We start from the raw sequence: 288,358 nt of genomic DNA, 5'->3' as shown, positions 1-288,358 counted from the left end.
ACTCAAGGTTCAGTGGCTGAAGTGGCTTGAGGAGGGCTACAGAGAACAACTTCTCAAAGATGGGATGTCCCGATTATAATGGCCAGGATTTCCCGCTAAAAATTGTGAATCACCATTACTACACACCAGTAATCATATCAACTGTGATTTAGATTTCAGAATTACCCAATTATTACCAAGAAAACTTACATGAAGCTTTATCTCCAAATTCCATTCTAAGCAGAGCCCTGGGAAGTAACCTTTCACATTCACCTATGTTAAGGATCTTGGCATACTGCTAGCCCATTGATTCTAAGGTTCAGCCACTTGAACTTCTGAAAAACTCTAAACTTGTATTTTTCTTTTGTATTTAATTCTTAACAGTGTTAATCACCCAGGCTTTTTCATTTATTTTTACTAGCTGGAGGCTAATTACATTATTGTAGTGGTTTTTGCCATATATAGACATGGATCAGCCATGGATTTACATGTGTTCCCCATCCTGATTCCCCCTCCCATCCCTCATTTAAGTGCCCAGGGCTGGTGCACTTGGAAAGCCCAGAGTGCTTAACTGCTAAGTTCTGTCTGGCTCTTTTGGGACCCCAAAAGACGCCTGTCCATTTTCCAGGGAAGATTACTGTAAGTGGGCTACCATTTTCTCCAGGGGACCTTCCCAACCTCTAGGGACTCGTCTCCACATCTCATCTCCTCAGTTAGCAGTCGGGTCACCAGCTATAACTGCTACTGTAGGCAGATTCTTCTACTCCTGAGCCACCAGGTAAGCCCTGAATTAACACCATTTATGCACCTGTAACACTGCCAATCTGTGTGGAGCTTGTCAGAAAGCTAAATTCCCTTTTTAGCCTTGAAGGGTACTTTATACCCCAAGTGCTACTAGCCAAAACTTGAAGATGAAGTCCCTGGTTCCCAAACTAGTTTCTGGACATGACTTCTGTGGTTAGTCCCCAACCCAGGGAATGAGATTGCTAGAGCCCTAGAAACTACCTCCTTAGCTTCATTAATCCTGAGCAACATGCAGGATCTAGGATCTTCATATTCCTCACTAGGGATTGAGCCTACACCCCTTACATTTTAAGTACAGCCTTACCAGTTCACAAGGGCCCCATTATGCCAAATGTAAATGTTTTTCCTATCTTAGAGATCCCCGAGCCACCAAGATAGACCCACTTTCCAGCAACCCCCCCCCCGAAACTTCCCAGTGTTCCAAGGACCAACTTTATTAATAAAGTGACTAACACACAAAATAGGTAGTTTTATTAACATTTAAAACCAATTTTTATGATTATTGAAATAATCGCTAGAGCTTTTAATGATTGTGAAATAAAATTACAATACAGAGCTTTTAATGGAGCAACGTATTGAACACTACAGATTAGGCAAAAGTCCTGGAATTGGAAGAAAAAGAACAAAGCCTTGGTTGCTGAAAATCTGGACATGAGACAAACCTAAGGGAGTCAGTAATGAAGTCCAGGATCGGTAAACGCGAGCGGATATCGCAGATGCCAACCATTAGATGGTTTTCCCACGCAGGGACGCTCGAAATGGGAGCACTTTCCAGTCACGAATCGGCAAGCACCCCCATTTTGAGCATCCCGGTCTGGGTTACTGGAAGTTTAGTCATCTCTGTAAAAGTCACCGGTGTTAAGGAGACAATGTTAACATTGACACTTTATAGACAACCTCCCCATTCATTACCCCACAGTTAATACTTATGTTAACGTGTATTCACAGGAGACAACTCGACCAGACTCAGTTTTAAAAAGGAATGGCAAGGAGCACTGACAGTTTCACCAAGGGGAAGCTACTCTCTCAACCGGTGACACTCAAAACATGGCGGCACTTCCCCTCGTTAAACGGAAGTGCCCCCACAGTTTGAGTACCACAGGCTGAGAATTTGTGGGACGAATCACCAAATGAAGGATTTAGAAGACAGAACGCTTGAAAGGGTTAACACTGACCCCACCTTAATCCCAAACCACAGAAAGGGCAAGAGGCAAAAGTTAACAAATTATGAAACTCGTGTTCACCCCCCCTCCGCTATTCCTATACGAGTAAAAGTTCAGTTAAGGAGAGTTAGGGGCATGCAGGTTGGCGAGAAGTCGCTGCATGCCGAGCTTATAATAGACTTTTCCTTGGACTTCCTAATCAAGTCCTCTGCATTGGAAGCACGGAGGCGGTGAAGGTTCAATCCCTGGTTGGGAACTAAGACCCCTCATGCCACGTCGTGCGGGTTGAAGTAAAAAGGTTGCCTCAATTTGCGCTGAAATGAGGTAAGAAGACGTCTCCCTAGATGTCGCTGGCCAAACACTATAGAAAGTTCAGCAACCAGAGCCGAAGACACTGGGCTGGGCGGGCCGGGAGTGGGATTCTCGGCGGTTACACCTTTTGTACTTTCAGTGCAGGAAACGTGGGTTCGCTCCCAACTTGGAAATATCCTGCATGCCTCCTGAATGAGGAAAAAAAAAAAAGTAAAATCCTATTAGAATACACAAGGGCAGTTTAAATGAGAAAAGGTAGCTTCGGAAAGAGGTAGCAACCCAGTGCAATTTCATAATACGGAAAGCAGCAAAACATTGAAAATTGAAGAGCAGCTGGAGAGAGAAACGGGTGAACAACTTAAGGAAAGGAGTGTTCCGGTGATACTCACATGATGCAGGATCTCATTGCTTCTTTCGCCAGGGAGTCAGGTCTCAGACCCGCCGGCCTCTTATATAAGCCAAAGGCGAAGACCTTTGAGGGGAAAACCACTCCCCCCCACAGGTCTCCACCCAGACCCACCCTGCCCCATTCTGAGTCAGACCCACCCTCCAATTTTTTTTTTTTTTTTTTTTTTTAACCGTTGACTCCTTCATTGTTTAGACCACCGGAACAAACAAATCATAAACAAACTAGGAAAATGCATAGAAGTACCCCCAAGAACATAACTGTACCTTCTGGGGACTCGGTTATTCATTCAACTATTTATTATTTAGCAATTATTTGTTGAACACATAAGACACGCCAAGGCATGCTTGCTAGTGTCTGGGGTGTTTGGGGTGAATAAAACCATGGATATTATACTCCAGGGCAGTGGTTTTTGACTGAGGGTATTTTTTTCCTCCCCAGGGGACATCTGGCAAAGTTTGGAGACACATTTGATTGTCACAACTGGGGAAGGCAATGGAGTACCTTCAACCTTTTGTGGAGAATGCCAGGGGTCTTGGCAAAGATTCTAAACTGTACAGCGCTTTACAAGGTGAATAGTGTGGAAGCTGAGAGACTGAGACCTAGAGGAAGGGTGATGGACAGAAAAAACAAGCAAGAACACATCGAATTCTGTTCATATTATCTCTGAATCTCTGCATATTCATAAAAAACATTGATATAGGGATCACTTCTGAGTTCTTTAAATCCGATACCCTATTAAAAGGTATTTAAAAATTTTTTTAACAACTATGTTTATTACAATTTCTCAAAATAGTTTCAGTATCTTTTAAAAATGTGCAGTTTTACTAAATTTATATGTATTATTGAGGTCTGAGTATTCTCCCTGTAAGAAATCCTGGACAAGGAGTAACAAGTCCATGGGACTTGCTTAAGATGGTTGGATGAAGTTCAGAAAATAAATAAATAAAATGGTAAAAAAAAATAAATACATGTGCCTTAATGCTTAATGGCAATACAGAGTATATCTTTAGCCTAATTTCATTAAGCCCCTAATGTTAGACATTTTCAAGTTTTACAAATTTAGGATAATTTATTAATAGTGCTGTAATGAGCATTTTTAATTAAAATTTTTATTTTATTGGCAAATAATTGATTTGCAACATTTTAAAATATTTTCTGTTTTTTCTTTAAAGAAAAATTTTTTTCTTTTACAATGAGTTTTTTGGGTTTTTTTTGGCCACCCTGACAGGCTTGTGGAATCTTAGTTTCCCAACCAGCTATCAAACCTGGGCCCGTGGCAGTGAAAGCATTGAGTCCTAACCACTGAAACATCAAGGAATTTCCTAAAATGTGGATTTTTGAGAGCAACTTTGGTAAAAATGGGCACATTAGTTTCCACCCAGATCTAACCTCACCACTCCTCTCCACCTGGACTCTCTGCTATGTCCCCAAACCCAGCAAGGTCCTTTTCATCACCTTATTTTCTCTGCCACTGACAGCTTTTTCTTCCTGCCCTTCACCCTCATGGAGCACATTGAGGGCCGACCCTTAGGTGTCTCTCACATTTCAAGGGCTTAGCAATTTTCTTTGTCTAATCACTAGCCACCAGTTCAATTACTTGTCACAGTTGTCCTTTGAGCTCAGCTCGAAGGGAACAGTGGTTTGTCTTATTCACCTATACTCCCCCACCCCCAAATCAGCCCTGAGGCCCACACTTAGTAAAAATGCAGGAAGCATTTGTTCTTCAGGGTGAAAAATTCTATTAATGCAATTGACTTTAAGAAACGTGAAACAAAGACTTTCATTCAAAGTTGATTTTAAATAAATCCTGTGGAGAAGGAAATGGCAACCCACTCTGGTATTCTAGCCTGGAAAATGCCATGGACAGAGGAACCAGTTGCAAGAATCAGACATGATTTAGCAACTAAACCACCTCCAATGTGCCCATTAAAACCTCAAGTTAATATGTTTATTAGCTGCCTTTTCCCAATTTTCCCCCAGCTTTATTGATGTACAATTGATTTGTTAACTATGAACGTTTTATTGATGTATACTTGATTTATTAACTATTAATGAACCTTAAGTCTCAAGTTAATATCTTTCCTCTTTGAAGGTATTAGTCACTCAGTCCAGTCTGACACTGCAACCCCATGGAATGTAGCCTGCCAGCCTTTGCTGTCCATGGGAATTCTCCAGGCAAGAATACTGTGGTGGATTGCCATTTCCTTCTCCAGGGGATCTTCCCAAACCAGGGGTTGAACCTGGGTCTCCTACATTGCAGGAACATTCTTTACCTTTCCTTTTTGCTGAACCACTTTTTTTTTTTTTTGATTCAAAAATTCCAAAGATTTGATAGTCTGGGGTGGCTGGGGGAGACTAGGACTAAATGGAAAAAGTTTGCTAAGTCAAACATTCTTCTTGCAGAATTTGAAAGCTCTTCATTTGCAAATCACTAGACTTTGTTGTCATTACAATCACCTGGTCTCTCCACCCTCCCCGCCCAATTAGTACCTTTATCTGGCTGGTCTGCATACCAGTAAGAATAGCTTTAAAAAAAAAAAAAAGATCCTCAACAGTTTTTGAAATCTTTTTATGTACAGAGTTCTTTGCTCAACAATGAAGTACAGCCTGGAGGTGAATGGGTGATAATCGTGTTTATTAAAAGGGTTCCTACAATTTAATGTAAAGTTACTGCTTTGTGCTGAAGTTGAGGAGAAAAAGTGGGGGGAAGGGAGGACTATTTCCAAACTAGATGAAACACTTTAGAAGACCTTACCTGTGTGTTCGACAGCTGAGACTTATTAGACATCACTTAATATATCTGGGCTTCCCTGGTGGTTAAACGGTAAAGAATCTGCCTGCCAATGCAGGAGACCTGGATTTGATGCCTGAGTCGGGAAGATCCCCTAGAGAAGGAAAAGACAACCCACTCTAGGATTCTTGTCTGGAGAATCCCATGGACAGAGAAGCCTGGTGGGCTACACTGTGTCCAAAGGGTCACATAGAGAGTTGGGCACCGCTGAGTATAGGCGATACTCAGTATGGCCTTCAAAACCAATCAAGTAAGTTATGCTAGAACATCACATGCATGCTAAGTCCCTTTAGTTGTGTCCAACTCTGCAACACTTGGGACACATGTAGCCCACTAGGCTTCTCTGTCCATGTGATTCTCCATACAAGAATGCTGGAGTGGGATGCCATGCCCTCCTCCAGGGGCTCTTCCTCACCCAGGGATCGAACCTGTGTCTTCTGTGACTCCCATGTTGCAGGCAGCTTCTTTATTGTTGGGCCACCAGGGAAGCCCTAGAACATCACAGGCTATGGGAAAGAAATAGAGCAAAGTTTTGAGAGTTGTAATGATACAGACACAATACACAGTAGGTCTACTTGTCCAGAATTTTCCAGTTCTTTTAATTGCTTTCTTTCCCGATTTCATTGAATCATGCATCCTCAAGGACACTTGCTCCATCCAGCTTTCTAAAATAGCAATTCCATGGAACTTCCCTGATGGTCCAGTGGTTAAGACTCCACACTTCCAATGCAGGGGGCATGGGTTTAATCATTGGTCAGGAAACCACGATCCCACATGCCATGTGATGAGGCCAAAAGAAATACATGAAATAAATAAAATGGTACAGTTATGACTGATTCACGTTGTTGTATGGCAGAAACTGATATAATGTTGTAAAACAATTTTCGTCCAATCAAAAAAAAAAATGAGCATGAACACATGAATGTATTTCAGAAAGTGTCAAAGTCTGTGCACATTTGAAAAAAAATTATAATTTTTGACATTCACCTCCATGCTGTGTCTGGAGTACATGGTATGTATGCATAATTAGCCGATATTATAAGCTCCTTTGCTTATTTCTTTATAATGTTTCCAAAATGAGAATGCAACCTTGATGAGGGAAGGACATTTTCTATTTTGTTCAGAGCTGTGTCCCCAGTGCTTTGTTGATCACTGACTTTTGAAAATATTCCCTGAATAAATGAATCTGCCAACTGGGAAAAAAAAATGAATCTGGGAGAACACTTTAGAAACTGCAAGAATCCCTGTGAATGTGAATCTGTGTAATGATAATTTTACATTTGAAAAACAAAAAGCAAACCTCTACTTTTAGTAACATCCACTGAGAAACAAGAAGAAACTTTAGGGAGGCATTTCAAATGTTGATCACAGTCACTTAGGACGGGGTGCGCTTGGAGTCACAGAGCCCTCATTGAGAATATTTGTCAGGTGTCCTAAGTGTTCTGTCCTGGTTTTCACCTTGATTATTTTGCATTTCCTTCAGGGTTCTTTACATTGTGTGGATAAGAAATTCATTTAAAGAGTATATGTGTTTATGACTTTTTTTTGCCTAGTCTACCGTCTATAGTCAAGCTTTGTGAGGATGAAAGTCTCTCAGTTGTGCCTGTCTCTTTGCAACCTCGTGGTCTGTAGCCCACCAGGCTCCTGTCCTTCAGATTCTCCACACAAGAATACTGGAGTGGGTTGCCATGCCCTTCTCCAGGGGATCTTCCTGACCTGGGGATTGAACCCAGGTCTGACTCATTGCAGGCAGATTCTTTACCGTCTTGAGCCACCAGGGAAGCCTGTGAGGATAGTCACTCTAAATAATACTGGTGATGGAATGAATGTAATTGATAAGAGACAGGAAGGTATGAGAGTCGTGAACTTCCAAGTGTCAGAGGTGTTCCAATGTGTTTGATACTGTTGTTAACACTGAGAAGACATGGGTTTGCCTCAGCTTTAGATGGAAGCAAATTCACGAGTTTTAAGTTTTTTTTCTTTTTGGGCCACCCACATGGCATGCAGGATCTTAGTTCCTAACCAGGGATGGAACCATGCCCAGAGCAGTGCAAGTATGGAGTCTTAAACACTGGACCACCACCAGGGAAGTCCCAGGAGTTTTAATTCGGGGGATTCTGAAGGCAAATCTTGTAAGATCTTGCAAACCACTTCACTAATAAATTTATCCAGTAGACACACAGCTGCATAGTTTGGGGTGGCCTGTTCTGAACTTTCAGGGTGAAAACTTTCTCAGTGGGGAAGATGGATTGAGAGAATCTCTCATTACATGTTCAGTGTCTAAGTCATGTCTTTGTGACCCCCGGGACTGCAGCACACCAGGCTTCCCTGTCCTTCACTATATTCTGGAGTTTGCTCAAATTTATGTCCATTAAGTCGGTGATGCTATCTAACCAACTCATCCTCAGCCATCCCTTTCTCCTTTGGCCTTCAATCTTTCCCAGCATCAGGGTCTTCTCCAAGGAGAAAAGGGGATTTGCAGCCAGAGTGTTGAGTGAGGGGGTCAGTGGATGCAAAATCCTTGAGAAGAGATATCAAAGTGAGGAGGGGTCTTACTAAGTGAGTCTAATAGGATTCTCATTAAGGCAGGTCAAGGACTCAGAGGTTAAATGGGGGGAGAGGAACTTGATCTGGTATGAGAGGTGATTAGCTCTCAAGGGTGTGTGTTGGGGGGAGATTTAGCAGGATTCTTTGCTAAGACCTGGAAGGCAGGCTCAGGGCCAAGGTCGAGCTCATTATTCCCTCAATTGCAAATTCTACCTGTGGGGCAGATGGACAGATTTCTTGGGGCCAGACTGCAGAAATTGATTTAAAAGCTAATGGCAATTGATGGGGGTGGGAATATGAAAAGGAAAAGGGGACTTGAGGGCAAAATTCCTTCCTTCTCCTCAGGAAAGACGTTCAGACCCTCATTCAGCACAAAGAATGAGATTTGATAGCTGTCTCAGAGAGTATTTTGAATATCACCAGCACACAAAGAGTAGGCAAACATCTGTTTAATAATGGCAAATTTACTATGAAAGCCCTGGGGGTGGGGACTTGGCTGGGTGGGATTTACTCTCATTCTTTGGATTTCTAAGTAATGACTGAGCCAGAACAGTTTTTTAATTTACGGCTTTTTCTTTTTTTTAAAAGAAACTTAAAAAAAAAATAATGAAACCTTTCCTTTTGGAACAAGTTTAGATTCACAGAGAAACTGCAACGTGTATAGTTTCCACTATGCCTGCTCCCAGTTTTCCCTCTACATGAATCCATTATTACTTCAGCAAGGACTGAGAAACCCTCGTAACCAAGTGGAGAAGTGGAGCCCAAGAAAACATGACAACTGTGTAATGCAATGTCCTGAGTGGGACGCTGGAACAGAAAATGACATTAGGTCAAGGTTTTAAAAAAAAAAAAACAACTAGGGAAAGCTGAATTAACCACAGACTGCAGCTAATAATAATAATGTTGGCTTTTTAAATGTAACAAACAGAGCACAGAGAACTGAGTGTTCTATAATAACCTAAATGGTAAAAGACTTTGAAAAATAATTCATACCTATAAAGATAAATTTTAAAATACGCCATTAGTCCATTGGTAGAACACATTTGTTACAGTGAATAAACCAATATCATTACTGCTATTAGGTGAAGTCCATAGTTAATTTGTATCTCCTTAGTTTTGCTATTAGAACATTAGTACAACAAACTTGTTACATTTAATAAGCCAATATTATTATTAGCTGCAATCCATGATTAATTCGGATTTCCTTAGTTGTTTTTTTTTTTTTTTTTTCTTTCCCCTTGAGTTCCACTTGGCTGCAAGTGTTTCTTGGGCTTTTCTTACTTGGGGACAGTTTTGAGGCCTTCTGGTATGGAATGTGCTTCAACTGGGATGATGTGGTTAGTTAGCCACCTGCTTCCTCTGTTGGGATTGGTCTCCTGTTTTTCTCATATTAGATTCAGAGCCTGATGGGCTGCGGTCCATGCGGTCGCAAGAGTCGGACACAAGTGAACTGCCTTAAGAGTTTAGATAGAGAGCCTGGGGACTTCCCTAGTAGGCCAGTGGTTAAGTGGGGAAGGAAATGGCAACCCACTCCAGTATTCTCGCCTGGAGAATTCCAGGGACGGAGGCGCCTGATGGGCTGCCGTCTATGGGGTCCCACAGAGTGAAGCAACTTGGCGGCAGCAGCAGCCAGTGGTTAAGGCTCTGAGCTTCCAATGCAGGGGGCACAGATTTGATTCACATCCCACAAGGTGCTGCCAAAAATGTAAGAAATTTACACATGAAAAGAAAAGAGAGAACCTGTTCCCAGAATAAAGCTACCACCAGCGACGTCTACAAAGACTATGTGGCGTGTGTGTGTGTGTGTGTGTGTGTGTGTGTGTGTGTGTCAAGATGGGGAAGAACCTGGAGGCCTGGAGATCAGACTCCCCTCTGCGTTCCATTGTCCCCAGCACAGTCCAAGCAAATGTTGATTTGCTTTCCATCTCCATGTGAATTGCCCTTCTCTCAAGTGCCATTCCACCAGCCTCAGCATCTTCTTTTGTCTTTAGCTGAAAGTGGCTTGTAAGGCAAAAGTTTTGGCCACTCTGGCTAGTTACTCCATTTCCCTGAGGCTCCCTCGCGTATTGTTGTCCAATCACCCAGTCGTGTCCCAGTCTTCCCCCTGCAGTGGTAGCACCAGGTCCCAGTTACTGGTTCACCAGGGAATTCTTGGTCTCATGTCAATTTAGAACAAGAGAACCTAGAAGAGTAGAGGCACATTTCTTCCTTCTGGACAATACTGACCTAGACTCTGACTTAAGCCTGATTGAGTCGGGCTCCCCTGTAGCCTCTTAACTACACCTTGACCTTGACCTGCCCATGGCCCTCCTGGTCCAATCTTCACAAAAAAGAAAAAAAAAATCTGCCTGTCTCCACCCCACCCTCGATAGCTGATAACTTCTGATCTCTGATCAAGTTCCTCATCCTACACCCCTGATGTCTAAGGCCTTGGCTTGCTTTCAGCAGGAATCCTGTTAAGCAAGTTAGTAAGCATCCCCCCACCATGAGGTCTCCTGCTGGTAATTTTCCATCCACTCACTCACCTTCACTCTGCTGTTGGCTCTGACTCCCTGAATTTGAGCCCAGTCTCAAATCCCCATGGGCTTCCCTGGTGGCTCAGATGGTAAAGAATCTGCCTGCAATACAGGAGACCCAGGTTCAATTCCTGGGTTGGGAAGAACTCCTTGGAGGTGGAAATGCCAACTCACTCCAGGTTTCTTGCCTGGAAAATCCCACTGGACAGAGGAGCTTGGTGGGCTCCAGTCTCTGGGCTCACAAAGTGTCAGACTCAACTGGGCACAGCACACATTCTTTTTCAAATTCTTTTCCAATTTAGTTATCATAGAATTTTGAGTAGAGGTCCTTGTGCCATACAGCAGATCCTTGTCGGTTACCTGTTTTCAAATAGCAGTGTGTACGTGTCCATCCTAACCTCCCAGTCTGTCTTTACCCCTTCCCTACCCCCCGCCCGGTAATCATAAGTTCCTTCTCTAAATCTGTTAGTCTGTTTCTGTTAAGTCTTGTCGACTTAGAAAAGAAAGAAAGAAAGAAAGCACTATATGAGTTGCGAGTTAAGTTTTATTTGGGACAAAATGATGACTGCAGTCTAGAGACAGAACGTCAGATGCCTCTGAGAAACGGCTCCAGAAAGGCAGGGGGAAGGTCAGTATGTACGTGATTTTGGGGAAGAGAAGTTACGCAATCAAGCACTTTTTTTTTTTTTTTTTCTGCAGAAGGTTTTTGCTAATCACGAGGAGCAGACATCACCAAGAAGGATTTTAGTGCTTTCCTAGATATGAGGAGATACAAGAATTGGGCTCATAAATCAGTTCCTGAAAATATCTAAATTTCTGAAGACCTGTCCTGCTTGTTTTTCCACTGAGCACAGCGTGCCTCTTTTCCGTGAGCTCCTTTCAGGCCGTGTAGAAGGGTAACAGCTGCAGCAGCTCATGATTTAACCCTTGTATAGTCAAGCACCAATTTGCAGTTGACAGTCTGTACCCCCCTTTTTTTTTTGGCTGCACTGTGCCTTTGTGGGATCTTAGTTCCCTGACCAGGAATTGAACCTGGGCCCTGGGCAAAAAGTGTTACCAAAAGCATGTGTGGGGTCTGGCTGCCTGCCACTCAACAGCAGATAATCAGGCCAGGCTTTATTTCAGATGCCGGCAACTAGGTTGGGGGAGGGTTGTGGACATCGGTCCAAAAGCCGACTCCACCCCCCTCCCCCCAAGCAGGGGGTGAGAGCTTTTATAGATGAAGGTGGGGTGCTACATGCAGAAACAGCACAGTCATCTCCAACAGTCAGCTTCAAATTGGTCATCAGTGGTCTGAGCAGAATCGGCTTGATTGTGTTAGGTGCAGTTAATCTTCAGTTTCAGGCAGGGTCCGTTTGTTCCCACTTCTTTCCAGCCAATTCTCTGAATTGTGGCAGCTCATGTCCGGGGTGCAGTCAGGTCGCCCTGTAGTTAACTTCTCCACCTGCTGCTTTGGTGTCTATAGGACAGCTCACAGGATATGGCTCAGAATATTGTCCATATTCTTGAGGGGGAACTAAAGGTCCTTGACTATGTCTAATGACTGCATTATTATTTAGTCCCCTTTGATTGTTTTCCTTTGTTTCAGCATTTATCCCTTCTCTGATCAAACTTATTCTTTGACTAAAGTGTTCCACAGGCAAAAGGCAGGCAGAGAACATGGTGTGGGGGGCAAGGACCAAAGCATGAAGTCCTAATCACTGGACCACCTGGGAATTCCCAAGTCTTCACCAACTTTTAACAAGTGTCCAGTGGATTTTTTTTTTTCTTTAATACTTGTTCCAGAACCTGCACTGTTAAACACTCAGAGCCATACCATTTATTCTAGGATTCCACACTCAGATGGGTTTTACTGATGATGTACTTTAAGGAAAAAAAGAGAAAGAACATGCTGAAGTGATGAAGGTTTGGAGATAAGGGAGGGGAGGGATGGGCCAGGAAGGACCTCTCTGCTCAGCCCTGGGAACCATCTCAATAACTAGTCCTGTTATCTGCCCTCTGGACTCATTTTTACCATCAACTCTGTGTTTCCAACACAATAAACATTAGCCACGGTTAGCTCTTTAAAATTTAATTAATTAAGAATTAAGATCATACTGAAGAGTACAGGGAATTGTATTCAGTATCCTGAGATAAACCATAATGGAAAAGAATATTTTAAAATATTTATATATATATATGTAGTTTTGTCACTTTGTTATACAGCAGAAATTAACACAACATTGTAAATCAACTTTATTTCAATTAAAAAAAATAAAACAGGTGAGAAAAAAAATTCAGCTCCTCAGTCTGGAGTTGCCAGGCAAAATACAGTTCGCTGAGTTAAATCGGAAGCTCAGGAAATTCCCCGGTGTTCCAATGGTTATGACCACACTTCCACTGTGAGGGGCACGGGTTTGATTCCTGGTGGCGTGACTAAGATCCTGCGAGTCTTGCAGCAAGGCAAACAAAACAAAACAAAGAGGATTCCTTTGAGATCTTGTAAGGGGTCACAGGACCCACCAAGATTCGTCGTGTGTGTGTATGAGTTGCTTCTGTTCTTATTTAAACTCTTTAAATATTTAAAGAGTTCCTGTCCAACTCTTTGTCAGGCTCCTCTGTCCTTGGGATTTCCCAGGCAAGAATACTGGAGTGGGTTGCCATTTCCTTCTCCAGGGGATCTTCCTGACCCAGGGATCAAAGTTGGGTCTCCTGCATTGCAGAGGGATTCTTTATTTTCTGAGCCCTGCTGATCCTCAAATTCAGCTGGAATAAAGTCTTCCATTTTTTTCTTATATTGACTGATTTTCCATTGACAGGGAAGAGGTCTAGGAAATATTACAAGGCGTTACAGCTTCTGGAAAAGAGGTTTCAGATGTCCAACTCACTTCAAAGAACTGAGTCTCATAAGCTAGGTACAAAAAGATATTTTTAACACATAGGACAAAGAGCATTTAGCGGGGAATTCCTCTTGGATGACTAGAATCCTGAAGAGGTCTGGGGTGGGGCTTAATCTCGTTTTCTTTTTTATCTGTTTAGGTTTTACAAGGACAGTTTTTTTAGTTTCCAAAATCCAATTTCACTGACTATTCCTGTAGACTTCTTGTGAGCAATTTATTTGTTCATTAGGTATTAGCTGGAATCTATTTTCTGGGTCCTAACACTGGTTAGAAAGGGAGATATAATCCCTTAGTACTTGGGGTCCGTGCTCAAGGGCTTGGAACCTGAGAAAGCCAAGAGCTGTGTATGGCCACTGGGTGGTGGGGACGGTAGACAGGTGACTCCCCAGATTTGAGATCCTCTGAAAGACATTCTAAAGAAAGCTTTGGGAGAAAAAATTTTTCCTCTTTCAAATCAGGTCTAGTAGTTGAGGGCCAGAAAACTAACAGCGAAATTAACAGGAGAAAAGAAGCTTATTAACAAGTGCATGAGGGACCTCCCGCTATTGAGAAACTAGAGGAACTTTTACATAAGGCTTCCCTGGTGGCTCAGATGGTGTAGAATTCGCCTGCAATGCGGGAGACCTGGGTTTGACCCCTGGGTTGGGAAATCCCCTGGAGAAGGAAATGGCAACCCACTCCAGTATCCTTGCCTAGAGAAGCCCATGGACAGGGGAGCCTGGAGGGCTGCAGTCCACCGTGCCTCAACGAGTCGGACACGACTGGGCAACTAACGCTTGGACTGAAGGAGGCTGTATAGGGGCTTCAGTCGGAGGGTACAGAAAGTTCTATGGGGCTTTCTGATGCTCGGGCTATGGGCCTTCTGCCTTGGCAACTGAATTACAGGAAACTTCCCTTGCAGGAGGTGGTGGAGGGCAGCTGTTTTCTGGGGAGGCAGATGAAGCTCATCTAAGATTTCTTTCTGCATCTTCAGCAGCTGAATTGTTTTTATTTTGGGAATAGATATAATTTGGGGACAAAAGGAACTTCTCTGGTGGTCCAGTGTTAAAGGCTGCTTCCACTGCAGGGGGTGCGGGTTGAAATCCCTAGTTGGAAAAAAAAAGAAAAAAATAAATTAAAAAAAAAAAAAGAAATCCCTAGTTGGGGAACTCAGGTTTGCATTTGCCTCACAGCACAGTCTGAAAAAACAACACACACACAAATAAGGATAATTTGGGGATTAAAGATTATTTTATCTGAACTCTGGGATTCCATGTGGGCCCCCATTTCAAAGGGAAGTAAGACAGGCAAGCATAGTAGGGTAGGGATATGTAAAGGTGTTGTTAAAACTCACATTCGCAGGATAAAAAGTTTAATCTGAAAAGCTTTGTTTTGGGGGCTAAGGCCTGTGGATTCTAGCACCCTGGGCAGTGAAAGCCAGAGTCCTAACTACTGGACCACCAGGAAATTGCCTCTTGAATGTTTTTCCAGATTTTATGAGGCTGGAATGGTGGGGTGCTAAGTAAAGCTGAAACTTTGTAGCCAGGAGCCTGATTTCTGAAATAGAAGCTCCATGAGAGTGGAAGAAGGGGGTGACAGAGGATGAGATGGTTGGATGGCATCACTGAGTCAATGGACATAAGTTTGTGCAAACTCCAGGAGATGGTGAAGGACAGGGAAGCCTAGCGTGCTGCAGCCCATGGGGTCGCAAAGAGTCGGACATGACTGAAAGCGACTTAGCATGTAGCAGATACCCATTTCACAGATGGGTACACTGAGACCCCGGCAAAGTGTGGTCCCAGCTGACAAATCAGCTAACTGGACAGGAAAGCAAATTTGGGGGTGAACGTGGAGAAAGAAGAGGGGCTAAGTAGACTAGAAACAAATTTTGAGGAAGAGGTGTAACCCCCCAGGAAGACACATGTCTGCAGTTACCCCCAGACTTTATTTTGGAGTGAAAACTTCTTTTTAATGAGTGAAATCTGTGACTCAACATGTGCCAGCTACAGATTGGCACTTGCCATCTACCTCTGCAAGGATTAAATCCGATGCTGCTGCAGCTGCTGACCTTCAACACCTCCTGAAAGGAGCTCAGGGTGGAGAGCAGAACCTGTTGCAAAGAGGAGGTCAATTCTGACTTGATGTTGGAAACTGTTTCTTTGACTTGCCTTTATTATTATAATCATACTTAATGGCTTGCCTGGAGGACCCTGCCCCTCTGCCTGTCTGCATACTAAAGTGCCTTTGTTCAGCTCACGGAGAGATAATTTGTTCCTCCCCACCTGTGAACAGAACCGATTAACACACCCCTTCTGCAGGCTGGACATCCCCTTGGAGATGTTTTGCAAGCCTGAAGACCCTTCCATTTTACTTCCTCACTTCCTCTCCCTCTCTATTGTGCCTTTTGACTTTAGTTCCTCATTGCTTCTTTCTCTCAGATCTGTAAAAGAACCTGGCATCTAGACTCCAATAAGATGTTGATTTTGAGGTGCTAGCCTGCCCTCTTCTCCGTCTGCTGACTTTGGATTATTAAGTCTCTTCCTTGCCTCAACACCTCGTCTCTCGTACTCATTGGCCTATTGTGTGGCGAGCAGAGTAACAAAAGGAGGCAGTCTGTATTCCAGGAAAAACTGGCAGGACAGGTCTCCAGAAAGCTGAAGGAGCTGATTTTATGAGCCCAGTTCTTGTATCTAGGATATCCCCATATCTAGAAAAGCACTAAAATCCTACATGGTGATGTCTGCTCCTCGTGACTAGTAGAAACTTGCAAAAAAAAAAAAAAAAAGTACTTGATTGCATACACTTCCCCGAAATCACATACATAGCTGACCTTCCCCCTGCCTCTTTGGAGCAGTTTCTCAGAGCTGCCTGAGGTGCTGTCTCTCCAGCTGCGGTCCTCATTTTGCCCCCAAAGAAACTTACTTGGGGGCTTCTCTGGTGGCTCAGTGGGTAAAGAATCTGCCTGCAATTCGGGAGACCTGGGTTTGATCCCTGGGTAGGGAAGATCCCCTGGAGGAGGGCATGGCAATCTACTCCAGTATTCTTGCCTGGAGAATCCCCATGGACAGAGGAGCCTGGTGGGCTGCAGTTCATGGGGTCGCACAGAGTCGGACACGACTATGCGACAATCACAAGCACTCACACTTCCTTGGTTCCCAACTCTCGCTTCGTGCGTTTTTTTTAAAATCAACACGAGCAATCCGTTGTTTGTGCCACCTGGGCTGTGACTGTCTTCTCTATCAAAGTGGGAACACCTTAAAACCGAGACCAAGACAGACACGTCTCTGGTATCATTCAGCGTGGATGCTGGTCTGCAGAAAGCTTGCTGAGTGGGTGAAATGGACCCACAGTGATTTCACTGAGCCTTGGTTCAGTCGATCTGCAAGTAGCTCAGGTTATGGCTCTATTTAGCAAATCCGCATTCCCAGTGCGTAAAGAGCATGTGCTTTCTTTCTTTCTTTTTTTTTTTTCATTTATTTATCCTGGACATGGCTAGTGCAGTTCTCATAGTGACTTAAGGACTCAGAGATGTCAAGCCCCTTGCTTAAAAATCATGGAGCTCGGGAGGGGGGATCGGGATGGGGAATACGTGTAACTATATGGCTGATTCATGTCAATGTATGACAAAACCCACTGAAATGTTGTAAAGTGATTGGCCTCCAACTAATAAAATAATATTTAAAAAAATAAATAAATAAATAAATAAATAAATAAATAAAAAATCATGGAGCTCCTACAAGCCAGGATTTACACTCCGAGAGACTCCAGATCTAATTTGTGTTGTTATCCCCACCTACTGGAGACTTCTGGTATTTTTTTGTTTTTGTTGGGATTTTTTTTTTTTCTTTTCTTTTTTGGCCTCAGGTTGTTATTGTCGTTCAGTCACTAAGTCTTGTCTGACTCTTTGAGACCCTATGGACTGCAGCATGCCAAACTTCTCTGTCCTTCACGATCTCCCTGAGTTTGCTCAAACTCATGTCCATTGAGTCCGTGATGCTATCTAACCATCTCATCCTCTGTCGCCTTCTTCTCTTTTGCCTTCAATCTTTCCCAGCATCAGGGTCTTTTCCAAAGAATCCATTCTTTACATCAGGTGGGCAAAGTATTGCCTACCAATTAATGAGATAAGATTAATGTGATAAGGTTTTCACAAGTAAGCCATGATGTCAGTCACTTTACATAGATTTCCCACTATGACCAATCTCATTTTTTTCCAATGAGGATATTGAAAATTGCATTTTTTTCTCATAGGAGATATAAATTAGGACTTAGGATTAACATATGCACCCTACTGTATATAAAATAATCAACAAGGACCTACTGTATAGCACAGGGAATTTATTCAATACTCTGTGATAACCTATAAGGGGAAAGAATCTGAAAAAGAATTGAATCAATTTGTTGGGACCTGAAACTAACACAACATTGTGTTACTATACTCCAATAAAAAATCATTTTTTAAAAAATGGGAGTGACCAGGAAAGGAATGAAATTCTCTGGTGGTCCTGTGGCTAAGACTCTGCTTCCACTATCAAGGCAGGGTTAGATCCCTGGTTGGAGACCTCAGATCCAGCATTCCACACAACACAATGAGAAAAAAGAAAAATTCCAAGTTTATGGTGTTATAGTCAGGGTGAGAGAGGGTGGCATAAAATAAGAGGATGATAGAATAATTCAGATCAGCCTCTTGTGAACAGAGAGAACTGGGGTACATCCCCAAACAAATGATCAAATATCTTTGGAAATATGTGTCCCCAAGTAGGCAAAAGATATGAACAAATAGTCCATGGAAGTGAAACTCGTTCTGCTGGGGAAAAAAAAAAAAAAAAAGACAGTGAGAAACCAAATTGCTGAGACATTGAGGTTGTACTTCAAAGTGAAAAATCCTATGATGACAGTTAAATCCAAAAAGCATTTGCTGGCCCCCTGGTAGTTCTGAACTGTGGTGCTGCTGAAGACTCTTGAGAGCCCCTTGGACTGCAAGTAGATCAAGCCAGTCAGTCCTAAAGGAAAGCAACCCTGAAGATTCACTGGAAGGACTGATGCTGAAGCTGAGGCTCCAATACTTTTGCCACCTGATGCACAATGCCGACTCACTGGAAAAGACCCTGATGCTGGCAAAGATGGAGTGCAGGAGGAGAAGGGGATGACAGAGGATGAGATGGTTGGGTGGCATCACTGACTCACTGGACATGAATTTGAGCAAACTCCGGGAGATGGTGAGGGAAGCCCAGCATGCTGCAGTCCATGGGGTCACAGTCGGACACAACTTGGTGACTGAGCACCCACACAGACGTGTGCAAGTCACTTTGGATCGAGGACAAGCTTGGCTTGTTGATCTGCATCCGTAACCTGTTGTATACACTCGAGTTCCTTTCATGCACACTCCCATTCCTCAGACTTAAAGGCCTTGATTGCAGCTGCTAAAGGATCCACCCTGCAAACAAGCCGCTTCCTCCTGCTGCGTCCCACTGGGCGGCAGCTTCTCACCTGGAGGAGGGTGCTCTGTGAGCATCCCTTTTTGCACTTGCCCTACATCCACTCTGGCCTCTCCGGGATTTGCTCTGGAGCTAGACCACAATGTTCTTTTCAAAACGCACATAATTATCCTGACCTAAACCCAGCTCAAAAAAAAAAAAAAAAAAAACCAAAACATTAATGGAACCAAAGTCCTTGTAAAGGCAAACTCTTACCAGCCCTTACAGGGACTTAAATAACTGTATCCCTGTAAGCTCTGCATCATCATTACCCTCTCTGTCTTGTTAGATGTCAGCCCACTCACTGTCCATTATTTCTTTTCTGAAGAGGGCTGTCAGCCTGATTCACTCTGCCTGGAATGCTTTTAGCTAGCTAATCACCACCCTGTGTATCCTTTTAAAGGTAAATGCCATTTCCTCAGAAAATATGTTCCTGACAAGACCAAAATACCCTCTCTTTTTCTTTGCAAAACAGACCACTTTTTTTTTTTTTTTTTTGCAGGGTGGGGAGGGTCATATTCAGAAGCTTCTATTGTAATGATTTTTTTTTTGAAGATGGGAACTTTTTTTTAAAAAATGAAATAAAATGTTACAAAATGAACAAGAAGCATACTAGGTATAGCCATCTGAACCAATTCCAGATCTTACTGTCAACTGGCAGGAAATAAAGACCAAGGATCATTGGACCAGGAAGATTTGGCCAGTAAAATCCAGACCGTGGGACACCCTTATAGGTTAAATCGTTCGAGTTCTACAATATAGACTAGAACAAAGGGAATATAATATTATGGGGAAGGGTCTGGGTGATGGAGAAGCAGAAAAGGGAAGATTGTTCATCAGTCTCTATTTTATTTCATGATGTGATTTTCTCTGCTCTGCTAGGGCCATAAGTTCCTTGAGAACACATGTCATTCTTGAGCTCACCCATCCCAACAGTAGTAGTGTTTGATATAGCTTCTTGCCCCCACACATGTTTCTCAATCAGAAGTGATATCTTCCCATGTGGGACTTAGAGCCATCTGGCCACTATCAACAAAGGTGCAGAGATGGTTCTTCCAGGCAAGTGCGCTCACAGACCTCTGGGTGGCAGAAGAGGTGACCGAATAAAATACAGGATGTTAAAAAAAAAATACAGCATGCTCAGTAACATTTGGATTTCCAGTAAACAATGAATCGTCTGCTATTCAAAGAAGCTTTTTCATATATTACAGGCTTAAATAACAAGTCATTTCCTCACTTCAATAGCAACTCATTTTTTTTTTTCCTAAAGAATGTCCCAAATGAGGGTTTCCCTGGTGGCTCAGATAGTAAAGAATTCACTTGCAATGCAGAAGACCCAGGTTCAATCCCTGGGTCAGAAAGATGCCCTGGAGAAGGGAATGGCAACCCACTCCAGTACTCTTGCCTGGGAAATCTCATGGACAGGGGAGCCTGGCTGGCAGGCTACAGTCCATAGGGTCGAAAAGAATTGGACACAACGGAGCTAACACTTTCAAACTTTTTCACATGCCCCAAATATTCAATATATGGGACATTTGTATTAAAACATCATCCATTGTTTATCTGAATTTCAAATTGTACTGCATATCCTATAGTTCACTTATTCAATCCGGCATGCTATTGGGGAATTCAGCGAGGCATCTCTCCAAAAGGTTTGTACTTTCAGCAAGAACTTGGAATGTGGAAATCTCATCGAAGGGATTGGGTCATCATGGCTCTTCATCACTTTCAGAAACTGCCAGATCCATGAAATCTCCACAAGGCCTAAACTATGGGCAGGAAGGATGGTTGGACTGGAGGAACTGGCTGGGTTTGGGCAGGTAGTCTGTCCAGAGTGTGCATCCTGCCGGGCTTTTGACCTCCTGTACCAAACTTCTTCATCCACCTCCCCTCACCCCACCCGATATCAATCTCATTCCCCACCCCCAGCCTCCTTACCATCCTTGTTATTGTTCAGTCTCTCAGTTGCGTCCGACTCTTAGCGACCCCATGGACTGCAGCACGCCAGGCTTCCCTGTCCATCACCAACTCCTGGAGTTTACTCAAAATGACTCGTGTCCATTGAGTCAAGTGATGCCATCCAACCATCTCATCCTCTGCTGCCCCCCTTCTCTTCCTGCTCTCAATCTTTCCCAGTATCAGGAGCTTTTCCAATGAATTGGCTCTTTGCATCAGGTGGCCAAAGTATTGGAGCTTCAGCTTCGACCTGAATCCTTCCAGTGAATCTTCAGGTATTTCCTTACCATGGTTACATGCTTTACTTCATCAAGGGCTCAGCTCCAACACTGAGGGGACTTCCTGATCAACCCAGCCAGGACAGCCGCCCCCACACCCATCCCAGTTTACTCTGCCTAGGTGAATTTTCATGGTCCTCATCACCAGACAAACCATCTATACCTGACTACATGCTAATGGGAGCTACCCAGGTGGGACTGGTGATGAAGAACCTGCCTGCCGATGCAGGAGATATAAGAGACTTGGGTTCGACCCCTGGATGAGGAAGGTCTCCTAGAGGAGGAAATGGCAACCCACTCCAGTACTCTTGCCTGGAGAATCCCATGGACAGAGGAGCCTGACAGGCTACAGTCCATGGGGTCGCAAAGAGTCAGACACGACTGAGCAGGCACACACATGCTAATGAGCTGCACCAGAACTGAGAGTTCTTTCACATGATGCTGCTGTAAATGAGTAAAACAAAATGAACCCGACTTCTTTAGGGTTGGCGATTCATACCATAGGGGTTTGAAAAGACTTGATTATGGCCGTGCTGCAGAAAAAGCATATCTGGTCTGGAACACAAGCTAAAAGAAAAAGGGAATCAATGAATCTTCAAGTGGAACACAATTTTACTAACAAGGTGTTAGCATAAGTGAAAATTTTCTTGGAATAAGTATGACACCTACAGAGGCGTTTAAAAAAATTATTTGTTTTATTTGGCTGTGCCAGGTCCTAGCTGTGGCATGCAGGACCTGCACTTGCGACATGTGGCATCTCGTTCCCCAGCCAGAGACTGAACCCAGGCCCTCCACGTTGGGAACATGGGGTCTTAGCCACTGGACCACCAGGGAAATCCCTAAAGGGAATATTTTACCTCCCTTGGTTCCCAGGTTGAGCAGTTCTTGGAATGTAATTCCAGATTCCAATAATGTTGTTAGCTGAAGGGCAATTCTGCTTTTTTTTTTTTTTTTGGCTCAGAAAAAAATGCAGTGTGTTAGACATGCATGGTTTGTACCCAACAATTAGACTGGATTTAACAATCTCTATGGAGATAGGCATAGAGGTAAGTGATTACTCAGTTTCAGTGTATCATTTGTAGTCCAGGTGAGATCATCCATAATAGAATCTAAGATGTTTCAGGGGCTTCGCTGGTGGCTCATTGATAAAGAAGCTGCCTGCAATGCAAGAGGCCCGGGTCTGACTCTTGGTTGGGAAGATCACTGGGAGAAGGGAATGGCTACCCACTCCAGTATTCTTGCCTGGAGATTCCCATGGACAGAGAAGCCTGGTGGGCTACAGTCCATGGGGTCGCATGCTGCAGGATGTGGCCAGAAAAAGAAAAAAGAAGAAGAATTAAGTAGTTTAAGAATGCTTGGCTCTCTGCCCCTAGCTTCCTCTTGGTAAATTTGCAAATGGACCACAAGGGCAAGAGAACCTCCAGTTGCAGGTCAGTCACTTGAGCAAGACAATGTTCCAGGGAAGACAGAGGGAAGTCAGCTGGCTTGCAGCAATAGAAGAATGACAGAGAATCTGACCTCCCGCCTTAATGATTAACTGAGACTGTTTCCCTTTAAAGATTGTTTTGGCTGAGGAGATGGCTACAAGTCCACCTTCTCCCCATATCGTTAGCTTTTCTGAATAAAGCATCTTTCTTCTCTACGGAAGCCTGTCCCTTGATTTGTTGTCCGTTGAGTGGTAAGTGGCCAAACCTGCCATCAGCTACAGATCTAACTGCTGGGCTAGGATAGCCAATGGGTCAATGCTGGTCACTATGCCTCTGAGTTAATATACCCAGGGTGAGTCCTCTATCTTCATGCGTGAAGATTAAACTTGGCAATTTATAGTTAGGATGACTTACTGCTGGAGCATGGGCTACTGCAGATGTTAAAGCATTGATAACGTTTCTCCTTCTCTCATTCATTCAGTTGGGTCTGGTTGGGTAGAGTTTAGTAATGCATAGAGAGCGTGGGCAACGCAGGGACATCTAGGTACCTAATCCTCCTGATGTCTGGTTAGACGTAGAAATCCCCCGAGTGATCAGGAACTGAGAAAGCCAGAGTTCCCTTAATTCTTTCAGAATCAACCAACATTCTTCCTTAGATATGAAACAGCCTAAATATTTCACAACTCGTGAGCAGAACTGCAGTTTCTATGCGGAGGTATTACGCCACTTAGAGGTTAATTCCTGTAACAGAGAGTATCTAAACTCTCCATGACAGCTTAAAGTGAAAGTGATAAAACTCAGGGCGCCCGCATTGTAGGCCGACTGTTCACCTTCTGAGCCACCAGGGAAGCCCCCACTTTGTGTGGTTGCCTTAAAAAAAAATTTACAATATTGCAAGTCAACTATACTTCAATTTAAAAAAAAGTTAATGTAAGACTCAACTACTACATTTAAGTTCTGTTTTGATGGCCTGTGTCCTGGGTCTTATCTTATGGGTCATTTGATGGATTTCAGAATCTATTCAGCCCTTCACCAGGACCCCCACCCTTTTCACTGCTTCACCTCCTTTTGCCAGGTTTTCCTTCCTGAAGACTAGAGCTCCTTATCTCATATCTCCTATTTTCCTTCTCTGCCTGTGCGCTCAGCTCTCCCAGCAAACAGAGCTCCTCGAAGAAGGGGATCAAGTCACATCCCCTTCCATCCCTTTGTGCAAGGCTGGATGCAGGCACGAGGCTCATTAAATGCTTTTGTTGCTTGAATTCACCTCAGAGATCTGAAGCTTCCCTTCTCCTGGTTGGGGCCCAGCTGGCCTTGGGGTCCCCCCACACTGGAGTGTCTCAGGTAGGTGCAGACTGTGGGGAGCTGAGTGTGTAAGAGGGCTGGGAGGGAGCAGGGTCTGAGTGAATCCCCCAGTTTCACATCCCTTCTTAGGGCCCTTGAGATCCATGAATTCAAGTGTCCAAAGAAATAATCAACCAACCATGTATAATGGGAGTATGACGAAAGGGTTTTGTTTGAACCAAACTGAGGACTGTATTCTGGGAGACAGATGTTCAGATAGTTCTGAGGAACTGCTTCACTGAAGCAAGAGTTTTCAGCTCAGTCTTATACTTTATCTAAACAAAGAACAGACATCAAACATGCCAGGGTGTATTCCTTCAAGGCTCCAAAAAAGACAGACTCAGTACATAGTGAGACAGCGGGACCCTGGTGTCAGAGAAGGGAACTTTCTCTTCCAGGGAGTGTTAACACGGATTCCATGAGAACAGAGTTGTTCATCCTCATCTTCAGAATAGATTTCTTTTACCTCAATGGTTAAAGCAGATGTGCTGTGAGGGTTGGGCAGGCTGTCTTAGTTCACACACAGTTCAGGCTGAATCGTGGATAAGACAGATTGACTTCTCCATTCCCCAATATGTGAACATCTTCTCCATCACAAGCAGCTAAAAATCTTAGAACCATATGATCCAGCAATCCTATCTCTGAGGATATACCCAGAAGAGTTGAAGCCACACTCGGGAAGAGACCTGTGTCCACACGTGTTCACAGCACCGTTATTCACAGTAACTAAGACATGAAAGCAACCCAAGCACCCGTTGACCAAGGGATGGTGAAGCCAGTGTGGTAGGTACCAATAGCAGAGTGTATTCAGCATTTAAAGAGAAGGGAGTATAACACGCTACAAGGTGGATGGACCTAGTGGATGTCACACTCAGTAAAATAAACCTGACAGTAAAGGACAAGTTTTGGATGATTCCACTGAAATGAAGAACCTGGAGTAGTCAGATTCATCAAGACAGAAAATAGAAAGGTGATTGCCAAGAACTGGCAAAGGATAAAGGGGGATTTGTTGTTGTTGTTGTTGAATATGTAGTTTCTGTTTGCCAGAGGAAAAATTTTTGGTTGCACAAAATGTGAATGTAGTTAACATGGAAATGGGGTAGGACCCTAGGGTCCTTGACCCCCATGTCCTCTGCCTGCCTTCTGTCTGTGGGTTAAGCTTAGCCAAAGAATCAGTTTAATCCAAGAAGTGAGAGCATGCAGAAACAAAGGCCAACAGTCAAAAGAGAACAAATAATAATAATGTGGTGACGAGGCATAGTCAGGGACCTTTAGTTCCTCCTCAAGGGCTGCAGACAGTATTCTGAGAGTGTGTGGAGACGGACATTTCCATCAGCCACAAGAGAGTAACTAGCTGATGACCGGAATGTAGCCATGACAACAGCTGCCCCAGTTCTGAGAAACGGCCTCAAGGAAACGGGAACAAACTGACCTTGTGACTGAGAGTAACTGTACCTAAAACAATCAAGGTGCTGCTGGTCCAACCATCGATGACCAAGTTCAAGATGACTGTCAGAGCTGACCGAGCTGTTTTTCCACGTAGCCCCCTCCCTCTGTCCATAAACCTCTTACCCTCTGCCTGTTGGGCTGGGAGGGGAGTCGACCTCGGGCAGGAGTGTAACCCCCCCACCCCCCCACCCCCCCACTGCCGGCATCCAAAATAAAGCAAACTTTCCTTCCACCAACCTGGCCTCCTCAATGCCTTTTGAGCAGCCGGCAGCCAGACTTTGCTTTCAGTTACAAAATGACTGAACTGAATACTTAAGGACGGTTACAATTTCCTGTTATGTGTATGTTACCCCAGTTAAAAACATCTTAGAAAATCTCACAAGGGTAACCACAGAAGGGTTCAGTGCTGGCAGGAACTTTGCACAAGCTTCCGGTCCTCTCAGCCCCATCCCCACCCCAGTTACCCAGGGTTAAGGGTTGTCTTCTGTGCTCAGGGGCTCCCCTCTTTGGATTTTGGACAAACATCAGCTCCAGCCCTTAACCTCATCTCAATAGCACCTTAACCTCAGGCTCCCTGACTGCCCCAGTGCTCCAGGCTCTGCTCCAAGGTTCCAGTAAGTCTCAGGTCACCCTCTTCTGTGGGAGACTGGGTGCTGAGTTCACATCCTCCCAAAGAGACCTCTGCAACCCCAGAGTGCAGGGTGGGGGTGGGGTCAGCCCGGCTCCTGACTGAGGGTGGAGAGCCCCGTTTTCCGGATGAAAGTAGAAGGAGCTGGGAGCTGTTGTGTTTGTGTGAGAAGAGGAGGGGCTGGGAGAGATTGGATCAATGTCCAGAGGCTCTTGGACTGGTTTTAGACTGGTGCTCACTCCACACTCAGATGACCCTCACATAGAGTCTGTGATACGGGTACCACTGCCTTCAGCCTCCTGTCTCCTGTCTGCCCTCCATGTCTGCTGATGCCTCCTCTAGGAGCTGAGCATTCCGCTGAGGACGACTCAGTGGTGTTTCGTGTTGAATTACCTTGGAGTTTTGTACACTCAGCAACTCTGTGAAGCTGGCTCTCCGGTTTATCCTCGGCATAAAACTTTAAAAACTGATGAAATACACATAAATTGGCCATCTTCACCATTTTTAAATGAACCTTCAGCAATATTGGGTAAATTTACGCAGCTGTTGTAACCAGTTCGCAGAACTCTTTTTGTCTTGTAAACCGAAACCGTGTCCGCATTTAACGATGACTCCCCATTTTCCCCCTCACCCAGCACCTAGCAAACCAACATTCTACTTTCTGTCTTTGTAAATTTGACTGTATTAGCTACTTCATAGAAGTATTTGTCTTTTGGTGACTGGCTTATATCCCTTAGCATATTGTCCAAGTTTCCTCTATGTTATAGCATCGATCAGAATTTCCCATATTTTTAAAGCTGAATAATATTCCACTGTAGATATAGAGCACATTGTATTTATCCATTTAAAAAAAAATTTTTCCCATTTATTTTTATTAGTTGGAGGCTAATTACTTTACAATATTGTAGTGGTTTTTGCCATACATTGCATGAATCAGCCATGGATTTACATGTATTCCCCATCCTGACCCCCCTCCCGCCTCCCTCTCCATCCCATCCCTCTGGGTCTTCCCAGTGCACCAGCCCTGAGCACTTGTCTCATGCATCCAACCTGAGCTGGTGATCTGTTTCATCCTTGACAGTATACTTGTTTCAATGCTATTCTCTCAGAGCATCCCACCCTCGCCTTCTCCCACAGAGTCTAAAAGTCTGTTCTGTACATCTGTGTCTCTTTTTCTGTTTTGCATATAGGATTATCATTACCATCTTTATTTATCCATTTTTCATGGATGGCCATTTGGGTTGCTTTCATCTCTCAGCTAATCTGAATAATGCCACCATGAACACTGGTGTGCAAACGTCTCCTATGACCTCACTTTCAGTTCTTTTGGGTGCACACTCAGAAGTGGGATTTCTCAACCATGATGGTAATTTCAGTTTTGGTTTTTTGGAGGAACCACCATACTTTATCCACAGCAACTGCACCATTTTATGTTCCTAATGACAGGGCTCAAACGTTCATCAGCAGTGTTTGACCAAGAAGGAAACGCAGGTCCTGGAAAGTATATGACTTGTTCAAGGGCAGAGAGGTGGGGCCAAGATCCTAATCATAGCTTCCTGACTCTTTGAATGCTTACCCTCAACCATAATGCTCAACTCGGACCTTAGAGTAACATGGACAGAAGCCCCCTGCCCTTAACTCGTGTTCACTGAGTCAGCCTGGCCCTGCAGAGCAAGTGTAAGGGGGAGACATTCCATGTCCCAATGGATAGAAACTAGAGTCTGTTATTTCTGATTCAGAATGAAGATTAGTCCTTCATTAGTCCTAATGAAGGTTAGGCACATGGGAGGTCAGTCTGGTTTTTCTTTTTTTTCGATAGTCAATAATAATTAACTCGAATTTTTTTTTCTTTTTCATTGGAGGATAATTGCTTTACAGTGATGTGTTGGTTTCTGCTGTACAATAAAGTGAATCAGTCCTAATTACAAATATACTTTCTTCCTGTTGAGCCTCCCTCCCCCTTCTGATCCCGCATGTCTACATCCCCACAGAGAGCCAGGCTGAGCTCCCTGAGCTGTGCAGAGGCTTCCCACTAACTCCGCTTTACACATGTAATGTGTATACGTCAGTGATACTTTGTCAATTCATCCACCCTCTCCTCCCCCGCTGTGTCCACAAGTCCAATCTCTATGACTCCATTTCAATTCTGGCCCTGCAAATAGATTCATCTGTACCATTTTTCTAGATAGTATACACACACACACACACACACACACACACACATACACATTAATATACAATATTTGCTTTTCTCTCTCTGACTTACTTCACTCTTTATATCAGGTTCTAGGTTCATCCACCTCACTACAACTGACTCAAATTCTTTCCTTTTTATGGCTGAGTAATACTTCATTGCATATTTGAACCACATCCTCTCTATCCATGCATCTGTCTAAGGACTTCTGGGTTGCTTCCATGTCTTGCCTATTGTAAATAGGGCTGCACCGAACTTCACGGTACAAGTGTCTTTTGAATTATAGTTTTCTCAGGGTTTATGTCCAGCAGCGGGATTGCTGGGTCATTTGGTAGTTTTATTCCTAGCTTGTTAAGGAATGTCCATCCTGTTCTCCATTGTGGCTTCGTTAATTTACAGTCCCACCAACAGTGCAGCAGAGTTCCCTTCTCTCCACATCCTCTCCAACATTTATTGTTTGCAGATTTTCCAATGGTGACCATTCTGACTGCTGTGAGGTGATAGCTCAATGACTTGTGGACCCAGTGGGGGAAGGGGAGGGTCGAACAAATTGGGGGATTAGGATTGACATGTATACACTACATGTGCAAAAGAGATAGCTAATAGCAACCTGCATAGAGCACAGGAACCTCAGCTTTTTGCTCTATGATGCCCTAGAGGGTTGGGATAGGGGCGGGGTGGGAGGGAGGCCCAGCAGGGAAGGGACAGATGTATGCATATAGCTATTCACTGGGCTTCCTTCCCTTGTGGCTCAGTGGTAAAGAATTTGCCTGCCAATGCAGGAGACACAGGTTTGAGCCCTGGATCAGGAAGATCCCCACGATTAGGAAATGGCAACCCACTCCAATATTCTTGCCTGGCGAATCCCATGGACAGAGGAGCTGGCGGGCTACAACCTGTGGAGTGGCACAGAGTCAAACACGACTGATGGGCTAAACAACAACAAAGCTGATTCACTTCTTTGTGTTGCAGAAACTAGCACACATTGTAAAGCAATTATACACCAATAAAAAATCAAAAAAGAGAACACTCATATAAGTAAAATCAGAAATGAAAGAGGAGATATTATAAATGGTACCTCAAATATACACAGTCTTATACACATTCCTTATACTATGAAAAAGTATACGCCAACAAATTGGATAACCTGGAAGGAAAAAATAAACAATCTGAATAAACCTATAACGAGAAAGGAGGTTGAGTCAGTGATAAGAAAACTCTCAACATAGAAAAGATACTTTCATTGGTGAATTCTGCAAAACATTTGATTTAAAATTTTTTTTTAAACAATTTTGGCTGTACTAGGTTTTTGTTGCCGTGGGAGGACTTTCTCTCTAGTTGCAGTGATCCAGGGCTACTCTTCATTTTGGTATGCATGCTTCTCCTTGCAGTTGCTGAGTTTTTGTTTAGTCCCTCAGTATTGTCTGGTTCTTTGCAACCCCATGGACTGCAGCACGCCAGATTTCCCTGTCCTTCACTGTATCCCGGAGTTTGCTCAAAGTCATGTCCATTGAATCAGTGATGCCATCCAACCATCTCATCCTCTGTCTCCCCCTTCTCCTCCTGCCCTCATTCTTTCCCAGCATCAGGGTCTTCTCCAATGAGTCAGGTCTTCACATCAGGTGGCCAAAGAATTGGAGCTTCAGCATCAGCATCAGCAAGTAGATTCTCACCCACTTACACCACCAGGGAAGTCCAAACAACTAACAATTTTAAACGACTACATGTATTTCTAGACCCCTTCCTTTTCTAAGATAATGGAGAAAACCTGTGCTGTCAGTGTGTACACTTTCAAGGGTCCCCTCATAATGGAAGAATTTTTGATGATACCATGACTGGGAATTTTTTCATTCTCTTCTCATGTCGAATGGTTTTCTTTCAACTCCCCTCTGACTTAGTTTCCATTCTGTCAGGGCTAGCCTGGCTTAGGGATTTGGACGATTTCCACATGCAACCAAGGCAAGAAATCTACTGGTCCAAGGCACAGTGATGAATTTGTGTCAAAAACAGGATGTATGGAGGGAGGGGGCAGAAGGCAAGAGAGAGTGAGATGAAGAAATGTTTTTGTCCGAGGTAGAAAAGAGGCAGGAAGTGAAATGAAGTGAAGTGAAGTCACTCAGTCGTGTCCGACTCTTTGTGACCCTGTGGACTGTAGCCATCCAGGCTCCTCTGTCCACGGGATTTCCCAAGCAAGAGTACTGGAGTGGGTCACCATTTACTTCTCCAGGGAAATTTTCCGACCCAGGGATCGAACCCAGGTCTCTCGCATTGTAGGCAGATGTTTTACCGTCTGAGCCACTAGGGAAGTCCAAAAGAGGCAGGAGGAGGAGGCAAAGACAGAAGGATTAATATACTAAAGACTGGCGGTGATGGGGTGGGAGCAGATTATCAATAGTGAATTACAGGTTACCATGAATGCAACATCAATTTAAAATATTCATATATAATGTATACGCAAAGCACCCAAACTCAGCCATGGTTATAGAATTGAGCAGTAATTTCAGATACTTCAGGAAGTACATGAAAAAGAAAAGGTGTTAATATTTGAGAGATAGAGGTCAGAAGGCTGGGAAATTTAGGGGAGGGGTGATGATCAGGACACTCACCTTGAAATACAGGGTGGTTGTTCAATGAGAAAGGAAAAAGAAAAGGAATGTGAGCATATCTGTGATATCTCAGTCACCGTGAGATGAATTAAAAACATGGGAAATTATACTGAAAAGATGAGAGAATGGTGAGAAAGCAGCAGAGGTGGACCTGAGGGACTCTCGTGAATCATAACAGGAAGAGAGTGCCTGACAACCGGGGTTGTCTGCTGGGCTGGGCTTCCCTGGTGGCTTGGTGGTGAGAAGCCGGTGCAGGAGACGGTGGTAAGCCGATGCAGGCGGTAAGAAGCCAACTGGTCTCCTGCCAATGCAGGAGACATGGGCTTGATCCCTGGGTTAGGAAGATCCCCTAAAGGAGAAAATGGCAACCCACTCTAGTATTCTTGGCTGGGAAATCCCATGGACAGAGGAGCCTGGCAAGTGAGAGTCCATGAGGTCGCAAAGATTCAGACACGACTGGGTGACTGAACAACAACAAAAGCAACAAAACTACGATGTGATACCAAACATGCCATTCTCAAGGCTTAAGGGGCTGTCCTTACATTATGTTAAACTCTGTATGTTTTCCCCTATTATAATTGTGTGAAAGTCAGACTCTTAAAAAAACGATGTGGAAGTTTTTTCAACATATGCATGTGGACTTGATTCCAAATGTCCTTCTGTTGTTAAAGAGGGGAGTACTCCTTACTTCTAAATCCCCAATGCCTATTTTACATGTCTTGTACTTTTAAAAAAATTTTTACTCTCACTTGTTTGGCTGCCTCAACTTGAATTATATATTTTTTTAATTTATTGAAGTATAGCTGATTTACAGTGTTGTGTTAATTTCTTCTGTAGAGCAAAGTGACCCAGTTATACATATGTATTGATATCTTCCTCTTCATTTTCTCTTCCATGACTGTTTATCACAAGATATTGATTATAGTTCCCTGTGTTATACAGTAGGACCTTGTTGTTTATCTATTCTATATACAAGAGTTTGCACGTGCTAATTCCAAACTCCCAATCGTTCCTTTCCCCTCTTCCTTGGCCGTCATAAGTCTAGTCTCTATATCTGTGAGTCTGTTTCTGTTTCATAGATAGGTTCATTGGTCGTATTTTAGACTCCACATGTAAGTGATATCATACAGTATTTGTCTTTTTCTTTTTGATTTATTTCACTAAGTGTGATAATCTCTAGGTCTCATACTACTGCAAGTGGCATTGTTTCATTTTTCATGGCTGAGTACTATTCCATTGTTTGTCTATCTGTCTGTATGTCTGAATATATATATTTGTCGTTGTTTAGTTGCTAAGTTCTGTCCAGCTCTTTTGTGACCCCATGGACTGTAGTTAGCTAGGTTCCTCTGTCCATGGAATTTCCCAGGCAAGAATACTGGAGTGGGTTGTCATTTCCTTCTCCAGGAGATTTCTTGACCAAGGGACTGAACCTGCACCTCCTGCATCAGCAGGCAGATTCTTCACCAGTGAGCCATTAAATATTTACACACACACACACACACACACACACACACACACACATATCACATCTTGTTTATCCATTCATCTATTTGTTGCAGGAAGGGGGACCCCTTCCAGGGCCCGAAACTGGGCTCTCGTCTAACACTCAGAAATGAATTGTCTGAGGAGACATATCTACTGACAAAGCAAGAGGTTTTATTGGGAAAGAGCACCCGGGCAGACAGCAGGAGGGTCAGGGAACCCAGGAGAACAGCTCTGTCACATGGCTTGCAGTCTTGAGTTTTATGGCGATGGGATTAGTTTCTGGGTTGTCTTTAGCCAATCATTCTGACTCAGAGTCCTTCCTGGTGATGCACGCCTTGTTCAGCTAAGATGGATGCTAGAGAGAAGGATTCTGGGAGGTGGGCGGACAGGTGGTGTCTCCTTTTGACCTTTCCCGAACTCTTCTGGTTGGTGGAGGCTTATTAGTTCCCTGTTGCTTACCAGAACCTCAAGTGGTAAAACAACTAATGCAAATGGTTACTATGGTGTCTGACCAGGGTGGGCGGTTTCAGTCAGTGTGCTTCCCCTAACATATTGATGAGTTTTGGTTTTTTTCCATGCCTTGGCTATTGTAAATAGTATTGCTATGAACATAGGAATGCATGTATCTTTTTGAATTATAGTTTTGTCTGGGTATACAGTCAGAGTGGGATTACTGGATCCTATAGCAACTCAATTTTTAATTTTTTGAGGACCCTTTATACTGTTTTCCGTAATGACTGCACCACTTTACATTCCCATCAACAGTGTAAGGAGGTTCCCTTTTCTCCACACCCTCTCCAACACTTATTATTTGTAAACTCTTTAATCATGGCCATTCTGAACAGCATGAGATGGTACCTCATCGTTGTTTTGATTTGCATTTATCCAATAATTATGAAGGTTGGCCATCTTTTCCTGTGCAAGTTGGCCATGTTTTAGATGTCTCTTTTAGTGCCTATTTTAGGATGCCTTTTGGCAATATTAGGTGGATGAATTCTGTACACTGCTTCTTTTCCTTGGCCACATATTTTATTAGTGAAAGAAAAGTGAAAGTGTTAGTTGTTCAGTTGTGTCCAACGCTTTGTGACCCCATGGACTATAGCCCGCCAGGATCCTCTGTCCACGGGCTTCTCCAGGCAAGAACACTGGAGCAGGTTGCTGCTCCCTCCTGCAGGGGATCTTCCCTACCCAGGGATCGAATCCACATTTCTTATGTCTCCTGAATGGCAGGCAGATTCTGTACTGTCTCAGCCACCAGGGAAGCTCACATCATCTTGTTGAAGCATTTAAACTTTACTGCTGTTGGGGCAGAATATCTTGTCCTCTATCCTCTTAGGTTCTTTGTCTGGAGTCTGCAAAGTAGACACACAAAGGGTAGATGAGCAGGAGAAAGAACTACATTTACAACTAGCCTTCTGTTTACATTTCCTAAGAAAGGAGGCCAGAGGGCTCTAGGCTAGATATTTACAATGAGCCTTCCCTTCCCACTTGGAGACGGAAATGATAGAACAATGTATGACAAAAACCACTACAATATTGTAAAGTAATTAGTCTCCAGCTAATAAAAATAAATGGGGGAAAAAAAAGGAAATGACAGAACAGAGTAAAGAGCTGGACTTTGCCTGCTGTGGACACGGTAATCTAACAGTCATGGCAGGGACAGAAAGGGGTAAACCCTGTGTGTGCAAAAGATCAAGAGGCCACATATTTTCTTTCTTGAGGGCACCGCACACGCACAGAAATTCTCCTTGGGGGGCAAAAAGATGGGGGCGCCATCCCATAATCGGTGATGTCCAGGCCCCCACAGGCCTGTGTGCTGGAATCCATCTAGGAAAATAGCTGCGCACACTCATCAGGGAGGGTCCTAGGGCAGGCCAAGTAATTAGTCTAAGGCATACAAAGACAGAAGAACTACCCTGTGCAGATGATCTAACAGTCTCTTTACGGGGCTCCTCCTCCTTCTGGAGGACGCCCACAGCCTTTCTCTTGAGTGTGAACGCTGCCTGGCTTCTGTCTTAACCAAACAAACCTCTGTGTGCTCCCCCACGACTGTGCTGTGTCTTCAGTAATACACGTTTATCATATTTTTAGTTTTTGCCTCCTGGTGAAATGCATTTTTTACTGGAGGCAGAAGCCAGGAGAACCTTGTTTCTGGTTTCTAGCTGCGGATGGACTAGAGATCAAGATTCCTGATTTTTCTCCCAGGCCACCCGGGTCCAATTCCTGGGCAGAGGTCTAAGCCACTCCTCATGGTTGTCTCTCTCCGAGATCACTGATGCTGAAGCCCGGGATTTCAAGGTAACTGCAGGTCTCCCCACACTGCTGGCTGGAGACTTCTGCCTTTCTCTCTCCCTCGAAAACTTGCTTACTCTCACTCTCTGCTCTGCTCTCTTTCCGAGACACACAGGGCTGAATCTAGGTCCATTCAGTGAAGGAGCCCTAGTTGTGTTTCTCTCTCTCCTCTCCTCTTTCTCTTGTTCTGCCTGAACTACAACTCCCGGCATGCCCCTCGCCCAAGCAGTGCATCCTCATCAGCTTCCGAGAAACACGCGGGGAATCAGGGCTGGGCGCCTGCCGCCACCGCCAGCAAATTGCTCCCTGCTGTGTTGTTGTTCAGTTGCTCAGTCGTGTCTGAGTCTTGCGGCCCCAAGGACTATAGCCAGCCAGGCTCCAAGTTCTCTTGCTCCTTCAGATTCTTCTGCAATTTTAAGATACTGTATTTGTAAAAAGAAAAAAATTCTAACAATCAGTTGACCATCACATGGTTGCCACAAACCTTCAATTTATAAGAAAAGGCAAAAAAAAAAAAAAAACAACCCCCAAAAAAACAACAAAAAAGAAAAGGTAATATCTTTGAGGCACAATAAATCAGTGCATGTTTGTGCTTGTACATGTATATGTATCTGTACAGATTTAAAATATAACTAATGCACAAATATTTATTTATATAAAATGCACAAATACGCATTTATACAAAAACTGTGTATTGAAATATATATTTGAATATTCACTCTTTGTCTGAAATTCAGTATATGTAGGTGTTTTGTATTTTTATTTATTAAATCTCTCACTTCTTGCTGTCTGTGTATACTCTGCATTCTCTTCTCTTCTTAGAAGGGTGTTAGTCATTTGGGGTTAGAAGCCACCCTAATAGCACAGGTATAGGAGTAAGAAGCACCATGCAGTCAGGGTTGTTATCCTCTTGAGGTGCTGGAAGGAAAATTGTACAGTTAAGGCAATTATATCAAGCCAAAGTGATGTTGGGTGAAGGGAGTTACAGTACCCCCAAGAGGCCAGTTGGCTCACAACAGTGTCGAGTATGACAGAATTTAAGAGATTCAGTTGGGTGAGCAACAGAAATAGGCAGAGATGATAGTTACAAGTTTTTCAGGCAGCAAGACACCATCTGGAAGGAAATCTTGTCTTCTCATGGACGCCATAAGAAGGGAGTTGTTCATCCTTATTTTCAAAACAGACGTTCTTTTCTCAATGGTTAACACAGATTAGCTGTGAGAGTCAGGCAGGCTGTCTTAGTTCACATACAGTTCAAGCTGAACCACAAATAAGCCAAAATGACGTCCCCATTCCTCAGTCAGTTCAGTTCAATCACTCAGTCGTGTCCGACTCTTTGTGACCCCATGAACCGCAGCACGCCAGGCCTCCCATCCATCACCAACTCCCAGAGTCCACCCAAACCCATGTCCATCGAGTCGGTGATGCCATCCAACCATCTCATCCTCTGCGGTCCCCTTCTCTTTCTGCCCTCAATCGTTCCCAGCATCAGGGCCTTTTCAATTGAGTCAGCTCTTTGCATCAGGTGGCCAAGGTAATGATTGGAGTTTCAGCTTCAGTGTCAGTCCTTCCAATGAACACCCAGGACTGATCTCCTTTAGGATGGACTGGTTGGATCTCCTTGCAGTTCAAGGGACTCACAAGAGTCTTCTCCAACACCATAATTCAAAAGCATCAATTCTTTGGTGCTCAGCTTTCTTCACAGTCCAACTTTTACATCCATACATGACCACTGGAAAAACCATAGCCTTGACTAGATGGACCTTTGTTGGCAATGTAATGTCTCTGCTTTTCAATATGCTGTCTAGGTTGGCCATAACTTTTCTTCCAAGGAGTAAGGGTCTTTTAATTTCATGGCTGCAGTCACCATCTGCAGTGATTTCGGAGCCCAGACAAATAAAGTCAGCCACTGTTTCCACTGTTTCCCCATCTATTTCCCATGAAGTGATGGGACCGGATGCCATGATCTTCGTTTTCTGAATGTTGAGCTTTAAGTCAACTTTTTCACTCTCCTCTTTCACTTTCATCAAGAGGGTCTTTAGTTCTTCTTCACTTTCTGCCATAAGGGTGGTGTCATCTGCATATCTGAGGTTATTGATATTTCTTCCGGCAATCTTGATTCCAGCTTGTGCTTCCTCCAGCCCAGTGTTTCTCATGACGTATTCTGCATATATGTTAAATGAGCAGGCTGACAATATATAGCCGTGATGTACTCATTTTCCTATTTGGAACCAGTCTGTTGTTCCATGCCCAGTTCTAACTGTTGCTTCCTGACCTGTATACAGGTGTCTCAAGAGGCAAGTCATGTGGTCTGGTATGCCCGTCTCTTTCAGAATTTTCCACAGTTGATTGTGATTCACACAGTCAAAGGCTTTGGCATAGTCAATAAAGCAGAAATAGATGTTTTTCTGGAACTCTCTTGCTTTGTCGATGATCTAGTGGATGTTGACAATTTGATCTCTGGTTCCCCTGACTTTTCTAAAACCAGCTTTAACATCTGCAAGTTCATGGTTCACGTATTGCTGAAGCCTGGCTTGGAGAATTTTGAGCATTACTTTACTAGCATGTGAGATGAGTGCAATTGTGCGGTAGTTTGAGCATTCTTTGGGATTGCCTTTCTTTGGGATTGGAATGAAAACTGACCTTTCCCAGTCCTGTGGACACTGCTGAGTTTTCCAGATTTGCTGGCATATTGGGTGCAGCACTTTCACAGCATCACCTTTCAGGATTTGAAATAGCTCAACTGCAATTCCATCATCTCCACTAACTTTGTTCGTAGTGATGCTTCCTAAGGTCCACTTGAGTTCACATTCCAGGATGTCTGGCTCTAGGTGAGTGATCACACCATCGTGATTATCTGGGTCGTGAAGATCTTTTTTTTGTACAGTTCTTCTGTGTATTCTTGCCACCTCTTCTTAATATCTTCTGCTTCTATTTGGTCCCGACCATTTCTGTCCTTTATTGAGCCCATCTTTTCATTAAATGTTCCCTTGGTACCTCTAATTTTCTTGAAGAGATCTCTAGCCTTACCCATTCTATTGTTTTCCTCTATTTCTTTCCATTGATCACTGAGAAAGCCTTTCTTATCTCCTTGTTATTCTTTGGAACTCTGCATTCAAATCGGTATATCTTTCTTTTTCTCCTTTGCTTTTCACTTCTCTTCTTTTCACAGCTATTTGTAAGGCTCCCTTAGACAGCCATTTTGCTTTTTTGCATTTCTTTTTCTTGGGGGTGGTCATAATTCCTGTCTCCTGCACAATGTCACGGACCTCTGTCCATAGTTCATCAGGCACTCTGTCTATCAGATCTAGTCCCTTAAATCTATTTCTCACTTCCACTGTATAATCCTCAATATGTGAACATTTTTTACATCACAAACAGATAAAAATCTTAAAATCATATGGTCCAGCAATTCTACTTCTTAATACATACCCAGAAGAGTTGGAAAGCAGCACACTCTGGAAGACATATCTGTATACCCGTGTTCATAGCAGCATTATTCAAATAGCTAAAACATGAAAGAAACCCAAGTGCCCACTGACCACGAAATGGATTAGCCAATTGTGGGATATATTCATAATACTATAGCGTAATCAGCTCAGTTCAGTTCAATCACTCAGTCGTGTCCGACTCTTTGCGACCCCATGAATTGCAGCATGCCAGGCCTCCCTGTCCAGCAGCAACTCCTGGAGTTTACTCAAACTTATGTCCATCGAGTAGGTGATGCCATCCAGCCATCTCATCCTCTGTCATCACCTTCTCCTCTTGCCCCCAATCCCTTCCAGTATCAGAGTCTTTTGCAATGAGTCAACTCTTCTCATGAGGTGGCCAAAATATTGGAGTTTCAGCTTCAGCGTCAGTCCTTCCAATGAACACCCAGGACTGATCTCCTTTAGGATGGACTGGTTGGATCTCCTTGCAGTCCAAGGGACTCTCAAGAGTCTTCTCCAACACCACAGTTCAAAAGCATCAATTTTTCGGTGCTCAGCTTTCTTCACAGTCCAACTCTCACATCCATACATGACCACTGGAAAAACCATAGCCTTGACTAGACGGACCTTTGTTGGCAAAGTAATATCTCAGCTTTTTAATAAGCTGTCTAGGTTGGTCATAACTTTCCTTTCAAGGAGTAAGCATCTTTTGATTTCATGGCTGCAATCACCATCTGCAGTGATTTCGGAGCTCAGGAAAATGAGTCTGACCCTGTTTCCTCTGTTTCTCCATCTACTTCCATGAAGTGATGGGACCAGATGCCATGATCATAGTTTTCTGAATGTTGAGCTTTAAGCCAACGTTTTCACTCTCCTTTTCACTTTCATCAAGAGGCTTTTTAGTTCCTCTTCACTTTCTGCCATAAGGGTGGTGTCATCTGCATATCTGAGGTTATTGACATTTCTCCCGGCAATCTTGATTCCAGCTTGTGCTTCTTCCAGCCCAGCGTTTCTCATGATGTTCTGCATATAAGTTAAATAAGCAGGGTGACAATATAAAGCCTTGATAAACTCCTTTTCTTTATTCAGAATTAAAAAGGAAGGGAATACTAACTATGCTACGACATGGATGAATTCTGTTGACATTATACTAAGTAAAACCTGAAAATGAAAGAGAAATAGTGTATGAACCCACATGAATGAAGCACCTAGAGTGGTCCCAAAGAGTTGGACATGACTGAAGCAACTTAGCACTAGCTCTGGAGTGGTCAGGCTCAGAGAGGCAGAGGGTATAATGGTGGTTGCCAAGACTGGTGGAGAAGAAAGGAAGAATTTTGTTGTATGGGTACAGTTTCATTTTAGCAAGATGAAGAAAGTTCTACAGTTTGGTTGCCCAAAATGTAAAATGTACTTAACTAAACTACACACTTAAAAAAGGTTAAAATAGTTACTTTTACATCTGGGTATTACAACACAATTAAAAAACAAAAACAGACAACAAAAACCTCTCAGAAGCACCCCCTGAGGTAAGCACAGAAGAATCACGGGCTGATAGCAACACTGCAGACGCTCCCTGCCCGCCCCCAACTCCATCCTCACCCCGACAAAAAGTTATCTTTTTTTTTTCACAGGGACTCACCCTTCAGTTTTTAGAGATGTCTCAGCTCCAGCCCCATACGGCTTAACCTCAGCCTCCCTGACTGCCCCAGTTCTCCAGGCTCTGCTCCAAGGATCCAGTAAGTCTTGGGTCACCCTCTTCTGTAGGAGACTGGGCGCTGAATTCACATCCTCCCAAAGAGACCTCTGCAACCCCAGAGGGCAGAAGGGTCAGCCTGGCTCCAGCCTGAGGGTGGAGAGACCCGTTTTCCAGATGAAATTCAAAGGAGCTGGGAGCTGTTGTGCCTGTGTTAGAAGAAGTGGGGGGTTCATCATCTTGACGGCTTTGCATCTTGTTTCCTCAGCAGATCATAGCCTCGTGAGCTCCGTCTAGGATGCTACTTCAGTATGCTCGACAATTTGGTCAGAAGCTGGTGCGCAGGCGGCCACTGGGGCCCAGAGAGGAGACTGAGCGTCACACGGTTGGTTGTCTGAACACCCTAGACCTGGTGGTTATAGGTGTACGCAGGATGCTGGGAGCTGGCGTGCACATCCTGGTTGGCGCAGTGGCCAAGTACATCGCTGGACCAGTGATCGTCCTCTCCTTCTTGGTGGCTGCCCTGTCTTCTCTGCTGTCTGGGCTCTGCTATATAGAGTTTGGGGCCTGGGTACCACGCTCTGGTTCTATGTATCTCTACAGCTATAGCATCATGGGCCAGGTGTATGGTTTCATCATCGGCTGGAATCGCATACTGTCCTTAACTGTTGGTGAGATACTGGGGTACAGGAAGGGGTGGGGCTTCAGATCAAGAAGCTAGGAGAGATGAATGGGATCTTTGCTCACTCACAAGCAGATGTTATCCACCTTGCGGGGCGGTGCTGTCCTCAGTCACTGCAGTCGTGTCCGACTCTTTGCGACCCCATGGACTGTAGCTCTCTAGGCTCCGCTATCCTTGGGATTTTGTCAGGCAAGAATACTGGAGTGGGTTGCCATGTCCTGGTTGCCATGCCCTCCTCCTGGATCTTGCCAACCCAGGGATAGAACCCCACCTGGTCAGGGGGAGATTGGTAATAGCGACAGAAAAACTCTACAGCTTCATTCTACTCAGTTCGATGCCGTTGTCGATGTTCAGTTGCTAAATTGTGTCTGACTCTTTGTGACCCCAGGAACCGCAGCATGCCAGGTTTCCCTTCAATCCTGCTTTCCTTAAACGATGAGACTAAGAACCTTGAGTGCTTCCCAGGTGGCTCAGTGACAAAAAATCTGACTGCCAGTGCAAGAGACGTGGGTTTGATCCCTGGGTGGGGAAGATCCCCTGGAGGAGGAAGTGGCAACTCACTCCAGTATTCTTGCCTGTATAATTTCATGGACAGAGGAGCCTGGTGTGCTGCTGTCCATGGTGTCACAAAGAATTGGACACGACTTAAGGGCTAAACAACAGTGACAGCAAATCACCCTGAAGGAAAGGGAACTGTGGGGAGTGGGGGTGTGTGTGTTAGTTGCTCAGTCGTGTCCGACTCTTTGCGATCCCATGGACTGTAGCCCTCTCGGCTCCTCTATCCATGGAATTCTCCAGGCAGGAATACTAGAGTGAGTTGCCATCTCCTTTTCCCAAGGATCTTCGCAAGCAAGGGATCAAATGCACATCTCTGGCATGGCAGGCAGTTTCCTTACTATCTGAAGCACCCACTACACAGGGAGTGGGTGAAAGTGAAGTCGCTCAATTGTGTCCGACTCGTAGCGACCCCATGGACTGCAGCCCACCAGGCTCCTCCGTCCATGGGATTTTCCAAGCAAGAGTACTGGAGCAGGTTGCCATTTCCATCTCCAGGGGGTCTTCCCTACCCAGGGATCGAACCCGGATCTCCCGCATTGTAGGCAGACACTTTACCATCTGAGCCACCAGGGAAGGCAAATTCATCAGCCTTATCTCCTCATCGTAGTGAAGACTTTGGTTAGCTGCTAACTTCCTGGGATTTTTCCCAACACTCTGATTTAAAATGTCAATTCCGATCCTACTATCCTGGTCCCACTTCCCTGTGTTTTTTGCTCATGTTCTGTAACTTTGATCTTCTAGCATATTAAAGAGTTGACCTATGTTGTGAATCATCTGGGTCTGCCCTCCCCACCTGATGAGGAGAAACTCTTTGAATCCCTAGTTTTAGGATTTTGTTGTTGTTGTTGTTGTTCACGCCTCTCCCTAATCATAGCGGCTCAATTTCTGTTTGCTCATAAACATCCCTTCTGCTGCTGCTGTAGGCACTGCCTGTATAGCCCGGGGCCTGGAGCTACACCTTCGACAACCTGACTGGGAACCACATCTCTCAGGCATTAGAGGAAACTTTCTCTCCATATATGCCCTACTACCTGGCCAAGTACCCAGACTTTTTCACTCTGGGCCTGGTGCTGCTGCTCACGGGTGAGTCAGGGGTCAGAGTTAGGATGGGAAGAGTGAGATGTGGAAGGGAAGGTGGGTTGGGAAAGCCTCAGGGTTTCTGAATGGTGGGGGAATTAGGACAGGGAAGGAGGGTTTGGAATAAGAAAGAGAGGAAGGCAAGACAAAGACCATTTTTTTCCTACCCTTGGACTATTGAAAATTTGAGCTGGATCATTCTTTGGGGTAGAGATAAAAGGTGGCTCAGATAGTAAAGAATCTGCCTGCGATGTGGGAGACCAGGGTTCCATCCCTGGGTCTGGAAGAGCCCCTGGAGAAGGGAATGGTAACCCACTCCAGTATTCTTGTCCGGAGAATGCCATGGACAGAGGAGCCTGGTGGGCTATAGCCCATGGGGTCACAAAGAGTCAGACACAACTGAATGACTAACAATTTTTTCTTTGGGGTGGGGGGCTGTCCTGTGCATTTCAGTTTTTTTTTTTTTTTTAATCATTTTTGGGGGAATTCTCTGGTGGTCCAGTGGTTAGGACTCTGTGCTTTCACTAATAAAGGTGCAGGTTCAACCTTGGTTGGGGAACTAAGATCCCGCCTGGCAGGCAGCTCACCCCTTCCCCCCCCCCAAAAAAAAAGATCATTGCTGAATATTGAGTAGCAAAGCTGAACTTTACGTACTACACACCAGTGATGCCCAGCCCTCCAAACTGTATCAATCACAATGTTTCCACAATGTCCCCTGTGGGATCAAGTTACCCCAACTGAAAATCAAAGTTGGTTTTTTCTTCCTGGCCGCACTGGGTCTTCTTGTGCGGCCTTCGGGCTCTTCATTGCTGTGCTTGGGCTCAGCAGTTGCGGCATGGAACGTGGGACCTTAGTCCTCGGAACAGGGATCGAACTCATACCCTCTGCAATGCAAGGCAGTTTCCCAACCTCTGCACCACCAGGGAAGTACCAAAGATTTTATAAAATTATTTTTTATTATTTTTTTACTTTATTATTTTATTGGAATATAACTATTTTACAATGTTGTGTTAGTTTCTGCTAGACATCATTGTGAATCAGTCATATGTAAACAAATATCTCCTTCCTTTTGAGCCTCCCTCCCACTCCACAAAGATTGTTTTTAACTGAGAGGAAACTTTTCCAGTTTACTGAGATATAATTGACATACAACATTGTATAAGTTTAAGATGATTTGATAGACATGTATATTGTGAGATGATGGCCACAATAAGAAATTAGCCACCTGAAAGTGTACAATTTGGTGGCATTTAATACATTCTCAATGTTGTGTAACCGTCACCTCCTTCCAGTTCCAAACATGTCCTTCACAACAAAAGGAAGCTCCATACCCACTGAGCAGTCGCTGTTTGTCTGTCCGCCACCCGTAACCACCAGTCCTAGGCAAAAATGTGTTTGCTTTCTGTCTCTATGGATTTGGTTATTTATTTGGCCTTACCATGAGGCATGCAGAACTTCCCCAACCAGGGATCAAACCTGTGCCCCAGCCATGGAAACGTGGAGTATTAACCCCTGGACCACCAGGGGAGTCCTGGATTTAGTTATTTGGGAAGTTTCATTTTCCATTTTTCCCCACAGGACTACTGGTCCTGGGAGTTCATGTGTTGCCCCAGGTTAACAAAGTGTTCATGGGCATCAACATTTCGGTTCTCAGCTTCATCATCATCTCCGGCATCATCAAGGGAGACCTGCACAACTGGAAGCTCACAGAACAGGACTACACACTGAACACATCTGAATCCAAGGACATTTATAGGTTAGGAGGATGTCCTTGACCTTAGTAACGCATGGTGTGAGAAAGGGTACCCATCTGGGAATCTGGGGGTTGAAGAGATCTCAGGCTTCCCTGGTGGCTCAGATGGTAAAGAATCCACCTGCAATGCAGGAGACCAGGGTTCAGTCTCCGAGTCTTCCTGATCCCCTGGAGAACAGAATGGCTAACCACTCTAGTATTCTTGCCTGGAACATTCCATGGACAGAGGAGCCTGGTGGGCTACAGTCTATGAGTTTAAAGTCAGACACAACTGAGAAACTAACCCAAAGAGATCCAGGTGGAGGGGGTCCTGGAGCCCAGGACTTGTCATATTAAGGGAGGAGTCATATTAAGCCAGTACACATGGCTGAACACACCTCACCCACGGTCTTTCTTGTTTCTTCTCTCTCCAAAGCTTGGGCCCTCTGGGTTCTGGAGGGTTTGTGCCTTTTGGCCTTGATGGGGTTCTGCGAGGAGCAGCTTTATGTTTCTACATGTTTATTGGTTTTGATTCCATTGTCACTACAGGTAACATGGTCACCCTGTGTCCCATCCAGGGTGTGGGCACAGATTGGGCTGACATGAGCATGGGGGTTTCTTTTGGAGGTTCAATAGGAAAGCGGATTTTGTGCTTTTACTATGGTGTGTTTCCTGACCCAGTGTTTCCTCCAATCCTGCAGGGGAAAGAGCCCAAAATCCTCAGCGGTCCATCCCCATCAGCATCGTGGTCTCTGTCTTGATCTGCTTTGTCGTGTATTTTGGTGTCTCGGCGGCACTCACCCTCATGGTGCCCTACTACCAGATTCACCCTGACAGCCCCTTTCTACAGGCTTTTCTCTATGTTGGGTGGGGCCCTGCCAGATATGTCGTGGGTGTTGGCATCCTCTGTGCTCTTTCATCCAGGTGAATGTCATGGCTTTCTCCTCACTGACTGTCAGGTGCTCGGGTATCCCAGCCCTGGGGATTGAGAGACAGGAGGAAGGACACCTTACCCCATGTAGACGAGGGAGCGGATGCCCTGGTCTCTCCTGCTTCTGCACGTCCTCACTCCTCTCTGTTTCGTTTTCCAGCCTCCTGAACACCATGTTCGCCATGTCTTGGTTGATCTACACAACGGCAGAGGATGGGCTTCTTTTCCGATTTCTTGCCCAGATCAACGCCCGTACACGCACCCACATCACGGTCATCATAATTTCTGGAAAACTTGCAGGTAGATAAACAAAACCCACTCCCTTTGGATTATCTTCCTTGGCTTGCATATTTCCAGCTGTTTCTCACTCCACCTCCCACCTTGTTTGTGCCCTCCATCTAGGGGTCTTGGCGTTACTCTTCCATGTCACTGATCTGATGGATCTCATGTCACTTCGGTCCCTGCTTGCTAACTTGGTGGTCGATTTTTCTGTCCTTGTGCTCAGGTGAAACTCTACCCCACCCTGCCAGGGGTCTTTGACTTGTGGTGATTGGTGGGGGCTAATCCTCTCTGCCTTCATGCTGCCTTCCAAATGTCCTGCTCTGCTTTTGTGGGAAAAAAGATGGATTCGGCTGTGTGATGTTGGTGAGCAGGGACTGCTGGTCATGTCGTCATCACACCTCTAATTCAGGTATCACTCAAACCAGAATTTAAGCAAGAACAAAAGAACAGAGGAAGAAACTGAGATGGAGCTTGTAGTCAAAGAAAGTTCTTTGGACTCTGTACTTGAAGGCAGAACCTCAAGGATTCTAAGGAGTCTGTGGTTCCCTCCCAACAACATCCCCACCCGGAAAGCTGGCCAGATTGTCTATGGATGTGCCTCCCTGCTTGGTGAGCAGTGGGACTTCTCTTTGGTGATATTCTGAAATTGTCAGGATGGGTAGGTGTGTATATGCGTCTGTTGAGGGGTCTTGGAGATACGATGTCCGTTCCTGATGTGGGCAGCCTGGGGAGGGGTATGACCCGAGGTCCTGATGTCTTTATCTTCCGGGTCCAGCCTGTTCTCCTCCACCTTGACCCCTGCAGTTCTCCTGCTGACCATCGTGAGCCTGATCCTGGCCCAGTGGCCCAGACATGTGTTCTCTGGAGACCCCGTGCTCACAACAGTGGCTGTGCTGCTGCTGCTGCTGCTGCTCATCACTTGGGTCACGGTCATCATCTGGAGGCAGCCCCAGAGCCCCACTGCTCTTCACTTCAGGGTAGGTGACCTCACCTCACGTGTCCAAAGTGTCCACCTTGAGTGAAGGAGGTCTGCATGCTTTAGGTCTAAGCGTCCTTTTCTGGACCAGGGAAGAAGGGGAGTTGCTGAACCTATGGATCCTTCCCTGATCCACACTCAGTGCTTTACATACACTATCTATGTAGGCACTGAACGCACAGCCTGAATTGCACTGAACTTGTCCCACCCACATGGGATAGGGTCTCCCTTTTAGATGCCTAGGGTGTGTCCAGGGATGAACTGACTCTGCCCACAGGTCCCTGCTCTGCCTGTCCTCCCACTGGTGAGCATCTTCGTGAACGTTTACCTGATGGTGCACATGACCACTTGGACCTGGGTCCTATTTGGCATCTGGATGGGGATTGGTAAGTGACTTTCTGGAGTAAGGAGGCCTCTTGGGTGACTGAACCCAGTCCTCTTCCTACCGCCTCTCCCCTAAACTGTGTCAGATGCCATAATAGGAGGTCCCTTGGGCATTTATAAGTGAGGAGAGTGTCTGCTTTTACTTCACATCGTCTCATTTCCCTACTAGGGTTTGCCATATACTTTGGAAATGGGATCCGACACAAGTTGGAGGAGAACAGTGAGCAACACAGCAGCCTCCACCCCCCAAATGCTGGACAAAGACATCCCTAGGGATGAGTCACCTTAACCACAGGGGAGAGGTGCTGTGTGGAATCCCTCCATGCCCTGGGGGATCTGCTGGTTCAAGGGGCACTGTGAGCCTCTACGGACTGTGAAGTCGGAATGCATTTACAGCTGTATATTTATTGCCAGTGGACAAAGTGACTGTAATGCTGCAAATGCTGAAGGAAGGCTTTAAAAGCATAATACACATCCAGAATAGAGGATTTTCATGAAAAATGTACAGAAATGTAACCAGAAACCAGAGGAAGAAATAAGATATTAACTTGCACATAAGCAGTGTCTTCTTGTGCCTGTTTCCAGTGAAAACACACAAATTGTCACATGGGAAGGAGACACAGGTAACCATGTATTGTGAGAAGAGCTGTACTTCAGGGGGTTTCCCTGTCAGTCCAGTGGTTAAGACTTGCCTTCTAATGCAGGGGGTGCCGGTTCGACCCCTGGTCGTGGGGCTAAGATCCCACATGCCTCACAGCCGAAAAAACTAAAACATAAAGCAGAAGCAAAAAAGACTTTAAAATGGTCCACATTTAAAAAAAAATCTTAAAAACAAATAAACAAACAAACAAAAAAAACAAAACAGTTGCACTTTAGGGAATTCCCTGGAGGTCCAGGATTTAGGACCCAGTCCTTTCATGGCCATGGCCAGGGTTCAATCCCTGGTTGGGGAACTAAGATCCTGCAAACTGTGCAGTGTGGCCAAAAAATAAGGAAAAAAAAAAATAAACATGAATTTTAAAAAAGATGTGCATTTTAAACATGAGAAAGCAGATGGTTTGGAAGCAGAAGGAAAGGAAGAGATATATTGTGCAAACAGTAACAAAAGAAAGATGCATAGCCACATTAGTATCAGATGAAAGAGATTTTAAGCAAAAGAGAATAATAATAGATACATTGAGTTATTTTACTGAGAAAGAGAAATGATCATTTTCATCTTCTCCCCCAGCTTTACTGAGATGTATATCACACTGTGTAATAAGCACTTTACTTTTCTGTCATGCACTCTTAGAGTTAGATAGTACAATGGATGAGGAAAAGTTCTTTAATTGAAAAAATAAAAACCTTGCATTGCCAGAAGTGAGGAAAGAGGGTGGGAAGTAATGATTGGTTGATGAATGGTTACGGTTGTGTGAAAGTCACTCAGTCATGTTCAACTCTTTGCAACCCCAAGGGATTCTCCAGGCCAGAATACTGGAGTGGGTAGCCTTTCCCTTCTCCAGGGGATCTTCTTATCCCAGGGATCAAATCCAGGTCTCCTGCATTGCAGGTAGATTCTTTACCAGTTGAGCCACAAGGAAGACCATGGTTATGGTAGGGTGGAACTAAAAGATAGGAAGTGAAACTAGAGAAGTAAAAATAAAAAGATGTTACTGAAGAAAATAATGCTTGAATCTGAGATTATGGACATGAAAGACATTGGTAATCATGAAGTAGAGGACTGTTTGTGGGAATGAGCAACTGCAGTAGAGAGAAGGGGGGATGGAGGTCAAGAAACTGAGCAGGAAAGTTGCTAAATGAATTTTTACAAAAACAGAAGAGGATTGACAGATTTAGGAAAATTCTGCATGTTTACCGTCCTGCAAGGTCTACTGAAATATAGGCTTAGGAAGCAATGGAGACTAAAACTGTCGGGTGAAACTCTGATGGAAGAGGCTGCCATCACCTGATCGCTGTTCTTCCCTCACCCCTGGGGGACAACCAGCTATCCCGTGTCACCCCGTGTGCTGTAACAGGCAACACAGAACACCGCCCGGAACACAACCCTGATGAAAAGCTGAGTCAGAAAGTCATCAAGCCTTTAGATCAACTGCAGCTCATCGGGAACATAAGGGATAGATTCACATTTCCACTGAAAACACAATCAGCCAAAACCAGAATGTTGACAATTCCCCAGGGCAGAAGAATGGTCCAGTATTTATACCAGTTAAATAGTATGACCCACAGCCATAAAAAGGAATGCATGTGGCTCAGTTCTAAAGAGGTGGATGAACTTAGAGCCTTTAATACAGAGTGAAGTAAGTCGGAAAGAAAAGAACAAATATCCTACATTAACGCATATGTATGGCATCTAGAAAGATGGTGGCACCGATGAACCTATCTGTAGGGCAGCAATAGAGCTGCAGACATAGAGAACAGACTTGTGGGCACAGTGGGGAAGGAGAGGGTGGGACGCATTGAGACAGGAGCGTTGAGACATTTCCATCACCACGTGTAACACAGATCGCCAATGGGAAGGTGCTCTATAACCCAGGCAGCTCAGACCCAGTGCTCTGTGACAACCTAGAGGGGTGGATGGGGCGGGAGGTGAGGGAGGCGGCCCAAGAGGGAGGGGACGTACGTGTACCTATGGCTGATTCATGGCGATGTATGGTGGAAACCAATAAGCCATGGAAAAGCAATTATCCTCCAATTAAAATTTTTTGTTAAAAAAGTGTGTGAAATGGATTCCAGATAAACTGTCTCCAATGCCCCCTGTTCTTACAGTGGGGAGTGTTCTTTCCTTCTAAGTCTCTGATGCCTATTTTAGCTCCTGGCACATAGTCATCTCCATGGCAACGTTAAATGCCTGACCTCTGTCCACCACTTCCTTTACTGGCCACACATTTTATTCAGCAACAACTTCATGTTGTGGAAAGAGTTAAACTTTGTTGCTCTTGGAACAGAAACACTTCCCCCCTTTATCCTCTTAGGTTTTTTGATTGGAGTCTACAAAAAAGACACAGAAAAGACAAATTACCAGGAGGAAGGATTATATACAGGAGACAACAGAAGTGTAACTTGCTAAATGATTAAAGTTACAGGCTTCTGTACCTAACTTAGTAGAGGGGTGCAAGGAGAAAATGCTTTATGGGAAGAACAATGGGTTTCTTTGGGAAAGACAAATAAGTTAAGAAAGCAGAGATGAGACACTTTGTAATAATGTTTGTCTCTGCAGGTGTGAGTGGTCTTTCCAGCTTCTTCAGGCTAGAAATCTTTGAGAGAGAGAAATTTTTAAAAAATTCAAATGTCTCTATTTTTAATTGGCGGATAATTGCCTTACAACTTTGTGTTGGTTTCTGCCATACATCCACATGAATCAGCCCTGCGTAGACCTGTGTCCCCTACCTCTTGAGCCTCCCTCCCACCTCCCACTCCATCCCACCCCCTAGGTGTCTCAGAGCATCTGGTTTGAGCTCCCTGAATCATACGGCAAATTTCCACTGGCCATCTGCTTTACACATGGTCACATGTATGTCTTCATGCTACTCTCTCAATGCATCCCACCCTCTCCTTCCCCCACTGTGTCCACAATTATTGTCATAGTTTTACTCACTGTTGGGCTCTTGGGAGCTGTTGGGAGCAGCCTCTCCCCAGAGAGGGACTTTCTGGCAGCGGTACTTACCAGAACTTTCTGCTTTGAGTCTGATAAGGGAGACTCTGAGAAGACTTCTTCGTGCATCTATTGCATCTCCAATGTCTTCTTTTAAAGTAATCCTCCTGACGACTGAGCCTGTGCTCTGGAGCCCCCATGCCACAGCAGAAGCCTGTGACCATAGAGTCCGTGCTCCCCAACAAAAGAAGCCTGAGCACCGTGGCTAGAGAGCAGCGCCCCCCACCCCCCGCCCCCATCCTGCAAATGGAGAAAGCCCCCGCAGCACGAAGACCCTGCCCCGCCAACAAGAAACCCAGAAGTGGCTCTGGCAGTAAAGACTCTACCTGCAGTGCAGGAGACCTTGGTGCAAACACAGGGTTTGGGACGATCCCCTGGAGATGGAAATGGCTACCCACTCCAGGACTCCTGCCTGGAGAATCCTATGGACAGAGGAGCCTGGTGGGCTACAGTCCATGGGGTCACAAAGAGTCAGACACAATTGACTGACTAATACTACACTTTTCCTACCAACTTTGGGGATTCAAGCATGCCCTCACTCAACCAACTCTAACTTTCCAGAAAGGTTAAGCCACTTCATTTCATCTTGTGTAGCTGTTTTTTGTTTTTTTTTTTTAAATTTACAATATTGTAAATCAATTATGCTGCTGCTGCTGCTGGTAAATCGCTTCAGTCTTGTCCGACTCTGTGTGACCCCTTAGACGGCAGCCCACCAGGGTCCCCCATCCCTGGGATTCTCCAGGCAAGAACACTGGAGTGGGTTGCCATTTCCTTCTCCAATACATGAAAGTGAAAAGTGAAAGTGAAGTCGCTAGTCGTGTCCGACTGTTTGCGACCCCTTGGACTGCAGCCCACCAGGCTCCTCCATCCATGGGATTTTCCAGGCAAGAGTATTGGAGTGGGGTGCCATTGCCTTCTCCGAAATCAACTATACTTCAATGTTAAAAAGCAAGTTAAAAAAAAAGTTAAAAAAAAAAAAAACAAGTTAATATGACAGTCAGTCAAGTACTGCATTTATGTCTCCTTCTGCTCCCTGATAGCCCAGATGGTATAGAATCTGCCTGCAAGGCAGGAGACCCCGGTTTGATCCTGACTCAGAAAGATCAACCGGAAAGGGATAGGCTCCCACTCATGTATTCTTGGGCTTCCCTGGTGGCTCAGCTGGTTAAGAATCCACCTGCAATGCGGGAGACCTTGGTCTGATCCCTGGGTTGGGAAGATCCCCTGGAGAAGGAAAAGGCTACCCACTCCAGTATTCTGGCCTGTAGAATCGGGTCGCAAAGAGTAGGACACGACTGAGCGACTTTCACTTCACTTTGCTAGTTTGTGCCCAGTGTTTTAGCATGTGGGTCACTTGACTCAAGTCAGAATCTAGTCAACACTTCACTAGCATCCTCCAAAGCTGCAGCATTCCCCTCTCACTCTCGGGGTTTCCTTCCAGGAGGAGCAGGGCTGCTGATCTCTTACATTGCTTTCCTTCTCCATCTCTGTGCTCAGCTCTCCCAGCAAACAGAGCTCCCTGAAGAAGCAGGCCAAGTCACATCCCCTTTACCCTCTTCCATCCTTTTGTGCAAGGCTGGGTGCACGCGTGATGCTGGTTCCATGTTTCTGTTGTTTGAATTAACATCAGAGGCTTTCAGCACCCCTTCTCCTGGTTGGGGTGCAGCTGGGCTTGTGTGTCCCTCTGCACTGGGGTGTCTCAGGTCATGTGCAGACAGTGGGGAGTCCAGCAAGAGGACTGGGAGGGAGCAGGGTTGTAAGTAGGGTCCCAAGTCTTACAGCTCATACATCTCATGGTTCCTTATGATCAAATGAGTTTAAGTGTCCATGGAAAGAATCAACAAACAATCTAACAGGAATAAAAAAGGGTTTTATTTGAGCCAAGCTGAGCACTATAGCCCAGGAGGCAGCCTCTTAAATAATTCTGAAGAACTGCTCTGATTTTCTTATTTTGGCCCTACTGCATGGCATGTGGGAGGAGGGGAGTGTGCAGGATCCTTAGCTCTCAAACCAGGGATCGAACCCATGCCCACTGCAGAGATGCACAGAAAATTCTCAGAACTGTCCCACTGAAGCATGGCTTCCAGCACAGTCTTATGCCTCATCCAAACAGAGAACACACATCACACACCACAGGGTGTATTCCTTCAAGTTTCAAAAAGACTGACTTAGTACATAGACAGTGAGACAGCAGGACCCTGGTGTCCAGGAATGGAAGCTTATCTTGGAGGGAGTGTTAACATAGATGCCATGAGAAGGGAGTTACTCATTCTTATCTTCAAACCAGATGCTCTTTACCTCTATGGTTAAAGCAGATGAGCTGTGAGGGTTAGACAGACTGTTTTAGTTCACACACAGTTCAAGATGAACCATGTATAAGCTTAATGACTTCCCCATTCCTCAATATGTGAACATTTTCTCCATCACAAGCAGATAAAAATCTTAGAGCCTTATAATCTAGCAATTATACCTGTGAGGATATGTCAAAAAGAACTGAGAGTATATCCATGGTCATAGCAGCATTTTTCACAATAATTAAAACATGAAAGCCACCCACGTGCCCACTGACCAAAGGATGGATGAGCCAATGTGATATGTACGAATAATAGAGTATTATTCAGCAGTAGAAGGGAAGGGCATTCTAACACATGATGGATGCACCTTGTAGATATCATACTCAGTAAAATAAGCGTGAGTACACTTGGGAACTATTGTGTAATTCCATTTAAGTGAAGTCCCTAGAGTCATCAGATTCGTAGAGACAGAAAGTAGAATGGTGATTGCCAGGCACCAGAAAAGGAAAAAGAAGGAATTATTGTTTAATAGGAACAATTAAGAGAGTCAGTGTTGCCAGGTGAAAAATGTTCTGGAATTTGGTTGCAGAAAATATGAATATGCCTAACACGACTGAGGGGCTTTCCAAGTGGCACTAGCGGTAAAGAACCCGGGTGCCCAGCAGGAGAGGTAGGAGACCTGGATTCAATCCCTGGGTTGGGAAGATCTCCTGGAGGAGGAAATAGCAAGCCACTCCAGTATTCTTGCCTGCAGAATCCCAAGGGCAGAGGACAGTGGCGGGGTTGCAAAGAGTCGGACACGACTCAAGCGACTTAGCACACACGCATACATGCCATGACTGAATTGGACACTTAACATGAATTAAACAGTAAATTTTGTTATGCGACTTTACTACAACAAAGAAAACATCTCAGGGCCTTCCCTGCTGGTAGAGAATCTGCTTGTCAATGCGGGGGACTCAGGTTCGATCCCTGACCAAGGAAGATTCAACATGCCGTAGAGCAATTAAACCTGTGCCCACAGTTCCTGAGCCCGTTCTCTAGAGCCAGGAGCCAGGGCTCCTGAGGCCACATGCCGCAGCTGGTGAAGACCGCCAGCCCCAGAGCCTCTGCCGCACAACAAGAGAAGTCACGGCCGTGAGACGCTCCTGCACCGCCTCAGAGAGCAGCCCCCCTCGAGCAACTAGAGAAGGCCTGCGCGCAGCCACAAAGACCACGCACAACCATCAGTAGTCTGACTAATTAGTAAAAAATCATCCTAACTACCTAAAAAAAAATAAAACCCTCTCAGGACCTCCCCCGAGGGTAACCACAGAAGAGTCAGGGCTGATAGCAACAAGGCAGATGCTCCCCGCCCGCCCAGCCCCATCTCCACCCCAGCAACCCGGGGTGAGGACTGTCTTCTGTGCTCAGGACTCCCCGCTTCGGTTCTTGGAGATGTCTCAGCTCCAGCCCCACACGGCTTAACCTCAGCCTCCCTGACTGACCCGGTGCTCCAGGCTCTGCTCCAAGGATCAGTAAGTCTCGGGTCACCCTCTTCTGTGGGAGACTGGGTGCTGAGTTCACATCCTCCCAAAGAAACCTCTGCAACCCCAGAGTGGAGGCGGTCAGCACAGCTCCAGCCTGAGGATGGAGAGACCCGTTTTACAGATGAAAGCAGGAGCTGGGGGCTCTTGTATTTTGTGTGAGAATCAGTTGGTGGGGGAGTGGGGGGATGGGAGGTTGGATCAGTGCCTGGAGGTTCTTGTGTGTGTGCTAAGTCACTTCACCATGTCTAACTCTTTGCGACACTATGGACTCTAGCCCACCAGGCTCATCTGTCCATGGGATTCTCCAGGCAAGAGTACTGGAGTAGCTGCCATTTCCTCCTCCAGGGGATCTTCCCAACCCAGGGATCGAACCAGGGTCTCCTACGTCTTCTACATTGGCAGACAGTCTCTTTATCTCTCTTTTTTTTTGGGTGGGGTTACTTGTACTCAAGCAATAGTGAAGATTGTCCTTATACAGGGCTTATGATATATGGGCCACCCACTTCAGTCTCTTGTATACCACCCGCCTTTTGAATCTATGGGTTCCTCATCTGCTGATACGAGAGAACAGTAAAGGACTTGCTTGTCAGCAGATGTTGTTGTCTGGAGGGGATGATGGTAGTTTCTTCAGTCACTCAGTCATGTCCGGCTCTTCATGGCCCATGGACTGTAGCACATGAGGCTTCCCTGTCCTCCACCATCTCCCGAGTTTGCTCAAGTTAATGCTATGTTGATTTGTATTAAATCACCTTAGGGTTTTTTACACCCAGCAACTCTTTGAAGCTGGTCTCTATTATTTATCATTGGCAACAACAAGATAGTAAAATATACATAACATAATATTTACCATCATAACAGTTTTTTTTTTTTTTTAATTCAGCCCTAACACCCACATGGTTCACAGTTCCCCCTTGGGGATCTGTGGGTGGGGGAACTGGGATCAAATGCAGGTTCATGGCAGTGAAAGTTCTCACTCCTAGCCACTGGATCACCAGGGAATTCCCATCTAAATAATTTTTAAGTGTACAGTTCAGTAATGTTAATTATATTTACATTGCTGTCCAGCCAAACTTAAGAGCTCTTTTGTATCTTGTAAAATGGAAACCGTGCCCCATTTAACAATACCTCCCCATTTTCCCCTTAACCCCAGCCCCTGGCAAATCACCGTTCTACTTTCTGTCTCTGTGGCTTTGACTCCTCTCGAAACTTCATGGAAGTGGAATCATACAATATTTGTATAGTGACAAGTTTCTTAAGGGTGGCTCAGATGGTAAAGAATCTGCCCGCAATGCAGGAGATCTGGGTTGGGACGATCCCCTGGAGGAGGGCATGGCAACCCACTACAGTATTCTTGCCTGGAAAATCCCCAAGGACAGAAGAGTCAGAGGGGTTGCAAAGACATGACTGAGCAACTAACACACACAGACAAGGGAGTGACAGGAAGCTTTCCCCAAGCTTTCTGGGTCTTAATTACCTCTAGCTCATAAAGAATCTGTGAGCCAAAGTGGCACATTTGGGAAGACATATTCTCATCCCCCTCACTTCTCTTCAAGCAAATCTTCAAGTGACCTTGAAACATTAAAAATCTTCTTTATGTTTGAAGAAACCAAAGCTCACACAGAGAGAACTTGCCCAATGACTCCTTTTACCACTTGCTCCCATCCCTCCATTGCTCCGTGGAATTGAGCTTCCAGGGTCAAGGGCAGATGGACATCCTTGATGACTTTGTGCCTTGCTTTCTCAGCAGATCGTAGCCTCCTCAACTATGTCTACAATACTGGGTCAGTATCTACGCCAGTTTGGTCAGAAGCTGGTCCGCAGGAAGCCAGAGCTCAGGAAGGAACCTGAGAGTCCCGAGACCCATCCTCTGAACACCCTGGACCTGGTGTGGATAGGTTTGGACAACATGTTGGGAGCTGGCATATACATCCTGATTGGAGGAGTGGCCAAATTCATAGCTGGACCAGCAATCATCCTTTCCTTATTGGTGGCCGGCGTGACTACTGTGTTGTCTGGGCTCTGCTATGTCGAGTTGGCAGCCAGAGTAAAAGGACCTATTACTGGGTATTTCGTGAGCTATGTCACAATGGGACAACTGTATGCCTTCATCACTGGCTGGAACCTCTTACTGTATTTAATTGTTGGTGAGATGATGGAGAGTGGGGAGAAGTGGCCCTTAAGATGGAGAAAGTAGGAGAGATGACTTGGGGGCTTCACTCATTCATCAGAACTCTGTTACCCACCTTCGGGGCAGAGTTGGGAGAGGGGTAATGGTGGCAGGAAAACTGCACAACCTCATTGCATGCAGGTCTATCCTGCTTTCCTTAACTGATGGACTGAGAAACCAGAGGAAAGGAACTATAGGGAGTGGGTGAGAGGGAGGCAAGTCTCTAGGCTCATCCCCTGACCACAGTGAAGTCTTGGCTCAGCTGTTGGCTTCCTGGATTTTCCCTTACACCTCAACTTAAAAATTCAACTCTGATCTAGTCCCTCCTACTCCCATTTACCTGTGTTTCTTTGTTTTCCATCACTTCTGTCTCCTAGCATATTAAATATTTGGCCTTTTTGTGAATCACTTGGGTCTCCCTTCTCCACCCCATGAGAAGATCTTTGAGATCAGGTGTTTTTTTGCTCACCTCCTGCCCCATATGTCTCACACAGCGCATAATAGGGGTTCAAATTCTGTCTGCTTGTAAAAAATCCTTCTTCTGTTGCTGCAGCCACTGCCTGTATAGCCCGGGCCTGGAGCTCCACCTTTGACAGCCTGATTGGGAACCATATCTCTGAGGCATTAGGGGGAACTTTCTCTCTGCAAATGCCCTACTTCCTGGCCTCGTTTCCAGATTTTCTTGCCCTGGGCCTGGTGCTGCTGCTCACAGGTGAGAAGGGACCAGAGACAGAAGGGAAGAGCGGGGTATGGAGGGGGAGCTGGCATGGGGAAGGCTTGAAGGCAGGAGGGTGGGGAATTAGGACTGGGAAAAAGGGTTTGGAATAAGAAAGAGAGGAAGGCAAGACATTTTTTCCTACCGTTGGACTATTGGTAATTTAAGTTGGATCATTCTTTGGTGTGGGGTGCTGTCCTGTGCATTTCTGCTTTATAAAAAAAAAATCATTGTTGGGGGAATTCCCTGGTGGTCCAATGGTTAGGACACTGTGCTTTCCCTGCTGAAGGTTTGGGTTCAATCCCCAGTCAGGGAACTAAGATCCCACATGACAAGAGGGGTACCCCCCAAAAAAACCATTGTTGGATGTTGAGCAGCATCTATGATCTTTATGTACTAGATACCAGTGACACCCAGCCCCCAAATTGTGACAATTGGAATGTCTCCAGACAGTGCCAACATCCCTTGGGGCACAAAATCATCCCAGCTGGGAATCACTTACCTAGACCAACAAGTTTCTTCCTCCATACTGAGATCAAAGATTTTTTTTTTTAACTGAGAGGAAGTCCACATAAATTTAACCATTTTATTATTTTTCCTAGCTTTATTGAGATATAATTCACTTCATGGCAAATAGATGGGGGAAAATTGGAAACAGTGAGAGACTTTATTTTCTTGGGCTCCCAAACCACTGTGGATGGGGACTGCAGCCATGAAATTAAAAGGGACTTGCTTCTTGGAAGAAAAGCTATGACAAACCTAGACAGCATATTAAAAAGCAGAGGCATCACTGCCGATAAAGGTCCATATAGTCAAAGCTGTGGTTTTTCTAGTAGTCATGTACAAATGTGAAGGTGAACCATAAAGAAGGCTGAATACCAAAAAATTGATACTTTTGATTGTGGTGCTGGAGAAGACTTGAAAATCCCTTGGACTGGAAGGAGATCCAACCAGTCAATCCTAAAGGAAATCAGTCCTGAATATTTATTGGAAGAACTGATGCTGAAACAGAAGCTCCAATCCTTTGGCCACCTGATGAGAAGAATGGACTCATTGGAAAAGACCCTGATGTTGAGAAAGAGTGAGGGCAGGAGGAAAAGGGGACGGCAGAGGATGAGATGGCTGAATGGCATGATTTACTCAATGGACATGAGTTTGAGCAAACTCTGGGAGATAGTGAAGGACAAGGGAGCCTGGTGCTGCGGTCCATGGGGTTGCAAAGAATCAAACATATCTGAGCAACTGAACCACAACAACAGCTGACACACAGCTTTGTAAAAGATTAAGATGATTTCATATACATGGATATTGTGAGATGATGGTCACAGTAAGAAAATATCCATCTGCAAGTGTCCATTTCAGTGACACTTAGTACATTCCCAGTGCGGTGTAACCACCACCCCATCCAGTACCAAACATTTTCATCACAACAAAAGGAAACCCTGTACCCACTGAGCAGTCACTGCCCATCTGTCCACAACCACCAACCCTGGGCACCCACTAGGCTGCTTTCTGTCCCTCTGGATTTAGTTATTTATTTCTCTAGCCTCACTGCAATGCATGGGGACCTTCCCAGACCAGGAATTGAGCCTATGCTCCCTGTAGTGGAAGCTCAGATCTTAACCAATGGACTACGAGGGGAGTCCTGGATTTAGTTATTTTCTTGTCTCATTTTCCATGTTTCCTACAGGACTACTGGCTCTGGGAGTTTATGAGTCAACCCTGATTAGCAAAGTGTTCGCAGGCTTGAACATTTTAGTTGTCAGCTTCCTCATCATCTCTGGCTTCATTAAGGGAGACCTGCACAACTGGAAGCTCACAGAACAGGACTATGCTTTGGCTGCAGCTGGAGCTGGTGATGCCTCTAGGTTAGGAGGGCACACTTGGTTGTAGTAATGCATGTGTGTGTGGTGTGCAGAGTTGGGAATACAGTGGGGACTAATGACACCTGGACTGATGGTCCAAATGTGGGGGTCCCTGGAGCCCTGGACTTGTGGTATGAAGGGAGGAGCCCAGTAGAGATGGCCGAACACACCTCACCCATGTTCCTCCTCTTTCCTCCTCTCACCATAGCTTGGGCCTTCTGGGTTCTGGAGGGTTTGTGCCTTTTGCTTTTGATGGAATTCTCCAGGGAGCAGCTACATGTTTCTACGCATTTGTTGGTTTTGCTCACATTGTCAGAGCAGGTAACACGGACCTTGCATGCCCCATCAGGGGCTTGGGAACAGAATGGGCTGCCCTTGGGCAAAGGGGTGGGTAGAAGTTCAGGTTCCTTTTGAAGCCTGACGAGTACAGTGGGTTTGGTGATTTCACCCCAGTGTGTTTACTGACCCAATACCTCCTCTCATCCTGAAGGGGTAAGAGCCAACAGTCCTCAGTGGTCCATCCCTTTGGCTGTCGTGATCTCCTTCTTCATCTGCTTTTTGGTGTGTTTTGGTGTCTCAGCGGCCCTCACCCTCATGGTGCCCTACTACCTGATTCAGCTCGAGAGCCCCTTGCCCCAGGCCTTTGTCTACGTTGGGTGGGAGCCTGCCAAATACGTCGTGGCTGTTGGCATCCTCTGCATTCTTTCCTACAGGTCAGTGTCATGGTTTTCTCCTCCTCTACTCTCAGATGCTCGGGTATCCCCAGCCCTTGGGACTGAGAGACTAGAGAGAAAGACATCTTGCCCCAGGTAGACCAGGGAGCAAAAGTCCCGGACTCTCTTGCTTCTGCACCTTCTCACACATTCCCATTTTCTCTTCCAGCCTTCTGAGTATCATGTTTATCATGGCTCAGTTGACCTATGCAATGGCAGAGGATGGGCTCCTTTTCCGGGGTCTTGCCTGGATCCCTGCCCCCACTGATGCCCACACCGATGCCCACACCAATGTCCGCACCCTCATTGTCCGCACCGTTGCCCCCACAGGAACCCCCATCATGGCCGTCTTGGTTCCTGGAGCTCTTGCAGGTAAATAAACAAAACTCACCCTTTTAAAATCATACTTCTTAACGTGCATTTTTCCAGTGGTTTCTCACTCTCCCCCCACCGTCTTTGCTCCCTCATCCCAGCGGTCATGGCGTTACTCTTCGATTTCACTGACCTGGTGGACCTCATGTCACTTCGGTCCCTGCTGGCTTACTCCCTGGTGACATTTTCTGTCCTTGTCCTCAGGTGAGACCCCACGACACCTTGACTGGGGGGATGGTCTTTGACTTGTAAGGGTTGATAGGGAGGTAATCATCTTCTACCTTCATGCTGCCTCGTCAATGTCCTGCTACCATTGATTGGGGAAAGAGGCATTAGACAGACTGATGTTGGATCAGCAGTAGGGGCTGTTACTAATGTTGCTTTAATATTTCTAATTCAGGCATCAACCAGTCCAAAATAGAAGCAAGAAGGAGAAAACAGGGGAGGAAATTGAGATGGAGCCTGAAGTTGAAGGAGGTCCTTTAGAATCTGAACCTGAAGCAGGAATCTCAGGCATTCTGAATAGTCTATGGTTCCCTCCCAGCACCATCCCCACCCAGAGATCTGGCCAGATTGTCTATGGATGTGCCTCCCTGCTTGGTGAGCAGTGGGATTTCTCTTTGGTCATATTCTGAAATTGACAGGATGGCACTGGAGTGTGTATTTTGCCAGTTGAGGAGTCTTGGAGATATGATGGCCCCTCCTGAGGTGGGCAGCATGGGGAAGGGTGTGACCCGAGGTCTTGACGTCCTTGTCTTCTGGGTCCAGCCTGTTCTCCTCCTCCTTGACCCTTGCAGTTCTCCTGCTGATAATCCTGAGCCTGATCCTGTACTGGTGGCCCAGCCAGGTGTTCTCTGGAGACCCTGTGCTCACAACAGTGGCTGTTCTGCTGCTGCTGCTCATCACTGGGGTCACGGTCATCATCTGGAGGCAGCCCCAGGACCCCTCGCCTCTTAGGTGGTTCAGGGTACGTGCCCTTATGTGCCCAAAGTGTCCACCTTGAGTGAAGGAGGTCTGCATGCTTTAGGTCTAAACATCCTTCACTGGACCAGGGAAGAAGGGGAGTTGCTGAAACCAATGGACTCTTCCCTGATTCACACTCAGTGCTTTAGAAACTCAGTCTCACTAAGCACTGAGCACACAGTCTGAGAAGAACTGGAGTCTTCCTGTCCACATGGGGTAGATCTCCCTTTCAGATATCTGGGGTGTGTTCAGGAAGGAACTGACTTTGCTCACAGGTCCCTGCTTTGCCTGCCCTCTTCCTGGTGAGCACCTTTGTGAATGTTTACTTGATGATACAGATGACCACTCAGACCTGGGTCCAATTTGGCATCTGGATGGCGATTGGTGAGTGGTTAGTGGGATAAAGAGGTTTCTTGACTGACGGAGCGCAATATTCTTTCTACTGCCTCTCCCCTGAACTGTGTCAGACACCATGATAGGAGACCTATTGGGCATTTGTAAGTGAGGGGAGCACCTACTTTCCCCTCTCATCATCTCATTTCCCTTCTAGGATTTGCCATATACTTTGGATATGGGATCCGACACAGCCCAGAGAACAATGGGACATAGCCACCAGCCTCCACTTCCCAGACTTAACAGAAACATCCCTAGTGATGAATCGTCTTAACCACAGGAGAGAGATGCTATGTGGAATTCCTCCACGCACTGGAGGATCTGCTGGTTCAAGGGACACTGTGAGTGTCTATGGATCATGAAGGTGGATGCATCATTGCCAGTGGACAAAGTTACTTGAATGTTTTAAATGCTGAAGTTTACATTTAAAAGCATAATACACATCCAGAAAACTGAATTTTCATGCAGAATGTACAAAAATGTAACCAGAAACCAGAAGAAGAAATAAAATATTAACTTGAACACAAGCACTGCCCCCTTGTGCCTGTTTGCATTGGAAATACATACACTGTCACATGGGAAGGAGACACAGGTTACCATATATTGTGACAAGAAAGTGAAAGTCACTCAGTCATTTCCAACTCTTTGTGACCCCATGGACTATATAGTCCCCAGAATTCTCCAGGCCAGAATACTGGAGTGGGTAGCCTTTCCCTTCTCCAGGGGATCTTCCCAACCTAGGGATCAAATCCAGGTCCCCTGCATTGCAGGTGGGTTCTTCACCAGCTGAGCCACCAGGGAAGGCCAAGAATACTGGAGTGGGTAGCCTTTCCCTTCTCCAGGGGATCTTCCCAACCCAGGGATCAAACCCAGGTCTCCTGCATTGCAGGTGGATTCTTCACCAGCTGAGCCACCAGGGAAGGCCAAGAATATTGGAGTGGGTAACCTACCCCTTCTCCAGGGGATCTTCCTGAGCCAGGAATCGAACCGGGGTCTCCTGCATCACAGGCAGATTCTTTGCCAACTGAGCTATCGGGGAAGCCCATATTGTGACAAGAGTTGCACTTCAGGGGGCTTTCCTGGCAGTCCAGTGGTTAACACCTTGCCTTCTTATGCAGGGGGTGTCTGTTCCATCCCTGGTTTGGGAACTAAGATCCCACATGCCTCAAAACATAAAACAGAGGCATAAAGACTTTAAAAATGGTCCACATAAAAAAATATATATATATTTTTAAAACATGGAAAAAGAGTTACACTTAAGGTAGTCCCTGGAGGTCTAGGAGTTTGGACTCAGCGTTTTCATTGCCTTGGCCAGGGTTCTATCCCTGGTCAGGGAACTAAGATTCTAAAAACTGTGCAATGTGGCCAAAAATAAGAAGAAAAAAAAAAAAAAAAAAAAGGTTAAAAATGAATTTAAAAGAAAGAATTTCATTTTCTTAAATGGAAAATCTAATCGGCTTTAGTCAACAACTCATGAATTTAAACATGTGCTCATACTCCCTTTTTTTCTGACAGAGCTTATAAAGTGTTCATGTTATTTTTTCTTTATATATTTGATAGAATTTAGTCAGAGAAGTCATCTCAGCCTGGGTTTTGCTTTATGGGAGGATTTATAATCACCAATTCTTGTCCCTGTTATAAGGCGACTCAGATCTTTCTTTAGAAAAAAAGAGTTGCAGTTTAAACATGAGAAAAGAGATTGGTTGGAAGTAGAAGGAAAGGAACAGATCCATCATGCAAACAATGGCATAGAAAGCTAGCATAACAATATTAATATCACACAAAGTACATTTTAGGAAAAAGAGCATAATAACAGATAAAATGGGTAATTTACAGTGAGAAAGATAGTCATTTTCATCTCTTCCTCCAGCTTCACTGAGATATAGAATCACACTGTGTAACAAACACTTTACTTTTCTGTCACAGAGTCTTAGAGTTACACAGTACGGTTGATGAGGAAAAGTTCTTAATTGGAAAAAAAAACAAACCTCCTGTATTGCCACGGGTGGGTGAAGGGGATGGGAAGTAGTGGTTGGCTGATAAATGGTAACAGTTGAGTGGAACTAAAAGATGGGAAGTGAAACTGGAAAGTGAAAATAAAAAGGTGTTGCTGCAGAACAGAATGCTTGAAATTGAGATTATAGACATTGAAGATGTTGGTAATAATGAAGTGGAGGACTGTTTGTGGGAATGAGTAACTGAAGTAGGGTGAAGGAGAGCTGGAGGTCAAAATGTTGAGTAGCAAAGTTATTAAATGAATTTTAAAATAGATGGAGGAGGATGCACAGAATTAGGCAAAGTCACCATTTTGCAAATTGTAATAAATCAGATATAGGACACAATTAATGTGACTGATTCTGTTAGGCGAAACTATGATGGAAGAGGCTGACATCACCTGATCGCTGTTCTTCCCTTACCGCTGGGGGACAACCAGGTATCCCGTTTTACCCCATGTGCTGTAACAGGCAACACAGAACACGGCCCGGAACACCGTCCTGACGAAAAGCTGAGTCAGAAAGTCATCAAGCCTCTAGATCAACTACAGCTCATCATGAACATAAGGGACAGATTCACATTTCCACTGAAAGCACAATCAACCAAAACCAACCTGTTGACAATTCCCCAGGGCAGAAGAATGGTCCCCTTTTTATACCAGTTAAATGACATGACCCACGGCCATAAAAAGGAATGCATTTGACTCAGTTCTAATGAGGTGGATGAACTTAGAGCCTTTAATACAGAGTGAAGTAAGTCATAAAGAGAGTAAATATCATATATTAATACATATATATGGAATCTAGAAAGATGGTTCTGATGAACACACCTGTAGGGCGGCAATAGAGCTGCAGACATAGAGAACAGACTTGTGGGCACAGTGCGGGAAGGAGAGCGTGGGATGAATTGGGAGAGGAGCATTGAGACATAGCCATCACCACGTGTGAAAGAGATCGCCAATGGGAAGGTGCTCTATAACCCAGGGAGCTCAGACCCCGTGCTCTGTGACAACCTAGAGGGGTGGATGGGGTGGGAGGTGAGGGAGGAGGCCCAAGAGGGAGGGGACATACATGTACCTATGGCTGATTCATGGCGATGTATGGCAGAAACCAGCATAATATTGTAAAGCAATTATCCTCCAATTAAAAATAAACGAATTTAAATATAATTAAAGAAATAATTGACATGACCCAAAGTGAAGAGCTAATACAGGTGTATCTCAGAGATGTTGCTAGTTTGGTTTTAGATGGCCACGATAAAGAGAACATGGTAATAAAGAGAGTCACACAAGTTTTAGTTTTCCAGGGCGTGTAAAAGTTGTGTTTACACTACAGTGTAGTCTATTTAGTGTGCAAAGCATTCTGTCCGAAAGGACAATGTACTCTCCTTAATTTAAAAGCACTTGGGACTTCACTGTTGGTCCAATGGCTAAGCCTCTGCACTCTCAATGCAGGGGGCCCAGGTTCGATCCCTGGTCAGGGAACTAGATACCACATGCCACAACTAAGACCTGGCACAGTCAAATAAATAAATAAAAATAAAATTAAAAAAAAAAAGCATTGTATTACCAAAAAACAAACGCTGGGATATCCCTTGTGGTCCAGTGACTAAGACTCCCTGCTCCCAGTGCAGGTGGCCTGGGTCTGATCCCTGGTCAGGGAACTAGATCCCACATATCACAACTAAGATCAAAGATCCTGAATGTCACAAGTAAGACCCAGGACGCCCAAAAAAACAAGCTAACAACCATCTGATAACCTAGGGTTGCTGCAAACCTTCAATTTGTAAAAAAAAAAAAAAAAAAGCAGTATCTTCAACGGGCAGAAAAGTGAGGTATGCCTGCCCATGTGTATGTGTTGTTCATTCACTATGTCACATCTGACTGTGACTCCATGGGCTGTAGTCCTCCAGGCTCCTCTGTCCTCCACCATCTCCCAGAGTTTGCTCAAATTCATGTCCATTGAATGTATACATGTGTATGTATGCATACATATTAAAATTTGTATATGTATAATTAACTGGAGAAGGAAATGTCAACCCACTCCTGTAATCTTGCCTGGGAAATCCCATGGACCAGGGAGCCTGGTGGGGGGTCACAGTCCATGGGGTTGCAGAGAGTCAGACATGACTGAGCCATTGAGCATGCACGCACACATAAAAACAAACACAGTAGAATGAGGAACACGAGACATGTTAGAATGGTTGCCTCTGGTGGGAAAGACAGTGAGAGAAAGAAACTGGAATTCTCTTAGGCCACCTCTAGTGCAGCGTCACGACTAAGAGGGAACTTGCGGGTGGGGAGTACACATTGAGAAGAGGGCTGGAAAATGGGAGGTGAAGCCCACCCACTGTTCTGAAGCTCCTGTGTGGATGAGAAGTGACAAAATCTCAGCACATCAACTACACTTCACCGCCCCCCCCAAAAAAACCCCCAAAACGTCAGCACTGTAGACACACAAATGTAGGATGTCTTTGTGAGACAGGTGCGCAGGGCTTTCGGTGTCTACCTGAGTTGGACACGATCGAGCAACTGAATAACAGCAGCAAGTACAAAATCCTACGGGTTCACGTCAAAGTACATGATCTGTTGATCCCGCTTTTCTGTATTCGTAAATGCCGAACATCAGGGAGAGGGGTTAGTAGGAAGGAATCAGGAGCCTGAGAACTCTTTGGAAGATTTTATGGCATTGCCATTATCTTTGGGGGCGGGGCATGCCCCACAGTTTGTAGGATCTTAGTTCCCCAAGCGGGATCGAGCCTCGGCCCCTTGCAGTAGACGCTGGGAGTCCTAACCTCTGGACCATCAGGGAAGTCCCTTCCACTGCCTTAAGAAAAGTAGGTGGGGGGGGGGGGTAGGTGGAGAGCAAAAGAAAAAATAAAGAGAGAAGTTGGGAGACTGGAGATATTTGAGTGGTCGTCAGATATAAAATAATAGGGAGGTGACCATAGTATAGGAAGTAGAAAAACAAGCCAACACTAATTTTTTAAAAATATTTGTCCATTTATTTGACTGTGCTGGGTCTTGGTTGTGACACATGGGATCTAGTTCCCTGACCAGGGATTGAACCCAGGCCCCCTGCATTGGGGGCACATTGTTTTAACCACTGGACCACCAGTGAAGTCTCATGACTAAATCTTATTAGCTGAACAATACTGAAGAAAAAAAAAACAAAAACAGAAACAAAATCAAAACAAAGAAGCAGGAAAAAAGAAGATAACTGTCCTTACTAGTCCTATTATATAGCTATTTTTTATCAAGGCATAAATTATGCAAAATAAAATGCACAGATTTTGTTTAAAATTTGTTTCTCCAGTTTCATTGAGATGTAATTGACATATAACATTGTGTAAGCTTAAGATGTACAGCATATTGATTGAATATAATTATATATGATAAAATGATTCCCGCCATGGCATTAGCTAACATCTCCATCCCATCACACAATTCTCATTTCTTTTTTGTGATGAGAGCACTTTCCCCCATCTATTTGCCATGAAGTGATGGGACTGGATGTCATGATCTTAGTTTTTTGAATGTTAAGTTTGAAGCCACCTTTTCCACTTTCTTCTTTCACCTTCATCAAGAGGTTTTTTAGTTTCTCTTTGCTTTCTGCCATAAGGGTGGTGTCATCTGCATATCCGAGGTTGTTGATACTCCTCCAAGCAATCTTGATTCCAGCTTGGGATCAGAATCATGACAAATCATAACATGTGACTTTCTGGGCCTAGCTTCTCTTAGAGCTTTGTGGCAAAAAAAAAGAGCCCAAATAGTTAGAATTGAGGTTTGTAGAGACAGCTCAGGATTCCACAATGGGATAGAGGCAGTATATATTCGGGTCTTGGCAGCAGCCAAAATGGACCATTTTGTGGCCCAGAGAATGGTCTATGAGATCCTTCAGGGCAGGCCGTATGCTGAGCTGGAAGGAAGGTATCTGAGGATCTGTAGGAACTAGGGATTCAAGGGAGGCACCAGAGAGGACCTTGGAGGTGCAGCCACGTTCTCCTTGGCAGAGCCAATATTGACCATGACCTCAGAGAATCACTGTTGAACTTCTCACTGTTCTGATGGGAAATCCTCGTCTTTGGCTTTCTTGAATTTCACTCTATGATTCTTGAACCAATCCTGAGGAGAGAAGAGAGGATCAATGGGTTAATGAACCATGTGAGGTTTCAGAAGCATTTTTATTTTACTCAACTAAATGAATGCTTCTAGCTGAGGATGGCTCTGGTTCCACATCTCGGCTTGTGGAACCCCTGCCAACCTATGGCCAGGGAGAATCGGGAAGGAGGCTGTGGGCACAGAAAGTGAGGCAGGGATCTGAGCCCCCAGAGCAACATATTTGCTGCTGTTGTTCATCCCCTAAGTCGTGTCCCACTCTTTACGACCCCATAGATTGCAGCACACCAGGCTCCTCTGTCCGGCATTATCTCCTGGTGTTTGCTCAAATTTGTGTCCATTCAGTTTGTGATGTCATGCAACCATCTGTCACCCCCTTCTCCTCCTACCCTCAATCTTTCCCAGCATCAGGGTCTTTTCCAATGAGTCCACTTTTTGCATCAGGTGGCCAAAGTATTGGAGCTTTAGTTTCCACATCAGTCCTTCTGATGAATATTCAGGGTTGATTTCCTTTAAGATTGACTGGTTTGATCTCTTTGCTGTCCAAGGGACTCTCAAGAGTCTTCTCCAGCACCACAATTCGAAAGCATCCATTCTTAGGTGCTCAGCTTTGTTTACGGCCCAGCTCTCTCATCCCTACATGATTTCTGGAAAAACTATAACTTAAACTATAAAGAGCAAGGTACAGGAAAGCAAAGTGGTCATCACTAGGGGGTGCCATAGCACGGATATCTGTACATGGTCCACTGCTGGGCCAGATTTGACCCCTCACTTATTTTTGATTTTTTGGTTTGTTTTGTTTTAAATTGCCTGGGAAAATTGTACTTGAAAATGTAAAGTCAAAAAAAAAATGTAAACTTGAAAGTTATATTCTAAAACAAAAGGATTTGAGTCAGATTATGAAGGACCTTAAAGGTTAAGTGACAATCTTTTTACAAAGGTGTTTTGATGTGGACCATATTTAAAGTCTTCATTGAATTTGTTACAATATTTCTTCTATTTTCTTTTTCTTTTTTTCGTTTTATGTTTTGGTTTTTTGGCCCCGAGGCAAGAGGGGTATTAGGCCCCTGACCTGGGATTGAACCTGCACCGTGTGCATTGGAAGGTGAAGTCTTTTTTTTAAAAATTTTTTATTTTTGGAAGGTGAAGTCTTAAGACTGGACCACCAGGAAATCCCTTTTTAAAATACATACACACACACACACACACACACACACACACACACACACATATATTTTTTTTTGCTGTATCGCTCAGCCTGCAGGATCTTAGTTCCCTGACCAGGGGTGGAATTCACACCCCCTGCAGTGGAAAGTGGAGTCTTAACCACCGGACTGTCCCTAAACAAAATCTTTTTTTTCCCCAAAAAGAAACATTTTAAGCAACAACATTGATAACTGATCTGAGGGCATGTTCCAAAGTTGACTGGAGCTTTACAGAGGCCACTAAGTTAGATAAGAAAAGTGTTTACACAATCTAGGACAAAGTATTGACCTTGAAGTAAAGACAAGGGGCAGAGTTCAGGAAATACTGCTAAAGAGATTGTGAAAAGAGTATTGGTGAAGGGTAGTGCCGGAGCCGGCACACGAGATCCCGCCCATGACAAGGTCACGAGGGAGAAAGCCTGACGGGCAAGGCGGATCGGGTCTTCAGGGGTTTCGAAAAGCTGCCCCCGGCGCTCACCTTAAAGATGATATCTGTCTTTCTGATGCCTGCCTCAATAGACTACTCCCTAATTTCTGTGACACAGGCAGAAACTTCCCCGATCTCCTCCCAAATAAGAATCAATTTAGAACTTTAATCAATAAGTTTCCCAGGGGGTGGTATTTTATGAGATTATCCAGGGTGAAAGGAGTGTTTTAATTTAAACTGCTTTGCTGGTATTTTAGTTTGTTTGGCAAATGCATTTATGCCCTTGGTACTAATATGCATGATTGCTTATATTAATACCCTAATCATAAAATAGCATAAAGAACCTGATCATATAAAGGCCCTAGTAGACATAGAGCCCTTCGGGGAGTGAGGAAGTCCTATTAGGAAACATAAGAAAAATTCTAAAGGTGGTTATTGGGTTGACGTTTGCTTGCTGTGTTTTTGCTCTTAATGTGCTAAGTTTGTGTTACAGAAACCACTGTTAATATAGCTAAAGATCTAGAGAAATAAGAGCCCAGAGAAATACCACTCTAGTGTGGTAACAATGAGATGGTTGTTAATTGCAGTCAGGAGTGCTAGGCAGAGGCTGCCTCACTGAAGCCACAGAGTCAGTGTGGGGTAAACTTCTTAGATAAACGCAACTGACAACTTCTGCAGAAGGATTAATTTTTGTTTTAACAAGGTTATACTTCTACTCTGTACTGTTGCCCTGTGAGACTGCTACCTTTCAGTTAAGGTCACCATAGAAACAGAAAATAGGTTTACATTCACCTGACCTGCATAAAATGTTAATAGGCCCTAAGGCCAGAAGATAATATACAAGACCCTCATAAACAAAGAAGTATGCAGAAAACACTCTGGTTTTGTGAAGGACAAGCTGACGTAATGTTAAACTATCTTCCCCTTAGAAATGTACTAACTTAGGGTATAAAAGCTGTGGTAAAAAATAAAGCATTGCCAGACACTGCCAGACCCTGCAAACACCCCCATCTGGTCATTCTCTCTCTCTCTCTCTCTCTTTCTCTCTCTCCCCCTCGCAGGCTTGGCCCTATCAAGGCGGGTCTCATGTGTCTTCTCTCCTTCTCTCGCCGATGCTGTTCATCCTGAGGGTGCCCCCTGGATCCTGCCGAGGCTGGACCCCGGCAAGGTAGGGAGAACACATGGCTTCCTCGGTGGCTCAGTGGTAAAGAACCTGCCTGCCAATGCAGATGTGGGTTTGAGCCCTGATTTGGGAAGATTTCCTGTAGGAGGGCATGGCAACCCTCTCTAGTATTCTCGCCTGGAGAATCCCATGGACAGAGGAGCCTGGAGGGCTATAATCATGTCCAATTCAGACGTGACTGAATGACTAAACAATAAAGGGAAATGGTACAAATACTGCAGCTGGAATTTGGAGGCATAAAGAGAGAGATTAGTTTAAGACAATCCACTTGAAGGTAATTGTGTGATCCACCATCTGTTTCAGTATGGCCCATAAGTTAAGAGGTTTTACATTTTGAAATGGTTGGAAGAAAAAAAAAAAAAAACAGCACAAGAAGAATAATTTTTGACATGTGAATAACATATGAACTTCTAATATGTGTCCATGAAGTCGTATGGAACACAAAATATCCATGGAATTCTCCAGGCAAGAATGCTGGAGTTGTTGCCGTTTCCTTCCCTAAAGAATCCTCCATAAAGGCATGCAAGCGTGGCTCAGATGGTAAAGCGCCTGTCTACAATGCGGGAGACCTAGGCTCGTTCCCTGGGTTGGGAAGATCCCCTGGAGAAGGAAATGGCAACCCACTCCAGTACTCTTGCCTAGAAAACCCCATGGACGGAGGAGTTTGGTGCAGGCTACTGTCCACGGGGTCACAAAAAGAGTCAGGCACGACTGAGCGACTTCAAAGGATCTTCCTGACCCAGGAATCATACGGGTGTCTCCTGCATTGCAGGCAGATCCTTTGATGTCTGAGTCACAGGGAAGCCCCTATGAGAACACAGACACATCTTTCTGTTTTCACAACCTGGATGGCTGCTCCTATGCTGCTATCAAGGCAGAATTTAACAGTTGTGGCAGAGACTGTATGACTCACAAGTGTTTACTATCTGGTCCTTTACACAAAAACTTTGCCCATCTTGCTCTAGGGGTTGGGAGAGAGGGTAATAGGGTATGGGTAGTAGTCTGGGTCTTCAGAGTCTGGGGGATTGCAGTGGTATCAAGCTTCAGGAATAATCCTAGAAATCAGCCCTGGTTATTCATTGGAAGGACTGATGCTGAAGCTGAAGCTCCCATACTTTGGCCACTGGATGCAACGAGTCAATTCATTGAAAAACACTCTGATGCTGGGAAAGATTGAAGGCAGGAGGAGAAGGGGGTGGCAGAGGATGAGATGGTTAGATAGCATCACCAACTCAATGAGCATGGATTGAGCAAACTCTGGGAGATGGTGAAGGATGGGGAGCCTGGCAGGCTGCAGTCCACGGGGTTGCAACACGACTTGGCAACCGAAGAACAGCAACAAATGAAGTGGCCTGGTGAGATGGGGCTTGTTTTCTGACCTGCAGGACTGTTGGATGTAGCTCCATTTTTGAGGCCATTTCTCTCTGGAGGCCAAGGGTAGGGTATGGGGTTTGTTTTTTTTTTAAGAAAATTTAAATATGCCAACTGTTTCTCCATGAACATGGTTCATTTCCTTTTTGAGTGCTTGTGGTATTTTCCTAGGAAGGAGAGAAAGGTAGGAATGAGGTGCTAAAGTCAGTTTCATTTTCAAAAGCCTGAATTTCCCCCTTCCTCTCCCCAGAGGTCAAGCTTGCCTCTCCAGTGACTGAAATGCTCAGATATTCACAAACAATGTGGATGATGTCGACCAAAAATAAATATGCACAACTTGAGAGTTGTGAGTTAAATTTTCTTTGGGGCAAAATGAGGACTGCAGCCTGGGAGGCAGCATCTCAGATAGCTCTGAGAGACTGCTCCAAAGCAGCAGTGGGGGAAAGTCAATATATAAGGTTTTGGTGAAGGGGGAGTTCAAGGCCATGAAGCACTCATTTTACAAAAGGATTTTGTTAGTCATGAAGATCTGATGTCACCATGAAGGGATTTAGTGCTTCTCTAGATAGAAGGAGATGCAAGGATTGAGATCATAAAGTAAGCGTGAGTAGTTCAGTGCCCAACTCTTTGGGATCCCATGGACTGTAGCCCACCAGGCTCCTCTATCCATGAGATTTTTTCAGGCAAGGATACTGGAGTGGGTAGCCTTTCCCTTCCCCAGCGGATTTTCCCAACCCAGGGAGTGAACCCAGGTCTCCCGCATTGCAGGGAGATTCTTTACCAACTGAGCCACAAAGGAAGCCCCACCACAGGAAAGGGTCATTTAAATATGGATCCCTTGAATCCCGAGTTTGGATTCTTTTTTTTTTTTTTTTTTGCGAGAGAGGAATATGAACAACTCAGTCCAATGTACATGATTTTATCCTTGTCATTCATCCCAGTTTGACTTATAACTTTTCTCAAATTCAGGTATTCTTTTAGGAACACCAGCAATGAAATGGGAAACCAAGATCACTGCTCTCCTAAACCCAGAGAATGAACCCTATAGATTTTGGATGATTGGGACCTATTGATGCAGGTTCATCAACGGTAATGTATGCACCACTCAGTGTGGGAGGTTGCTACTGGGAGGAGCAATGCCTGTGTGGGAACAGGAGGTTTGACAGAGATTTCTGTCCCTCTGCTCCATGTTTCTGTGAAGCTAAACCTGCTCTAATAAAAGTCAGATACTAATAATACTGTTTTCATGGGCATCACATTTCAGTGGAGCCACACATACATACAAAGCATTAAAATATACACTGTATTAGGGACTAACCCTGATGGCTCAGTGGTTAAGATGCCACACTTCCAATGCAGGGGACACAGGTTCAATGTTTTGTTGGGGAACTAAGATCCCACATGCCACACGGTGCAGCCAACAAAATAAGATAGTTAAAATACATATATATATATACGCTGTATTAAATACCGCTAATGTAACCAAGTAGGGCCCTATGGGCCTTGCCTGAGGAGACTCTACCCCATATCCTCTCCTTCAGCTCTTCTCTGAAATACCAAGATAATAATATTTCATGAGCATTTCCTGAGTCCTTGTACAGAAGCTAGAAGCCCCACCAAATGGAAGATTTTAACTACTTGATGACCATGAGCCTGTAGCCCCCAGACCTACCGGTGCCTAAGGATGGATAATGTTAATCCCTGTGACATCGCCCTCTTGTTTAGTCACTAAGTCAGGTCCAACTCCTTGCGATCCCATGGACTGTAGCCTGCCAGGCTCCTCTGTTCAGGAGATTTTCCAGGCAAGAATACTGGAGCGGGTTGCCATTTCCTTCTTCAGGGGATATTCTCGACCCAGGGATTAAGCCCACATCTGCTGTACTGGCAAGTGGATTCTTTACCCCTGAGCCACCTAGGAAGACCTGTTACCCCACCATGAACCAGAGAATTGTGCATAAGCTAACCTGGGAGTCCCCTCTCTCATCTTGTCTTTAAAAAGGCTTTGCTGGAACTTCCCTGGTAGTCCAGTGGTTAAGAATCTGCTTTGCAATGCAGGGGACATGGGTTTGATCCCTGGTTGGTGAACTAAGATTGTTGCAAGGAAGAGCCAATTCTGACTCCATGTTGGAACTGTTTCTTTGACTTGCTTTTCATTGCTGTTGTTATTATGCATGGGTGTTAAGTCTCTACAGTTGTGTCCGACTCTTTGTGACCCCATGGACTGGTGTAGCCCACCAGACTCCTCTGTCCATGGGGATTCTCCAAGCAAGAATGCTGGGTTAGGTTGCCATGCCCTCCTCTAGCGCATATTCCTGACCCAGGGATCAAACATGAGTCTCCAGTGTCTCCTGCATTGGCAGGAAGGTTCTTGACTGCTAGAACAACCCATAATCATATATAATGGCCAGCCTCAGAGAACCCCGCCCTTCAGCCTGACAGTTAGACTAAAGTCCTTTGTTCAGCTCACAGGGAGATGACCTGATCAGCCCCTCTGTGAATGCCTGCAGGGCATTCACATTCATTACCACTGAAGGCCAGTTGTCCTGGAGATGTTTTGCAAGACTACTGCCCCTTTTACTTTACTTCCTCACTATCTCTCTCTCTTCTGACTTTTTTTTTTTTTAACTTTACTTCCTCACCTTCCCCATCTCTGTTCTATAAAACAAGCTGGCATCCAGACCCCAATAAGATGGTTATTTTGAGTCGTTAGTCTGCCATCTCCATCAACTGGCTTTCGTAACGAACGAAGTCTCTTCTTTGCCGCAGCACCTCGTCTTGGATTTATTTGCCTGTGGTGCAGCAGAGCAGAGTGAGCTTGGACTCTGTAACAAGTCTAACACTTTTGGAGCAGCTAAGTTCTTGTGTCATTAGAGAAGCCTGAACACTGCGTCTAAAAATACCACATGATGCAAAAAAAGATCTTGAGTGCTACAACTAAGACCTTGTGCACCCAAATAAATAAAAATAAATGCTTAATCTATTAGCAGGCATTGTTGGGGAATGTCTTTATGAACTCTGAGTAGGGATGGACTTTGAAATTACATATAAAATGCTGCTAAGCTGCTAAGTCACTTCAGTCGTGTCTGACTCTGTGCAACCCCATAGAAGGCAGCCCACCAGGCTCCCCCGTCCCTGGGATTCTCCAGGCAAGAACACTGGAGTGGGTTGCCATTTCCTTCTCCAGTGCATGAAAGTGAAAAGTGAAAGTGAAGTCACTCAGTCGTGTCCAACTCTTCGCAACCCCAAGGACCACAGCCTACCAGGCTCCTCCATCCATGGATTTTCCAGGCAAGAGTACTGGAGTGGGTTGCCATTGCCTTCTCCGACATATAAAATGAGCAAACCATTAAAGAAAAAAGATGGAAACATTTGACTATATTATAATTAAATGTCATTCAAAGATTTTTAAGGGAGTGGAAAAAAACAATTAAAGGGATTAAAAAAAAAAAAACCCTTACTATGCATAGACTTTACTGTAAACAATGGTGATCTGGCTTGGTTATCTGTAAAACCAAGATCTCTAACCATTACCATTTTAAAAGATTTGAGTGGCTGAATCAGATCACACCTGAAGCTTACCAGAAGCCCTGAAATCTACTCAATTCTCAATAAAATGATGAGCTTTCCAAATTTGCAGAAATCTCAACCAGATTTCTTGGTGGAGCCTATATACTCTGACTTAATCATCCTCCTAAAAGGGATCAGATGCCCATTTCTCAAGGATCAGAGGAATTATGAGTTAACAAAGGGAAGATCTGGAATTCAGACTCAGACTTGGCATTTCCTCTGACTGAGTTTGTCCTCAGATGAGGCTACTAAGCTTCTCCACCATCCGTGTCAAGCCTCTATAATTGCGGCACGTGGGTTCAGTAGTTAGAGCTCACAGGGTCTAGAGAACAGGCTCAGTAGTGGTGGCACACGGGCTCAGCTGCTCTGTAGCACGTGGAATCTTCTCAGACCAGGGATTAGACTCATGTCTCCTGCGTTGGCAGGTGGATTCTTCACCACAGACCCACCAGGGAGGCCCTGACTTACCTTCTGAAGTGTCGTCTGGATCTGACATCCTGTTATCCAAATGTGCTTCCATGTGTCTAGTGCTTCTAGTAATAAGAATTGGCAAAGTGGGCACCAAGACTTAAATACATCCCTTGACAGCCATAACCCAGTCCCGCCTGCTCCATGTCTTCCATCCTCATCCACTAATCTGATCCCTGGTCCTCTGGAGCCTGTAGACCTTTCCCATTTCTGTCATTAATCTGATATTTATTGAGTACAGATTTGAAACAGAGCAGGGCCCTATGGTCCTCCCTGTTCCAACTTCATCCTCCACCTGTCTGTTGTCTAGGGGAAAACTTCAGCCAAGGAATAAGTTCAGTCAGAGAAGTGAGAAGATGCAGACACAAAGGAAGACAGTCAAAGGAGACCAAATAGTACTAGTTTAGTCATTAAACAAAGTCCAGGACCTTTAGTTCCTCCTCCAGGTCTATGGACAATATTCTGAGCCATATCCTGTGAGCTGTCTTGTAGAGACTGAAACCCCCACCAGGTGGAAGAAGTTAAGGACATGATGACCAGACTGTAGCCATGACAAGAGCTGCCACAGTTCTGAGAATTGGTCTTAGGGATATGGGAGCCATTCAACCATCAGCTGGAACTGAAGATAAACAGCACTGAAAGCAATCGAGATGATGCTGATCTGACCACTGATGACCAATTAATTTCAAGATGACTGTCAGAGCTGACTGTGCTGTTTCTTCATGGAGCCCCCTTCCCCCATATAAAAAAGATCTTGCCCACTGGTTGTCAGTTGGGTGGGGGGAGTTGGACTTTGGGCTGGATTCCACATCCCACCCTCTCCACCGCATTGCCAACATCCAAAATAAAGCAAATGTTTCTTTCCACAAACCTGGCCTCTTTATTGATTTTTGGGCAGTGGGCAATCAGACCACAATTTTCATTACAGATTGATTTTACCTTTCAAAGTGAAGCCCACAAACCAACCTCATGGCATCACCTGGGAGCTTGTTAAAATGCAGAATCTCTGCCTATTGTTCAAAGGGTACAAACTTCCAGCTATGGGATTAACGAGTTCGAGGGATTTAATGTACAGCATGATGACTATAGATAATAATCCTGTATTGTGTACTTGAAAGTTGCTAAGGCAATACATCGTTAATGTTCTCACTACAAAAAAAAAAAAAAAAAAAAAAAAGGTTAAGTATGGGATGCAGGTGTTTGCTAATGCTATGGTGGTAAACTTTCTGCAATACATAAATGCATCGAATCAACATATTGTCTTCCATGAAAGTGGTCCCTGGGGGGCAAAAACGTTGGAGACTGCTGATCTAATGGGTAGAAGTCAAGGATGCTCTAAACATTCTACAATGCACATTGTATGGATGCTGTGTTCACAACAAAGAGCTCCAGATGTCTGTAGTAACAAAATTAAGAAAGCCTGCCTTAGCTGTACTTATGGAGGCTCTCTCTACCTTTATCTTGATGACTTCTCCCTATAGACTGAAAGCTGAAATGTCCTTCTACCAGATAGTGTCATGGCTTCTTTTGTCATTTCATCCAAATCTCTGCTAAGATATCATCTCCCCAAAACAAAAATACCCACCGAAACCCACCCCCAAACCCCCAAGCCAAAACAAATACTGTCCTAAGCGTATTATCTTAAAAAGCACCCATCAGACACCATGGAATATTACTCAGCCATTAAAAAGAATTCATTTGAATCAGTTCTAATGGGATGGATGAAACTGGAGCCCATTATACAGAGTGAAGTAAGCCAGAAAGATAAAGAACATTGCAGAATACTAACACATATATATGGAATTTAGAAAGATAGTAACGATAACCCTGTATGCAAAACAGAAAAAGAGACACAAATGTACAGAACAGACTTTTGGACTCTGTGGGAGAAGGCGAGGGTGGGATGTTTCGAGAGAACAGCATGTATATTATCTAGGGTGAAACAGATCACCAGCCCAGGTGGGATGCATGAGACAAGTGCTCGGCCCTGGTGCACTGGGAAGACCCAGAGGAATCGGGTGGAGAGGGAGGTGGGAGGGGGGATCGGGATGGGGAATACATGTAACTCCATGGCTGATTCATGTTAATGTATGACAAAACCCACTGCAATGTTGTGAAGTAATTAGCCTCCAGCTAATAAAAATAAATTAAATAAATAAATAAATAACAAAAATTAAAAATTAAAAAAAAGCACCCATCAGGACTTCCCTGGTGACTTAGTGGTTAGGAATTCATCTGCCAATTCGGGGGATCGTTTCCAGACGATCCCTGGTCTGGGATGATTCCACATGCCGCAGGGCAACTCAGCTCGCGTGCCCCAACTCCTGAGCCCGTGCTCCAGAGCCTGTGAATCACAACTACCAGAGCTCACGCTCTGCAAGAAGAGAAGCCACCGCCACAAGAAGCCTGAGCACCTCAACCGGAGAGTCTCCCCTGCTCACTGCAACTACGGGGATCCTGCACACGGCCAGAAAAACTAGCACAGCACCCCCCGACCGCCCACAAATAAAACAAAAGTACCCGTGCGTCTCCATTTCTCCTGAGAAATAGAAGACACAGGTCAACCCACAAGCGTTTATAGTTTAAGAAGATTACCGTCTTTTTTAGGGGAATGCGACTAACACAATGAAACGTTTTAAGCTGATTCAAGCAGTCAACTAATGGCCTCATTCATTCGATCTTCAGTCATTAACTGAGCTTCTTATGTCTAATCTCTGCGGATACAGGGATGAAAATCAATCTTTGCTCTCAGGGAGGCTGCTTTTCCCTTGGAGGGGCACTCTAAAAAATTAGTAAACATACACAAATTAATATTTTTAGATAGTGAGACGTGATGCAAAGAATATACGTGTGTGCTCAGACTCTTTGCGACCCCATGGACTGCAGCATGCCAGGCCTCCCTGTCCTCCACTATCCCCCAGAGTTTGCTCAGACTCATGTCTATTGAGTCAGTGATGCCATCCAACCATCTTACCCTCTCCTGCCTCCTTCTCCCTTTTAGCCTCCTTTTAAAACGAATCTGCCTGCAATGCAGGAGACCTGGGCTCAATCCCTGGGTTGGGAAGATCCCCTGGAGGAGGGGATGGCAACCCTGTCCAGTATTCTTGCCTGGAGAATCCCCAAGAACAGAGGAGCCTGGCATGCTACAGTCCATGGGGTAGCAAAGAGTCGGCCACAACTGAGCGAGGAAGCACAGAACAACGGACAAACCATCCCTTCAAGAACAAAACCAGGCGCCTGTGAGACCTAGGGCCACGTGTCAGGGAACCTGGGAGGAATCTCGCCTATCTGTTCATCTTGGTGCCAGGCAGACGGACCTCTGAATGGGCTGCGGAACCTGCAGGGACGGTGAGCCTGTCCCCATCTCCCTTGCGGTGGCGGCGGTGGAGAAAACTGACCTGGGCAAATTCCGACACACACGGAGAGTAATTGCAGAAAGTGAGCTTTCCCCGGGGGAGATTCCAGCATGCCAAGACAATGTAGTCACAGCAGAGGGGGCAGTAAGAGAGGATTTCTCAGCTCTCAGCCCGCCCCTCTTCCCCAAGGAACATCTCTGGGGGCTGATCTACCCAGAGACCACCTCTCCCATCAAGGAAAAGGTAAGTGGTAAGTGCTCTGCTCCCCTAGATAGGCAAGCCACCGCTGGAGACACCGGTTTGTGTCTACGGCGGCACTGGCGTCCGGAGGCGGGACCTCCAGGAGAAGGGAGAGGAAGGATCTTGGGAAAGAGGCAGACAGGCATTCCAAAGGGCGCTAAAGCAATTGCTTTCAACGAGCCTCTGGGAGAACCACACCGGGGAATCTCCCTACAGAGTCCAAGGGCACCCTCAGTGCCCCGACTGCTGGACCCACATCTGCCCCCACTCTCCGGGGGCTCCTTGTGGGACCCTCCTCCTGCAGCGCCCACAGGAACTCTACAGACCGGCCCCCGCTCTGGGCGAGGGCGCCGGCAGACTGGAGCTCTAGAGCCACCTTCTGGGAATCCAGAGACAGGTTTCCAAGAGGCAGCCTGGTGGGTTGTCGGAGCAGAGAGACAGAAAAGCTTAAGAATTCTCCCACAAGAGGGAGCAAGAAAAGTGGAGCAGGGTAGGGAGAGAAAGAGAAAGCTCCAGAAAATACACTACTTTCATTAAAACGAATACCCCACAGAAAGTGGCTAGCAAAGGCTTAACGAGGTGTTTTCTCCTTAAAATGCAAAAGCACCAATGGAAAACTACCAAAAAAAAAAAAAAAAAAGAAAGAAAGAAAGAAAAAAGAAAAGAAAAGAAAAATCAAAGAAGCATGTCATGACTAACAGAAAGTGACACTTTCCCAATAATCGATCTGAAAGGCACATAGGCACATAAACTTTTTCTTTCCTTTTTTTGCTGCCTGCTCTGCTTCTGGGATCTTAGTTCCCCAACCAGGGATTGAACCTGGCCCCCTGACAGTGGAAGCACAGAGTCCTAATCACTGGATTCCTCAAGACACAGAATTTTGTGAACAAGCAGATAAGCAATTCAAAATCGCTGTTTTGAAGAAACTCCATGAGAAAATGCCAAAGGAATATACAATGAAATCTCAAAAAAATAAAGTGGAATTTTTGTCAATGAGATGCAGATCTTAATAAAAGAACCAAACAAATTCTGGAACTGAGAAACTCGATGGAGGAGATGAAAAATACAATAGAGAGCATCTGTTGTTCTTGTTGTTCAGGCTCTCTGTCGTGTCCAACTCTTTGCAACCCCATGGACTGCAGCATGCCAGGCTTCCCCTGCCCTACAGTATCTCCCAGAGTTTGCTCAGATTCATGTCCACTGAGTCACTGATCCTATCTAACATTTGGAGAGCATCTGTAGGAAAGCAGAGGAAATGGAAAAGATGATGAAGAAGGAATTCACAGGGCTTGAACTCCATCTTAGGCCTGTTCATGCTGACCATGCTCGGCCACCTCTCCAATGAATTCTGACTCTGTGTTTAGTGCCTATGGAAATGACAACAGAAGGATAAGACCCCCTCTGGACAGGGGAACCTTGAAGATCATATCCAGGTTACTCCTTGCCTAAGAGAACACATACACTAATCACCCCTGCCTCCAGACAGACCATAAATTTTCTGTACCTGTCGGAGTGTAACCTCAGGCTTATTGAATATTGGCTAACTGTTTAAGCACATGGCACATGAATGATGAGGTTATTAGGATTGTATTTACCCTTCCTTTGTTTCTGTAAGTCTCAAGGAATTTGGGGTGGTGGGTTCAGACACGTACACATGGGGTATAAAAGATTTTCACAAATGCTGGTCGGGGTCCTTGGCTAAGAGGAGACCCTGCCTTGGGCCCGTCGGTGTAATAAACTGCACTCCACTATCTACATTGTCCTTCTGAGTGAGTTTGTTTCCTGGAACACGTGGCTACAACTTTTGGTGCATTGGCTGGGAAACTCCTCACTTTGAGGAGACAAGTCCCACTTGGGACTACTCCGAGGCCTTGCAGCTTGAATCTTCTTGGGGGGGTGGGGGGGGAAGGCGCCTCACCCTTCTGGAAAGATTCTGCTTCTCAACGCCTGGACCTTTCACATTAGCAGGTAGTGGATGGCAGGAAGGGAACGGAGTGCTCAGGTGAGGAGGGACCCACCCGGCAGGGTGGAAGAGGGGGCCTGATCACCCCCCTGGGAGGGACTAGAAGGGTCACAGACCCACCGGAGCCTGGAATAGGCAGGTGGCAGTGACTGATTGGTACACATGGTTGAGCGTGCTTAGGAAGGGAATTTGTGAAGGTCATTTAGGAGGTGTGTCCATGACGTCTCAGGGAAAATTATTACCAGTGATCACCAGGGGATTTTTAGGATAGAAAACTGGACCTTGTATGCATGTATTCTGCCCTCCCCCAGGAGGTGTCTCATCTGCTGTGAAATTCTTGACCCCCTCAGAATTGTTAGGCTAGAAGGAGGGGGATACATAAGTGAGTATGAATTGGCTTTTCCGGAGATGGCCTGGGATATGGGATATTTAACCCATCTGTGTTTTCATGCACACCTGATCAAACTCACCAAGGCAGAACGGACTTTAAGGGAGAAACAATCTTGGACCATGTGATGTTCTGGTTTGGCTGTGCTGACTGACAGGTGAAGACACGCCGATCCCCCTTCTCCCTCTGGGATCTGGCAGGTAAGGCTCTTCTCACCCCAATTAGGAAGGGGGCAGAATGGCAATTTAAGTGTCACTGAGTGGAAATATCAGAAGTACATAGGGTACTGAGAACTTTGTAGACAGAAAGAAAAGGAAAAGTAGAAGAAGGTCTGAGAAGGTAAGCAAGATGGGGGGAAGTGAATCTAAGGCAACTGTATTGAGTGCAAGTTTAAAAATTTAAAGAAGGGATTAGGAGGAGACTGTGGGGTGAAGAGGAAGCTTAACCGCCTCCACATACTCTGTGAGGTTGAATGGCCCTCTATGGGAGCAGGATGGTCACCAGAGAACACCATGAATTCAACAATAGTGGAAGCAGTCTGGCTTCCATCTATTGACTCATGGCTAGGGTTAGCTCGAGACCCTCCTACTTGGACACGGTTCTGTATCCAGAAGGGAAAGGGGAAAATATTCATGGCACAAAAATTGACTGATGATAAAAAGGAAATTCTACAGGATTTAGACGGGGATGACCTGACCCCCTCCCCCATACTGGATAATGACACGCCTGCCCCCCAGTGCTCCACCAGGACCGGAGGCCTCCTTAATGCCCGATCCAGGGCCAGGTGAAGTTTCTGCAACAGCCACTGCTCCTCCGCCAGCTCTCCCAGAGGTTGTAGAGTCACTGTTTTGGCAGGGTCTGATCCCAGTGACAGAAGCCTCTGGCCAACACTTCCAGGATCCGGCTCCATCCGCACCGCCCAAGCTATACCCGCCTCTCCCGGTGAGTACTGACAAGAAGGGGAGGGAGAGGTTGGAATTAAGCAGAGACTGCGCTCTGCCAGAGAGCTGGAGGGAACGAAAGAGGACAGTCAAGAGATTTACAGTTCCAGCTGCCGCTCTGGGAATGTCTATCTCGGGCCCTCCGGAAAACCTCATCTGCCCCAGGGACAGGACAGTCCTTCAGCCGGTCCCAAGGGAGGCCCTGGTCCCCGTTACAGCCTAAGCAGCGTGCCCAGTGCCGAGGTTTTGGCCACTGGAAGAATGAATGCCCTAAGGCAAGGAAGGAAGAGGAAGCTTCCGCAGTTGTGGGGCTTGCTGACTTGGAAACTAAATAGGGCTGCCAGGACTCAGAGATATCAGGTCCTTGAGAGCCCATGGTAACCTTAAAAGTGGGGGACCAAAATATTGACTTCATGGTGGATACAGGAGCAGACTGTCGGTAGTAACAAAACCTGTGGCACCTCTGTCCAAAAAGGCTACCGCTGTAACTGGGGTATCGGGAGAAGGGATGATTAAATCGTTTTGCCAGCCCAGAAAATGTCAGATGGGGGGGGGGGCACCAAGTGATTCATGAATTCCTCTACATTCCTGAGTGCCCAGTACCCCTGTAGGGAAGAGACTTGTTCTCCAAACTAGAAGCACAAGTGACTTTCTCCCCTGAAGAGAGACCCACCTTTCGGATGGACTCTAAGACTTATTCGTTCTCTCTCTCTCAATACCACCCCAAAATGAGTGAAGGTTGAATGAGCCTCCGAAGGAAGAACCGGGTGGGCTGGAAAAGCATGAGAGAGAGCTAACTCACTTATTCCCTGAGGTCTGGGTGGAAGACAACCCCCCTCCCCCTAGGCTGGCTAAACATCACGCCCCAGTGATAATAGAGCTCAAACCATGCCCCATCCCGGTTAGAAAGCGCCAGTACACGCTACCAATAGAGGCCTGTGTCGGGAGCCATTATGGGAGATCCCACCCATGACAAGGTCATGATGAGAAGACCTGAAACGCAAGGCTATTCAGGCTACAAGGGACCCTCCAGGTTGACCTGGCCTCTACCCCACCCTGTAGCCTCCCCCTCTTGCTGTTGTCCTTGTTTGTCCTTTTGCAGATGTCTGCGTTGCCTGCCGAGAGCTCTCCTGCTCCTCTTTACTAAATAAAGACCAACATAGAACCCTAATTATTAAATCTTCTGGGCGCTGGTTCCCTACAAAGGGGCCAGGAGTGAAGGAAATGTTTCAAGTAAAAACCCTTTGCTGGCACTCTGGCTTGTTTGGCAGATGTGTACTAATGCACACGACTGCTCACAGCACCTTAATCATAAACAGCATAAAGAACCTGATTGCAAAAGGCCCTGATATGCACAGAGCCCTTTGTGGGGTGAGAAAGCCCTATTAGAGAGTACAAAAAGTATTATTCTAAGAGTGGTTATTAGATCAACATTTGATTGCTGTTGATGTACTGAGGTTGTGCAGTAAAAACTATTGTTAATATAGTTAAGGATTTAGAAAAATAAGAGTTTAGCCCTAGTGTGGAAACAGTAAGGTAATTGTTAATATTAATCAAGAGTGCGAAAACAGAGGCTGTCTCATCATAGCCACAGAGTCTTTGTGTGTTAACTTTTTAGATAAATGGCTGAGAACTTTTGCAAAAAGGGCTGACATTTGCGTCAACAGGATTATATTTCTACTATGTTGCAACCTACTGTACCATGAGACTGCAACCTTTCTGTTTTCTGCTAAACTCAAGGCAAAATAAAACAATAAAGAATAGACTACAGAAAAGCTTTGCTTTCACCTAGGTCATAAAATGTTAATAGGCCCCAAGGCCAGAAGATAATGTACAAAGATCCACTATGAAAGAAGACTCTCATGAACAAAGAAGTATGCAGAAAACACCCTGGTTTCGAGAAGGACAAAACTGACGTAATATTAAACTAAACTTTGTATGCTTATCCTTCACCTCCCCTTAGAAATGTACTAACTTAGGGTATAAAAGCTACGGTAAAAAATAAAGCATTGTCAGACTCTGCTGCACATCCTGGTCTGGTCTTTCTCTCTTACTCTCACTCGCCAACGCTGTTCATCCTGAGGGTACCCCTGGATCCCGCTGGGACTGGACCCCAGCAAGTGGCACCCAAACAGGAACCCAAAGGTAATTCTCTCATTGTTCAGTTTTCAGAATGGCTAGGACCCCACCAGGGCGTTGTGGTCCCCTCTGCATAAGACAGGCTGGGTAAGGAGGGTGGGTAGGACCCCACTAGGGCACTACAGCTCCCCCCCCCCCCACATAAGAAAAGTAGGGCGGAAAATGTGGGTAGGTTTCAGGTAGGACCCCACTAGGGCATTATAGGCCCCCCTACAAAGGGTAAAAAAGTGGGTAGGTTTCAGCTTCCTTCTTTTCTAAGAATAAAATCCTCTCCTTTCTCTTCTAATTGCTAATGGGTAACAGTGAGTCAAAAAAAAAGGCAACTTTTTATTGGGGTGATACTACAACTATTAAACAAGAGAGGTATTAAAGTAAAAAAAGCCAGCATTCAATCTTTTTTTTCACATTTGTGCAGGAGCAATGCCCTTGGTTCCCAGAAGAAGGCACTGTTAACTTAAATACATGGGAAAAGGTGGGAAAACAGTTAAGAGATTATTATACTCTACATGGACTGGAGAGGATGCCTACTGATACCTTCTCCCTGTGGCGTATGGTTAGAGATGTCTTAGATCCAACTCATGAATCTGAAAGAGTAAAAGTTAAAGAAAATAAGGATGATGCTGAGCCCAAACTGAGCTATCAACTGTTAAAACAAATGTTAGCTGCTATGAACATCAATAGTCATCCAGAAGGTGGGGAAGAAAAAGAATAACAGCTTTCACCCCAAGATGAGGAAGATTTAGAAGTAGCAGCTCGTTATCATTCTGATGAGGATTGGTCCTTTTTGCCGAAGACGCTCCTAGAAGCTTAAGAGATACATCTCCAATTAGGCCTTCTGTAAAATTCAATCTTAAAATTCTTAAAGCATCCTTAGAACAGGGTAAAAAAAGCATGGGGCGATCTCAACCCCCCATGCCTCCCCCTCCATATAGGGGTAAGTGTCCTCCCTTGGGCTTTTCACAAAGAAGGGTGCTTTCAGAGCCTGGAGATGATTTTGACCCTCATCTTGAGGCTTGTTTTCCTGTATTACTTGATGTAGAGGATGAAAAAGGCCCCTCTTAGGATCCCCTTCCAATAAAATTGATTAAGGAACTCAAACATTGGACACTTTGGCAGCTAGATGGATGACCATGATTGGAAGACAGTTGTTAAGACTTGTTTATCTGGAGGACAATATCTACTTTGGAGAACTGAATATGAGGATTTGGCCCGTAAGCAAGATAGAGATAACCGCAAACATGGTCCACAACATATTGTGCAGGAAATGCTGGCAGGAACTGATAAATTTGAATCAGTCAGAAATCAGATGAATTTAGATAAAAAGGCCCTAGAGCAAGTGACAACTTGTGCTCTCGGGGCCTGGCGTTCCTTGCCTCAAGGAAAAGAATTAACCTCTTCCCTATCTAACATAAAATGAAAACCAGAGTGCCCCGACCGGTAGGGAACAAGAGACTTTATTGACCTCTCTCCCCTTCCCTCTCTCTTTCCTCTCCTTAGCCCTTCCTATCCTTCCCTTTTTTCTAGTCCCCCAGTCCTGGACACAAGAATCTGGAACGCCTTTAAAACTTTTATTTATTTCAACTTTTTAATAAACTCTATAAGAATAATTATTCTTTAAATATCTGTCTACAATAGTCTCTCCAGATTGGCGTAACTTGAATTTCTAAGGGTTGTGCTAAACTAAGTATTAGAAGTCTATTAAATAATTAGGTCATTTCCAAATAAAATAAGATTTTGAAACATTTATTACTAAACACTGATTTCCCTTTACAGAAAAACTAAAGAGATTTGAGAGTACAGATGAATAATGTTTGATGCCATCCTGAGATGTTCGCTAAATTTTTTTTAGAAATTGTCACTGATATTTATGTTCACCAATCTATAGAATGCTAATATAAAAGTCAATTCTTGGTTGCTTAAGGAAAGTAAGATGTGCGTGTTCAGTAAAGAAGGTATGAGGAATGAAGTTACATTTTATGAAGGAAAAGGAAGTAGGTCTGACTTACAGGTGGCTGTTTCAGGGTGGGAGAACAAAGTAGTGGGTACAGAAAGTGTTAAGAAGGTTTGATGAAAAGTACACTCCAAAGGAAGAGTTTTGTGTATAAATAAAAGTTTTCTTGAGATGGTGAACTGCCTTTGATAATGGATTTTAAGTCTCTTTACCTCTGAAGTGATCTGTTCTATGTTTACGTTTAAAATCTTCTTTTGTACTTTGGCTAAGTAAATATATTATTTCACAGTGATCTATATGATTCTACCTGACAGAGTACTATAAACCCTTTTGATATTTATTGATGAAACTGCCTAAATAGCTTGAGCTCTAGCTGACTTTGGGATGCTTCAGAGGGCCCCTGAGACATCCCAAAGAGCTATTAAACTACCTGAGTTCATTTGACATGTTAAATTGCATAGAAATTATTGTTGGAGGAGTGATAAATCTTCTCAGGTTATATTGTATGGTTGATGTTACTTATATAGATATCCTAAAAATTATATGAAATTCATAAAAGTCTGATATGTCCTGGTAAAATGTTGTCAGTTATAATTTTAGTTATCATGTTAAAGTGTTACAAGTCACAGCAATGACCAGGCTACTTTGTCAATTACAATTTAATTAGATTTTAAGTAAGCCTTATATGGTTTCACTCTCATGCCTTTAAAAAAATACTGCTAGTAAAAAAAAATAAAATAAAAAAAATACTGCTAGTTCTTCAAGATTTATAAAAAAGGCTTTTCTAAGATTAACTGATAAATTTTGTTTGTTTGCTATCTGGTAAATTGGTCACAGACTGAAATTTAGTCTACTCTCTGTGTTAAGAAAACAAAGTTTTCTTAAAATAAATCTTTCAATAATAGATTATAAATTTCTTTGCCTTTAAGTGATTTATATTTGTTTTTAAAATCTTTTGTTACTTTAGTAAAGTAAATAAGTGCTATTTAAGATTATGGTACATGTAAAAGCTCATTTTGCTTCTACAAAAAATAACCCCTCACTGTTAGACTTGTGCTATCCTAATGTCCTTAAAACATGGCAACAGTCTACTCCTAAATTGGGTAATTAAAAATGGGTGAACAATAACTGAAAATCAAAGAGTCGGGGCTATGGGAAATCCAAGACGGCTGCTTGGCTTTTCCCAGCTCCCTGACAGACCTCATTTTTATTTGATGGGTTAAAGCCTTCCCTGGCTACAAGGTTAATGCCTCCATAATGAAAAAAATCACTGAATATTAAGTTTTGTAAATTGTTAAGCTAAGCTTCTAGTTTTGTTAGTTAAGGTTTAGTGTTCACTAAGACTCACTTCTGAGATAGTTCCTTGTTATGTTGTATTGCTAACAGATTTAATTATTTAAAAAAGACACCCTAAGTCTGTTTCTAAAGCTTATCTCAGTAATCTATCTTTGGATGAAGATCGGATCCCTCATGACCTGCAACCAGGACGTCCTATGCAGGCAACTCAGCAAGCCTCCATACCCACATGGGGACAAAATGAGTCGCTTTGCCATCGAGCAGAGAATAGCTTCTCTACAGGGATCATCAGCCTCTCCTAAAAGGGTTTTTATTGCTATGCTTGCTTTACTTTCTTGCCAGCGGCAGTTGCATTAACCTGGCGGGTGCATACTGCACGATATGTTGATACTATGTCAAAGGGTGTCTCCTTGGCTTTGACTGCTCGAGAGGTGGTGGCCAGAGGACTGGAGATGAAGGTGGATGCTCTGGAGGAAGCGGTGATGCATATCGGAACAGAACTGCAAGCCCTAAAAGTAAAGTTAGCATTGTTCTGCCACGCAGACTACCGGTGGGTTTGTGTAACACCCTTAAAGGTTAATGAGACTGATTACAACTGAAAAAAAATTAAAAATCATATTTCAGGGGTATAGAATAGTTCTAGCATAAGTTTAGATTTAGATAGATTGCATGGACAGGTTAGAACAATAGAGCATTCTCGATTGGATTTTACCACCGCTGGAGCTGCCAGTGATTTCTTTAAAATCTTCTCCAACTTTATCTCTGCCAAAAATATTTGTCTACTATTTTTAGTTACATTGCTGCAATAGCACTGATTATTATTATTGCTGTTATTCTACCTTGTATCATCAGAACTCTTCGGCAGAGCACTCAGAAGCTTGCAACAGAGATTCATCTGGCTGTTTTAAAAAATAAAAAAGGAGGAGATGTCGGGAGCCATTATGGGAGATCCCACCTATGACAAGGTCATGATGAGAAGACCTGAAACGCAAGGCTGTTCAGGCTTCAAGGGACCCTCCAGGTTGACCCCCGCGTCTACCCAACCCTGTAGCCTCCCCCTCCTGCTGTTGCCCTTGTTGACCCCAGCAGGCCTGAGCTGGCATACTGCCCCACATCAATAGATTGAAGCAAGCAGGCATTCTAGTAGAGTGCCAGTCAGCTTGGAATGCGGCGACCCTGCCAGTCAAAAAGGAAGGAGGACAGGACTCTAGGCCTGGACAAGATCTCAGACTAGTCAACCAGGCTACTGTGACTTTACACCCCACTGTCGCAAATCCCTATACCTTACTTAGCCTCCTCCCGCCAAGAATTAAAGTTAATACTCGCCTAAATCTCAAGGATGCCTTCCGCATACGCCTAGCCCCAGCATCACAGCCCATCTTTGCCTTTGAATGGGAAGATCCAGTTGGAGCACCAGTCGGGTCCAGCTCATCTGGACCCCCCCTCCCCACAAGTGTTTAAGAGCTCCCCAGCCATCTTTGGGGAAGCCTTGGCTTCTGACCTGGACTCATTCCATCCAGAAGAATGTGGATGTCGGCTTCTACAATAAGGGGAAGACCTGCTGCTGGCTGCTGAGTCCAAAGAAAAATGCTGGAAAGCGACAAAAGCGCTGCTCCAGCTGCTGATGGAAGCAGGTTACCAGGTGTCAAAGAAGGCACAGATCTACAAGGAGGAGGTAAGGTATCTGGGGGTTGTTTTAAAGAAGGGCTCACAATTTATCAGAGGACTGCAGCCTATGGCCACTTTGGTAGGGACAGCTTCCCATGGGAAGTGCCCCCAAAGCTTAAATATTGAAAGTGCTAGCCTTTTTTCCCCCTGACTTGTTGGCGTAGGCTACAGAGAAGCCTTCAAGCTCTGCGGGAAAGGGCCTTTCTTCCTAAATTTTTCTGTTCTCTTTCAGCTCCTGATCAGTTGCAGTCACTCTATAGTCAATGACATGAATTTTAGCTTGTGTGGGGGACTGTAAGTTGGGCTTGCTATTCTGTCCCTAGGTGTTTTGTTCACCATTATAATGAATTTAGTGAGCATAGGTGATCCGTGTAACTGCCTAGAAACAAATCAACAGCATTGTAGTAAATAATGCTTTGAAATTGAACCTGTGTGCCCTATCACCCAACCTTCTTTTTTTTTTTTTAAATTTTTTCTTTTTAACAATAATCGCGCCTCGGATAAACCTCATTGGCTACGATACTGCCACTGCGCAAAGCTCACCCAACCTTCTAAAATCCTAATTGCATTGACTCTCCCACCAAATGCTGAAATTGTCCTTGTAATGTGCACGTAAAGTACTTGTAGTTCCATGATAACTTCTCGTCTGGCAATGCCACAGCCCTGTCAGCATGAATTTGTAATGTCTTGAGCTCTATTATGAATGTGAAGCCTTCCTTTATCCTCCCTATAACTTGATCCACTTCTAATTTTGTAGCTCTTTGTCAGGGAGTGTTCCCTATCCAATCATTCTTGCATGTAACGCAAGTTCCAGCTGGAGCTCTAGCCTGACATTAAAAAAAAAAAAAAAAAAAAGGCAGTTACTATTAAACAATCTCCCTGGTGCTTATGCTCTTAATCGCCATCTCTTAAACAGCACCAAATCAGAATCTCTCCACTTTCAGCTGTCTTTTGGAGGACGTACGTAATAAGGTTTTTATTTAGTAAACCAATCCTATGCACGGTTTCAGCACTAGCCAAACCACCAATTCCTAGCTCTAGAAACACAGGCACTTGGCACCCTTGTGATGTCATACAGAGAAGTCACAGGGCAGCACCCGAGGGTCTGTAGGTTGCGTACTTTGGTACCAGATAACTTTATTTTTTTTCTTTATAAGAAAGACTGAGTACTCCACACTGCACAAGAACTCCTCCCAGGGTTTTAACTTTGCTTTATTTTCAAAACCAGGTCCAATGAGCTTTCTGGACAGCTGGTGTAGCTATAGAGAAACCAGCTTCCTTCAGAGAGCAGTGTTTTTGGCGGGGAGAAGGAAATCCCTTCATACTTGAACATTTCCTAATTGCTTATTTATTGTATTCTGGGGTATGGCGTAAGTACAGAGAAGCCATCACCTCAGATGGCAGCTTTTAAAAGATTTTTTTTTCCTCAACACCATGATTCCTTTAACATGTTTCCAGCATTCCCAGGTAGGCCAAAGTGTCCTACAGAAAAACCTTGGGTTAGACCTACAGGGGTTCTGGCTGGTGTTAACAGAAGGGAGGGCAGAGCTGGTGCAGCTGGCCATGGAGAAAGCTGACTTGGCTGGTGTGTTACAGAGAAGTCAGCTTGTTTACATGCTTATTCCATGACTGCTTGCCCTAAGCAGAAAGCGCCTTTCAGGATCTATTTTTGGAGATTTATTACGTATGTCTGGTTCTCAATTCCAACAGTTTAATAAAGATCTAAATAAAATGCTAGGTTCTACCTTAAAAAAAAATAAAAATAAAGAAGGGCTCAAGGTTCCAGACCCTAATTGGGTCCTATATACTGTTGGCACTAGCCTGATAAAACAAGGACAATGGCTGTCAGGTTAGACAAAGTGGAAGGGGCCATCAAGACTGAAAAGGGATGGTGGGAATTGCCAAGTGGCAAATTATTGGTACTGGAGGAGCTGGCACACACTCTGGTAAGCCAGACACACCAAGTGACCCACCTAGGCCATGTTGCCTGCTCACAGGTTAATGCTGCCTCTCGGGGATTCAGACAAAAACCTCCGGGTATTCAGCTGAAAGGCACACTGCCCTTTGAACACCTGAGAGTGGATTTCATTGAAACGAAACCTCACTACCGTTACCTGCTGGTCGTGGTATGTACATTCTCGGGATGGGTAGAAGCTTTTCCTACCTGGACTGAAAGAACATCAGAAGCAGCCCCATGCCTGCTTAGGGAAATGGTTCCCAGATTTGGATTTCCTACCAGCATTGGATCAGTCAATGGCCCAGCTTTTGTAGCTGATTTAGTACAAGTAAGCAAAACTTTAAACATCAAGTGGAAACTGCACACTGCATATAGGCCCAGAGTTCTGAGATGGTGGAATGAGCCAACCGGACACTTAGAGACTCTCCAAGTGGATCAGAGAGACTGGCTGCTCCTGGGTGGACTTGCTTCCGATGGCTCTGCTCAGACTCAGGATGACCCCACAGTCCCAAGGCTATTCTCCACACGAAATTATGTATGGGAGGCCCCCTCCGATTATAAAACATGTGTTAACAAATTTGCCTCAGATAAGGGGGGATAGGATTTCACAGCAGATGGAGCTGGGTAAGGTAATAAATTGGGTAACTAAGTTTGTACAAGAAAGGGTGCCGTTCCACCTTGGGGAACAGATTCATACTTGGTGACCAAGTATGGGTCAAAGATTGGAAATGATGTGCTAGGCCCTTGGCAAAAGGGCCCTTATGTTATTTTAACTATCCCTGCTGCAGTTAAAGTTGCAGATATGTTCCTTGGATCCATCATACAAGGGTGAAGAAAACATACTACACAGACCCAGAAAACGCTGCGTGGACTGCACAGAGGGACCCCATTGACCCTTGAGAGATTAAGGCCATCCTTAAGAAGAAGGAAAAGAAGATCCTGGACGAGCCCCTCTGGATGAAGCCGCACAATCAACTCCTGCTGCTTGACCTCATCAACATGATCTTGAATTTAACTTCTGTTTCAACTCAGGACAATGTTTTCATCTCATGGGCACATTCCTATGCAGACTTCCACAACACTTCCAACTGCTGGGTATGTGGGGCTATCCTCTCTCAGTGATGGATGGACTTCCTTGGCGGGTGCCACCACTCTGCCAAGGAGATTTTAAACCACTCTGCTCTTTTCTGGGATGACAAAAAGAGACTTTCCTCTCTCTTGTCAATCATAACCTCTCCTTGCTCTCTTGGTGTAAGACCTACAGTCAACAGATTCAGGTCATGGGGTTACATTTGATATAAATGCCAGTGTAACAAAAGCCTAACCTACAGCAAGCCCTGGTAAATCTACCTTATTTACAAGCTAGGTGGACAAGACCTGTGTTTCAATGGTAGGAGTATATTGCTGCCTTATTCGTACCCTCTATAGGGACAACAGATACATTAAAGTAGAGGCCTTGACTAATTTCACAAAACAGCCCTCCTAGATAGAACAAAAGCCATCCAAACCTTAAATGAAGAGCAAATGCAAATGAGAAAAGTGGTCATTCATAATAGAATGGCTTTGGACATACTCACAGCTGCTCAAGGAGGGACCTGTTCTATAATTAAGGTTGAATGTTGTGTATACACTCCTGACTTATCTGGCAATGTATTGACTGCTTTAGATGGCATGAAAAATCAGGTAAAAGCAATGTCAAATGAAAACATTCCTTTCTGGACTTCAGTCCTATCTTGGGTGAAAGGCGATTGGTGGAAAACTGTATTTACCACTGTTATAGTTGCCTTGATAGTTCTGCCTTGTGGACCCTGAATTTTACAATGTATTATGAATTTTGTAACCCAGAGGTTGATAGTGTTCTCTCATGTGGGTGGCTGGAGGGCCAGGGTATAATATATCACAATAAATGATGCTCATTACAGAAATTAGGAGCATCAAGAGGGGAGAATGAAGAAGGAATTCATAGGGCCTGGACTCCATCTCAGGCCTGTCCATGCTGACCACGCTCAGCCGCCTCTCCAGTGGGCTCTGAACTCTGTGTTTAGTGCTTATGGAAACGACAACAGAAGGATAAGACCCCCTCTGTACAGGGGAACCTTGAAGATCATATAAAAAGAACACATATACTAATCACCCCTTCCTCCAGACAGGCCATAAATTTTCTGTACTTGTCGGAGTGTAACCTCAGGCTTATTGAATATTGGCTAGCTGTTTAACTGTCTAAGCACATGGCACATGAATGATGGCATTATTGGGATTGTATTTACCCTTCCTTTGTTCATGTAAGTCTCAAGGAATTTGGGGTGGTGGGTTCAGACACGTACACACGGGGTATAAGTGAGTTAGGGACTTTCCTGGTGGCCCAGTGGTTAAGATTCCAAGCTCCCAGTGTAGGGGTATGGGTTCAATCCCTGGTCAGAAGACTAAAATCCTGCAGGTCAACCAGCTCAGCCAAAAATAAATAAATAAGTAATATACAGATTAGAGGATAGGAATTTTCAATAGTGTGTACAAAGAAAAAAGAATGAAAACGAGCTAAAGAAAAAAAAGTCTACGTGATTTATGGGTACTCTGTGACATTGCCATGTTTTTCCCTTTCAGTTTTACTAATATGCAATTGACTAATAGCCCTGGGTAGGTTTAAGGTGTCCAGTATGATGACATGATGTAGTACCCTACTGCCGTGATGAGTAGGGGTCATCTCAGCTACATGCAACAGTCCCACAGAAGGACCTGCAAACTCAAAACCGAGTGAAAGCAACCAAACCAAAAAGAGCACATGGCCTGAGTCCATCTATCTTTCTTTACTTTAAATATATATATATATATTTATTTGGTTGTGCTGGGTCTTAGTTGCAGCATGTGGGATCAACATCTCTGACCAGGGGTCAAACCCAGGCCCCGTGCATCGGGAGCTTAGAATCTTAACCACTGGACCACCAGGGGAGACCTGAGTCCATTTATGTAGTAGAGGATGTGAGACAAAAATCATTGTATGCCTCTGGGGACAGGTCTTCTGCTTGTGAATCACAGGTCAGTGTTTTCAGGGTTTAACCTTTAATATTTAATCTAATATTTAATATTTAAATTTTAATCTTTAATATTTCAGGTTAAAATATTCATATTTAATGCAAAGAGTCAGACACGACTGCGTGACTGAACTGAACTGAACTGAATATATACACAAAGCACCCAATCTCAACCATGGTTATACACCTGAGATCTAATTTCATAAACTTGAGGATGTATGTGAAAAAGAACAGATGCTACTATTTAAGAGATAGAGGTCATGAGGCTGGGAAACCAGCGGAGAGATGGTGGTAGTGGCTCATTCACCTTGCAGAGAGGATATTCATATAATAGGGGTAGGGCTTCCCTGGTGGTTCAATAGTAAAGAATTCCCTTGCCAATGCAGGAGACATGATGAGTTCAATCCCTGGCCCAGGTGGATTCTACATGCCACGGAACAACTAAACCCATGTACCACAACTACTGAGCCTGTGCTCTAGAGCCCAGGAACCACAACTACTGAAGCCCATGGGCCCTACAGCCGGTGCTCCACCAACAAGAGAAGCCACCCCAAAGGGTAGCTTGCCCACTACAACTAGAGAGCAGCCCTCACTCATCACAATTAGCGAAAGTCTGGGCAGCAACCAGGAGATGAATACAATGCAAAGGTAAATTACACCAGAGAGATGAGAGGGTGAGGAGAAAGCAGCAGGGATGGACCTGCGTTGCATTCTCATGAGTTGGGAATTCCCTGGCAGTCCATTGGTTATGACTCTGTGCTTTCACTGTCGAGGCCCTGGGTTTGATCCCTGGTTGGGGAACTAGGGTCCCACAAGTCTGCAGCCAAAAAATCACACAAACAAACAAACAAAAAAAAACCCTCACATGAATCATAACAGCCTGACAACTGGGATCTTCTAAATTCTATACAATGTGATCAATGTGACATTGGACATAAAAATTCTCAAGGCTTAAATCTCTGTCCTAATATTATCCTAAAGGAAATCAAACCTGAATATTCATTGGAAAGACTGATGCTGAAGCTCCAATATTTTGGCCACCTGATGGGAAGAGTGCACTCATTGGAAAAGTCCCTGACGCTGGGAAAGATTGAGGACAGGAGGAGAAGAGGGTGACAGAAGAGGAGATGGTTGGATGGTATCACAGACTCAGTGGGCATGAGCTTGAGCAAACTCAGGGAGATGGTGATGGACAGGGAAGCCTGGTGTGCTGCAGTACATGGGGTCTCAAAGAGTCAGACACTACTTAGCGAATGAACAGCAACAATATTATTTTAAACCCTTTGCATGGGTTCTCCTATTACATTCTAGTTGTTTTGAAAAGTTATCATCCTTAAGGATTTCCTTGATGGTCCTGTGATTAAGACTCTTCACTTCCAATGCAGGAGATGTGGATTTGATCCCTGATCAGGGGACTAAGATCCCACATGCTGTGTGGCATGGCCTAATCATTTAACCATGTGAAATTTATTTCAGTATAAGGTGTCTCCAAATTCCCACTGTTGTTAAAAGTCGGCAGTGTTCTTTGCTTCTAAATGTCTGATGCCTGGCATCAGGGTTTAGTATCTGGCACAGAGAGCTCCCTTTGGCACCGTTAAATGGATGAACTCTAGACTCTACTTCCTAAACTTGGCCACATATTTTATTCTGTAGCACCATCACATTGCTGAAACATTTAAACCTTGCCACTATTGGAGCAGAAAAACGTTTCCTCTCTCCTCTTAGGTTCTATGACCGATACTTGCAAAAAAAAAAAAAAAAAAATTAACAGGAGAAAAGAATTCTGTATGGACGCTAATAGAAGGTATAACTTGCTAAAATGATTCAAATTATGGGTTTATATATCCAGCTTGGGCTTCTCATATGGCTCAGTGGTAAAGAATTCACTTACTGATGCAAGAGACACTTGTTTGATCCCTGCATGGGGAAAATCCTCTAGAGAAGGAAAGGCAACCCACTCCAGTATTCTTGCCTGGAGAATTCCATGGGCATAGGAGCCTGGTGGGCTACAGTCCACGGGTCGGAAAGAGTTGGACATGGACACAACTGAGTGACAAAACAACACCCAACTCAGTAGGGGAGTAGTGGGTGGGGGTAGGGAGAAAAGGTTTCTATGGGAAGAACAAATGAGTTTCTTTTTTTTTTTTTTTTTTTCCGATGAGTTCCTTTAGGAAAAACAAATAGGTTGAGAGAACAAACATGAGGTGAGATACTTTGTGATAATGCTATCTCTGCAGGTGTAAGTGGGCTTTCCAGATTCTTCAGGCTGGAAAACTCCAAGAGAGCATAGTTATTGTCATAGTTTAACTTACCATCAACCTCTTGGGAGCAGCCACTCCCCAAAGAGGCAGTTTCTGACAGCTGTACTTAACCAGAATTTTCTGCTTTGAGTCAGAAAAGGGAGGCTCAGAGAAGGCTTCTCTCTATGTCCCTTGCATCTCAAATGTCTTCCCTTAAAATAATTGTTTCAACCAGCTCTGGGGTTTCCCGTGAGTCCCCACACAACCAACTAAAACTCTGCACAACAGGTTAAGCAATTTCATTCCATCTTGTGTAGCTGACTTTTCCAAAGCATCAACATTATAATGTAAGTGTGCATGCTCAGTCGTGTCCCACTCTTTGTGACCCCATGGACAGTAGCCCACCAGGCTCCTCTGTCCATGGAATTTCCCAGGCAAGAATACTGAAGTGGGTTGCCATTTCCTTCTCCAGGGGATCTTCCCCATCCAGGGTTTGAACTTGTGTCTCCTGCATTGGGAGGATTCTTTACCACCCAGTCACCTGGTAAGCCTTGTAAGACTCAACTCTGGCATTTAAATCCCACTTCAGTGGCTTATGTCCCGTGATTTTGATGTGTGTCCAAATCTTCTCAGCCCTTCACCAGTGACCCCACCTCACTTGCTCCTGGATTTTTGCTCCTTCTGTTAAGTGTAGAGCTCCTGACCCCTTACACACTGTTCCCCTAACCTGCCTCTGTGCTCAGCCCTCCCAGCAACACAGAGCTCCTTGAAGAAGGGAAGCAAGTCACATCCCCCTTTATCCTTTTCCAATCCTTTGTGCAAGTCTGGACGAAGGTACAAGGCTTGTTCCATCCTTGTGTTGTCTGAATTCACAGCAGAGACATTAAGCTCACTTTCTCCTGGCTGGGGTCTAGTTGGGCTTTGGGGTCCCCATACTGGAGTGTCTCAAGTGATGTGCAGACTGTGGGGAGTCAAGTAGTGCAAGAAGATAGGGACAGTGTGAGCAGGGTCTTCGGTTTTAGAGCCCCTAATTCTCGGGGTCCTTGATGAACAAGTGAATGCAAGTGTCCATAGAAATAATCAATAAACAAATTCTGATTGGAATGGGAAAGGGTTTTATTTGAGTCAAATTGAGGGTTGTAGTCTGGGAGGCACCTTCTCAGGGAGGAGGTATCTGGTGTCAGGAAGCATTTAACAGTAAGATTCCCGTGTGCTGTTTCCTCTCTCTCTTGAGCCCTCAGTTTGGTATCAGTCCCTGTCAGGGGCGAGAGGAGCTGGCAAACCTCTGCCAGGATGGAGATCAAAGAGATGGGATGCTTGCATAGGATTTCCTTCATTAGCTTTTCCAAACGGTTGAAAAGTAACTATTTAAGACCCTCTTTTCATATGGATCGCCTCTTGGCCTTATGGCCTCTATTGCTCCTTGCTTCCTTGGTAACCTTGTAAATTCTGGTCTCTTGATCTTTATCTAAAGAAGCTACTGGTATATATACTCTTACAGAATTCAATAAAGCACCTTTGTTCCATCAGAGCTTGGGTCCCCGTGTCTTTCTTTCTCTCTCTCTCTATGTCTGGCTGATTCCCTGCAACGTGAAAGCCGGCTGCATAACCCAGGGAATATTAGCCTTTTTCCTTCTTTCACTCTCTCATCGTCGACTCCAGACCACCAGGTTCCGGTCCAATAAAGGACCAACAAGCGGCGCCCAGAACACGGCCTGGTACACCTGGCAGATTCGGACGGAGTGACCCCAGAGGGCCTATTGAGGTAAGTACTAAGACATGGGTCAATCGGCTGAAAGCCCCTTCACTTTTCTACTTTACTTTATCACTTATTTAAAGTTCAGGAATTTTTGGTTTCACGCCATCAAATAGAGGCTTGCCTTCAGACAGTGGTTGAATGTAACCCTTGGTTCACTGATGAAGGTAGTTTTAATTTAGAAATTTGGCATCAGGTCAAAGAGAATATTGAACGAGCCATCAGACAGGGACAAAATATTCCAATAGATTTCTGGCCCCTATGGGCTCTCATTGAAGCTGTGATTCTGCCATTTCAAGGTAATTCTAGCCCTCCTGATATTCGGCAACAGACAGAACACTTACTACATGAATATGAACTAGACGATAAAGCCTTACAAAAGGCCCAATTAGAACAACATAAGATATTTCAGAATTTTCCTACTAACCCTGCCCCGGTTGCTCCAAGCGCTCCTCCCCTTTCGGAGGGCACATATCCCGAAGTCTCTCCCTTGATAGAACCTAATGATTCTGGCAACGACTCCCCTAAGCCCATATTGTAATTTAAAAAAAAAGAAAAGAAAAGAAAGAAAGAAAAAAAGCTAAAAGACAACTAAAAAAAATTGTTTCTGAAAATGCAAATCAGGAATGTCAAAAGGCTGTAGCCCCAATTCGTGAGACAGGGACTATTTTTTGATTATTTGAAGGCCTATCACCATATAAGATCAGAAACTCAAAAAATGCAAATGCTAGCTGAGATAATTGCTGCTTGCTTTAAAAAGAGAAATGAAGGATGCTTTACATGTGGAGATAAAAACCATTTAAAAAGGGACTGCCCTAAGAAAATTAATAAAAACCTCCAAAAATCTGTCCTCACTGCCATAGAGAAAAGCATTGGACCAAAGATTGTAAATCTAAATTTGATATTTTTTTCTTCTCTATATAAATTTAAAAGGAGGTTTCTCTTAAAATACTGTGTTGCCACAATGACACCTGGTTTCACCTGAAGGTAACTATTCTCAAACCCTGAATTAACCAGTGCATTTTTCTTATGGAAATGTTTGTCTTAAACTATGTTAATGTACTATGTATTTACCCTAGATTCTTTCTTCAAGTTGGTTCTGCCTAAGCCTCAGAACCCACTTGACAAACCAGTATATTTTACTCATGCAAATGTTCTCAAGCTGTTAATGAAACTGTATTTGCTTGGAAACCTGCCTTTCTTCAAGATTCATGTCAATCATTTTGTAGCCCGGGACAACTCACCTGGTGCCAAGGTTATCTCAAAATACATGCTGTGAGTGAGGGACCTGGTGCTAATCTCTTCAGTTTTGAGACATTTCTTTTCTCTAATTAGCAGACTGCTAGTAGTTATATGACACCTGGCTAAAGACTAGCAGGGGGGCACTCTTTCTGCCCCCTTCTGATGTCTATGTCAGAAGCTTTCTCTATCTCTTTTACACTTTAATAAAACTTTATTACAAACAAATCTAAATTTGAGAACACACTACACACTTCTATCGATTTCCAATTACCTTTTCTAAAATATTCTGGAAAATTTTCATTTCATTATCCTTCTGGTAAGCTGTGGAATTTCTTCAAAAACACTGAACTTATTATTTCTCACATTTCTTTTATATAGATGGGACTAAAAACGCTAAGGCTTCATTCTGGTCTCTTAAAAAACATAAAGTCTTTTACACTAAATTCCATTCCGCTCAACAAAATGAATTATATGCTCTTATTCAAGTTATTTGCCTACATCCTTACCCCATTAATATAGTCTCTGATTCTATATATTCAGTTTTTGTATTAAAAAATATAGAAACCTCCACCATAAACTCCTAGTTCTATTAAAACAGACAATGGCCCTGCCTATAATTCTAGATACTTTAAACAATTTTTACAATCTTTTTCTATTAAACATATTACAGGTATTCCTTATAATCCACAGACACAAGACATAGTCGAACAAACACATCACACACTAAAGTTACAAATAAAAAATTTAAAGAAGGGGGAATACACAGGTACACTACTGTCTTCCTTATCTAAAGTAGACTTTACTAGATTCCAACATAAGATATTTTCTAAACCTATAACTATTGTTAATACAGCTTTATTTGTTTAAAATTTTTTAAACCTACCACAGGGAAATATTTTAACAAGAGCAGAAAGACATTTAAAGGAATTGAAGGACACTTCTCTTCCTCTGCCCATTTGGTACCAAGACGGGTTCAATAAAAAATAGAAATCTAGGAAATTAATCTTACAGAGAATGGGGTATGCTTGTATTTCCCCAGATGGATCCAACAAACTTTTTCCTCGGAAAATTTGACCCAAGGGGGCCCCCGACATTCAAAATGGAAATGAAACAACAAGAACCCTGGGAAGAAGAAATTCCAATATGGGCCATGGTGGCTCTAAAGATCTCCAGAAAGCACTGCCTCGGTGGCATCAACCCTATGACCTCCCCTCTTGGGGACAGACAAAAACCCTTACTAATAAAGCTGAAAATTTGGTCTCTCAACAGGGAATGCCTCGGAGTCCTGAATACATTTTCCTGCTAGCCTGTGCCTCCCACCCAAACTTAACTGGACTTTCTTACCCAACACCCCCTTTATTATAGGTCATAAAGTGGACGGAGAAAAGCGAGATCACATCAACCAATGACTCCACCCATATGCCCCCTCCCTGGGACCGTCACAACCTGGGGAAAAGGGAAAATTAATTCACATTTCTTTTTTTTTTTTTCCTTCACATTTCTTTAGGCTATGAAGCCCTTTCATTGCCTGGGCCCAGGAAAATTATGCATAAACGTATGCCGACAAACTTGGGTTTTCGCCCTGCCTCCAAAAGAAGACTTTTGGACATTACTGCCCTTTCTCTGTCTGTGAACCATGTTTATACTACTAAAACTTTAGGGAAAGAAGGAAAAGATTATATATTATGCTGCTTAAGTGGCTTTAAAGGTTACTAACACTACGCTGAAACATTACCACGACAAAGGACTTCTTGACTGGCTTGACGGTGGAATGGCATCCCCCCCCACCACCTCCTCGAATCATCCTCGATAAACAGAGTGGGTCTAAACGATGGGATATCGGAAAACTTGCTGCCAGCACCGAAGAACTTGGGACTTAGACCGGACATTTCACAGAGACCAGTCGTGGTCATAGTAATTATTTCTTTGGCTATAATCAGTCATATTTTATACAGGCCTGTGTCCCACTTCCTTTTGTTATAGCCATAAGAAATTTGCAATTTAATAAGACTTTATGTTCTGCAACTTGCATTAATTGCCAATTTTGTGTTACTCCTGTTCATTTCGATCATAGTACCTACAAATAGGAACAAATCAAATTTCATTTACATGATAATGCCTCTCTGAATGTACAGTTACTGCAAAAGGAAATCTTTGAAACTTTTTCCAATCGTCTGCCCTCTTCCACTAATTTGAAAACTTTAGCTATCTAAACAGCTCGCTGATCGATTGTTTAGGCTAGACCCAAAAAGATGGTTTCAAAGTATTACCCACAGCATCGAGTCCGAAAAGGTAACTCTGGTGATTGTCTTGATAATTGTATTTGTTGTTTATCGTCGCCTTTCTATAAGGTTGGTTAATACTAACCAAACTCATTTGGTCAGGACCTTTTTTACAAATATAATAGAATAGGGGGAATTGTCAGGAAGCATTTAACAGTAAGATTTCTGTGTGCTGTTTCCTCTCTTGAGCCCTGTGTTCCTTACCAGTCCCTGTCAGGGACCAGAGGATCAGGCAAGCCTCTCCCAGGATGGAGATCAAAGAGATGGGATGCTTGCAAAGGATTTCCTTCGTTAGCTTTTCCAAACGGTGAAAAGTAACTATTTACGACCCTCTTTTCATATGGATCGCCTCTTGGCCTTCTGGTCTCTATTGTTCCTTGCTTCCTTGGTAACGTTGTAAAGTGTGGTCTCTTGATCTTTATCTAAAGAAGCTACTGGTATACATACTCTTACAGAATTCAATAAAGCACCTTGCTCCATCAGAGCTTGGGTCCCCGTGTCTTTCTTTCTTTCTCTGTATTTCTGGCTGATTCCCTGGAGCGCAAAAGTCAGCTGCATAACCCAGGGAATATTAGCCTTTTTCCTTCTTTCACTCTCTCATCGTCGACTCCAGACCATCAGGTTCCGGTCTAATAAAGGACCAACAATTTGGCACAATCTTACACCTCATCCAAGCAAAGAACACACATCACACGTGACAGAGTGTATTCCTTCAAGTTTTCTTAAGAGACAGACTTCATACACAGATAGTGAGACAGCAGGACCCTGGTGTCTGGGAAGGGAACCTTATCTTCCAGAGAGTGTTAATATGGACACCATGAGAAGAGGGAGTCCATCTTTACACTCAGGACAGACATTCTTTATCCCAACGATTAAAGCCGATGTCTTGTGAGCGTCTGACAGGCTGTCTTAGTTCACATAAAGTTCAGGCTGAACCATGTATAAGCCAAATTGCCTCCCCCATACCTCAGTATGTGAACATTTTTCTCCATCACAGGATATAAAAATCTTAGAACCATACGATCCAGCAATTCTACCTCTGAGGAAATACTCAGAAGAATTGAAAGCACACTCTGGTGCTTTGTACACCCACGTTCCTAGCAGCATTATTCACAGTAAGTAAAGCATGAAAGCAATTCAAGTGCCCACGATCAAACAATGGATAAGCCAGTGGGGCAGGCACATATACTAGAGTATTATTCAGCATTAAAAAAAAGAAGGGGGGGACTTCCCTGTGGTTCTGTTGTTAAGACTCCCAAGTTTCCAAAGCAGGAGTCGCAGGTTCGATCTCAAGTTGAGGAACTAAGATGCCACGCGTCCAGCAGCTAAAAAAAAAGAGAGAGAGAAGAGAAGGGAATTCTAACACATGCTACAATGTGAGTAATACTGGTAAGTGAGATTAAGTGATTCTACTTAAATGAAATACCTGGAATGGTCAGATTCATAGCGACAGAGTGGAAATGAGATTGTTAGAAGCTGGTGGAGGAGAAAGAGGGAATTGTGGTTGAATGGGGACAGAGGTTCAGTTTTGCCAGATGAAAAAAAGTTCTGGGGCTCTGTTGCACAAGATGTGAAGGTACTTAATACGACTAAAGTGGCTAAATTTTACGTTCTGTGTATTTTTACCACTGGCAGACTCAAGAATCTCAGAGCCGTCCCCTGAGGGCAAGCTCAGAAGAGAAGTGGCTGACTGCACCACTACAGACTTGCCCCGCCCATCCCCGCCCATCCCCGCCCAGGGCTTAAGAATTGTCTTTTTATTGTGGGAGGGTTCCCAGATTTGGTTTTTCCAGATCTATCAGCTCCAACCCTACACAGCTTTAAAACTCAACCACGCTGACCGATACCCGTGCTCCAGGCTCTGCTCCTAAGATTTGGTAAGTCCTGAGTCACCCCCTCCTCTGTCAGATGCTGGGCGCTGAGTTCAGATCCCCCAAAGAGACCTCCTGAAAGCCTAAGAGCTTCCCACGTGGCTCAGCAGTCTAGAACCTGCCTGCCAATGCTGGTGACGGTGGAGACCATTCCATCCCTGGGTCGGGAAGATCCCCTGGAGAAGGGAATGGCAACCCCCTCCAGTATTCTGGCCTCGAAAATCCCATGGACAGAGGAGCCTGGCGGGTTGTAGTCCGTGGGGTCGCAGACAGTCGAAAACGACTGAACCCTCACCTAAAGACAGCTCTTAAGTCCACCCACGTGTGCAGTTGGCTCCAGCTGGACGGTGGAAAGACCCATTTTCCAGAAGAGAGCAGAAGGAGTTAGGAGTTGATAAGCTTGTGTGAGGAGAGGTGGGCAGGGGAGGAGATTGCATCAGATCTGGAGGCTCTGAGATTAATTTTTTCACTGGTGTTCAAACACTAGTAAAGATTGCTCTTATGTAGGATTTATGTCATGTGCATCACTGATTTCAGTCTCCTTTGTACTGTCCATTCCTGCTGTAGGTTCCTCCTTTATGGATCCTGGGGCAACTATAAGGGACTTAATCGTCTAGAGTTTGGTACCTATGGAGGAGGGCTGTGTGGTGATTTACTTTAAATCACTCTCAGGTTCCTTACACCCAGCAATTCTGCGAAGCTGGCTCTATTATTTATCATTGGCAGAATTTTTTTTTAAACATTGGTAAAAATACATGTAGGGGCTTCCCAGTTGGCTCAGTGGTAAAGAATCTGCCTGCCAACTAGGTGATGTGGGTTCTATCCTTGGATTGGGAAGATCCCTTGGAGGAGGAATTGGCACCCCACTCCAGTATTCTTGCCTGGAGAATCCCACGGACAGAGGAGCCTGGCAGGCTACAGTCCATGGGGCTGCACGTGACTTTGTGACTAAGCAACAACAGAAATACACGTAATACCAAGTGACGTAAAATTTGCCATCTTAACTATTTTTAAGCTTCCTGCTCAGTAATGTTAAGTATAGTCACATTACGGGGCAGCCCATCTCTAGAGCTCTTCTCTTCTTGTAAAACTGAAACGTGTCCTCCCATAACGATTACTCATTATTCCCCTCTTACCCCAGACTCTGGAAAAGCACCATTCTGCTTTCTGTCTCTAGTCAAGTAACTTTGACTAGGTACTTCATAGAGGTGGAATCATACAGTTTTTGCCTTTTAGTGACTGGCACAAGGCACTTAGCATGAGGTTCTCAAGGTTCTTCCATGTTGTAGCCTGTATCAGAATTCCCTTCCAGTGCCCGCCCCCACCACCTAATGCACCAGCACGTGGGAGGTTAATTCCCAGACCAGGGGTCCAACCTGTGTCACCCCTGCAGTGATTACCCAGAGTCTTAACCACTGGATCACCAGAGAGTTCCCTTTCCTGTTCTTTCTTTGTCGTTCAGTCGCTCAGTCATGTCAAAATCTTTGCCACGCCGTGGGCTGCGTGCAGCATGCCAGGCTGACTTGTCTTTCACAATCTCCCGGCCATTGAATCGGTGATACCATCCTCTGTCATCCCCTTCTCCTGCCCTCAATCTTTCCCAATATCAGAGTCTTTTCCAGTGTCAGCTCGTCTCACCAGGAGGCCAAAGTATTGGAGCTTCAGCATCAGTCCTTCCAATGAATATTCAGGGTTGATTTCCTTTAGGATTGACTGATTTGATCTTGCTCTCCAAGGGACTCTCCAGAGTCTTCTCCAGCACTACAGTTCGAAAGCGTCAATTCTTCAACGCTCAGCCTTCTTTATGATCCATTCATGACTGTTGAAAAACCCACAGCTTTGACTAAATGGACCTTTGTCACAAGCTGATGTCTCTGCTTTTTAATATGCTGTCTATGTTTGTCACAGCTTTCCTTCCATGGAACAAGTGTCTTTTAATTTCAAGTCTGCAGTCAAAGTCTGCAGTGATTTTAGGACCCAAGAAAATAAAGTCTGTCACTGTTTCCATTGTTTCCCCATCTATTTGCCATGAAGTGATGGGACCGGGTGCCATGATATTAGTTTTCTGAATGTTGAGTTTTAAGCCAGCTTTTTTCACTCTCCTTTTTCACCTTCATCAAGAGGCTCTTTAGTTCCTTCTTAAGGCTGAGTAATATTCCACTGTCTGTATAGGGGTTATCCATTCCTTTAAGGATGGACTTCTGGGAGACTGTGAATTCTGCGACTGTGAATACTGCTGCTATGAACATTGGGTGTACAAATATCTTTTTGAGACCTTATTTTCAGTTCTTTGGGGTATACACCCATAGCGGAAGTTGCTGGATCATAATGGTAAGTCCATTTTTGGTTTTTGAAGGAACCACCATACTTTTTCTTTTTTTTAAAGAAAGATTTGAAGAAATGACTCATTGGAAAAGACCCTGATGCCAGGAAAGATTGAAGGCAGAAGGAGAGGGGATGACAGAGGATGAGATGGTTGGATTGCATCACTGACTCGATGGACATGAGTTTGAGTGAGCTCCGGGAGTTGGTGATGGACAGGGAAGCCTGGCATGCTGCAGTCCATGGGGTCACAAAGAGTCAGACACAACTAAGTGACTGAACTGACTGAATTTATTTTTTGGTTGTGCTACACAGCAGGACATGTGGATCTTATTGCTTGACTATAGATTAAGCCTGTATCCCCTGCACTAAAAGGTAGACTCTTAAAATCCCTGGAAAAAAACATACTTTTTATCAGCATCCGCTGCACCATTTATATTCCTATTACCAGGGCTAAAGTATTCACCAGCAGCGTTTGAGCAAGAAGGAAACACAGGTGCAGAGAAATATATGACTTGTTCAAAGGCACAGGGGTGTTTGAAGAGCCAAGACTCTAATGACTCAATCAAAATGCTAACCTTGGATTTTGGAGTATCAGGGGTGGAAGCCCCTGATGGTGACTCGTGGTCTCTGAATCAGCCTAACCCTGTGGAGCCATGTAGTGAGGAGACATTTCATGCCCCAGAGCAGCAGGAAACAGAATCCTGCCATTTCTGATCCAGAATGAAGGCTAGTCCCCTCTCTCCCGGCAGTTGGGAGGGCACTCTGGCTTGAGGCTTTGACCGAGCTGGGGCACAACCTGCCCCTCCCTGCGAATTCCATCTGCTTTCTGCCCCAAAGCAGAGTTCCAATTCCTTGTCACTCTGCAAGCCGTGGAGGAGAAAGCTTCAGGTTTGGGGATCCTTGGTGTAGAGATGGGTGGAGTGTGAGACGTGTGTGGAATCTTGTGCCTGACACATAGTCTGTTTAGTCACTCAGTCGTGTCTGACTCTGGCTCCTCTGTCAACGGGATTCTCCAGGCAAGAATACTGAAGCCGCTTGCCATTTCCTCCTCCAGGGCATCTTCTTGACCCAGGCAGGGAACTCGAGTCTCTTTCTTTGGCAGGTGGATTCTTTACCACTGAGCCACCTGGGGAGCCCAGGGAGGAGGTGGTCTTTGTGATTTCAGCTTCCTGGTAAGAGCTCAGTTGCAAGCATCCTGTCAGCGTTTTTGTGACTCAGTGGGTCATTAGGGATTGTGGTTGATCTGTGTGTTTACTGCAAGGTAAACTGGCAAATCAAGATCTCTGGGATCCCTCAACTTCTTTCTAGGAGAGCAAAAAAAATGGTTGAGTCACTGCGTTATTTACCTAGAGCCTGGGGAACAAATAAGAACATCAAGCTGTTTTTCCCTTGGAGACGATTTGGTGCTACTTTTTCTCTATCACTTCTCTAATTAGTACTGTGGAATCTGCCTTTTGGAACTCAGGTGAGACCTCGGAGGTTAAATCGTTTGTCTACAAACAAATGAGATGATGGAGAGACTTTTGTACCTGAAGCGTTTTGCAGGGTCCTCCTTGAGTTGAATCCCTCCTTTTTTCCTTTTTTTTTTTAAAGCTTTTTTATTGGAATATAGATGATTAACAATGTAATAGTTTCAGGTAGACAAAGGGACTCAACTATACATACACATGTATCTATTCTTCCCCAAACTCCCCTCCCATCCAGGCTGCCATGTAACACTGAGCAGCTGTACAGTAGAGTCTTGTTGATTATCCATTTTAAATACAGCTGTGTGTGCATGTCCATCCCAAACTTCCTAATAATCTCTTCCCCCTAGTCTTTACCCCCTGGGCCTCCTTTTTTTTGGTTCCCCGAGGGGAATAGGACTGGGACCAGAAAGGGAGCAAAGTTTTGGGTGGAGCGATGAATCATAATGTCAGCAGGGGAGGGTTACTGGGGGACTTGGTTTCATTGCTCTGATCACTGAGCCCCTTCAACTGTCATATCACACATAATAGGGAAGGGGGGAATAGTGATGCTAATAATTTCTCTGTTTTATAGGAGAAAGGGGGACACATACAGCACACACAGCAGTCTGTAGCCTGTGGGAAGTCAAACAAGCCACACATCACAGTGCCAGATTTGAACCAGCAGAGCTGGCTGATTTTGCTTTAAAAATCAACATTCTTGGGACCTCCCTGGTGGTCCAGGGGTTAAGACTCCCTGCGACCAGTGAACACGGCGTGGGTTTGAGCCTTGGTCAGGGAACTAAGATCCCACAAACTATGCTGCAGGGCCAAAAGAGTAAAAAAAGAAGAACAAAAATCCAGCATTCTTACCCATTTAGCTAATACCATTTAAGCAGCTACTGTGTGCCAGGCTCTTTGTTGAGAGATTTTGCTTCTCTGTGTGTGAGTCACTCAGTCGTGTCTGACTCTTTGTGACCCCGTGGACTGTAGCTCAGCAGGTTCCTCTCTCCGTGGAATTCTCCAGGCAAGAATACTGCAGTGGGTTGCCACCATTTGCTTTTTTGCAGGGGTGGGAAGCTTTTCTTTGTAGGTTTTTTGCCAGCTCTAATCATTAAACTTATACAAGACATATTAAATAAACTCCTATGTATGGGAGTCCCAGAAATATGCTGAGGTTCAAAGACGAGCAATTGAGGTTTAAAGGTTCCCCGGAGGTAAGGAGAAAGGGGGTGGGGATCTGAGGCTTCAAGGGGAAGAGAACCCGCAGAAAGATGGGAAGGTTGGTAAATAAGTGATTGCTACTCAGGTAAGTCTTTCTGAGATAAAGAGTTATCTTGGTAACAGCTCTCTTCCTGCCATAGACTCCCTAATCTAAATGATTTTGATCAGTTAAGGGAGACTAACGTAAGCCTAAGCAAGGAGATTTTTCTGAATCTTCTGGGTCTTGGTTCCCTTCGGCTCAAAACAATCCACAAGGCAAAGTGGCATGTTTAGGGAGTGGCATGTTTAGTAGTATTCTCCTTCGCACTTCTCTTCAAGCAACACTTCCAGTAACTTTGAAGCATATCAAAAGTTTGAAAAACATGTTTGAAAAACAGCAATGCTCAGGGATGGAGAACTTGCCCCACATGTCCTTTCGCCACCTGCCCCTCATCACCCCATTGCTCTGTGGAATTGGACGCCCAGGGCCAAGGGCGGATGGACCTCCTTGATGACTTTGTGTCTTGTTTTCTCAGCAGACCGTAACCTCCTCAACTCCGTCTAGGATGCTGCGTCAGTATGTTCGCCAGTTTGCTCAGAAGCTGGTCCGCCGGAGGCCGTTGGAGCCCATAGAGGAGTCTGAGAGTCGCCTGTCTCGTTGTCTGAACACCCTCGACCTGGTCGCCTTGGGTGTGGGCAGCACCCTGGGGGCTGGCGTGTACATCCTGGCTGGAGAGGTGGCCAAGGATAAAGCTGGACCAGCGATCGTCATCTGCTTCCTGGTGGCCGCCCTGTCTTCCATGTTGTCCGGGATCTGCTATGCCGAGTTTGGGGCCCGGGTACCAGGCTCAGGTTCTGCGTATCTCTACAGCTACGTCACCGTGGGACAGCTATGCGCCTTCATCACTGGCTGGAATCTTATATTGTCCTATGTCATCGGTGAGTCGATGGGGAGTGGGGAGGTGTGGGGCTTAAGATGAAGAAACTAGGAGCGGGGATTTAGGTGTTCACTCTTTCATGAGAACTTAACTATCCACCTTGGTGGTGGCGGGGAGATCTGGGTCATAGAGGCAGACAAACCTCATAGCTCCCTTCTTCTCAGCTCTCTCCTGTTATCTTTAAAGGATGGACCCAGAGCAAAGAAGGGAAGGGAACTGCAGGAAGTGTGTGAGAGGGAGGCAGGGCCCACAGGCTCATCCTTTCACCATATCTAGGGTCTTTGTTCAGCTGTTGCCTTCACGGGATTTCCCTCTGCTACTTGATTGAACATTTCAACCCTCATCTCCCAGACCTCCTGCTCCCAATAACCTGTTTTCTTTTCTTTTCTTTTTTTTGCATAACATTGATCTTCAAACATTAAACAGTTGATCTATTTTGTGGATCATCCAAGTCTACTCTTCCCAACAGGTGAAAAGAATCTCTTTGAGATTAGAACATTTTGTATGTTTCTCCCCAGCCCTTCCCCCTGCCCAAAGACATCCCATGACACCAGGTAGGGGTTCAATGAATGTTTTATCTTCTGCTCCGGCAGGTACCGCCAGTGTGTCCAGGGCCTGGAGCTCCGCCTTTGACAGCTTGATAGGGGACCACATCTCTCAGGCGTTACAGGGAACTTTCTCTCTGCATGTGCCCCACTTCTTGGCCAAGTACCCAGACTTTTTTGCACTGGGCCTGGTGCTGCTGCTCACGGGTAAGATAGGGGTCACTGATAGGATGGGAAGAGTGGGGTGTGGACGGGGGAGCTGGGGTGGGAAAATTTTGGTATGGAAAAATGGTGGGAGGATTATGACTGGATTGAAGGTTCTAGGATATGAGAGACAAGAAGGTGAGATATAGACCATTGTTTCCCACCGTTGGCAATACTGACAGTTTGGGCTGAATCATTCGTAAGTGTGGGGGACTGTCCTTTGCATTTGATTTTTTTTTTTTTTACTGTGCTGCAATGCATGCTGGATCTTGGTTCCCCTGTGCATGCGTGTGTATGTGCTAAATCTCTCAGTCATATCTGACTCTTTGTGACCCCGTGGACTGCAGCCCGCCAGGCTCCTCTGTCCATGGAACTCTCCAGGCAAAAATACTGGAGTGAGTTGCCATTCCCTTCTCGAGGGAATCTTCCAGACCCAGGGATTGAACCTGCATCTCCTGCATTGACAGGAGGTTCTTTACCACTAGTGCCACCTGGGAAGCCCCTTAATTCCCCTGCATGCATGCATGCTAAGTCGCTTCAGTCACCTCCAACTCTTTGCAGTCCTATGACTGTAGCCTGCCAAGCTCCTCTGTCCCCTATCAGGTGTCAAACCTCTGCCCCCTGAGGTGGAGGTACAGAGTCTTAAGTGCTGGACCACCAGGGAAGTCCCTGGGTTTTGTTTTTGTTGTTTTAAATCTTGGTCAGGTGTTGAGTGGCATCCCTGGCCTTCACTAACTAGACACCAGTGATGCCCGCCCTCCCCCCAAACTGTGACAATCAGAATGTCTCCAGACAGTGCTAGTGGCTTGGGGGACAAGATCACCCCGCTGAGAACCATTCACTTAGACCAACAAGTTTCTTCCTCTATACTGAGATCAAATATTGTGTTTTTTTTTTTTTTTTTAGATTAAGAGGTAATTTACATAGCATAAAATCAACCATTTTATTTATTTATTTTTATTTATTTATTTTTTAGATCAACCATTTTATTCTTCTCCCCAGCTTTATTGAGATATAATTGACATCCAACATTTTTAAGTTTAAGGTGTACAACCTGATGATTTGATAGATCTGCCTACTGGGAGATGATAGCCACAGTAAGAAATTAGTGTGCAATTCAGTGGGACTTGGTATATTCACAGTGTTCTGTAACCATCACCTCCATCTACCTCCAAACATGTCCATCACAACAAAAGGAAACCCTGTACCCACTGAGCAGTCACTGTCCACCTCCTCAGGACCCCAGTCCCTCGTAACCACTTTTGAATGTCTCATATTCCATCTTTCTCACAGGACTACTGGTTGTAGGAACTGGTGAGTCGGCCCTGGTTAACAAAGTGTTCACAGGCTTGAACCTTTTGGTTCTCAGCTTCATCATTATCTCTGGAATCATCAAGGGAGACCCACACAACTGGAAGCTCACGGAAGAGGACTACAAACCGAACATATCTGGATCCAATGATTCCTCTAGGTTAGGAGGGTTCTCTGGGCCTTAGTAATGCATTCTCTTAGGAGGGTGCAGAGATGGGAACGTGGTGGAGACTAAAGAGACCTGGGCTGAGGAATCCAGGTGATGGGGCTCCTGGAGCCCAGGATTACTGGTGTGAAGGGAAGAGTCCAGAAGTGATGGCTGAACACAGCTCACCCATGTTCCTTCTTGCTCCTCTCACCATAGCTCGGGCCCTCTGGGTGCCGGAGGGTTTATGCCTTTTGGCTTTGATGGGATTTTCCAAGGAGCAGCTACGTGTTTCTACGCATTTGTCGGTTTTGATGTCATTGCTACTACAGGTAATGTGGTCATGGTCCCATCCAGGGTGTGGGCATGGACTGGGCTGCGCTTGGGTGTAGGGGGTTTTTTTGGAGGTTCCACAGGAAAGGGGAATTTGTGCTTTCACCCTGGCATGTTTCCTGACCCAGTACTTCCGCCAATCCTGCAGGGGAAGAAGCCCGAAATCCCCAGCGGTCCATCCCCTTGAGCATCGTGATCTCACTCTTCATCTGCTTTTTGGCGTACTTTGGTGTCTCAGCCTCACTCACCCTCATGGTGCCCTACTACCAGATTCATCCTGCGAGCCCCTTGCCACAGGCTTTTCTCCACATTGGCTGGGATGCTGCCAGATATGTGGTGGCTGTTGGCACCCTCTGCGCTCTTACATCCAGGTCAGTGACACAGGTTTCTCCCCATCTACTGTCAGATGCTCGGGTATCCCAGCCCTTGGGATTGAGAGAAAAAGAGAGCAAGAAATCTTGCCCTGTGTAGACAAGTGAGTGGATGCCCTGGTCTCTCCTGCTTCTCCACATCCCCACACGTGTCCTCGTTGTCTCTGCCAGCCTCCTGGGTTCCATGTTCCCCATGCCCCGTGTGATCTACTCGATGGCAGATGACGGGCTCCTTTTCCGGGGACTTGCCTGCATCCACGCCCGCACCCGTACCCCCATCATGGCCACCTTGGCTTCTGGAATTCTTGCAGGTAAAGAAATAATGGCCATGCCTTCTTTGATCAATTTTCTTAGTTTGGATATCTCTCCTGTGTTCTCACTCCCCGCGCATACCCGTGTGCCCTCCTTCTAGGGGTCATGGCATTACTCTTCGAGCTCCGTGACCTAGTGGACCTCATGTCCATCGGGACCCTGCTTGCTTACTCCTTGGTGGCATTTTCTGTCCTTGTCCTCAGGTGAGACCCCACGACACCTTGGGTGGGGGGTCTTGGACACTCGGGACTGATGAGGAGAGAACTGTCTTCTGCATTCAGGCAGCAGAAATGTGGAATAGGCTGTGTGAGTTGGATGAGTAGGGGCTGCTGTTGACATTGCTTTGATATCTCTAATTCAGATATCAGCCAGATGAGAATTTAAGCAAGACCAAGAAAACAGAGAAAGGAACTGAGATGGAGTCTGTAGTTGAAACAAGTCCTTTGGACACTGCACCTGAAGTGGGAACCTCAAAGATTCTCAAGAGTCTCTGTCACCCTACCAGCACCATCCCCACCCGAACGTCTGGCCAGATTGTCTATGGATGTGCCTTCCTGCTTGGTGAGCTGTGGGAGATCTCTCTCTGGTGGTATTCTGAAATTGACAAGATAAGGTGGAAATGTGTATCTCATCAGTTGAGGAATGCTGGAGATATGATGACCCTTCATGATGTGGGAAGTTTTGGGGAGGAGTGTGCCCAAGGTCTTGACATCTTCGGCTTCTGGAGTCAAACCTGTTCTGTTCTCCTCCACCTTGACCCTTGCAGTTCTCCTGCTGACCATCCTGAGCCTGATCCTGGCCCAGTGGCCCAGCCAGGTGTTCTCTGGAGACCCCGGACTCTCAACAGTGGCTGTGCTGTTGCTGCTGCTCATCACTGGGGTCACGGTCATCATCTGGAGGCAGCCCCAGAGCCTCACTGCTCTTCACTTCAAGGTAGGTGACCTTATGTGCCTAAAGTATGCACCTTGAGTGAAGGAAGTCTGTGTGCTTTAGGTCTAAACATCCTTCACTGGGACTTCCCTGGTGGTCCAGTGGCTAAACTCTGACCTCTCAATGCAGGGGTCCCAGGTTCCCTCCCTGGTCAGGGAGCTAATCCCACAGGGTGGAACTAAAGATCAGTGTGTGCAGCAAAGATGAACGATCCCACCTGCTGCAGCTAAGATCTAGTACAGTCAAATAAAGAGATCCTTAAAAAAATCTGTTTAATCATCCTTTGCTGTACCAGGGAAGAAGAGTTGTTAAAACCCTTCCCTGGTCCACACTCGGTTCTTTACATATACAATATGAGCAGGCACTCATATACATATACATACATATACAATATGAGCATCCTGAGGACTGGTCTTCTCACCCACGTGGGGTCGCATCTCCCTTTCAGACACCTGGGGTATATTCAGGGATGAACTGACTCTGCCCACAGGTCCCTGCTCTGCCTGTCCTCCCACTGGTGAGCATCTTTGTGAACGTTTACCTGATGATACAGATGACCTCTAGGACTTGGGCCCAATTTGGAGTCTGGAATGTGATTGGTAAGAAGAGACCGCTTGAGGGACTGAACCCAATACTCTTCTACAGCATCTCCCCTAAACTGTCTTGGCCACCGTAAGAGGAGGCCTTTTGGGCATTTGTAACTGGGTGCAGCTCCTACTTTTCCTTTTCATTGTCTCATTTTCCTCCTAGGATTTATCATATACTTTGGATACGGGATCCGACACAGCTTGGAAAACAGTGAGCAACAGCCGGCAGCCTCCACCTCCCAGACTCTTGATAAGAACACCCCGGGTGCTGGGTCATCTTAACCACAGGATGTAGATGCTGGGTGGAATCCCTCCAGGCACTAGAGGTGTCTTCTGGTTCCAGGGGCACTTTAAGTCTCTATGGACTGTGACAGTGGGGGTGCATTCAGTGCCCTTTACTCATTGCTAGTGGATGAAATGTTGTCTAGTTTTTCAGTAAACTTTTCAAAGCATGATAGATATGTACAGAAAAGTGCATACCTCATACCTGTGCAGCAAGATGAATTTTCACAGAGTACAAGCTAACCAGAAAAATATAAATAAACTACTAACCTGCATGGAAGAAGTATCATCATGTGCCTTTTTCCAACAAAAACACATAGATTGCCACACAGGAAGAAAATTTGGGTAACTATATACTGTGTCAAGGGTTGCACTGTGTTTATTTACTTTTCTGTGATGTGACTCTTCATTGCATTAATCTTCTTTAGTGTCATTCACTAACTCTTTGTTTTTATTTCCCAAGAACTCTGTGGAAATTGTTCCTAAATATTAAAAAAAAATTTGTTGAGGGGCTTCCTTGGCAGTCCAGTGGTTAGGAGTCCGAACTTTCACTGCTGGGTTCAGGTTGGATCCTTGATGGGAGAATTAAGGTCCTGCAAGCCATGTGGTATATCCAAATCTTTTTTTTTTTTTTCTTTTAATTGATGCTGTTGGAATTTCTTTTTGTTACTGTTGAAATGAAACGCAATTTTCTGTTTATTTTAAATTTTCTAAAAGAAAATCTAAATATATACAATTTTAAATTTACCATTATACCTTGGTAAAGCTGGAATCCAAATAAAATAGGGAAATTGAATGACTTTAGCACATTCATCATTCATTCTGAAGATGATATCATCATACACTTAAGCATTGGATTTTTGATGTCTGTATTTCCACTGGAATATTTTAATACACCATGGGCTGCCTTTACCCATTCATTCATTCATTTTTTTTTAGACTGAGGTACAGTTGATTTACAATAATATTTTAGTTCCAGGTGTATAACACAGTGACATAATTTTATAGATTGTATTTCATTTAGAGTAATTATATATTAATATAATGGCTTTATTTTCCATGCTGCACCATATATGCTGAAGCTTATTTTATACATAGTAGTCTGTATCTCTTAATCCTCTACCACATTTGTTCCTAACCCTTCTCTCACCTGGGTGGTAACCACTAACTAGCTTATTTTCTCAGTGATTCTTCTTCTCTTTTGTTAATACACATTTATTTTTTAGATTTCTCATTAAGTAATTTATCTTACTTTATTTCATTAAGTATAACAACTTTCAGGTACATCTATGTTGCAAATGGAGAACTTTGTTCTTTCTTATGCCTTCCTAGTATTCTATTGCATACATATACATCTTTTTTTGTCCATTTGTCTTTTGGTGGACACTTGAGTTGCTTCTGTGTCTTGACTATTGTAAATAATGCTAAGAATATTGGGCTGCATGTATCTTTTCAAGTTAATTTTTTTCCCCCAGATATATAACCTGGAGTGGAATTGTTATGTGGTAGTTATTTTGGATTTTTGAGGAACCTCCATACTGTTTTTCATAGCGTCTGCAAACCGGCTTCTCACCTCACCTCATCTGTTTGTCCGCAGCCCTGAAGTACAACTACACTCTGTTTTCCATGTCCACAAAGATCCTGCCTGTGGGCCAGTTTAGTTAATTTCAGCTGAGTATTTCAGTTAACTTAAATAATGTAATTTTTCACCTTATTTGAAATTTCACAATTGGTTAGGTCATTCATTACATAAAAGTTTAAAGAATGTGAGTCATGCCTGACTCTTTCCAGCCCCACGGAGTGTAGCCTGTCAGGTTCCTCCATTCATGGGATTTTCCAGGCAAGAATCCTGGAGTGTGTTGCCAATTCCTCCTCCAGGGCATCTTCTCAACTCAGGGATCAACCCCTCTGCTTTGGCAGGTGGATTCTTTACTACTAGAACCATCTGGGAAGCCCTAAAAAATGGTGAATTCTGTCTAGGAAGAGACAGCCTCCAGAAGAACCACGGATAACCTAATGGATTTGTATATGAGTTCTGCTTCCCCAGTGGCTAAAGAATCTGCCTGGAATGTGGGAGACCTAGGTTTGATCCCTGGGAAGATCCCTGGAGAAGGAAATGGCAACCCATTTCAGTATTCTTGCCTGGAGAATCCAAAGGACAGAGGAGCCTGGCAGTCCATGGGGTCACTAAGAGTCAGACATGACTGAGTGACTAACATACACACTTTCTGCTTCACACAAATACTGCAATATTCCCCACACTCTGCAAACAACCAAAAAAAAAAAAAAAAATCCCTCCCCAACAAGAAAACAAAACAATCCCCACTCCACAAAATCAAAACGTAGCAAGACAGAAACAAAACTATCCAAAACAAAACAAAAAAATTCCCAAACTCTACAGAAAGTCAACGATTGTTGATCCCTGGGTCAATGTGAGCTCCTGAGGATAAGAGGAGGTTCTTTGGGAAAGGTGACAAGTGTCCATGTATATGTCATGGGAAAGCTTTTAATTAGTGTGTAAAATAGTGTGTATCTTATGTGGGATTGTTGAGTCAAAGACAGGCACACTTAACAATTTTTGACAAATTGCAGAAGAGAATGGCGCTGTCTTAGTATCACATTAGAAAAGGAAAAAGAAACAGGTACAACTACTTTTAATAATGTATTTAGTTCAAAATTTTATCGTTTAAACACATAATGTAAAAATCACTAATGAGATATTTTATCCTTTTATTTTTGAACAGTCTTCAAATCTCAGTGTACATTTTACACCTAGCCACATTTCAAGTGCTCAAGACTGTACGTGCCTTTGTTACCATACTGGATAATGCTGATCTAGAATTTTTCTTCCCTATCCTTACCTATTGGTTTAGGGGAGCAGTCAGGTCCATAGCTCAAAAAACTCTGGTCCATAGCTCAAATCTTGCCTGTGGGCCTGATTTTGTGTGGGCTAGAGGCTGAGTGGTTTTTATTTTCAAAAGGTTGTTAGTGAAAATACAGAGGAATGTGTAGTCCAGAGCACATGTGGCCTGCACAAGTAAAATATTGACTACTTGGCTCTTAAGAGAAACACTTTGGCAAACTCTGGTCTGGAGTAACTCAGGTTTGTTTATTTGCAGTGTCAACATATTCATGTTTCTTTGCTTTTTTGATGCTTCACCTTAGCCACACACATACCTAGACAGACTAGAAGCATCTCTAGTGATCTTTGACTTCTTGCATAATCCATTTTTCTCCCCCTGCCCCGGTCAATCTAGCTAAAGATTTTCCCATTTTCAAAGAACCAAACTTCTAGCTTCATTGATTCCTTGTATCACTTAAAAAATTTTCTTTCTTTCTTTCTTTTTTTTTTTTTTTGCCATGTCCCTTGTCTTGCAGGATCTTTGTTCCCCAACCAGGGATTGAACCTGAGACCTCAGATATAAAAGAGTCCTCACCACTGGACTGCCAGGGAATTGCTGTCTACTTCACTTTCCCCCACTCTAATCCCTATTTCCTGCCTTCTGGTTTTGGTTGTTTGCTTTTTTTTACTTTTTTTTTTTTTTTTTTTAGTTTACTTTATCGACTTGAGGTTTTTTCTTTTTGAAATTTTTTTGGCTGTTTGATTTTTTTATTACTCCAAAAAGCTTCACAACCCCCCTCCCCCCCCCCCCCCCCCCAGCTTTCTGACTTTGTGCTTGTGCTCTCAACACTTTCACAGTGATTTTCTGCTTCTCAATAAAGAAAGAGCACCTGATCCTGTCATGGACAGACTTAGCCCAGCTGGAACCCCACAGGCCTGGCTGACACGGTGTTTTGCTTTTGTTGTTTAGTCACTTAGTCATGTCTGACTCTTTGCCACGCTATGGACTGCAGCACGCTAGGCTCCCCTGCCCTTCACCATCTTCCAGAGTTGCTCAAACTCATGTCCATTGAGTCAGTGAGGCCATCCAACCATCTCATCCTCTGTCATCCCCTTTTCCTCCTGCTTTCAATCTTTCCCAGAATCAGGGTGTTTTCCAATGTGTCGGCTCTTCGCATCAGGTGGCCAGAGTACTGGAGCTTCGGTTTCAGCATCACTCCTTGCAATTCATTTCCTTTAAGATTGACCGGCTTGGTCTCTGGCTGTCCAGGTGGGTCTCAGGAGTCTTCTCCAGCACCACAATTTGAAAGCATCAATTCTTCAGCGCTCAGCCTTCTTTATGGTGAACACAAAGATGGGGAAGTATTCAATATTTCATGGAGCACATCAATTCCTGCTATAAATTCTGAAGCAGAAAAGAAAAACAACAGGATGCTGAATTTTGTCCAAAAGTTTCTGTTTTGTTACGGTAACTTCCTTCCCTGTTTGTGAGTGCGTGCTAAGTCGCTTCAGTCATGTTTAACTCTTTACGACCCTATGGACTGTAGCCTTCCAGGCTCCCCTGTCCATGGAATTCTCCAGGCAAGAATACTGGAGTGGGTTGCCATGCCCTCTTCCAGGGGATCATCTCAACCCAGGGATCAAACCTGTCTCTTACGGCTCCTGCTTTCGCAGGCTATTGTTTAACACTAGCGCCACCTGGTGTGAATTCTTTCCAAAAACAATAAGTTGAATATATATATATGTGTGTGTGTGTATATATATATATATATATTTTTTTTTTTTAAGTGGTCACTAGGGATTTAAACACCTGAAAATATCAGGTGCTTTGGCAATATTACAACTGCCAAGTGTTCGAAAGAATTCAAAGGGTACTTATGAAGGGCTACCATGAAGGGTTGTCCCAGGGACATTTCATTTTCCTTTATCTCTTCACTCCGAGAGCTCTGTTGCCTATTTCTCTTTGTAGCTACCACCATCTAGAAAGTGACCAGGATAAGAGGCTTCCCTCTATCTGCCCGTGAAAGCAGCCATGCTTAACTCCACCATCCTCGGTGCTTCCAGGGATCAAACCTGAGTCTCCTGTGTCTCCTGCATTGGCAGGCGGGTTCTTTACCACTGACCCACCAGGGAAGTCCAAAGGTAAGGATTACTGAGCCCTAATTGGACTCTCACTTGCTCATTGCACTGTCAATACTTAACAAATTTATCCTTCCTTTGTCTAAAAGGTATAAAAGCTTCCTGCTCTGGTCTGTTCTTCAGGTCTTCATTCGCTTCTGAAAGCTCTCACGTACATGTTTGCATGCTAAATCGCTTCATCCGTGTCTGTCTCTGTGACCTGATGGACTGTAGCTTGCCAGGCTTCTCTGTCCACGGGATTCTCCAGGCAAGAACACTGGAGTGGGTTGCCATGCCCTCCTCCAGATGATCTTCCTGACCCAGGGATCAAAGCCTGGTCTCTTAAATCTCCTGCATTCCTTTCTCCCGGTACATCCTCCGCTTGGGCAGCTACTTCTGGGGAACGGAGGCAGATAGGAATTTGGGGAGGACAGGGATTCAACTGTCGTTTTCTCAGCTGATTTTAGGTATCCTCGGTGTAGCTGACACTTGATTTTCATATTCATCTCATCCTGCAGTCACCCTCCCCCTGTTATTTGAGATGTTTTACATGATTGGTTTGGGCCTGGGAGATGCTAAGGACATCACAGTCAAGGGCCTGGAAGCTGTCAGACGCTGCAGTCGAGTGTATCTGGAAGCCTACACGTCAGTCCTGACCGTAGGGAAAGAAGTTCTGGAAGAGTTTTATGAGAGAAAATTAATTCTCGCTGATAGAGAAGAAGTGGAACAGGAGGCAGATAATATTTTAAAGGATGCTGATATCAGTGATGTTGCATTCCTTGTAGTTGGTGATCCATTTGGGGCTACAACACACAGTGCTCTTATTCTGAGAACAACAAAACTGGGGATTCCTTACAGAGTTATACACAATGCGTCCATAATGAATGCTGTAGGCTGCTGCGGCTTGCAGTTGTATAAGTTTGGAGAGACAGTGTCTATCGTTTTCTGGACGGACACTTGGAAACCAGAAAGCTTCTTTGACAGAGTGAAGAAGAACAGGCAAAATGGCACGCACACTTTATGCCTACTCGATATCAAAGTAAAGGAGCAGTCTGTGGAAAATCTAATCAGGGGAAGAAAGATCTATGAACCTCCTCGGTATATGAGTGTCAACCAAGCAGTCCAGCAACTTCTGGAGATTGTTCAGAATCAGCGAATACGAGGAGAAGAACCAGCTGTCACCGAGGAGACACTGTGTGTCGGCTTAGCCAGGGTTGGAGCTGAGGACCAGAAGATTGCAGCAGGCACTTTGCAGCAGATGTCTACTGTGGACTTGGGAGGACCACTGCATTCCTTGATTATCACAGGAGGCAGCTTGCATCCACTGGAGATGGAGATGCTAAGTCTGTTTACCATACCAGAAAATAGCTCAGAATCCCAAAGCACTGGTGGACTCTGAATACAGGCATTTTCTATTGCGAGATGTTAATTTCAGTCATATATACACATACACATATTTGTGTAACAAATCAAACAGGTCTTTTGGTTTACCTAATAAATATAAATTGAGTGACCAAGAAAAAAAAAAAAAAATCTCCTGCATTTGCAGGGGTGTTCTTTACTATTAGGGCTTCCCTGGTGGCTCAGAGGTTAAAGCGTCTGCCCGCAATGCGGGAAACCTGGGTTTGATCCCTGGATAAGGAAGATCCCCTGGAGAAGGAAATGGCAACCCACTCCAGTATTCTTGCCTGGAGAATCCCATGGAGGGAGGAGCCTGGTAGGCTGCATGCAGTCCACGGGGTCCCAAAGAATCGGACACGACTGAGTGACTTCACTTTTCACTTTCTTTACTATTAATGCCGTCTGGGAAGTCCAAGATGTACCTTACATGTATATGTAAGAACTTAATAAAGCTTTTTTTCCTGTTAGAAGAAGGAGGAAAGGGATAGTTAGGAAGTTTGGGATGGACATGCACACGCTGCTATATTTAAGATGAATAATCAACAAGGTCCTACTGTATAACACAGGGAACTCTGCTCATAGTCACGGGGCAGCCTGGATGGGAGGGGAGTCTGGGGGAGAGTGGATACATATATACGCATGGCTGAGTCCTTTTGCTGTCTACCTGAAACTATCACCACATTATTAATCAGCTATAAGTGTAATTTGTGCTCAGCCCTGTCTGACTCTTTGCATCCTCATAGACTGCAGCTCGCCAGGCTTCTCTGTCCTCAGAATTTTCCAGGCAAACAATACTTGAGTGGGTTGCCATTTATACTCCAGTATAAAATAAAAAGGTTTTTTTTTTTTTTTTAAGTAGTAGTAGTAAAGATACTAATACTAAAATGAGTAATAAAAGAAAAGAGATCTGACCTCCCAGCATTTACAAACTCTGCGACTCTGTAATACACTCCGTCCCAAGTCTAGGGGCAACAGCTCCTTTTTACGCAGGGAGAGATGCCTTCTGAGGAACCGTGTGTATTACCTGAGATGAGAACTACACTTCCCAGAAGGCTCTGAGGCACAGCTCTAGTAGGGCCGTTGCGGAGTTGCATGCTGGGAAAAAGAGCCCTTGAGCTTTCAGCTCCGCAAATTCCCCGTTTTTTGGACTACGTTTCCCAGAGGGCTTTGGGACACGAGTCCATTAGCCTCGCCGGGAGTTGCATGCTGGGAGATGCGCTTTCTGCGCGTCAGTTTTTTTTTTTTTTCAAGCTCTGGTTTCCTGGCGACGCTGTCCGGAGTTAACCTGCACGCCTGCGCTCCCTCCCTCCCGACACCGTGTTAGTTGTTGGGCCCAGAGCGGTGAGTAATTAGCATCCCGGGAAGAAACCTGCAGTGGAAGGCGGCGGGCGGTGGCGGTGCGGAAAAAGGCCCAGAGGCCCGAAGCGGAGCGTCGGCCTGTGGCTTTGGGAATCGCTGCGGAGGGAGTGCGAGCGTGTGCGTGAGTGTGTGTGTGTATGTGTGTGTGATGGGACTCGGCCTTGTCTACAGACTAAGGTGCGCGTGGGCGTCGGTGAGGGACACGGGCCGGGTCCCTGCAGTTGTGACGCACTTGTGCGTGAGTGTGTGAAGCGGGGAGGCGACCTGACCCCATCTCCGCGGCTGTGCACCCCTCACCCCCGGTGCGTGTGAGCCTCGGACTCGGACGCCTCCGCTCCGCTCCTCGTGAGTTCCACGCGCGTGGGCTCTGGCGGGGGCGGCGGGGCTGTGAGAGCCGTCTTGACGTGTCTGTGGGGTTGGCGGAGCCGGGCGCCGTGTCTCTGGCGGGGGCGTCAGGCGGTGTGTCGCAGCCGCGGTGTGTGCGTTTGTTCAGCTGTGACAGGTGCAGGCTGGCGCCCGGGTGTGTGGGCATGGGTTGAGTGAGCCCGGGGAGGGGGTGTGTGACGGTATCACCTGTAGCTCCGGTGTCTCCGCTGGACCCTCCGCCCACACGTTCCCCCCTGCAGTACTTGCCGGGGCACAGCGGCCCCCAAGGGACGTGGGAGCCCGAACCCTGTAATGAAAATGACGGGAATTGACACAGGTGTCGTCAGGAGATGGCGACTTTAGAGCTAGAGGTGCCATCCTTCTAAAGTCCAGGCTATCTGAGTGACAAGATGGAAGAGTCCCGGGGTGGGGGAGGGATTCTATTTTGGAAGGGCGAGGTCCCTGACCTGGGAGGTGCGGGAGGGCGAGGTACCCCCAATTAGTAGGGCCTAGTCTCCCGGAATCTCTGAAATACATCTGGATGCACCCTTGTTTTCGGTGCCTTTTTTTTTTTGAAGTATAATTGCTTCACAATGTTGTGTTAGTTTCTGCTGTATAACGAAGTGGATCAGCTGTAAGTACACTCCCCTCCCCTTGCTCTTGGGCCCCCCTCCCAGCACCCCCCACCCATCCAGCCCTCTAGGTCATCAGAGAGCACCACGCTGAGCCCCTGTGCTCTACTGAAGCCCCCACTGGTTGTTTCACACTTGGTCTGTGTATATGTCATCCCTGATCTCCCAGTTCATCCCACCCACCTCTCCCTGCCCCGGCCCTTTGTCCACATGTCCATTCTGTAGGTCCGTGTCTCCATTCCTGCCCTGGAACTAGGTTCATCTGTACCATTTTTCTGGATTCCACACATAGGTGTTAATAGATGATATTTATTTTTCTAACTTCACTCTGTATGAGAAACTGTAGGCCCATCCACGTCTCTACAAATGATCCAGTTTCGTTCCTTTTTATGACTGAGTAATATTCCACTGTACATATGTATCACGTCTTAGGTGTGGTCTTGGAGGGTATTTGCTTTGTCTTTTTTTAGCTTTATGAAGATTTATGCTATTACTCAGGGTTGGGCCCATGCTTTCCTTAAAATTAATTTTGGCTTTTTAATTAGATTTTCCTATGCGAAGCTCCCTACTTAAAGTCTATTCTCTTTAAACTAGGAAGAATGAAAACATCTCTTTATGGCCTTTATGTAACTTTGATTCTTCAAGACTGACACACCTTTCCCTGAAAGGATTTGGTTCAAAAATACTGGTGTGAAATAGCTGTACTTGGGCAGGCAACATAAAAGTACAGTTATGTATCAGGGAGTGTAGTTTTTGCTTTGCCAATTTAGTCTTTGAGGAAAGCGATTACCTCATTTTGAGACTGGAAATGGGAGGGTATTTCCTGATGTAGTCTGTGCTCCGGAAAGGCCCCAGTGTCTCATTCTGTCTTTTCTTTCCTCCGGGCCAGCTGTCCTCCAGAAAAAGCATCCTGAAGAAGAAGACAGATTATCACAGATCTTCACATCAAGTTCCAGGTGAACTTTTTGTTCAGTAAATGATCTGAATCTGTAGCACTTAAGAATATTTACTTTCCTTGACCTGAAATGTCCTCTGTATTAACTCAATAATTGCTTCCCAAGCAATTGTGCAGTGTCTTCCCCATTGACCAGCCCTCTCCCATGAATACTCATGTATTCAGTAGGCAAATTGTTCACATCCTCTTGTGTGATCTTCTAAGAATCCAATAGGATCAAGGGATACTACTGGGAGGTTAATGTTAGTAGTTTTAGCATGTGATATGGTAATATAATATTATGATATTAATTTTTAGGTGGAATCAAAGGCTACATATCTTTGGTCTTTTGCACAGGACTGACTTTCAGAGCACAGTAAGAATGTTTTAGTGAGTTAATGACAAAGTGTTGAGCTTTGTGAGGTTTTTAAGAATGGGGTTTGAGCAAAGGTCTTTGTCATTGAAGGCAAGGTGTTTTTTTTTTTTTTTTTTCTCTAGTAATCATTAAATAGAAATTTGTTGTTATCAGCCAGGTCTTATTTGAGGTCTGACAGTTTCAGTTACATCTTTTTACGAATGATGAGAGGCAGTACAGTTTGATGCTGTGTGTGGGTTCTGGATCTCGAGCAGGGTTTGGCAAATTTTTTCTCTAAAGGGTCCCATATTAAATATTTTGTGCTTTGTGGGCCACATGTGGTTGCAAATTGTTCTTTTTAATAGATTATATTTTTTAGAACCGTTTTCCTTTTTTTTTTTTTCAGTTAGAACAGTTTTAGTTTTACAGAAAAATTGCAAAGATAGTACACAGAATTCCCAGGTACCCTGCACCCAGTTTCTCCTATTATTTACAACTCATATTAGTATGGGATATTAGTTACAATTAATGAACCAATTCTGGAACATTACTGTTAACTGAAATCCATGCTTTATTCAGATTTCCTTAGTGCTTTTTTAAAAACAGTTTTGACTACGTTTTTTTATTTATTTTTTTGTTATTATCTGGCTGCGAGGCATGTGGGATCTTAGTTCCCCCACCAGGGATCGAACCCTCACCCCCTGCAGTGGAACTGCCAACATCTTAACCATTGGACCACCAGGGAAGTCCCACAGGTTTCCCTAGTTTTTACACAGTGGTTTTCATCTGTTCCAGGATCCCATCCAGGATACCACATTACATTTCGTTGTCATGTTTGCTTAAGTTCTTCGAGGCTGTGCTGATTTCTTACACTTCCCTTGTTTCTGACAACCTTGGTGGTTTTAAGAGGAACTGGTCAGGTATTTTGTAGGCTGCCTCTCTGTTGGAATCCGAGGTTTTCATCATGAGCTTATGGATTTATGGGTTTGGAGAATTCCAGGTAATGTACCCTGAGAGCTGCTAGGAAGAGGGCTTCATTCTTGTGTTGTCAGATCATGACCAAAGTACTTCCAAATGACAGACTCTGTGTGTCAATAAATGAATTCATTTTCTATGTTTTATACCTTACATATTTTCTCCTAATAGTGTTGCATGCAATGAGAACGCTAGCAGGGTTAGGGGATTTAGTGTTTATCTACAGGACACTGTGGCTGAAGGACAGGTTCAAAAGCAGAGCTCACCCTCCCTTCAAGACTAAGACTAAGCAGCATCTAGATACCTATCAGTATCTGTGGGGCATCAGTTGGCATTTTAGCCATTTTTTTCCCAGTCAGTCCTCCAACATATGTGGGAGGATGTAGATAGACATCACAGAGTTGGTTTAGGTATTAGGACGTAAAAAGAAATGAGATGTTATTCTGTTAAAAAAAAAAAAAAATCCCCAAAATAAGTTATTCAGAGATATTTCTGTAAGTTCAAGAGGTCCCCTTTGCAAAAGAGTGTGGAACTTTATCTTTTGAGAATTGGTCTCAACATGTATGTGTGTTTATATCTATATAGATACAGATACCTCAATCATGGTATATATTGTATATAAACATGTATGTATGCGTATTGAGAAACGTCGTTTCAATAGCCTGATTTCCTTACTGACAATATACCTGAAAAAATTTTTCATGTCTTCAAGTATTTCTTCTGACTTAACATTGAATAGCCCTCTAGTACATTTTCACTTTGATATTCTGCATGTATTTATGCAGCCAGCTTTGGTGGATTCAGAATGCCAGACCCTATCTGGGTAGTTCTCTCTCCTCCTTGTCCGCCTGCCAAGTCTTGGTGACTTGACCCTGTCCAGAGGCCGGAAGAGCTCGACTCGGTATGGTGCAGCACCCCCACCCTGGACGGTGTGAGTGACCGTGACGGGCCCTCTGCCCAGGCTCCCCCAGCCTCCATCAGTGAACGTTGAGGGCCCGGTCTCCACACAGAGCCCCTCTCCGTCGTCACACCAGAGGCAGGATCAGGAGCTTCCCTAAACCACCCTCAGGTTTCCTAACTCAGGACTAGAGGGGCTCCTGGAACTCGCCGAACACTGCCCCACTCCTGGTTGCTGTGAATGACAGGGCAAGGCTGCGGGGGACAGCCGCCAGGGAGGCAGGTATACAGGGTGGGGCCAGCGAGTTCCCGCCCTGGGGCTTCCGGCGCCTTCTCCCGGAAGTCAAGCCGCCAGCTGACATTGTGCCAGCGTCAGCGAGCGACCGTGTGCTCAGAGTACTGCCGGCCAGGGCAGCGCCCCTGAGCTTCAGCGTTTGGAGTTTCCACTCGGCTTCCTCACGTGGACGTCATTGATGGGTCCTGTGGGCGTCAGTGATTGATGTGTTGTCCAGATGTTGATCTCAGTCGCAGCCCATGAGCCGGGCTCTCCCCATCCCCGCCCACCACCTGTGTGGTCTTCCTGTGTGACCAGCTCCCACCCTAAGGCGCAGTGTGGCTTGCTCCTACCCAAAGCAAAGACATCCCTGTTATGTGCGACGTCCATTACCTCTCAGAGGCTGAGGGCAAAGGCCGCACCCCTCTTTGGTCAAGGCTGGATTCTCAGCCATATCCCCCACCAGGGAGCTGGCCAGGAATCCTCCCACTCCACTGTCAGATCTAATTTCAAGACATAAAATAAGAGCTCCTCTGCCCCATCTGTGCAGCTGGGTTTCCTGGAGTTTCGGGGAGAACTGGATTTTTCCAGAATCCTATTAATCTCCAGGTGTGTTTTTGTGTGCTTGTAGGGGAAGAAGATGGGGTTCTTTGGCAGCGAAGGTGGAGTGAGAAGGCTGTACTAAGTCATTTGGGGACCAGGGTGCACTGATTTTCACTCCTCGTTTTCCTCTTGTAGATCTGGCATCTCTGGATTTTGTGTCTTCAGTAAAGGAGACCCCAGGAGCACTGACCAGTCCTTGACTTCTAGAACTATGGCCCACGTGAGTGTGTGTTTCTCTTTCCATCTTGAGCTGTGATGTTGGGTCCTGTGCATACTTCTGTGAAATACTGTGAAGCCTCCTGCCCAAGTGAGTCCCACCGAAGACCTGCTCCAGCAAATAATGATGCCATGTAGCCCTGTACCCACCTCTGTGGCTAAAGTTTTTCACTGAACCCTTGAGCTAGTTACTCAGTGTCTCTCCCCTACTTACTTTTTTTGTCAAGAGTAATTGCAACAATGGAAGCAGAAACTACCTCAGGAAAAATATTTGCGTCAGGTCCATGATTTGATGAGTTCGAGACGTTGGTCCCATTTGACCACATGAGATTCCTCTCTCACCTCCACTGATCTTCCCAGGCTCAGGCTTTACAAAGAATTGGAGGGTGACGAAGCCCTGGCTCAGAGATCATGTTCCTGTCAGGGGACCCAGGAGATGAATTTTGTTTTAAACAGACCTGTCTGTGTGTTCCCAAATCATTTGATATCTCTTTCCTCTAAATCAGGAAAAAAGAAAAGGCAGGGTTAGTGGGTGGTTAACAGATAAGAAGGTCATTTCAGATTAAAAGTAATAGATGATTGTATACTCCTGGAATCAGGGAACTTAAGACATTTTACTCAACCTAAATGTATGATTGTAATAATTCAGTCTAATCCGTTCATATTGACAGCATACAGTGAACGGTGTCAGATTCATGATCTCTGAAGAAAATTTAGCTTCGGGATCAGGGACCAGGCTTGATCACTCAAGAACTTTTGTGTAACAGAGTTTTATTAAGAGACAGAGAAGCTTCTGACATATACATCAGAAGGGGGATGGAGAGTACCCCCTTGTTAGTTTTTTGCAAGCTGTTTTTCGTCAGTTAGAAAGCTGTTTATCAGATAAGAGAGGCACCTCAAGGCTGAGGGAGTCTTACCAGGCCCCTCTCCCACAAGATGCATTTTTGAGACAGGATGGAATGAGGTGTGTCATCCCCCAGCCATAAAACAATTGATACGAATACTGGTTTGTTGAGCTGTTATCAGCCCAAGGTTTGAGAAAAGAAAAAAGTTAGTCTTAGGTAGAATCATTTTGAAGAAAGGCAAAATCCAAACTTAATACATAGTTTCATTAACATAGTTTAAGAAAAGTATTTCCATAAGAAAAGCACATTGGGTAGCTCAAGGTTTGAGAAGAGTTAAGTTCATCGCTTCTCGGCCTTTTGGCTAAGACCAAGTGAGAAGAGTTAAGTTCAGGTGGAACTGGGTGTCGTCATGGCAACACAGAATTTTAAGAGAAACCTCCTTTTAATTTTGTATAGAGAAGGAAAAAAATCTGACACTTGTAGTTTGTTTCCTCCTGCCGCTTCAGGGAGAGATTAAACAGTTACAGCCTATTTCCTCATTTGGAGACCCCTGGCCTCCCTGCCTGTTACCCTCTCAATATTGATGGAGTTAAAAAAAAAAAAAAGAAAGAAAAAAACCGCTTTTGTCATCACAGAGGCGGACCGCATAAAAGATAACCTGGCAAAATGATGAGCCTGAGGCTTGAAAACATTCAAACCTGCAAGCCTGATTTTCTAAGGTAAAAAAGATTTTATATTCAGGAAGCAAACCCCTGGCATTTTTTTTTCCTTTCTCCTTAAAGAGAACAGAAATGCTGTAGGAATCCACGTTTGCTGAGAATTCATGAGACAGGCATGTAGCAGGCTCAGTACTTGTGCACAAGAGAAACCTGGGCTTGTTTTAGCCATTTCCTGGCAGAATGGCATGGTTAGAATTCCCCATGGTGTCTATGGTCTTTCTTGCAGCAGGAGGGGCTAAGCGTTAGTCGCAGCAGTGACCTCCCTGGCCCCCACCCAGGTCTCAGGCCTTTAATCTGCTCGCTGTGTCCACCTCTGCACAGAGTATGGGCCTCCCTCCCCCTCCTTCATCTTGAAGTCATGTCCTTCTGCTCCATCAGGGACGCGTGGGTTTGGTGACCTTCTCGGATGTGGCCATCGACTTCTCTCAGGAGGAGTGGGCATGTCTGGACTCCAGGCAGAGGGACTTGTACTGGGATGTGATGCTGGAGAACTACAGTAACCTGGTCTCACTGGGTAAGTTCCCTGCCTCGGACAACCCGGACTCTGTGCCTGCACCATCACCTCCCTCCACGGTGAGCTTCAGGACCACCTTTCAAGAGCCTCATTGAATTTCTTTCTTCCTGCTCTCAAGGGACATTTTGAGCTTTGTCCAGTCGGAAATGGGCATCACGTGTACACCTGTACCTCCTCACCCATCTGCGATCTTCCCACCACTGTCTGGCCCTCATGTAATTACTTCTCTTCCTTAATGACCAAAGGGTTGATTGGGGTTATTTAACTTATGAAAATAAATGTATTTATTTATTTTATTTCATGACCATCTTCGGAGAAACCAAGCTTCATGCTATGAGCCCACGTTTACCCCCAGATTGCTGTTGGTGGTACTGTGGGGACCCACCTTTAGGGAAGATGGCCTGACACATGACATGAGTTTCTCTAGCATACCAGCCTCTGTGTAGATGCACACTGAACAAGCAGAATCCATGTAAAACCACACTGAGCAAATTCCCCTCCCTACACGCTGGACCTGCAGTGAGGTTGAAAGTTATAATCTGTGAATTCTGAGTTAAACACCAGACGATATCATCTTATAAACATCTAAGGAAATTTCTTAATTTCTCTGTTAGCGAAATAATAGCCATAATATGCAATGAGTTTGAGTAAACTCGGGGAATTGGTGATGGACAGGGAGACCTGGCATGCTGCGATTCATGGGGTCGCAAAGAGTCACACACGACTGAGCGACTGAACTGAACTGAATATTGTGCTTACTATGTACCAGGAAGCATCCTGAGCATGGTGTGTGTGTATATTAATATATTTCATCCCATTCTCACTAGTTTATGAGATAGGAGCAGTTATTATATTACTATAGATCAGTATGCTGGGGCACAGGGTGACTTGGTCAGTCAAGGAGGCAGAAGCAAAAATGGTACCTAAGATTTCTGGCCCCCAAATCCATTCGCTCAGCCACCATGTTCTACTGCCACTATAAGCTTAAAAACAAGACCCTTTATCTACCCATCTGGTTTCCTCTTTGTCCTCCAATCCTTTCTGTTTCCTGAAGTCTTTTATCATTTTGACATTTAGATTGTGACACGTTTGACTGAAACGCAATCAAAAAAATCTTGAGCCAATAAGCTTTTCCCCAAGTTCTGCCTCTTGTGGCGTTTCTCTTCTTTTAAAAGCAAGACATCTTGTTTCTATGCCAGACACAATGCTCTTATGGAAGCAAGGGAGAGAGAGCTTTGATGGTTGAGGGGAAAAGATACCAAAACAGTGTAGAGCAGCCCCCTGGCAGGGAGCAGCTGCCCCCCCTGAGGCGTTTGGGGGGGCTCCCCACAAAGGTCTCAGGCCCAGGGCCTCTGAGGACGAAGTTGCCACCTTGAACTTGACCTTCACCCTGTTTCCCTCCCAGTCGGTTTTACTTCTCATGTTTCACCCCTGTTGAGAGGCAAGTGCTTGTGAAACAGGACCCTGTGCCATCAGTAGTTTCTGAGATGTGGTTATTTTCCTAGCTTCATGTGCTTTCTTCCTTAATTATTATTATTATTTTTTGGTGATACTGTTTCTTGGGTGCTCTTTTCTTCCATCATGAAGCAACATCTGCTTGTGTCTCTTTCTGTGTCATTAGCAGTTGCTGACACTCAGTACCGAGATTCAGTATTTCATTGGAGTTCAAAATTATGATATTCTATCATTGCCTCTTCATTTGTTCACTGTAATAATTCTTTAAAGAGAAACCATAATCCACCTGCTTATTGGTGGTGTAGTGGGACTGCTCAAGTCGAAAGGTAAATCTTTGTTCTTTCAGGGAAAAAAAGTATTAGCTTTGAATAACAAAGGGTTGGTGTCCTAGCCTGCTCTAAGTTGGCCATTAACATTTTTCTAGTGTTGTTATGAAGTCATGAATTTAAATGTTTGATGTTTTGTAGTACCTTGAGTTAGCATCTTTATTGATGCTCAGATTTTTCTAAGCATTGCCTCATAAGTGTTTCACAGTTTTATTATTAAATATAGTTCTACACATCATCTTTTGAATGTTGAATCTTTGTATCAGGAATTACTTTTAATGATAGTACGTGTGTGTGTGTGTGTGTGTGTGTGTGTGTATACAACCATCCAACTATATCTTTTTGTTTTTTACAGTCGTGGTATATTTGATTTTCTTGGTTTTCCAGGCTTATCATCACATCTACAAATTATGATCTTTTTCATCTTCATTTTTGAGATTTGCCCCTTCAGGTTTTTTTGTTTTTTGGGTTTTTTTTCTTTTTGCTTAACTGTTATAGCTGATAGGAAATAGTAGAACTATTAATAACAGTCAGTGCCTTTTGGGTTTGATTTTAGCAGGAATGTCTCCAGTGCTTCCTCATTAAGTATTGTAATGCTGGACATGGAATCTGCATCTTAATAAGAGCTCTAGGTGATTCATATTTTTCCCACTGGAGAAGTTTTGTTTTTGTTAGAGAAGATTTTGGTTTGTGATTAGTTTTGGTTTTGTTTCCTTAAAAAGTAACAAAATATGTTGGATTTGTTTGTGTGTGTGTGTTGGTTTTTTTCCCCCCAGATTTGGAATCACCATACGAGACCAAGAGTTTACCTTCACAAAAGAACACTTATGGAATGAATTTTTCCAAAGGGACCTCAAATAGAAAAAGTAAATCCCGTGGCCTTAACTGGACATGTGAAGGTGAGCTGGACAGATCACGGGCCCCTCAAGAGGGACGTGCCAGTCAAAGGATAATGAGCTGTGGGGATACCCCCACTTGTAGAGAAAGCACCCCTGTTCGGCCACAGCAGAGACTCCCTAACAGAGAAAATTCCTATGAATGTAAGGAATGTGGGAAGGCCTTTAGCCGAGGCTATCAGCTCACTCAGCATCAGAAGATTCACACAGGCGAGAAACCCTATCAATGTAAAGAATGTAAAAAGGCCTTCCGTTGGGGCAATCAGCTTACTCAGCATCAGAAAATCCACACCGGTGAGAAACCTTATGAATGTAAAGACTGCGGGAAGGCCTTCCGATGGGGCTCGAGCCTCGTGATCCATAGGAGAATCCACACGGGAGAGAAGCCCTATGAATGTAAGGACTGTGGGAAGGCCTTTCGGCGCGGCGACGAGCTCACCCAGCATCAGAGATTCCACACGGGTGAGAAGGACTACGAGTGCAAAGACTGTGGCAAGACCTTCAGCCGGGTGTACAAGCTCATTCAGCACAAGCGCATCCACAGTGGTGAGAAGCCCTTCGAGTGTAAGGACTGCGGGAAGGCCTTCATCTGCGGCTCGAGCCTCGTGCAACATAAGAGGATCCACACGGGGGAGAAGCCTTACGAGTGCCAGGAGTGCGGCAAGGCCTTCACCCGGGTCAACTACCTCACCCAGCATCAGAAAATCCACACGGGGGAGAAGCCTCACGAATGCAAGGAGTGTGGGAAGGCCTTCCGTTGGGGTTCGAGTCTTGTGAAGCACGAGAGAATCCACACAGGGGAGAAGCCGTACAAATGCACAGAATGCGGGAAGGCCTTTAACTGCGGCTACCACCTCACTCAGCATGAGAGGATCCACACTGGCGAAACGCCTTATAGATGCAAGGAGTGCGGAAAGGCCTTCATCTATGGCTCGAGCCTCGTCAAGCACGAGCGCATTCACACGGGGTTTAAGCCCTACGGGTGTCAGGAGTGTGGGAAGGCCTTCAGTCACGGCCACCAGCTGACGCAGCATCAGAAAACCCACACTGGTGAGAAGCCCTCTGAATGTAAGGAATGTGGAAAGGCCACATGTAACCATGGAAACCAGCTTCGAGAGCATGAGAGGATTCCCGCCGTTGAAAAGCCTTTTGTCTACAAAGGCCTCCCTTCGACATTCGTTTCTTCCACGACGTGAGATAGATTAGTGATGAGAGTGAATGCAAGAAAGCCTTCACTGGTCGCTCTTCTGCTTATAGACTGTCAGAAGTCGTGTGAGCGGTGAATTTGGAGAAATCGCTTTTTCTTATTGATCACAGCATACTCAGCTGTCAGCGGTTATCTCCTGGATTAGGTTAGTTTCAAGGAGCACATAGAAACCTTCCAGTACCGCTTCATCTCTGTTGTATTTCAGATGTGTTCTAAGGTGAAACTGTGCTAGTGGAACATATGTGGAAGAGCTTTTCTTGTGGCACTCACCCCAACCTGTTACCACCACCCTCCCACCTCTCACTGCCTGGGAGACACTGGGAAAAGGAGCTCTTACCCGCTGCGCTTTATTCGTGAAGTGGGGATAATCACACCTACCTAATACTGCTGTTGTGATTAGATGAGTTTGGTACATGTGAACTCCCTGAACATGTATCTGGAATATTGTGTAAGCTCAATAAATATTAGCTGCTGTTGTTGTTCTCATTAGCATTAGCATTGCTATTAGTTATTACAGGAAGACATCCTGTAGGAGCAGTGAGTTGAGAAAAGTCTATCAGAGTTCTGTAAGAAAATGTAGGGACTTCCTTAGCGGTCCGGTGGTTAGGACTCCATGCTTCCACTATGGAGGATGCAGGTTCAGTCCCTGGTCAGGGAACTAAGATCCCACAAGCCACATGGTGCAGCCAAAAAAAAGAAGAAAATAGAGGAGATTGCCATAACCACGGGGTGGGCAACATTTCCTAGTACACAGAAAACTCTCAACTGAAAACAAAAAGTTATTAAGTTGGAAGTTATCTAAAGTTCAAAGTTCCGGTCATCGAGTGGCATCATGAAGGTGATGAAAAAGCAAGAAGCAAACTGGGAGAAGACATTTACCTAAATCTGATGAAGGATTCACAAAGGATAAAAAGAATAATTCAAGTCAATAATAAAACAGCAAATCAATTAAAAGGTGAAGGGAGGGGCTTCCCTGGCAGTCCAGTGGTTAGGACTCCACCGTTTCACTGCCGAGGGCTTTGGTTCAGCCCCTGGTTGGGGGACTAAGATCCCACAAGCTGCACAGTGTGGCCAATAAAAATAATAAATACAAGGTGGAAGGAGAATTAGGCAAACATGTAAGATCACCAAATGTCAAGTAAGTCGAGATGAGTTAAATGTCATCACTCCAAAGATATGCAAAGTCAGATTGCCCTGGTAGTCACTAGACACCAGAATGGCTGATGTTGAAATTGCATATGAGCCGGTGTCTTTGCTGGATGTTCACACATGGCCTGTTGAAGGAACAGAACCAGCACACTGGACCTCTCCAGGTCCTGGAGGTCCCAAAGCAGGGGATTGGGAGGGTTGGGGAGGCCAGTGCTCCAGAGATGCAAGTGGATTTGCCCTGCGGGAGGGGCTGGGGCCCGGGGTCAAGTCCTGAGAGTGGAGGGAGCAGGTAGACTCAGAAGGGACCTGAGCTGTCTTAAGAGTTATCATTCAGTCACTCAGTTGTGTCTGACTCTTTGCAGCCCCATGGACTGCAGCACACTAGGCTTTCCCTGTCCACCAATTCCTGGAGCTTGCTCAAACTCGTGTCCATTGAGTTGGTGGTGCCATCCAACCATCTCATCCTCTGTCGTCCCCTTCTCCCACCTTCAATCTTTCGCAGCATCAGGGTCTTTTCCAGTGAGTCAGCTCTTCTCATCAGGTGGCCAAAGTATTGGAGGTTCAGCTTAAATATCAGTCCTTCCAATGAATATTCAGGGCTGATTTCCTTTAGGATGGACTGGTTTGATCTCCTTGCTGTTCAAGGGAATCTCAAGTCTCCTCCGACACCACAATTCAAAAGTGTCAATTCTTCGGTGCTCGGCCTTTATTGTCCGACTCACGTCCGTACATGACTATTGGAAAAACTATAACTTTGACCATATGGACCTTTGTCGGCCGTCTTAAGAGGGTCAGTCCTAAGTGAAGATGGGGATTGACTTGGGGAAAGGACTTGAGCCTGTGTGGGGAATCTGAGAGCCTGGGCGGGGGAGGACTAGAGCCCACAGGAGTGAGTTTGATAAGCTTGGAGCGGGGCTCACGGGCATGGGTGGTGGAGCAGCCAGAGCTCAGACAGGTCTGGGAGACTGGAGAAGAGGAGAGAGTCCTGGAGAGAGAGCCTTTGAGAGCTGGAGGACTCGAATGCCGTGGATGAATACAGCTTGGGAAACCTGGGATGAGAGCTAAAGCCTATGGGAGAACTGTGGCACAGGGTGTCTGGGTGGTTAGAGGCCAGAGGCGTGCCCTGTGAAGGCCAACAGAGGATCCCGAACCCAGCTGAAGCCGGGCTTATGTGTGGCATATCTCAGCGTTGTGGTTACAGCTCCATTAAAGCTGTTTTGTCCTTGGGTTATGTATATCTTAAGGGCTTCCCAGGTGGTGCTAGTGGTAAAGAACCCACCTGCCAATATAGGAGATGTAAGAGACATGGGTTTGATCCCTGGGTCGGGAAGATCCCCTGGAGAAGGAAATGGCAACCCACTCCAGTGTTCTGGCTTGGGGAATCCTATGGACAGAGGCGTCAGGGGGGCTACAGTACATGGGGTTGCAAAAGAAACATGGCTGAGCGACAAAACTAAAAATCCTTATCTTTATTTAATGAGGTTTACTTGCAAATTCCTCTGGCGCCATCTGTAGGCTGGTTAGAGTATCTTCATCAAAAGAAGAATTGATTTCCTGCCTTTGGACGAGCGATCTTTTTGTGTGTTTACTGCTTAATTGCTTTCAGCTCAAAATAACTTATGTCAGGTATATTTTAGGATGATGTACCTGGTTTCCTTCAATTATGATACAGGAATTGTTTGCAATAAAGAAAGCCATGAAGTATTTTTGTATGTGTTCTTTTTGTATATCATACCGTTTTATACTGCTTATGAATTAGTTTAATTTAGTTTTGTGTGCTGTGAGTCGGTGTGTGTGTGTGTGCATGCGTGCTAAGTCGCTTCAGTCATGTCCAATTCTTTGTGACCCCATGGACCGAATGACAGCCTCCTCTGTCCATGGGGTTTTCCAGGCAAGAATGCTGGAGTGGGTAAGTCAGTCCCTTCTCCAGGGGATCTTCCTGACTGATCAAAGGGTCGAACGCATCTCTCCTGCATTGCAGGCGGATTCTTTACCATCTGAGCCACCAGGGAAGCCCCACAGGTCCATGTATCACCATCCTATTTTCCGCGATGTCATGAGTGGAGGGGACTCGGAACAGGAGAGCCTGGAAGCCCCGAGGACAGTGGGGTTAAGCATAGCTGTATTCACAGGCAGATAGAGGGAAACCTCTTATCCTGGTCACTCTGTAGATGGTGGCAGCTACAAAGAGAAATAGGCAACAGAGATCTCAGGGAGAAGAGCCAAAGGAAAGTGAAATGTGCCTGGGACCCAGACAGACCTTCATGGTAGCCCTTCATAACTACCCTTTGAATTCTTTCGAACACTTGTCGATTGTAATATTGCCAAAGCATCTGATATTTTCAGATGTTAAAATCCCCAGTGACTATGTGTGATATATATTCATTCAATTTACTGTTTTTGGAAAGGGTTTACGCCAGGTGGCGCTAGTGGTAAAGAACCCGTCTGCCAAAACAGGACACTTAAGGAGACGTGGGTTCCATCTCTAGCTGGGAAAGATCCCTTGGAGAAGGAACTGACAACCCACTCCAGTATTCTTGCCTGGAGAATTCCATTGACAGAAAAACCTGGCGGGCTCCAGTCCATGGCGTGGCAAAGAGTCGTACAAGACTGAAGCCACTTAGCCTGCTTGCACTCCAGGGAAGGACATTACCATAACAAAACAGAACCTTTTGGATGAATTCAGCATCCTATTATTTTTCTTTGCGGCTTCAGAATTTATAGCAGGAATTGATGTGTTCTATGATGTATTGACTACTTCCCTGACTTTGTGTTGACCATAAAAAAGGCTGTATCAACCTAGAGGGGTGGCATGGGGAGGGAGATGGGAGGGAGTTTCAAAAGGGAGGGGGTGTATGTATACCTAGGGCTAACTCATGTTGAAGCCTGACAGAAAACAACAAAATTCTGTAAATCAGTTATCCTTCAATTAAAAAGTCAATTAAAAAATAACTTTTCTGGTATTACTTTAAATCAGGATATTATAGAGACTAATCCAAAGTTAAAACAGAAAAACTATTTGTTAATATGGATCACAGGATTAAGGTGAGAGATGTTTGGCAGTATAATTAGTACCATTTTCCCTTATTAAATGAAAATGAAATTTAATATAGTTTGACTCAATTTATTACATGCTATGACAATTTCTAGTGTGAATTATTATTGCTGCCTCAAAGATAAGAGAAGCCCTCATATTAGGTGGGAATCATTTATATCTACTTTTCCATTGAAGACTAAGAACCCTGAAATGTAAAATATACAATGAAAACCTAAATGGAGATGCTGTTTGTCATTAAAGTAAAACATTCTTCTATGTCACCATAGGGAAGTGTTCGTGGAAACAGTCTTGTTCTTAAAGTAAGACAGGACCATTCTAAATTTTTAACAGCTGTGCTAGTCTTTTAAAATGATAAAAAGATTGTGGTTCATTAAAAATGTCAAGTATTTAATAATAGGAGTAGCCAGAAGTCATGAATATTACTTGATATGATTGAAATTAAGACATCTTCATGGATATCCAAGAAAAGTACAAGCAACTTTTCACTAAAGCTCATAAAATCAATTAACATTCTTGTTTACTAAATGATTGCATGAATTTTGTAAACTACGGAGATCCTAATTCTCAGTTCCTTATATCAGAAGAACAAGAGTGTTTTTGAAAGTTCAAAATCTTTTGATTTAGGATCATACTGTAGGTTTTGAAAGGCTTGATTTAGAGTATGTGTGTGCTTAATATGTTAATTAATAGAACTGAGCAGTTTTTAATGTCTTTGGCTTGTGTAATTAGTCAAGCGTTACCGTGCAACCAACATTAACCTCTCTCACCTTATTTAAAGTTGTAGGTAAAAGACAGCCACCTTAAAGCATTTGGAGACACGGGGAGATGACATCTCTAGTAATCCCTTTTCTGACTGGCTTTAAATCTCAGATAATTTGAGATCGTGTTCCCCATCATTTGTATATTGTGTCATTTCCTCCTTTTTGTAACCACTGGGGCACTGTGGTGGTCATAATGATTATATATAGTATAGTTGAGAGTTTAAGGAGTACATCAAGGCTGTATATTGTCACCCTGCTTATTTAACTTATATGCAGTGTACATCATGAGAAACGCTGGGCTGGAAGAAGCACAAGCTGGAATCAAGATTGCCGGGAGAAATATCAATAACCTCAGATATGCAGATGACACTACCCTTACGGCAGAAAGTGAAGAGGAACTAAAAAGCCTCTTGATGAAAGTGAAAGAGGAAAGTGAAAAAGTTGGCTTAAAGCTCAACATTCAGAAAACGAAGATCATGGCATCCGGTCCCATCACTTCATGGGAAATAGATGGGGAAACAGTGTTAGACTTTATTTTTTGGGGGCTCCAAAATCACTGCAGATGGTGATTACAGCCATGAAATTAAAAGACGCGTACTCCTTGGAAGGAAAGTTATGACCAACCTAGACAGCACATTAAAAAGCAGAGACATTACTTTGCCAACAAAGGTTCGTCTAGTCAAGGCTATGGTTTTTCCAGTAGTCATGTATTGATGTGAGAGTTGGACTGTGAAGAAAGCTGAGTGCCAAAGAATTGATGCTTTTGAACTGTGGTGTTGGAGAAGACTCTTTAGAGTCCCTTGGACTGCAAGGAGATCCAACCAGTCCGTCCTAAAGCAGATCAGTCCTGGGTGTTCATTGGAAGGACTGACGCTGAAGCTGAAACTCCAATACTTTGGCTACCTCATGCGAAGAGTTGACTCACTGGAAAAGACCCTGATGCTGGGAGGGGTTGGGGGCAGGAGGAGAAGGGGACGACAGATGATGAGATGGTTGGATGGCATCACCGACTCGATGGACATGTGTTTGAGTAAACTCCGGGAGTTTGTGATGGACAGGGAGGCCTGGCGTGCTGCGATTCATGGGGTCGCAAAGAGTCGGACGCGACTGAGTGACTGAACTGAACTGAACTGAACTGAGAGTTTATTTAAACTATTTCATGATATTTCCACACTGGCATCAGTTTTGTAGAGCCAGGCAGCCTCCAGGTATTTTGAACGGATACCAACTATTCCTGTGAGCATATGCACTTAACAGCTTGCAAAATAGCAAGCAAATAGAAATTCCTGATGCTCTTCCCCTGCAATACTTGTGATCAGCTGTCTTTCTGCATCCCAGGTTGTTCTTATTCTCAAGCACCCTTTCAACGAGACCTCACAGAGTTCACCCAGATCTCACTCGTTTTTATTCGAATTGAAAAATTCACATTTAGTCCAGATCATCCACAGCACTTCACCTATGTTTGCTAATAAATGTGTGTGCCCCAAGTACCACCACCTTGCCTGCCTGCCTCTGGCCTTGTCCTCCATGAGGGGGTCCTCAATGATGAAGATGATTTGAATGTCTTTGAACTTGTTAAAAGTAATTTCTAATGTAATTGGCCCAGAAAACTTAAAAAATTGACGTTTGCCGACTTTTTAGTTTATGCTCTGAAGAAGGGATATTGTTTCAGTAGAACAGAATCATAAAACCCTGCCAGTTAAGTTTTTCTGGGCAGGCTTATGGAAGCCAATGTGGAGGTATTTCAGAGGCAAGGAAATAGGACCATCAGGGATGACTGTGCTGGTGCAGTGGCTGAGTCCGCACTGCGAATGCAGGATACCCGAGTTCGATCCCTGGTCAGGCAAATAGGTCCTACACGCTACAGCTAAGGATCCCATGTGCTTCAACTAAGACTGAGTGCAGCCAAATAAGTAAACAAGGATAATATTTTTCTAAAATGATAGTGTAAAAATAGGAAAAGAAGGTTAAGGCCTAATTTCTACTCTCAAATCTCTGCCGCTCCTGAGGCTACATCAAGTCTAAGCTCACCTGTGCACCTCACCTCATTGAACAGATGAGAAAACATCAGTTTACAGTCTTTTATTGGAATTGCCTTACAACTTCCACAGAACAGAAACTAAAATAATCAGTTATACAATTAATCACAAACATGGTCCTCGAGTTTTTTGCCCATACTCATGAGTATTGTCTAAAGCATGGCTTCTTTGTGGGCCCTGCCACTGTTATAGCCACGCGTTCCGGGAAACAAACTCACTCAGAAGGACAATGCAGATAGTGGAGTGCAGTTTATTACACCGGTGGCCCAAAGCAGAGTCTCCTCTTAGCCAAGGACCCCGACCAGCATTTGTGAAAATCTTTTATACCCAGTGTGTATGTGTCCAAACCCACCACCCCAAATTCCTTGAAACTTACATAAACTAAGGAAGGGTAAATACAATCCCAATAACCCCATTATTCATATGCCATGTGCTCAGACAGTTTAACAGCCAATAATCAATAATCCCGAGGTTACACTCCGACAGGTACAGAAATTTTATGGCCTGTCTGGAGGAAGGGGTGATTAGTGTATGTGCTCTCTTAGCTGATGAGTAACCTGGATACGATCTTCAAGGATCCCCTGTCCGGAAGGGGTCTTATCCTTCTGTTGTCGTTTCCATAGACACTAAACACAGAGTGCAGAGTCCATTGGAGAGGTGGCTGAGCATGGTCAGCATGAACAGGCCTAAGATGGAGTCCAGGCCCTGTGAATTCTTTCTTCATTCCCTGCTCCTGATGCTCCTACTTTCCATAACGACCATCATTTATTGTGATATATTGTACCCTAGCCCTCCGGCCACCCACATGAGAGAACGCTATCAATCTCTAGGTTACAAAATTCATAATGCATTATAAAATTCAGGGTCCACAAAGCAGAACTATCAAGGCAACTACAACAGTTTTAAATACAGTTTTCCACCAATCGCCCTTCACCCAAGATAGGACCGAAGTCCAGAAAGGAATGTTTTCATTTGACATTGCTTTTACCTGGTTTTTCATGCCATCTAAAGCAGTCAATACATTGCCAGATAAGTCAGGAGTGTATACACAACATTCAACCTTAATTATAGAACAGGTCCCTCCTTGAGCAGCTGTGAGTATGTCCAAAGCCATTCTATTATGAATGACCACTTTTCTCATTTGCATTTGCTCTTCATTTAAGGTTTGGATGACTTTTGTTCTATCTAGGAGGGCCTGTTTTGTGAAATTAGTCAAGGCCTCTACTTTAGTCATAGTATCTGTTGTCCCTATAGAGGGTACGAATAAGGCAGCAATATACTCCTACCATTGAAACACAGGACTTTCCACCTAGCATGTAAATAAGGTAGATTTACCGGGGCTTGTTGTAGGTTAGGCTTTTGTTACACTGGCATTTATATCAAATGTAACCCCATGACCTGAGTCTGTTGACTGTAGGTCTTACACCAAGAGAGCAAGGAGAGGTTATGATTGACAAGAGAGAGGAAAGTCTCTTTTTGTCATCCCAGAAAAGAGCAGAGTGGTTTAAAATCTCCTTGGCAGAGTGGTGACACCCGCCAAGGACGTCCATCCATCACTGACAGAGGATAGCCCCACATACCCAGCAGTTGGAAGTGTTGTGGAAGTCTGCGTAGGAATGTGCCCATGAGATGAAAACATTGTCCTGAGTTGAAACAGAAGTTCAATTCAAAATCACGTTGATGACGCCAAACAGTAGGAGCTGATTGTGCAGTTTCATCCTGAAGGGGCTCGTCTGGGATCTTCTTTTTTTTTTTTTTTTTTTTTTTAATTTTATTTTATTAGTTGGAGGCCAATTACTTCACAACATTTCAGTGGGTTTTGTCATACATTGACACGAATCAGCCATTGAGTTACACGTATTCCCCATCCCGATCCCCCCTCCCACCTCCCTCTCCACCCGACTCCTCTGGGTCCTCCCAGTGCACCAGGCCCGAGCACTCGTCTCATGCATCCCACCTGGGCTAGTGATCTGATTCACCATAGATAATATACATGCTGTTCTTTTGAAACATCCCACCCTCACCTTCTCCCACGGAGTTCAAAAGTCTGTTCTGTACTTCTGTGTTTCTTTTTCTGTTTTGCATATAGGGTTATCGTTACCATCTTTCTAAATTCCGTATATATGTGTTAGTATGCTGTAATGTTCTTTATCTTTCTGGCTTACTTCACTCTGTATAATGGGCTCCAGTTTCGTCCATCTCATTAGAACTGATTCAAATGAATTCTTTTTAACGGCTGAGTAATATTCCATGGTGTATATGTACCACAGCTTCCTTATCCATTCATCTGCGGATGGGCATCTAGGCTGCTTCCATGTCCTGGCTATTATAAACAGTGCTGCGATGAACATTGGGGTGCACGTGTCTCTTTCAGATCTGGTTTCCTCGGTGTGTATGCCCAGAAGTGGTATTGCTGGGTCATATGGCAGTTCTATTTCCAGTTTTTTACGAAATCTCCACACTGTTCTCCATAGTGGCTGTACTAGTTTGCATTCCCACCAACAGTGTAAGAGGGTTCCCTTTTCTCCACACCCTCTCCAGCATTTATTGCTTGTAGACTTTTGGATAGCAGCCATCCTGACTGGCGTGTAATGGTATCTCATTGTGGTTTTGATTTGCATTTCTCTAATAATGAGTGATGTTGAGCATCTTTTCATGTGTTTGTTAGCCATCTGTATGTCTTCTTTGGAGAAATGTCTGTTTAGTTCTTTGGCCCATTTTTTGATTGGGTCATTTATTTTTCTGGAATTGAGCTGCAGGAGTTGCTTGTATATTTTTGAGATTAGTCCTTTGTCTGTTTCTTCATTTGCTATTATTTTCTCCCAATCTGAGGGCTCTTTTCCTTCTTCTTAAGGATGGTCTTAGTCTCTCGAGGGTCAGTGGGGTCCCTCTGTGCAGTCCACTCAGCGTTTTCTGGGTCTGCGTGGTATGCTTTCTTCACCCTCGTATGATGGACCCAAGGGACAATACCTGCAACTTTAACTGCAGCAGGGGTAGTTAGAATAACATAAGGGCCCTTTCACCAAGGGGCTAGCAAATCATGTTTCCAATCTTTGACCCATACTTAGTCACCAAGGGTAAACCCATGAATCTGTTCCCCAAAGGGGAAAGGCACCCTTTCTTGTACAAACTTAGTTACCCGATTTATTACCTTACCCAGTTCCATCTGCTGTGAAATCCTATCCCCCCTTACCTGAGGCAAATTTGTTGACACCTGTTTTATTATGGGAGGAGGCCTCCCATACACAATTTCATATGGAGAATAGCCTTGGGACTGTTGGGTCATCCTGAGTCTGAGCAGAACCATTGGAAGAAAGTCCACCCAGGAGCAGCCAGTCTCTCTGATCCAGTTGGAGAGTCCCTTTAAGTGTCTGGTTGGTTCATTCCACCATCTCAGAATTCTGGGCCTATATGCAGTGTGCAGTTTCCATTTGATGTTTAAAGTTTTGTTTACCTGTTGTGCTAAATCAGCTACAAAAGCCGGGCCATTGCCTGATCCAGTGCTGGTAGGAAATCCAAATCTGGGAGCCATTTCCCTAAGCAGGCACCGGGCTACTTCTGATGTTCTTTCAGTCCAGGTAGGAAAAGCTTTTACCCATCTCGGGAACGTACATACCATGACCAGCCGATAATGGTAGTGTCGGTGAGGTTTCATTTCAGTGAAGTCCACTCCCAGGTGGTCAAGGGGCAGTCTGCCTTTCAGCTGAATACCTGGAGGATTTTGCCTGCATCCCTGAGAGGCAGCATTAACCTGTGAGCAGGAGAATAGCCCAGGTGGATCGCTTGGTGTGTTTCGCTTAGCAGAGTGTGTGCCAGCTCCTCCGGTACCAATAATTTGCCACTTGGCAATTCCCACCATCCCTTTTCAGTCTTTTTTTTTTTTTTTTTACCTTTTCAGTCTTGATGGCTCCTTCCACTTTGGCTAACCTGACAGCCGTTGCCCTTTTTTTTTATCAGGCTAGTGCCATCAGCACATAGGACCCACTTAGGGTCTGGAACCTTGAGCCCTTCTTTAAAACAAAACCCAGATACCTTACCTCCTCTTTGTAGATCTGTGCCTTCCTCTTCGTCACTGGGTAACCTGCTTCCATCAGCAGCTGGAGTAGTGCTTTTGTCCCTTTCCAGCATTTTTCGCGGCAGCCAGCAGCAGGTCATCCCCGTATTGTAGGAGCCGACATCCATACTCTTCTGGATGGAATGAGTTCAGGTCAGAAGCCAAGGCTTCCCCAAAGATGGCTGGGAAGTTTCTAAACCCCTGTGGGGGAGTCCGGATGAGCTGTTGTTTGGTGCTCCCGATTGGATCTTCCCATTCAAAGGCAAAGATGGGCTGTGACGCTGGTGGAGGCGTATGCAGAAGAAGGCATCCTTGAGATCTAGGCGAGTATAAACTTTAGTCCTCGGCGGGAGGAGGCTAAGTAAGGTATAGTGGTTTGGAAAAATGAGGTGTAAAGTCACAGTAGCCTGGTTGACTAGCCTGAGATCTTGTCCAGGCCTATGGTCCTGTCCTTCCCTGTTGACTGGCAGGATCGGCGTATTCGAAGCCGACTGGCACTCTACTAGAATGCCTGCTTGTTTCAACCTATTGATGTGGGGCAGTATGCCAGCTCAGGCCTCTATCCATAGCGGGTACTGGCACTTTCTAACCGGAATGGTGCCTGGTTTGAGTTCTATTATCACTGGGGCGTAATGTTTAGCCAGCCTGGAGGGAGGGTTGGGTGTCTTCCACCCAGACCTCAGGGAATAATTCAGTTAGCTCTTTCATGCACTTCCAACCCACCCAGTTCTTCCTTCGGCTCATGCAACCTCCACTCATCTTGGAGATGAGAGACAACAAGTAAGTCATTCGGAAGGTGGGCCTCTCCTCAGGGGAGAAAGTCACTTGTGCTCCTAGTTTGGCGAGCAAGTCTCTTCCCTACAGGGGTACTGGGCACTTAGGAATGTAGAGGAATTCATGAATCACTTGGTGCGCCCCCATCTGACATTTTCTGGGCTGGCAAAATGATTTAATTATCTCTTCTCCCAATACCCCAGTTACAGCGGTAGTCTTTTTGGACAGAGGTGCCACAGGTTTTGTTACTAGCGATAGTTCTGCTTCTGTATCCACCATGAAGTAAATGTTTTGGTCCCCCACTTTTAAGGTTACCATGGTCTCTCGGGGACTTGATATCTCTGAGTCCTGGCAGCCCTATTTAGTTTCCAAGTCAGCAAGCCTCACAACTGCGGGAGCTTCCTCTTCCTTCCTTGCCTTAGGGCATTCATTCTTCCAGTGGCCAAAACCTCGGCACTGGGCACGCTGGTTTGGCACACTCGTTTGGCTCTAACGGGGCCCGGGGCCTCCGTTTGGACCGGTTGAAGGACTGTCCTGTCCCTGGGGCAGATGAGGTTTTCCGGAGGGCCCGAGATAGACTTTTCCCAGAGCAGCAGCTAGCACTGTAAATGCTAGCACTGTAAATGTAAATCTCTTGTCTGTTCTCTTTCGTTCCCTCCGGCTCTCTGGCAGAGCGCAGTCTCTGCTTAATTCCAACCTCTCCCTCCCCCTCTTGTCAGTACTCACCGGGAGAGGAGGGTATAGCTTGGGCGGTTCGGTTGGAGCCGGATCCTGGAAGTGTTGGCCAGAGGCTTCTGTCACCGGGATCGGAGCCTCCCCAAACGGCGGCTCTAGGACCTCCGGGAGAGCTGGCAGAAGAGCAGCGGCTGCTGCAGGAACTTCACCTGGCCCTGGATTGGGCACTAAGGCGGCCTCAGGTCCTGGTGAAGCACTGGGAGGCAGGCGCGTCATTATCCAGCACGGGGGAGGGGTCAGGTCATCCCCGTCCAAATCCTGTAGAATTTCCTTTTTTATCATCAGTCAATTTTTGTGCCATTAAAATTTTCCCTTTCCCTTCTGGATACAGAACCTTGCCCAAGTAGGAGGGTCTCAAGCTAACCCTAGGATGCAGATTGATCCAACAGATGGAGATTGATCCAGGTGCCCTGGCTCTCCTGTCACTACTGTGTAGATTGCTTCCACTATTGTTGAGTTCATGGTGTTCTCTGGTGACCATCCTGCTCCCATAGAGGGCCATTCGACCACAGCGTATGTGGAGGTGGTTAGGCTTCATCTTCACCCCATAGTCTCCTCCTAATCCCTTCTTTAAATTTTTAATCATGCACTCAATACAGTTGCCTTAGATTCACTTCCCCCCATCTTGCTTACCTTCTCGGACCTTCTTCTACTTTTCCTTTTCTTTCTGTCTACAAAGTTCTCAGTACCCTATGTACTTCTGATATTTCCACTCAGTGACACTTAAATTGCCATTCTGCTTCCTTCCTAATTGGGGTGAGAAGAGCCTTACCTGCCAGATCCCAGAGGGAGAAGGGGGATCGGCGTGTCTTCACCCACCAGGCAGCACAGCCAAACCAGAACATCACATGATCCAAGACTGTTTCTCCCTTAAAGTCCGTTCTGCCTTGGTGGGTATGATCAGGTGCGGATGAAAACACAGATGGGTTAAATATCACATGTCCCAGGCCATCTCCAGAAAAGCCAATTCATACTCACTTATGTATCCCCCTTCCTTCTAGCTTGACATTTCCGAGGGGGTCAAGAATTTACAGCAGATGGGACACCTCCTGGGTGAGGGCAGAATACGGGCATACAAAGACCTGTTTCCTATCCTAAAAACCCCCTGGCGATCGCTGGTAATAATTTTCCCTGAGACGGTGTGAATACACCTCCTAAATGACCTTCGCAAATTCCCTTCCTAAGCCCTAGCACGCTCGTCGACCTGTGTACCAAGCAATCACTGCTGCCTGCTTATCCCAGGCTCCGGTGGGTCTGTGACTCTTCTAGTCCCTCCCAGGGGTTGATTAGGACCTCTCTTTCACCCTACCAGGTGGTTTCCTCCTCACCTGAGCGCTCCGTTCCCTTGCTGCCGTTCACTATCTGCTGACGTGAAAGGTCCGGGCGTTGAGAAGCAGAACTCTTCCAGAAGGGTGAGGCGCCTTCCCCCCTCTAGAAGATTCAAACCGCAAGGCCTCGGAGTAGTCCCAAATGGGAATTGTCTCTTCAAAGTGAGGAGTTTCCTGGCCAATGTAACAAATGTAGCCACGGGTTCCGGGAAACAAACTCACTCAGAAAGACAATGCAGATAGTGGAGTGCAGTTTATTACACCGACGGGCCCAAGGCAGAGTCTCCTCTTAGCCAAGGACCCCGACCAGCATTTGTGAAAATCTTTTATACCCCATGTGTACGTGTCCGAACCCACCACCCCAAGTTCCTTGAGACTTACATAAACAAAAAAAGGGCAAATACAATCCCAATAACCCATCATTCATGTGCCATGTACTCAGACAGTTAAACAATTAGCCAATAATCAATAAGCCCGAGATTACACTCCGACAGGTACAGAAAATTTGTGGTCTGTCTGGAGGAAGGGGTGATTAGTGTATGTGTTCTCTTAGGCGATGAGTAACCTGGACACGATCTTCAAGGTTCCCCCTGTCTGGAGGGGGTCTTATCCTTCTGTTGTCGTTTCCATAGGCACTAAACATAGAGTTCAGAGTCCATTGGAGAGGCGGCCGAGCATGGTCAGAATGAACAGGCCTGAGATGGAGTCCAGGCCCTATGAATTCCTTCTTCACCACCACTGTGTTTGGCTGAATTCACAAATCTGTTGTAATCTGTAGCTTCCCTGTCACTACTCTGAATCTCCTTTCCTGCTAAGCTTTGTGTCCTGACAGTAATTAAAACCTCCTGCCACTACTATATCTGCTGCAGCTGCTGGAAGTACCTTAACTACCTTGGCTTCGGGATTTGGCAAAGTATTGGCCTCCACCACCATAAGGGCCTCCAAGATTTCCTCTGTCCATGGGTCCAGAATTTGAAGATCGATTGTTGTCATTACCAAAATCACTGTAGCTTCCGCTGCCTCCAAAACTGCTTCCATCATTACCAAATCCATCATCATAGCCACCCGCACTGCCACCGTTCCCACCACCACCACAGCTGCCACCAAAGCCACCTCGACCGCCGAAGTTTCCTCCACGACCGAAGTTGTAATTCCCACCAAAGCCACCTCCACGTTCCTAGAACCACTTCAACCTCTTTGGCTGGATGACATACTACCCACGCTTGCTTAGATAGGGCTCTCCTTACCGCACAGTTGTGGCCATTCACAGTGTGTTACTTCTGAACCTTTTCTATGGAGTCTTGTCTTGTCTATGGAGTCATGGTCATCAAAGGTTATGAAAGCAAAGCCTCTTGTTTTGCCACTGACTCAGTCAGTCATGTTTTCACTCACTTCCGCTTTCTCATGCTGTTCAAAATCATTTCTTAGGTGATGTCCTCCAGTGTCTTCTTTAATGTCACCAGCAAAAATCTTTTTCACAGTTAAGTGGGCAGACATCACTTTCCTAACAAAGGTCCGTCTAGTCAAAGCTATGGTTTTTCCAGTATTCATGTTGAGAGTTGAAGCGTAAAGAAGGCTGGGCACTGAAGAACTGATGCTTTCAAACTGTGGTGCTGGAGAAGACTCTTGAGAGCCACTTGGACTGCAAGGAGATCGAACCAGTCAATCCTAAAGGAAATCAACCCTGGGTATTTATTGGAAGAGCTGACTCATTGGAAAAGACCCTGACGCTGGAAGACTGAAGGTGGGAGGAGAAGGGATGACAGAGGATGACATGGTTGGATGGCATCACCGACTCGATGGACGGTGAGTTTGAACAAACTCCCGGAGATAGTGAAGGACAGGGAAGCCTGGAATGTTGCAGTCCATGGAGTTGCAAAGAGTCAGATTTGACTGAGAGTCTGAACGACAAAAACTGCTCTCTGTAATGCAAAAAGAAAGGAGAAGAACTAGCGGGGGTGTTCTACAAAGAGAATGCCTGAAAGGTGAGCATCAAATACAGGATGTGATTAGCATATCCGGTTAGTCTGGATTATCAACTATGGGTCAGGAACAGAAAAAGTGAAGAGCCCAGAAAAGGGTGAGAGAAGCAAGGAAACTTTTCCTTCTTCTTCTTCTTCTTTTGTTTTTTACTGCATCAGTTGCAGGTTGCAGAGCTGTGGAGCTGAGTTGCTGCCTTTGAAGGTATTTTCTCCACATGTGGATGGGGAGTTTGCAACATAAAACTGATGCCTAATGGGGGCCTGTAAGACTTCTGGTCCTGGAGGCCTTTTTGTTCCCAGTTTCTTATAGGCAAAACTCCAGCCCCCAGGACCTTCTTTTAGTTTGAAAGAGTTGCTAATCAGAGGAGGTAATGAAACCACCTGAGGCAAGATCAAAGGAGCAGAGGCTTGACAGGATTTGAAGACCAGATCACCGAAGACCCTTCACACGCCCTAATCTAGTCAGCAACTCCACCCTTTTGAAACTTTGCCAAGAATAAATACAAGACTGTTACTGCCTTGATCCTCATCACCTACTCCTGCCTGACTATATGACTCTCCTACTCACCAGGGAGGGGGTTCAGTTCTTAAACCACTAGCCTACTGTGTTCCCCCTTTTTCTGGTAAAGTAACGCAGACACTTTATTTCTCCTCCATAACGCCGTCTCTGTATTTCTGTTTGGCATTGGTGCACAGAGAGTCAAGATTTTGGCAAAAACATCCCCAAAGAAGAGGCAGAGCAGGAGGAAGAAGACGAAATGGCAGCCTCACAGGTAACTGTCCCATCCTGGGTCTGGGACTGTGTCTGCTTTTCCTCCAGCAATGCCTGGACTGAGAACCTGCAAACCTTTATTCTCTGCTTCTAATTTTTCTGCTTGAGCGGTTTGTTATCTTCTTATTTTTTCCTTTTCTTATAATAGTGAAGACAGGCTGTTTAGACTGCTTTTCCCTATGGCCCAGAGTTTGCTCTCCATTGTTTGTATCTTGGCTTTCTATAGAGCATGATGAATTCTCAACATGAATTAGTGATGTTCAGTGTTGAATATATGCTCCAGCCCCAATAATTACAAGAGTATTTATGATGGAGTGAGAGGGTATTCAGGCAATGAAACTGGGTATAAAGTTGAACAAGACTCAGACCTTATGAAACATCAGGGACCTGAATCTTCAGAGAAGGATTCTAAAAGTAATAAATGTAGAAATACCTTTTATCAGATACCAGATCTCCCTCTATGTAAGAGTACTCATACTGGAATGAAGACTTATAACTGTAGTGAAAATGGTAAAAATTCTAATCAGTCTTCAGAACTTATTCAAGAGCAGACTATTCAGAATCCACAGAAAGAAAAAAAGTATAATAAATGTGGGGAAGTCTTTAGTAAGTCATCCAATCTAAATAAATATAGGAAAATCCATACAGGAAGGAAATCTTCCAAATGTACAGAATATAGCAAAGCATTTATCCGTCACCCACTTCTTACTCAACATCAACGAATTCATACTGGAGAGAAACCTTATAAATGTACAGAATGTCGCAAAACCTTTAATCACAACTCAAATCTTACTCAACATCAGCGAATTCATACTGGAGAGAAGGCTTATAAATGTAAAGATTATGGCAAAGCCTTTATCCGATGCTCACAACTTACATCTTACTCAACATCAGCGAATTCATACTGGAGAGAAGGCTTATAAATGTAAAGATTATGGCAAAGCCTTTATCCGATGCTCACAACTTACTCGACATCAGCGAATTCATAGTGGAGAGAAACCTTATAAATGTAAAGACTGTGACAAAGCCTTTATCCAATGCTCACATCTTACTCGACATCAGCAAATTCATACTGGAGAAAAGCCTTATAAAGGTAAAGATTGTGGCAAAGCCTTTATCCGATGCTTACATCTTTCTCAACATCAGCGAATTCATACTGGAGAGAAGCCTTATAAATGTAAAGACTGTGACAAAGCCTTTATCCGATGCTCACAACTTACTCGACATCAGCGAATTCACACTAGGGAGAGACCTAATCATTTTACAGAACGTGGCCAAACCTTTATTCGGAGTTCAACTTTAACTGAACATCATCGAATCCATACTGGGGAGGAACCACACAAATGTAAAGAATGTGGCAAAACCTTTATTACAAGTTCACATCTTACTAAACATCAGCAAATCCATACTGGGGAGAGACCATATAAATGTACAGAATGTGGCAAAGCCTTTAATCGGAACTCAAATCTTACTTGACATCAGCGAATTCATACTGGAGAGAAGCCTTATAAATGTAAAGATTGTGGCAAAGCCTTTATCCAATGTTCACTTCTTACTCAACATCAGCAAATTCATAGTGGAGAGAAACCTTATAAATGTAAAGACTGTGACAAAGCCTTTATCCGATGCTCACATCTTACTCGACATCAGCGAATTCATACTGGAGAAAAGCCTTATAAATGTAAAGATTGTGGCAAAGCCTTTATCCGATGCTCACAACTTACTCGACATCAGCAAATTCACACTAGGGAGAGACCTAATCATTTTACAGTATGTGGCCAAACCTTTATTCGGAGTTCAACTTTAACTGAACATCATCGAATCCATATTGGGGAGGAACCACACAAATGTAAAGAATGTGGCAAAACCTTTATTACAAGTTCATATCTAACTAAACATCAGCAAATCCATACTGGGGAGAGACCATATAAATGTACAGAATGTGGCAAAGCCTTTAATCGGAACTCAAATCTTACTAAACATCAGCGAATTCATACTGGAGAGAAGCCTTATAAATGTAAAGATTGTGGCAAAGCCTTTATCCGATGTTCATATCTTACTCAACATCAGCGAATTCATACTGGGGAGAGACCTTATTGTTGTACAGAATATGGCCAAACCTTTATTCGGAGTTCAATTTTAACTGAACATCGCCGATTCCAAACTGGGGAGAAACCACACAAATGTACAGAATGAGGCAAAGTCTTTTTTATGAGTTCAGATCTTACTAAACATCACTGAATTCATATGGGGTACAAACGCTATAAATGTACAGGGTGTGGCAAGGCCTTTATTAACAGTTCTACTGTTACTAAACATCAGCAAATCCATACTGGGGAGAGACTGTATAAATGTACAGAATGTGGCAAAGCCTTTAATCGGAACTCAATTCTTACTACACATTTATGAGTTCATACTGGAAAGAAGCATTATAAATGTACAGAATGTGGCAAAGCCTTTAGTCATAGTGGTTGGCTTACTAAACATCTGAGAACACACACTGGAGAGAAACCCTAGTAATGGAACAAGTGATGGGAGAGGTTTGCCCTAAACATGCATCAGAAAACACAAGTTTATACAAGAAACCTATGGAAAGGATGTCACAAATATGTAGAAAGGTATCTAATAAAAAATCAAATCTAAATAAATATCAGAGACTGCATACTAGAAAGCATTTCATCAATCCTCTTTTCTGAAGTTTCTATGAAGGAGAATTACTGTAGAGAGCAATCCATAGTTAAAACACATAGAAAATGGATATATTAGCATGGATCATGAGATGAAGGTTGATGATTCAAAAGTTACAATTATTACCAATGTATCCTTGTTTATAATCACATGATTTTGAGATTATTTGAAAACCAAACTGAATGTAATTCAATGCTCAAATAATGCATAATGTTTTTCATTTCTAGTGTGAATGAGAACATAGGTTTTTGAGTTTATACTTCAAAGATTAGCCTTTTTATATTGTGTTGAAACTATTTCTATCTATTCTCCATTAGAAGATGAAGGATACCATAATGTAAAATGGACAATGACCATCTAAATGGGGGTGTTTGTCATTGATGTGAAATATCCCTGGAGTTGCCATGATGTAAGTGATCATCGAATCTTTCCATGTATTAAGGTAAGACAGAAGTTGATACTAAATTAACAGTAGTTATATCACTTGATTTGTAAGAACACAATGACAGTTCACTGCAATATTGATGTATCTTTGTAATATCAACACAAGTCATGAACAGTACTTGACAATGTTGAAATAAAGACAGCTTCTGTGATAACCTAGAAATGTATTAGAAACCCTTTCTGGAAAAGGCATGTAATTAGTGTATATCATGTTTACTAAGTGTTTCCTAGGCTTTGTTTTATAAGCAATAAAAATCACAATCTTTACATCATTATATGAGAAAAATGAATATCTTTCTTTGTACTTCTCATCTGTATGTAATTTGTAAAAGGTTTTATTTCAACTATGTGTGAAATTAATATATGGTTATTAATAAAAGTGAATGGTTTTTAGTGTTTCAGTTGATTGTAATGAATGTAGTGTTTCACCTATCACCACCATTAACCTCTCCCACCTTATTTAAGGGTGTAGTGAAGAGACCATAAAAAAAGTATTTGGTAGCACAGAGAGATGGCACATGTGGAAATTAGTTCACTTGCTGGCTTTAAACCTTTCATACCTTCATATATTTTCCATTATTTCTATGTTGTATCTCCTCTCCCATTTTGTAGCTACTCAGACACTGTGATGATTCTAAAAGGAAGAATTATACAGAGTATTGTTGTATACAATACAGAGTTTTGTTGACAGTTTCCCTGAGCTGTTCCTTGATTTTGCTGCCTTAGCATCTGTCTGGGGAGCAGGCAGCCTGCAGTTCCTTGAACTCACACCAGCCAGTCCTGTGAGCACCTGCACTAGAAGGCCACCTTCCTCGAGATCAGCATTCTTCCTGAACCCCAGGTTCTACTTCACAGGCCCCCTTCAATGACACCTTCACAAAGCTTACCAGAATCCTGCTTATCTTGGTCTGAATGGAGAAATCCACACTCAGCCTGGGGAGCCCAGAGCACTTCACCCAGGGTCATGTATAAAGGCTGAACCCCAAGTACTTTCTCTGCCTGATTCTAGCTTTGACATCTCTCAAAAATCCCCCCTTAAATCCTCCCCTACAGAGAGGTCTCAGGTGTGATAAGTGTGAGGACTCGACCTCAGGACTCCTGAACGTGGGTTTGGGGGAAGAAACATAAGAAAAAACAGGGAACTTGGTAAAGACTCCTTTCATGGCCCCACTGTAGACCTGCAGATTCATATCTTCTTAGAGTGGGGACCTGAATTCCAGGGGTTTCTATTCACTACAATGGTTCAGAAAGAATCTTTAGCCAAGTGGTGTCCATCAGGATCACGTGACCAATGTTCAGCAATGACCTCCCCGGTGCCCTCCCCACAGAGTTCTCTTGGTCCTGTGGGAGCATCAGTGTGCTTTGTAGGAAGTGCTTCAGGGGATTATAAGGGGAGGCCCGGGTTAAGGATGTGGCTCCTGGATGTGGCTGTCTCATTTGTAAGAGCTGAGGCCCGGCTTCAGTCCGTGGGGTTGATCTAGCTGGATTTGGACAGGGGAAGTCAGTCAGCTCACGTCATCTGTGTGAACAGAAGGTTAAGAGTTCTCTCTGAGAAGAGAACAATCAAGAAATAAGTTCACAGGCTGGTCTCCAAGTAGGACGTGATTGTTTCTGAATCTCTCCTGAGAGAGAGGACAGCTTTCCTTCTCAGCTTTTCAAAGTCCTTCTGTCTATAAGTGCAGTAGTTGCAGGTTAAAGAGCTGTGTTGATGCCCTCAAAGGTATTTTCTCAAAACTCAGATGTTCATTTGCAGCATAACATCCCCAGAGAAGACAGAGCAGGAGGAGGAAGAGGAGGAAATGGCAGCTTCTCAGGTAAAGGTCCTGTCCTGTGTCTGGGACTGTGTCTGCTTTTCCTCCTGAAATGCCTAGAATGAGAAACTGCAAGCCTTTAGCTCTATGCTCCTAATTTTTATGTCTGGGGTGTTGTTATCATCTTATTTTCTTCCTTTTCTTCTTATAATAGTGAAGACCTGCCCTTTAGACTACTTCTTGAGTCCCAGAGCCTTTTCTCCATCGTCTGCATCCTAACTTTCTATGTAGCAGGATGAATTCTCAACATGAATTAGTGACTTTCAACTGTTGAGAATATTCTCTGTGTGAGAGCCAACAAGGGGAGTCATTCCTATCCTAACTCCCATTGGCATGTAGTTTCGTGTTGGGATTTTAGGGAAGTTGGGAAATGCAGTGATGACTTAACATTTCGATGTAATTCAAATCTTTAGAACAGAGTTCAGTTCAGTCACTCAGTCGTGTATGACTCTTTGCGACCCCATGGACTGCAGCATGCCAGGCCTTCCTGTCCATCACCAACTCCCAGAGTTTACTCACACCCATGTCCATTGAATGAGAGATGCCATCCAGCCATCTCACCCTCTATTGTCCCCTTCTTCTCCTGCCTTCAATCTTTCCCAGCATTAGGGTCTTTTCTGATGAATTAGTTCTTCACATCAGGTGGCCAAAGTATTGGACCTTCAGCATGATTACTTTCAATGAATATTAGGGACTGATTTCCTTTAGGATGGACTGGTTGGATCTCCTTGCTGTCCAACGGACTCTCAAGAGTTTTCTCCAACGCAAAAGTTCAAAAGCATCAATTCTTCAGCACTCAGCTTTCTTTATAGTCCAACTCTCACATCCATACACGAGTACTGGAAAAACATAGCTTTGACTAGATGGACCTTTGTTAGCAAAGTAGTATCTGTGCTTTTCAATAAGCTCTCTAGGTTGGTCATAACTTTTCTTCCAAGAAGCAAGCCTCTTTTAATTTCATGGCTGCAGTCACCATCTGCTGTGATTTTGGAGCCCCAAAAGTTAAGTCTGTCACTGTTGCCACACCGAGCACCACAGTGGGCCTCAGGTCAATCTTTAAGGTCCTCTTGGCAGCAGAACTGCCTCTGTCCCCAAGGTATACCAAGAAAGAAGATCAATGGGCTCTAAATGAGGGAGGAATAAAAGAAAAGGAGGGCTGGTGGAAGCTCCCAGACCAAAGACTTTTTGTGTCCAGCAATATAGAAATCCAGCTGGTAAAACAACATCCTGAGAAAACTCATTTAGGAAAACCTGCGCTGGCAAGCTTACTGAGTCGCTACTATTTCGTCCCTAAGCTCCCAGCCCTGTGTGTGCAGATCAGTGCTAGTTCTGTGACTTGTGCTCAGAACAACGCCAGCCAAGGCCCAAGACCCAACCCAGGAGTGCTGACAGTTGGGACACTGCCCTTTGAAGATCTAGAAGTGGACTTCACTGAAGTCAAGCCCTATAGGGGCTGTAAGTATTTCCTTGTGGTAGTCTACACCTACTTGGGATGGGCTGAAACCTACTCCACGTGCACTGAACAGGCACGAGAAGTGGCCAAGGCTCTCTGAAGAGACATGATCCCAAGATATGTGCTTCCTCTCTCCATAGGGTCTGACAACAGGCCAGCATTTGTGTGTCAGATAATCCAAACTTCATCCTGGATACTGGGCCTCAAATGGAAGCGTCACACTGCTTATAGGCCTCAAAGCTGAGGGAAAGTTGAACGCATGAATTTTACCCTCAGGACTACATTAGCTAAACTGTCAGACCAGTTATCTTGGGTCGACATGTTACTTCCCAGCCTTACTCCAAGACCGATGCACCCTGAATCCTCAGGCTAGTCTCCCTTTGAAAACTCAAGGGGAACCCCCAATAACTAGCTGACCTGGAGACCTGGGAAAAGTCTTCCACCATATCGCCTGAAAGGACACCCATTCTTTTGGGCAATTGGGTTCATGCCTATCAGCCAGGAGATGAGGTATAGGTTAAAGATTGGAAAAAAGAGCCATGTCAGCAAGTTGGGACAGGCCCTCACAAGGTTGTCCTGGCAACCCCTACTGCTGTTAAAGTTACAGGCATCATCCCTTGGATCCACCACACCAGGGTCAAGAAGGCAGCGGCTTCCTGTGATGAGGACACCTGGAAAACAGTTATGGACCCCAGAAACTCCGTCAAGGTCTGGTTCCAAAAACAACGGCCCTCACCCACAAAAGACGCTGCACCCTGCTCTAGTTGCTCTGAAAGTTGACTAGACCATGCATGGCAGAAGCTTCAGAATTCTTCAGCCTTGCTCCAGCCACACTCTGGCAGCTGGCTGCTCAAAGCACGGTGGAAGCTTGATGATCTGGCTATCAAGATACCAGTGGATGCTTATTGTCAACCCTGGCCCCTATCCCTGATTGGTATTATTGCGGTGCTCTTCACTATAGGACTAGCTTCAGTCGCACCCCAGAACTGGGATTTGGGTCAGAAGCTGCACTTAGCTGTCTGTTATCTCACCATAGTGGGAAGCCTCATTGTAATTAGATGTTTCTTATGATCCATTCTCCCTAGTATCTAAATCGCTTACATTATACCTGACCCCGCTTGATGAATCTAGGAAGATGGTATGAAAGAATTTATTTGCAGGGCAGCAATGGAGAAACAGACATAGAGAATAGATTTATGGACATGGGGAGGGGGAGGAGAGGGTGAGATGTATGGAGAGAATAACATGGAAACTTACATTACCACATGTAAAATAGGTAGCCAGCGGGAATTTGCTGAATGTCTCAGGAAACTCAAACAGGGGCTCTGTATCAACTTACAGGGGTGCAATGGGAGAGGGAGATGGGAGGAATGTTCAAGAGGGAGGGGATATATGTATACCTATGGCTGATTCATGTTGCGGTTTGACAGAATAAAATTCTGTAAATTAATTATCCTTCAATTAAAAAATAAAATTTTTAAATATTAAACAATTTTTTTTGACAAATATTGTTTTTCAAATGCACTCTAAGCTCTTTACTTGCTTGGTGACAGAAATACTAATTGTTTTTTTGACAGGAATTGAAAAAACATCTACCAGTCATGGAAGACTATAACCTAAACTATGATACTTAGGAGCAACAATGTGTGATAAACTGGTGTGACATACAAAATAAACACGACTAATTCCAAATCAAAAACTGATCTGTTAATTAATGTGACATTAAAAGTATTCAGTGGAAGTCAAGATTTCTGAAACATTAATATATCACATTTAAAGAAAATGATATTTAAAAAGTGATTTTTATTTTGTAAAATGAAGTTATACAGCTATAAATTTTGAGAATATTTTCAAATCAGAGACTGTGACACACTCTGCTTTTATGCCCGATAGCTGCCATCTGAAACCCATTTCTGAAGTTACTTTTGGAAAATGGTCTGACCCAAATCAGCCAGCTATGGATGTAGAAAACAATGTCTTTGTTAAGCACTTTACAAATTCCAGAGTTAGAGAAGGTATTTCTACCGCTTCCTGGTAGCTCAGATGGTAGAGAACCTGCCTACAATGCAGGAGACCAGGGTTCGATCCCTTGGTCGGAAAGATCCCCTGGAGAAGGAAATGGCTATCCACTCCACTATTCTTCCCTGGAGGCTTCCATGGATAGATGAGCCTGGCTGCCTACGGTCCATGGCGTTGCAGAGTCAGGCACGACTGATGGACTAAGCACACAATTGTCAACTATATACACTGTTTCTATAAAACACCATTCCTATAGATTTATTTTTATTAATCATGGAGGTGCTGTAGGCACACATATAGTAACCCTAAAAATGTATGATTTCTGTAAGGTATTCCATGATTTCACATATATCTCTGCAATTCCATCATTAGTTACATCAAACATCAGGTTTCATATCATTTCGACTCTACAATAACAATCACTGTCACAAAAATTACACTGTGATTTCCTTGGTGGTCCAGTGACTAAGACACCTCGCTCTCAATGCTAGCTGCGGTGAGGGTGAGGGTGGCGGTGGGGAAGGGGGCGGGGTGGGGGGAATTGGGGGGAGGTGCCTGGGTTTGATCCCTGGTCAGGGAACTAGATTCCATATGCCACAGTAAGATCCAGGACAGCCAAATAAATATTTTTCAAAAAAAATTACACTAAGATACAGTAGGAGGCATTGGTAACTGACATTTTGTAGCACCTAATCTCTTTAATAGCTCTACCTAATTTTTTAATTATTCCTCCTCCCAGTGTTGCTTTGGCACTGGATTACTTTGACCCAGAAGACTTCCATTTTCCTGTATTGTCACCAACCCAGACTCCCCGAAGCACCTGTTCCTTGCAAATTCTTGCCCTCAGGCTGAAACAGAAAATACTCACTTGATGTCCTCGAATTGCCCGGATACTGGGTTTGGGGTGCTGGTCACAGCAAGCTGCTCCTGTGACAGGGAGGGAGGCAGCCAGACCCCTAGATATGGGTTTGTGATTCTGTACCTCACGTCCCCTCAGAACTGCAATTATCTTTACACCTGTAGCTGCCATGTGAGACAGGCTTGGGGAACTCAAATTGTTTTCGAAAACCTTTATTGCTCAGTTGCTAATGATAAAACAACAATTAGAAGTTTGTACCAATCACCTCCAAAGGGACTGTTGAAATGTTTGAAGAAGGCTCTATTCCCTTTGGTCCCTGGAGACAGACAGGGACTCACATGGAAGCAGTAGGAAATACTGAAGTCTAACAAAGGAAGGGAATTTCAGGTGTCTGCTTGTATAGTTTGTATCCATGAGAAGTGTTTCTACCAAAACCGAGTTATTTCCTATCCTTGAGACCACTGAACTGTGCCTCCATTTGGATTATGGGTAGAGAAGTGGAGCCAACTTACCTAAGAGGGATTTTCAAGAATTTCTCCATCTGTCATTTTACAAAGGTGAAAATTTCATACTTCATTGTCTGAAATGTCATAGAACTTCTCAGAAAGTATCTTGAGCAAATACCCCCTGTTTATACAGTTAGGGTTCAATGTCTTATAGAAATTCCCGCATAATTTCCACTGTAGTCTGCAATAGTAGGTACACCTTAGTGACAACTGCCTAGGGAATATTCTCCTAGTTCTTAGTAACCAAAGTCATATTCAGAACTAGAGGTTCCAGCAGGGAACTGTGAAATTTGACCTACTGATACTTTTATCATGAAAATCAGTATCAATATCCTCTACTTAGAATTTGTCCCCATTCACAGGTACTTAAGAAACATATTTTCTTTTCGTTTTTATTCACACCCAAAGCATGTGGGACCTTAGTTCCCCGGTTAGGGAAGGAACAGCAATTCTGCATCGGAAGGTGGGGTCTTAACCATTGGACTGCCAGGGAAGCTCCTAAACACATTTTTTAAAATAAATTATTAACGTGACATACATTTTCCTTTATGACTAATGCATTATGAATAATGGTTTCTGTGTAAGAAATGATTAAATCTTCAACTCTGAAATCTTAACTCCTGCACCAGAGATTGAAGCCACATAACCTGCAGTGGAAGCACAGCGTCTTAACCACTGGACTACCAAGGAAGTTGCTAATCTCACATTTAAAGAGAAAGGTGAGGTGTCTTGGGATACAATTGTCTGTGGGCCTCTTACTGTTTTTCCTGTCTTGTGTTAGCTCTTCTCCAGATTATCCTTTCAAGGACTGGGTGAAGAGGAGGAGGTTAGGAAAGAAAGCCAACAGTGGGGGAGGGTGTTTGGGAAGCTAAGTGCAGAGCAGTGGATGTGATCCACAGACCCCATTTGCCTAGTTTCGTGCCCAGTTTTAGCACAAAAAGTCCTGTTTCTTGGAAACTGGTTCAGTCCTGGAAGAATCAGGGCAATTGGTGGGTTCAGCAGCAGCAGCAGCAGCAGCAATTAACAGAGCCAATCTGAGTATCAACAGATTCTGGCAGGAGTAACCCTATGTCATTTCGGTGGTTACCTCATAAAGGACGACGTGGATTCCGGTCTCCCTCTTTCTTTCCGGAATCACTTCCTAACAGAAAAGCCAGCTGCCCTGTTTTAAGCAGGTCTCTGGTTACAATTAGTGAGGCTTTCTCCCAAAGGATCATCTGAGTGGTTACATTCTACTTTTCGTCACTGAGGAGACACCCATGTTCACACACTCACACAAAGGGCTTTTGAATTTCCCCCGTTTTTCAACTTGCTGAAAACATCTCGGCTTCCCATAGAGGCAGCTCTCAAAATTCTTCTCTTTTGCCTTAAGTTGTGTGAAACACTAACTTAGAACAGGCAGGAACCAGCTCTGCTCCAGAGGAAGTCAAAGAGATTTAAAGACATCAAAAGGCAGAGAAAGGAAGCACTGCTGGACAGAAGGACCAACAGACCCAAAACGGACTGGGGAGGGGTGAGGGGAGGCAAGGCTCCGCCCCCACTGGCCCCGCCCCTACGTACCTGCGCTTCCGGCTTCGTCCCACCCTCTCCCTTACGTCGCCTCTCGTTGGCCGCGGCAGCGCACTCACCTCTGTACCGGATTTTCCGCCCGCGCGTGCGCAGTATCCTGCAGACCCGGAGTTGCGTTTAAATGAGCGACAGAGAGTTCTGGTGAGTTTGTTAGTTTAAAACCCGGATGTCGTAGTCCCACGGCCTATTGTCCTTCACACGTGGGTTTCGGGGTTCTCTGCGGACGATCTAGGTACCGCCCCCATTTTCCCGTCCCCAGTGTGTCCTCGCATCGCCGTGAGAAGGTCTGAGGTCCGTTAGCTTAGCTGCCGGGTCCCTGGGGCCCACGTCCACTTCCTGTTAGCATCGTTCTAGGGTCTAAGTCTGTCTCTGGCAGTTCTGCCTTCTAACTTGTAGAGACCGCTGCTTAAAAGTCCTGCATTGCCCAACCCCTAGGTCCCTGATCCACGAAGAGGTGAAGGAGGCTCTATTCTGTATGGAGTTTGGTCAGGGTCTCGCCTAAGGTTTGAAGGGGAGGGTCAGCCTAGAACGCGTGGTTTTCACAGGAAGGGCCGCGAGTTCTGAAGAAAAGAATACAACTAAAAACACCTCGTTTGATTCTGTGTTCCAGAATCCCTGCTGTGTCAGTGGCCGTGGAGGATTGTGATTTGTACCTGTTGAGATCCTCCCTGTGTGGGGCTGTGTTACAGGGAGCTCGCTGTGGTTTTCTAAGTATTGAACAGCCTAGTTACAACACTCGGGTCACTTCCAAGACTGATCTTACCTGAGAAGGAAGCCCAGAGGAGAAGGAAACAAGGAGTCAGAAATGACTCGTTCCCAGGTAAGAGGCACAGTCCGTGTTTGTTCTGTCTCTCTTTCCTGAAATGCTGTTTCTTTGGACTTGATAAGCTCCTTGACTTCTGAACGGGTTTGTTTGAACCTACCCATAGTCATCATCCCAAGGGACCCATTGCCCTCCTGGCATATCGGTGTGACGGAAGACAGAGTATTGCCATGCAGAGAAGCTCACTCAAGCTTTTAAGTCCCGAGTTTTTATTGGGCTTTAGCTACATAGGTGGGATTGATAACATCTCCAGCATTCTCCCCTCGTTAGAGGTTGGGCTGATCAGCCCACTTGGCTCAAAGCCCCAAATCTCTAGTCACTTCGTTGGTCTTTGTGAAATGCCCAGCCTCACAACCTGAGTCATCTCATTATTAAACTAGGGGCCGACCGTAGGTCATGTTGTTAGCATAAATTATCAGGGCCCACGGAGAGTAATAAAGCTACTTCAGTCACTAAGGAAATTCCGAGAGGAAAAAAAACAACAAAAAACTTAAATTCCAAGAGTAGTTAACAAACTTCCGGAACCTGGGGACCAAAGCCTGCCAAATTCTTTTTTTGTTGTTCTTTTGTTTTGGTATTTATCTAGTTTTCGCTATCCTGGGACTTTTCTGATGGTCTTGGACTTTCTCTGTTGTGATTAGGAGGGGCCACTATCTTGTTGTGGAGCTCTGGCTCTAAGGCACGGGTTCAGTCGTTGGATTAATCCCTGGCAGGCTCTGGAGGATGTGGGCTTCAGCCCTTGTGGCACACTAGCTTAGTTGCTCCGAGGCTTGTGGGATCTTCCCTGACCAGGGACGGAACCCGAGTCCTCTGCATTGATAGGGAGAGTTCTCACCAGTGGACCATCAGGCAAGCCCCTAAATTCTTTATTACACAACGCTGAAACTTAAATCTTTCCTTTATGCCCTTTGACTTTTTATTCCCCCTCTGGTTTTTGTTGTTGCTTTGGCATACCTCACCTGTTGTAATATTAAAAAATATTTTGTTGTGTTTACATTCTATTTTATTGTTCAAAATACTGTCTAAGTCTCTCTTTAGGTGAGCTTCTTTGGCTACATTGTAAGTATTTTGCTTCATTTATTTTGAAGTTTTACTAGTCTATACAGTTATAACTTCATCTGTAATTTGGCAGAATTACAGATTTACAGATTGTAATTACAGAAATCTGTAATTTCCCTCTATTTATGTTTTTTTCATTTTTAAATTCAAAATTATGTTGGCTCTCCTAGATACAGCTGAGACTTATACTTGAAATATCCATGTTTGTTTTGAGTTTCAATTGTACTGAATTTGGAGTGACTGAAGTCTTTATGTCACCATATCTTCCAAGTAAAACTTGTGGTTTTCAGACTTTATGTGCTTCAGTAAAGGTTTACAGTTTCTTCACATAGGTCTGGAAATGTGTTCTACATAGGTGTCATGGTATATTTGCTAATAAAATGTAGACTATTTCTCATATTGTGTTTTTGATCATTCTTACTAAAGAGAAAAAATTGTTTTCAGTGAACCCAGGTGACTCAGTGGTAAAGAATCCCCCTGCCAATGCAGGAGAACTGGGTTTGATCCCCGGGTTAGGAAGGTCCCCTGGAGAAGGAAATGGCAACCCCCTCCAGGATTCTTGCCTAGGGAATCCCATGAACAGAGGAGTCTGGATGGCTACATTCCATGGGGTTGCAAAGTGTTAGATGTGATTCATGTCACTTAGCATGCATTCATGCACAATTTGTAAATGCTTGTTTTACCATAAATTCTAAAATACATGAGTTTTTTTTTTTTGTTTTTTTTTTTAAAGAAAGCTGGATTAAAAATGTTTCTTCCAAAAGATCTGTTACTTATGGAAGGTTGCGTTTACCTGAAGTGTGTTTATGTGTGCATCTGTGTGTGCAGGCTTATTTAAAAGCCATCATCAGTTCATGAATATTTTTATTGATTCTAACCTTTGAAAACTGTTCTTACATATTTTCCATGGCCTTCAATTGTTTCATTTTAGTGAAATGAATATATAGTTCCATTTTAATAGATGTATGCATGGAAATGTTCATATGATTTGATCAGTTATTTTTCTTGTATTCTTTACAGTTAGAGAAACTTCTGTGAACTTTCTTTAGAGTTGTCCCTATGTATTCCTGTGTGTATTGTTAGTTAAAATTTAGAGTATGTAGAGTGAAGTAAATTAAGCTGTTTAAGTTATGTTTGCTACATATTTGCAAAAAGGTGGAACAGCAACATAATTGGAAGACTCTGTCAAAACTCTCAGAAAGATATATAGTATATACTAAATAGTTAAAATGATTGTTGCTACTGAGGATGCTGTCGTATTTGAACTGTAAAATGTGTAAAACACTTGAAGTTCAAAAGTAAGCACGAATGCTTACCTGACTATTGTATTTGGTTACTATTCAAAATGGTCATTCATGGAGCAGAATTTTGAACACCACTAGTGAAAAGAAGCTTGTTAACAATACTAAGAAAAAAGTTAAGCTTGCTAAAAGAAATGGCACTTTTGTCCCACTCAAGAACTCTTGGGTCAGAGTATGCTTTTTAAAAATATTCCCTGTTTCCGTGTGGAGATTTCTTAAAAAACTGGAAATAGAACTGCCATATGACCCAGCAATACCACTTCTGGGCATACACACTGAGGAATCCAGATCTGAAAGAGACACGTGCACCCCAATGTTCATCGCAGCACTGTTTATAATAGCCAGGACATGGAAGCAACCTAGATGCCCATCAGCAGATGAATGGATAAGGAAGCTGTGGTACATATACACCATGGAATATTACTCAGCCGTTAAAAAGAATTCATTTGAATCAGTTCTAATGAGATGGATGAAACTGGAGCCCATTATACAGAGTGAAGTAAGTCAGAAAGATAAAGAACATTACAGTATACTAACACATATATACGGAATTTAGATAGATGGTGGCGATAACCCTATATGCAAAACAGAAAAAGAGACACAGAAATACAGAACAGACTTTTGAACTCTGGGGGAGAACGTGAGGGTGGGATGTTTTGAAAGAACAGCATGTATATTATCTATGGTGAAACGGACCACCAGCCCAGGTGGGATACATGAGTCAGGTGCTCGGGCCTGGTGCACTGGGAGGACCCTGAGGAGTCGGGTGGGGAGGGAGGTGGGAGGGGGGATCGGGATGGGGAATACATGTAACTATATGGCTGATTCATGTCAATGTATGACAAAACCCACTGAAATGTTGTAAAGTGATTGGCCTCCAACTAATAAAATAATATTTAAAAAAAAAAAAAAAAAAAAATATTCCCTGTTTCCTTGACGGACAGTTCATCCTGTGTCATACAAATACAACACTCAAAAATAAATATGCCAGTGTTGTTCTTATTATTTTATCATTTCTTTTCCAGATCAGAATAGTTTCTGAAATGGTTTGTGGGTCATTTCTCATCTTTTTTTGGCTTATGATTACGGTAGAAAATATTGCTGTGTAAAAGTCATATTATACTCTAACACCAGTTCAGTCCTGCTCCCACGACTGAGATAATGAGATGAATCGCCTGCATGGATTTTTTTCAGTAAACTCTTTCCCTTCAGTAAATCTGCCTAGTCACAACCATCCCTCTTGAGATATGGGTTTTCTTCTGACCTTATGACCAATGTTAATTCCTTGTTTCCTTGGTAATGGTTACTATATGTTTGGTTTTCTGATCTTTATTATTGTCAAAGAAATTCCTTAACAGCCTATATATGCTCACACAACGATCATTAAAGCACCCTTGTTCCATCAGAGCTTGGGTCCCTGTGTTTTTCTTTCTTTCTCTCTCTCTCTCTCGGTCTCTCTCTCTCACTCTCTCTCTCTCCCTCTCAGGCTAATTCTCTGGAGTGTGGAAACCTGCCGAGCTCACTTTCTCACCCGGGCTTTCAAGACTTCCTCGAGAGGATGCCCTGTGCCTTCGTGAGTGGTACAAGCCCTGTGTCAAGGGCTTGATAGTTTCTCTGCGTAAATCAGGGAATATCAGCCTATTTCTCTCTTTTACTTTCTTATTGTCGATTCCGGACCAGCAGGTTCCGGTCCATTAAAGGACTGCAGCGTTAGGCTACAGATCAGGGAAGTCATATATGAAGTGAAATTTGCTTACAACACATTTTTAAAATATTTATTTGGCTACACTGGGTCTTCTTGTGGCAGGTAGGATCTTTAGTCATCCTTGTAATTTTCAGGTTCTTTGGTTGTGACATGTAAACTCTTAGCTTCAGCATGTGGGGTCTACTTTGCTGATCAGGGAAAGAACCAGAGCTCTGTGCATTGGGAACTCAGGTCCCAATGATTCAGGTCCCATAGATTCAGGTCATAGTTTCCATATAGTGCCAAAATACCCATGCAGTGATAATGCATTCCTCCATGTACTTCTTACCCCATGACTCATGTGCACTGCTTTAGGTGTTTCTGTGAGATTCTCATGCCATGAATTTGTTTTTTCCATTTGACTTGAACAAGTGTCTTGGAAAGAGTAAGTGAGGGATATGCCTAAAGTCTCACAATTAATGGCGTAACTCCATGTCTTCTTGTTTTCTTTCTGCTTTGGAAGATGAACACTCAGGTGTGTTTAGCAGAGATGCTGGGTTTTGGGAGTGAGGGTTTTCACCCCAAGCCCAGGTCTGATCTTTTCCAGTACACTCCATGCTCACATCACAGAGTCTCATCACAGTTTTGTATTTTCCAAAATGTTTACAAGAATCTAATTAGTCCTAATCTGTGCTCAACTGTATTAAAATATAGTTCAGTGCAAATAAACAATATCATCCTCTCACATTATGTACATTTTAATCCATTCAAAATTACCTGAGTATAATGACATGAAAATTTTCTCTCTTCCTCCTAATGAGCATATAGCCCCATTTGAGTGTATGTCTGTACTCAGTGGAGATGAGTTTGAGTAGGCTCCTAGAGTGGGTGATGGACAGGGAGGCCTGGTGTGCTGTGGGCCATGGGATCGCGAAGAGTCGGATACGACTGAGCAATTGAACTGGACTGTATGTATGAAAATATAACGTGACTTGATCAATTTTTTCTTCTTCTTCTTTTCTTTTTGCTTTGTTTTTTGAAGAACTTCTGGGGAAGGGAATGACTACCCATTCCAGTATTCCTGCTTAGGGATTTCTTGGACAGAGGAATCTGGCCAGTTAGAGTCCATGGGGTCACAAAGAATGAGACATGACTGAGTGACTAAACCTTTTCTTGTCTTTAGTATTCTTTACAGTTACAGAAACTGCTATCAACTTTTCTTAGCATTGTCTCTGTGAATCTCTCTGTGTTTTATTAGCTAAAGTCTAAAGTTCATAAATTGAAGTAAAGTTTAAGCTCTTAGTGGCTGTTTGTTAAAATATGTGCCAAAAGTTACAAGAGCAACTTTACTGATTTTTAGTTATTTTTCTTGTCCCTTCAAACTGATAAAAACCATCAGAAAGATATAGAGTACATACTAAATAGTTAAAATGATTCTTTCTGCCAAGGTTCTGGTTACCCCAAGAGTGAAGAGCAGATAAAACCAAGGAGGGTCTTAGAATGCAGAAACTAAACAAACAGACTCTTATTGTCTCATGTCTGGAAATTCTTTTCCAACCCGCACCCAGACCATGACATTTTTGCTGGCTTGTTTGGGGACTTAGAGTCTCTTCCCCATCTCCTTGTTCCTCCTTCCTCATAGGGACCCTCTGCCAACAGCAAGTGCTGTGGCAGCAGCTGAGGCACTCTGGCCAGGGTTACCCTCTGGAGTGTTGTAAAGGCCTCACTGCCCACTGCACCCCAAGTAGCTGCCGCTTGAGTGGGTGAGGGTCTCTCCTTTGCCTTTCTTGCAAGTGAGGACTGTGCGAACCAGTATTGTGTGGGCGCAGGTCAGACACATAAAAGCCACTAGCGCGCCTGCCCCAGAAAGACTCCCATGTGAGGATGGGGGGACAGAGAACGGATCAGGCCACAAGGGCATCCGCCCCCAGCAAGACAACTTCCGTCCACCATGTCAGGCGCATAGTGGTTGAAGCAAAACAGACCATCGTCCCCGGCCACCGCCTCCTGGATGTATTGCAAGGCGGATTCCTCAGGCTTCTTCCCTGTCACTGTCACTTCTCTCCCTTCTGGTCTGGATTGGTTTACGGGAGCCTGGGTGTTGCCTCTGAGCCATCCCAAGCGTGCCTTCCCCGTTTCAGGGAATCACCAAACGGTGAGTCGCCTGGTTGCTCCCGGGCATCTCTGTCTTTCTCTGCCCGTGTCGCCTGGTGGCCTCGCTGCAGGGCTCTCTCAGGTCCCGTCTCTCTGTTGGACGCGACTGCTGGGCCGCGCGGCCATTTTGTGCGTCAGTCGCAGGGAGAGACGACTGGGGAAAAGGGCCGCCTTCCTGTCAGCCAGTGACGCGGTTCGCCCCTTCTGTGGTAGGTGGGCTAAGAGCGGGTTCTCTCTCATCCCAGGACGCTCTCTCATACTCAACCCTTGGCTCCATTCTCAGAAACTGGGAAATGTTGACCCTCCAAAAGGCCTGGCTCCTACACAAACGGGGGTCCCCCCAGAAATGGCCTCTGAGTGGCACAGCAGGTTTTGCCAAAGGACGGGAAACGACTCAAATTTCCTTGCGTTCTGTTGCCTCCCTGTCTCCCGTCCCCTCTGTCTCTCTCCCTCAGATTTCCTAGATGACCCCTACTCGACCTTTCATATCCACATGATCTCTCGGAAAAGATTCTGAGGTTCCCTTTGGTCCAGGTCTTTCTCTTATATTCCAAAGCCTGAAGGATCAAAAACTGTCCTATCATTCTAAAGAATCCCCTTCGAAGGAAGCTTATCTCTCAGGTGGAGAGGGAAGCAAGCTTCCCCCACTCCTGAACATCCTAAAGAATTCCCTTCTGACTACTCCTGTTTCTCAGGGCTGGGAAGGACCAAGCTTCCCCCACTCCTGCAAATTCCCTTAACCCTTCAGATTCTCCTCATGGGACAAAGACCTCAGTTCCCACCAGAGGGACAGTCCAAAACTTTTATCAGCTGAAATACCTCTGATAGTCAATTTGAGCATTATTTGGTCTATATTTTAGCTATAAAACTAAGACTACAGAAACGAATAATGGCGTTTTGACACAGGATGACCCTGATATTCTTTAGACTCTGGAGAAAACGGGTTAAAATGAAATTTTCTTTCCCTTGGAAACTGCAAAACCCTTTCCTTTTGCATATGCAATTAAAACCAATTAGCTTGTTAAAAGACCTGCCTAGGGAAAAGGTTGAAGTTAACCCTTTTCTAGTCCTTGAAATACACTATCCACTTTGCCTGAGACCTCACTTAGCCTTGGACAAATCAGAACACCAGGCCAAACAAACAAGCAAACAAAAAAGGGTCAAAGAGATGTTTTAACTCTCAGGCAGGAAACTATGAGGTCTCTGTCTGTCTGTCTGTCTGGATTTATGCATGTCTCAGTGTGCACTCTTTTTTTTTCTTTTTTCCATAATATTGCTAAAGTTGTAAATGAGTTCTAATTTAATTAACCTAAAGTTAAGTAAGCGCTTACAAATCAGACAGTTCTAATTACAAGAGAAATTAACCTAAATGAATTTCAGATTCACGTGAACTGGGAAATAGTCAATATTAAATACCAAGTATTAATGTTTGTTTGCTAATCTAATGTAGATATGTCTAAGACTCATTAAGCACAGTATTTTCATTGCCCCTAGTTTTATTATAAGTTAAATGTTGTTATATTTTTTTATCTGTTACAAGTTTGTCAACCAGGAAAGTACCTCTGGGAGAGGAAAAAAAAAAAAAAAAAACTTCAAGAAAATGTAAAAGAGATATGAGCTTTCAGAGAAACTCTTAAGAATAGTTATACTTTAGAAATGTCTGTCGAAAACATTCTCTAGATTGTGGTAACCTGAATTTCTAGGGCTGTGCTAAACTAAGTGATGGAAATTTATTGAATAGCTAAGTCATTTCCAAATAAAAGAAGATTCTGAAACATTCATTACTAAAGACTAATTTCCTCTTACAGAAAAACTAGAGATTTTGATCTATTCATGAATAATGCTTGAGTCATCCTGAGATGTTCTCTAGAATGTTTTTTTTTTTTTTTTAGAAATTATCAGTGGTATTTATGTTCACCAATGTACAGAATGCTGAAGTTCTTGGTTGCTTAAGGAAAGTAGGATGTATATTTTCAGTAAAAAAGGTATGAGGAATGAAATTACATTTTACAAAGGGAAAAGGAAGTAGGTCTAACTTACAGGTGGCTGTTTCAGGGTGGGACAACAAAGTAGTGGGTACAGAAAGTGATAAGAAGGTTTCATGGAAAGTGGACCCCAAGGGAAGAGTTTTGTTCATAAATACAGGTTTTCTTGAGATGTTGGGCTGCCTTGGATGATGGATTTTAAGTTCCTTTACCTCTGAAGTGATCTGTTCTATGTTTACTTTTGAAATCTTCTTTGTTACTTTGGCTAAGTGAATATAATGTTTCCGAGTGATCTATATGATTTTATCTGACTGAGTGTTATAACCCCTTTTGATATTTGTCAACAAAACTTCCTAAATAATTTGACTTCTAGCTGACTTTGGAATTCTTCAGAGGGCCCCTGAGACATCCCAGGAAGCTATTAAACTACCTGGGTTCATTGGACATGTTAAATTACATGGGAAGTACTGTTGAAGGGGTGATAAATCTTCTCAGGTTATACGATATGGTGAATATTATTAATATAGATATCCTAAAATTATGTGGAGTTCATATAGATCTGATATGGCCTAATAAAATGTGGTCAATTATAAGTCTAGTTATCCTGTGTTACAAGTGTTACAAGTCATAGCAATGACCAAGCCACCTTGTCAGTTGCAGTTTAATCAGATTTAAACATGCCTTCTCTGGTTTCACTCTGATGCCTTTGTAAGAATTCTGCTACTTCATGATTTATGAAAAAGATTTTTCTAAGGTTAACCAATGAACAAGTTTTGTTTGCTACCTGGTAAGCTGGTACCAGACTGGAATTTAGTCTACTCTCATGCTAATAGAACAGAGTTTTCTTAGAATGCAGCTTTCAAGAAGACATTATGAATTTCTTTGCCTTTAAGTGATTTATATTCATTTTAAAAATCTTTTGTTACTTTGGTAAAGTAAATAAGCATTACTTAAGATTATGGTACATGTAGACAAAACTCATTCTTCATGTAAAAAAATAACCCCTCATGGTTAGACTTTTGCCATCCTGATGTCCTTAAAACATGGCCATAGTCTGCTTCTGAATCGCGGAATTAAAAATGGGTGAACAATAGATGTGAATGAAAGAGTCAGTGCTATGGGAAATCCAAGATGGCTGCCTGGCTTTTCCCAGCTCCCTGACAAACCTCATTTTTATTTGATGTGTTAAAGCCTTCCCTGGCTACAGGGTTAATGCCCTAATGAAGAAAAAACTTGTTTCACTGAATATTAAGTTTTGTTCATTGATAAACTGAGTTTCTAATTTTGTTAATTAATGTTTACTAGTGTTTACTAGTGTTTACTAAGTTTACTAAGTCTAGTGTTTACTAAGACTCACTTCTGAGATAGTTCCTTGTTATGTTATATTTCTAAAAGATTTAATTAAGTTATTAAAAAGGACACTATAAGTTTGTTTCTAAAGCTAATCTCAATAAGTAGTCTTCAGATAAAGATTAGATGCTCCATGATATACAACCAGGAGATTAACACCTGGCTATAGTCATTTAAGAAATGAAGTCAGATGACCTGGGGTATACTGCTCTACCTAATGAAAGTTCTTGACTTACATTCTTACTTATGACCTGACTACTAACTGCTAGCTATAGCTATATTATTTTCTATGTTGCTTGTTTCAGAAGATTGTTTCTTAGGTTACTAAATCTGTGACTGAGCTTGTGATAAAATGTTGATATGCAGTTCCATATGCTATTAATTGTTGTAATAATGTAACTCTAGATATGGGAAGAAGCAACAAGAGGGAATATTTTCTGGGACCAAGAGACTGGTAAGACAAGTATGATCCAAAGACTTTTGCTACTCACAAGGCCTGCTCTAGAAACAGCACATTGAGTGGCCTATCAATGGAACCTTCCCTAGACCTAGGAATGAGCGTTCCCAGTGCTGCGGGACACAATGGCCAAGAAGTGCCCCCAAAGCATGGTCAAATATGTGGCTACAAAGGGACCCTGCTTACTGGGCTCTGCCAGCTGTCTCGACAAGGATGACATCATGACCACTGCAAACTCCTGACTTTCAACACCCCCCAAAAGGAGTTCAGAGTAGAGGTCAGAAATAAGGCACTCTGAGCTCCGGGAAAAACCCAGAAGAACTGGCTTTCTGATAGTCAGATGCTTTCAGGTAAAGATTTTATGAACCCAAATTCTTGCTTCTTCTTGTACTTAGAGAATCACTAACGTCACGAACCAATGTCCAGTCCTGGTTCTCCTGGCTAGCCCATGAGCAGCTTTTCTACTTCTTTTCATCTTTGGGTCATATACCTTTAACTTTCTTGTAAAGTTTGTTTTTTCTAAAATACCACAAATGTCCAAGTGGTCATGCAAGAATATTCCCAGACCAACACCTAGACAATGCAGAAACAAGTCACGTTATCATTCCATGAACTCTCATTGCCCTCCATGATTGCACCCTGACAGAGTAGGCAAAGGGAACTCAGATTCCCATGACACCTCTGCTCAGCCTGAGAAATCCCAAGTGGTCATTGCCCCTTTTTCCTTGAAACTGGAATCCCAAATGTGTGAGAAGTTAGATAGTTAGACATGAAAATATTTTTGGCCCTAAAAATAAAGAGAGGGAGGTATGTGGTGACCCAGGAACAAAAGAGTAGATAAAACCAAGGAGAGTCTTGGAATGCAGGAATGGAAAAACAAGACCCCTTAGCATCTTTCCCTCCCCCATGTTGTAGCTATTGATGGATTTCAGGTCCTCCTGAGCAGCATAAACTGTCTCCCCTCCTACCCAATAAGGAGAATGTAGTTTTCTTACTCTGCCCCCCACCTAGTATATGTGCCTCATCCATTCAGCAAATGATCCACAAGACCCATCTTTTCCCACTCCTTGTACCCTGGCTATGAAAGTGGCCTGAGGACCCCTGATCAACATCCATTCTCATTTGAGCTGGTCTGCTGTTCTAACAGCATCCCCCATTCTAATAAACTTTATTTCCCTCTCATTTTGTTTCATGTCTGGAAATTCTTTTCCAACCTGAGCCCAGACCACAAGAAAGGTTACTATCCTATTCATTTCAGTTCAGTTCAGTCGCTCAGGTGTGTCCGACTCTCTGTGACCCCATGAATCGCAGCACACCAGGCCTCCCTGTCCATGACCAACTCTTGGAACTTACTCAAACTCATGTCCATCGAGTCGGTGATGCCATCCAGCCATCTGATCATCTGTTGTCCCCTTCACCTCCTGCCCCCAGTTCCTCTGAGCACCAGGGTCTTTTCCAATTAGTCAGCTCTTAGCATGAGGTGGCCAAAGTACTGCAGTTTCAGCTTCAGCATCAGTCCTTCCAGTGAACACCCAGGACTGATCTGCTTTAGGATAGACTGGTTAGATCTCCTTGCAGTCCAAGGGACTCTCAAGAGTCTTCTTCAACACCACAATTCAAATGCATCAATTTTTCAGTGCTCAGCTTTCTTCACAGTCCAACTCTCACATCCATACATGACCAATGGAAAAATCATAGCCTTGACTAGACGGACCTTTGTTGGCAAAGTAGTGTCACTGCTTTTTAATATGCTATCTTGGATGGTCATAACTTTCCTTCCAAGGACTGAGCGTCTTTTAATTTACAATCCTATTCGACCTACTAAAATCTGTAAAACAATTAAAGTTCCAACTTAAGTATGAATTCTTACCTTACTATTCTGTTTCATTGCGGTTCAAAATCGTCATCCATCGAGCAGAATTTTCAACATTAGTAACTCAAATAAACTTGCTAAAAATGTGGCACTTTGGTTCCACTTCAGAACTCTTGGCTCAGAATACACTTAAAAAAATTTTTTTTTCCTGCTTCTTTGATAAACAATGTATCCTATGTCACAGGAGTAGAACACTGAAAAATAAACATGCTAATGTTGCCCTGATGATTTTATAATTTCTCTTTCAGATGAGAATACTTTCTCTAATGACTTGTGGATCATAACTCACCTCTTTTCTTCACATTAGAAATTGGGTAGAAAGGATTACTGTGTAAAAAATATATTTTGTAATACCAGCCAAGCCACTACTTCACGACCAGGTCTCTGAACTTGCTGTTTTCATCTTGGGTCACATAAGGAAGTCTTCCCACGGCCACATGCCCTCTGTACTTTCTATTTCAGGGACGGCTGACGTTCCAGGATGTGGCCATAGACTTCACTCAAGAGGAGTGGGAGTGCCTGGACCTCGGTCAGCGGGAATTGTACAAGGACGTGTTGTTAGAGACCTACGGGAACCTGGCCTCCTTGGGTGAGGACAACTGCCTTCAGAATCCCTTATCCACCCACTAGGTTTTTGTTCTGTCATTTCAAGAATGTTTTCTGACATTTTCTGCTTCCCAAAGTAGTTCCAGATCTCTGCTATCTAGGGGAAAATGGGTATTTGTGGGTTTAGGAAGAAAAGTGATGATTCATGATGACTCGTTATGCTGGTGACATTTTTCTTCCTTGAGGTACTCTGCCTCCTTCCTTCTAGGTTAGTGGTAATTGTGTAAGTTCTGTGGCATTAAATAGTTGCACACTCTCTTAATTTAACATCGATACTACTTACATTTGCCTTAGTACTACTTGACCGGAATCTCAGGATCTGATTGTTAGGTGTTAGTGAGCATTGTATAGTGGCTTTGAATAAAATATTTCCGGATATTGTTTTCTAGAACAAAATGCATTCTCGTTTCACCTGAATACATGTTGGATTCGATACTGATGAATCTCTAACAACATAAATTTTCCTTTCTCTGATCAACAGGGCTTGTCTCTAAGCTGGACCTGGTCACCTTTCTGGAGCAATTGAAGGATCCCAGGAATATAAGGAGAATGGAGACAACAACCAGTTACCCAGGTAGGTATGAATGGATGGAGATGAAGACTCAGATGGCTGGTCCAAGGAGCAACAGGGAACTCATCCTTCATCACATGGAGGATTTGGGAGATTTGCTTCAATGGAAATGGTTTTTGAAAACCTGGGTTTGTGTCTGCTACTGTCATAGAAATATATCATTTGCCCCATTCTGTCTCTTAATCACTCATGAATTTATCTCCAGTGATTACTTTTCTCCATCACAGTGTGAACTAAAAGTCTCCTCTTGGCTTGTGACAAACTGCATTCATTCGTTGCTCTTCAATTTCTTGGGGGCCCTAGGAAAACTGCCCATTTCTGAGTAACTATATGACAGTCCTTTTCAAGTTTTCCTTCTACCTCTAGACAGAAATGTGTGAGTGGAGTGGTAGACAAACTGTCAAACTTCTAGGACTACTGGGAACGGTTTTTTTCCCTCTTGTTTATAATTTCCTATCCACTGAGAGGGACACATAGGACCTTCTAAGTAAATTTCAAATTCAAGTAATTTGTCACTACAGAAAGCAAAACCTCGTGAAAATGAAAGAATGCACATCTCAGGTTGACTTCAAAGTTTCTTTTTTGCTTTTATAATCTCATATTAAATATCTTTAGTGTATTTGATCCAATTATAGCTTGCTAAAATACTTTATTATATTCTGTTACCTCCTAGAATTTTCAAATAAATTGACATAAACTCTTAGCACATGTTCTAATATACTATTAATGGTTGATTCAAAGTATGACAATTTTTACGTTATATAAAGAAATCTTTATTAAAAGTTCTAAATGGAATATAGCTGTTTTCCACTTGTGTGGTCCTATACAGCAAAGAGAATCAATTATACATATCAGTCAGTTTAGTTCTGTCCCTCAGTCAAGTCTGAGTCTGCAATCCATAGTCTGCAGCAAGCCAGGCTTTCCTGTCCATCACCAACTCCCAGAGCCTGCTCAAACTCCAGGCCATTGAGTCAGTGATGCCATCCAACTATATCATCCTCTATTGTCCCCGTCTCCTCTTATCTTCAGTCTTTCCCAGCATCAGGGTCTTTCTCAGTGGGTCAGTTCTTCGCATCAGGTGGCCAAAGTATCGGAGCTTCAGCTTCACCATGTGGTTCCAATGAATATCCAGGAGTGATTTCCTTTAGGATGGAGTGGTGTGATCTTCTTGCAGTCCAAGGGACTGTCACGATCTTCTCCAACAACACAGTTCAACAGCATCAATTCTTCTCCACTCAGCTTTCTTCATGGTTCAACTCTCACATCCATACATGACTACTAGAAAAACCATAGCTTTGACAACATGGACCTTTTTCAGCAACGTAGTGTTTCTGCTTTTTAATATGCTCCCTAGGTTGGTCATAGCTTTTCTTCCAAGGAGTAAGCGTCTTTTACTTTCATGACTGTAGCTACCATCTGCAGTGATTTTTGAACCCCCAAAAATAAAGTCTGTCACTGTTTCCATTGTTTCTCCCACTCTTTGCATGAAAGGATATGACTGGTGCAATGATCTTCGATTTTTGAAGGTTGTGTTTGAAGCCAGCTTTTGCACCCTCTTCTTTCAGTTTCATCAAGAGACTCCTCAGTTCCTCTTCGCTTTCTGCTATAAGGGTTGTGTCATCTGTATGTCTGAGATTATGGATATTTCTCCCTGAAATCTTGATTCCAATTAGTGCTCCATCCAACCTGGAATGTCGCATGATGTGCTGTACATATAACTTAAATAAGCAGAGTGACAATATACAGCCCTGACGTACTCCTTTCCCAATTTGGAATCCATCCGTTGTTACACGTCCAGTTCTCACTGTTGCTTCTTGACACGCATACAGATTTCTCAGGAGGCAGGCAAGGTAGTCTGGTGTTCCCATCTCTTTAAGAATTTTCCACAGTCTTGTGATCCTCAGAATCAAAGGCTGTGGTGTAGCCAATAAAGCAGATGTGGTTGTTTTTCCAGAACTCTCTTGCTTCTTATATGATCCAAGGGATGTTGGCAATTTGATCTCTGGTTCCTCTTCCGTTTCTAAATCCAGCTTGAACATCTGGAAGCTCTCGCTTCACGAACTGTTGAAGGCTCGGTTGGAGAATTTTGAGCCTATGCTATTGTTTAAAATGAGAGAGATTGTGTAGTAGTTTGAGCGTTCTTTGGCATTGCCTTTCTTTGTGATTGTAATGAAAACTGACCTTTTCCCTTCCTGAGGCCACTGCTGAGTTTTCAAAATTTGCTGGCTTATCTAGTGCAGAACTTTAGCATTATCCTCTTTTAGGAGTTGAAATAGCTCAGCTGGAGTTCCATCATGTGCCCTGGCTTTGTTGCTAGTCATGCCTTCTAAGGCCGACTTGACTTTGGACGCCAGGATGTCTGTTACTAGGTGAGTGATCACACCATCGTGGTTATCTCAGTCATTAAGATCTCTATTGTAGAATTCTTCCATGTATTCTCGCCAACTTGTCTTAATATCTTCTGCTGCTTTTAGGCCCATCCGGTTTCTGTCCTTTACTGTTCCCATCTTTGCTTGAAATATTCCTGGTGCCTCTAATTTTCTTAGAGATCTGTAGTCTTTACAGTTCTATTGATTTCCTTCCCATTTAGGCCTCCACAGAGCAATGAGTAGAGTTCCCTCTTTCAGTCATGGTTTTTTTTTTTTTATTATTTTTTTTTTTCAGTCATAGTTTTAAAGTCTCTCTTCTTACTTAATTTCTTAAAACTAGTACTTTATTAAGTTTATCTTATTTGTATTCAGCTTCCTTGGACACTGTCTTATGTGTCCTCAGTTTCTAATTAGTTCTCTGTCACTATTACTTATAATTTTTAGATTGAAACATCTAATAGACCATTCTCAGAAACTTGTGTGGCAAGAAGTGGATTTAAGAATTATTAGGTACATAGAATTTATGAAAGTGGTATCTCAACTTAAGATGACTAAAAGCAGGAAGTAATCATTAGATTGCCTATCACCTGTGAATTCAGTGGTGATTGGAGGTTTTTATCTTGCTTCTTCCCCTATAACCTATGTCTTTGCCATAACATTTTGTCCAGCTTCTGTTTGTGGTCTCTCTTTTGAAGGCTACAGGAACCTAGTTAATCTTCCTTCTGGTGTCTGCACCTTGGTGGGTGAGGTTGGTCCCAAGGTTGGTCCCCTCATTCTCTTGATCTGGGCTTTGGTTGCTGTTAACCGTGACCAGAACCTGCTGTGGATATTCAGGGCTGTTTCCCCATTGTTCTGTGGTTGTTACTGCCCTCTCTCTGGTGGTTCCTGCTCCCTGTGTGGTGTAATAGAGCCCCCAGATCTGAATATTAGCTGTGATTCTGATCTGTGGTGCGAGGCAGGTGGGACAGGAGCACCGCACATAGAGAAAAGTCACTGAGTATTACTCCTCTGGGGATGTTCACTCAGGGTGTGCTCTGGTTCCCCCTCTCATGCGTTCTGCAGGCTCTCATGTGATGTAGTGTTGGCACTGCTCTTGGCCCCAGCTTAACCATGGGCATGATGGCCCTTGGCCCTGGGGTCTCGCAGATGTTGTTTTCACAAGGTCAGCGGCATAGATTCAGTGAAGTCAGGTCCTGGGATTGCATTCAGCGTGGAGCTGGACCCTCTGGTGCTCGGGGGCAGCTCAGGCTCTGTCCTGGCCCAGCCCCCTTGTGTGGGAGCCCACAGAGTCTACAGCAGCTAGAGCTACCCCTGCCTTGACTGAGAGAGCGCTGGTAGGTGATTCAGATGCTCTGTAGAGGCTGAGGTTACACAGCCGGTCGTGGGTGTGAGACCGTGGCTTCTGTTGCTGCAGGGAGAGGTGTCAGCTTTTCTTCTTCATCCCTGGGCCTCAGCTGTGCTTTCAGCTCCATCTGAGCGTGTGGACAACTCACAGGTGTCTTCTCCTGAGCTGCCCCAGGGCACAGGAGTCTGCTGATTGTGGAGGAGGTCGATGGGGGAGGCCGTGGCTGGGGCTCAAAGACTCCACGGGTTGAGTTCTTCATAGTCCTTGGTGAGGAGGGTCTGGCACAAGGGACAAGGGATGCAATGGGCTTCTTCTTTGGCCATCTCTCACCAATGCCACTCTGCTCTCAGGTGATTCAGGCTTCCACCACAAGCATCCCCTTTGCAGAGCTCTTCCCACAGTCCCATCCCTTCAGGATGTTTCCTCACAGCCAACCTCAATCCTCTGCCTGGGTCTGCTCTCTGAACCCCACATTTCAGCACCCAGCCCTTGTCTGCAGTGGTGGACATGCCTCTCAGGCTGGGCGGGCAGGGCAGAGGTCAGGACCCCGTGTGCAGGTCTCACCCTGTCCTGCTGTCACACGCGGGTTGCCATGTTCTCTCCACAGAGAATGAGGCTCTCCTGGCCAAACTGAGTGCCCGACGAGGGCCTTCCCCGAATGTGGAGACCTCTTCTCACTTTCATCTCCCTGCAGGGTTCCAGGCCCCATCCCGCTTTCTCTCCTCTTCCTTTTCCTTCTTCTTCTCATGTCCTACCTGGCTCAGCAGGAATCTTTCTTGTTTCTTTAGATTTCGAGGGGTCTCTGCTAGTGTTCAGCTGGGCTCTGTGAGAATTGTTCCATTTCTCATTCATTTGTGGACAGAGAGATGGTCTCCACATCTGCCTATGCCTCTGACATCTTGATGCTTCCATCTCCATTTTATCTTATTTTTTAATCTCTATTTTAGTTTTAAACTAGCTGTAGTCATCAATTTTCTCTAAATGTTTAAAGATTTTCACTGAGTATAGCAGGGGAAATTACTTGTTATTTGATATCTTTCAGCCTTGTCTCCACAAGACACCCAGGATTTGATTCCGAAAAATCCAGCATTAGAAGATGTATTCCCAAAAGCAAACCTAGGAATATATCAAATATTTCATCTCAAAAACTTAAATTTAAGAAAAGACTGCGAATATACATGGGTATATGAAAGACAGAGAGGATCTTTATATGGACTTAAAGAAATGGAGACATTTACACAGATTGCGAACATTACTGGAAAAAGAATTGAGCGACCCGAGTCAAGCTGGGAGAAACACCCACTTCAGTCTTCAACATTTGCCAAGATGTGTAAGTGTTTAAGAAAAGATTTCCATCCTTTTTTGAAACATACATGTTCTCTAAATGGAAGCATGGAAAATCTGGGGAGTAATCTTGTCTCTACTGCAAATACTCATTCAAACAATTCTGAACATAGGCTTCGACTCAGCATACATTCAAGCATGCCTGAACACCTACAATTTAACAGTGAGTGGGAAAACTCACAGTCTAATCAATTTGAGGGATCCATGAGCAGGGGCTCATTTTTCTTCCCCCAACAGATATTATCTCTCCATTCCAAGATGTATAATGTTGATGATACTGGAAGAGATGGAATCCAACCATCATTCTTCAATACGTATTGTGATATGGTCAGTACAAAACAACTTTCCGTGTGTAATAAAATGAGTCAGACCTTAAGTAAGAGTTCTAGCTCCAGTAATTACAAGAGTATTTCTGGTGGGCTGAGAAGGTATTCAGGCAATGAACCTGGGTATACGGTTGAAGGAGACTCCAACCTTAAGAAACATCAGGGACCCGAATCTACAAACAAGGATTCTAAAAGTAATACTTATAGAAATGCCTTTGATCAAATACCAGGTTTTTCTCTCGATAAGAGTACTTTTACTGAAGAGGGGAGTTGTACTCAATATGGTATGGTTTCTAATCAGTCTTCAGAACTTATTCAACCGCAGACTGTTCAGAATCCGCAAAAAGAAAACAAGTGTAAGATATGTGGGAAACTGTTTAGTAAATCATGCCATCTAAGGAGACATAAGAAAATTCATACAAGAAAGAAACCGTTCCAATGTACACAATGTAACAAAGTGTTTAAGCATCGCTCACTTCTTAGTAAACATCAGCGAATTCACACTGGAGATAAACCTTATAAATGTGCAGAATGTGGCAAAGCCTTTACTTACAACTCACATCTTACTGAACACCAGCGAATTCACACTGGAGAGAAACATTATAAATGTACAGAATGTGGCAAAGCCTTTATCTGTTACTCACATCTAACCTATCATCAGCAAATTCATACTGGAGAGAGACCTTATAAATGTACAGAATGTAGCAAAGCCTTTATCTGTTACTCACAGCTAACCTATCATCAGCGAATTCATACTGGAGAGAAGCCTTATAAATGTAAAGAATGTAACAAAGCCTTTCATCGTCTCTCACTTCTTACTGGACATGAGCAAATTCATTCTGGGGAGAGACCTTATAAATGTAAAGAATGTAACAAAGCATTTATTCAGTGCTCAAATCTTACTCGGCATCAGCGAATTCATACTGGAGAGAAGCCTTATAAATGTAAAGAATGTAACAAATCCTTTCATCATTGCTCAGTTCTTACTCGACATCAGCGAATTCATTCTGGGGAGAGACCTTATAAATGTAAAGAATGTAGCAAAGCCTTTATTCAGTGCTCACATCTTACTCAACATCAGCGGATTCATTCTGGGGAGAGACCTTATAAATGTCAAGAATGTAACAAAGCTTTTATTCAATACTCACATCTTACTCGACATCAGCGAATTCATACTGGAGAGAAGTCTTATAAATGTAAAGAATGTAACAAAGCCTTTATTGAATGCTCACATCTTACCCAACATCAGGAAATTCATACTGCAGAGAGACCTTATAAATGTAAAGAATGTAACAAAGCCTTTATTCAGTGCTGGCAACTTACTCAACATGAGCGAATTCATACTGGAGAGAAGCCTTATAAATGTAAAGAATGTAACAAAGCCTTTATGTGTTGCTCACATCTTACCCAACATCAGCAAATTCATACTGGAGAGAAACCTTATAAATGTAAAGAATGTGACAAAACCTTTACTACGAATTCGGCCCTTACTCAACATCACCAAATTCATACTGGGGATAGATGTTATAAATGTACAGAATGTGGCAAGGCCTTCTTTAAGGGTTCTAATCTTACTAAACATCAGCGAATCCATACTGGGGAGAGACCATATAAATGTACAGAATGTGGCAAAACCTTTAATCGGAGCTCAATTCTTACTACACATTTGCGTGTTCATACTGGAGAGAAACCTTATAAATGTACAGAATGTGGCAAAGCCTTTAGTCATAGTAGTAATCTCACTAAACATCTGAGAACACACACTGGAAAGGAACCCTAATAATGGAACAAGTGATGGAAGAGGTTTGCCCTAAACAAAAAAACATCAATTCATCAGCGAATTCACACTGGAGATAAACCTTATAAATGTGCAGAATGTGGCAAAGCCTTTACTTACAACTCACATCTTACTGAAGGGATCCATGAACAGGGGCTCATTTTTCTTCCCCCAACAGATATTATCTCTCCATTCCAAGATGTATAATGTTGATGATACTGGAAGAGATGGACTTTACTCAGGGTAGATTATAAAAGCTGAACTGCAAGTACTCCTGTTTTTTCTGGCTGATTCCAGCTTTGACCTCGCTCAGAAACTCCTGCCCTAAATCCTCCCCTACAAGAGAGGTCTTAGGTGTGGTGAGTGTGAGGCTTTGAGCTCAGGACTCCTGAACATTGGTTTTGGAGTAACATCAGAACAAAATGGGATTTGCTGATGACTCCTTTCATGGCCCCACTGTAAACCTGCAGATTCATAACTTCTTGGAGTGGGGACCTGGGCACCAGGGATTTGTATTCATTGAAATGGTTCAGAAAGAATCTTTATCCAAGAGGTTTCCATCTGGTTTCCCATCAGGATCATGTGACGAGTGTCAGGAAATGACCTCACTGATGCCCTCCCATCGGAGTTCTAGTTTGGTCCTGTGGGAGCATCAGTGTGGTGTGTAGGATGTGCTCCAGGGATTCTAAGGGGAGGGCCGGGATAAGGACGTGGCTCCTGGTCCATTTGTGAGAGCTGAGGCCCAGCTTCAGTCCAAGGAGACGCCGCAGGGTTGGTCTAGCTGAATTTGGACCGGGGAAGTCAGTCAGCTCACACCGTCTGTGTGAGCAGAGTGTTAGCAGCTATCTCTGGGGAGAAAACAATCAAGAAATTAGCTCACAGGATGGTCTCCAGGTAGGAATTGATTGTTCTTGAATCTCTCCTGAGACAGAGGACAGGAGCGGTCATTCTTCTCAGCTTTTCAAGGTCTTTCTGTCTGTAGTGAGAGAGTGATTTCCTAGGCAGGTTGAGAAGAAGCTTGGGGGTCCCCAAGTTAAGAGGGGTCTGGAATTCTCAAGGAAGAAGAAAGGACAAACTTTTTTTTCTTTTGTCTACATTCCTTAGGATTATATAACAATGATGTATCCTAAAAAAAAAATAATGGATCCTGCCTGAGGACAGTCTCTGGATTAAACCTTCTGGCTAATCCTGTTATTTTAAAATGTAAGTTATAGGAGTAGATCTGGTGAGGTCTTTACAACGTCCAGACATTCTTTGGATTCATTGGAGAGTATGTAACTCCATTACTAACACTCACAAGAGGGTACTCTTTCTGCCCCCTTTTGATGTCTATGTCAGAAGCTTTCTCTGTCTCCTTTATACTTTAATAAAACTACTACACAAAGGCTGTGAGCAATCAAGCCTTGTCTCTGGCCCCCTCTGAATTCTCCAGAGACCAAGAACCCCAGCCTCTTTGCATGATTCAGCAACAACGTTTCATCTTGGGGGCTCATCCGGGAGTCTTCAGATCAAGGTAAGGATGCTTGGAGCTCTAGTTCTCCTAGTGAACACGTTTTCTGCTGTACTTGACTAACTCTTTGGTGTGCTTGCATGAATGAATGAAATGCCTTGCATGAAGCAAGTGAACTGCTCTGCGGTTCTGTGGTGACCTCATAGGGCTGATGGCAGAAACCTGTCGGGGATTTATACCAACCTGCCAATGCCAAGAGGCACCCAGCGTCTCCTTCGGGGACTGACCAGAGACGGGCAAAGCATGTGGACTGAACTCTCCTTTCTCGGTCAAACTTTTTGGTCTCTTTGGCCATTGGAAATTAGATGGAGGACAGGAGACAAAGAGGTAAAGAAAAGCAGGATTCTCCAATCTATCCCTGGGGTCATATACACAGAACAGCCAGAGAGACCGAGGAACAGCCACACATGAAGAGGCTGCCTCTTCATGAAGCACCCACTGGGAGAAATAATCAGTCTATGAGAATTAATAAGCCTTTTTCTCATCAAGAAATACAAGAAATCAAGGAAGATCTGGGAGACTACTTAAAGGACCCAGAAAAATATATTAGAGCTTTTTTTTCTTTTAATTTTTATTTTTTTAAAATTTTTATCTTTTTATATTAGAACTTTTAAAGGTGTTACTCTGCTTTATGACCTTACTTGGAAGGATATGATATATATCTTGGGACAAATGCTGACTCCCGACTCAAAAAAGTTTTGGGAAAAGCGGTTGCTTATGGACATGAATGGCTTGGTAATGAATCAGTACGGAAGAGGGAGATAACAACGATTCAAACTCAAGTGCATTTGCAGCTTAACATCCCCAGAGAAGACAGAACAGAAGGAAGAAGAGGACGAAACGGCAGCTTCTCAGGTAAATGTCCTATCCTGAGTCTCCGCCTGTGTCTGCTTTTCCTCCTGAAATGCCCAAATGAGAATATGGAAGCCTTTAGTTCTCTGCTCCTAATTTATTTGTTATCATCTTATTTTTCCCTGTTTCCTCTTATTATAGCAAAGACCTTCCCTTTAGACTGCTTTCTTGTGTCCCAGAGCCTTTTCTCCGTTGTCTGCATCCTCGCTTTCTAAGGAGCATGATGAATTCTCAACATGAATCAGCGACTTTGAACTGTTCAAAATATTCTTTTTGTGAGAGATCAGCTTGGGGAGTCACTCCTATCCTCACTCCCACTGGGATGTGGTTTGGTGATGGGATTTTAGGGACGTTGGGAAATGCAGTGATGACTTAGCACCTGGATGCAATTTAGATATTTAAAACGGAGTTTGAAAATCCCATTATACATAGAACCAATTCTCTTCTGTCCATGGGATTTTCCAGGCAAGAATTCTGCAGTGGGTTGCCATTTTCTCGTCCCAGGGATTCTCTCACCATGAGACTGAAGCCGCATCTCCTGCATTAGCAGGCAGATTTTTTACCACTGAGCCAGCTGGGAAGCCCAGTGACTCAACTCAGTGGTCCAGAGTTTTTCAGAAAATGTTCAGAAATAAAAAGAAAACTGGAAGATACTGTCCTTTGCATTGTTAAGACTTACTAGTTAAATGCATCATGAGGATACTAAACAGGGGAAGTATAGGTGAAATGAAATTTGCATAAAATTAACATTTTAAAATGTTAGACTCAAGTTATAATTTCCTTGTTAATTCCAGAATGCCCAGGCAGTGATAGTGCATCTTTCATGTGATTCATTTACACCGTGACATCTGGTGTAATGATGTAATGATGCCCACTGGTTCTGGCGACGTCTCTCTGACATCGTGAGGCTACGAAGTTCATATTTCTTTCCTCTCTCTTTAAAGGAGATTGTAGAAGAAAGGAACAAGGAATGTGTGGAAATGCTCATAGTTAATGGAGAAACTCCCCCATCTTGGTTTCTCTTAGCTTCTGAGAATGAACACTCATTGTGTGGATTATAGGTGCTGCGTGTTTGGGATAGCCGTATTGATCATTCAAGCCCAGGTGTGATGTTTTCAGAACACTCCATGCTCAAATCACAGATACAGTCTTTTTACCACATTTTTGTATTTTTTCAAAATGTTTACAACAATCATAATGGTGCTAATCTGTTTTCCACTGTGTTGAAAGGTAAAGCTCAACACAAATGATACAATTTTTCCAGAAAGAAAAGCTTCAGAACCAGGGGTCCTAATTTATCTTATACTGCTGTGTATGTTTCCACCCTAAATGTACCTAAAATGTACAAAGAATATCATCCACAAGTAGATGTTTATATATTAACCCTGTAAAAATAATCTTGATTTTATTGACATGAATAGCTTTAATATTCTTAGTAATTATAATCTCATTTTAATGTATCCCTGTGTGCAGAAAAATGTCAATTATTTGGTTGATTTTTTTTTCTTCTTTTGGTATTCCCCCAAGTTATATAAAGTTCTTTTGAAAAATACATGAATTTATTTGTTTGGCTCAATTGTGTCTTAGTTGTAGCAGGCAGAATCTTAGAGCCATGTGGGAAATTTTGTTGACACTGGACAACTTTGGCTGTGGGGTGTGGGATCTATTTCTCTAAGCAGGTATTGAACCCATCCCCCTGCCTTGGGAGCTGAGTGTCAGTCATGGGCTGCCAGGGGATGTTTCTCAGGAGCTGAGAGTCAGTCATGGGCTGTCAGGGGATGTTTCACAGGAGCTGAGAGTCAGTCATGGACTGTCAGGGGATGTTTCACAGGAGCTGAGAGTCTTAGTCATGGGCTGCCAGGGAATGTTTCTCAGGAGCTGAGAGTCAGTCATGGGCTGTCAGGGGATGTTTCACAGGAGCTGAGAGTCAGTCATGGGCTGTCAGGGAATGTTTCACAGGAGGATTCTTGTGTGCTGTTTCCTGTGTCTCTTGAGCCCTCCGTTCCTTATCAGTTCCTGTCAGGACTGTCAGTTCCAAGCCACTCCCAGGACTGAAATCCTAGAGATGGGATGCGTGCGTAGGATTTCCTTCATTAGCTTTTCCATTTGGTGAAAGGGGTTTTTTCCACCCTCATTTGATATGGATTGCGTTTTGGCCTTGTGGTCTCTATTGCTTCTTGTTTCCTTGGTAGCTTGTAAAGTCTGGTCTTTTGATCTTCATCTGAAGAAGCTACCTTGTGATATGGTATATATACTCACACAGAATTCAATGGAGTACCCTTGTTCCACCAGAAACTTGGGTCCCCGTGTCCTTCTCTCTCTCTCTCTTTCTGGCTGATTCTCTGGAGCGCGGAGGCCTGATGCATAACCCAGGAATTTTAGCCTCTTTTCCTTCTTTCACTTTCTTAAGGTCGACTCTGGACCAGCAGGTTCCTGTCCATTAAAGGACCCCAACAATGGACCACCACAAAAGTTCCTCTAAAACTTCTGTTAACTTTCATTAGTGTTGTCTCTGTGTATTTGTGGTTTATTAGTTCAATTCTAGGTCACACAAACTGAAGCAAAATTCAAGCTCTTCCATTCAATGAATATTTGATAAAATATTTGCAAAAAGGTGGAACTGCAATGGTGTTGATTTTATATTATTTCTGTGGTGCATTCAACAGTAAAAGCTGTTAGAAAGACATAATATATACTAAATAATTCAAAGGATTGTAGCTACCCTGGGTACTATTCTATCAGACCTCTCAAATTTGCAGAATACTGAAAGTTCATTGTTTAAGTATTAATCTTTACTATTCTATTTCTTTGCAGCTCATGTAGCTCAAAATAGCTATTTATGGAGCAGATTTCTTCACATTACTAGTTAAAATAAGCTTGTTTATAATGTGGAGCACTGGTACCACTCCAAAACTCTTGAATCAGAGTATGCTTTTTAAAAATGTCTCCTGTGTTCTTGATAGACAATTTATCCTGTATCACAGGCTTATGACACTCAAAATTTAATATGCCAGTGTTGATCTGATCATTTTATAATTTCCCTTCCAGATCACAATAGTTTGTGTAATGCTTTGTGGATCATATCTCATCCTCTTTTCCTGGGGTGTAAATGTGATGGAAAATATTACTGTGTAAAAATGTTATCATTCTGTAATATCAGCCACACCACTAATCACAACCAGGTTTCTGAACTTGCTGTTTTCATCTTGGGTCACATGTGGAAGTCTTCCCACGGCCACACGGCATCTGTCCTTTGTATTTCAGGGACAGCTGACATTCTGGGATGTGGCCATAGATTTTACTCGAGAGGAGTGGGAATGCCTGGACTTTTTCTTCTTCCAATAATTTCAGGTCCTTGCTTTCTAGGGGAAAATGGGTATTTGTGATATTTGAAAGACAGTTTTCATGAGTCATTATGATTCTAAACTATTTCTTCCTTGATGTAATCTGTTGCCTTCATTCTTCTTGTTTGCTATTCAGTGGCTAAGTTGTATTTAACTCTTGGATCCCATGGAATGCAGCAAGTCAGGCTTCCCTCTCCTTCATCAATGCCTGGAATTTGCTCAAGTTCATCTCCACTGAGTCAGCAAAGATATTCAACCATCTCACCCTGTGTCACTGCCTTCTCCTTTTGCTTTCAATGTTTCTCAGCATCAGGATCTTGCCAATGAGTTGGTTCAGCAGACAAAGAGACCAAAGTATTGCGGCTTCAGCCTCAGAATCAGTCCTTACTATATATATTCTTGATTGATTTCCTTGTGGTTGACTTGTTTCAGCTTTTTAAGTACAAAGGACGCTAAAGAGCCTTCTCAAAAAAAAACAAACAAAAAAAACCACCAAAGTCCTCTGCACCACCATTCAAGCTCTCAATTCTTTGGCGCTCATCCATCTTTATCATCCAACTATCACATCCATATGTGACTACTAGAAAAACCATAGCTTTGACCATATGGACGTTTGTGTCCAAAGTGATATCCTGCTTTTGACTACGCTGTCTAGATTGCTCATAGCTTTTCTTCCAAGGAGAAACTGTCTTTGAGTTTCATGGCTGAAATCACCATCCGCAGTGATTTTGGAGCCCCCCTAAAGTCTGTCACTGGTTCCGTTTTCCTCATCTATTTGCATTAAGTGATGGGGCTAAATACCATGATCTTAGTTTTCTGAATGTTGAGTTTTCTGCCAGCTTCTTTCACTCTCAGTTTCATCCCCGTTAAGAACCTCTTTAGTTCCTTTTCGCTTTCTGCCACTAGTGTGGTATCATGTACATATCTGAGATCGTTGATATTTCTGGCAATCCTGATTCCAGGTTCTACTTTATCCAGCATGGCATTTGCATAACATACTCTACATGGAAGTTAAATAAGCAGGGTGATAATATACAACTCTGCGGTCCTCCTCCCCTGTTTGAAACCAGTCTATTTTTCCGACTTTGGTTCTAACTGTTGCTCCATGACCTGCATATCCTTCATTCTGATCTAGTGATGATTCTATAAATTCTCTGGCATAAAATAATGCCAACCTCCTCTTAAAATCAGATTCCTTCTACCTGCTTTATCCTCAGTAGAGCTTGAGTACAATATCAGAATCTGACTTTTATGCATTTGTATTTTAAAGGTGCTTTCAATAAAGTCTTTGGGGAAGTCCTTTTTTTTTTTTTTTTTTTTTGCTCTTTCAACTTTCTACCTTGTTTTCTTTTCTTACCTTAACACGTACTGGATTGGAAACAGATGAATCACCACCAAAACACATATTCCTTTTTCTGATGAACACATCTTGTGTTCTCTAAACTGGACCTTTTCACTTTTCAGGATCAAGTGAAGGATTCCTGGACTGTAAGTAAAGTGGACAAAACAGCATTGCACCCAGGTCCATGGCAGTGGGTGGAGCAGATGACTCGGATGAGAAGGACGAGTGTCCTGAAGGAAGCAATACTTTGTCATGTGGTTTGCGAAGATCTGCTTCAACGGGAATGATTTTGGATTAGTCTTGGTTTATTTCTGTCACTGTCATAGAGGGTCATCTCTTGACCCATCCTTGATGCTTTTTATCATTTATGTATTTCTCTCCAGTGATTAATTTTCACATTCACAATGAGGACAAGGATTCTTGTCTTGGCCTAGGACAAATGGCATGACCTGATGGCTCCTCCATTGAGCCATTGAGGAGGTTTCAGGAAAAACTGTGTGGATTTCTGAGTAACTATATTGAGCCCTTTTAAATCTTCTGATTCTTTCTCTAGTCAGAAGTGTGTGGGTGGAGTTGTGAACAAACTGCCACACTTCTGGGACTACTGCTGACAGATACTATTTGTTTTCTACCTTATAATTGCGAATCCTTGAAAACTACACGTATGATCTGATAAAGTTCATCTTCAAATTCTTTCTTCACTGCTTAAGACACCTCCTTTAAATGAACAATTGCAAACCTGAATTTTACTTCAAAGTTTCTCTTTTTATTAATGATGAACTAACATGGTTTTCATTCCAATCCCAAAGAAAGGCAATCCCAAATAATGCTCAAACTACCACACAATTGCATTCATCTCACAGGCTAGTAAAGTTATGCTCAAAGTTCTCCTAGCCAGGCTTCAGCAATACGTGAACCGTGGACTTCCAGATGTTCAAGCTGGTTTTACAAAAGGCAGGGGAACCAGAGGTCAAATTGCCAACATCCACTGGATCATCGAAAAAGCAAGAGAGTTCCAGAAAAACATCTATTTCTGCTTTATCGACTATGCCAAAGCCTTTGACTGTGTGAAACACAATAAAATGGAAAATTCTGAAAGAGATGGACATATCAGACCACCTACCTGCCTCTTGAGAAACCTGTATGCAGGTCAGAAAGCAACAGAACTGGACATGGAACAACAGACTGGTTGCAAATAGGAAAAGGAGTACATCAAGACTGTATATTGTCACCCTGCTTATTTAACTTATATGCAGAGTACATTATGAGAAACACTGGGCTGGAGGAAGCACAGGCTGGAATCAAGATTGCCGCGAAAAATCTCGATAACCTCAGATATGCAGATGGCACCACCCTTATGGAAGAAAGTGAAGAGGAACTAAAAAGCCTCTTGATGAAAGTGAAAGAGGAAAGTAAAAAAGTTGGCTTGAAGCTTAACATTCAGAAAACTAAGATCATGGCATCTGGTCCCATCACCTCATGGGAAATAGATGGGGAGACAGTGGAAACAGTGTCAGACTTCTTTTGGGGGACTGCAAAATCACTGCAGATGGTGACTGCAGCCGTGAAATTAAAAGACGCTTACTCCTTGAAAGGAAAGTTATGACCAACCTAGATAGCATATTAAAAAGCAGAGACACTACTTTGCCAACAAAAGTCTGTCTGGTCAAGGCTATGGTTTTTCCAGTGGTCATGTTTGGATGTGAGAGTTGGACTCTGAAGAAAGCTGAGTGCCCATTATCAGAGAAATGCAAATCAAAACCACAATGAGGTACAATTACACGCCAGTCAGGATGGCTGCTATCCAAGAGTCTACAAGCAATAAATGCTGGAGAGGGTGTGGAGAAAAGGGAACCCTCTTACACTGTTGGTGGGAATGCAAACTAGTACAGCCACTATGGAAAACAGTGTGGAGATTTCTTAAAAAACTGGAAATAGAACTACCATATGACCCAGCAATACCACTTCTGGGCATACACACTGAGGAAACCAGATCTGAAAGACACACATGCACCCCAATGTTCATCGCAGCACTGTTTATAATAGCCAGGACATGGAAGCAACCTAGATGCCCATCAGCAGATGAATGGATAAGGAAGCTATGGTACATATACACCATGGAATATTACTCAGCTGTTAAAAAGAATTCATTTGAATCAGTTCTAATGAGATGGATGAAACTGGAGCCCATTATACAGAGTGAAGTAAGCCAGAAAGATAAAGAACATTACAGTATACTAACACATATATACGGAATTTAGAAAGATGGTAACGATGGCCCTATATACAGGGCAGGAGAAGAGACGCAGAAGTACAGAACAGACGAACTCTGTGGGAGAAGGTGAGCATGGGATGATTCGAAAGAACAGCATGTATATTATCTGTGGTGAAACAGACCACCAGCCCAGGTGGGATGCATGAGTCAAGTGCTCGGGCCTGGTGGGCTGGAAAGACCCAGAGGAATTGGGTGGAGAGGGAGGTGGGATGGGGGACCGGGATGGGGAATACATGTAACTCTATGGCTGATTCATATCAATGTATGACAAAACCCACTGAAAAATAAAAATAAATAAATAAATAAAATAAAAATTAAAAATAAATAAATAAATAAATTCTTTGGAAATAAAAAAAAAAAAAGAAAGAAAGAAAGCTGAGTGCCGAAAAATTGATGCTTTTGAACTGTGGTGTTGGAGAAGACTCTTGAGAGTCCCTTGGACTGCAAGGAGATCAGTCCTGGGTGTTCATTGGAAGAACTGATGCTGAAGCTGAAACTCCAATACTTTGGCCACCTGATGTGAAAAACTGACTCATTGGAAAAGACCCTGATGCTGGAGCGATTGGGGGCAGGAGGAGAAGGGGACGACAAGGATGAGATGGCTGGATGGCATCACCAATTCGATCGGCATGAGTTTGAGTAAACTCCAGGAGTTTATGATGGACAGGGAGGCCTGGCGCGCTGTGATTCATGGAGTTGCAAAGAGTCGGACACAACTGAGCGACTGAACTTAACTGAACTGAGCTGAACATTAAATATGTTAAGTGTATTTACCCTAGTTCCTCAATGATAAATTACTCTCAAGAGTCTTCTTCAGCACCACAATTTGAAAGCATCAGTTCTTCAGTGCCCTGCCTTGTCTGTGGTCCAAATCTCAAATGACTATTGGAAAGACCATAGGTTAGACTAGATGGACTTTTAGTAGCAATTGGTGTCTTTGCTTTTTAATACACTTAAGTTTTTCATAAGCTTTCCTTTCAAGAGGCAAGCATCTTTTCATTTCATGGTGGCAGTCACTGTTCACAGTGATTTTAAAGCCCAGGAAGAGAAAATCTGTCACTCTTTCCACTTTTTCCCTCTACTAGCTATCGAGTGATAAGACCAGATGTCATCATCATAGTTTTTTTAATGATGAGTTTTAAGCCAGCTTTTTCACTCACCTCATTCACCCTCTCAAGAGGATCTTTAGTTTCTCTTCGCTTTCTGCCAGTAGTGTGGAATCATCTGGATATCTGAGGTTGTTGCTCTTCATCCAGGCCATCTTGACTCTTAACACTTAAGAAGCCTTTTCTAAAAGCAGATCTCTGAGCCTAGGTGGAACAAAAGCGATTCAGAAGCCACCAGCTGTTTCCCTCCTGATAAGTGCTGAGGAGCTGGGGCGGGTGGGGGGGGGGGGCTGGGGGGTGGTATGAGACGCTGCCATCTGCCATTGTTATTCAGACTTTGGTTCTTGAAAAGACTGATTCATAGAGGGTGTGACTTAGTGATCAGTGACCTCCCTCATCCACTCAGAAGTCGGGGTATGATGGGCTTCTGTCTCTATGTTTCTTGTTCAGTCACTCAGTCTTGTCCAACTTTTTGAGACCCATGGACTGCAACATGACAGGCTTCCCGTTCCTTCACCATCTGGATTTTGCTCAAAGTCATGTCCATTGAGATGGTGATGCTATCTAAACCTCTGGTCCTCTCTCGTCCCCTTGGAATTCGGATGTGAACATCAAGGAAGAAGGATCAGTCCCACATAGCTAGATGCATATGAAAGAAATGGTTTCAATAAGTCCAGATGCTTCCATCTTTCCATACATAGAAGAACACTAAATCTGCTCATGTGAAAGTGTTTTTCCCTTACATTAATTGTCACTTTTAATATTCAGATTACCTGCCCCTTGCTGCAAACTTGTGTATAGTGTGGCTCCTGCCTTGATTCCTCAGCTGCCTGGGGTCACCTGACACACTGTCTCCTGAGCTCAATCCTAACATTCCCACAAAATAAAACCTAACTCATTGTTCAGGCCACGTGTATTTTTTTGAATTTTCAGCCTATAGTTATGTCACTTATTACTTAACACAGATCATTATTTCCTTTGTTGTTCATCAAATATGCATTTAAGGCATCATTTTCACAGATATTTCTCCATTCCCATGCACACATTTGGACGTCCAAGGTGGCAGTAGGACTAAAGAGTCTAAGTGCCATTGCAGGAGGCCTAAGATACCTGGGCTTGATCCCTGGTTCAGGAGGATCCCTGGACGAGGAAATGGCATTTCACTCCAGTATTCTTGCCTGCAAAATCACATGGACAGAGGAGCTGGTGGGCTAGAGTCCAAAGGGTCGCAAAGACTCAGACATGAGTGAGCGTCTAGGCACACACATTTTTAACCCAATGTTCACTGCTGTGCCTGCTTTATTTCCAGAGAAAGCTGTAATGGTCAAGAGGAAAAGATAAAAATTTTACATGATCTCCTGCTCTTTCTGCCCCTGTAACTCAGCTTGCTCCTTGCAAAGTCTATGTCACATAGGTCTCAAATAGTGAGGACTCACAGTGCTAGGAACTGGAGCTTATCTCACTCACCCTCGTCAGGATGTTCTTTGGAATCGCCCTAGCCCCTGGAAACCTGCAAATCCGCTTAATCATGCCTGTCCATGTACGAAAACTCTGTAACCCCTTTGTTCAAGGCTCAGAGCTTGGAGTGTTAACTCCTCTGGGCCCACCGGTGCAATGAACCTGAGTTCTCCAACTCTCTGAGTGTGGTGTTTGGTTTCTCAAGTACTGGTTTCTGCAACATTTCTGGAGGCCCCAGCGAGATTTCCAGCCACACTGGCCCCTTGAACCGCTGGACTGGTGGCTCAGCCAGGTCAGAGCAGAGGACCCCGAGATGAACAGGAAGGCATGACACCTGATGGTATTCCGTGTATTCTTTCAGACCGGTGTTCCAACTCTGGATGACCGAGCCCTGACCGGATTCATTGAAGGGACAGGCCAATTCACCAGGAATGGCCACAGGATCAGGTAAAGCCCAAGGGCCAGTCCCTAGTCAGGAGGTCTTACTCTAACAGTGTGTAGAAGAGGAGACTGATCAACTTCTTGGAGCTCCCAGGAAGGGAGCATCAGATAGGGAGACCTGGGAACTCAGAAAAAGGAGGTATTGTCATAACCTCTGAGTGACTGTGTATGCATGATTGCTGATTGAAGTCAGTGAAAGTGAGCTTCACAGCCCACAGCCTTCAGAGACTGAAAGCGTCCAAACCCTGGGGTTCCGTGATGACCTCATAAGGCTGGAAGGCAGCGCAAGCCTCTTGGGGATTCGATCCCTCCCTGTGAGGCTGGTCCAGTTAGGGAGTTTGTACCGACCTGCCAATAGTAAGAGGAATCTTAAATCTCCCTCAGGAGAGCGGCCAGGTGGAGGAAAATGAATGTGAACGAGACTCTTGACCAGCGCTCCAGTATTAGGGCTGCCAGATGAGACACAGGACTTTACCCTCTATGTACATGAAGAATCACACTGCCCTGGGGATCTCACACAGACAGCTGCGCCATGGGAGTGCCCAGTCACATACCAATCGAAACCGCTGGATCCAGTGGTCACAGGACGTCCAGCATGCCTTCGGGCATTAGCTGCCACTGTGATTCTGGCCAGAGAAGCAGATAAGCTTACACTAGGACAAAATGTAAAGGTTCCCCATGCTGTTCCTGCCCTGATGAACAAGGAACACAAGTGGCTGACCAACTCCAGGACGGTTCACTATCAACAACTGCTTTGCAAAATCTCACGGGTCCAACTCGAGACTGCTGAAACTGAACCCCACTAGTTTTACCTACAGAAGCAGGAACCGTGACATAACTGTGAGGAGCTCATAGATGAGATTTACTCGAGCAGGCTACACTTGATGGACATTACCTTCTAGAACCCAGAACTGGAACTGTTCACCGACGGAAGCACTTTTATCTCAGACGGGCAGCGCAAAGGGGCTCTGCATAACAACAACTGACGAGATAGTGAAGGCGAGGCCTTGCCACAAGGGTGGTCAGCACTGAGGGCTGAGCTATGGGCACTCGCTCAGGCACTAAGGCACGCCAAAGAGAAAGGAGTCAACATCTATACCGAGGCAAGGTATGCCTTTGCTACTTTACATGTACATGGAGCCACTTATAAAGAATGGGGACTATTGACAGTGACGGGGTGTTGGGGGAGGGGGGAAGGAGATTCAAAACATAAAAGAAATCTTCTGCTGTTAGAAGCAGTCTGGAAGCCCTCCCAAGTGGCAGTCATCCATTGTAAAGGCCATCAGCGAGGAGCTGATCCAGTCAGCAATGGGAATCGGTTGGAGACCAGGCAGCCAAGGAGGTGGTGACCCAACTCAGCCCCACAGTGAACCCAGAGTCAATCTTTAAGGTCCTCTTGGCACCAGAATTGCCTCCATCCCCAAGGTATGGTGTTGGTGAAGACTCTTGAAAGTCCCTTGGACTGCAAGGAGATCCAACCAGTCCATCCTAAAGGAGATCAGTCCTGGGTGTTCATTGGAAGCACTGATGCTGAAGCTGAAACTCCAATACTTTGGCCACTTCATGCGAAGAGTTGACTCGTTGGAAAAGTGCCTGATACTGGGAGGGATTGGGGGCAGGAGGAACAGCGGACGACAGAGAATAAGATGGTTGGATGGCATCACCACCTCGATGGACATGGGCTTGAGTAGACTCTGGGAGTTGTGAAGGACAGGGAGGCCTGTTGTGTTGTGACTCATGGGGTCACAGAGAGTCAGACATGACTGAGCAACTGAACTGAACTGTCACAAGAACTCCCTCCATCCCCAAGGTATACCAAGATAGAAGATCAATGGACGCTAAATGACGGGAGAATAAAAGGAGGGCTGCTGGAGCTGCCAGATCAAAGACTCTTTGTCTCCAGCAACACAGAAATCCAGCTGGTAAAACAACATCATGAGAAAACTCGTTTAGGTAAACCTGCACTGGAGAGCTTACTGAGCCGCTTCTAGTGTGTTCCTAAGCGCCCAGCCCTGTGTGTGCAGATCAGTGCTACCTGTGTGACTTGTGGTCAGAACAACGTCAGCCAAGGACCAAGACCCAACCCAGGGGTGCTGACCATTGGGACACTGCCCTTTGAAGATCTAGAAGTGGACTTTACTGAAGTCAAGCCCTATAGGGGCTATAAGTATTTCAACACCTTTTCGGGATGGGCTGAAGCCTACCCCACATGCACTGAATGGGCACGAGAAGTGGCCAAGGCCCTGTGAAGAGACATGATCCCGAGATATGAGTTTCCTCTCTCCATAGGGTCTGACAACAGGCCAGCATTTGTGTGTCAGATAATCCAAACTTCATCCTCAACACTGGGCCTCAAATGGAAGCTTCACATCGCGTACAGGCCTCAGAGCTCAGGGAAAGTTGAACGCATGAATTGTAACCTCATGACTACATTAGCTAAACTCTGACAGGAGACCAGTTATCTTGGGTCGACATGTTACCCCCCAACCTTACTCTGAACCCAATGCACCCTGAGACCTGAGGCTATTCTCCCTTTGAGATCTTACATGGGAGATAACCCCCAGTGATAGGAAAACTCAAGGGAAACCCCTAACAACTAGCTGATCTGGAGATGTCCCAACACCTGCATTTCCTGGGAAAAATCTTCCACCATATCGCCCGAGAATCCTTCGAAAGGACACCCATTTCTTTGGGCAATTGGGTTCATCCCAATCATCCAGGAGTTGAGGTATGGGTTGAAGGTTGGCAAAAAGAACTATGTCAGCCAGGAGACAAGCCCTCACAGTTCTCCTTCAACCCCTACTGCTCTTAAACTTAAGGCGTCATCCCTTGTATCCACCACACCAGAGTCAAGAAGGCAGCGGCTTCCTGTGATGAGGACACCTGGAAAACAATCTGGGATCCCAGAAATCCCCTCAAGGTCTGGTTCCAAAAACAATGGAACTCACCCCCCAAAGATGCTGCGCCTGCTCTAGCCGCTCCAGAAGCTGACTAGTCACGTGCCATTCACGCCCGGCAGAAGCTTGAGGATTCTTCAGCCTTGTTCGAGCCACACTCCGGCAGCTGGCTGGTCAACTCACGGAAGCTTGAGAATCTGGCTCTCAAGATATCACTGGATTTTTATTGTCAACTTTGGCCTCTATTCCTCATTGGTATTATTGTTGTACTCTTTGCTATCGGACTAGCTTCAGTCGCGCCCCAGGATTGGGATTTCTGAGTGGATCAGAAGTTGCGGTTAGCTGTCTGTTAACTCACCGCAATGGGTAGTTTCATTCTAATTAGATGTTTCTATGATCGATTCTCCCTCCTATCTAAGTCGCTCACAGGATAGCTCACCCCACTTCACGATAGGCTCAGTTGCTATAGCCGTGACAACTCAGAGATGCGGAGAAAACCTTTTGCTAGTGCTCAGTTACCTGTTTTGTGCAGCTGCTTTGGAGCCTTTTGGTGTCCCTTGCTGTAATGGATGGAGCCGTTCCTTATCCATCATGCACCTGTCAACATTACAGTCAACCCTTGGAAAAATCCCTTACTCAACAGTCAGCTAGAGCAATGTGCAGATAGCCTATCCTATAGGCCGATCATCTTCTGCCTTCATAAACATGTGATGTATATCCAAGGTCCTGGGTGCCAAAAATGTTTCCCAACTGTGTCCTCCACTGCCACTACCTTTCCCCCACCAGAGGATCCAAACCCCGGGCAACACCCTGACACCATGTCCTTGCCATCACGCCCCTGCACCTCCGTCTATGCCCAAATCCCATGTAGATGTTACAACCCAGAACAGCTGTCTGTCTGCCAAATAAATGGAAAAACCTACTGGACAGGGACAATAATGCAGACAAATGAAATCACGGACCAACTTTGCCCTTAAAAATCAGGCTCTGCCTGTTGGCAGTATGACCCACGTTACAGAGTTAACACCCCCTTAGACCTTCATCTCTACCATATTCTCAATGCAACTCATCACCTATATGACATGAACCCCAGCTGGCCAGGGATTGTTGGCTTTGCCCATCCTTAGGAGTTCCACAGTATTTAGTTACACCAGTACCATTAAATATTGCAATTACAAGGGCCAGTCTTAAGGGTAATTGAGTAAATTCGAAAGGCTCCAGAATGCTTTACAAATGAGGGAGGAACTGAAGCTGTAGGTAAATTAGCCAGGGACGAATGTAATCCAACTGTAAAAGGTGAGTGGCCCACTCATCTTGCCACAGACACAATATGGCACCGCCCCATCAAGGCCTTTTCTTTGTTTGTGGGACAGATGTTTACTTATGTCTACCAGTCAATGGATGGGTATCTGCACCTTAGCTTTCCTCGACCCCCAGATGAATATTGGCCCTAACAACCAGACTCTCACTGTACCTCTGACAGCACAGACCTGGTCAAAAAGAGTCATCCAGTTTATCCCCTACTAGCTGGTTTGTAAGTTTTGGCTAGGGTAAGTATTGGAATAGGAGGAATTGCTTCATCAATCACCTTCTATCATACACTACCCAATGACTTCACACGAACGAGGAAACAAAACAGGCTCTGTCTTGAAAGCAGGACTCCATCTTGGGCTGGACTGTGGACTTTAAGCGATATGCCTAGTATCTATGGAAACGACATATCAACTGGAAAACTAGGCCCCCGGAAGAGCCCCAGGGCTCTCCTTTGCCTAAAAGAATACCCTAATTATCTGTGTAATTGAATAGAATCGTACATTCTATTATGCTTTTTGGGGTATGACCACAGGCCTATTGGTCTTAACTACCTAGGCTTAACTAACTAGGCTTCAGGCAAATGATTGCCGGTTAACTTTGATTGTATCATTCTTTTTCCATTGTTCAGACTAGTTTCAGGGAACCTTATCCACTTAGGGTATATAAGGTTTTCACAAAAACTGGTTGGGGTCCTTGGCTAAGAGGAAACTCTGCCTTGGCCCCGCCGGTGTAATAAATTGCACTCCACTATCTGCCGGTACTCTCTTCATTTCCTTTCAGGCCCTTTTCTTTGGCCCTTTTATTCTCAAAGATAGTACCCAGTTTGTCACCTCTCAAATGGAATCCATAAAGTTACAAATAGTAATAGCTCAATATAGTCCCCCAAACGACGGGGAGCTCTGAATGTCCTATCAAACATGAGATGATGCTTTCTATAATGAGTGATAGAAACATCAAGCGGGGGCAATGAAGAGGAAAAACTATAGATTTTTACATAGCCTCCTTCTCCTTCTGCCTCTGTAACTCAACTTGCTCTTTGCAAAGTTATGATCACGAAGGTCTCATATTGTGAGGACTCACATTACTAGGAACTGGAATTAATCTAACTCATCCTTGTCCTCCTCTTTGCAATTGCCCTAGCTCCTGCAAACCTGCAAACTCTTAATCATGCCTGTCCACGTATAAAAACTCTGTAACCCCTTTGGGGCTCAGAACTTGGAGTGTTAACTCCTCTGGCCCCCGGCATGGTAAACCTGAGTTCTCCAACTCTCCAAGAGTCAGTGCTTGGTTTCTGCAATGACCGAAACACCTCCAGCCTCCTGGTCTCTGAAGTTGGAGGTCCCTCGCTTGCAGACAGGTGGTCACAGTTCAAATCATTTTGTGAAAACCTGTGTCCCTAGGCTGCAGAGGGTAGTAGAAAAACCTAAGTTCTCAGGGTATCCTGTGGCTTCCCAAGTGGCACTAGTGGTAAAGAACCACTTGTCAATGCAGGAGAAGCCAAGAGATGTGAGTTCAATTCCTGGGTCAGGAAGATCCCCTGGAGGAGGGCATGGCAACCCATTCCAGTATTCTTCCCTGGAGAGTCCCCACTGGCAGAGGAGCCAGGCGCGCTACAGTCCATGGGGAGGCAAAGAGTCGGACTTAGCACGCTAAAGGCAAGGCATCTTTGGGATGAATTCTGAGAGCAAAGCTTTGCAGGAACCCAAGGCCCCTAGGTGATTCCCACCAAGCAGGCATTCCCACCACCCCTCCCTCAAGGGCACAGGTAGAGGCAGTGGAGGGCCACACCCATCCTAGAAAGAGACCCTCCCCAGGTAATCTGCCCAACTTCCTTTGTTTCTAGAAGTTCCCGCCCTAATCCTCAGCTCCGGAGAGGTCTCAGGAGTGCGGAGTGTGAGGCTGCAGCTCAGAGCTCCTAAATGCAGGTCTTCACCAGCCATGTTTCAAACACCCTCAGATGTATGTCAGCTAGCCCAGTAGTCAGGTCCATTGTCTCCCATGAATTGTGCTGCGACCTGCTCTCTGGAATGCAAAAAGAAAGAACTCTCAGGGGTGGTCTGCAAAGAGAATGCACCAAAGGTAAGCACCCAACACAGAATGTGCTTAACATGTCAGATTAGTCTTGATTGCCGCCTACCGATTAGGAACAGAGGAAGCCCATAAAAGTCTCAGAAAAGGGCAGGAGAGACCAGAACCTTTTTTGTTCATTTTCACTGCAACAGTTCCAGGTGAAAGAGCTGTGTGGATGCCGTTGAAGGTATTTTCTCAACCTGTGGATGTGAGTTTGCGACATAACATCCCCAGAGAAGACTCAGAGCAGCAGGAAGAAGAGGAGGAAATGGCAGCTTCTCAGGTAAATGTCCTGTCCGGGTCTGGGGCTCTGCTGCTTTTCCTCCTGAAATGCCTGGACTGAGAACCTACAAACCTTTCGTTCTCTGATTCTACGTTTTCTCCCTGGGTGGTTTGTTGTTACCTACTTCTTAGTTTTTCATTTTTTTCTTAGTATAGTGAAGAGCAGATCTTTGGACTAACTTCTCCATTAAATCCCAGATCCTGTTATCCATTGTCTATATCCCGGCTTTCTCTAGAGCCTAATGAATTCTCAACATGAATTAGTGACTTTCAGTTGTTCACTATATGCCCTTTGGGCGAGATCAGCACGAGGAGGCACTGCTACCAGAGACTCCCATTGGGATGTGGTCTGGTGTTAGGATCATAGTGAAGTAGGGGAAATAGCGTGATGAGTTTACATGTGGATTCAGCTTCAGTTCATTAGAGCAGGAATTGCACATTGTCCTTATAAATAGAATGAACTCAGTGGTCCAGAGTTCTTCAGAAAAGTTTCAGAAATAAAAACGTTGCAGAGACTGCTATATATCAATAAGTGAGGCTAAATACTTAAATATAGTATTAGGCTACAGATCAGGGATGGCATTTATGAAGTGAAATATTGCATAAAACACTTTTTAAAAATATTTATTTATTTGGCTGTACCTGGTCTTTGTTGTGGCAGGTAGGATCTTCAGTCATCCTTGTAGTTTTCAGTTCTTTCGTTGTGACAAGTAAACTCTTAGCTAAAGCATGTGGGATCTGGTTTCCTGATGACAGAAAGAACCAGAGCTCCGTGCATTGGGAGCTCAGGGTCTTAGTCACGGGATCATCACGAAGTTCCCCAACTAACAAGTTTTAATGATAGATTCAGATCATAGTTTCCATAATAATGCCCAAATACCCATTCAGTGATAATGCATTCTTCCATGTACTTCTTGCTCCATGACTCATGTTCACTGGTTTAGGTGTTTCTGTGAGATTCCCATGCTATGAATTTGTTTTTTTTCCCATTTGACTTGAACAAGTTTCTTGGAAAGAAAAGTGAGGGATATACCTAAACTGTCACAATTAATGGGGTAATTTCTTGTCTTCTTTCTTTCTGCTTTGGAAAATGAACACTCAGGTGTGTTCAGCAGAGATGCTGGGTTTTGGGAGTGGGGGTTTTCATCTCAAGCCCAGGTCTGATCTTTTCCAGTACACTCCATGCTCACATCACAGAGTGTCATCACAGTTCTGTATTTTCCATAATGTTTACAAGAATCTTATTAGTGCTAATCTATGCTCAACTGTACTAAAATTCTAAATATAGCTCAATGTAAAAAAAAAGAAAAATACAGCTCAGTGTAAATAAAGAATATTATCCTCAAACATTATGTATATTATTTTTTTATTTTTTATGTACATTTTTAATCCATTCAAAATTACCTGAGTTTAGTGACATGAAACTTTTTCTCTCTTACCCTTATTGAGCATACAGCCCCATTAGGGTGTAGGTCAACACTCAGGGAGATGAATTTGAGTAGGCTCTGGGGGTTGTTGTTGGACAGGGAGGTCTGGCGTGCTGTGGTCCATGGTGTAGTGAAGAGTCAGACCTGACTGAGCGACTGAACTGAGCTGGAATGTATGTATGAAAATATTAACATGACTTGAACAATTATTTCTTCTTTTTCTTCTTCTGGTTAGTTTTTTTTTTGTAGAACTTCTGTGGACGGGAATGACTACCCACCCCAGCATTCCTGCTTGGGAGTTTGTTTGACAGAGGAACCTGACAAGTTAAGAGTCCATGGGGTCACAAAAAATTGGACATGCCTGAGTGACTAAAACTTTTCCTGGCTTTAGTGTTCTTTACAGTTACAGACTTCTATCACCTTTTCTTAGCGTTGTCTCTGTGAATCTGTCTGTGTTTTATTAGTTAAAATCTGAAGTACATAAGCTGAAGTAAAGTTTAAGCTCTGCCATTTAATGGCTGTTTGTTAATATTTGCCAAAAGGTATAAGAGCAACATTACTGATATTCATTATTTCTAACTAACCTTATCTCTGAGGTGGGGAGGGAATCAAGCTTCTCCCACTCCTGAATATCCTAAAGTATTCCGTTCTGACTACTCCTGTTTCTCACGGGTGGAAAGGACCAAGCTTCCCTTACTCCTGCAAATTCAATGGATGACTGCCACTTGGGAAGGCTTCCAGACTATCCTATTAGACCCATTAAAATCTGTAAAACAGTTACAGTTCCAACTTAAGTATGAATTCTTACCTTACTATTCTATTTCATTGAGCTTCAAAATCGTCATTCATTGAGCAGAATTTTCAACATTACTAACTCAAATAACCTTGCTAAAAATGTGGCACTTTGGCCCCACTTCAGAACTCTTGGCTCAGAATACACTTAAAAAAAAATCCTGTTTCTTTGATAAACAATGTATCCTATGTCACACGAGTAGAACACTGAAAAGTAAATCTGCTAATGTTGCCCTGATGATTTTATAATTTCTCTTTCAGATGAGAATAGTTTCTCTAATGACTTGTTGATCATAACTCATCCTCTTTTCTTCACATTAGAAATTGGGTAGAAAGATTACTGTGTAAAAATATATTTTGTAATACCAGCCAAGTCACTAAATCACGACCAGGTCTCTGAACTTGCTGTTTTCACCTTGGGTCACATAAGGAAGTCTTCCCACGGCCACATGCCCTCTGTGCTTTGTATTTCAGGGACGGCTGACATTCCGGGATGTGGCCATAGACTTCACTCAAGAGGAGTGGGAATGCCTGGACCTCGGTCAGCGGGAATTGTACACGGATGTGATGTTAGAGAACTACGCGAACGTGGCCTCCTTGGGTAAGGATAACTGCCTTCCAGAATCACTCACCTACCCACTAGGTTTTTTTCCGTTCATTTCTAGATTGTCTTCTGAAATTTTCTGCTTCCCACAGTAGTCCCAGATCTCTGCTTTCTAGCGGAAAATGAGTATCTATGAGTTTAGAAAGAAAGGCTTCATGATGACTCGTTATGCTGGTGACGTTTTTCTTCCTTGATGTACTCTGCCTCCTTCATTCTAGGTTAGGGTAATAGTGTAAGTTCTGTGGTATTAAATAGTTGCACACTCCCTTAATTTCACATTGACAGTACGTACTTTTGCCTTAGTACTACTTGACCAGAATCTCAGGATCTGATTTTTAGGTGTTTGTTACTATTGTATAGCGGCTTTGAATAAAATATGCCGGATATTGTTTTCTAGAACAAAATGCGTTCTCGTCTCACCTGAATACATATTGAATTCAATACTGATGAATCTCTAACAGCACAAATTTTCCTTTCTCTGATCAACAGGGCTTGTCTCTAAGCTGGACCTGGTCTCCTTGCTGGAGCAATTGAAGGATCCCAGGAGTATAAGGAGAATGGAGACAACAGCCATTTACCCAGGTAGGTATGAATGGATGGAGATGACTCAGGTGAGTGGTCCAAGGAGCAGCGAGGAACTCATCCTTTGTCACATGGCTTTGAAAGATTTGCTTCAATGGAAGTGGTTTTTGAAGACCTGGGTTTGTGCCTGCTACTGTCGTAGAAATGCATCACCTGCCCCATTCTTTCTCTTAAATCATTCATGAATTTATCTCCAGTGATTACTTTTCTCCATCACAGTGTGAACTAAAATTCTCCTCTTGGCTTGTGACAAACTGCATTCATTCGTTGCTCTTCCACTGCTTGGGGGACCTAGGAAAACTCTGCCAATTTCTGAGTATCTATGTGACAGTCCTTTTCAAGTTTCCTTCAACCTCTAGACAGAAATGTGTGAGTGGAGTGGTAGACAAACTGCCAAACATCTAGGAATACTGGGCATGGGTTTTTGTCCTCTGATTTATAATTTCCTATCCACTGGGTGCGACACATAGGACCTTCTAAGTAAATTTCAAATTCAAGTAATTTGTCACTGCAGAAAGCAAAGCCTCGTGAAAATGAAAGAATGCACATCTCAGGTTGACTTAAGTTTCTCTTTCACTTATATGATCTCATATTTAATATCTTAAGTGTATTTGCCCTCATTCTAACTGCTAAAATACTTTATTATACTCTATTACCTCATAGAATTTTAAAATAAATTGCCATAAACTCATAGCACATTTTCCACTGTATTATTAATAGTTGATTCAAACTATGACAATTTTTAGGTTATATAAAGAAATCTTTTTTAAAAGTTCAAATTAGAATATAGCTGTTTTCCAATTTTGTACTCCTAAACAGCAAAGAGAATCAATGATACATATCAGTAAGTTCAGTTCAGTTGCTTAGTTGACTCTGACTCTGCAGTCCATGGTCTGCAGCAAGCCAGGCTTCCCTGTCCATCACCCACTCCCAGAGCCTGCTCAATCTCTTGGCCATCGAGTCAGTGGTGCCATCCAACCATCTTATCCTCTGTCGTTCCCTTCTCTCATCTTCAGTCTTTCCCAGCATCAGGGTTTTTTCCAGTGAGTCAGTTCTTCACATCAGGTGGCCAGAGCATAGGAGCGTCAGCATCAGTCCTTCCAATGAATATTCATAACCTATTTCCTTTAGGATGAAGTGGTGTGATCTTCTTGCAGTCCAAGAGACTCTCAAGAGTCTTCTTCAACACCACAGTTCAAAAGCATTAATTCTTCGGCACTCAGCTTTCTTCATGGTCCAACTCTCACATCCGTACATGACTACTGGAGAAACCATAGCTTTGACTAGACGAACCTCTGTCAGCAAAGTAATGTTTCTGCTTTTTAATATGCTACCTGCTTTGGTCATAGCTTTTCTTCCAAGGAGAAAGTGTCTTTTACTTTCATGGCTGTAGTCACCATCTGCAGTGATTTTGGAGCCCAAAAAATAAAGTCTATCAGTGCTTTCACTGTTTCTCCTGCCGATTGCCATGAAATGATTTGACTGGTGCCATGATCTTTGTTTTGTGAAGCTTGAGTTTTTCAGCTTTATCACCCTCTTCTTTTAGTTTCATCAAGAGTCTCCTCAGTTCCTCTTCACTTTCTGCTATAAGGGTGGTATCATCAGTACATCTGAGATTATGAATATTTCTCCCTGAAATCTTGATTCCCATTAGTGCTTCATCCAACCTGATATGTTGCATGACGTACTGTGCATATAAGTTGAATAAGCAAGGTGACAATGTACAGCCTTGACAAACTCCTTTCCCAATTTGGAATCAGTCCATTGTCACATGTCCAGTTCTCACTGTTGCTTCTTGACATGCATACAGATGTCTCAGGAGGCAGGTATGGTAGTCTGGTGTTCCCATCTCTTGAAGAATTTTCCACAGTTTCTTGTGATCCTCACAATCAAAGGCTGTGTTGTAGCCAATAAAGCAGATGTACTTATTTTTTAAGAACTCTCTTACTTTTTATATGATCCAAGGGATGTTGGCAATTTGATCTCTGGTTCCTCTGCCATTTCTAAATCTAGTTTGAACATCTGGAAGCTCTCGGTTCGCATACTGTGAAAGCCTTGTTAGGAAAATGTTTGAGCCTTTACTATTGTTTGAAATGAGGGAAATTGTGTAGTATTTTGAGCATTCCTTGGCATTGTCTTTCTTCGTGATTGGAATGAAAACTGACCTTTCCCAGTTCTGTGTCCCGTGTTGAATTTTCAAAATGCTGACTTATCTAGTGCACAATTTTAGCATTATCATCTTTTAGGACTTGAAATAGGTCAACTGGAGTTTCATCACCTGCACTAGCTTTGTTGGTCATCATGCCTTCTAAGTCCTACTTGACTTTGGATGCCAGGATGTCTGTTACTAGGTGAGTGATCACACCATCGTGGTTATCTCAGTCATTAAGATCTTTTTTGTATAGTTCTTCTATGTATTCTTGCCAACTTCTCTTACTATCTTCTGCTTCTTTTAGGTTCATCCTGTTTCTGTCCTTTATTGTTCCCATCTTTGCTTGAAATATTCTTGGTACCTCTAATTTTCTTAAAGAGATCTATAGTCTTTACCGTTCTATTTATTTCCTTCCCATTTAGGTCTCCACAGAGCAATGAGTAGAGTTTCCTCTTTCAGTCATAGTTTTAAGGTCTCTCTTCTTATTTAATTTTTTTTTTTTTAATTTCTTAAAACTAGTACTTTATTAAGTTTATCTTATTTGTGTTCAGTTTCCTTGGACACTGTCTTATGTGTCCTCAGTTTCTGATTAGCTGTGTCACTATCACTTATGATTTTTAGATTGAAACATCTAATAGGCCATTCTCAGAAACTTGTGTGGCAAGAAGTGGATTTAAGAATTATTAGGTACATAGCATTTATGAAAGTGGTGTCTCAATTTAAGATGACTAAAAGCAGGAAGTAATCATTAGATTGCCTATCACCTGCGAATTCAGTGGCGATTGGAGGTTTTTATCTTGTTTCTTCCCCTATAACCTATGTCTTTGCCATAACATTTTGTCCAGCTTCAGTTTGTGGTCTCTCTTTTGAAGACTACAGGAACCTAGTTAGTCTTCCTTCTGGTGTCTGCACCTTGGTGGGTGAGGTTGGTCCCAAGGTTTGTGCCCTTATCCTCTTGATCTGGGCTTTGATTGCTGTTAACCGTGATCAGAGCCTGCTGTGGATATTCAGGGCTGTTTCCCCATTGTTCTGTGGTTGTTACTGCCCTCTCTCTGGTGGTGCCTCCTCCCTGTGTGGTGGAATAGAGCCCCCAGACCTGAATCTTAGCTGTGATTCTGATTTGTGGTGCGAGGCAGGTGGGACAGGAGCACCGCACATGGAGAAAAGTCACTGAGTATTACTCCTCTGGGGATGTTCACTCATGGTGTGCTCTGGTTCCCCCTCTCATGCGTTCTGCAGGCTCTCATGTGATGTAGTGTTGGCAATGCTCTTGGCCCCACCTAAACCACGGGCATGATGGCACATGGCCCTGGATGTTCGCAGATGTTGTTTTCATAAGGTCACCAGCATAGATTCAATGAAGTCAGGTCCTGGGATTGCATTCAACGTGGAGCTGGGCCTGCTGTGGTGCTCGGGGGCAGCTCAGGCTCTGTCCTGGCCCAGCACCCTTGTGTAGGAGCCCACAGAGTCTACAGCAGCTAGAGCTACCCCTGCCTTGACTGAGAGAGCGCTGGTAGGTGATTCAGATGCTCTGTAGGGGCTGAGGTTACACAGCCGGTCGTGGGTGTAAGACCGTGGCTTCTGTTGCTGCAGGGAGAGGTGTCAGCTTTTCCTCTTCATCCCTGGGCCTCAGCTGTGCTTTCAGCTCCATCTGAGCGTGTGGACAACTCACAGGTGTCTTCTCCTGAGCTGCCCCAGAGCACAGGAGTCTGCTGATTGTGGAGGAGGTCGATGGGGGAGGCCGTGGCTGGGAGCGCAAAAGAGCTACATGGGTGGAATTCTTCATAGTCCCTGGTGAGGACGAGCTGGCACAAAAGACCAGGGATGCATTGGGCATCATCTTTGGGCGTCATTCACCAAAGCCACTTGCTCTATGGTGGTTCAGGCTTCCAACTGAAGCATCCCACTTGTAGAGCTCCTCCCTCACTCCCATCCCTTCAGGATGTTTCCTCATAGCCAACTGCAGTCCTCTGTCTGGGTCTGCTCTCCAGAACCCACATTCCAGCACCCCGCCCTTGTCTGCAGTGGTGGACCTGCCTCTAAGGCTGGTTGGTTAGGACAGGGTTTAGTATGCCGTGTGAAGGTCTCACTCTGTCCTGCTGCCACACGCTGGTTGCCATGTTCTCTTCCCACAGAGAATGAGGCTCTCCTTCTGTACAAACTGAGCTCCCCTAGTGAGGGGTTTCCCCAGATATGGAGATCTCTTCTGACTTTCATCTCCCCCCAGGATTGCAGGCCCCAACACACTTCCTCTCTGCTTTCTTTTCCTTCTTCTTTCTTTTCCTTCCTTTCCTTCTTCTTTCTTTTATCCTACCTGGCTCAGCAGGAATCTTTCTTGTTTTTTTAGATTTCGAGGGGCCTCTGGTAGTGTTCAGCAGGGCTCTGAGAATTGTTCCATTTCTTATTCATTTGGGCAGAGTTCATCTCCACATTTGCCTAAACCACTGGTGTCTTGATCCTTCTGTCTCCATTTTATTTTATCTTATCTTCTTTTTCCATTTTATTTTTAAACTAGCTAATGGTCATCAATTTTCTCTAAGTCTTTAAAGATATTCACTGAGAATAGCAGGTAAAATTACTTGCTATTTGGAATCTTTCAGCTATGACTCCACAAGACACCCAGGATTTGATGCAAAAAAATCCAGTGTTAGAAGATGTATTCCCAAAATCAAACCTAGGAATATATCAAACATCTCAGCTCAGAAACTTAAATTTAATGAAAGACTGGGAATGTCTGAGAGTATATGAAAGATGGAGAGTGTGTTTAAGTGGACATAAAGAAATGCAGACAGTTATACATAATGCTAACATTACTGCAAAAAGAAATCAGCAACATGAGTCAAATTGGGAAAAACACCAACTTCAGTCTTCAACATCTGCAGAGAAGTGTAAGTATTTAAGAAAAGATTTCCATCCATTTGTGAAACATACATGTTCTCTGAAAGGAAATGTGGAAAATCTGGAAGGTAATCTAGTCTCTACTGAAAATACTCATTCAGACAATTCTGAACATAGGCTTCGATTAAACATACATTCAAGCATGTCTGAACACCTACAATTTAACAGTGAGTGGGAGAACTCAGAATCTAATCAATTTGAGGGATCCATGACCAGGACGTCATTATTCTTCCCCCAACAAATATTTTCTATGCATTCCAAGATGTATAATGTTGATGATAATGGAAGAGACGTAATGCAACCATCATTGTTCAATACATATTGTGATGTGGTTAATACACAACAACGATGTATATGTAATAAAATGAGTGAGACTCTAAGTAAGAGCTCCAACTCCAATAATTACAAAAGTTTTTATGGTGGACGGAGAAGCTATTCAGGCAATGAAACTGGGTATATGGTTGAAGGAGACTCAAACCTTAAGAAATGTCAGGGACCCAAATCTTCAAACAAGGAATCTAAAAGTAATAAATATGGAAATACCTTTTATCAAATGTCAGGTTTTTCTTTCCCTAAGAGTGCTTGTACTGAAGAGAGGACTTGTACTGAATATGGTAAGATTTCTAATCAGTCTTCAGAACTTTTTCAACAGCACACTGTTCAGAATCCACAGAAAGAAAACAAGTGTAAGATATGTGGGAAAGTGTTTAGTAAGCCATCCAATCTAAATAAACATGGGAAAATTCATACAGGAAGGAAACCTTTCCAATGTACAGAATGTAGCAAAGCGTTTAAACGTCGCTCACATCTTACTCAACATCAGCGAATTCACACTGGAGAGAAACCTTATAAGTGTATAGAATGTGGCAAGGTGTTTACTCACAATTCAAGTCTTTTGCATCATCGGCAAACTCATACTGGAGAAAGGCCTTGCGAATGTAAAGAATGTGGCAAAGCCTTTACTACAAGTTGGAACCTTTTTCAACATCACCGAATTCATACTGGGGATAGACGTTATAAATGTACAGAATGTGGCAAGGCCTTTATTAAGGGTTCTGGTCTTACTAAACATCAGCGAATCCATACTGGGGAAAGACCATTTTCATGTACTGCATGTGGCAAAGACTTTGCTTACAACTCAACGCTTACTCAACATTGGCAAATTCATACTGGATAGAGACCTTATAAATGTACAGAATGTGGCAAAGCCTTTAGTCAGAGTGGTCATCTCACTAAACATCTGAAAACACACATTGGAGGGAAACCTTAGTAATGGAACAAGTGATGGAAGAGGTTTGCCTTAGACATGCATTAGAAAACACAAGAATTTATACAAGAAACCTATGGAAGTGATGTAACAAATATGTAGAAAAGTATTTAATCAAAAGTTAAATTGAAATAAATATCAGAGATTGCATACTAGAAGGCATTTCATCAATTTTGTTTTCAGAATTTTCTCTGAAGGAGAATGAATGTAGGGAGCACTCCATAGTTAAAACACATAGAAGATGAATATATTAGCATGAACTGTGAGATGAAGGTTGATGGTTAGAAAGTTACAATTCATAGCACTGTATGTATGCTTGTTAATAATAATATAATTTGAGATTATTTGAAATGAATGTAATTCAGCACTCAAATAATCCATACTATGACTTCTTTCAAACATAGGTTTTTGATGATTTATTAAATATTAGCCTTTTTATACTGTGTTGCAACCATTTCTATCTATTCTCCATTAGAAGATGAAGGATATCATGACGTTAAATGGACAATGCCGGTCTAAATGGAGGTGTTTGTCATTGATGTGAAATATCTGGAGGTTGCCATGATGTAACTGATCATTTAACATTTCCACGTTGTGAAGTAAAACAGAAGTTGGTTGTAGGGTTTCAATAGTAATACCCTTGGTTTGTAAGAACACAATGACAGTTCACTGCAATATTGATGTATCTCTATAATATCAACACAAGTCATGATTGTTACTTGACAATGTTGAAATAAAGACAGCTTCTGTGATAACCTAGAAATGTATTAGAAACCCTTCTTGGAAAAGACATGGAATTAGTGTATATCATGCTTGTTAAGTGCTTCCTAGGCTTTGTTTGCTAAGCTGTGAAAATCACAAATTTCACATCATTATGTCGATCTGTACTTAATCGTGGATCATACCATGGATTGTAAAAGGTTTTATTTCCACTCTGTGTGAAATTAATACATGGTTATTAATAAAAGTGAACGGCTTTTAGTGTTTCAGTTGATTGTGATGAATGAATTGTTAACCCACCACCAACAGAAATCTCTCCCACCTTATTTAAGGTGGTAGTGAAGAGATGACAGTGAACTATTTGGCAGCACAGAGAGATGGCATATGTGGATTTTAGTTTACTCACTGGCTTTAAATTTCTCATAACTTCAGATATATTCCATCATTTCTATGTTGTATCTCCTTCCCATTTTGTAACTATGTGGACACTGTGATGGTTCTTTTTTTTTTTTTAATTTTAAAATCACTTAGTTCTTTTTTTTTTTTTATTAGTTGGAGGCTAATCACTTCACAACATTTCTGTGGGTTTTGTCATACATTGATATGAATCAGCCATAGAGTTACATGTATTCCCCATCCCGATCCCTGTGATGGTTCTAATAAGAAACATTATACAGAGTACTGTTGAGAGCTTCCGTGAACTGCTCCATGCTGTTTCTGCCTCAGCATCTGTCTGGGGAGCAAGTAGCCTGCAGGTCCTTGAACTCACACAAATCAGTCCTGTGAGCACCTGCACTAGATGACCGCATTCCTTGAGATCAGCAGTGTTGCTGAACCCCAGAGTCTATTCACAGGCCCCTGTTCAATCACACTGAGAGAGTCAATTTCTAGGCAGGTTGATAAGTCCGGGAGTCCCAAAGGTGAGAGGGGTCTGGAATTCTCAAGGAGGAAGAAAGGACACACTGCCCCCCCCCCCCACACACACACATTCCTTAGGAATATGAAACAAATTACACTGCTTGAGGACAGTCTCTGGAAAAAAAAAAAAAAAAAAAAAAAACTTTCTGGCTAATCCTGTTGTCTTAAAATATAAATTATGGGAGTGTGTCCAGTGAGGTCTTTACAACCTCCAGACATTCTTGTGATTCAGTGTAATAACTAATTAAAAGTATACAACTCCTTTGCTAACACTAGTGAGGGGGCACTCTTTCTACTCCCTTCTGATGTCTATGTCAGAAGCTTTCTCTATCTCTTTTATAGTTTGATGAAACTTTATTACACAGAAACTCTGAGCGATCAAGCATCATCTCTGGCTCCAGATTGAATTCTTCTCCTCAAGAGACTAAGAATCCAGGTGTCTTGTGGTTGAGCAGCAACCTTTCAACACCCTCACAGTACTCACCAGAATCCTTGTGTTGGCTTGAATTTAGCAATCCACACTCCACCTTGGGAGCACAGAGCACTTCACCTAGGGTAACCTCTTCTCCAGTGATTACTTTTCTTCATCATAGTGTGAACTAAAAGTCTCCTCTTGGCTTGTGACAAACTGCATTCATTGGTTGCTCTTCCATTTCTTGTGGGTCCTAGAAAAACTGTGCTGATTTTGAGTAACGGTATGACAGTCCTTTTAAAGTTTCTACCTCTAGATAAAAATATGTGAGTGAAGTTGTAGACAAACTGCTTAATTTTTAAGAATACTGGGGACAGGTTTTTGTTTTCTGATTTTTAACTTCGTATCCACGGAGAACTAGAGATAGGACCTTCTAAATAAATTTCAAACTCAAGTACTTTTGTCATTGCAGAAAGCAAAACCTCCCGAAAATGAAAGAATGCTCATCTCAGGTTGACCTCAGTTTCTCTTTTCCTTATATGATCTTATACTAAATATCTTAAGTGTATTTGCCCCAATTCTAAAATGCTAAAAAATATTTAATATATTCAGTTACCTCATAGAATTTTAAAATAAACTGGCTTAAATGCTTAGCACATTTCCCCCCGTGTTATTAATAATTGATTCAAGCTATAACAATTTCTAGATTACATAAAGATATCCGTTTAAAAAGTTCTATTTGGAATATAGCTGTTTTACAATTTTGTACTACTGTACTGCAAAGAGAATCAATTACACCTATCAGCCAGTTCAGTTCAGTCGCTCAGTCGTGTCCAACTCTTTGGGACCCCATGGACTACAGCACGCCAGGCTTCCCTGTACATCACCAACTCCCAGAGCGTGCTCAAACTCATGTCCACCGAGTCAGTGATGCCATCCAATCATCTCATCCTCTCTCCCCCTTTTCCTCCTGCTATCCGTCTTACCCAGCATCAAGATGTTTGCCAGTGCATCAGTTCTTCACATCAGATGGTCAAAGTGTTGGCGCTTCAGCTTCAGCATCAGTCCTTCCAACGAATATTCAGGACTGATTTCCTTTAGGATGGAGTGGTGTGATCTCTTTGCAGTCCAAGAGACACTCAAGAGTCTCCTCCAACACCACAGTTCAAAAGCATCAATTCTTTGACATTCAGCCTTCTTTATGGTTCAACCCTCACATCCATACATGAATGCTGGAAAAACCATACCTTTGACTAGACAGACATTTGTCTGCAAAGTAATGTCTCTATTTTTCATTATGCTGTCTACATTGCCCATAGCTTTCCTTCCAAGGAGCAAGCGTTTTTTACTCTCATGGTTGAAGTCAACATCTGCAGTGATTTTTGGAGCCCAAGAAAATAAAGTCTGTGACTGTTTGGATTGTTTCCCCATCTATTTGCCATGAACTGATGGGACTGGATGCCATGATCTTAATTTTCTGAATGCTGAGTTTGAAGCCAACTTTTTCATTCCTCGCTTTCAGTTTCATCAAGAGACTCTTCAGTTCCTCTTTGCTTTCTGCCATTAGGGTGGAGTCATCTGTATGTCTGAGGATATTGATATTTCTCCCTGCAGTCTTGATTCCAGTTTGTGCTTCCTCAAGCCCGACATTTCACATGATGAAAAGTGGAAGTAAAAGTCACTCCGTTCTGACCAACACTTTGTAACCCTATGGACTATACAATCCATGGAATTCTTTAGGCCAGAATACTGGAGTGGGTAGCCATTCCCTTCTCCAGGGGATCTTCCCAACCCAGGGATCGAGGTGAAGTCTTCTGCATGATGTACTCTGCATATAAGTTAAATAAACAGGGTGACAATAGGCAGTCTTGACATATTCCTTTCCCAATTTGGAACTAGTCCATTGTTCCATGTCCAGTACTGTTTCTTCTTGACTTGCATACAGATTTCTCAGGAGGTGGGTAAGGTGGTCTGGTATCCCCATCTCATTAAGAATTTGCCACACTTTGTTTTGATCCACACCGTCAAAGGCTGTGGCGTAGTCAATAAAGCATAAGTAGATGTTTTTCTAGAACTCTCTTGCTTTTTCTATGATTCAATAGATGTTGGCAATTCAATCTCTGGTTCCTCTGCCTTTCTAAATCCAGTTTGAACATCTGGAAATTCTCGGCTCACATACTGTTGAAGACATGCTTGGAGAATATTGAACCTTACTTTGGCAGTAAGTGAAATGAGTGCAATTGTGTGGTAGTTTGATCATTCTTTGGCATTGCCTTTCTTTGGGATTGGAATGAAAACTGACCTTTTCCAGTCCTGTGGCCAATGCTGAATTTTCCAAATTAGCTGGCATGTTGAGTGCAGCACTTTAGCAACATCATCTTTTAGGACTTGAAGTAGCTCAACTGGAATTCTATCACCTCCACTAGCTTTATTCACAGTGATCCTTCCCATGGCCCACTTGACTTCAGACTCCAGGATGTCTGTCTCTAGGTGCGTGGTCACACCATCCTAGTTATATTGGTCATTGAGATCGTTTTTTAATATCTCTTCTGTGTATCCTTGGCCCTTTTTCTTAATACTTTCCACTTCTGTTAGATCCATACCATTTCTGTCCTTTATTGTGCTCATCTTTGCATGAAAAGTTCCCTTGGTATATCAATTTTCTTGACGAGACCTCCAATCTTCCCCATTCAATTGATATCTGTCCTACTTTGGTCTCCACAGAGCTATGAGTAGACTTCCCTGTGTTTCAACTGTATTTTTAAAAGGCTCTGTTCTTATATAATTTCTTGAGAACTAGCACTTTATAAAGTTTATCTCATTTGTAATCCACTTCCTCGGACACTGTCTTATGTGTCCTCAGTTTCTGATTAGTTTTCTGTCACTATCACTTATGAATTTTAGATTCAAACATCTAATAGAACATTCTCAGAAACATGTGTGAAAAGAAGTGGATTAAAGAATTATCAGGCACCTGGGATTTGTGAAAACGTCTGGTGTCTCCACTTAAGATGATTAAAGCAAGAAGTAATCATTAAATTGCCTACCTACTCTTTATTTAGTGGTTCTGCAGGGTTTGATGTTGCTTTGCTCTCTATAACCTATTTCTTTGCCATCTCATTTTCTCCAGTTTTCTGTCTATGATCTCTGTTTTGAAGACTACAAGAACCTAGTTAGTCTTCTTTCTGGTGTCTGCAACTTGGTGGGTGAGGTTGGTCCAGAGGTGTGTGCCCTTGTTCCCTTGATCTGGGCTTTGGCTGTGTTACTGTGATCAGAGCCTGCCCTGGAATATTGAGGGGCACTTCCCTACTGCTCCGTGGTTCTCACTGCCCTCTCTGTGGTGAGTCCATGCTCCCTGGTTGGTGGACTAGAGCCCCAGATCTGTTTCTTAGCTGTGCTTCTATCTGCGGTGTGAGGCTGGTGGGACTGGTGCGCCCCCACTGGGAGAGAAGCCACTGAGCATTGCTCCTCTCAACATGCTCACTTGGGGTGTGCTGTGAGTCACCTTTCGTGCTGCAGCAAGCGCTTGTGTGATCCTGTTATTGCCACTGCTCTTGCCCCACCTTAAGCATGCATCACCCTGCTTATTTAACTCATGTGCAGAGTACATCATGAGACAAGCTGGATTGGATGAAGCACAAGCTGGAATCAAGATTGCTGGGAGGAAAAAAAAAAAAAGATTGCTGGGAGAAATACAAATAATCTCAGATATGCAGATGACAAAACCTTTAGGGCAGAATACAAAGAAGAGCTAAAGAGCCTCTTGATGAAACTGAAAGAGGAGAGTGAAAATGTTGGCTTAAAACTCAACATTCAGAAATCTAAGATCATGGCATCTGGTCCCAACATGTCATGGCAAATAGATGATAAAAAATGGAGACAGTGACATATTTTATTTTTTCGGGTTCCAAAGTCACTGAAGATAGTGACGGCAGCCATGTAATTTTAAGACGTTTATTCCTCAGAAGAAAAGTTACGACCAACCTAGACAGCATATTAAAACACAGAGATATTACTTTGCTAACAAAGGTCCGTGTAGTCAAAGGTATGGTTTCCAGTAGTCATGTATGGATGTGAAAGTTGGTCTATAAAGAAATCTGAGCAGTGAAGAATTGATGCTTTTGAACTGTGGTGTTGGAGAAGATTCTGAGAGTCCCTTGGACAGCATGGAGATCCAACCAGTCCACCCTAAAGGAAATCAGTCCTGAATATTCATTGGAAGGACTGATGCTGAAGCTGAAACTCCAACACTTTGGCCACCTGATGTGAAGAAGTGACTTTGGAAAAGACCCTGATACTGGGAAAGGTTGAAGACAGAAGCAGAAGGGGACAACAGAGGATGCCATCGTTGGATGGTATCACTGACTCAATGGAGATGAGTTTGAGTAAATTCCGGGAGTTGGTGATGGACAGGGCGGCTTTGTGTGCTGCAGTTCATGGGGTCCTAAAGAGTCGGACACGACTGAGCGATTGAACTGAACTGAACTGAATCACTCAGATGATACGTTGGGAGGAAAACTCAGTAACTGCAACCAGAGACTTGCTTACAACAGGGCAGCTGGCTTTTTTCTTAGGAAGTGAGTCCAGAAAGAAATAGGGAGACCGGAACCCACATTGTCATTTATAACATAACCCCAGAAATGACCTACCATTACTCCTGCCAGAATCTGTTCGTACACAGATTGAATTCAATTCAGTTCAATCACTCAGTCGTGTCCAACTCTTCACAACCCCATGAACTGCAGCACACCAGGCCTCCCTGTCCATCAACAACTCCCGGAGCCCACCCAAGCCGATGTCCATCGAGACAGGGATACCATCCAACCATCACATCCTTCGTCGTCCCCTCCTCCTCCTGTCTTCAATCTTTCCTAGCATCAGGATCTTTTCCAATGGGTCAGCTCTTTGCATCAGGTGGCCAAAGTATTGGAGTTTCAGCTTCAGCATCAGTCCTTCCAATGAATACCCAGGACTGATCTCCTTTAGGATGGATTGCTTGGATCTCCTTGCAGACCAAGGGACTCTCAAGAGTCTTCTCCAACACCACAATTCAAATGCATCAATTCTTCAGTGCTCAGCTTTCTTTATAGTCCAAATCTCACATCCATACGCCTCTGTTAATTGTTGTTGCTGCTGCTGCTGAAGTGATTACGTTCTACTTTTCGTCACTGAGGAGACATCCATCTTAACACACTCACACAAAGGGCTTTTGAATTTCCCCCGTTTTTCAACTTGCTGAAAACATCTCGGCTTCCCATAGAGGCAGCTCTCAAAATTCTTCTCTTTTGCCTTAAGTTGTGTGAAACACTAACTTAGAACAGGCAGGAAACAGCTCTGCTGCAGAGGAAGTCAAAGAGATTTAAAGGCATCAAAAGGAAGAGAAAGGAAGCATAGCTGGACAGAAGGACCAACAGATCCAAAACGGACTGGGGAGGGGTGAGGGGAGGCAAGGCTCCGCCCCCACTGGCCCCGCCCCTACGTACCTGCGCTTCCGGCCTCGTCCCACCCTCTCCCTTACGTCGCCTCTCGTTGGTCGCCGGCAGCGCACTCACCTCTGTACCGGATTTTCCGCCCGCGCGTGCGCAGTATCCTGCAGACCCGGAGTTGCGCTTAAATGAGCGATCGAGAGTTCTGGTGAGTTTGTTAGTTTAAAACCCTGATGTCGTAGTCTCACGGCCTATTGTCCTTCACACGTGGGTTTCGGGGCTCTCTGCGGACGATACTAGGTACCGCCCCCATTTTCCCGTCCCCAGTGTGTCCTCGCATCGTTGTGAGAAGGTCTGAGGTCCGTTAGCTTAGCTGCCGGGTCCCTGGGGCCCACGTCCGCTTCCTGTTAGCATCGTTCTAGGGTCTAAGTCCGTCTCTGGCAGTTCTGCCTTCTAACTTGTAGAGACCGCTGCTTAAAAGTCCTGCATTGCCCAACCCCTAGGTCCCTGATCCACGAAGAGGTGAAGGAGGCTCTATTCTGTATGGAGTTTGGTCAGGGTTTCACCTAAGGTTTGAAGGGGAGGGTCAGCCTAGAACGCGTGGTTTTCACAGGAAGGGCCGCGAGTTCTGAAGAAAAGAATACAACTAAAAACACCTCGTTTGATTCTGTGTTCCAGAATCCCTGCTGTGTCAGTGGCCGTAGAGGATTGTGATTTGTACCTGTTGAGATCCTCCCTCTGTGTGGGGCTGTGTTACAGGGAGCTCGCTGTGGTTTTCTAAGTATTGAACAGCCTATTTACAACGCTCGGGTCACTTCCCAAGACTGATCTTACCTGAGAAGGAAGACCAGAGGAGAAGGAAAACAAGGAGTCAGAAATGACTCGTTCCCAGGTAAGAGGCGTAGTCCGTGTTTGTTCTGTCTCTCTTTCCTGAAATGCTGTTTCTTTGGACTTGATAAGCAACTTGACTTCTGAGCGGGTTTGTTTGACCCTACCCATAGTCATCATCCCAAGGGACCCATTGCCCTCCTGGCATATCGGTGCGACAGAAGACAGAGTATTGCCATGCAGAGAAGCTCACTCAAGCTTTTAAGTCCCGAGTTTTTATTGGGCTTTAACTACATAGGTGGGATTGATAACATCTCCAGCATTCTCCCCTCGTTAGAGGTTGGGCTGATCAGCCCACTTGGCTCAAAGCCCCAAATCTCTAGTCACTTCGTTGGTCTTTGTGAAATGCCCAGCCTCACAACCTGAGTCATCTCATTATTAAACTAGGGGCCGACCGTAGGTCATGTTGTTAGCATAAATTATCAAGGCCAACAGAGAGTAATAAAGTTACTTCAGTCACTAAAGAAATTCCGAGAGAGAATAAATAAATAAATAAATAAACACAAAAAACTTAAATTCCAAGAGTAGTTAACAAACTTCCGGAACCTGGGGACCAAAGCCTGCCAAATTCTTTTTTTGTTGTTGTTTTGTTTTGGTATTTATTTAGTTTTGGCTATACTGGGATTTTGCTGATGGTCTTGGGCTTTCTCTGTTGTAATTAGGAGGGGCCACTATCTTGTTGTGGAGCTCTGGCTCTAAGGCACGGGTTCAGTCGTTGGATTAATCCCTGGCAGGCTGGAGGATGTGGGCTTCAGCAGTTGTGGCACACTAGCTTAGTTGCTCTGAGACTTGTGCGATCTTCCCTGACCAGGGATGGGACCCATGTCCTCTGCATTGACAGGGAGAGTTCTCACCAGTGAACCATCAGGCAAGCCCCTAAATTCTTTATTATAGAACGCTGAAAGTTTAATCTTTCCTTTATGCCCTTTGACTTTTTTCCCCCCTCTGATTTTTGTTGTTGCCTTGGGATACCTCACCTGTTGCAATATTTAAAAATATTTTGTTGTGTTTACATTCTATTTTATTGTTCAAAGTAATGTCTAAGTCTCTCTTTAGGTGAGCTTCTTTGGCTACATTGTAAGTATTTTGCTTCATTTATTTTGAAGTTTTACTAGTCTATACAGTTATAACTTCATCTGTAATTTGGCAGAATTACAGATTTACAGATTGTAATTACAGAAATCTGTAATTTCCCTCTATACTTTTTTTTTTTTTTTTTTAGTTCAAAATTATGTTGGCTCTCCTAAATACAGCTGAGACTTATACTTGAAATATCCATGTTTGTTTTGAGTTTCAATTGTACTGAATTTGGAGTCACTGAAGTCTTTATGTCACCACATCTTCCAAGTAAAACTTTTGGTTTTCATACTTGATGTGCTTCAGTAAAGGATTACAGTTTCTTCACATAGGTCTGGAAATGTGTTCTACATAGGTGTCATGGTATATTTGCTAATAAAATGTAGACTATTTCTCATACTGTGTTTTTGATCATTCTTACTAAAGAGAAAAAATTGTTTTCATTGAACCTAGGTGACTCAGTGGTAAAGAATCCGCCTGCCAATGTAGGAGATCTGGTTTTGACCCCGGGTTAGGAAGGTCCCCTGGAGGAGGAAATGGCAACCCCCTCCAGTATTCTTGCCTGGGAAATCCCATGAACAGAGGAGTCTGGATGGCTACATTCCATGGGGTTGCAAAGTGTTAGACGTGATTCATGTCGCTTAGCATGCATTCATGCACAATTTGTAAATGCTTGTTTTACCATAAATTCTAAAATACATGAGTTTTTTTTTTTTTTTTAAGAAAGGTGGATTAAAAATGTTTCTTCCAAAAGATCTGTTATTTATGGAAGGTTGCTTTTACCTGAAGTGTGTTTATGTGTGCATCTGTGTGTGCAGGCAGAAACCTAGGGCTTATTTAAAAGCCATCATCAGTTCATGAATATTTTTATTGATTCTAACCTTTGAAAACTGTTCTTACATATTTTCCATGACCTTCGATTGTTTCATTTTAGTGAAATGAATATATAGTTCCATTTTAATAGATGTATGCATGGAAATGTCCATATGATTTGATCAGTTATTTTTCTTGTATTCTTTACAGTTACAGAAACTTCTGTGAACTTTCTTTAGAGTTGTCCCTATGTATTTGTGTGTGTATTATTAAAGTTTAGAGTATATAGAGTGAAGTAAATTTAAGCTGTTTAAGGAATGTTTGCTACATATTTGCAAAAAGGTGGAACAGCAACATAATTGGAAGACTCTGTCAAAACTCTCAGAAAGATAAACAGTATATCCTAAATAGTTAAAATGATTGTTGCTACTGAGGATGCTATCATATTTGAACTGTAAAATGTGTAAAACACTTGAAGTTCAAAAGTAAGCATGAATGCTTACCTGACTATTGTGTTTGGTTACTATTCAAAATGGTCATTCATGGAGCAGAATTTTGAACACTAGTAAAAAGAAGCTTGTTAACAATACTAAGAAAAAAATTAAGCTTGCTGAAAGAAATGGCACATTTGTCCCGCTCAAGAACTCTTGGGTCAGAGTATGCTTTTTAAACATATTTCCTGTTTCCTTGACAGACAGTTCATCCTGTGTCATACAAATACAACACTCAAAAATAAATATGCCAATGTTGTTCTTATTATTTTATCATTTCTTTTCCAGATCAGAATAGTTTCTGAAATGGTTTGTGGGTCATTTCTCATCTTTTTTTGGCTTAGGATTACGGTAGAAAATATTGCTGTGTAAAAGTCATATTATACTCTAACACCAGTTCAGTCCTGCTCCCATGACTGAGATAATGAGATGAGTCACATGCATGGATTTCTTTCAATATACTCTTTCCCTTCAGTAAATCTGCCTAGTCACAACCATCCCTCTTGAGATACGGGTTTTCTTCTGACCTTATGACCAATGTTAATTCCTTGTTTCCTTGGTAATGGTTACTATACATTTTTTTGTTTTTTTTTTTATCTTTATTATTGTCAAAGAAATTCCTTAACAGCCTATATATGCTCACATAATGATCATTAAAGCACCCTTGTTCCATCAGAGCTTGGGTCCCTGTGTATTTCTTTCTCTCTCTCTCTCTCAGTCTCTCTCTCTCTCTCTCTCTCTCTGGCTAATTCTCTGGAGCATGGAAACCTGCCGAGCTCACTTTCTCACCCAGACTTTCAAGACTTCTTCGAGAGGATGCCCTGTGCCTTCGTGAGTGGTATAAGCCCTGTGTCAAGGGCTTTATAGGTTCTCTGCGTAAACCAGGGAATATCAGCCTCTTTTTGTCTTTTACTTTCTTATTGTTGACTCTGGACCAGCAGGTTCTGGTCCATTAAAGGACTGCAACGTTAGGCTACAGATCAGGGAAGTCATATATGAAGTGAAATTTGCTTACAACACATTTTTAAAATATTTGTTTATTTGGCTACACTGGGTCTTCTTGTGGCAGGGAGGATCTTTAGTCATCCTTGTAATTTTCAGGTTCTTTGGCTATGACATGTAAACTCTTAGCTTCAGCATGTGGGATCTACTTTGCTGATCAGGGAAAGAACCAGAGCTCTGTGCATTGGGAACTCAGGTCCCAGTGATTCAGGTCCCATAGATTCAGGTCATAGTTTTCATATAGTGCCAAAATACCCATGCAGTGATAATGTATTCCTCCATGTACTTCTTATCCCATGACTCATGTTCACTGCTTTAGGTGTTTATGTGACATTCCCGTGCTATGAATTTGTTTTTTCCATTTGACTTGAACAAGTGTCTTGGAAAGAATCAGTGAGGGATGTGCCTAAACTCTCACGATTAATGGCATAATTCCATGTCTTCTTACTTTCTTTCTGCTTTGGAAGATGAACACTCAGGTGTGTTTAGCAGAGATGCTGGGTTTTGGGAGTGGGGGTTTTCATCCCAAGCCCAGGTCTGATCTTTTCCAGTACACTCCATGCTCACATCACAGAGTCTCATCACAGTTTTGTATTTTCCAAAATGTTTACAAGAATCTAATTAGTCCTAATCTGTGCTCAACTGTATTAAAATATAGTTCAGTGCAAATAAACAATATCATCCTCTCACATTATGTACATTTTAATCCATTCAAAATTACCTGAGTTTAATGACATGAAAATTTTCTCTCTTTCTCCTAATGAGCATATAGCCCCATTTGAGTGTATGTCTGTACTCAGTGGAGATGAGTTTGTGTAGGCTCCGAGAGTGGGTGATGGACAGGGAGGCCTGGTGTGCTGTGGGCCATGGGATCGCAAAGAGTCGGATACGACTGAGCAACTGAACTGGACTGTATGTATGAAAACATTAACATGACTTGATCAATTTTTTCTTCTTCTTTTCTTTTTGAAGAACTTCTGGGGAAGGGAATGACTATCCACTCCAGTATTCCTGCTTAGGGATTTCTTGGACAGAGGAATCTGGCCAGTTAGAGTCCATGGGGTCACATAGAATGAGACATGACTGAGTGACTAAACCTTTTCTTGTCTTTAGTTTCTTTACAGTTACAGAATATTCTATCAACTTTTCTTAGCGTTGTCTCTGTAAATCTCTCTATGTTTTATTAGCTAAAGTCTAAAGTTCATAAGCTGAAGTAAAGTTTAAGCTCTGCCATTAGTGGCTGTTTGTTAATATATGTGCCAAAAGTTACAAGAGCAACTTTACTGATTTTTAGTTATTTCTCTTGTCCTTTCAAGACTCTGATAAAAACCATCAGAAAGATATAGAGTACATACTAAATAGTTAAAATGATTCTTTCTGCCAAGGTTCTGGTTACCCCGAGAGTGAAGAGCAGATAAAACCAAGGAGGGTCTTAGAATGCAGAAACTAAAAAACCAGACCCTTATTGTCTCATGTCTGGAAATTCTCTTCCAACTCGCACCCAGACCATGACATTTTTGGTGGCTTGTTTGGGGACTTAGAGTCTCTTCCCCATCTCCTTGCTTCTCCTTCCTCATAGAGACCCTCTGCCAACAGCAAGTGCTGTGGCAGCAACTGAGGCACTCTGGCCAGGGTTACCCTCTGGAGTGTTGTAAAGGCCTCACTGCCCACTGCACCCCAAGTAGCTGCCGCTTGAATGGGTGAGGGTCTCTCCTTTGCCTTTCTTGCAAGTGAGGCCTATGCCAACCAATATTGTGTGGGCGCAGGTCAGACACATAAAAGCCACTAGGGCGCCTGCCCCAGAAAGACTCCCATGTGAGGATGGGGGGACAGAGAACGGATCAGGCCACAAGGGCATCCGCCCCCAGCAAGACAACTTCCGTCCACCATGTCAGGCGCATAGTGGTTGAAGCAAAACAGAGACCATTGTCCCGGGTCACCGCCTCCTGGATGTATTGCAAGGCGGATTCCTCAGGCTTCTTCCCTGTCACTGTCACTTCTCTCCCTTCTGGTCTGGATTGGTTTACGGGAGCCTGGGTGTTGCCTCTGAGCCATCCCAAGCGTGCCTTCCCCGTTTCAGGGAATCACCAAATGGTGAGTCGCCTGGTTGCTCCCGGGCATCTCTGTCCTTCTCTGTCCGTGTCGCCTGGTGGCTTCGCTGCAGGGCTCTCTCAGGTCTCGTCTCTCTGTTGGACGCGACTGCTGGGCCGCGCGGCCATTTTGTGCGTCAGTCGCAGGGAGAGACGACTGGGGAAAAGGGCCGCCTTCCTGTCAGCCAGTGACTCGGTTCGCCCCTTCTGTGGTAGGTGGGCTAAGAGCGGGTTCTCTCTCATCCCAGGACGCTCTCTCATACTCAACCCTTGGCTCCATTCTCAGAAACTGGGAAATGTTGACCCTCCAAAAGGCCTGGCTCCTACGCAAACGGGGGTCCCCCCAGAAATGGCCTCTGACTGGCACAGCAGGTTTTGCCAAAGGACGGGAAACGACTCAAATTTCCTTGCGTTCTGTTGCCTCCCTGTCTCCCGTCCCCTCTGTCTCTCTTCCTCAGATTTCCTAGATGACCCCTACTCGACCTTTCATATCCACATGATCTCTCGGAAAGGATTCTGAGGTTCCCTTTGGTCCAGGTCTTTCTCCTATATTCCAAAGCCTGAAGGATCAAAAACTGTCCTATCATTCTAAAGAATCCCCTTCTAAGGAAGCTTATCTCTCAGGTGGAGAGGGAAGCAAGCTTCCCCCACTCCTGAACATCCTAAAGAATTCCCTTCTGACTACTCCTGTTTCTCAGGGCTGGGAAGGACCAAGCTTCCCCCACTCCTGCAAATTCCCTTAACCCTTCAGATTCTCCTCATGGGACAAAGATCTCAGTTCCAACCAGAGGGACAGTCCAAATTTTTTATTAGTTGAAATGCCCCTGATATCAGAGTCAATTTGAGCATTATTTTGTCTATATTTTAGCTATAAAACTAAGACTACAGAAACGAATAATGGCGTTTTGACACAGGATGACCCTGATATTTTTTGGACTCTGGAGAAAACGGGTTAAAATGAAATTTTCTTTCCCTTGGAAACTGCAAAACCTTTTCTTTTTGCATAGGCATTTAAAACCAATTAGCTTGTTAAAAGACCTGCCTAGGGAAAAGGTTGAAGTTAACCCTTTCCTAGTCCTTGAAATACACTATCCACTTTGCCTGAGACCTCACTTAGCCTTGGACAAATCAGAACATCAGGCCAAACAAACAAGCAAACAAAAAAGGGTCAAAGAGATGTTTTAACTCTCAGGCAGGAAACTATGAGGTCTCTGTCTGTCTGTCTGTCTGGATTTATGTATGTCTCAGTGTGCCCTCTTTTTTTTTTTCATAATATTGCTAAAGTTGTAAATGAGTTCTAATTTAACTGGCCTAAAAGAAAATAAGCGCTTTCAAATCAAACAATTCTAACTACAAGAGAAGTTAATCTAAATGAATTTCAGATTCACATGAACTGGGAAATAGTCAATATTAAATATGGAGTATTAATGTTCGTTTGCTAATCTAATGTAGATATGTCTAAGATTCATTAAGCACAGTATTTTCATTGCCCCTAGGTTTATTATAAGTTAAATGTTATATTTTTTTTCTGTTACAAGTTTGTCAACCAGGAAAGAACCTCTAGGAGAGGAAAAAAAAAAAAAAAAAAACTTCAAAGAAATGTAAAAGAGATATGAGCTTTCAGAGAAACTCTTAAGAATAATTATACTTTAGAAATGTCTGTCTAAAACATTCGCTAGATTGTGGTAACCTGAATTTCTTGGGCTGTGCTAAACTAAGTGATGGAAGTTTATTGAATAGCTAAGTCATTTCCAAATAAAAGAAGATTCTGAAACATTCATTACTAAGGACTAACTTCCTCTTACATAGAAACTAGAGATTTTGGACTATTCATGAATAATGATGCCATCGTGAGATGTTCTCTAGAATTTTTTTTTTTTTTTTTTTTAGAAATTATCACTGGTATTTATGTTCACCAATGTATAGAATGCTGAAATTCTTGGTTGCTTAAGGAAAGTAGGATGTATATTTTCAGTAAAGAAGGTATGAGGAATGAAATTACATTTTATGAAGGGAAAAGGAAGTAAGTCTAACTTACAGGTGGCTGTTTCAGGGTGGGACAACAAAGTAGTGGGTACAGAAAGTGATAAGAAGGTTTCATGGAAAGTGGACCCCAAGGGAAGAGTTTTGTTCATAAATACAGGTTTTCTTGAGATTTGGGCTGCCTTGGATGATGGATTTTAAGTTTCTTTACCTCTGAAGTGATCTGTTCTATGTTTACTTTTGAAATCTTCTTTGTTACTTTGGCTAAGTGAATATAATGTTTCGAAGTGATCTATATGATTTTATCTGACTTGAATGTTATAACCTCTTTTGATATTTGTTGACGAAACTTCCTAAATAATTTGACTTCTAGCTGACTTTGGAATTCTTCAGAGGGCCCCTGAGACATCCCAGGGAGCTATTAAACTACCTGGGTTCATTGGACATGTTAAATTGCATGGGAAGTACTGTTGAAGGGGTGATAAATCTTCTCAGATTATACGATATGGTCGATGTTACTAATATAGATATCCTAAAGTTATGTGGAGTTCATATAGATCTGATATGGCCTAATAAAATGTGGTCAATTATAAGTCTAGTTATCCTGTTAAAGTGTTACAAGTCATAGCAATGACCAAGCCACCTTTTCAGTTGCAGTTTAATCAGATTTAAACATGCCTTCTATCGTTTCACTCTGATGCCTTTGTAAGAATACTGCTACTTCATGATTTATGGAAAAGATTTTTCTAAGGTTAACCAATGAACAAGTTTTGTTTCCTATCTGGTAAGCTGGTACCAGACTGGAATTTAGTCTACTCTCATGCTAATAGAACAGAGTTTTCTTAGAATGCAGCTTTCAAGAAGACATTATGAATTTCTTTGCCTTTAAGTGATTTATATTCATTTTAAAAATCTTTTGTTACTTTGGTAAAGTAAATAAGCATTACTTAAGATTATGGTACATGTAGACAAAACTCATTCTTCATGTAAAAAAATAACCCCTCATGGTTAGACTTTTGCCATCCTGATGTCCTTAAAACATGGCCATAGTCTGCTTCTGAATCGCGGAATTAAAAATGGGTGAACAATAGATGTGAATGAAAGAGTCAGTGCTATGGGAAATCCAAGATGGCTGCCTGGCTTTTCCCAGCTCCCTGACAAACCTCATTTTTATTTGATGGGTTAAAGCCTTCCCTGGCTACAGGGTTAATGCCCTAATGAAGAAAAAACTTGTTTCACTGAATATTAAGTTTTGTTCATTGATAAACTAAGTTTCTAGTTTTGTTAATTAAAGTCTGGTGTTTACTAAGACTCACTTCTGAGATAGTTCCTTGTTATGTTATGTTTCTAAAAGATTTAATTAAGTTATTAAAAAGGACACTATAAGTTTGTTTCTAAAGCTAATCTCAATAAGTAGTCTTCAGATAAAGATTAGATGCTCCATGATATACAACCAGGAGATTAACACCTGGCTATAGTCATTTAAGAAATGAAGTCAGATGACCTGGGGTATACTGCTCTACCTAATGAAAGTTCTTGACTTACATTCTTACTTATGACCTGACTACTAACTGCTAGCTATAGCTATATTATTTTCTGTGTTGCTTGTTTCAGAAGATTGTTTCTTAGGTTACTAAATCTGTGACTGAGCCTGTGATAAAATGTTGATATGCAGTTCCATATGCTATTAATTGTTGTAATAATGTAACTCTAGATATGGGAAGAAGCAACAAGAGGGAATATTTTCTGGGACCAAGAGGCTAGTAAGACAGGTATGATCCAAAGACTTTTGCTACTCACAAGGCCTGCTCTAGAAACAGCACATTGAGTGGCCTATCAATGGAACCTTCCCTAGGCCTGGGAATGAAACTTCCCAGTGCTGCGGGACACAATGGCCAAGAAGTGCCCCCAAAACATGGTCAAATATGTGGCTACAAAGGGACCCTGCTGACTGGACTCTGCCAGCTGTCTCTACAAAGATGACATCATGACCACTGCAAACTCCTGACTTTCAACACCCCCCAAAAGGAGTTCAGAGTAGAGATCATAAATAAGGCACTCTGAACTCCAGAAAAACCCAGAAGAACTGACTTTCTGATAGTCAGATGCTTTCAGGTAAAGATTTTATGAACCCAAATTCTTGCTTCTTCTTGTACCTAGAGAAACACTAATGTCACGAACCAATGTCCAGTCCTGGTTCTCCTGGCTAGCCTATGAGCAGCTTTTCTACTTCTTCTCATCTTTGGGTCATATACCTTTAACTTTCTTGTAAAGTTTGTTTCTTCTAAAATACCACAAATATCCAAGTGGTCATGCAAGAACATTCCCTGACCAACACCTAGACAATGCGGAAACAAGTCACCTTATCATTTCATGGACTCTCATCGCCGTCCATAAATGCACCCTGACAGAATAGGCAAAGGAAACTCAGATTCCCATGACACCCCTGCTCAGCCTGAGAAACCCGAGCGGTCATTGCCCCTTTTTCCTTGAAATTGGAATCCCAAATGTGTGAGAAGGGAAATGGGTAGATAGTTAGACATGAACAGGGTATCAACAAGGGCTAAAGAATTGGCCCTAAAAATAAAGAGAGGGAGGTATGTGGCGACCCAGGGACAAAAGAGTAGATAAAACCAAGGAGGGTCTTGGAATGCAGGAATGGAAAAACAAGACCCCTTAGCATCTTTCCCTCCCCCATGTTGTAACTATTGATGGATTTCAGGTCCTCCTGAGCAGCATAAACTGTCTCCCCTCCTACCCCATAAGAAGAATGTATTTTTCTTATTCTGCCCCTCACCTAGTATATGTGCCTCATCCATTCAGCAAATGATCCACAAGACCCCTATCCCACTCCTTGTACCCTGGCTATGAAGGTGAACTGAGGACCCCTGATCAACATCCGTTCTCATTTGAACTGGCCTGCTGTTCTAACAGCATCCCCCATTCTAATAAACTTTATTTCCCTCTCATTTTGTTTCATGTCTGGAAATTCTCTTCCAACCCGAGCCCAGACCACAAGAAAGGTCACTATCCTATTCAGTTCAGTTTAGTTGCTCAGTCGTGTCCGACTCTCTGTGACCCCATGATCGCAGCACCCCAGGCCTCCCTGTCCACGACCAACTCCCGGAGCTTGCACAAACTCATGTCCATCGAGTCGGTGATGCCATCCAGCCATCTCATCCTCTGTCATCCCCTTCTCCTCCTGCCCCCAGTCCCTCCCAGCATCAGGGTCTTTTTCAATGAGTCAACTCTTGGCATGAGGTGGCCAAAGTAGTGCAGTTTCAGCTTCAGCAGCAGTCCTTCCAGTGAACACCCAGGACTGATCTCCTTTAGGATGGACTGCTTGGATCTCCTTGCAGTCCAAGGGACTCTCAAGAGTCTTCTCCAACACCACAGTTCCAAAGCAATTTCTTCAGCACTCAGCTTTCTTCACAGTCCCACTCTCACATCCATACATGACCAATGGAAAAATCATAGCCTTGACTAGACAGACCTTTGTGGGCAAAGTAACATCTCTGCTTTTTAATATGTTATCTAAGTTGGTCATAACTTTCCTTCCAAGGACTAAGCATCTTTTAATTTACTATCCTATTCGAGCTACTAAAATCTGTAAAACACTTAGAGTTCCAACTTAAGTATGAATTCTTACCTTACTATTCTATTTCATTGAGGTTCAAAATCGTCATTCATCGAGCAGAATTGTCAACATTAGTAACTGAAATAAACTTGCTAAAAATGTGACACTTTGGCCCCACTTCAGAACTCTTGGCTCAGAATACACTTTAAATTTTTTTTTCCTGTTTCTTTGGTAAACAATTTATCCTATGTCACACGAGTAGAACACTGAAAAATAAATATGCTAATGTTGCCCTGATGATTTTATAATTTCTCTTCTAGATGAGAATACTTTCTCTAATGGCTTGTGGATCATAACTCATCCTCTTTTCTTCACATTAGAAGTTGGGTAGAAAGGATTACTGTGTAAAAAATATATTTTGTAATACCAGCCAAGCCATTACTTCACGACCAGGTCTCTGAACTTGCTGTTTTCACCTTGGGTCACATTAGGAAGACTTCCCACAGCCACATGGCACCTGTACTTTGTATTTCAGGGACGGCTGACATTCCAGGATGTGACCATAGACTTCACTCAAGAGGAGTGGGAATGCCTGGACTTCGGTCAGCGGGAATTGTACAGGGACGTGATGTTAGAGAATTACGCGAACCTGGCCTCCTTGGGTGAGGAGAACTGCCATCCAGAATCCCTTATCCACCCACTGGGTTTTTGTTCTGTCATTCCAAGAATGTTTTCTGACATTTTCTGCTTCCCACAGTAGTTCCAGATCTCTGCTTCTAGGGGAAAATGGGTATTTGTGAGTTTAGGAAGAAAAGTGATGATTCATGACGACTCGTTATGCTGGTGATGTTTTTCTTCCTTCTTCCTCCTTCATTCTAGGTTAGTGGTAATTGTGTAAGTTCTGTGGCCTTAAATAGTTGTACCCTCTCTTAATTTCACATCAATTCTAAGTACATTTGTGTTAGTACTACTTGACCGGAATCTCAGGATGTGATAGTTAGGTGTTTGTTAGTATTGTATAGCGGCTTTGAATAGAGTATTTCAGGAAAAGTTTTCTAGGACAAAATGCTTTGTTGTCTCACCTGAATACATATTGGATTCGATACTGATGAATCTCTAACAACACAAATTTTCCTTTCTCTGATCAACAGGGCTTGTCTCTAAGCTGGACCTGGTCGCCTTTCTGGAGCAATTGAAGGCTCCCAGGAATATAAGGAGAATGGAGACAACAACCAGTTACCCAGGTAGGTATGAATGGATGGAGATGAAGCCTCAGATGAGTGGTCCAAGGAGCAGCTAGGAACTCATCCTTCATCACATGACTTTGGATGATTTGCTTCAATGGAAATGGTTTTTGAAAACCTGAGTTTGTGTCTGCTACTGTCATAGAAATGTATCACTTGCCCCATTTTGTCTCTTAATCACTCATGAATTTATCTCCAGTGATTACTTTTCTCCATCACAGTGTGAACTAAAAGTCTCCTCTTGGCTTGTGACAAACTGCATTCATTAGTTGCTCTTCAATTTCTTTGGGGCCCTAGAAAAACTCTGCCCGTTTCCGAGTAACTATGTGACAGTCCTTTTCAAGTTTCCTTCTACCTCTAGACAGAAATGTGTGAGTGGAGTGGTAGACAAACTGCCAAACTTCTAGAACTACTGGGAATGGGGTTCTGTCCTCTGGTTATAATTTCCTATCCACTGGGAGCGACACATAGGACCTTCGAAATAAATTTCAAATTCAAGTAATTTTTCACTGCAGAAAGCAAAACCTCATGAAAATGAAAGAATGTACGTCTCAGGTTGACTTCAAAGTTTCTCTTTTACTTTTATGACCTCATATTAAATATCTTTAGTGTATTTGATCCAATTATAACTTGCTAAAATACTTTATTATATTCTTTTATCTCATGGAATTTTCACATAAATTGACATAAACTCTTAGCACATGTTGCACTATACTATTAATGGTTGATTCAAACTATGACAATTTTTACGTTATATAAAGAAATCTTCATTAAAAGTTCTAAATGGAATATAGCTGTTTTCCAATTGTGTGCTCCTATACAGCAAAGAGAATCAGTTATACCTATCAGTCAGTTCATTTCCGTCACTCAGTCGAGTCTGAGTCTGCAATCCATAGTCTGCAACAAGCAAGGCTTCCCTGTCCATCACCACCTCTCAGAGCCTGCTCAAACTCCAGGCCATTGAGTCAGTGATGCCATCCAACTATATCATCCTCTATTGTCCCCTTCTCCTGTCATCTTCAGTCTTTCCCAGCATCAGGGTCTTTCTCAGTGGGTCAGTTCTTCGCATCAGGTGGCCAAAGTATCGGAGCTTCAGCTTCACCATGTGATTCCAATGAATATCCAGGAGTGATTTCCTTTAGGATGGAGTGGTGTGATCTTCTTTTAGTCCATGGGACTCTCACGAGTCTTCTCCAACAGTACAGTTCAACAGCACCAATTCTTCTGCCCTCAGCTTTCTTCATGGTCCAACTCTCACATCCATACATGACTACTAGAAAAACCATAGCTTTGACAACATGGACCTTTTTCAGCAACGTAATGTTTCTGCTTTTTAATATGCTCCCTAGGTTGGTCATAGCTTTTCTCCCAAGGAGCAAGCGTCTTTTACTTTCATGACTGTAGTCACCATCTGCAGTGATCTTGGAACCCCAAAAAATAGTCTGTCACTGTTTCCATTGTTTCTCCCACTGTTTGCATGAAAGGGTATGACAGGTACCATGATCTTCGTTTTTTGAAGGTTGTGTTTGAAGCCAGCTTTTGTACCCTCTTCTTTCAGTTTCATCAGGAGACTCCTCAGTTCCTCTTCACTTTCTGCTATAAGGGTGGTGTCATCTGTATATCTGAGATTATGGATATTTCTCCCTGAAATCTTGATTCCAATTTGTGCTCCATCCAACCTGGAATGTCGCATGATGTGCAGTACATATAACTTAAATAAGCAGAGTGACAATATACAGCCCTGACGTACTCCTTTCCCAATTTGGAATCCATCCGTTGTTACACGTCCAGTTCTCACTGTTGCTTCTTGACACGCATACAGATTTCTCAGGAGGCAGGCAAGGTAGTCTGGTGTTCCCATCTCTTTAAGAATTTTCCAGAGTTTCTTGTGATCCTCACAATCAAAGGCTGTGGTGTAGCCAATAAAGCAGATGTAGTTGTTTTTCCAGAACACTCTTGCTTTTTATGTGATGCAAGGGATGATGGCAATTTGATCTCTGGTTCCTCTTCCATTTCTAAATCCAGCTTGAACATCTGGAAGCTCTCAGTTCTCACACTGTTAAAGCCTCACTTGGAGAATTTTGAGCCTTTGCTATTGTTTGAAATAAGAGAAATTGTGTAGTAGTTTGAGCGTTCTTTGGCGTTGCTTTTCTTTGTGATTGTAATGAAAACTGACCTTTTCCCGTCCTGAGGCCACTGCTGAGTTTTAAAATTTGCTGGCTTATCTAGTGCAGAACTTTAGCATTATCCTCTTTTAGGCCTTGAAATACCTCAGCTGGAGTTCCATCACCTGCAGTGGCTTTGTTGGTCGTCATGCCTTCTATGGCCGACTTGACTTTGGGCGCCCGGATGTCTGTTCCTAGGTGAGTGATCACACCATCATGGTTATCTCGGACATTAAGATCTTTTTTGTATAGTTCTTCCATGTATTCTTGCCAACTTGTCTTAATATCTTCTGCTGCTTTTAGGTCCGTCCCGTTTCTGTCCTTTATTGTTCCCATCTTTGCTTGAAGTATTCCCGGTGCCTCTAACTTCCTTAAAGAGATCTCTAGTCTTTACCATTCTATTGTTTTCCTTCCCATTTATGTCTCCACAGAGCAATGAGTAGAGCTCCCTCTTTCAGGCATAGTTTTAAAGTCTCTCTTCTTATTTATTTCTTAAAACTAGTACTTTATTAAGTTTATCTTCTTTGTATTCAGCTTCCTCAGACACTGTCTTGTGTGTCCTCAGTTTCTGATTAGTTCTCTGTCACTATCACTTATGATTTTTAGACTGAAGCATCTAATAGACCATTCTCAGAAACATGTGAAGCAAGAGGTCGATTTACGAATTACTAGGCACCTAGGATTTGTGAAAGTGTTTTCTGTCTCCACTTAAGATGACTAAAAGCAGGAAGTAATCATTAGATTGCCAACTCCTCTAAATTCAGTGTTGCTTAAAGGTTTTCATCTTGTTTCTTCCCCTGTAACCTATTTCTTTGCCATCTCATTTGTCCAGCTTCTGTTTGTGGTCTCTCTTTTGAAGCCTACAGGAACCTAGTTAGTCTTCCTTCTGGTGTCTTCACCTTGGTGGGTGAGGTTGGTCCCGAGGTTGGTGCCCTTATCCTCTTGATCTGGGCTTTGATTGCTGTTAACCGTGACCAGAGCCTGCTGTGGATATTCAGGGCTGTTTCCCCATTGTTCTGTGGTTGTTACTGCCCTCTCTCTGGTGGTGCCTGCTCCCTGTGTTGTGGAATAGAGCCCCCAGACCTGAATCTTAGCTGTGATTCTGATTTGTGGTGCGAGGCAGGTGGGACTGGAGCACCTACACATGGAGAAAAGTCACTGAGTATTACTCCTTTGGGGATGTTCACTCAGGGTGTGCTCTGGTTCCCCCTCTCATGCGTTCTGCAGGCTCTCATGTGGTGTAGTGTTGGCAATGCTCTTGGCCTCACCTGAACCATGGTCAGGCAGGATGGCCCATGGCCCTGGGGTCTCACAGATGTTGTTTTCACAAGGTGACCAGCATAGACTCAGTGAAGTCAGGTCCTGGGATTGCATTCAGCGTGGAGCTGGACCCTCTGGTGCTCGGGGGCAGCTCAGGCTCTGTCCTGGCCCAGCCCCCTTGTGTAGGAGCCCACAGAGTCTACAGCAGCTAGAGCTACCCCTGCCTTGACTGAGAGAGCGCTGGTAGGTGATTCAGATGCTCTGTAGGGGCTGAGGTTACACAGCCGGTCGTGGGTGTAAGACCGTGGCTTCTGTTGCTGCAGGGAGAGGTGTCAGCTTTTCTTCTTCATCCCTGGGCCTCAGCTGTGCTTTCAGCTCCATCTGAGCGTGTGGACAACTCATAGGTGTCTTCTCCTGAGCTGCCCCAGAGCACAGGAGTCTGCTGGTTGTGGAGGAGGTCGATGGGGGAGGCCGTGGCTGGGGCTCAAAGACGACATGGTTGGATTTCTTCATAGTCCTTGGCGAGGAGGTCCAGCAGAAGGGACAAGGGATGCAATGGGCTTCTTCTTTGGGCATCACTCTCCAATGCCACTCTGCTCTCTGGTGGTTCAGGCTTCCACCACAAGGATCTCGTTTGCAGAGCTTTTCTCACAGCCCCATCCCTTCAGGATGTTTCCTCACAGCCAACCTCAATCCTCTGCTTTGATCTGCTCTCCGAACCCCACATTTCAGCACCCAGCCCTTGTTTGCAGTGTGGACATGCCTCTCAGGCTGGGTGGGCAGGGCAGAGGTCAGGACCCCGTGTGCAGGTCTCACCCTGTCCTGCTGCCACCCGCTGGTGGCCATGTTCTCTCCACAGAGAATGAGGCTCTCCTGTCCAAACTGAGTGCCTGACGAGGGGCTTCCCCGAATGTGGAGACTGCTCCTCACTTTCATATCCCCCCAGGTTGCAGGCCCCATCCCACCTCCTCTCCCCTTCCTTTTCCTTCTTCTTCTCTTGTCCTACCTGGCTCAGCAGGAATCTTTCTTCTTTCTTTAGATTTCGAGGGGTCCCTGCTAGTGTTCAGCTGAGCCCTGTGAGAATTGTTCCATTTCTCACTCATTTGTGGAGAGAGAGATGATGTCCACATCTGCCTATTCCTCTGGCATCTTGATCCTTCGTCTCTGTTTTATTTTTAAACTAGCTAATGGTCATCAATTTTCTCTAAATCTTTGAAGGTATTCACTAAGAATAGCAAGTAAAATTACTTGTTATTTGGTATCTTTCAGCTATGACTCCACAAGACACCCAGGATTTGATGCTGAAGAATCCAACGTTAGAAGGTGTATTCCCAATTACAAACCTAGGAATATGTCAAATATTTCACCTCAGAAAGTTAAATTTAATGAAATCCTGCGAATATACAAGAGTATATGCAAGACAGAGAGGATGCTTATATGGACATAAAGAAATGGAGACAGTTACACAGAATGCTAACATTACTGCAAAAAGAAATGAGCAATGTGAGTCAAATTGGGAAGAACACTCACTTCAGTCTTCAACATCTGCTGAGACGTGTACGTGTTTAAGAAAAGATTTCCATCCTTTTTTGAAACAAACATGTTCTCTAAAAGGAAACCTGGAAAATCTGGAAGGTAATCTAGTCTCTACTGCAAATCCTTATTCAGACATTTCTGAACTTAGGCTTCGACTAAACATACATTCAAGCATGTCTGAACACCTACAATTTAACAGTGAGTGGGAAAACACACAGTCTAATCATTTTGAGGGATCCGTGAGCAGAGGGTCATTTTTCTTCCCCCAACAAATATTTTCTCTCCATTCCAAGATATATCATGTTGATGGCAATGGAAGAGATGCAACCCAACCATCATTGTTCAATACATATTGTGATAGGGTTAATACACAGCAACGTTGCATGTGCAATAAAATGAGTCAGACCTTAAGTAAGAGCTCCAGCTCCAATAATTACAAGAGTATTTTTGGTGGACTGAGAAGGTATTCAGGCAGTGAAACTGGGTATACGGTTGAAGGAGATTCCAACCTTAAGAATCATCAGGGACCCGAATCTTCAATCAAGGATTCTAAAAGACATAAATGTAGAAATGCCTTTCATCAAATGTCAGGTTTTTCTCTCGATAAGAGTACTTGTACTGAAAAGAGGACTTGTACTGAATATGGTAAGGTTTCTAGTCAGTCTTCAGAACTTATTCAACTGCAGACTGTTCAGAATCCACATAAAGAAAACGAGTGTAAGATATGTGGGAAAGTCTTTAGTAAGCCATCCAATCTAAACAAACATAGGAAAATTCATACAGGAAGGAAACCTTTCCAATGTACAGAATGTAGCAAAGCGTTTAAACGTCACTCAGTTCTTACTCAACATCAGCGAATTCATACTGGAGAGAAACCTTATACATGTACAGAATGTAGCAAAGCCTTTACTTACAATTCAAGTCTTATTCAACATCAGCGGATTCATACTGGAGAGAAACATAAATGTACAGAATGTAGTAAAGCCTTTGTCTGTTACTCACAACGAATGGATCATCAGCGAACTCATACTGGAGAGAAGCCTTATAAATGTAAAGAATGTAACAAAGCCTTCCATAGTCGCTCACTTCTCACTCGACATCAGCGAATTCATTCTGGGGAGAGACCTTATAAATGTAAAGAATGTAACAAAGCCTTTTTTCAGTGCTCACATCTTACTCAACATCAGAAAACTCATACTGGAGAGAAACCTTATAAATGTAAAGACTGTAACAAAGCCTTTATTCAGTACTCATCTCTAACCTACCATCAGCGAATTCATACTGGAGAGAGACCTTATAAATGTAAAGAATGTAACAAAGCCTTTATCCGTTGCTCACATCTTACCCAACATCAGCAAATTCATACTGGAGAGAAAGCTTATCATTGTGCAGAGTGTGGCCAAACCTTTATTTGTCACTCAGAGTTAATTGCACATCATCGAATCCATAATGGGGAGAAACCATACAAATGTAAAGAATGTGGCAAAGTCTTTATTACAAATTCGGCCCTTACTCAACATCACCAAATTCATACCGGGGAGAGACGTTATAAATGTAGAGAATGTGGCAAGGCTTTTATTAACGTTTCTAGTCTTACTAAACATCAGCGAATCCATACTGGGGAGAGACCATATTCCTGTACCGAATGTGGCAAAGCCTTTGCTTACAACTCAACGCTTACTCAACATCGGCGAATTCATACTGGCGAGAGACCTCATAAATGTCAAGAATGTAACAAAGCCTTTCCTCGCCTCTCACTTCTTACTCAGCATCAGCGAGTGCATACCGGAGAGAGACCTTATAAATGTACTGAATGTGGCAAAGCCTTTAGTCGCAACTCAACGCTTACTAAACATCAGCGACTTCATACTGGAGAGAAACCTTATAAATGTACAGAATGTGGCAAAGCCTTTAGTCAGAGTGCCCATCTCGCTAAACATCTGAGAAGACACTGGAGAGAAACCCTAGTAATGGAACATGTGATGGAATAGGATTTGCCTAAACATGCATCAGAAAACACAAGAGTTTATATAAGAAACTTACAGAGATGATGTAACAAATATGTCAAAAGGTATTTAATCAAATGGTAAATCAAAATAAATATCAGGGATTACATACTAGAAGACATGTCATCAATCCTCTTTTCTGAAGTTTCTCTGAAGGAGAATAACTGTAGGGAGTACTCCATAGTTAAACACATAGAAAGTGGATATATTAGCATGAATCGTGAGATGAAGGTTGATGGTTAGAACGTTCCAATTCTTAGCAATGTATGTATGCTTGTTTGTAACGACGTGAACTGAGAGTATTTGAAGTGAATGTGACTCAACACTCAAGTAATGCATACTATGCTTTGTTTCTGGTGTGTTTGCAAACCGAGGTTTTTGATGGTTTATTAAAGATTAGCCTTTTCATATTGTGTTGCAACCATTTCTATCTATCCTCCATTAGAAGATGAAGGGTACCATGATGTAAAATGGACAGTGACCATCTAAATGGAGGTGTCCGTCATTGATGTGAAATATCTGGAAGTTACCATGATGTCAGTGATCTTTTAATCTTTCCATGTATTAAAGTAAAACAGAAGTTGCTGGTAAGGTTTCAATGGTATTATCCTTGATTTGTAAGAAGAACACAATGACAGCTCACTGCAATATTGATGTATCTTTATAATATCAACACAAGTCATGACTATTTCTTGACAGTGTTGAAATAAAGACAGCTTCTGTGACAACCTATAAATGTATTAGAAACCCTTCCTGGAAAAGGCATGAAGTTAGTGCATACCATGCTTGCTAAGTGCTTCCTACGCTTTGTTTGGTAAGCCGTAAAAATCACAAATCTCACATTATCACAGAAAGATGAATATCTCTCTCTGTGCTTTTGATCTGTATTTAATCATGGATCATGCCGTGGATTGTAAAAGGTTTTATTTCAACTATGTGTTAAATTAATACATGGTGATTAATAACAGTGATTGGCTTTTAGTGTTTTGGTTGATTGTAATGAATGAAATGTTAACCCACCAGCTACAGTAACCTCTCCCACCTTATTTAAGGTTGTAGTGAGGAAACCACAATGAACTCGTTGGTAACACAGAGAGATGGTATATGTGGAAATTACTCACTGGCTTTAAACTTCTCATAACTTCATATATATTCCCTCATTTCTGTGTTGTATCTCTTCTCCCATTTTTTAGCTTCTTGGATACTGTGATGGTTCTAATAAGAAGGCTTATACAGAATATTGTTGACAGTTTCCCTAATCTGCTCCATGCTGTTGCTGCCTCAGCACCTGTCTGGGGAGCAGGTAACCTGCCCCTGAACTCACAGAAGGCAGTCCTGTGAGCACCTGCACTAGATGACCATCTTCCTTGACATCAGCAGTCTTGCTGAACCCCAGGGTCTATTCACGGACCCCCCCTTCTATCACACTGAGAGAGTCAGTTTCTAGGGAGGTCGATAAGTCCGGGGGTCCTCAAGGAGAGAGGGATCTGGAATTCTCAAAAGAAAAAGTGTTTTTCTTTTTGCCTCTACAATAATGTATCCTGCTTGATAACAGTCTCTGGGAAAAAAAAAAAAAAAAATTCTGGCTAATAATGTTATCTTAAATGGTAAATTATTGGAGTGGGTCTAGTGAGGTCTTTACAACCTTCAGAAATTCTTTTGATTCCCTGTAATAACTAATTAAAAGGATATAACTCCATTGCTAACACTAGTGAGGATGCATTCTTTCTGCCCCTTCTGATGTCTATGTCAAAAGCTTTCTCTGTCTTTTTTATACTTTAATAAAACTGTTACACAAAAGCTCTGAAATATTAAGCCTAGTCTCTGGCCCCGGATTGAATTCTTCTCCTCAGGAGGCCAAGAATCCAGGCGTCTTTCATGGTTCCGCAGCAGTCTTTCATCTTGGGGGCTCCTCCGGGATTCTTCAGGGCAAGGTGAGGATGCTTGGAGGTCTGGTAGGTTGTGCTCTAGTGAACACGTTTCTGCTACACTTCACTAACTCTGCAGTGTGCTTGTGTGAATGAATGAGATTCCCTGCTTGAAGCAAGCGAGGAGGCCTGCTCTGCGGTTCCTCGGTGACCTCATACGCCTTAGGGCAGAAACCTGTTGGGGGTTTATAATGACCTGCCAATGACAAGAGGCAGCCAATGTCTCTTTCGGGCAATGACTAGAAATGGGCAAAGCGTGTGGACCGAACTCTCCTTTCTCGGTCAAACTTTCCAGTCTCTGGCCATTTCATGACTTCTTGGGAGTTAGAACGATTAACCTATCTGTCAAATCCTACACTTTCAAGGGACTTGTGATCTATGCTGTTACTGTGTGCTGTTACTTCGCTCCCCCACTTGGACTGGTAGTCAGGAAGCGCCTAGCTTCGCTCGGAATGGAAAGTCAGGAAGCGACAAGCTTCGCTAGGTATGGGAAGTCAGGAAGCTAGATGGAGCTCTCGCTCCAAGAGCATCTCTGAGGATAACGGTTACTAAGATCGGAAGTGCAGTGGGTTTCTTCCTGTGGTAACCCGCTCTCAGTGGGCCAGAGGCGGTTTTCCAGGAGTTTTTCTCCCAACTCCTTGTTCTTTCTGTGTAATCGGAATGAGCTGGAAGGACTGGCCCTAATAACTCAAGAACAAAAATCACTTTTTCCTCACTGTCGAGCCCTTCTCCATCTCTTTTGCTATCGCTTACACTGGTGCGGTGATGCTTGGAAGAAACATCTCAGTTTTATGTTTGTACCAGTCTTACTGTGGTCAGGAATATAGTCAGGGTTGTGCACACGCACCCAGGTGACGAAAGTTTCCCCCCAGAGGTCTTAGCTTGGGAGGCATTCCGGAAGGTTACTCTGATGGCACCCCAGGTGGCATCAGAGGCAAGCAAGGTTTTAATGGCGAGGAGCTGGACGTCAGTCAGGGATGCCATCAGGTCTACCCCTGGTGCATCTCCACCCCGTCTCTGTGGTAGAACTGGGAGGGAAGAGTGTGACGCCTGCATCCGTAAGGGACAGACTAGGTCCGACCAAGGAAGGAAAACTTTGGAGTAAAGTCTGTCTACACCCTGATCTAGAGCAGGGAGGGACGCCTCCAGTAGAAAGATGGCGCTGGTCGCTTTTTTTCTCTCTTACAGATGGGAGCTAACTATTGCAGCCTCACTCCTTTGAACTGTATCCTGAAAAACTGGGATAGATTTCATCCCCAGAGCTTCACTCCTCATCTTGCTATGTGATACTGCATGGCCACAGGATACTTGGAGGTTGGTAAACGGTGGCCGGTTACAGGGTCTCTTAATTATAGTACTGTTTTTAGACCGGTTCTGTAGAAAACAGGAGAAATGGGTAGAATCAGCTTATGTGTCGCCCTTTTTCTCACTGTGAGGCATGCCAGACTTATGTCCTAAGAGTATAGATTTGACTGTGAAACCTTCAGCTCCCTCCTGTCCTCCTACTTTGCCCCCATACCCGGGACTCCCACCTGAGCAAACTGAAAGTCAGGGAACCGCCCCCACCCCCCACCCCAGGAAGGTTTGCCTTGGTCTCAGTAAAAACCCAAACTGAGGTTCAAACGGCCCAAGTAGAGGTCCAAACAACTCCTATCCCAGTACAACTTCAGACTGCTCTGGTTTCAATAGAAACTCAGACCATCAAAGTAAGAGAACCTCAGAGAGCAAAAACTAAGGGTGAAATACAGGATGTGATGGAGGACAGGAAACAGATCAAAAAAAGCAGGTTTCTCCAATCTGTCCCTGGGATGGTATGCTCAGAGCAGCCAGAGAGGGTGAGGACAGCCACACAAGCTGTTGCCTCTTCATGAAGTACCCATCGGGAGAAATAATACATCTATGAGAGTTATTAAGCCCTTTTCTTATCAGGAAATATAAAGAATCAAGGAGGATCTGGGAGACTATTTAGAAGACCCAGAAAAGTATATCGGAGAAGGCAATGGCACCCCACTCCAGTCCTCTTACCTGGAAAATCCCATGGATGGAGGAGCCTGGTAGGCTGCAGTCCATGTGGTTGCTTAGAGTCGGACAAAGGATGCAGTCCATGTGGTTGCTTAGAGTCGGACACGACTGAGTGACTTCACTTTCTCGCATTGGAGGAGGAAATGGAAGCCCACTCTAGTGTTACTGCCTGGAGAATCCCAGGGACGGGGAGCCTGGTGGGCTGCTGTCTGTGGGGTCGCACAGAGTCAGATAGGTCTGATGTGACTGAGTGGCAGGAGAAACGTATATTAGAATTTATACTTAACTGAAAATTTGTTATCTCAACAATTTAGGGGCCATGCGGAAGTAGTTTTGGAACAAAAACATTGTCCATTTCCCTTGGAAGCATAATTCTCCTAAAAGAAAAGGAGGGAATGAGCGCGTCAATATCAAGGCAGATTGATAAGAAGTCCAGGGGTCGCCAAGGAGAGAGGGATCTGGAATTCTCAAGGAGGAAGAAAGAATAAAATTTTTTTTTTCCCCTCTACATTCTTTCAGTTCAGATCAGTTCAGTCGCTCAGCCGTGTCCGACTCTTTGCAACCCCATGAATTGCAGCACACCAGGCCTCCCTATCCATCGCCAACTCCCGGAGCCTACACAAACCCATACCCATCGAGTCAGTGATGTCATCCAGCCATCTCATTCTCTGTCGTCCCCTTCTCCTCCTGCCCTCAATTCCTCGCAGCATCAGGGTCTTTTCCAATGAGTCAATTCTTCACATGAGGAGGCCAAATTATTGGAGTTTTAGCTTCAGCATCAGTCCTTCCAATGAATACCCAGGACTGATCTCCTTTAGGATGGACTGCTTGGATCTCCTTGCCGTCCAAGGGACTCTTAAGAGTCTTCTCCAACACCAGAGTTCAAAAGCATCAATTCTTTGGTGCTTAGCCTTCTTAACAGTCCAACTGTCACATCCATACATAACCACCGGAAAAACCATAGCCTTGACCAGACAGACGTTTGTTGGCAAAGTAATGTCTCGACTTTTTAATACGCTATCTAGGTTGGTCATAACTTTTCTTCCAAGGAGTAATTTCATGGCTGCAGTCACCATCTGCAGTGATTTTGGAGCCCCCAAAAGTAAAGTCTGACACTGTTTCCACTGTCACCCCATCTATTCCCATGAGGTAATGACACCAGATGCCATGATCTTAGTTTTCTGAATGTTAAGCTTTAAGCCAACTTTTTCACTCCCCTCTTTCACTTTCATCAAGAGGCTTTATAGTTCCTCTTCACTCTCTGCCATAAGGGTGGTGTCATCTGCATATCTGAGATTGTTGTTATTTCTCCTGGCAATCTTGATTCCAGCTTGTGTTTCATCCAGCCCAGTGTTTCTCATGATGTGCTCTGCATATAAGTTAAATAAGCAGGGTGACAATATACAGCATTGACGTACTCCTTTTCCTATTTGCAACCAGTCTGTTGTTTCATGTCCAGTTCTAACTGTTGCTTCCTGACCTGCAAACAGGTTTCGCAAGAGGGAGGTCAGGTGGTCCGACATTTCTATCTGTTTCAGAATTTTCCACAGTTTCTTGTGATCCACACAGTCGAAGGTTTTGGCATACTCAATAAAGCAGAAATAGATATTTTTCTGGAACTCTCTTGATTTGTCGATGATCCAGCAGATATTGGCAATTTGGTCTCTGGTTCCTCTGCCTTTTCTAAAACCAGCTTGAACATCTAGAAGTTCATGGTTCACATATTGCTGAAGCCTGGCTTGGAGAATTTTGAGCATTACTTTACTAGCGTGTGAGATGAGTGCAATTGTCCTGTAGTTTGAGCCTTCTTTGTGGTTACCTTTCTTAGGGATTGGAATGAAAACGGACCTTTTCCAGTCCTGTGGCCACTGCTGAGTTTTCCAAATTTGTTGGCATATTTGGTGCAGCACTTTCACAGCATCATTTCTCAGAATTTGAAATAGCTCAAGTGGAATTCCATCACCCCCTCTAGCTTTGTTCGTAGTGATGCTTTCTAAGGCCCACTTAACTTCACATTCCAGGATGTCTGACTCTAGGTGAGTGATCACACCATCGTGATTATCTGGGTCATTAAGATCATTTTTGTACAGTTCTTCTGTGTATTCTTGCCACCTCTTCTTCTTATCTTCTGCTTCTGTTAGGTCCATACCATTTCTGTCTTTTATCGAACCAATCTTTGCATGAAATGCTCCCTTGTATTTCTAATTTTCTTGAAGTGATCTCTAGTTTTTCCCAAACTGTTGTTTTCCTCTATTTCTTTGCATTGATCACTGAGGAAGGCTTTCTTATCTCTCCTGGCTATTCTTTGGAACTCTGCATTCCAATGGGAATAACTTTCCTTTTCTCCTTTGCTTTTCGCTGCTCTTCTTTTCAAGCTATTTGTAAGGCCTCCTCAGACAACCATCTTGCATTCCTTAGGATTGTATAAAAATAATCTATCCTGCTTGAAGACAGTCTCTGAAAAAAAAATCTTCTGGCTAATCCTATTTTCTTAAAATGTAAATTATGGGAGTGGGTTCAGTGAGGTCTTTACAACCTCCAGACATTCTTTTGATTCACTGTAATAACTAAGAAGAACATGTAACTCCAATGCTAATACTAGAGAGGGGGCACTCTTTCTGCCCCCATTTGATGTCTATGTCAAAAGCTTTCTCTATCTCTTTTATACTTTAATAAAACTATTACACAAAAGTTCTAACCAGTCAAGCCTTGTCTCTGGCCCTGGATTGAATTCTTCTCCACTGGAGGCAAAGAATCCCGGCGTCTTTGTGGTTCAGCAACAACCTTGCAGTACCCTCACAGAGCTCACCAGAATCCTTTCCTTGGTTTAAACGGATTAATCCACACTCAGCTTAGGGAGCCCAGAGCACTTCACCCAGGGTAACTTATAAAAGCTGAACTGCATGTACTCATGTTTTCTTTGCCTGATTCTAGCTTTGACCTCTCTCAGGAATTCCCTCCCTAAATCCTCCCCTACAGAGGGGTCTCAGGTACGATGAGTGTGAGGCCTTGAGCTCAGGACTCCTGAACGTTGGTTTGGGGGAAGAAACATCAGAATAAACGGAATTTGCTGATGACTCCATTCATGGCCCCACTGAAGACCTGCAGATTCACAAGTTCTTAGCATGGGGACCTGACCACCGGGGATTTCTATTCACTGAAATGGTTCAGAAAGAATATTTAGGTGAGAGGTTTGCATCTGGTTTCCCATCAGGATCATGTGACCAGCCTCGTAAATGACCTGACTGATGCCCTCCCCACAGAGTTCTGTGTTGGTCAGTGTGGTGGGTAGGAAGTGCTCCAGGGGATTCTAAGGGGAGTCCCAGGTTAAGGACGTGGCTCCATTTGTGAGAGCTTAGGCCCAGTTTTAGTCCAAGGAGAGGTCGCAGAGTTGGTCTAGCTGGATTTGGACCGGGAAAGTCAGTCAGCTCACATCGTCCGTGTTAGCAGAGCATTAGGAGCTCTCTATGGGGAGAGAACAATCAAGAACTTGGTTCATAGGCTGGTCTCCAAGTAGGAAGTGATTTTTCTTGAGGAGAGGAGAGGTCGGTCTTCTCAGCTTTTAAGGTCCTTCTGTCTGTAGGAGCAGTGGTTGCAGTTTAAAGAGCTGTGCTGATGCCCTCCAATGTACTTTCTCAAAACTCAGAAGTGCGTTTGCAGCATAACATCCCCAGAGGAGACAGAGAAGGAGAAAAAAGAGGAGGAAATGGCAACTTCTCACGAAATATCCTGTCCTTGGTCTGGGACTGCATCTTCTTTTCCTTCTAAAATGCCTGCAATGAGAATATGCAATCGTTTAGCTTTCTGCTCCTAATTTTTCTTCCTGGGGCATTTGTTATCATTTTTTTTTTTTTTTCCCCATTTCTTCTTATAATAGTGAAGACCTGCCCTTTAGCCTACTTCCTTGTGTCCCAGAGCCTTTTCTCCACTGTCTGCATCCTCACTTTCTTTGGAGCATCATGAATTCTCAACATGCATACTTTCAACTGTTGAAAATATTCTTTTAGTGAGAGATCAGCATGGGGAGTCACTCCCATCCTCACTCCCATTGCGATGTGATTTGGTGTTTGGATTTTAGGGACTTTGGGAAATGCAGTGATGACTACAGAAATTATTATTTTTACAATATGACAGTTTGTTTTCAGCAAATATAGCTATGGTTTTTTCAGTAGTCATAAACGTATGTGAGTTGTTCAGTTGCTCAGTAGTATCCGACTTTTTGCAAGCCCATGGACTTCAGCTCGCCAGGGGTCCCTGTCCTTCACCATCTGCCAGAGCTTGCTGAAACTTTTCCCATTGAGTCGGTGATGCCAAACAACCATCTCATCCTCTGTCGTCACCTTCTCCTCCTGCCATAAATCTTTCCCAGCAGTAGGGTCTTTTCCAGTGAGTCAACTCTCCACACCAGGAGGCCAAAATACTGGAATTTAGCTTCAGTGTCAGTCCTAGAGGTGAATATTCAGGATTGATATCCTTTAGTGTTGTAGCCACATGTTTCAGGAAACAAACTCAGTGAGAAGGACAGTGCAGATACTGGGATGCACTTTATTATTCCAGTGGGCCCAAGGCAGAGTCTCCTCTTAGCCAGGGACAGCGACCGGTTTTTGCAAAACCTTTATATACCTGAAGTGTACATGCTCAAATCCACCTCCCCAAATTCCTTGAAACTAGTCTGGACAAGGTAAAAGAGAGAAACGATTAAAGTTAACCCATGATTCAGGTGTCATAAGCCTGGATAGTTAAGCACTGGACATTTATCAATAGGCCTGCGGTCATACCCTGATAAGCATGATGGGATTTATGACTTTGTTCTGTTACAGAGATAATTAGCACATTCTTTTAGGCGATGGACAGTCTAGGTACAAGTCCTGAGGCTCCATCATCCGGGGGTCTGGTGTTCCATTGCTGTGTCATTTCAATAGATACTGAGCATATAGCTCAAAGTCCACAGCCCGACCCAAGATGGACTCCTGCTTTCAAGATGGAGCCTGTTCTGTCTGTTTCCTCCTTCATGAGGACTGGCTAGTTTGATCTCCTTGCTGTCCAAGGGACTCTCCAGAGTCTTCTCCAGCACCACAATGTGAAAGCATCAGTTCTTAGGTGCCCTGCCTTCTTTATGGTACAAATCTCAAATGACTATTGGAAAGACCATAGTTTAGACTAGATGGATGTTAGCAATTGATGTTTTTGCTTTTCAATACACTGTCTAAGTTTGTCATAGCTTTCTTTTCAAGAGGCAAGCATCTTTTGATTTCATGGCTGCAGTGACCGTCCACAGTGACTTTAGAGCCCCAAAACAGAAAATCTGTCACTGTTTCCACTTTTTCCCTCTATTTGCTATGAAGTGATAGGACCAGATGTGGTGATCGTAGATTTTAATAATGAGTTTTAAACCAGCTTTTTCACTCACCTCATTCACTTTCATCAAGAGGCTCTTTATTTATTTATTTAGTATTTATTCATACACCAGAAATAGTGTTTATTGTTATATAAAGACTATAAAAGTTTTCATAAGCCTTTATATTTTGAACTCTTTATTTAAACATTATTGGAAAATGTGGCATAAATCTTGTGTCATTATTTAATAAACTGTAGTAATATATACTAACAAAAAAATTTTTTTTAATAAAATGTTTCTCACAACTGTCACATTTCTAATGTTTCTCTTTAGTATGAATTCTCTGATGGATTCTAAGTTCATCATTTCAAGTAAAGCACCAGCCAGATATATCATATTTATATGGTTTCTCTCCTGTCTGAACTGCCTGATGATGTTATGGATGACTGTGCCTAAATGGTTTGTCACAATTCTTATATTTCTAACATTCTGTCCAGTATGAATTCTCTGATGAACTGCAAAGTTTGCATTCACACTGAAAGCCCTGCCACATATACCTCATTTATCTGGTTTCTCTCCCGTATGAACTCTCTGATGAATACCAAGGTTAACAGTACAAACAAACGCCTTGCCACATACATCACATATACATGGTTTCTCTCCAGTATGAATTCTCTGATGAAGAACAAGTTTTGCAGTCTGATTAAAGTCCTTGCCGCCACACATCACATTTATATAATTTCTTTCCAGTATGAATTTTCTGATGAACTGCAAGGCTTGAAGTTTGTCACATATGTCACATTTATATGGTTTCACGCCAGTATGAACTCTCTGATGAACAGTAAGGTTTGCATCTTGACTAAAGGCTCTGCCACATATATCACATTTATATGGTTTGTCTCCCTTATGGAATCTCCGATGAACTGCAAGCATTGCAGCTTCATTAAAGGCCTTGCCACATATATCACATTTATATTGTTTCTCTCCAGTATGTACTCTCAAATGAACAGCAAGGTGTGAAGTTACTCTGAAAGTCTTGCCACATGCATCACATTTATACGGTTTCACCCCAGTATGAACTCTCCCACGAACAGTATGGCTTCCAGTATGACTAAATGCCTTGTCACATACATTGCATTTGTATGTCTTCTCTCCAGTATGAATTCTCTGGTGAAGTGCAAGTCTTATAGATTGATTAAAGGCCTTGCCACATACATGACATTTATAAGGTTTCTCTCCAGTATGAATTCGCCAATGAAAGGCAAGGCTTGAAGTTTCACTAAAGCCTTTGCCACATACATCACATTTATATAGCTTCCCTCCAGTATGAACTCTCTAATGAACAGCAAGGCTTGAACTTAGGCTGAAAGGCTTGCCACATATACCACAATTATATGGTTTCTCTCCAGTATGAACTCTCCAATAAACAGCAAGGTGTCCAGTACGAATAAATATCTTGCCCCACACATCACATTTTTAAGATTTCTCTCCAGTATGAACTCTCTGATGAACAACAAGATGTCCAGTACGAGTAAACGCCTTGCCACACACATCACATTTATATGGCTTCTCTCCAGTATGAATTCTCCGATGAACTGCAAGGCTTGAAGTTACACTAAAGCCTTTGCCACATACATCACATTTATATGGTTTCTCTCCAGTATGAATTCTCCGATGAACTGCAAGGCTTGAATTTGAACTAAAGGACTTGCCGCACACATCACATTTATATGGTTTCCCTCCAGTATGAATTCTCCTATGAACTGCAAGATGTGTAGACTGACTAAAGGCCTTGCCACATACATCACATTTATATGGTTTCTCTCCAGTATGAATTCTCCAATGAATTGCAAGGCTTGAATTTGAACTAAAGGACTTGCCGCATACATGACATTTATATGACTTCTCTCCAGTATGAATTCTCCGATGAACTGCAAGGCTTGAAGTTTCACTAAAGCCTTTGCCACATACATCACATTGATATGGTTTCTCTCCAGTATGAACTCTCTGATGAACAGCAAGATGTCCAGTATGAGTTAACGCCTTGCCACACACATCACATTTATATGGTTTCTATCGAGTATGAATTCTCCAACGAACTGCAAGGCTTGAATTTGAACTAAAGGACTTGCCACATACATGACATTTATATGGTTTCTCTCCAGTATGAATTCTCCAATGAACTGCAAGGCTTGAAGTTTCACTAAAGCCTTTGCCACATACATCGCATTTATATGGTTTCTCTCCAGTATGAATTCTCCGATGAACTGCAAGATGTGCAGACTGATTAAAGGCCTTGCCACATACATCACATTTATATGGCTTCTCTCCCATATTAGTTCCAAGAGGCTCTTTAATTCCTCTTCACTGTCTGCCAGTAGAGTGGTATCATCTGTATATCTGAGGTTATTGGCGTTTATGCGACAATTTTGACTCTAACACTAAAGAAACCTTTTCTAAATGCAGGTCTCTGAGCCTAGGTGAAACAAAGGCTGCGATTCAGAAGCCACCAGTTATTTCCCATTTGGTAAGTGCTGACGAGCGGGGCGGGTGGGGGTGGGGTGGGGTGAGAGACTGCCATCCACCACTGTTGCTCAGACTTTGGTCCTTGAATAGACTGATTCATAGAGGGTGTGAATTAATGATCAGGGAGCCCCCTCATCCATTCAGAAGTCGGGGTATGATAGGCTTCGGTCTCTATGTTTGTTGTTGTTCAGTCACTCAGTCGTGTCCAACTTTTTGAGACCCAGGGATTACACCATGCCAGGTTTCCCCTTCCTTCACCATCTACTGGACTTTGCTCAAAGTCATGTCCATTGAGATGGTGATGCTGTCAAAATCTCTAGTCCTCTGTTGTCTTCTTAGAATCAGGATGTGAAGAGTCAAGGAAGAAGGATTGGCCCCAGATAGCTAGATGCATATGAAAGGAACCATTTCAATAAGTTCAGGTGCTTCCATCTTCCCATACAAAGAAGATCAATAAATCTCTTCATGTGAGAGATGTTCTTCCTTTATGTTAATTGTCACCTTTAACATTCAGCTTACCTGCCCTTCCTACAAACTTGTACATAGTGTGGCTCCTGCCTTGCTTCCTCAGCGTCATCTGGCTTGGGGTCACCTGACACACCGTCTCCTGGGCTCAAGTCCTAACACTCCCACCAAATAGAACCTAACTCTCAACGTTCAGGCCACAGGTATTTTTTCTCAGGCTGTAGTTACTCACTTATTACTTAACACAGACCATTATTTCCTTTGGTGATCATGAGATATGAATTAAGACATCATTTTCACAGATATTTCTCCATTCCCATACACACTTTTGGACTTCCAAGGTGGCAGTAGGACTAAAGAATCTAAGTGCCAATGCAGGAGTCCTAAGAGACCTGGGCTTGATCCCTGGGTCAGGAGGATCCCTGGAGGAGGAAATGGCATTCCACTCCAGTATTCTTGCCTGCAAAATCTCATGGACAGAGGCGCCTGCTGAGCTACAGTCCAAACGGTCACAAGGATTCAGACATGACTGAGCGTCTAGGCACATACATTTTTAACGTGAGTTTCGTTGCTCTCCCTGGTTTATTTTCAAGGAAATTTGTGATAGTCAAGAGAAAAAGTTCAATTTTTTCCTGCTCCTTCTTCCTCTGTGACTCTGCTTGCTCCTTGCAAAATCCATATCAGGTAGGTCTAAAAAATGGGGTTCACAATACTGGGAACTGGAGCTTATCTCACTCACACTTGTCTTGCTCTTTGCAATCGCCCTAGCAACTGCAAACCTGCAAACCCGCTTAATCATGCCTGTATGAAAACTCTTGTACCCCTTTGTTTGGGGCTCAGAGCTTGGAGGGTTAATTCCTCTGGGCCCACCAGTGTAATGAACTGGAGTTCTCCAACTCTCTGAGTGTGGTGCTTGGTTTTCGAGTACTGGTTTCTGCAACATTTCTGGAGGCCCCAGTGAGATTCCAACCACGCTGGCCCCTTGAGTCACTGGACTGGTGGCTCAGCTAGGTCAAAATGAAGGAGCCCCAAAATGAACAAGGAGGCGTGACACTTGATGGTATTCCCGGAACGTTGTTCCAACTTTCTGGATCCCTGGACCCATTCAAGGGATAGACCAACTCACCAGGAATGGCCATGGGGTCAGGTAAAGCCCTGGGGCAATCCCCAGTCAGGAGATCTTACCCCAGTAAGCAGAAGAGACTGATCACTTCCTTGGAGCTCCCAGGAAGGGAGCATCAGATAGGGAGGCCTGGGGACTCAGGAAAAGGGAGGTATTGTGATGAGCTCTGAGTGACCTTGTATGCATGATTGCTGACTGAAGGAAGTGAAAGTGAGCTTCACAGTTCAGGGACTATGGAGCCTAAGAGGATCCAAAATCTGCAGTTCCGTGAGGACCTCAGGAGGCTGAAAGGCGGTGCCGGTCTCGGGGGGACTTGATCTCTCCTGAGAGGCTGATTCGGGTTGGGGGTTCATACCGACCTGCCAGTATTAAGTGAGGGCTTCCCTGGCGACTCAGACGGTTCAATGTCTGCCTGCAGCGCGGGAGACATCTTCAATCTCCCTCAGGAGAGTGGCCAGGCGGATGGAAAATGAATATGAACGAGTGTGAGGCCTGATTCCCTCGAGCTTCAGGCTCGATTGAGTGGCTTCACGGCCTTCATGGCTGTGGAGTCCGAGTGGGCCCTAGTTTGCAGTTCCATGCCGACCTCATACGACTCAAGGCAGTGTCTGCCTCTAGGGGACCGAGTTCCTCCCTGCGAGACAGATCTGCATCAGGGGTTTATACTGATCTGCCAAAGCTAAGAGGCACCTAAGATCTCCCTTGGGGCGTGGCCAAGTGGACACCTAAGCGGTCTCCTCTTTGGAGGGGGCGCCCACCCTTGTTTGTCTTTTTGTCACTGACTCGGACAGGATACACAGGGCGGGAGAAATGATCGGTTACTGGTTTTTCTTCTGTCGACTGACTCCTTGAGCGGACATCTAAGAGATTAGGTTTTCCTCAAAACCCTGCCAGGTAGATTAGATTTGTCAACATGGGTGGAAGTTCCTCTAAACCAACAGTTTTACATTGCATGAGAAAGAACTTTAAGAAGGGCGTTGGAGGAGATTTTGGAGCCAAGACGACCCTTAGGAAGCTTTGTGACTCATGTGAGCTCCTTTGGCCAGCCTTTGCTGTTGGGTGGCCACCAGAGGGCGCTCGACCTGCCCACGGTCCAAGCCGCGCTCCAGGTGGTCACTGGGCCTCCGGGACATCCAGACAGTTTCCACACATAGACTCCTCGTTTCTAATGGCACAGACCTGACCCCACGGGCAAGATTTTGCCAAAACGGACAGGAACAGAGTAGGTTATCTGTGGCCCAATCACTCAGAAAAAAAGAAAGATGGGGGGAAAGCCCTGTATTCCAGGGAGATGCAGTAGAAGACCCACTGATGCCCCCGCCACACATTCCCCTGACTCCACAAGCCCCAGCCCAGCCAGCGCCAGACCCATTGCCAGACAGTCCACCTCCCTCCCTGGCCCCGCACCACCTCACGAGCAAGACTCCAGCCCCGAGCAAGGAGGGACGCAGCTCCGCTCAGCCAAACAATCTAACCAGCTGGCCTCAGCCTGTCAGATATCACTGAGAGAAACTGAAGGCCCTCAAGAAGTGGCCGAGGATGACTCAGTCCAGCCTGACCGCTCCGACCTCTATTACCAGCCCTCAGCACTACTGAGCCCCTAAACTGGAAACACCATAACCCAGCTTGCTCTGATAGACCACGGGCTATGACTGACCCCTTGAGTCCATTTTCCACACCCACCAGCCTACACGGGCGACTGTCACCAGCTCCTCATGTCTTCCTTCACCACTGGGGAAAGACGAGCATCTCGACAGAAGCCCCAAAATGGCTCGGAGGACAAGCCCCTGCAGAGGTGTTAGATGTAGAAGGATGGGCATGAGGAGCGATGCCATAGCCTAGACCTAATTGGAATTTCAATATCAGAGAAGGCAAGAAACCCTGGGTGGCTACCGTGATGCCTTTCTACATGGACTTCGAGAGGGAGTCAAAAACCCCACCAATATGTCCAATATTACAGCGATAATACAGAAAGTAGATGAGACGCCCCCCGATTTCTATGAAAGACTGTGTGAAGCGTTCCGGACATACACCCTTTCGACCCTGAGACACCTGAGTATCAATGAATAAACACTGCCACTGTGGCTGAATCCTACGCAGACATGCGACGGAAGCTCCAAACGCTGGACGGCTTTGCTGGGACGAATGCCACACGGCTTCTGGAGGTAACAAAGTCTTTGTGAACTGAAACCATGAAGTCCAACAAGAAGCAGATGAGAGAGTGAAACAAACAATCAAAAAGAATGCAACAGGAAGCAGCCCTGCTAGCAGCAGCACTGAGAAGCTCAGATCTAGCGAAACAGGCTCTTCCCTCGTGGAGAGGGGAAACGAAGAAGAGATCACCTCTAAGCCACGACCAGTGCACCCACTGCAGTGAGACCAGACACTGGAAGAAAGAATGCCCCCATCGCAGAGGGACATCTAAAGGGTCCAAGAAGTTCAGTCGACCCAACACAGATAGGTACCAGTCTAAGCCGGCCTTGCAAAACCTTATCGGCCTGGCTGGAGTAGAATCAGAGTAGGGAAGACCCAGCTCCCTGATCCTAGGCCCCCGGGAACCCACGATCTCAACGAAGTTGCAGGCCAATCAATGACTTTGACGGTGGATGCCGGGGCTGAACCCTCCGCGGTAACCACAGCTGTGGCTCCCCTCACAGGCTGATCAGCGACTCTTGCTGGGGCCTCGGGGGTCATGACAGCCCGCTCACTGTGCAAGGCTCATGCGTGTCAGCGAGGGGGCCATCTGGGGACTCATGAAGTTCTCTACTTACTGGAACGTCCCATTCCCCTGCTAGGGGGAGACCTACTGGTAGAGCTGGGGACACAAATCACCGTTGCCCCGGAAATCCTGTGAGCCTCACTCTGGGCGACAGTCGTCTCTGATGACGGCCATGGCCGTGTGTCGGGAGCTGCCAGGACGTGCCCCGGCCGTGACAAGGTCTCGGGACGAGAAAGGAACCTGCAAGGCAGCTCTTCCCCTCGGGGGTGTCCCGGGGGCCCGGCATGTCCCTTTCTTCCTTCTGTCTTACTTCTGTTGGGCTTTCTATTAATTTTTGGGAATATAATATATAGTAATAAGGCCTCCCTGGAAAAGTCTAAGCCTTTTTGGAAATGCTCATGATTGCTCTGGCTCAGGACTTGACCACAAACATCATGTCAGAAAAGAAAAGGCCACAGGTATCGTTTGGCTGCTTGCTTAAAAGATTATAATGTTCCAGAATAGAAAAAAGTAGAGGCATTTGGGTTTAGAAGTAGATATACTGCTTTAGTTTACTTGCTCCTTGGTTGAAAGAGTTTTCATTATTGTTATTTCCTTGCTGCTATTTTTTCATTGTTTCCCTTTCTTTAAACAACATGGGATATTATGGGTATTTTTGTAGAATTAGAAAATGGGGTACATAGGATTTCAATAGAAGATTTATATTAACCAGCTTCACTGCCATTTTCTCACTATTAATAGAGGAGTTTTGCTGCTTTAGAGGTGTTTTTGCTGTTTAATAGTTAATCATTGTCAATTGAGATTTTGTGGTTTCAGGTGAAGAAAAATATCAGGGTTTTCTCATGGTAGTCTTCTCAGAAATGTCAAACATGTTACTGTGACCCTTCCCATGTATTGTTTTATTACCCAATGAATTCATGCTGCATCTGGAACCTATGGAACATTGCTTTTCTTAGAATGAGAATTGAGGCAAGAAGACTATGTACAGAACATCTAAGGGAAAACCCTGTAACCAGGGACGTTCTAGATGAATGCATAGGGGAGAGCCATGGGGACAAAAATATTGACAGAAGCACGAAACACTATCTGATGTAATACGTGGTGGCTTCAGGGGGAGGCAACGTTCATTCTATAAAAACTGAGCTATCCTAAAAAAAAAAAAAAAAAAAAGCTACCTCTCCTTTGAAACCTTCTGTGTGTGTCTGTCTTCTTCCTCGCTGATGCCACTCATCCCTTGCGTATTCCTGGTCCTGCTGGGGCTGGACCCCAGCAACCGTGCCCAGGGAAGATCAAAGACAGCTTTATACCTCGGGGAGGGAATAAATAAATCCCCCCAGGCTGCTAATAGAATTCCCTGATGTCTGGGCAGAGAAGAGGCTCCCAGGCTTGGTTAATAACCATGTGCCCATTACAGTGGGCCCGAGGCCAGAAGCCACACCAATCAGACGGAAACAATATCCAGTACCACGGGAGACACTCCTGGGAATTCGGGACCACAGCCAGCCCCTACGAGATGCCGAGATCATAATCAAATGTCAGCCTCTTTGGAACACCCCACTCTTACCAGTCAAAAAGTCTGGAGGGAATGACTACCACCCCGTCCAGAACCTCCGCGCCGTCAACAGTGCAGTGACCATCATCCATCCAGTGGCCCCAAATCCTTACAATCTCCTGAGTCTCTTAGCGGCTCAGACATGCTCTTCCCCTGCCTCGGTCTCAAGGATGCATTCTTCTGCCTCTGACTGTCACCAGCCAGCCCTTGTTTGACTTTAAGTGGGATGACCCACACACCGGGAAAAAGACACAGCTGACTTGAACCAGACTGCCACAAGGCTTCAGGAACTCACCTGCCCTGTTTGGTGAACACGTGGCTACAGACCTTGCTGCCTCTCCCGGAGACACTTTGAACTGCACCCCACTCCAGCGCAGGGACGACCTGGTGCTAGCCGGTCCCTCCCAGGGGACTGCTGGAGGCACCAGAGCCCTGACGGCTCTACTCTCCACCACAGGGCAGAAGGTGCATGGAAACAGGCTCAGATCAGCAGACAAGAGGCCGAGCACCTCGGGTTTGTCATCTCCAAAGGGCATCGGGCACTTAGACATGAGAGGAAAGAAGCCGTCTGTTCACTCCTTCAGTTGAAAGCCAAGAAAGAGTCCATGAGTTGGGGCTGCTGGATTCTGCTCATCTGGAGACCAGGTTTCTCTGAAATAATGGAGCCTTTGTTTATAGCCACAGCAGGGTCTGGTAAGGAGCCCCTGGGGTGGCAACCTGAACAAAAAAGGCCTTCAAGGAGATTAAGAGACTCTTGAGCAGCGCTCCAGCATTAGGGCTGCCAGATGAGACACGGGGCTTTACCCTCTTTGTACACGAACAAAATCACACTGCACTGGGGGTCCTCACACAAACAGCTGGGCCATGGCAGGGCCCAGTCGCATACCTGTCCAAACCACTGGATTCAGTGGCCACGGGATGGCCGCCACGCCTCCGGGCATTGGCTGCCACTGTGATTCTGGCCAGAGAAGCAGATAAGCTTACACTAGGACAAAATGTAAATGTAAAGATTCCCCATGCTGGTACTGCCCTGAAACAGGGCACATAAGTGGCTGGCTGTAGGGAGCCGCCGGGATGCGCCCAGTCTGTGACAAGGTCACGGGACGAGAGAGGAACATGCAAGGCAGCTGTTCCTCACACGGGGCTGCCCCGGGGGCCCACTATGTGCCCTCGGGAGTCACCGGGATGGACCCAGGCCGTGACAAGGCCATGGGATGAGAGAGGAACCTGCAAGGCAGCTCTTCCCCTCGGGTATGTCTCTTTCCTCTTTCTGTCTCACTGTTGTTGGGCTTTCTATTAATTTTTGGAAATGTAATATATAGTAGTAAGGCCTCCCTGGAAAAGTCCAAGCCTATTTAGAAATGCTCATGGTTGCTCTTGCTGAGGACACATCCATAGACATCAAGTCAAAAAGGAAAAGGCAAAAAAAAAAAATTAAAAAAATTAAAAAAAGGAAAAGACCACAGGCATAGTTTGGCTGCTTGCTTAAAGGACTATAATATTCTAGAATAGAAAAGAGTAGAGGCATTTAGATTTAGAAGTAGATATACTGCTTCAGTTTACTTGCTCCTTGGTTGAGAGGGTTTTCATTACTGCTATTTCCTTGCTGCTATTTGTCCATTGTTTCCCTTTCTTTAAACAACATGGAAGATTATGGGTATTTTTGTAGAGTTAGGAAATTGGGTACATAGGATTTCAATAGAAGATTTATATTAACCATCTCACTGCCATTACCTCACTATTAATAGAGGTGTCTTGCTGCTTCATAGTTAATCACTGCAGACTTTGTAATTTTAGGTAAAAAAAAAAAATCAGTGTTTTCACATGGTACTATTCTCAGAAATGTCAAACATGTTTGTGTAGCCCTTCCCTTGTGTTGTTTTATTGTCTAACAAATTCATGCTATACGTGAAATTTGTGGAAGGTTGTTTTTGTTAGAGTGAAAACGTTAGGCCATTGAGGCAAGAAGACATTAAGGGACATTCAAGAAAAAACACTGTAATCGGAAATGTTCCAGATGAATACACAGGGGAGAAACATGGGAAAGAAAAATATTGACAGAAGCACAAAACCAATATCTGATGTAATATGTGGTTACTTAAGGGGGAGGTAACATTCATTCTATAAAAACTGAGCTGTCCTAAAAATAAAAAAAAATAAAGCTTTTTCTTCCCCACAACTGTCTCTGTGTGCCTGTCTTCTTCTTCACCGACACCACTTATCCCTTGGGTATTCCTGGGCCCACTGGGGTTGGACTCCAGCAGCTGGCCAACTCCAGGATGATTCACTATCAAGAACTGCTTTCCAAAAACCCATGGGTCCGACTCGAGACTGTGCGGACACTGAACCCCACCAGTTTTTACCTACAGAAGCAGGAACCCCGATCATAACTGTGAGGAGCACATAGATGAGATTTACTCGAGCAGGCTGGACCTGATGGACATTCCTCACTAGAATGGAGAACTGGAACTGTTCACAGACGGAAGCACTTTATCCAAGACGGGCAGCGCAAAGCAGGCTCTGCCTTAACAAGAACCGATGAGATAGTGAAGGCCGAGGCCTTGCCACAAGGGTGGTCAGCACTGAGGGTGAACTGTGGGCACTCGCCCAGGCGCTAAGGCACGCCGAAGGGAAAGGAGTCAACATCTATACTGAGGCAAGGTATGCCTTTTGCTACTTTAGATGTTCATGGAGCCACTTATAAAGAAGGGACTATTGACAGCGGGGGAGGGGGGGAGGAGATTACAAACAAAAAAGAAATCCTTCAGCTCTTAGAAACAGTCTGGAAGCCTTGCCAAGTGGCAGTCATCCATTGTAAAGGCCATCAGCGAGGAACTGATCTTATCAGCAAAGAAAATCGGTTGACTGACCAGGCAGCCAAGGAAGTAGTCACCCATCCAAGCCCCACAGTGAGCCCTGAGTCAATCGTTAAGGTCCTCTTGGCACCAGAATTGCCTCCATCCCCAAAATATGCCAAGGAAGAAGATCAATAAGCTTTAAATGAGGGAAGAATAAAAGAAAAGGAGAGCTGGTAGACGCTCCCAGACCTAAGACTTCTTGTGTCCAGCAATATAGAAATCCAGCTGGTAAAACAGCATCATGAGAAAACTCCTTTAGGAAAACCTGCGCTGGCGAGCTTACTGACCCACTTCTATTTCGTCCCTAAGCTCCCAGCCCTGTGCGTGCAGATCAGTGATAGTTCTGTGACTTGTGCTCAGAACAACGCCAGCCAAGGACCAAGACCCAACCCAGGGGTGCTGACCGTTGGGACACTGCCCTTTGAAGATCTAGAAGTGGACTTCACTGAAGTGAAGCCCTATAGGGGCTACAAGTATTTCCTTGTGGTAGTCTACACCTGCTCAGGATGGGCTGAAGCCTACCCCACATGCACTGAACGGGCATGAGAAGTGGCCAAGGCCCTGTGAAGAGACATGATCCTGAGATATGAGCTGTCTCTCTCCCTAGGGTCTGACAACAGGCCAGCATTTGTGTCTCAGATAATCCAAACTTCATCCGGGACACTGGGCCTCAAATGGAAACGTCACATTGCTTACAGGCCTCAGAGCTCAGGGAAAGTTGAACACATGAATTGTAACCTCAGGACTACATTTGCTAAACTCTGTCAGGAGGCCAGTAATCTTGGATTGACATGTTACCCCCCAGCCTGACTCCAAGCCCGATGCACTCTGAGTCCTCAGGCTATTCTCCCTTTGAGATCTTATATGGGAGAAAACCCCCAGTGATAGGAAAAGTCAAGGGAAACCCCAACAACTAGCTGACCTGGAGATGTCCCGACACCTACAGATCCTGGGAAAAGTCTTCCACCGTATCACCTGAGAAACCTTCGAAAGGACACCCATTCCTTTGGGCAATTGGGTTCATCCCAATCATCCAGGAGATGAGTTAGGGGTTGAAGACTGGAAAGAAGAACCATGTCAGCCAGGAGACAGGCCCTCACACAGTTGTTCTGGCAACGCCTACTGCTCTTAAACTTAAGGCGTCATCCCTTGGATCCACAACACCAGAGTCAAGAAGGCAGCGGCTTCTTGTGATGAGGACACCTGGAAAACAATCCGGGACCCCAGAAATCCCCTCAAGGTCTGGTTCCAAAAACAATGGAACTCACCCACCAAAGATGCTGCGCCTGCTCTAGCCGCTCCAGAAGCTGACTAGTCACGTGCCATTCACGCACGGCAGAAGCTTGAGGATTCTTCAGCCTTGTTCGAGCCAGCTGGCAGCTGGCTGGTCAACTCACGGATTTTTATTGTCAATTTTGGCCTCTATTCCTCATTGGTATTATTGTTGTACTCTTTGCTACAGGACTAGCTTCAGTAGCGCCCCAGGACTGGGATATGGGTCAGAAGGTGTGGTTAGCTGTCTGTTAACTCACCGCAGTGGGAAGCTTGATTCTAATTAGATGTTTCTATGATCGATTCTCCCTCCTATCTAAATCGCTCACAGGATAGCTGACCCCACCTCACGATAGGCTCAGTTGCTATAGCCGTGACAACTCAGAGATGCGGAGAAAACCTTTTGCTAGTGCTCAACTACCTGTTATGTGCAGGCTGCTTTGGAGCCGTTTGGTGTCCCTTCCTGTAACGGATACAGACATTCCTTTTCCATCATGCACCTGTCAACATTACAGTCAACCCTTGGAAAAATCCCTTACTCAACCATCAGCTAGAGCAATGTATAGATAGCCTATCCTATAGGCCGATCACCTTCTGCCTTCATAACCATGCGGTGTATATCCAGGGTCCTGGGTGACAAAAATGGTTCCCAGCTGTTTCCCCCACTGCCGTTACCTTTCCCCCACCAGAGGATCCAAACCCAGGTGGCACCCCGACACCATGGCATTGCCATCATGCCCCTGTACCTCCATCTACGCCCAAATGCCATGTAAATGTTACAACACAGAACAGCTGTCTGTCTGCCTAATAAATGGGAAAACCTACTGGACAGGGACAATAATGCAGACAAATGAAATCACGGACCAACTTTGCCCTTAAAAATCAGGCTCTGCCTGTTTGTAGTATGACGCAGGTTATAGAGTTAACTCCCCGTTAAACCTTCATCTGTACCAGATTCTCAACGCAACTCCTCACCTTCTATACAACACCAACCCCAGCTGGCCAGGGATTGCTGGCTTTGCCCATCCTTAGGAGTTCCACGGTATTTAGCTACATCAACACCATTAAATATTGCAACAGCCATGGGAACTCTGATGGATCCACCCTTACAAGGGCTAGTCTTAAGGGCAATTGAGTTAACTCAAAAGGCTCCAGAATGCTTTACAAATGATGGAGGAACTGAAGCTGTAGGCCATTTAGCCAGGGACGAATGTAATCAAACTGTAGAAGGTGAGTGGCCCACTTATCTTCCCACAGACAGAATATAGTGCTGCCCCATCAAGGCCTTTTCTTTGTTTGTGGGACAGATGTTTATTTATGCCTACCAGTCAATGGATGGGTATCTGCACCTTAGCTTTCCTCAATCCCCAGATGGATATTGGCCCTAACAACCAGACTCTCACTGTACCTCTGATAGCACAGACCTGGTCAAAAAGAGCCATCCAGGTTATCCCCTACTGGTTGGTTTGGAAGTTTTGGCTAAGGTAAGTATTGGAATAGGAGGAATTGCTTCATCAGTCACCTTCTACCATACACTATCCAAGGACTTCACATGAAGGAGGAAACAGAACAGGCTCTGTCTTGAAAGCAGGACTCCATTTTGGGCCGGAGTGTGGATTTTGAACTATATGCCTAGTATCTATGGAATCGACATATCAACTGGAAAACTAGGCCGATGGAAGGGCCCCAGCACTCTCCTTTGCCTAAAAGAATACCCTAATCATCTGTGTAACTGAATAAAATCATACATTCTATTACGCTTTTTGGGGTATGACCACAGGCCTATTGGTCTTAACTACCTAGGCTTCAGGCATATGATTGCTGGTTAACTTTGATTGTATCATTCTTTTTCCATTGTTCAGACTAGTTTCAGGAAACCTTATACACTTAGGATATATAAGGCTTTCACAAAACCTGGTTGGGGTCCTTGGCTAAGAGGAGACTCTGCCTTGCCCCGCCGGTGTCATAAACTGCACTCCACTATCTGCGTTGTCCTTCTGAGTGAGTTTGTTTCCCAGAATGTGTGACTACAACACACAGACAACATTGAGAGAGTAGCCACATCTTGAGTTAGCTTACAGAAGCAGCTAGATTTCTTGGCTGAGGTGTTTTCACAGAATGGGAGAGGGCTCCATCTACTGACAGCTGAAAAGGCAGGACTCTGCCTCTTCTTGAACGAATAACGCTGCTTTTGTGGAAACCAATTAGAAATAGTCAGAGACATGGCCCAACAGCTAATGGAATGAATCATGAAAAGCAGAGAGGAACTAGCAAATTCCTGGGGTAATTGGAACAGTACCTGGAGCTGGGAATTGTGGCTTCTCCCATTAACTGGTACTCTCTTCATGTCCTTTCAGGCCCTTTTTGTGGCCCTTGTATTCTCAAAGATATTACCCAGTTCATCACCTCTCGAGTGGAATCCATAAACTTACAAATGTTAATAGATCAATATAGTCCCCTAAACGATGGAGAGCTCTGAATGTCCTATCAAACATGAGATGATGCTTTCTACAATGAGTGATAGAAGCAGCAAGAGGGTGCAATGAAGAGGAAAATCTATAGATTTTTTTCATAGCCTCCTTCTCCTTCTGCCTCTGTAACTCAGCTTCCTTTTTGCAAAGTTATGATCATGAAGGTCTCATAATGTGAGGACTCACAATACTAGAAACTAGAATTAATCTAACTCATCCTTGTCCTCTTCTTTGCAATTGCCCTAGCCCCTGCAAACCTGCAAACTCTCTTAATCATGCCTGTCCACGTATAAAAACTCTGTAACCCCTTTGGGGCTCAGAACTTGGAGTGTTAACTCCTCTGGGCCCCCGGCATAATAAACCTGAGTTCTCCAACTCTCCAAGAGTCGGTGCTTGGTTTCTGCAATGACCGAAACACTCCAGCCTCCTGGTCTCTGAAGTTGGAGGTCCCTCGCTTGCAGACAGGTGGTCACAGTTCAAATTTTGTGAAAACCTGTGTCCCTAGGCTGCAGAGGGTAGTAGAGAAACCTAAGTACTCAGGGTATCCTGTGGCTTCCAAAGTGGCACTAATGGTAAAGAACCATTTGTCAATGCAGGAGACACCAAGAGATATGAGTTCAATTCCTGGGTCAGGAAGATCCCCTGGGGGAGGGCATGGCATACCATTCCAGTATTCTTCCCTGGAGAGTCCCCAGTGGCAGAGGAGCCAGGTGGGCTACAGTCCAGGGGGAGGCAAAGAGTCGGACATAGCACGCTAAAGGCAAGGCATCTTTGGGCAGAATTCAGAAAGCAAACTTTGCAGGAATGCAGGGTCCCCAGGTGATTCCCACCAAGCAGGCATTCCCCACCACTCCTCCCCCAAGGGCACAGGCAGAGGCAGTGGAGGGCCACACCCATCCTAGAAAGAACCCCTACCCAGTCAATCTGCCCGATTTCCTTTGTTTCTAGAAGTTTCCGCCCGCAGAGGTCTCAGGAGTGCGGGGTGTGAGGCTGCAGCTCAGGCCTCCTAAATGCGGGTCTTCACCCGCCATGTTTCAAACACCTTCAGATGTCTGTCAGCTAGCCCAGTAGTCAGGTCCATTGTCTCCCATGAATTGTGCTGCGACCTGCTCTCTGGAATGCAAAAAGGAAGGAGAACTCTCAGGGGTGGTCTGCAAAGAGAATGCACCAAATGTAAGCACCCAACACAGAATGTGATTCACATGTCAGATTAGTCTTGATTGCCGCCTACCCATCAGGAACAGAGGAAGCCCATAAAAGGCTAGAAAAGGGCAGGAGAGACCAGAACCTTTTTTCTTCATTTTCACTGCAGCAGTTGCAGGTGAAAGAGCTGTGTGGATGCCTTTGAAGGTATTTTCTCAACCTGTGGATGTGAGTTTGCTAAACAACATCCCCGGAGAAGACTCAGAGCAGCAGGAAGAAGAGGAGGAAATGGCAGCTTCTCAGGTAAATGTCCTGTCCGGGTCTGGGGCTCTGCTGCTTTTCCTCCTGAAATGCCTAGATTGAGAACCTGCAAACCTTTAGTTCTCTGATTCTAAGTTTTCTCCCTGGGTGGCTTGTTGTTATCTACTTCTTAGTTTTTCATTTTTTTCTTAGTATAGTGAAGAGCAGCTCTTTAGACTAACTTCTCCATTAAATCCCAGAGCCTGTTATCTGTGAGGCTGCCAGGGCTAACAGGCGACCCGGACCTAAGTTTCGGTTTCCCCTGAAATGGTAAGATTCCCCACCCCCATCAGGCCGCCTGGAGCCAGTCAATCAACAGGCGCCCAAAAGGGAACAAAGGGAACATGAGGAAAAGCAGAAAAGCCCACCAACGCCTAAGTTTGAACAAAAGCCCGAGAAAGTCTGTACCAATAAAATTCCTTTGCAAACATATAACCAATCCGCTTAAGCCAGCTACCAACTGCTTATGTTCACCGTATAAATTTATGTAACAGCTGGGACTCGGGGCTCTCTGACCCTGCACCACTGCGTTGGTTGCGGCAGGGGCCCTGGCTCGAGTCAGCAATAAACTTTCCCTTTTTGCGAGTTGCCTTGTCTTGGAAGCCTTCTCTCTTCCCGCTCGGGGATTCGGACATCGGGCAAAACATTTGGGGACTCGTCCGGGATCCCTTGACCGGGAGAAGAGAACACTTACAGGACAGAGGGGAAGGATAAATAATAACACCGGTGCTCAGACAGGACAGGAAAATCCAGTGTAAATCCAAGGCCCTGCTGAGAAGCAGGAAGGTATCTGGCACAGAAGAAAGCTTTCTATAAAGGGGGGAACGGATTAAACGTTCCAGCCGGTGTAAGGCCGAGGCCAGCGGACGACTGTGCTCCAGGGCATTCTAAGGGGAGGTCCGGCTTAAGGACGTGGCTCCTGACTCATGTGAGAGAGCTGAGACCAGGCTTCAGTCTGAGGAGAGGTTGGTCTAGCTGGATTTGGACCAGGGAAGTCAGTCAAGTCACATCGTCTGTGTGAGCAGAGTGTTAGGAGTGCTTGATGGGGAGAGACCAATCAAGAAATAAGTTCACAGGCTGGTCTCCAGGTCGGAAATGATTGCTCCTGAATCTCTCCTGAGACAGAGGTCAGGAGAGGTCGGTCTTTTCAGGTTTTCAACGTCCTCTGTCTGTAGGTTCATTGGTTGCATGTAAAAGCTGTTTTGATGCCTTTGAAGGTATCTTCTCAATACGCAGGTGTGAGTTTGCTGCATAACGTCCCCAGACAAGATGCAGAGCAGTAGGAAGAATACGAAATGGCAGCTTCTCAGGTAAATATCCTGTCCCAGGCCTCGGGCTGTGTCTGCTTTTCCTCAGGAAATGCCTGAGGTGGGAATCTGCAAACCTTTACTTCTCTACTTCAATTTTTCTGCCTGGGGTCTTTGCTATCAATTTACTCTTTCCTTTTCTTCTTATAATAGTGAAGATCAGCTCTTTAGACTACTTCTCCCTTGTGTTCCAGAGCCTTTTCTCTGTTTCCTGCATCCCGGCTTTCTATGGAGCAGGATGAATGCTCAGCATGAATTAGTGACTTTCTGCTGGTGAAAATACTCCCTTTGTGAGAGATCAGCATGGGGATTCACTGGTATCTGAGATTCCCACTGGGATGTAGTTTGATGTTGGGATCTTCAGAGAAGTCAGAGAAATGCCCTGAGGAATTTACATCTGGATGCAATTCAACCCTTTAAAATAGGACTGAGAAAATGCCCTTATAAATAGAATCAACTCAGTGGTCCAGATTTTTCAGGAAAGTTTCAGAAATAAAAAGATAACTAGGAGATCCTGTCCTCTGTAATGCTAACACTTCCTAGTTAAGTGATAGTAGGATACTAAACAGGGGAACAGTATGAAAGGGCAAAATGATAGGATACTGAAAGAGGAACTCCCCAGGTCGGTAGGTGCCCAATATGCTACTGGAGATCAGAGGAGAAATAACTCCAGAAAGAATGAAGGGATGGAGCCAAAGCAAAAACAACACCCAGTTGTGGATGGGACTGGTGATAGAAGCAAGGTTCGATGCTGTCAAGAGCAATATTGCATAGGAACCTGAAATGTTAGGTCCATGAATCAAGGCAATTTGGTAGAGGTCAAACAGGAGATGGCAAGTGTGAACATCGACGTTCTAGGAATCAGCGAACTAAAATGGACTGTGATGGGTGAATTTATATCAGATGACCATTATATCTACTACTGTGGGCAGGAATCCCTTAGAAGAAATGGAGTAGCCATCATGGTCAACAAGAGTCTGAAATGTAGTACTTGGATGCAATCTCAAAAACGACAGAATGATCTCTGTTCATTTCCAAGGCAAACCATTCAATATCATAGTAATCCAAGTCTGTGCCCCAAACAGTAATGCTGAAGAAGATGAAGTTGCATGGTTTTATGAAGACCTGCAAGAGCTTTTAGAACTAACACCCAAGAAAGATGTCGTTTCCATTATAGGGGACTGAAATGCAAAAGTAGGAAGTCAAGAAACACCTGGAGTAACAGGCAAGTTTGGACTTAGTGTAGGGATTGAAACAGGCAAAGGCTAATAGAGTTTTGCCAAGAGAATGCAGTGGTTACAGCAAACACGCTCTTCCAAAAATACAGGGGAAGTTTCTACACATGAACATCATCAGATGGACAACACCGAAATTAGATTGATTATATCCTTTGCAGCCAATGATGGAGAAACTCTATACAGTCAGCAAAAACAAACAAGGAACTGACTGTAGCTCAGACCATGAACACCTTATTGCCCAATTCAGACTTAAAATGAAGAAAGTAGGGAAAACCGCTAGACCATCCAGGTATGATCTAAATCAAATCCCTTATGATTATACAGTGGAAGTGAGAAAGAGATTTAATGGACTAGATCTGATAGACAGAGTGCCTAATGAACTATGGATGGAGGTTCCTGACACTGTACAGGAGACAGGGATCAAGACCATCCCCATGGAAAAGAAATGGAAAAAAGCAAAATGGCTGTCTGAAGAGGTCTTACAAATAGCTGTGAATAGAAGCAAAAAGCAAAGGAGAAAAGAAAAGATATAATCATTTGAATGCAGTGTTCCAAAGAAGAGCAAGGAGAGATAAGAAAGCCTTCCTCAGCAATCAATGGAAAGAAATAGAGGAAGACAACAGAATGGGAAAGACTAGAGATCTCAAGAAAATGAGAGATACCAAGGGAACATTTCATGTAAAGATGAGCTCGATAAAGGACAGAAATGGTATGGACCTAACAGAAGCAGAAGATATGAAGAAGAGGTGGGAAGAATACACAGGAGAACTGTACAAAAAAGATCTTCATGACCCAGATAATCACGATGGTGTGATCACTCACCTAGAGCCAGATATCCTGGAAAGTGAAGTCAAGTGGGCCTTACAAAGCATCACTACGAACAAAGCTAGTGGAGCTAATGGCAATCTAGTTTGAGCTATTTCAAATCCTGAAAGATGATGCCGTGAAAGTGCTGCACTCAATATGCCAGCAAATTTGAAAAACTCAGCAGTGGCCACAGGATTGGAAAAGGTTTGTTTTCACTCCAATTCCAAAGAAAGATAATGCCAAAGAAGGCTCAAACTACCTCACAACTGCACTCACCTCACACGGTAGCAAAGTAATGCTCAAAATTCTCCGAGCTAGGCTTCAGCAATACATGAACAGTGAACTTCCAGATGTTCAATCTTCTTTTAGAAAAAGCAGACGAACCAGAGATCAAATTGCCAACACCCGCTGGATCATCAAAAAAGCAAGAGAGTTCCAGAAAAACATCTATTTCTGCATTAATGACTATGCCAAATCCTTTGACTGTGTGGATCACAATAAACTGTGGATAAATTTGAAAGAGATGGGAATACCAGACAACCTGACCTGCCTCTGGAGAAACCTATATGCAGGTCAGGAAGCAACAGTTAGGGCTGGACATGGAAGAACAGACTACTTCCAAATAGGAAAAGGAGTACAGCAAGGCTGTATATTGTCACCCTGCTTATTAAACTTATATGCAGAGTACATCATGAGAAATGCTGGGTAGGAAGAAGCACAAGCTGGATTCAAGATTGCCAGGAGAAATATCAATAACCTCAGATAGGCAAATTACACCACCCTTATGGTAGCAAGTGAAGAGGAACTATAAAGCCTCTTGATGAAATTGAAAAATTTGGCTTAAAGCTCAACATACAGAAAACTAAGATCATGGCATCTGGTCCCATCACTTCATGGGAAATATGTGGGGAAACAGTGGAAACAGTGTCAGACTTTATTTTTGAGGGCTCCAAAATGACTACAGATGGCGGTTGAAGCCATGAAATTAAAAGACACTTACTCCTTGGAAACAAAGTTATGACCAGCCTAGACAGCATGTTTAAAAGCAGAGATATTACTTTGGCATCAAAGGTCCATCCAGTCAAGGCTATGTTTTTTCCAGTGGTCATGTATGGATGTGAGAGTTGGACTGTGAAGAAAACTGAGCGATGAAGAATTGCTGATTTTTAACTGTGGTGTTGGAGAAGACTCTTGAGAGTCCCTTGGACTACAAGGAGCTCTATTCTAAAAGAGATTCTAAAAGAGATCAGTCCTGGGTGTTCATTGGAAGGACTGATGTTGAAGCTGAAATTCCAGTACTTTGGCCACCTCATGCAAAGAGTTAACTCACTGGTGTGGACCCTGATGCTAGGAGGGATCGGCGGCAGGAGGAGAAGGGGACGACAGAAGATGAGATGGTTAGGTGGCATCACCGACTCGATGGACATGAGTTGGAGTAAACTCTGGGAATTGGTGATGGACAGGGAGGGCTGGTGTGCTGAGATTCATGGGACTGACTGAGGGGGAAGCTGGGTCTTGTTCTGATGGGTGAGCCATGCTCGGTACATCTTTAATTCAATTTTCTGTTGATGCAGGGCTGCGTTTCCTCCCTGTTGTTGGACCTGAGACCAACGACGGTGGAGGTAACGGGCCTCCTTCCCAAGGCCCAGTGCAAGCAGTGCTGCGCTCAGGGCCCCCAGCTCTGCAGCAGGCCGCCCCGACCCACGTCTCTGCTGCAGACTCCTGGACACTCTCAGGCAAGTCTGGGTCAGTTTCTTGTGGGGTCACTGCTCCTTTCTCCTAGGTCCTGCTGCACACAAGGTCTTGCCTGTGTCTTCCAAGAGTCTGTGTCTTCCGTCCTGTGAAAGTTCTATAAACAAATCCCACTGGCCTGCAAAGTCACATTCCCTGAGGTTCTCCGCCCCTTTGCCAGATCCCCAGGTTGGGAAATCTGTAGTGAGTCCTGAAACTTTCTTAACAGTGTGAGAACTTCTTTGGTGTAATTGTTCTGCAGTTTGGGGGCCATCTGCTCGGCTGCTCTGTGGTGAGGTTAATGTCGACCTCCTTCAAGAGGACTTATGCCACAGGCTGTGTGAGCAGGTCTCCTGCACCCAGAGCCGATGCCCCTATGGCAGGCCACTGCTGACCCGCACCTCTGCGGGGGCACTCAAACACTGTTCTGGCTCAGTCTCTCTGGGGTCGCTGGGTCCTGGTGTGCACAATGCTTTGTTTGAGCCCTCCGAGGGTCTCTGGCGGGCATGGAGTTTGATCCTAAATGCGATTTCACCCCTCCACCACCTTTCTCGGACTTCTCTTTGCCCTTGGACATGGAGTATCATTTTTTGGTGGGATCCAACAGTCTCCTATCAATGGTTGTTCAGCAGTGAGTTGTAATTTTGGAGTTCTTGCAGAAGATAAGCACACGTCCTTGTACTCCACCATCTTAGGCTCATTCCCTTCCTTGGATGACAATCATTCCTCCCAGAATCGGTTATTTAGCCTCAAGGTTTTGATTTCTGCATTTCTAGAATGTCTCCTGAAATCTTTGGCTTCCTACAAGAGATTTTCACATATCTGCTTTCTAGGCGAAAATGGGTATTTATGATATTTGACAGAAAGATTTCATTATGAGTCCTTATAATTCTGACCTTCTATCTTAATGTAACATGTCTTCTTCATTCTTATTGTTGGTAAGTTGCTAAATTGTGTCTAAATCTTTGGGATCCCATGGAATACACCAAGCCTGGCTTCCCTATCTTTGGTCAACTCCCAGTGTGTGCTCAAACTCATGTTCATTGGGTCAATAATGCCAGGAACCATGTCTTCTGCTGGTCCCTTCTCCTTTTGCCTTCACTCTTTCCCAGTGTCAACTACAAATTGGCACTTGCCAATAGCATTGCCAATAACTGAGCCACATGGGCATTTGCTTTCTGCCTCTATGGAGATTGAACCCCGTGCTGCATAGCTCTTGACATTCAACAACCCCAAAGGGAGTTCAGGGTGGAGTGAGGCACTCTGTGCCCCAGGGAATCTGATGGGACAGGTCTTCAGATAGTTGGATGTTCTTAGGAACAGACGGGGAGACAGTGGAAACACTGTCAGGCGTTATTTTTTGGGGGCTTCAAAATCACTGCAGATGGTGATTGCAGCCATGAAATTAAAAGACACATACTCTTTGGAAGGAAAGTTATGACTAACCTACATAACATATTAAAAAGCAGAGACATTACTTTGCCAACAAAGGTCCGTCTGGTTAAGGCTATAGTTTTTCCAGTGGTCATGTATGGATGTGAGAGTTGGACTGTGAACAAAGCTGAGTGCCCAAAAATTGATACTTTTGAACTGTGGTGTTGAAGAAGACTCTGGAGAGTCCCTTGGACTGCACGGAGATCCAACCAGTCCATCCTGAAGGAGATCAGTCCTGGGTGTTCATTGGAAGGACTGATGCTGAAGCTGGAACTCTAATACTTTGGTCACCTCATGCGAAGATTTGATTCTTTGGAAAAGGCTCTGATACTGGGAGGGATTGGGGGCAGGAGGAGAAGGGGACGACAGAGGATGAGGTGGCTCGATGGCGTCACCGACTCGATGGGCATGAGTTTGAGTAAACTCCAGGAGTTTGCGATGGACAGGGAGGCCTGGCGTGTTGCGATTCATGGGGTCGCAAAGAGTCAGACACGACTGAGCTACTGAATTGGACTGAGGAACATATATATATATATATATATATATATATATATGTAGGAACATATTTTATGATCTCAATCCTTGCATCTCCTCATGGCTAGAGGAGCACTAAATCTTTTCATGGTTATATCAGATCCTCATGATTAGCAAGAAACCTTTTGGAAAATGAGTGCTTAATGGCATTGAACTCCCCCTTCAACAAAACCTTATACATTGACCTTCCCCCACTGCCACTTTGGAGCAGTCCCTCAGAGCTATCTGAAGTTCTGCCTCCCGAGCGGGAGTCCTCATTTTGCCCCAGTTCAGTCCAGTCGCTCAGTCGTGTCCCACTCTTTGAGACCCATGGACTGCAGCACGCCAGACTTCCCTGTCCACCACCAACTCCCAGAGCTTCCTCAAGCTCATGTCCATCGACTTGGTGATGCCATCCAACCATCTCATCCTGCCTTCAATCTTGCCCAGCATCAAAGTCTTTGCCAGTATTGTTTCTTTGCATCAGGTGGTCAAAGTGTTGGAGTTTCAGCTTCAGCAAGAAGAAAGCGAAAAGGAACTATAGAGCCTCTTGATGAAACTGAAAGAGAAGAATGAAAAAGTTGGCTTAAAACTCATCATTCAGAAACCTAAAATCATGGCATCGAGTCCCAACGCTTCATGGCTAATAGATGGGGAAACAATGGAAACATTTAGCCCCAAATAAAACTTAACTTGCAAATCTCAAGTTGAGCATCTTTTTACTCAACACTAGCATCAGACTGTTTTCCAGTGAGTTGGCTCATTGTCAGATAGCCAAAGTGTTGGAGCTTCAGCCTCAGGATAAGTCCTTCCAATGAATATTCAGGGATGATTTCCTTTAGGATTGACTGGTTTGCTGTCCTTGCAGTCCAAGGGACTCTCAGAAGTCTTCTCCAGCACCACAATTAGAAAGCATCAATTCTTTGGTGCTCAGCCTTATTTATAGTCTATTTCATCCATACATGATCAGGAGAAAAGCCATAGTTTCTGGCAAAGTGATGTCTCTGCTTTTTAATATGCTGTCGAGGTTTTTCATAGCTTTTCTTCCAAGGAGCAAGTGTCTCTCAATGTCATGGCTACAGTAACCATCCACAATGATTTTGGAGCCGGAAGATAGTAATACTGTCACTGTTTCCACTTTTCCCGCATCTATTTGTCATGATGTGATGGGACTGGACGCCACGACCTTAGTTTTTCTGAATGTTGAGCTTTAAGCCAAATTTTTCACTTTCTTCTTGCACCTTCTTTAGTTCCTGTTTGCTTTCTGCCATTAAAGTGGTATTATCTGCATATCTGAGATTGTTGATGTTTGTCAAGGAAATCTTAACTCTACCACTAAAGAAAGTGAAAGTTTGACTCTACCACTAAAGAAAGTGAAAGTTGGTTGCAAAGTCCTGTCCCTCTCTTTGCAACCCCATGGACTGTAGCCCACTAGGCTCCTCTGTCCATGGGATTCTCCAGGCAAGAATACTGGAGCGGGTTGTAATTCCCTTCTCCAAGGGATCTTCCTGACCCAGGAATTGAACCCCAGTCCTCTGCATTGCAGGCAGATTCTTTACCAAGCGAGCCACTAGGAAAGCCCTACTACTAAAAAGCATTTGGTGAATGCAAGTCTCTGGGCCCAGGTGAAACAAAGCCAGCTATTGAGAAGCCATGGGCTATTTCCTACTCCCTAACTGCTGGTGGGGGTGAGATGGGGGGCGAGGGGCGATGTGAGAGGAGTTCAGCTGCCTCATCTACCATCTCTTATAGTATACAAGGAATTAGGATGTGAACAATCGAGGAAGCAGGATTACTTCCGGATAGCTAGATTCATATGAAAGAAATTATTTCAATAAGCCCGGACACTTGCATCTTACCATACATAGAAGATCACTAAAGCTCTTCATGTGAGGGATCTTTTTTTAATTATTGTAACCTTTAATAATCAGATTACCTGCCCCTTGCTGCAAACTTGTATACAGTCTCTCTCCTGCTCTGCCTCCTCAGAGTCAGCTGTCTCAAAATCACTTAACATACTGCCTCCTGGGGTGAAGACCTAACATTCCTACCAAATAAAACCTTATTCTTAACTTTGAGCTCGCATTTTTTTTCCCCCAGCCGAGACTTATGTCACTTATTACTTAACACAGGTCATTATTTCCTTTGTCGGTCATCAGATATGCATTTAGGGCATCATTTTCACAGACATTTCTCCATTCCCATGCACACTTTTGGGCTTCCCAGGTGGCAATACTACTAAAGAACCCGCTGGTCAGTGCAGGAGGCCCAAAGACCTGGGCTTGATCCCTGGGTTGGGAAGACCCCCTGGAGGAGGAAATGGCACCCCACTTCAGTATTCTTGCCTGGGAATTCGCATGGACAGAGAGGCCTGGTGGACTCCAGTACAAGGGGTCACAAAGACTCAGACATGACTAAGCGTCTAGGCACACACATTTTTAATCCAGTGTTCACTGCTGCCCCTAGTTTATCTTCAAAGAAAGCTGTGATGGATATACCTTCAGGTTCCTGGTCTCTGAAGCTGGAGGTCCCTCACCTGCAGGCAGGTGGTTACAATCATTTTATGAAAATCTGTGTCCCCCAGGCTGCAGAGGGGAGTGAAAATACTAAGTACTCAAGGTATCATGGGGCTCTCCAGGTGGCGCTAGTGGTAAAGAACCCAGCTGCCAATGGGGAGATGTCAGAGATGCAGGTTTATCCCTGGGTTGGGAGTATCCCCTGGAGAAGGGCATGGCAACCCACTCCAGTATTCTTTCCTGGAGACTCCCCATGGGCAGAGAAGCAAGGGAGGGCCACACTCCATGGATTCCCAAAGATCTGGACACTACTGAACAATTTAGCATGCAGAAGGCAGGGTATCGTTGGGAAGAATTCTGAAAACAAATCCTTCCAGCAACTCAAGGCCCCCAGGTGATTCCCACCAAGCAGTCACTCGCCATCAGTTCAGTTCAGGTCGGTTCAGTCTCTCAGTCGTGTCTGACTCTTTGCAACCCCATAAGCCACAACACGACAGGCCTCCCAGTCCATCAACAACTCCCGGAGCCCACCCAAATGCATGTCCATTGAGTCGGTGATGCCATCCAACCATCTCATCCTCTGCTGTCCCCTTCTCTTCCCACTTTCAATCTTTCCCAGCCTCAGGGTATTTTCCAATGAGTCAGCTCTTCGTTTCAGGTGGCCAAAGTATTTGAGTTTCAGCTTCAGCATCAGTCCTACCAATGAACACCCAGGACTGATCTCCATTAGGATGGAATGCTTGGATCTCCTTGCAGGTCAAGGGACTCTCAAGAGTCTTCTCCAACACCACATTTCAAAAGCAGCAATTCTTCTGTGCTCAGCTTTCTTTATAGGCCAACTCTCACATCCATACATGACCACTGGACAAAACATAGCCTTGACGAGACAGACTTTGTTGACAAAGTAATTCTGCTTTTTAATATGCTATCTAGGTTGGTCATAACTTTCCTTCAAAGGAGTAAGCGTCTTTTGGTTTCATGGGTGCAATCACTATCTGCAGTGATTTGGGAGCCCAGATAAATCAAGTCAGCCACTGTTTCCAATGTTTCCCCATCTATTTGCCATGAAGTGATGGGACCGGAGGCCATGATCTTGGTTTTCTGAATGCTGAGCTTTAAGCCAACTTTTTCACTCTCCTCTTTCACTATCACCAAGAGGCTCTTTAGTTCTTCTTCACTTTCTGCCATAAGGGTGGTGTCATCTGCATACCTGAGGTTATTGATATTGCTCTTGGGATCTTGATTCCAGCTTGTGCTTCCTCCCACCCAGCATTTCTCATGATGTACTCTGCATATAATTTGAATAAACCCGGCGACAATAGACAGCCTTGACGTACTCCTTTTCCTATTTGGAACCAGTCTGTTCTTCCATCTTCAGTTTTAACTGTCGCTTCCTGACCTACATACAGGTTTCTCTAGAGGCAGGTCAGGTTGTCTGATATTCCCATCTCTTTCAGAATTTTCCACAGTTTATTGTGATCCACAGAGTCAAAATCTTTGGTACAGTCAAGAAAGCAGAAATAGATGTTTTTCTGGAACTCTCTTACTTTTTCGATGATTCAGCAGGTGTTGGCAATTTGATTGCTGATTCCTTTGCCTTTTCTAAAGCCATCTTGAACATTCGGAAGTTCATGGTTCACGTATTGCTGAAGCCTAGCCTGGAGAATTTTAAGCATCACTTTACTAGCGTGTGAGATGAGTGCAATTGTGCAGTAGCTTGATCATTCTTTGGCATTGCCTCTCTTTGGAATTGGAATGAAAACACCTTTTCCAGTCCTGTGGTCTCTGCTGAGTTTTCCAAATTTGGGGCCATATTGAGCGCAGCACTTTCTTTCTTTCTTTTTTTTTTTTCAATTATTTTTATTAGTTGGAGTGAGCACAGCACTTTCATAGCATCATCTTTTAGGATTTGAGATAGCTCAAGTGGAATTTCATCACCCACACTAGCTTTGTTTGTAATGATGCTTGCCAAGGGCCACTTCACATTGCAGCATGTTTGGCTCTAGGTGAGTGATCACACCACCGTGATTATCTGGGTCATGAAGATCTTTTCTGTACAGTTCTTCTGTGTATTCTTGCCACCTCTTCTTAATATCTTCTGCTTCTGTTAGGTTCATACCATTTCTGTCCTTTGTTGAGACCATCTTTGCTTGAAATGTTCCCTTGGTATCTCTAATTTTCTTCAAGAGATCTCTAGTCTTTTCCATTCTATTGTTTTCCTTTATTTCTTTGCATTGATTGCTGAGGAAGCCTTTCTTATCTCTCCTTGCTATTCTTTGGAACTCTGCATTCAAATGGGTCTATCTTTCCTTTTCTCCTTTGCTTTTGCTTGTTTTCTTTTCACAGCTATTTGTAAGGCCTCCTCAGACAGCCATTGTGCTTTTCTGCATTTCTTTTTCTTGGGGATGGTCTTGATTCCTGTCTCATGTACAATGTCACAAACCTCTGTCCATAGTTCATCAGGCAATCTGTCTATCAGGTCTAGTCCCTTAAATCTATTTCTCACTTCCACTGTATAGTCATAAGGAATTTGATTTAGGTAATACCTGAATGGTCTTGATGAAAATGAAAGAAGAGGAAAAAAAAAAAGAAAAAAAAAATAGAAAGAAAACAAAAAAAAAAAAAAAGAAAGAAAGAAAAAAGAAAAGAAAAGAGAATGAAAGAGGAGAGTAAAAAAGTTGACTTAAAGCTCAACAATCAGAAAACTCAGATCATTGCATTCAGTCCCATCACATCATGCCACACAGAGGGGGAAACGGTGGAAACAGTGGCTGACTTTATTTTTCTGGGCTCCAAAATCACTGCAGATGGTGATTGCAGCCATGAAATTAAAAGATACTTACTCCTTTGAAGGAAAGTTATGACCAACCTAGACAGCATATTAAAAAGCAGAGACATTACTTTGCCAACAAAGGTCCATCTGTTCAAGGCTATGGTTTTTCCAGTGGTCATGTATGAATGTGAGAGTTGGACTATAAAGAAAGCTGAGCACCGAAGAATTTGTTTTAGCCATGCTTTCCGGGAAGCAAACTCACTCAGAAGGACAATACAGATAGTGGATTGCAGTTTATTACACCGGCGGGCCCAAGGCAGAGTCTCCTCTTAGCCAAGGGCCCTGACCAGCATTTGTGAAAATATTTTATACCCCATGTGTATGTCTCCAAACCCACCACCCCAATCACTTGATGCTTACAAAGGAAGGGTAAATACAATCACAATAACCCCATCATTCACGTGTTATGTGTTCAAACAGTTAATAAATCAATAAGCCCATGGTTACATTCCAACCAGTTAATAACCAATAAGCCTGTGCTTACATTCTGATACATACTGTCTGGAGGCAGGGGTGATTAGTGTCTGTTTTCTCTTAGGTGATCAGTAACCTGGATGTGATCTTCAAGGTCCCCCTGTCCGGAGGGGGTCTTATCCTTCCATTGTCGTTCCCACAGGCACTAAGCAGAGAGTTCAGAGTCCACTGGAGAGGCGGCCGAGCACGATCAGCACAGACAGGCCTGAGATGGAGTCCAGACCCTGTGAATTCCTTCTTCATTCCCCCCTCTTGGTGCTCTTAACTCATATTATGAGCATCATTCATAGGGATATATTGCACCCTGACTCTCCAACTGCCAATTAGGGAGAATGACATCAACCTTCGGGTTACAAAGTTCATAATACATTGTAAAATTCAGGGTCCACAAAGCAGAACTATCAAGGCAACTATAACAGTGGTAAATACAGTTTTCTACCAATCGCTCTTCACCCAAGATAGGACCGAAGTCCAGAAAGGAATGTTCTCATTTGACATTGGTTTTACCTGGTTTTTCATGTCATCTAAAGTATTCGATACATTGTCAGAGAAGTCAGGAATGTATACACAACATTCAACCTTAATTATAGCACAGGTGTCTCCTTGAGCAGCTGTGAGTATGTCCAAAGCCATTTTATTACGAATTACTGCTTTTCTCATTTAGATTTGCTCTTCATTTAAGGCTTGGATGGCTTCTGTTCTATCTAGGAGGGACTGTTTGTGAAATTAGTCAAGGCTTCTACTTTAATCATAATATATTTCTTGTCCCTACAGAGGGTACGAAAAAGGCAGCAATATACTCATACCATTGAAACACAGATCTTGTCCACCTAGCATGTAAATAAGGTAGATTTACTGGGGCCTGTTGTAGGTTAGGCTTTTGTTAGACTGGCATTTATATCAAATGTAACCCCATGACCCGAGTCTATTGACTGTAGTTCTTACACCAAGAGAGCAAGGAGAGGTTATGATTGACAAGAGAGAGGAAAGTCTCTTTGTCATCCCAGAAAAGAACAGAGTGGTTTAAAATCTCCTTGGTGGAGGGGTGACATTCACCAAGGAAGTCCATCCTTCACAGACAGAGGCATAGTCCTACATACACAGAAGTTGTAGGTGTTGTGGATGTCCGTGTAGGAATGTGCCCATGAGGTGAAAACGTTGTCCTGAGTTGAGACAAGTTAAATTCAAAATCACGTTGATGAGGCCAAGTAGCAGGAGTTGATTGTGCGGCTTCATCCTGAAGGGGCTCGTCCAGGATCTTCTTTTCCTTCTTCTTAAGGATGGTCTTAGTCTCTCGAGGGTCAGTGGGGTCCCTCTGTGCAGTCCACTCAGCGTTTTCTGGGTCTGCATTATATGCTGTCTTCACCCTCATATGATGGATCAAGGGACAATACCTGCAACTTTAACTGCAGTAGGGGTAGTTAGAATAACATAAGGGCCCTTTCACCAAGGGACTAGTAAGTCATGTTTCCAATCTTTGACCCATACTTGGTCACCAAGTGTGAACTCATGACTCTATCCCCCAAGGAGGAACGGCACCCTTTCTTGTACAAACTTAGTTACCCGATTTATTACCTTACCCAGTTCCATCTGCTGTGAAATCCTATCCCCCCCTTCCTGAAGCAAATTTGTTGACACCTGTTTTATTATGGGAGGAGGCCTCCCATACACAATTTCGTATGGAGTATAGCCTTGGGACTGTGGGGTCATCCTGAGTCTGAGCAGAGCCGTCGGAAGCAAGTCCACCCAGGAGCAGTCAGTCTCTCTGATCCACTTGGAGAGTCTCTAAGTGTCCGGTTGGCTCATTCCACCATCTCAGAACTCTGGGCCTATATGCAGTGTGCAGTTTCCACTTGATGTTTAAAGTTTTGCTTATTTGTTGTACTAAATCAGTTACAAAAGCCAGGCCATTGCCTGATCCAATGCTGGTAGGAAATCCAAATCTGGGAACTATTTCCCTAAGCAGGCACCGGGCTACTTCTGATGTTCTTTCAGTCCAGGTAGGAAAAGCTTTTACCCATCTCGGGAACGTACATACCATGACCAGCAGATAATGGTAGTGTCGGTGAGGTTTCATTTCAGTGAAGTCCACTCCCAGGTGGTCAAGGGGCAGTGTGCCTTTCAGCCGAATACCGGAGGATTTTGTCTGAATCCCTGAGAGGCAGCATTAACCTGTGAGCAGGCAGCATGGCCTAGGTGGGTCACTTGGTGTGTCTGGCTTACCAGAGTGTGTGCCAGCTCCTCCAGTACCAATAATTTGCCATTTGGCCATTCCCACCATCTCTTTTCAGTCTTGATGGCCCCTTCCGCTCTGGCTAACCTGACAGCTGTTGTCCTTGTTTTATCAGGCTAGTGCCAACAGTATATAGGACCCAATTAGGGTCTGGAACCTTGAGCCCTTCTTTCAAACAAACCCCAGATACCTTACCTCCTCTTTGTAGATCTGTGCCTTCTTCTTTGACACCCGGTAACCTGCTTCCATCAACAGCTGGAGCAGTGCATTTGTCCCTTTCCAGCATTTTTCCTTGGTCTCAGGCAGCCAGCAGCAGCTCATCCCTGTACTGAAGGAGCAGACATCCATACTCTTTCAGATGGAATGAGTCCAAGTCAGAAGCCAAGGCTTCCCCAAAGATGGCTGGAAAGTTTTTAAACCCTTGTGGGGGAGTCCAGATGAACTGTTTTTTGGTGATCCTGACTGGATCTTTGCCCATTCAAAGGCAAAGATGGACTGTGAAGCTGGTTTAGGCGTATGCAGAAGAAGGCATCCTTGAGATCTAGGCAAGTGTAAACTTTAGTCCTCGGTGGGAGGAGGCTAAAGTAAGGTATAGGGGTTTGGAACAGTGAGGTGTAGAGTCACAGTAGCCTGGTTGACTAGCCTGAGATCTTGTCCAGGACTATGGTCCTGTCCTCCTTCCTTTTTGACTGGCAGGATTGGCGTATTCCAAGCCGACTGACACTCTACTAGAATGCCTGCTTGTTTCAATCTATTGATGTGGGGCAGTATGCCAGTTCAGGCCTCTATCCATAGCGGGTACTGGCACTTTCTAACCAGGATGGTGCCTGGTTTGAGTTCTATTATCACTGGGGCGTGATGTTTAGCCAGCCTGGGGGGTGGGGGGGGGGTTGTCTTCCACCCAGACCTCAGGGAATAATTGAGTTAACTCTCTCTCATGCTCTTCCAGCCTACCCGGTTCTTCCTTCGCAGGCTCATGCAACCTCTACTCATCTTGGGGTGGTATTGAGAGAGAGGGCAAATAAGTCATAGAGTCCATCCAGAAGTTAGGCCTCTCCTCAGGGGAGAAATTCACTTGTGCTCCTAGTTTGGAGAGCAAGTCTCTTCCCAACAGGGGTACTGGGCACTCAGGAATGTAGAGGAATTCATGAATCACTTGGTGCCCCCCCCTCTCCCCCGCCCACCATGTGACATTTTCTGGGCTGGCAAAACGATTTAATCAGCTCTTCTCCCGATACCCCAGTTACAGCGGTAGTCTTTTTGGACAGAGGTACCACAGGTTTTGTTACTACCGACAGTTCTGTTCCTGTATCAACCATGAAGTCAATGTTTTGGTCCCCCACTTTTACGGTTACCATGGGCTCTGAGGGGCCTGATATCTCTGAGCCCTGGCAGCCCTAGTTAATTTCCAAGTCAGTAAGCCCCACAACTGCGGGAACTTCCTCTTCCTTCCTTGCCTTAGCGCATTCATTCTTCCAGTGGCCAAAACCTCGGCACCGGGCACACCGGTTTGGCTGTAACGGGGACCGGGGCCTCCCTTGGGACCGGCTGAAGGACTGTCCTGTCCCTGGGGCAGATGAGGTTTTCCGGAGGGCCCGAGATAGACTTTCCCAGAGCAGCAGGTAGCACTGTAAATCTCTTGGCTGTTCTCTTTCGTTCCCTCCGGCTCTCTGGCAGAGCGCAGTCTCTGCTTAATTCCACCCTCTCCCTCCCCCTCTTGTCAGTACTCACCGGGAGAGGCGTGTATAGCTTGGGCGGTTCGGTTGGAGCGGGATCCTGGAAGTGTTGGCCAGAGGCTTCTGTCACCGGGATCGGAGCCTGCCAAAACGGCGGCTCTAGGACCTCCGGGAGAGCTGGGGGAAGAGCAGCGGCTGCTGCAGGAACTTCACCTGGCCCTGGATCGGGCATTAAGGCGGCCTCCGGTCCTGGTGAGTTGTGAAAGAAAAATTTAAAACAGTTCCATTTTAGACAGCATTACAATTCTGAGCGAGAATCCCTCCCAAGAAGAAGAGAAAAAAGCTTCGTCAAACCAACCAATCAGAAGGAGACGAGTTACCCTCCACCCCTAGGCCATCTAGAAGGCGGGAGAAGCTCCTCACCCCACCCCCGTCCCACCAAGACTTCCCGCTTCCCCGGCTGCACAGTATAAACTCGCCGATCCCCGTAAGTTTTCCTTCCCGCGCACCGTATGAATTAGGCAATCCCCCTAAGCTTCCCTTCCCGCCGTCCTGCTAGACAGTATAAAAAAGACTCGCCGCTTTCACTCGGGGCTCCTTCACCATTGTGTGAAGAGAGTCCCTGCTCGACCTTGTAATAAAGCTCCTCACTGCTTTTGCATCGATCCGCGGCTCCTGTCGCGTTTGGGGGAATTCCGCAATCCGGGTACAACATATGGGGGCTCGTCTGGGATCCCCCGAGTCCTTCAGGACCCGCGCTTCGGAGGATGAACGGCCGGTAAGCAATAACAGCAGCTGCATCTGTATCAAAGGGGGCCCAATCTGTATCTGTCTGCAGCTGGAAATTAAACCTAGGCGGACGCTCCGATAATGGTCTCCAGCAAGAGGCCGGAGGAGACGTCTTCCAGCTCCCACTCTGCAGTCCCCTGTGTATATATATATACCTGTGTGGGGACTACTCTGTACTTTCTTTCTCGGGATTGCGCGCTCTGTTATTTGTCTCGTGTGTCGTCTTGTTTGTTCATTGTGTGACTGACTGACGAGGGGAGAGGCCCAATCTAGATGCTCTCCGCTTACCTTAATAACTGGATTCAGGGTCCAGAGTACTCAGCTTGTCTGCCAATGGACCAGACCCAGCGGCCGCAGATGGGACCCTTTTGTCCCTGGTGTCCTCCTGACGCAGACAACTGGCCAGAGTGCCCCGACCGGTAAAGAACAAGAGACTTTATTAACCTCTCCCCTCTTCCCTCTCTCCTCTCCTTAGCCATCCTATCCTTCCCGTTTTTCTAGTCCCCCGGTCCTGGACGCAGGAATCTGGTCGAAGGGCCTCAGCTTGAGCTGAGGGTTGGAGACTGATCACCTCCTCTTGGCAGGGAACTCGAATTTTCTGATCTGGTTTCTGGTAGGGCCGAGTTCCCGTCCTCCCTTCTCTGAACGCCCAGGGAAAGTCCCGTAATGCCTGGGTGTCTGCAGGTGGCAGGAGACGTCTGTAAGTCCACCCCTTTTGCCCCTCTTTCCCGCCTCCTTCTCCTTCTTTCAACCTGGCTTTCTTTCCTCCTGTTAAAATCTTTGAAGACATCTGAAGTTTTGTGTCTCTATAGAAGGTTTTCTGAGGGGCTGTATTCTTGCATTTAAGGGAGTGTCTGATGAAGACTGCCAGGTTTATATGTGTGTTTTAACTCTGTTCTGTCTTGTGATTTGTGACGGCTATTTTGCTTTGTCTAGCCACCATTTAGACCTGCCGTCATTTTGTTAAAACTTGATTTTCTTTCCCTGTGCCTTGAGACCAGGGCTCTCAAAAACACTTATTTAGACCATCTGAGACAGAGGGGAAAAAAAGAAAAAAAGCCTTTAAAAATGTTATTTGTTTAAATTTTATATTGTAATATGTAATTTATGACCAAACTTAGAAAATGAAGATAGATCTTGCACTGTGTCTGTCTAAATATGTTTTGGTATGTCTTTGTTTCTGAAAAATATTTTTAGGTTAATTTGTAAATGAGCTCTATTTAACTGGCTTAAAAAAAGGGGGGGTAAGCGCTTACAAATCTAATAATTCTAAATTAAACAATAAATTCCAGGTTCAGGTGAACTGAGAAATATTCAGTATTAAATACCTGATATTAATGTTTGTTTGTTGCCCTATCTAATACAGACATGTCTTAGAGTAGTTAACATCAAGTGAAATATTTTCATTGTACCTAGGTTTAATATAAGTTAAATATTATACCTGTTACAAGTTTGTCGACAAAGAAATTACCTTGAGTAAAAAAAAAAAAAAAAAAAAAACTTGTAAAAAATGTAAATGAGATATGAGTTTGTATGTAAACTCTATTAAAAATAATTATTCTTTGAGAATATCTGTCTACAATAGTCTCCCCAGATTGGCGTAACTTGAATTTCTGAGGGTTGTGCTAAACTAAGTATTGGAAGTCTATTAAATAATTACGTCATTTTCAAATGAAATAAGATTTTGAAACATTTACTACTAAACACTGATTTCCTTTTACAGAAAAACTAAAGAGATTTGAGACTATAAATGAGTAACTTTTGATGCCATCCTAAAATGTTTTAAGAAAACAAGGGTTTTAAAAATTATCACTGGTATTTATGCTCACCAATCTATAAAATGCTAATATAAAAGTTAGCTCTTGGTTGCTAAAAGAAAGCAAGAAGTATGCTTTCAGTAAAAAAAAAAAAAAAAAAAAAAAAAAAAGTGTTAAAAAATACTAAAAAGAGTTATGCATGATCAGGATTTTCTAAAATTAGATTGCAATTAGTTAAATAAATGGATTTTGTTAAAAATGACATGGTCATAAAAAACTGGTTAGAGCCAATTAGGTAAAGCTTTTAATTAATCTTTTTGATAAAACTTTCTGAATCAAATTCTTTTAATTTCCCTTGACATCTAGCTAGCTTTGGGGTATTTCAGAGGACCCCTGAAACATCCCAAAGATAGATATCAAACTATTTATTTGGTTGGTTAAATTAAAAAATAAAAAAAAGAGTTCACCTAGATTTGTTAGGCAAAATCTGTGATAAGCCTTTGGTGTGAGTTTCCCAGCCCTGTTTTATATTAAAAGTTCAGTCTGAGATCCTACAAGTGCTTCAGCAAAATAAAAAGTCTATGATCAATTCTGTTATGTGATATTAATGTAAAAGTTTTTTTCTGAAGCTTATCTCAGTAATCTATCTTTGGATGAAGATCACATGCCTCATGACCTGCAACCAGGACTGAAAAAAGACAATTTAAGAGACTGTCTCCAACCTGGCTAAAAGGACTTTTTATCAGGTACTCTTAATTAGTTCATGCACAATAAAACTAAAGAGAAATTAACTCTTAGATTAATCCCCACCTCCAGAGGCCCCTGCACTGGATTGGCCTATAGAAAAGACAGCTGACCTGATCTCACCTTAAAATGATGCTCAAACAGGAAATACTACAGTACACCAGGATGGAAAGACAATGACATCAGAGGTAGACAGCTTGTCCAAGATGCTGGACCTGATTCGTGTGATCGTTTATAGTGTTCTCTTGACTTCTTAGACCTTTGTATATAAATAAAATGCTTTTCTATCATAGGCCTGATTCTATGCCAGTTTTAAAAATCAATCCAATTGTTGGGTTTGTGGCCAATCACCTGTATCTAGGTCTGGGTTACTTTGGTAAATTTCTCTACTACAAGACTCTAACTTGTTGGCCCTGAAAAAATTTACTTGAAAAAATTATAGTCATATTCAGGTCACCGTGATATTACTAGATGAGATCCCCTCACCAGGCCAATTAGTAATGCCTACTCTGACTCTGGCCATAAATTTGAGCCTTTTTCTATTTCTCAAGCTCAATCAGAGCAAAAAAAAAAAAAAAAAAAAAAAATGTTTAAGCAAAAGAAAAAAAAATCTCTCACAATTATAAGATAAATTTATATAGATAACACCAGGCTATGGTAATTTAGGTTTAAAGTCTCCTCTGTGTTAAAAACAATTAAATCATACTAAAAATAATCAGTCTAGTAACACGAGAAAACTGGGCTGGGTGCGCCTTATAGATGGTGGTGCTAATGTATAATTTCTCTGAAAGATAAATGTTCGTACAGAGTAGACTAAGTCAGATGACCTGAGATATACTGGGCTGCATCTAATAGAAGCTCTTACATCTTACTCGTGACTTTACTAGTACTGCTGGCTATGTTCTTTGTATTTCACCTGTTTTACAAAATTGCCATTTCTTACAGTGCCAAATGTGTGATTGAGGCCTCTGATAACATAATATATAGTTCCCTATGAGATCAATAATGATGGCAGTGTAACTCTAGATATGAGAAAAAACAAGAAGAGGGAATGTTTTCCTGGACCAAGAGGCTAGTAAGACAGGTGGTCCAGAGAATTTTAGATACTGTTTTACGGGCTAGTCCAGTAACAGCACATTGAGTGGCCGGTCAACAAAATCTTTGCCAAACCTGAGAATAGACATTCTCAGCACCATGGGATAAAATGGTCCTGAAATGCCCCCCTCAAAGTCGTGGTCAAGTTTATGAGCAAAAAGGGGCTCCGCCAGCTGAAGATTGACACTTGCCATCTACATCTACAGCGATTATATCATGGCCACTGCAACTGCTGACTTTCAACGGCCCTGAAAGGAGTTCAGGGTGAAGATCAAGAATGAAACACTCGGTGCTCTGGAAAAAACTGGCAGAACAGGCCTTCAGATAGTTAGATCTTTTCAAGAGATTTTATGAGTCCCAATTCTTGCATCTTCTCATACCTAGAGAAACACTGACATCATTAATGGTGCCATCTGCTTTGGCTATTAAAAAATTTTTACAATTAAAAGTCAAAATAGAGTACTCAACGATGGTTCAGACATCCTGGGAAATAACCAGGTGTTACTATGAGTGTAATTTCAGATTAGACATTGTATTGTTAAACACTTGAGTTTTCTGAGTCATGTCAGGCTTAAATGCCACCATTCTCAAAACAGTGTCTGCTAGAAGCTAGTAACATCTACCTTACTTTTTATAAAACTAAGCAACTGGCCACCTGGCTAAAAGTCTCCCTGAAGTGCCAGTTCCAGACTGGGTTTCAGGCCTATTCTTCAAAAAAAAAAAAAAAAAAAATTATTTTGTCTATTAAAACTCCAGTTATCCCTTCTCCAGCTACTACTAACTGGGTATGTTACAAGAAAATGGCAGACCAAGGGATTGAGATTTTAATCATACAAGGCTCAGGTGTAAGACTTAAAACTCAGAAATACTCCCAATTCAGTGTCTCTTCTCCAAGCTGAGGCAGTCCTATGCCCCATCTTGACAACTATCACAGTCACAGTTGCCCCGTTCCCTAAATTAAAACTGAGCAGGACTCTGTGGGGTGGCAACTCTGGAGTGCAGATCTGCTGTACTGTAAAATATAGGCTTTATTCAGCCTCCTTGACCTTCCCTGAGTTTCAAAGGGCAGATTCAAACAATTGCTAATCAAGAAAGGAAAAAAAAAAAATACAAAAACAGAGGGGAAACAATCAAATGGTGGTACAGCCTTGAGACGGGTCCTGGTTCCTACTCAAAGAAATATGTATAACAATGTCTTTGAGTTCTACAGAACTGGAGCCCACCCAGGTGAAAGATGGTAACTTCAGAGTAAACACAAGATTCCTAGAACACAGCTCTGTTGCTTGACCACCAGCCAATCATCCCAGCGGTGCCTCCTGTTTCTGGGACCAGTGATGATCATCCTATTAGGTCTCCTGTTTGGCCCCTGTCTATTTTATCTCTGAGAGGCGCCAACAGTTTCAAACTAAGTTGCGGTTATTACAAGAGTAAAAGCTGGTTTCAGATATAAAACACCCCAACTTAGATCAGGTAGAGAGAGACTTCTGCTCTGCTAGGCAGGCCTATGCCCAGGCACAGCAGGAAGAAATTACAGAAGAAAGAGACCTCCGCCCCAATTCCCAAAAAGCATCTTGAGTATGAAATCTCTCAAGAGAGAGTTATTAAGAAAAACACTTTGCCTGTCCGTTCACCTAATGTTACGCAGAACTCAATATTCGACTGTCTCCACAGATGGTATAGTTGACTCTGTAGAAGACCCATGATTGGGTCTTCCATAGGAACTAGAAGAGGGGGAAATGTGAAAGAAAAATTTAAAACAACTCCATTTTAGAAAGCATTACAATTCTGAGCGAGAACCCCTCTCGAGAAGAAGAGAAAAAAACTTCGTCAAACCAACCAATCAGAAGGAGACGAGTTACCCTCCACCCCTAGGCCATCTAGAAGGCGGGAGAAGACCCTCACCCCACCCCCGTCCCACCAAGACTTCCCGCTTCCCCGGCTGCACAGTATAAACTCGCCGATCCCCCTAAGTTTTCCTTCCCGCGCACCGTATGAATTAGGCAATCCCCCTAAGCTTCCCTTCCCGCCGTCCTGCTAGACAGTATAAAAAAGACTCGCCGCTTTCACTCGGGGCTCCTTCACCATCGTGTGAAGAGAGTCCCTGCTCGAGCTTGTAATAAAGCTCCTCACTGCGTTTGCATTGATCCGAGGCTCCTGTCGCGTTTGGGGCAATTCCGCAATCCGGCTACAACAGAAGCAGGCGCGTCATTATGCAGCGTGGGGAAGGGGTCAGGTCATCCCCGTCCAAATCCTGTAGAATTTCCTTTTTTATCATCAGTCAATTTTTGTGCCATTAATCATTTTCCCTTTCCCTTCTGGATACAGAACCTTGCCCAAGTAGGAGGGTCTCAAGCTAACCCTAGGATGCAGATTGATCCAATAGATGGAGATTGACCCAGGTGTCCTGGCTCTCCTGTCACTACTGTGTAGATTGCTTCCACTATTGTTGAGTTCATGGTGTTCTCTGGTGGCCATCCTTCTCCCATAGAGGGCCATTTGACCACAGAGTATGCGGAGGTGGTTAGGCTTCATCCTCACCCCACAGTCTCCTAATCCCTTCTTTAAATTTTTAATCATGCACTCCAATACAGCTGCCTTAGATTCACTTCCCCCCATCTTGCTTACCTTCTTGGACCTTCTTCTACTTTTCCTTTTCGTTCTGTCTACGAAGTTCTCAGTACCCTATGTACTTCTGATATTTCCACTCAGTGACACTTAAATTGCCATTCTGCCTCCTTCCTAGTTGGGGTGAGAAAAGCGTTACCTGCCAGATCCCAGAGGGAGAAGGGGGATCGGCGTGTCTTCACCAG

The 288,358-nt window shown here is 44.0% G+C and overlaps 11 protein-coding genes and 1 non-coding gene across 16 annotated transcripts in view; 9 read left to right on the top strand and 3 right to left on the bottom strand.

The window, feature by feature from the left end:
• Positions 1–34,406: 34,406 nt before the first annotated feature.
• On the top strand, positions 34,407–47,085 carry LOC136158914 (cationic amino acid transporter 3-like). The gene is given in 15 exon segments (XM_065920761.1): positions 34,407–34,518; positions 39,575–39,679; positions 39,905–40,307; positions 41,800–41,819; positions 41,821–41,959; positions 43,532–43,709; positions 44,122–44,234; positions 44,387–44,609; positions 44,777–44,916; positions 45,019–45,121; positions 45,308–45,507; positions 45,703–45,875; positions 46,152–46,260; positions 46,428–46,494; positions 46,496–47,085. Coding segments are annotated over 13 exon segments (1,890 nt in total). The 5' UTR covers positions 34,407–34,518; positions 39,575–39,679; positions 39,905–39,934; the 3' UTR covers positions 46,548–47,085.
• Positions 47,086–55,498: 8,413 nt separating this feature from the next.
• On the top strand, positions 55,499–61,164 carry LOC136157646 (cationic amino acid transporter 3-like). Its single transcript, XM_065919464.1, is given in 12 exon segments — positions 55,499–55,877; positions 56,454–56,612; positions 58,306–58,483; positions 58,689–58,801; positions 58,971–59,193; positions 59,363–59,490; positions 59,524–59,565; positions 59,667–59,769; positions 59,966–60,165; positions 60,363–60,532; positions 60,804–60,912; positions 61,079–61,164. Coding segments are annotated over 12 exon segments (1,890 nt in total).
• Positions 61,165–66,713: 5,549 nt separating this feature from the next.
• Positions 66,714–75,282, bottom strand: DPRX (divergent-paired related homeobox). Its single transcript, XM_065919463.1, is given in 5 exon segments — positions 66,714–66,865; positions 67,179–67,206; positions 71,228–71,311; positions 71,313–71,386; positions 75,255–75,282. Coding segments are annotated over 5 exon segments (366 nt in total).
• Positions 75,283–89,592: 14,310 nt separating this feature from the next.
• On the bottom strand, positions 89,593–89,736 carry LOC136161971 (U4 spliceosomal RNA). Its single transcript, XR_010661828.1, has one exon. It is a non-coding gene; the product is annotated as a U4 spliceosomal RNA (small nuclear RNA).
• Positions 89,737–103,473: 13,737 nt separating this feature from the next.
• Positions 103,474–114,593, top strand: LOC136158913 (cationic amino acid transporter 3-like). Its single transcript, XM_065920760.1, has 12 exons — positions 103,474–103,579; positions 109,083–109,485; positions 110,078–110,236; positions 111,527–111,704; positions 111,909–112,021; positions 112,171–112,393; positions 112,565–112,704; positions 112,806–112,908; positions 113,067–113,266; positions 113,472–113,638; positions 114,126–114,234; positions 114,386–114,593. The coding sequence occupies exons 2-12, from the start codon at positions 109,113–109,115 to the stop codon at positions 114,502–114,504; spliced, it is 1,884 nt and encodes a 627-aa protein (XP_065776832.1). The 5' UTR covers positions 103,474–103,579; positions 109,083–109,112; the 3' UTR covers positions 114,505–114,593.
• A 4,857-nt stretch (positions 114,594–119,450) lies between these two features.
• LOC136161696 (zinc finger protein 420-like) lies at positions 119,451–153,468 on the top strand. Its single transcript, XM_065926717.1, is given in 8 exon segments — positions 119,451–119,488; positions 122,117–122,206; positions 124,112–124,178; positions 127,396–127,480; positions 129,419–129,554; positions 132,112–133,323; positions 150,691–150,953; positions 150,955–153,468. Coding segments are annotated over 5 exon segments (3,273 nt in total). The 5' UTR covers positions 119,451–119,488; positions 122,117–122,206; positions 124,112–124,178; positions 127,396–127,471; the 3' UTR covers positions 152,608–153,468.
• On the top strand, positions 119,870–120,984 carry LOC136158912 (diphthine methyl ester synthase). The gene has a single exon (XM_065920759.1). The coding sequence runs from the start codon at positions 120,006–120,008 to the stop codon at positions 120,861–120,863; it is 858 nt and encodes a 285-aa protein (XP_065776831.1). The 5' UTR covers positions 119,870–120,005; the 3' UTR covers positions 120,864–120,984.
• An 8,067-nt stretch (positions 153,469–161,535) lies between the features above and the next one.
• On the top strand, positions 161,536–239,094 carry LOC136161698 (zinc finger protein 665-like). The gene is made up of 7 exons (XM_065926719.1): positions 161,536–161,580; positions 162,050–162,259; positions 166,109–166,195; positions 174,588–174,714; positions 175,213–175,305; positions 180,059–182,489; positions 238,670–239,094. Exons 2-6 carry the CDS (start codon positions 162,245–162,247, stop codon positions 182,464–182,466), a joined length of 2,730 nt encoding a protein of 909 aa, XP_065782791.1. The 5' UTR covers positions 161,536–161,580; positions 162,050–162,244; the 3' UTR covers positions 182,467–182,489; positions 238,670–239,094.
• Positions 161,549–239,094, top strand: LOC136161699 (zinc finger protein 678-like). 5 transcript variants are annotated; one of them, XM_065926720.1, is made up of 5 exons: positions 161,549–161,580; positions 219,231–219,444; positions 231,009–231,135; positions 231,625–231,717; positions 236,412–239,094. In XM_065926720.1, the coding sequence occupies exons 2-5, from the start codon at positions 219,430–219,432 to the stop codon at positions 238,667–238,669; spliced, it is 2,493 nt and encodes an 830-aa protein (XP_065782792.1). In that variant the 5' UTR covers positions 161,549–161,580; positions 219,231–219,429; the 3' UTR covers positions 238,670–239,094. The 5 variants fall into 5 exon arrangements, with proteins under 5 accessions (XP_065782792.1, XP_065782796.1, XP_065782793.1 ...); XM_065926721.1 differs by lacking the exon at positions 161,549–161,580 and adding an exon at positions 218,688–218,760; XM_065926724.1 differs by lacking the exon at positions 231,009–231,135.
• LOC136161704 (zinc finger protein 519-like) lies at positions 194,711–211,938 on the top strand. Its single transcript, XM_065926729.1, is given in 5 exon segments — positions 194,711–194,797; positions 201,225–201,355; positions 204,048–204,174; positions 204,667–204,759; positions 209,512–211,938. Coding segments are annotated over 5 exon segments (1,935 nt in total). The 5' UTR covers positions 194,711–194,781; the 3' UTR covers positions 211,080–211,938.
• A 6,907-nt stretch (positions 239,095–246,001) lies between the features above and the next one.
• On the bottom strand, positions 246,002–250,306 carry LOC136157644 (zinc finger protein 239-like). Its single transcript, XM_065919462.1, has 3 exons — positions 250,081–250,306; positions 249,608–249,996; positions 246,002–246,034 (listed from the first exon to the last, which is right to left on the bottom strand). Exons 1-3 carry the CDS (start codon positions 250,304–250,306, stop codon positions 246,002–246,004), a joined length of 648 nt encoding a protein of 215 aa, XP_065775534.1.
• Positions 250,307–281,634: 31,328 nt separating this feature from the next.
• The window catches only part of LOC136159599 (zinc finger protein 736-like), a 15,269-nt gene continuing 8,545 nt past the window's right edge, over positions 281,635–288,358 (top strand). The window contains exon 1 of the mRNA XM_065922000.1: positions 281,635–281,941. Coding sequence (XP_065778072.1) covers positions 281,931–281,941 — 11 coding nt within the window. The 5' untranslated portion in view covers positions 281,635–281,930. The remainder of the gene's footprint in view (positions 281,942–288,358) is intronic.

The sequence above is a fragment of the Muntiacus reevesi genome, chromosome 2 (genome assembly GCF_963930625.1).
Source record: "Muntiacus reevesi chromosome 2, mMunRee1.1, whole genome shotgun sequence".
NCBI classification, from domain to species: domain Eukaryota; kingdom Metazoa; phylum Chordata; class Mammalia; order Artiodactyla; family Cervidae; genus Muntiacus; species Muntiacus reevesi.
The sequence above is the reverse complement of the archived record's forward strand: the minus strand, read 5'-3'. Positions and strand labels throughout refer to the sequence as shown.

What these genes read in the sequence shown, in the direction of transcription:
- LOC136158913 (XM_065920760.1), top strand. Translation starts at nt 109,113, where the DNA reads ATGCTGCGTCAGTATGTTCGCCAGTTTGCTCAGAAGCTGGTCCGCCGG. An exon ending in GGCTTCTGGAATTCTTGCAG is followed by an intron (nt 112,705 to 112,805) that starts GTAAAGAAATAA and finishes CCCTCCTTCTAG; the next exon opens with GGGTCATGGCATTACTCTTC. An exon ending in TGGATGTGCCTTCCTGCTTG is followed by an intron (nt 113,267 to 113,471) that starts GTGAGCTGTGGG and finishes TGACCCTTGCAG; the next exon opens with TTCTCCTGCTGACCATCCTG.
- LOC136158912 (XM_065920759.1), top strand. Translation starts at nt 120,006, where the DNA reads ATGTTTTACATGATTGGTTTGGGCCTGGGAGATGCTAAGGACATCACA.
- LOC136161698 (XM_065926719.1), top strand. An exon ending in AGAGGATGCCCTGTGCCTTC is followed by an intron (nt 166,196 to 174,587) that starts GTGAGTGGTACA and finishes TTTCTATTTCAG; the next exon opens with GGACGGCTGACGTTCCAGGA. An exon ending in CGGGAACCTGGCCTCCTTGG is followed by an intron (nt 174,715 to 175,212) that starts GTGAGGACAACT and finishes TCTGATCAACAG; the next exon opens with GGCTTGTCTCTAAGCTGGAC.
- LOC136161699 (XM_065926720.1), top strand. An exon ending in CGCGAACCTGGCCTCCTTGG is followed by an intron (nt 231,136 to 231,624) that starts GTGAGGAGAACT and finishes TCTGATCAACAG; the next exon opens with GGCTTGTCTCTAAGCTGGAC. An exon ending in GACAACAACCAGTTACCCAG is followed by an intron (nt 231,718 to 236,411) that starts GTAGGTATGAAT and finishes GGTATCTTTCAG; the next exon opens with CTATGACTCCACAAGACACC.
- LOC136157644 (XM_065919462.1), bottom strand. Translation starts at nt 250,306, where the DNA reads ATGGGAGAGAAGCCATATAAATGTGATGTATGTGGCAAGGCCTTTAAT. An exon ending in GTCCTTTAGTTCAAATTCAA is followed by an intron (nt 249,997 to 250,080) that starts GCCTTGCAGTTC and finishes CTCATACTGGAC; the next exon opens with ATCTTGCTGTTCATCAGAGA. An exon ending in AGAAACCATATAAATGTGAT is followed by an intron (nt 246,035 to 249,607) that starts GTATGTGGCAAA and finishes GTCCAAATCCAG; the next exon opens with CTAGACCAACTCTGCGACCT.